Genomic DNA, 288,358 nt, shown 5'->3' with positions numbered 1-288,358 from the left:
ATAAATATATGAATGGGAAATATAAAGATCTTTCAAATGATCTTGTTACACTTAGGCCTGCAGTAATGACATGAGGACATCCTCTGCATCTAGAGAAACGATGGTTCAATTATCTTCACAGATGCAGATTCTATACTGCAAGAGCAGTGATATTATGTAACTCTCTGACACATGATATTGCAATGGTTGATTCACTAAAAAGGTTCAAGGAGTACCTGTAATTTCTTGAAAAATATAATATTACAACATATGAGCACTAGATTTTGTGATGGGACGTTGATCTAGAGAACTAGTCTGATTGCCATATGAGAAGTTGAGAAGTAATTTTTCCTCTAATATTGAGCAATTAGCATTTGCCTCATGAGGCTTTTGTCTTCCTTTTGTTCAACATGTTAGGTTATAGTTTAGTCTGAATGGTCTTGTATATTTCAAACTGTGAAACTATGAAAGTGAATGAACAAAAGAGAAATCTAAATCCAATCAATATTTGGTATGACCACCCTTCAAAACAGCATTGATTCTTCTTGGTACATTTGCTCACAATGAACTGGGCATAGAGATTGCTCCAAACGTCCTTGGAGTAGTAACAACAGATCTTCTGTGGATGTAGGCTTGCATAAATTTGAGATCAGGGTTTTACTTCCAAGACAACTTGTTAGACTTGGTGTAACCAAAACCTCCAAAAATTTGAGCCAGAGCATATGTTGGTATAAATGCAAAGCATAGGTGTGCATTCACACTGTGGCCATTTACAAAATGAGCAAATACAGTGTAGTGAGTAAATAGTACACGTAAATAACATAGGGTACTTAGCATTGTTTTGATAAAAAAATGTAAAAGCCATCCCACCACAACAAGGTGTGTCCCATTGGGACAGTACCTAACTCTTGTAGATCATTACACTATGTGTCAGCATAAAAATAGATAAGGACAGAGTAGGACCTGGGTCCCTACTATTTGGCCACCTGCCTGTGGAAAGCTATATAAATAAAATGAACAGCACAAAAAAAGGGGGAGCCACCCCCCAGTTTCTACAAAGTAAAAATAACTAATCCAAAAAAAATTTGAGTCAGAGCACTATAAGTGTAATACATAGGTGTGCATTCACACTATGGCCATTTAACAAACAGAACCTAAGATAAAAACACAATGAGCAACTACCCTGTAGTAAGTAAATAAATCGTAATAGTACATGTACAAACGTGGTCAAAATTGTTGGTACCCCTCGTTTAATGAAAAAAAAAAACACAATGGTCACAGAAATAACTTGACTCTGACAAAAGTAATAATAGATTAAAAATCTATGAAAATGAGCAAATGAAAGTCAGTCATTGCTTTTCAACCCTGCTTCCACAGAATTTTTAAAAAAATTACACTCATGAAATCGGCCTGGACAGAAATGATGGTACCCCTGAAAATAATGTGACAAAAGAGACATGTTAAATCAAGTTGTGTCCACTAATTAGCATCACAGGTGTCTACAATCTTGGAATCAGTCAGTGGGCCTGTATATAGGGCTACAGATACTCACTGTGCTGTTTGGTTACATGGTGTATACCACACTCAACATGGACCAGAGGAAGCAAAGGAAAGAGTTGCTGTACTCCCATGCTGTAATGTCTGTATACTCTTTTGCTTCCTCCCCTGCCCAGGAGATGTGGTATGATCAGACCATGTTCTTGCACGGTCAGACACAGCCATTACACAGTACACAGCAGGGGCACATTTATAAGATTACTCAGCACAGGAACATTTTTTTAAACACATCCAATTGTGAAAGTTATTATTATCCCAAGATCTATTGATTAAAATGAACTTTTGTTCGTGGGAAAACGCCGTTAAGAATGCTTTCAAATATAGACATGCTAATCGAATGAATGAAAGAACAAAATAGATATCAATATAAAATCAATATTTGGTGTGCAAACCCTTTGCCTTCAAACCACCATCAGTTCTTCTAGATACACTTGCACAGTTAGGGATTTTGTAGGACTGTAGTCAGGTTTATGAGCAACCAGTAATACCAAACAGGTGATAACGATCATCTTTTTTTCATATGTTCTGAAATACAGTCATTAAATGAAAAATAAACAGCTGTATAAGAAGCTTAAAATTGTGAAAGGAACAGCAAACTCTGCTAGAAAGATGAAGTTGTGGGAGACTGTTTCATGTTACAGTTCATACATTGTGGTAAGACACTGTGGTAAGACTAAGCACAGCAAATAGATACAAGGTAGTTATACTGCTTCAGCAAGGTTTTTCCAAGCAAAGATTTCAAAGCAGACTAGAGTTTCAAGATGTGGTGTTCAAGTTGTCTGGAAGAAACACAAAGAAATGGGCAACGTTTAGAACTGTAGATGCAGTGATCAGCCAAGGAAGTTTAGTACAGGAGATGAAAGATACATCATGCTTACATTCCTTCCAAATAAGAAGATATCCAGCAGTGCCATCAGCTCAGAACTGGCAGCAACCACTGGGAAACAGCTACACCCATCTATTGTTCAGAGAAATCTGGTCAACAATTGTCCAGAACTGCGGCCAAAAAGCCACAACTTTGACATGAAAACAAGGATGAGCCAAATATTTGGCTTTAACAAGAGGCAATTTTTTTTGCCAAAGGACTAGACAACTGTTTAATAATAAGTGTCTGTAGGCAACTGTGAAGCATGGTGGAGCTTCCTTCCAAGTTTAGAGCTGCATTTCAGCAAATGGAGTTGAGGATTTGGTCAAGATTAATGGTGTCCTCAATACTGAGAAATATAAGCAGATACTTATCCATCCTTCAGTATCATCAGGGAAGTGTCTGATTGGCTCCATATTTATTCAGCAGCAGGACAACAACCCCAAACATTCAGCCAATGTCAAGAATTAACTTCACTGTAAAGAAGAACAAGGAGTCCTAGAAGTGATGATATGGCCCTCACAGAGCCCTGATCTCAACAGCGTTGAGTCTGTAAGGGATTAAATGAATAGACAGAAAAATTTGTGCAAGCGACTTCCAGAAAAGATCTTTTAGTTCTCCAAGATGTTTTGAACAACCTCCCTGCCAAGTTCCTTCTAAAGCCATGTGCAAGTGTACCGAGAGGAATTGATGCTGTTATGAAAGCAAAGGCCAGTGACACAATTGATTGTTTTTATGCAAATTTCCCTCTTGTTCATTCACTTTACATTTTGCTAAAAATAAACCAACATTTGCAGCATTTTTTCCACGCCTGACTGTGATTTGTACACACTCATATATATATTCAGTAGTTTGTTTAACAAGCAGAAAATGAGCTTATTTAATTAGATTGTATTGTAATAAGTGCTAAGTAGAAGGAATCTGTGCTAATGGCACCTTCGGTAGAAATAGCTTCTGTAGAATGACATTCAGCTTGGTCAAAGATGCATTAAATGCTGAAACAGCAGTAATAGATGACAAGTGAACAGCTTTTAGCTGATAGCGATGTGAAGTCTATAGCCAGATTTACTCTCAAAGCTTTTAAAGAGCAATTTTAGTCAGACAATGATACATTAATGATTCTATAATCACTTGGACGTTAGAGCAAAAAAAGTTTTTCCAAGATACCTTTTAATATCTGAATATTACTCCCAGCATGCATTGGAGTGAAGCAGAGATTTTATATTCTTTTTGCTCTGGGAACTACTTCTTGTGCTCATTGTTGCCACCCTGCTGAGTAATTCTCTATGCAGGATCTGCTAAAAAAAGAGCCTGAATGTGACATCCATCTATTCAGATCTGCTCTGAGTAGATAGTTATTTTTGGGGCTTATTTAACTGCTGATTCGACAGGTAGAACAATTTTGTTGGATTGCTCTTATGCCTATCACATTATCACATTAGACAGTTAAAGGGAACTTGTCATGTAAAATAACACTATTAACCTACAGATATGAGGTTAATTTTGACACAGTGCTGCGCTCGCATTGAGAGCCTTTTTTCTCACTTGTCACCATTGTACAATCCGTTTTTTACTCAGCAGCTATTAATTTTTTGCAGAAACATTTACTGTCTCCAAAGATACAGAAGAATTGTAATGTATCCGTAAAAGATGGATGCCGTTCTGATGGCCTGTATGGCATGCAATTTTTTTCTTGCGCTGTATGGATTTTGGAGTGAAATTGCAGATTGCTACGATTTTTTTCTCATGCCGAATACAGCTGAGAAAAGATATGCAGATCTATATGGCCTCATTGAACAACATTGGTCCGAGTGCAATTCGATTTTTTTTAATGGATTGCACTCGTCTAATTTGTACGCTAATGTGAACAAGCCCTTACAGTCACAGAAGTGGAGCCGGCACGGTTTCAGTCAACGCTCTGTGTATAGAGAGTGGTGGATGTAACTGCACCCTGGCACTGACTGACAGCCGACCCTAATGCTGAGGGAGCTGTGAGTCAGTGTTGGAACTTAAGTGAAACCTCTCAACATCGGTGTATGCTCTTAAAACCACTCTCCACCCAAAAACCAAATTTACATTTTCCATATATAGTTACAATATCTTATCCCTCCATTCTGTAGACGTTCTCTTCTTCTTCAGAATGGCTGCCAGAGAGTCATGGGGAGCGTTGTGAAAAGTCTGAACCACGCCCTCCTGCCTTTTCTTTCCCATGGGAAGGACACAGTGTTTTTATCATAAGGGCTGGTCTATCTAACAGTAATGGAAAGGTAGGGACACTCGGGTCAGAAGAGCAGAATGGATAAAAGGAGGCTGTAGCTGCAGAAAGGATGGCATCTGGATATTATGACTATACATGGGGATTTTATAGTCACATTCAGATTTGGGGGTGGAAGGTTTCTTAGACCTTTTTACATCTCATTTGGCCCCATGTTTGGCATATGCATACGGACTATGTGCTGAATGTACTCATATAAGCCCCGATTGGCCATGCAAGAAGAGTAACAATCTTTAAACGGAAGCCAGTAACTCTTTAACCCCTTCACGCCGCGGCCCTTTTCCGTTTTTGCTCTTTTGTTTTTTGCTCCTCTTCTTCCCAAAGCCATAACTTTTTTTTATTTTTCAGTCAAAATGGCTGTGTAAGGGCTTTTTTTTGTGGGACGAGTTGTACTTTTGAACGACACCATTGGTTTTACCCAATAGTGCGGTGAAATTTCCAAAAAAGTGCAATTCAACAGTTGTTGTTTTTTTAATACCATGTTCACTAAATGCTAAAACTGACCTGCCATTATGATTGTCCAGGTCATTACAAGTATGTAGATATCAAACATGTATAGTTTTTTTTTTTATTTAAGTGGTGAAAAAAAAATCCAAAGTTTGTTAAAAAAAAAAATGTCGCCATTTTCCGAGGCCTGTAGTGTCTCAGCTTTTCGAGATCTGGGGCTGGGTGAGGGTTTATTTTTTGCATGCCTAGCTAATGTTTTTATTGATACCATTTTGGGGTAGATACAATGTTTTGATTGCCCGTTATTGCATTTAATTGAGATGTTGCGGCAACCAAAAAAACCTAATTCTGTTTTGATTTTTTTCTTGTTATGCCGTTTACTGATCGGATTAATTATTTTTATATATTGATATATCGGGCGATTCTGAACTCGGCAATACCAAATATGTGTATATTTGATTTTTTTATTGTTTTATTTTGAATGAGGCGAAAGGGGGGTGATTTGAACTTTTATATTTTTACATTTTTTTTAATGTCTTTAAAAACATTTTTTTTTACTTTTCATGGGAGACTAGAAGCTGCGATCATCCAATCGCCTGTGCGACACAGACAATTGGATGATCACCTGGGTAGCAAAAATGCTCACTTGCTATGAGCGCCAACGGCTGGGCGGCGCTCATAGCATCCAATAAATACCGCAGGGGTCTCCTGCAGACCCCAGGTTGTAATGCCAACCCATCAGCGACCCGTGGTCATGTGACACAGGTGACAATGGGCGGGATTAATGACGCGCTTTCGGTGCGGCCATGTTAAATGCTGCTGTCAGAGATTGACAGTGGCACTTAACATGTTACCAACCGCTGGAAGATCGTGATTCCATCCACTGCTGTTAGGGGCACATGACAGCTGATCAGATGCCAGGACCAGTTCGTTCGTTTTCTTTCTTTCGTTCGTTTTCTCTCTTTCTTTCTTTCTTTCTTTCTCTCTTTCTTTCTTTCTCTCTTTCTTTCTTTCTTTCGTTCGTTTTCTCTCTTTCTTTCTTTCTCTTTCTTTCTTTCGTTCGTTTTCTCTCTTTCTTTCTTTCTTTCGTTCGTTTTCTCTCTTTCTTTCTTTCGTTCGTTTTCTCTTTCTCTCTTTCTCTCTCTCTTTCTTTCTCTCTTTCTCTTTCTCTCTCTCTTTCTTTCTTTCTTTCTTTCTTTCTTTCTTTCTTTCTTTCTTTCTTTCTTTCCTTCCTTCCAACTATTATTTTACTGTGCAGGACAAGTCGTAATTTTAATGGTTTCAAAATTTACCACACCGCATACTGAAAAATAGGAAGAAAAATTGTCAGGTAGAATAGAAAAATAAACAGCAATCCCCTATTGTTTTGGGGTTTTGTTTTTTTATGATATTTACTATGCAGTAAAAATGACCTTGTGACTTTTTTTCTGATACTCAGCATGATTATAGAGATACAAAATTTAAATATTTGTGCTGTTTTAATACTTTTAAAAAATAAACTTTTAAAAAAGTGAAAATGTGATTTAACTTGACATTTTATGAGACCCATAACTATTCTATTTTTTTTATATGGAACTGTGTGAGGGCTTGTATTTTGTGGGGTGAGCTGTAGCTTTTAGCTTTACCATCTTGGGACACACATCTGTGACGACACAGAATTTAATCTTAATTATCCAGGCGTCTATTTTCAGTAGGTCAAGAGACTTTGTCATATTGTCTGAATGTTGACACTTGAGTTGATATTTACTGCAACTTATTGTCTGTTAATTTTGTAAAACAGAGACTCATGATCTTTGAACAATGGATGTTTGCTAATTTTGCTAAATATATTGAGTAACCATTGTGTGGGCCCTGTGGCTTTTTGACTCGCAAAACAGAGGACAAACTAAGCAAATTGATTAAATACTCAAACAATGAGACATAAGCCCCTGCCCCCCCCCCTCCCTGACCTGTTAATTATGACCTGAGTCACAGATGTAAATATAAAAAGGGATTTCTGTCATGCTGCAAGGAGAGGCAGAGTAACTCTTCAGAACAGTAGCTTGGTAGCATGGCTCCATCCAGCGGGACACAGATTTGAATTCTACAGAATGCCAGCCTAAGGGAACATGGCCCTGGCTGGAAGGATACAGATCTGCTCCATTGACTATCAAAGAACCCATGGATACATTTGGAGAATCCAAGTTGGGACAATGAGATTGCACTACACTTTATTGTTAAATAAAAATACTGTATACATATTTTTTGATTTATAGAATAACTATAGGAGAGGATTGCCTACTTGTTTTGTGTATATATACCATGGATGAATTTGATTATATTGATTATATGGGCTCAGTGCATTAAATATTGAATTTGATTTTTTGTATATGACAAATTATTAAGTGTATTTTCTTGGGACATACCCCTCCCACTCTTGCATCAATTTTTACAGTGTATATATGTATTTTAAAAGTCCTTGTGTTTGTGTATGTGCGTATTTTTAATTTTTTTTGTTTAATAAAGATTATATTTTGATATAAAAGCCTTGTTTGGATACTTTTTCTGTAGGTTTTCTGTTCTGTCTTCTGAGGTATTCTAGGGAATATGATTGTCTTTAAATATTGGTATTTCATTCTTTAATAGAATTTATCTGGGACAATGAGATCACCCGGAACCCATGGACATGTTTAGGTTAGCCAGATTGGGACCTACCGAATCCCATGGATACGCTCAGAGAAAGCCAGGTTGAGACCCACCGGTCACCTGGTTCCATGGAAGCCAAGGTGGGACTCTTGGGTCTCCTGGCTACGTACCTCAATGGACTGTCAGCTTCCTAAGATTTCAGCTATTTCTTCTCTGCTGGGACCCACCAAAAGCGGGGTGCCATTGGTTGTGGTAATTGGCCCTGGAGGCCTTGATGTCGCAGCTGCTCTAATCCCGGCAGACCAGCGGAAGGATGAGACTGTAATTTTGCACCATCTTGGGTAGTTGCTGGGACTGTTCTATATGTTATTGTCTGTTTAGTGGTTAAATAAAGTATTGCCACACTGTTTTACCCTCCCCCTGTGTTGTCTGAGTAGTATTATTGCCTATGGAAGACCCCGTGTCTTCACAACATCTTTTTGATTCCATTCTTTTTTAATATTTCTCGGAGGTAATATTACCAAATAATAGCAATTCTGATATTTTCTTAAATAGATTACTGTGCAGTATAAATAATCTATTTAAATATTTTGGAAATGTTAGGACAAGGCTCTACCAATTATGTACCTTTTTGCATTCAAAAAATGGAGAAAAGAAGTACAATTCAAAGTGTTAGGTTTTTTTTTTTAATATCTTTTAAAAGGTTTTATTTCTATTTTTTTTCAATGTTTTAACATCTGAGTTGCACTGTATTGTAATTTTTGTCATGTTTTATTAAGCCATGTGGCATGGCTTAATATAAGTACTAACATGGCAGACATGATCCTCTTCATTAGACCCATGACCAATGACTGCTATCACAATCTGTTATCACCCCACTATAATGGTAAGAAATGTTTCATCTTTACCATTTAAAACCTGTACAAGGATCTGGACTTACACAGGGGCCCCTGGGTTAAGACCACAGATTAAAATGGTAGCCAATGATACAGGCTAGTAGGTGTGGTCATTTAACTGGTTCAGATGCAGGAGGACAGTCAAGATTCAAAATCAGAAGTCAAAACAATGGTCAGGAAACATGCAGTGGTCAGACCACTGGTATACCAGCTAGCTAAGCAGGAGCTGAAAGCACAAAACCGAACCAGAGTAGATAAACCTTTAACTGGGATTCAGAGGTTCAGGAGTTTAAATAGAAGACATCTCCACCCAAGGCTCACAAACAGGAGCAATCTATACAACCAGGAATTTACCTCATAGCTCCCTGACTGATGACTGATCAGTCCCTAGAATTAAATAGGAATGTCACATCGCTGCGCCATGTCATCCGCAATAAAGGTGTGGCGCCGCCCAATGACCGCAGTGGAAACAGAGGTGATGGGTAATGGCCTGGATGTTACACTTAGGTACAGCAGTCATAATTGGCCGTGACATCTAAAGGATTAAAATGCTGGTATCTAGGCAAGCTGAAATAGTAATAGTTACAGGCAGATGTCAGCTGCATAATACAGCCAGAATTCACACCTACAGAACATGTTTTTCACTTGCTTTTGTGGGAATGTGTTCAAATGCATTGGTTCCTTTAAAAAGACCATTCTTTTTCTCAATCACTTCTGAAACCTAGGGTTTACTAAAGCTTCAAAATATTCTGGACTGAGCCATTGCCGCTGATCAGAGAAAGTAAAAGATTCCAATTTTCTGTGTTTTTTTCCACATCTAAAGCAATTATAGAAATCGCCTGGGAAAAAAATATGATATACTTTGTACTCATAATGACAGCTCGTTTTTGAGAGGATCATCTTTTTTTCAGAGTTTTAGATCATAATTCAGAATAATTTTCTCCCTGTTAAAGAAGAATAACTTGTGCTTAAGAGACAGATCCTATATCCATCATTATGACATTGCAAACTAGAGGCGATGTGGTGTAGGGGAGAACGCGAGCCCAGCATGTAAATACAACTATTATCTTGTGCTTTTAATGCTTTCAAAAGACAAATTGATCAAATACAAGGTATTCTTATGGCGATTCAGAATGTCTCCGTGTCCTATACTAACTGCCTAATTTGTAATGACCAAAGTCATAAATGATATGTATATGTCTTGTCCTGAATGATATTTGGTGCTTTTGTGTTTTCACATACAGTTGCAATAAATATGATTCAACCCTCCCATTGTAAATTAGGCTTATTAACAAAATTTACAAACTTTCTGCTTTTTTTCAATAATGCCCATGGGCGTGAGCAATGAATATTCATTTTCCTTAATAGCCGCTCTAGTGTCATTGTGCCCACTATTAAAGCTCATGAATATTCCCTACAACCCACTCCCATGGGTTGAAGTGAATATCCATGGTCTTTAATAGCGGGCACACAGGCCGCAGAGCGGCAGCAGGAGCCATGCTGCGGTACAGTGTGCCGGCTATTGAACAGACTGAATGGTCACTGCTCCCCACGCACAGAGTCCCAGCATGGGGAGCAGTGACTATTCCAGTACAGCGTCTCACACTGTGTGAGGGTGTGGCGCCCCTGAGGGTTTGACCGCCACAGGGATGCTGCACCTCTTCAATGGGGTGTGGTGTTCCTCCTTTGAGGTAAGAACGGTGCAATGGTCAGGACCCCACCTCCACATCCAACACCACACTTCTCCCACCAGAGGGGGCTAGTAGGCACTAGAGTGCTGCCCCTACGGGGAAAAAGGGAGACTGGGGAACCAAAAGATTGGGGGAATCATTTAGTGGGTGAGGGTGGAGGACTCACATCTAGTTTACACTTAATATTTCATCTATATATATAATTGTCTTATCCCGTCTGTCTGTCTGTCTGTCTGTCTTTCTGTCTGTCTGTCTGTCTGTCCAGGAAATCCCGAGTCGCTCATTGGTCTGGCCGCTGTCTGTCTAGGAAATCCCGCGTCGCTCATTGGTCCGTCCTCAGCCAATCAGCGAAGCGGGATTTCAGAAAAAAGATGGCGGCCGTTAGCGGCTCATCTGCCGCACGGAGGTCAGCTGGGAGATGAGCGGCGCTAGCAGCAGAACTACCCCGATCGGCACCGCTGGCCTCCATGCGGCTAACGTCAGGAAATCAGTGGCTGTGGCCGCTGATCTCCCGACGGCAAGTGTGAACGGAGGACCGGGGATGCTTCTGCTGCGAGCAGTCGCTCATCTCCCAGCTGCTCGCAGCGGAAGTAGCCGCACAAGCAGCGCCGCTCCCCGGTCCTCACTAATACGACGCTGATTGGTCGCGCCGCGACCAATCAGCGAGATTGGCGCCAAATTTAAACAACGCTCTGCTGATTGACCTCGGCCGCCGGCCAGCCGCAACCAATCAGCGAGATTGGCGCCAAATTTAAACACCACTCTGCTGATTGCCGACCGCGACCAATCAGCGATTTTGGCGCCAAATTTAAACACCGCTCTGCTGATTGTTCGTGACCACCGGCCGTGACCAATCAGCGATTTTGGCGCCAAATTTAAACCCCGCTCTGCATCACTCTGCCGATTGGTCGCGGTCGCCGACCGCGACCAATCAGCAGTATTGGCGCCAAATTTAAACACCGCTCTGCTGGTTGGTCGTGACCGCCGTCCGCGACCAATCAGCGATTTTGGCGCCAAATTTAAACACCCCTCTGCTGATTGGTCGCGTTTGCAGGCCGCGACCAATCAGCATTATTGGCGCCAAATTTAAACACGCTCTCCAGTCCTCACTAACACGGTTCGCTGATTGGTAGCGGCCGCCGCCCGCGACCAATCACCGATATTGCCGCCAAATTTAAACACCGCTTTGCTGATTGGTCGCGGTTGCCGGCTGCGACCAATCAGTGATTTTGGCGCAAAATTTAAACACCGCTCTGCTAATTGCGCCCGGTCGGCCGCATACATATTCTAGAATACCCGATGCGTTAGAATCGGGCCACCATCTAGTATTTAATAAACAGCCATCTTGGGCTCTTGGTTCTTTGATTGTGATCTCCATCCCTTGAACGTGGCTTCTGGGTGAACCTGCAGCGGATGGAGACACGGCCCTCGTACCCTGGCCTTGGGTCGAGGGGCAGGTTGGAGTTAACGTATGTCTCAACCCGGTCAAGGACCATAACCAAGAAGGCCTGGAGCTTAGGAGTGTAGCTTCACCGCAAAAGGATCCCAGGGGGATGCAGACGGAGCGGTATACGCCACCTGTCCTCGCTATTCTGGCCTAGTCAGAGGGATTCCGGCTGCAAGAGGGGTACCGGCCCCTGACACCTGACTTTGCTACTCTACGTCCTAGTCAGGGAAGCCCGGCAGGCCCAGAGGATTCCACCAGGTAACGGAAGGAGCGGAGTTGCCACCCGTACCCTTTTTCTGAACGTAGTCCAGAGGGAGACCTGGTCTATCTACACACACACAGATGGGAAAGGACTCGGTCCGAAGTCTAGGAATACTCTGGTGCGGGGTCCTGATTAAACACTTGAATTACTCAGAGGTTGTCGGACCCACGTCCCTGGTGACCGCAGAACTCCGTGAGGAGCAGGGAGAAGCCTTGCAGCTATACGCTCCACCGTGAGTAAAAACCCTGGAAGTCAACCCCTATGGCCTCCGGACTCTTTATTTCTGCACTGCACCGCACCACGCAGCACCAGACCTCCTACACTACGACTCCCTCCATCCTCGTCTCTGCCCTGAGGCCCTGCTCCGCCTGTGGGGAGTAGTATCAACGTCGGCTGCCACAACATCCCGCCTCAGAGGACTGCAGCAGCGCTTGTGGCCTTCACCAGGTACCACAGGTGGCGTAGTCGTTAACAACCACTCAACCCTGATAGCCCATTACATCCTTTTTAATGTGACGGCCCTGGGCACGGAACGTGTCCAGGCAACGACTGCTCACCCAACATCTGACCCGGCTCCGAGATCCCCATCTCCCAGGGAGGGCTGTGAGCGTCACAAGGGCACATGGCAGGGATGCCATGCGCGCCCTAACATGCGCGGCTTACACAGTGAGAGCATCAGCAGCAGAGCGGGACAGAGCTGGAAAAGAGAGGAGGTGAGTATGAGTGTTTTTTTTTTTTTTTTGTAGGCAGCATGATGGGGGCTCAGAGGGTGCCATGCATACCAGGATGGGGGCTCAGAGGGTGCCATGCATACCAGGATGGGGGCTCAGAGGGTGCCATGCATACCGGGATGGGGGATCAGAGGATGCCATGCATACCAGGATAGGGACTGAAGGGGTGCCATGCATACCAGGATGGGGGCTCAGAGGGTGCCATGCATACCAGGATGGGGGCTCAGAGGGTGCCATGCATACCGGGATGGGGGCTCAGAGGATGCCATGCATACCAGGATAGGGGCTGAAGGGGTGCCATGCATACCAGGATGGGGGCTCAGAGGGTGCCATGGATACCAGGATGGGGGCTCAGAGGGTGCCATAGATACCAGGATGGGGGCTGGCTGAAGGGGTGCCATGCATACCAGGATGGGGGCTCAGAGGGTGCCATGGATACCAGGATGGGGGCTCAGGGGGTGCCATGCATACCAGGATGGAGGCTCAAGGGGTGTCATGCATACCAGGATGGGGGCTCAGAGGGTGCCATGCATACCAGAATGGGGGCTCAGAGGGTGCCATGCATACCAGGGTGGGGGCTCAGAGGGTGCCATGCATACCAGGATAGGGGCTGAAGGGGTGCCATGCATACCAGGATGGGGGCTCAGAGGGTGCCATGGATACCAGGATGGGGGCTCAGAGGGTGCCATAGATACCAGGATGGGGGCTGGCTGAAGGGGTGCCATGCATACCAGGATGGGGGCTCAGAGGGTGCCATGGATACCAGGATGGGGGCTCAGGGGGTGCCATGCATACCAGGATGGAGGCTCAAGGGGTGTCATGCATACCAGGATGGGGGCTCAGAGGGTGCCATGCATACCAGAATGGGGGCTCAGAGGGTGCCATGCATACCAGGGTGGGGGCTCAGAGGGTGCCATGCATACCAGGATGGAGGCTCAAGGGGTGTCATGCAAACCAGGATGGGGGCTCAGAGGGTGCCATGCATACCAGGATGGGGGCTCAAGGGGTGTCATGCATACCAGGATGGGGGTTCAGAGAGTGCCATGTATACCAGGATGGGGGCTCAAGGGGTGCCATGCATACCAGGATTGGGTGCTCAGAGGGCACCATGCATACCAGGATGGGGGCTCAAGGGGTGCCATGCATACCAGGATGGGGGTTCAGAGGGTGCCATGCATACCAGGATGGGGGCTCAGAGGGTGCCATGCATACCAGGAAGGGGGCTCAGGGGGTGCCATGCATACCAGGATGGGGGCTCAAGGGGTGCCATGCATACCAGAATGGGGGATAAAGGGGTACCAGGGTGCCATGCATACCAGGATGGGGGATCAAGTGGTACCATGCATACCAGGATGGGATGGGGGCCACTTATACCAGGAAGGAAGGGCCATACATACCAGGATGGAGGATATTAACAGAATTGGGGGACATTACCCCAATACCAGTGTCAGCAGCTGACCCTCTCCCCCATAATAGGGCATCATGAGCACATTTTTTGCTTGCATTTTTTTCCCCTATTTTCCTCCTTTAAAACCTAGGTGCGTCTTGTGGTCCGGTGTGTCTTATAGTCCGAAAAATATGGTAAATATCTCAACATTGCTAATATTACAATAATTCTCCAATTTCATCACAAATTGAAATGAATCACTCATAAGAGCGCATATCTGTAAATTAGATTTTTCCTCAAACACACTTGATGCTACTAATCAAGAGACTTACTAATCATGAGAAACACATCAATTACCTGGACTGGCTACGAGTTTCTTGACTGTAACATTTTATCACAAATTAGAAATATGGCTAAATTAAGAGAGTGGTCCAAAAAGTTAAGAGATTGTCCAAAACTTAACAGTGAACGTAATACTCAATAGCTAACTTTAATTTTAAAACATAGCTAATTTTGTAATGTAAATTAATGAAAGATTCCAACTATATGGGGGTCACAGTTTGTGGTGTTTGTCATCAAGGGGCTAGCACTTCAGTTACTCCACATGGCTGCTGTCAATGCAAAATCTCTCTGACAGTGTACATTTAAAAGGGAAATAACACTGTGAATAGGGTGAACATATTAGCCCAGTTCCGGAAACTTACATCACTGATGACGGTCCATTTCAGGGAGGTGATAGCAGCTATGGGGAGCGCCAGCCCCCTGATGACATCCCGTTTCATGGAGAAAAAAGAAGCCCCTTGATGATGTTCTGTTTGAGAATACCCATTGAATGCTGGGAGACTCAAAACAGTGTCATCATAAATGGGGAAAAAAACAGACAAAGGAAGTTAAAGTACAGAGGGAATGTTCCAAATTATAGGAACTGTATGCACTACCTGAACATTGCAGAAAGAGGAAATCATAAACAGCTGTCACCAGATTCCTGAGGAGGCAAGTGGTCAACAATTGTGGAGTGACTGCTAAAGAACAGCAGCAGGATTTGGCATCAGCAGTAGTGTTGAGCCACCCCCGTAGTGTTCGAGTTCGGTTCGTCGAACACCCGTGTGTTCGCCGAACTGTTCGTCGAACTGTTCGTCGAACACCTTCGAACACCGTTAAAACCAATGGCAGGCAAACAAAAACACATAGAAACACATAGAAAACACCTTCAAAGGTGTCCAAAAGCTGACAAACTGCTCAGAAGACATAACTAACACATGGAAAAGTGACAAGTACATAAAGTCATGCGAAAATGAAAGAGGTGGAGGAGTAAAAGGAGGGGGAGACACAGATATAGGCATGTCATGCCCTTCTAAAATCCAAAAAGTGAGAAGCCGACACGGCCAGTCCGCTCCTGCCCGTGCCACCTCCGTGTCGCCGGGTTTGTGCCAGAGCCGCGGTGAACCCTGATGGCCAGCCCCCCTCTCCCAATACTGGTGCCTGTCCGCTGGTGGGTCGAGCAAGCCCCCCTGTGGTGGAGGCAGCTCTAAGCTTTTTAATTTAAATTGTCTCTCTAATTTGAATGAATACACTTTAAATCCATTTACAAGGATCTATTGGAGGGCAAGTCTCATGCCAGCAGCCGCGTAATTCCAGCTCCAGTAGCGTCCACTAAAGCTGCTGCAGTTAAAAAGCTTTTATAAGGATCGAGCTCGGCTGTCCACCGCAAGGCATCCTAGTGCCAGTCCCAGCCCCTATGCCTTGGGGTGCCTCCTGATGCTCTTCACTGAGTATCCCATGGTCCCGAAGCATTTCCTTTGAAAAAAATAAGTGTCTAAACTACAGGTGGTGTAGCTTGCTTAACAGCCGGGATAATCCGCTGACTAGCAGACACTGCTACTAGGCACAAAGTATTTCCTGGGCTAGATGCAGTTAAAAATTTGTAATTAGATACTCTCGTTGGATGCTGAGAAAGCATTCCATAGAGTCTCCTGGCACGCCATATATGATTCTCTTAAAAAGCTTGGGGTAGGGGTCTAGGGGACCCTTTTATAGCCAAAATCACGGCCCTGTATCGCAATACGTCACCTAGGCTGAAGATAAATGGAACTGTAGCACCCTGAGGGCTCGGTTGCTACAGACGTATTGCACCTCACCCAGAGGTGTGATATCTCACTCTCAGGTAAGGATGGAGTGTGGATCAGGACCCGACACCTGCATGCATTACACCACATTGCCGTGGGGCAGGGCGACCAATATGCCCCTGAGATGGGCACGACAGTCCCTGTCCCTGGCTGGAGTGGGGGGAGGGAACACTGAGGAAGGGGAACCCTGTAGTGCAGGAGCAGGGAGGAAGCAGTTCCTGGGTGCATTGAGAAGGGAGTATAAAAGGTGGGCACCATCTTAGTTCAGTGCAGAGAAGTCTGAGCAGAAGTGGCAGGGAGCAGGGGCTCTGCATGAGCTCTGCTCCGGAGGCGGGCCTAGTAACAGAGGCCCAGGCCTGGAAGAGGGAGAAGGAAGGAAGAGGAGCGGAGAAGGCTCCAGGAACGAGGAATGAAGGGATCCCAGGGGTGCGGACGGGCGAGTCGCCACCGCACGCCCGAATCCACCTGCGTGGAGGGGTCAGGCCAAAGGGGGAGACCGGTCCCCGAACTAGTGGAGGCAGGAAACGACCCTCAGCTAGAAACCGGAGGCTCTGACATTTTATGTGGCGCAGCCCCTCGCTACACCCGCTAGGAAGGCACCACATAGGGTCAGGGAAACTGGCGCCAAGTTTACCAAGAGGAGGCCCGAGGCAGCCGGACAGAAGTGTTGGTAAGAAAGGCCAGACAAAGGACACACAAAGGGGGTCCTGTGAAGTGCTCCAAAGTTATCTGGGAGTTGTCTGAGCCCCTCACCTGGTGAGCACAGTACGACGTGGGCAGCCGTTACCTGCAGACGTGGTCTGGATAATAAGAACTGTGAGTAAAGGCCCTGGACTGCATCACTGACTCCGTGTCGTTACTGCTGCTGCCCTGCACCATCACCCCCATCCTCCGCATACACTGCCCTGAGGCTATACTCCTCCCGTGGGGAGTTATGCTACGCTCTGCTGCACCCACAACACCAGCCTCAGCGGTCTGCCCTGTAGCGGCGGTTCACTCTGACCGCAATCCACGGGTGGCGTAGTCGGACATTTAAACATCAAAACCACATAAATAGTTCCGCCACTGGTTTGACCGCCCTGAGCCACGGAACCGGGTCGCCGCCACGAAGACTACAACCACCAGCATCCACCAAAAAGGGTCCGGCTCCGGGTGTCCCAAGGCCCAGGGGGTGCGTCAGAACATTTTCATCACCTTTCACAATCACCAATGGGACAAGGCAGGGATGTCCTCTATCCCCTCTCTTATACATCCTAGTGACGGAGCACCTGCTCTCATCAATTCGCCATAACCCCAATATTAGGTGGATTGAGGTGGGAGGCACCGAGTACAAGTGCTCTCTATTTGCTGATGATGTCCTAGTATATATCACTCAATCACATATATCCATCCATGCTGTTATGGCTGAAATAGATCACTTTGTTACATGGTAAAATTTTAAAATCAATGCAGCGAAGTCTGAAGCCCTCGATGTCTCTCTCCCCAAATCCATATAGGATTCCATCCAGTCCAACTTTCCCTTTGCCTGGCCCTCACAGGGTATCAAATACTTAGGAATTCCTATTCATAGAGACCTCTCCCATCTATGTTATCTTAATTTTGGGCCCTTTATTGAACAATTCCATACAGACCACGGTTGGCAAGTTAGAACTGTAAGATTCACTACGTGAACCGCTGGTGTTTTGTGGAAAAGCACATGTACACCGCGTTCCAAATTATTATGCAAAAAGTGTTTAGGAGTGATAAGGGAAGAATTTGTTTGTTTGTCAGTTAAACTCATTGATGGTGATGTGTGTCAGGGCTCTTTATATCACTGTAAGCAATTGCAGACACCTGTGCTAATTAGTTTGGCAGGTGTGTCCAATGAAAGGCAAGACTACTTAAGAAGGCTCTCTCACATTATTAAGCAGCCTACATTTTCTGCCAAAATGGGAAAGAAAAAGGATGTGTCGGCTGCTGAGAAGCAACAAATTGTGGAGTGTTTAGGTCAAGGCATGACTACAATCAACATTGTGCGATGATCAGGATGAAGTGTCTTGGCAATCAAGAAGTATGTAGCTGATTCACAGTACACACGTGTGCGTGCTGATAAGGGCAAATTGAGGACTCTTTCCTACAGGCAATTACGTCAGGTTGAAAGAGCAGCGGCAAAAAAGCCTTGTCATAGCAGCAGACAAGTTTTTGAAGCTGCTTGTGCCTCCAACGTCCCCCGAACAACAAGATGCAGGGTCCTTCAGAGGTTTGCAGCTGTGCATACGCCATCCTGTCGACCTCCTCTATCCACTTCACACAAGCAGAAACGGCTCCAGTGGGCCAAACATTACATGAAGACTGATTTCAAAACTGTTTTGTTCACGGATGAGTGCCGTGCAGCGCTCGATGGTCCAGATGGATGGAGTGGAGGATGGCTGGTTGATGGACACCCCACGCAAACACGGCTACAGCGCCAACAAGGAGGAGGTGGAGTAATGTTTTGGGCTGGAATCATGGGGAGAGAGATTGTCGGCCCCTTTAGGATCCCTGAAGGCGCTAAAGATGAACTCCATAATGTATGTGGATTTTCTCAAACAGCACTTCCTGCCATGGTTCAAGAAGAAGAACCGTGTATTTCACAGCAAGATCATTTTTCTGCATGATAATGCACCATCTCATGCTGCACATTAAACATCTGCATCTCTGGCTGATATGGGCATAAAAGGGGACAAACTTATGGTGTGACCCCCATGCTCCCCTGACCTCTACCCCATTCAGAACCTTTGGAGCATCATTAAAAGGAGTGTCTATGATGGCGGGAGGCAGTTCACATCTAAGCAACAGCTCTGGGAGGGTATTCTGTCCTCATGCAAAACAATTGAAGCAGAAACCATCCAAAACCTGACAAATTCAATGGACGAGAGAGTTCAGAAGCTCCTTTCGAACAAGGGGTCCTATGTGAAAATGTAACATCACCTAGAATAAAGTTTTGAGTTGAAAACTGTTTGATTTCAGTTTCTAACAACCTGCTAATGCTTATAATTTCAAAAATGACCATTTTTTTGGTCTTTATTAAAATGAAAAGGTTGATCGAAAAGTTTGGGGGATCTAAGAGTGTGGCAACCCAGTAGTCATGATTACTTCGAATTCTGACAATATGAGGGTCATGCTGCAGGTAGTGCAGCAAGAAGGCACTTATGTGTCTTGCGCATCTCGGAGCCCCAAAATTATTTTCCGGGCTAGATGCAGCTAAAAATTATTTTTAATTTTAAATCTGGTGGAGCTTATTATAGATGGCCTAATAGGATCAGTGCTGCACACTGCTACAAAGCCCAAATTATTTTCCAGTCAAGATACAGATAAACATGATTAGTAATTTGAAAGCTTAAAACGTTTGGTAGGGTGATTTTAACCAATCATCAAGCTTTTACTCTCCCCAGGATGACACAGGGGTAGAAAAGTCGTTTCGGATCCATGATTTGTTCATCTTTATGAACGTGAGTCTGTCTACATTATCAGTGGAGAGCCGCGTGCGCTTATCTGTCAGCACACCACCAGCAGCGCTGAACACACGTTCAGACAGAACGCTGGCTGCGGGGCATGACAAGATCTCCAAGGCGTAAGTGGCTAGCTCCGGCCATTTATCCAGATTGGAAGCCCAAAAAGAGCAAGGGTCCAGTGACACAGTCGTGGCTTCAATGTTTACTTGGAGATACTCCTGTACCATCGTCTCTAGGCGTTGACTATGTGTCAGACTTCTTGTCTCCTGTGGCCTTGCAAAGGATGGGCTAAAAAAGTGGTGAAATGATTCCGCAAAATTGATGTTACCAGCAGATACTGTGGTTCTGTTACGGTTTGAGTGCTGAACACTTGACGGTCCCACGGTTGGCAAGTTGGAACTGTGAGATTCACTACGTGCACCACTGGTATTTTGTGGAAAAGCACATGTAAGATTCTGCAACAGTCTCTGCTGATACTCCTGCATGCGTGCATCTCTTTCTATGGCAGGAATAATTTCTGCAAATTTACTTTTGTACCGGGGATCTAACAGTGTGGCAACCCAGTAGTCAGGATTATTTCTAATTCTCACAATTCAAGGGTCATGTTGCAGGTAGTGCAGCAAGAAGGCACTCATGTGTGTTGCGCATCCAGGAGCACCAAGTCCCTGTTGTGTTGGTGGCGAGGTAACAATCATGCTTCCTTCCTCTGTCCTCTCCCCCCAACCTCGCACAACAGAAATGTGATCAAGGTCTCCCTCATCTGATGAGTCTTCCATCAGTTCGTCCTCCACTTCTTCCTGGGCTCCTGCACCTTCCTCACTAGTTTGGCTGCTACCATGCGCCCTGGTAAAATCATCTCCCCCACCCTCACATGCCTGCCGCCCTGGTGCTGCCGACCGTCTGGACCTTGCAGATGTTAGCCCTTCCGCATACAACTCCTCCTCCTCTACTTCCTCCACCTCCTCTTGTGCCACCACCTGACTCCGAATTCTGTTTAACATGTGCTCCAGCATGTAAATCACCGGAATAGTCATGCTGATAATGGCATCGTCAGCACTAAACATCTTCGTCGCCATTTCAAAACTGTGCAGAAGGGTGCATAGGTCCCTGATCTGAGACCACTCCTCCAGCGTGATTTGCCCCACCTCTGAATCTCGTTGGCCCAGGCTATACGTCAGAACGTATTGCACCAGGGCTTGTCGGTGCTGCCACAGTCGCTGCAACATGTGCAGAGTTGAATTCCACCGGGTAGGCACATCGCATTTTAGCCGGTGAAGTGGCAGGCCCAACGACTTCTGTAGAGATGTAAGTCGCTGAGCTGCGGGATGCGAACGGCGGAAGTGAGCACACAGCGACCGTGCCCTCTGCAGAAGGCCATCTAGTCTGGGATAGTGGGCTAAAAATTGCTGGACAACCAGGTTCAACACGTGAGCCATACAAGGCACGTGTGTGACATTGCCCCGGCGAAGGGCCGCACCCAGGTTTGCAGCATTGTCGCACACGGCCTTCCCTGGTTTCAGGTCCAGTGGAGACAACCATTCATGAAATTGGTTCTCCAGAGCTGACCACAACTCCTCAGCTGTGTGACTCACATTTCCCAGACATTTCAATGTAAAAACCGCCTGATGACGTTGAGCCCTACTGCCAGCATAGTAAGGAGGTGTGCAGGATCCCTTCTGCGCAGTTAGAAAGCTTGTGGCATGACCAGACAGGCTTTGAGTGCAGGTGGAAGACCGAGAGGAGGTTGAGGAGGCAGAAGCAGTGGAGGAACTTTGACATAAAGAGGATTGACGCACAACTCGTGGGGACGGCAAGACTTGGACAACAGCCCCTTGTCCTGCTGTCACCATAGTTACCCAGTGCCCAGTCAGCGACATGTAACGCCCCTGTCCATGCCTACTCGTCCAAGTGTCTGTGGTGAAATGCACCCTGTCACACACAGAGTTTCTCAAAGAAGCGGTGATGTTGTGTGCGACATGCTGGTGGAGCGCAGGCACACCTTTCTTTGAGAAGTAGTGCCGACTGGGCATCTGGTACTGGGGCACTGCGACGGACATAAGGTCTCGAAAATCCTCTGTGTCCACCAGGCGGAAAGGCAGCATTTCTGTAGCCAAGAGCTTGCAGATGGTGAAATTCAACCTCTTAGCTTTCTCATGGCTAGGAGGAAATGGTCTTTTACTTGTCCACATCTGAGGGACCGAGGGCTGGCTATTGTGCTTAGACGGGGTTGATAAGGGTGTCCCCGGCAAACTGCCGGTCTGTGAGGAAGATGCAGGCGGACATGTTAGGTTGCCTTCATCCAAAGGTGGTGCTATCGATGTCGGACAGCGCTCAACACCAGCTGGTGTTACCACCTCCAAAGAAAATGATGACCTGCCAATCACGCTGGCTGTTGCGGCTAAAGAGGTGGCAGGTCTGCGCCCCAAAACAGGTGTGACTGCTGTCCCCCCAGTCACAGAGGATGAAGAGGCCGCGGATGCACAAGATATGGCAGACGGTGGTTGGCCCGGCCGGCTAGGCCGCATTGTAGCACACTGAGCTTCCCACTGCAACTTATGCTTCATGTCCATGTGCCGGTTCATGCATGAAGTACTCAAACTATGTATTTTTTGGCCTCTACTTAGCTTTTGCTGACAAATGTTACAGATAACACGAGTTGGGTCATCTTTATCGATCTGAAAAAATGCCCAGGCTATGCAAGGCTTAGCACCCATGCGACCTGAAGAGCCACCACGACTTGTGGTGAGAGGCAGAGTTGTGTTTGAGGATGCAGTTGTTGACGTGCTTCCAGTACTACGTCTCTGTCCAGGAAGGCGCAACCTGACCTCGTCGTCACTAGCATCTTCCTCCACCTCCTCTGCTGACCTCATCTCTTGGCTGACTGTGGGTTGACAGTAAGTGGGATCTCCGACCTCATCATCATCACCCTGTGCGTTATCACACCCGTCGTCCTCAGAGCCAACCTGTTCCTGCCCTGACAAAAAACTAAAGTTGTCGCTCCAATCAGGTATTTGAGTCTTATCATCGTCTTCCTCATTGTCTCCACCAACAGGAGTTACAGTTTGGGAATGAGGGTCTACATTATGGTCAGAACCTTCTGCGTCTGGTCCTGGATCCGACTCATAAAGATTCTGGGCATCAGTGCAGATCATTTCCTCGTCTGGATTCACAGAAGCGCTGCAGTCGACCTCTGATTCCCAGGCTATAGTATGAGTAAACAGCTCTGCAGACTCAACCATCTGTTCTACCTCATACTCAGACGGGCAGCTGGAGATTTGGGAGCTGTGAGGAAGCAAGTGCGATTTGGGTGACACCTTTGAGGACTGGAGTATTTGTGATGTTGAAGTTGATGTGGAGGAGAGCCCACTTAAAGGAGCACTTGATATCCGTTGAAGCACCTGCTGTTTTTGTGCCTCATCTGGAATTTGTAGCGATTGGCGTGGCCGTAAGAAAGGGATCTTATCACATTGTCCGCTAAAAGAAGTAGACATTTTAGTTTGGCTGGAAGATGGTCTTTCTTCTGCAGATGTTACTGTTGCTTTAACACCTACCCCACGGACACAACCTTTTTTCCCCTTCCCAACACGCCTATTCCCCTTTCCACCAGCAGCAGGCCTTTTTCCACTCATTTTGGTGGTTAACTAATTCACAACTCTGGAGTTGTTTGCACAAAAAAACAATGGATGGTAACCGAGCAGAGCTGAGTGGCCAAACTGTGGTATTAGGCCAAAACTATTGCCTGGGTTAGATGCAGAAAAAAAATATTTTGAATTTGCAACCTGATGGAGGTCAGTATAGATGGACTAATAGAGAAAGTCCGACACACTACTAGAAGGCCAAATATTTTTTCAGAGGTAGATGCAGAAAAAAATATATTCAGTTTGCAACCTGATGGAGGTCAGTATAGATGGACTAATAGAACAAGTCCCACACACTGCTAGAAGCCCAAATATTTTTTCAGAGGTACTGTAGATGCAGATAAAAATTAGTTTTAATTTGCAACCTGATGGAGGTCAGTATAGATGGACTAATAGAGAAAGTCCGACACACTACTAGAAGGCCAAATATTTTTTCAGAGGTAGATGCAGAAAAAAATATATTCAGTTTGCAACCTGATGGAGGTCAGTATAGATGGACTAATACAACAAGTCCCACACACAGCTAGAAGCCCAAATATTTTTTCAGAGGTACTGTAGATGCAGATAAAAATTAGTTTTAATTTGCAACCTGATGGAGGTCAGTATAGATGGACTAATAGAGAAAGTCCGACACACTACTAGAAGGCCAAATATTTTTTCAGAGCTAGATGCAGAAAAAAATTATATTCAGTTTGCAACCTGATGGAGGTCAGTATAGATGGATTAATAGAACAAGACCCACACACAGCTAGAAGCCCAATATTTTTTCAGAGGTAGATGCAGAAAAAAATATATTCAGTTTGCAACCTGATGGAGGTCAGTATAGATGGACTAATAGAACAAGTCCCACACACTGCTAGAAGCCCAAATATTTTTTCAGAGGTACTGTAGATGCAGATAAAAGTTAGTTTTAATTTGCAACCTGATGGAGGTCAGTATAGATGGACTAATAGAGAAAGTCCGACACACTACTAGAAGGCCAAATATTTTTTCAGAGCTAGATGCAGAAAAAAATTATATTCAGTTTGCAACCTGATGGAGGTCAGTATAGATGGACTAATAGAGAAAGTCCGACACACTACTAGAAGGCCAAATATTTTTTCAGAGGTAGATGCAGAAAAAAATATATTCAGTTTGCAACCTGATGGAGGTCAGTATAGATGGATTAATAGAACAAGACCCACACACAGCTAGAAGCCCAATATTTTTTCAGAGGTAGATGCAGAAAAAAATATATTCAGTTTGCAACCTGATGGAGGTCAGTATAGATGGACTAATAGAACAAGTCCCACACACTGCTAGAAGCCCAAATATTTTTTCAGAGGTACTGTAGATGCAGATAAAAATTAGTTTTAATTTGCAACCTGATGGAGGTCAGTATAGATGGACTAATAGAGAAAGTCCGACACACTACTAGAAGGCCAAATATTTTTTCAGAGGTAGATGCAGAAAAAAATATATTCAGTTTGCAACCTGATGGAGGTCAGTATAGATGGACTAATACAACAAGTCCCGCACACAGCTAGAAGCCCAAATATTTTTTCAGAGGTACTGTAGATGCAGATAAAAATTATTTTTAATTTGCAACCTGATGGAGGTCAGTATAGATGGACTAATAGAGAAAGTCCGACACACTACTAGAAGGCCAAATATTTTTTCAGAGGTAGATGCAGAAAAAAATATATTCAGTTTGCAACCTGATGGAGGTCAGTATAGATGGACTAATAGAACAAGTCCCACACACTGCTAGAAGCCCAAATATTTTTTCAGAGGTACTGTAGATGCAGATAAAAATTAGTTTTAATTTGCAACCTGATGGAGGTCAGTATAGATGGACTAATAGAGAAAGTCCGACACACTACTAGAAGGCCAAATATTTTTTCAGAGCTAGATGCAGAAAAAAATTATATTCAGTTTGCAACCTGATGGAGGTCAGTATAGATGGATTAATAGAACAAGACCCACACACAGCTAGAAGCCCAATATTTTTTCAGAGGTAGATGCAGAAAAAAATATATTCAGTTTGCAACCTGATGGAGGTCAGTATAGATGGACTAATAGAACAAGTCCCACACACTGCTAGAAGCCCAAATATTTTTTCAGAGGTACTGTAGATGCAGATAAAAGTTAGTTTTAATTTGCAACCTGATGGAGGTCAGTATAGATGGACTAATAGAGAAAGTCCGACACACTACTAGAAGGCCAAATATTTTTTCAGAGCTAGATGCAGAAAAAAATTATATTCAGTTTGCAACCTGATGGAGGTCAGTATAGATGGACTAATAGAGAAAGTCCGACACACTACTAGAAGGCCAAATATTTTTTCAGAGGTAGATGCAGAAAAAAATATATTCAGTTTGCAACCTGATGGAGGTCAGTATAGATGGATTAATAGAACAAGACCCACACACAGCTAGAAGCCCAATATTTTTTCAGAGGTAGATGCAGAAAAAAATATATTCAGTTTGCAACCTGATGGAGGTCAGTATAGATGGACTAATAGAACAAGTCCCACACACTGCTAGAAGCCCAAATATTTTTTCAGAGGTACTGTAGATGCAGATAAAAATTAGTTTTAATTTGCAACCTGATGGAGGTCAGTATAGATGGACTAATAGAATGATGCTATGCCCAAAAGATTTTACTTCACTAGGTGCAGTGAAAAAATTGGTATTCTATACACAGGTGGTATATCTTGCAACACAGATAGGCTACTCCACTGACTAACACACTCTGCAATAGGCCAAAAAGGATTAGCTTTGCTAGATTCAGCCAAATGCTGTGAAAAAAACTTGCACAGCACTGGCACAGACCTGCCTGGCAAAAACTGATAGGAACTCATGTAACCTAGTCCTGAAAAGGACTGCAATTACAATTAGTCTTTACTCCCACAACCGATCTATTTAAGAGCACAGACCTCCCTGATAAAAGTCGTAGGAAATGCTGTAACCTAGTCCTTAAAAGGACTGCAATCACAACTATTCCCTACTCCCAAGCTATCTGTATATTTGTGCGAAAATTGGCTTTAACAAGGTATAGCGCACACAGCAACAGCGGTGCCGTCTAACACGCAGCTGCAGCAGTGAGAAAATGGTGGCGACGGGGAAAATGGCTTGGTCTTATAGGGCAAGGACATGTGACATACACTGCCAATGACACATGCCCTTGCTTGTGTGAAAAAAAGCACTTCGCTCCGTGTGTGCGCTGCTGATAGGCTGACAGATTGCACCTCCCCACTGTAAATGCGGGAAAGAGAAAAAAAAATGGAGATCTTCATTGTTCCTGCAGAGATCCATCCCCTGCCCCTCCCCCCACCCCGCTGTACACTCAAACTGCGTATTAACATTAATTTTCATCATTACTGAGAAAAAATCCAGTTATGATTTTGGTGCACGAACAGTTATCGAACATAACCTCGAACAGCCGAATTTTTCTCAAATTGTTTGTGTTCGCCGAACGGCTCGAACACCGCCCAAAACAGCTCGAATTTGAGATTGGCGAACAGTTCGAGTAGAACAACGCTCATCTCTAATCAGCAGGCACTGAGGTTTCAGTTTGCACAGTAAGGAGCGTAGTTAACGCTGAAGGTCTCTATGCCTGGACTCCAAGACGTAACTTCTACTGACACTAAAGAAATGATGGCTCTACTTGTCTAAAAACCAGTTAATGAGCCACATAAGTTTTGGGCTTCTATTTTGTGGAACAATGAAGCAAAACTAGAGATTTTTTGAACCTATAGATCGAAAGTACTAAATGTGTAGAAGAGGAAGAATGAAATATACGCTGGGAAAAAAACACCCTGTCTTCAGTAGAGGATGACAATGGTTCGGTGATGCCCTCCTGCTCATATCTCCCTCTGGCACTGGAAACCTGGAGCATGTGTAAAGCAAGATGTGTCAAGTTTCAAGGTAGATGGCCTTCTAAGATGAAATTGAAACTTAGGCATCATTGGACTCAAAGTCTACCAAGGCTTTAGAAGAAGTACTCGAAGATTCTGGTATGGCTGTCACAGTCACCTGACTTGAACCTTCTTGAAAATCTTTAGTGGGACTTGAAGAAGGTGTTTGCAGCACACAAGTCTAAGATTATTAAAGAACTGAAGGCCATTGCCCATGTAGAATGATCTAAGTTTCCTCAGGAACACCGGTGTCTAGCTGTAGCATAGCATCAGGGCTGCCAGCAGGCAAAGCAATTATATTGTGTCGCCTTAACCCATGGACCATTAACAATGTCTGAGTCCTGTTCACCAGGTCAGTATTTAAACTCCTTATCCCCATGCATAATTATTGTATTTTAATAAAATATTGATCTAATTAAAGGAATGCTAAGTTCACATTTCCATACATTCTGCTTATCTGATCCATTTTGAAGAATTCATGTATAAAAGTATCTTTTTGCATCAGTACAGTATGTGGAAGCAGAGGGACCTGATTCCTGTGGGGTCATTTTCAGTTCAGTTTTGTGCCAGTTTTTAGAATATAATAAAAATTTCTGCATGCTAGACTAGATTGATATGCAGAACACAGCAATCATTGGCTGAACGACACATGTTTATTCAGTGTGTCCTAAGTTTATCCCCTGCTTGCGTACAGTTCCACTGCCTATAACATTGTGCCCCGAGGGTAGATTACCGATTGTTAATGGTTGCAAAATCATGCTGCCATCTAATAACAAGCAAGCAATATGCACTTCATTTATAATTATACAGTGGAAAGACGCTGCAATTTGAAGCCCCCCATCCACACTATCACATTCACTTACCCCCTTTTAGTAATAATCTCCTTTAGCATAAAAGTAACTAATTCCCTCCAATTATAATGATCACTTGTAGTATAATAATAAATAACCTGCCCCTTCGCGTTTTAATATATTCCCTTGCAGTAATTAACTGCTCTTTGCCCTTTATAATCGCACACATTACATAAAATTCCACAAACAGTGCACCCCTGTTTTGTATAAACATATACATTTCACTAAAATTAATCTTCATTCTCCCATCCCAAAATATCCAGAGCACTGCTGCGCTACTTTGCGCTACTTTGCCATCCACTTACTGGTACATCATATGTCGGGTCCTGTTCTTTGATGTTGGCTTAGTAGCTGAGCCCGCATCTCTGCCGTCAGATGATGGTTATGTTATTCAGCCATCATCTGCCTCTGAAATGTCCGTGCCTATTAACATGTTAAATGCCACTGCCATTGCGAGTGACAATGGCATTTTTATAGAGCGCGGCCTAGGGGGGTGCACTGTTCTAACCACCCATTGGTGCTGATGTGCTCCCATGACAGCCAGGGGGCTGCTAAAGACCCCCATTTTCGGCCAATACAAAATCTGAAAAAAATGCAATAACATGCAATCAAAACATCCTTAAGTTTCTTCAGTACATCAAAATGGTATCAAGAAAAACATCAACCCAAGGTGCAAAATGCAAGCATTTACACAACCCCATTAACCAAAAATGAAAAGTGTTACTAGTCTCGGAAAAGCAACAAAAGCAAAAAATTTTTTAACAGACTTACAAAAAATTTTAACCACTTAGTATCACCAATAATATTGCTAGTGATTTTTACTGTATAATGAATGCTGTAAAACAAAACCAAAAAACAATTGCAGAATTGTGCTTTTTTCACAACTTGGAATTTGTATCTGCTTTCCAGTACATCACATGATAAAATGAATGGTGTCATACAAAATTTAAACTTATCCTGCAAAAAACAACCAAAACAGCGGAAGTAATACGTAATGCTGAAAGAACACATGGTAAAAGTATACAATAACCTACAGTACAGACCAAAAGTTTGGACACACCTTCTCATTTAAAGATTTTTCTGTATTTTCATGACTTTGAAAATTGTACATTCACACTGAAGGCATCAAAACTATGAATTAACACATGTGGAATTATATAGTTAACAAAAAAGTGTGAAACAACTGAAAATATGTCTTATATTCTAGGTTCTTCAAAGTAGTCACCTTTTGCTTTGGTGACTGCTTTGCACACTCTTGGCACACGGTGGCTCAGTGGTTAGCACTGTTGCTCTGCAGCGCTGGGGTCCTGGGTTCAAATCTCATCAAGGACAACATCTGCAAGGAGATTGTATGTTCTCCCCGTGTTTGTGTGGGTTTCCTCCCACATTCCAAAGACATACTGTTAGGGAATCTAGATTGTGAGCCCCAATGGGGACAGTGATGATAATATCTGTAAAGCACTGTGAAATTAATGGTGCTACAGTTGTGTTCAAAAGTTTACATACCCCAGCAGAATTTTTCCTTTATTGGCTTGTTTCAGAAAATATGAATGATAACAAAAAAACTTTTTCTCCACTCATGGTTACTGGTTGGGTGAAGCCATTTATTGTCAAACTACTGTGTTTTCTCTTTTTAAATCTTAATGACAACAAAAAACATCTAAATGACCCTGATCAAAAGTTCACATACCCTGGTGATTTTGGCCTGATAACATGCACAGAATTTGACACAAATGGGTTTGAATGGCTGCTAAAGGTAACATCCTCACCTGTGACCTGTTTGCTTATAATCAGTGTGTGCATAAAAGCTGAGTGAGTTTCTGGGATCCAGACAGACTCTTGCATCTTTCATCCAGCCACTAACGTTTCTGGATTGTGAGTCATGGGGAAAGAAAAAGAATTGTCAACGGATCTACAGGAAAAGGTAGTTGAACTATATAACACAGGAAAGGGATACAAAAAAATATCCAAGAAATTGATAATGCCAGTCAGCAGCATTCAAACTGTGATTAACAAATGGAAAATCAGGGGCTCTGTAAAAACCAAACCATGGTCAGGTAGACCAACAAAAATTTTAGCCACAACTGCCAGGAAAATTGTTCGGGATGCAAAGAAAAACCCACAAATAACATCAGCTGAAATTCAGGACTCTCTGAAAACTAGCGGTGTGGCTGTTTCAAGATGCACAATAAGGAGGCACTTGAAGAAAAATTGGCTGCATGGTCGAGTTGCCAGAAGAAAGCTATTACTGTGCAAATGCCACAAAGTATCTCGCCTACAATACGCCAAACAGCACAGAGACAAGCCTCAAAACTTCTGGAACAAGGTAATTTGGAGTGATGAGACCAAAATTTAACTTTTTGGCCACAACCATAAACGTAACATTTGGAGAGAGGTCAATGACGCGCCCCCTGGGCCGCGCGTGTGTGGAGATACCCGGAACCGGACCCGTTGCGGATGCTGGGGGTTGTAGTCCTCGTGTGGCGGGGACCCGGTCCCGTGGCTCAGGGTGGTCAACCCAAGTGGCAGTCTATTTATAGGGTTTTGTGATATTAAATGTCCGACTACGCCACCCGTGGATTGCGGTCAGAGTGAACCGCCGCTGCAGGGCAGACCGCTGAGGCTGGTGTTGTAAGTGCAGCAGAGGATAGTATAACTCCCCACGGGAGGAGTATAGCCTCAGGGCAGCAAGGGTGGATGTTGGGGGTGATGGTGCGCGGGAGCAGCAGTAACGACACAGAGTCTCTGTAATGCAGTCCAGAGTATTTACTTACAGTTCTTTATCCACGTTACTACAGCTGGTCATAACATCCCTCGTCGCACTGTGTTCACCAGGTGAGGGGCTCGGCCTACTCCCAGATAACTTTGAAGCGTTTCACAGGACCCCCGTTACGTGTCCTTTCTCTGGCCTGTCATACCCCGCCACTGACCTCGCGTCTGTCCGGCTGCCTCGGGCCTTCTCTGGTAAACTTTGGCGCCAGTTTCCCTGACCCTATATGGTGCCTTCCTAGCGGGTGTAGCGAGGGGCTGCGCCACGTGAAATGTTACAGCCTCCGGTTTCAAGCTGAGGGTAGTTCCCCGCCTCCACTAGTTTCGGGGACCGGTCTCCCCCCTTTGGCCTGACCCTTCTACGCAGGTAGATTTGGGCGTGCGATGGCGACTCGCCGGTCCGCACCCTTGGGGTCCCTTCGTTCCTTGTTCCTGGAGCCTCCTCCGCTCCTCTTTCTTCTAGCTAAGACTTATCGTGTCCTGTGGGGCGCAGATCACAGGACACAATAAGTCTTAGCTATGGGTAAGTCCCACTCATAATTTGAGAGCCATAGGACTAGGTACTCTAAGCATACCAGATATTCCCTGTGTATGTACTGGCCCTATGGGATACTGGGTTACTGTGCAAACTAATACAATGTATTCCTTATACAAATTGACTTAATATTATATTGCTGAGTTATATCTGATCTATCTACTTCTACCAATGTGTTGGCATAGCTGATGTATTGTGATTCTGTGATTTTCACCGACTACTCACCTTATACCTGTTTACTATCATCACTGCTTTTATCATTTTTTGTAACTAAATAAAGTATAATTTTATCTCATTAATTACGACTGTTTTGGGGCTGACTATTTTTTCAATATAGGTTTATAATGATGTGTCATATAGTATACCCCTCTTTATCTTTTGCATTATGAATGGTATATATACCCAAAGCGTAGGTTCTATGTTTCCAGGAAGTATATATCACAACCAGGAAAGTGCGCCTCTGTCCTGGCGATTGTGGTCGCATTTCCCTCGCATTCATCTCTGCAGGTCTGGTATATATACCACATGACAACAGGTATAGGCAAGTCATTCGTTACACCCCCTTAACCTCCCACTTACCCAATGAAATAACCAGACTGCACACCAAAATTGGATTAAATTTGCCACAGCAGCCTTTTATTCAACAAACAATGAAAACCACAATTATTTGAACCTTATTGGAAAAATTTGAGGGGTGGTCCTTGAAGTCCATACAAAACCTGTATACCATGTCCACCTTGGGTCAGGTTGTAATTTGCCTCTGTTACGGATCCGGGTGGTGAAACCTCTGTGCTACAAGGAGGGACTAGAGGAGCGTAACTAAGTGCCTACCTGGACCGACCCTGGCCACACGGCGGCTTAGTCGACTCCGTGAACCAAGGAGGGACCGGGAAGGTGAAACAGGTGCCACTCTGGGACCTACCTTATGTGAGAGCAGGTGACCCCCATGGGACTGACAGCCGAAGTAGACAGGCACAACAGATGAGCACGGCTGGTAGACAGGCAGGTGATGCGGGCAGGCAAGCAGGCGGGCACAGCTGATAGACAGGCTGGCGGGCATGGCTGATAGACAAGCTGGCGGGTACTGGAACCTGAGGACTGAGGAGAGTGTTTAGCACACAAACAACAATATTGCACAGGCACCTCCATTTTGGAAGAGGTGCCGTATATGAGGGTAGTCCTCCGGCCATTGGCCGGGGACTTTTTAGGACGGCGCACGCGGTCCCTTTAAGAGGGAGGGAGTGCACACGCGCGCGCCCTAAGTACAATGTCCGGGGAACAGAGCGCGGTGCGCACACCCCGGGCAGGCGCAGGGGGGGAGCCGGAGGACGCCAGACCGGGACCATGGTGGTGAGGGGATCGGCGTCTCTGCCCGGCAGAGCTACAGCCTCTAACCACTAAGCATCAGTTCAGAGGCACCTATTAGTCAACCTGTCAAATTACATATTCCACCACTCAAGCCCTTTAATCCCTCAACCTGGGAATATTCTACTGCCCGTAACCACTTAATTAAGTCCACCGGCCAATCCACCATTAGCCACATCCACCAACTTCGAGGAACTCCCCTGCCCCTTCTGCTATGACATATATATAATAACAACTTTTTTTTTAAACTTTACTTAAGAACACTCAGTGGTAACGAACCTGTCCCAATGATGAAGGTAATAAAATTAAGGATGGGAGATTGGTTATTTCATGGCTGTCTAAAATGGCTGCCCTCTGGAGGGTCCTTACTTTATTAGGCTGCGTGCCCACTATGCGTTTTTCAAGCGTTTTTGCTGTGGAATTTCCACAGCGAAAACGCTTGAAAAGCGCTTGGTAATACGTGCCCCATGGTCCCCAATGATAATCCGCATGTGCTGTGTACATGCTGCGGAAATTTCCGCTGCGGATTTTCATTGCGGAAAAATATGCAGCATGTCCATTAATTTTGCGGACACGCAGCGTAATTGCCGCCATTGACTTGCATTGAATCGCTTAATATCCGCAGGACTACATGTGCACATGCGGATATTAAGTGATTCAATGTGTGGATGGTACCCGAGTCTGGAGAAGAGGAGACTCTCCTCCAGACCCAGGTACCATATCAAAAATAAACATTATACTTACCTTCTGATGGCCCCCGGTCTCCTGTACAATGCGACCGATGTAACAAGTAAAGTTAAATCAACCAGTATTTCAATAGGTAGGTAACTGTACCCAATAGGCAGCATAGGTCCCCAATAGGCAGGTAAATGTACCCAATAGGCAGCACAGGTCCCCAATAGGCAGGTAAATATCCCCAATAGGCAGGTAAATGTCCCCAATAGGCAGCAAAGGTCCCCAATAGGCAGCATAGGTCCCCAATAGGCAGCATAGGTCCCCAATGGGCAGGTAAATGTTCCCAATAGGCAGGCTGTTTCCCCCTTATAATGCCATATGCAGGCTGTTCCCCCCCTTATAATGCCCCATGCAGGCTGTTCCCCCCATATAATGCCCCATGCAGGATGTCCCTTTCTCACACCATATAATGCCCCATGCAAGATATCACTCCCCTGTCTTTATAATGCCCCATGCAGGATGTCCCCCCCCCATATAATGCCCCATGCAGGATGTCACCCCCCATATCATGCCCTATGCGGAATATCACCCCCCCATATAATGCCCCATGCAGGATGTCCCCCCCCATATAATGCCCCATGCAGGATGTCACCCCCCATATCATGCCCTATGCAGGATATCACCCCCCCATATAATGCCCCATGCAGGATGTCACCCCCCCATATAATGCCCCATGCAGGATATCACTCCCCTGTCTTTATAATGCCCCATGCAGCATGTCACCCCCCCATATAATGCAGCATGTCACCCCCCCATATAATGCAGCATGTCACCCCCCCATATAATGCCCCATGCAGCATGTCACCCCCCATATAATGCCACATGCAGGATGTCACCCCCCATATAATGCCACATGCAGGATGTCACCCCCCCATATTATGCCCCATGTAGCATGTCACCCCCCCATATTATGCCCCATGCAGCATGTCACCCCCCCCATATTATGCCCCATGCAGGATGTCCCTTTCCCCCCATATCATGCCCCATGCAGGATGTCACCCCCCCATATTATACCCCATGCAGGATGTCACCCCCCCCATATTATACCCCTTGCATGATGTCACCCTCTATATAATGACCTATGCCTCCATACATAAAAAAAAAAAAAAAATCCAATACTCACCTCACTTCTCACTTGCTGCCGCTGCTCTACTCTGGTCTGGACTCCAGCGTCGAGGCGGCGTTGTCCTGCTCTGCGCTGCCTGTGACAGCACTTGGGAGGGCGCGGAGTAAAGAAGTCACCGCGCTCTCTGACCTGAGACGTCACAGGAAGCGCAGAGCAGGGAAGACAGCTGATCTGCAGAGGCACGGAGAGAGGTAAGTATCCGCCTGCCGGGGCCCTGAGCAAGCGGGGGGCAGGGCGGGCAATGGCACCGCTCTCCTCTCCTCCGCCCATAGCCCAGCGGGCCGGATGAAAGTCCTCCGCGGGCCGCATGTGGCCCGCGGGCCGTAGTTTGAGGACCCCTGGTCTAAAAGGACTTGCGGTGACGTCATTTAGTCATGTGACCTGCCGCTGATGTCGGCGGTCGCGTGACCTGTCACATGACTAAATGACGTTAGACCATCGCGAGCTGTACTAGAGACCGGACGCATCGTACGTGAGACCGGGGGCCATCAGAAGGTAAGTATAATCTTTATTTTTTACCATTTTTATTCTTTTTTTTAACTATTAACTTGGTTACACTATATAAATCCATGCCGGTTGCATGGATTTCTATAGTGTGACCAAGTTGTCAAGCACTTTACCAAGTGACGGTAAAATCGTTTGGAAAAGTGCTTGATAACCTGCATGCAGAAATGCATGAAAAGACGCTTCACAAACGCTTCTTCCTGGTGGGAAAAACGCATGTAAGATCCGAATGCGTTTTTTCCTGCCAGGGAGATGCGGAAAAAATCTGCAGCATTTCTGCATCGTGGGCACTTAGCCTAAGCCTTCTCCCTCACTCAAATGGTCCTTTCCTTTAACATGACACTCCCCCTATTCCAACCCCTTTGCTGCTTTGATTCCCCTTACTCAGCTTCCTGCACTAACCCTGTCATGCGGTCTCCCTTTTAAGCCTGGGGGGCACAGTACGGCCTTTCTTGACAATCCACATCTGAAGAAGGTCCAATTGCAGTGCCAAAATGTTATGTTATTTTTGGACGGCCTATAATAAAACCATAATCTGCATATATTCTCTTCTGAGCGTAAAAGTACTTTAGAACTTTGTTGACGGAGTAGAACCCTACTTGAACCCTTCCTCCATAAAATTGCAGTATATCTATAACCTATGTACAGTATATGTAGCAGAGCTGACTGTGTGTACATAGCAGAGATTTGTCTGTGTATATACTGTATAGCAGTGCTGAGGATGTGTGTGTATATAGCAGAGATGAGTGTGTGTATATTAGAGATGTATCTGTATGTAGAAGATCTGTGTGTATATATTGCAAAGCTGAGAATGAATGTATAGTAGAACTGTGTGTCTGTAGCAGAACTGTGTGTGCATATACTGTATATACATATGAGTGTATGTTTTTTGATGTAGTAGAGCTGTGTCTGTACAGTATATAGCAGAACTGTGTCTGCATATAGCAGAACTAAATGTGCATGCATAGCAGCGCTGTGTTTGTATATAACAAAGCTGAGTGTGTGTATAGCACAGCTGTGCATCAGTATGGCAGTGCTGTGTGTATATATAGCAGCTGTGTGTGTTTATATAGTACAGATGAGTGGGTGTATAGCAGAGCTGTGTGTATGTAGCAGAGCTGCGTGTCTGGGTATATAGCAGAGCTTTTTGTGTGTACATATACAGTATAAGAATACCTATATAGAAATGTGCAAGGTTCAAAATTAATAAAAAATATATTCTTTATTGGATAACAAACTAATTAAAAGCATAAAAATAGACATACAAAAGTCAGAGACATAAAATACAAATGGTGTTTCAACCTTTGATAGGGAAAATGTACTCCGTGCCAATGTCTATTATTATCATTATGTGTATTTTATCTGATATCACTCTCTCCCTGTTTCCCTATATGTACCTTAAAGGGCTTTAGCTTATACAGCACTGGCTATTTTGGCTTGTACCTTTTGAGTATCCGTCCTCAATACTGTGATTGCACATAATATAACTCTATATTGATTTGTAGTATTCACAAAAGTGAGTTTTGTTATTATCACTTACCTAACTTTAGTATTTTATGCTTCTGACTTCTGCATGTCTATTTTTATGCTTTTCATTATTTTGTCATCCAACATAGAATATATGTATTTTTATTTATTTTGAGCCTTGCACATTTCTATGTACTGTAGGTATTCTTGAATTTATTGTTGCATTTTAGCCCCTTATATATTGCTCCTTATTCTCATGTAGGTGTTTTTGCGTATGTATATAGCAGAGTTGTCAGTGTATATATAGCAGAGCTGAGTGAGTGTGTATATATTTATAGATAAACAAAGATATATATATACAGTATTAGAGCTAAGAGTAAGTGTATAGTGGAGCTGTGTGTGTTTTGATGTAGCAGGACTGTGTGTGTATATAGCAGATGTAAGTGTGTGTGTTGATGTAGCAGAGCTGTGAGTATGTGTGTACATTGTGGGGTGCATCATACTGTGTGGTAGGGTTTGCAGGGGACATCATACTAGGCAATATCCGTGGCCTGTGGGGTGAAAGAGGTATAATACTGTGCGGGAATACTAATGGCTTCACTATGAGCAATACTCCTGTGTGGGTGCATATAAAGGACTGGTCAACGGTAAGGTACCGGAAAGCTGGGAGGAATTCTTTTGGCGTGATGTAACACACATCCTTTCTTTGTATATTTTGGGTGATTGGAGGGAGGTCACCTGTATAGTTAGGAAAACTGATGTCTATTTAGTGCTCAGCCAATTAGGAGTTAGTTTGTATTTTATGAATGGATGTAATCGCTTTACATTTTCTTGTACACCAATAGTAAATAATATGAATGTTGGACAAATTTCTTATGTGAATGCAGTGGTAATTTTTCACCCCTTCTAACTGTCAAAAGTGTTCATGGTCCCAATGCAACTCATCTTTTTCACCAGAAGCAGAGCGCCTTTCTAGAAGTTAAACTTTATAGCCTGTATATATATTTCTGTACAATTTTGAATGTTATATATTTTATATATCCTAGTTATGTTCTTTCCATATTTTCCTTGTTAAATTCTCTCAGTAATCTATTCTTCCCTTCTTTTTCCATGTTTTTCTTTCCTTTCCATATTTACCTTTGTTTTTCCCTTGTCCTTCCTTTTCCCTTTTCCCTTTATATTTTTTCCCCCTTCTCTTCCTTACCAATGTTTTCCTTTTCATTTCCCTTTTTTCCCCTTGATTTTCCTCTTCCTTCTGACTTTCCATTATATTTTTCCTATTCAGGTTAGTAGGGAAGACTTTGTATATTATTATATTGTTGTAATATTGTTGTTTTTACTCTTCCAATTGTATACAGTATTAATGTATATATTGAATCTTTTATATTTTTATTTCTCATTTCATATTGTCTTCCTCCTGTTATTTTCCCCAGTTTATGTAGAAATTCCCATTAATAAAAATAATTTAAACAAAAAAAAAAAAAGTTCATGGTCATTAGAAATCGCCTCTTACATGATCATAATACTCATGGATAATGCCGTATAACTGTTGTATAGCTATACCATACAGTGCTAAGTATAAGTGCCATACAGTATAGTGCCAAAATAATAGTGCCAAAAGTTGGCCAGATACCCTTTCCACGCAGTTGTCCAAATGTCATAAACTGATGTAATGAGCATATACTTAAAAAATTATGTATTTTACACTGTTTAACTAGCCATGCCACATAATACCAAAGCACCACCATACAGTCCTCAAATAATACCAATATGTCGACACCAACTAACAGCTTCACATAGTTGTCTTATATCAGTGATATTATACATGCATTTTATTTTTTTTTGCCCTTGCCCCACACCACAATTATGATGCTTTAGATTCAGTGACATTTTACGGTGGATTATGTTTTTTTTTCTATAATAGGATGACACTGATTCACTTTTAGAAATAAGAAGTATGGATCTGAATACTAAAAAATACTGAAACTGTAGTAATCAACCCAGAGATACAAGTCTTGCAGCTTGTCATGCCTTCTTTATTAGGGGAAACTAAACTAGTAATATATAGCCTGTCATTATAAATGACAGATCACATACATCAGAACTCACCCATGGGGGACGGATGTAAGTTGTGGCAGATTCTCATTGGCCAGGACATGGATTAGTGTTACAACTGTTAGCTCTATCAATCCTCCAGCCGATTCTGCATCACAGCTAATAGTAGTATCCAATCTGAACTTCTTTTAAGACTGATCCATATATGTGAATATAAATTAATTCCCCTGGGGTCTTACACAGCATTCTACTTGAATATTTAATGCAACAAAGCAGTGACCATGTTGAGCAGATCTATATGGATTTTCCATATTATTTGGAACATTTGAAGTTGTGTAGAATAAACTGTTGACTAATGTATTTATTATTATTGCTACTAGCACTAATTAATATTATTGTACAGTGATATATCTATGAATTATAAATAGGGATGGGCGGACCCGTGGATGTTCTGATCCGTCGGGTTCGGGCAAAATTTATAAAAAAGTTTGGTTTGGGTACCAGAACGGTACCTGAACTTCATCCAGAACCCACACCCCATTCAAATGAAAGGGGAGCCTGAACATCCGGCGGTTCCATGCTGTCCGTTGTGTGACAACTTGGGAAACACCGTCTCTGACCAGCGGTAAGCTTACTGAAGTCACCGCCGGTCACAGATGCTGAGTATCGCGGACCGCTGCGGGTTCCCACGCTGTCACACAGAGGACAGTGTATGAGCCAGCGGCTGTGACTGGCGGTGAAAAGGTTACCGCCGGTCAGGAATCGGCTCATGACTACTCCTGTCATAAGCATCGCCTGTTCTGGCTGATAGCAGTGAAAGCAGGCGACGCTTATGAGAGTATTCACCAGCTGGCACCTGTGCATAATATGTCAGTGCAGAAATATGTCAGTGAGATATATACAGTTGAAACCAGAAGTTTACATACACTATATAAAAAGACACACATGTATGTTTTTCTCAATATCTGACATGAAATCAGAATAAACCTTTCCCGTTTTAGGTCAATTTGGATTACCATAATTTTTAATATTTGCCAAATGCCAGAATAATGAGAGCGAGAGACTGTTTTAAGGCATTTTTATTACTTACTGCAAAGTCACAAATTTACATACACTAAGATTACTATGCCTTTAAACAATTCTGAACTGCCCATATGATGATGTCATGTGTTTGGAAGCTTCTGATTTTTTCTGTTTTTTTTGGGCAACATCTGAATTAATTACAAACACACCTGTGGAAGTATTTTAATGCACACCTGAAACACACTGCTTCTTTGTGTAGCATCATGAGAAAATCTAAAGAAATCAGCCAAGATATGAGGAAAAGAATGGTGGACTTGCACAAGTCTGGCTCATCCTTAGGTACAATTTCAAGATACCTGAAGATGCCTCGCTCATCTGTACAAACAATTCTGTGCAAGTGCAAACAAGATGAGTATGTCCAGCCATCATACCGCGCAGGAAGGAGAGGGGTTCTGTGTCTCAGAGATGAACATGCTTTGGTCCGACATGTGCATATCAACCCAAGGACAAAAGAAAAAGACCTTGTGAAGATGATGGCAGAAGCTGGTAAGATTGTGTCAATAACCACAGTGAAACGAGTACTGTATCAACATGGGCTGAAGAAGACATTACTCCAAAAGAAACATAAGCCAGATTAATGTTTGCAAATGCACACAGGAACAAAGACCTTCATTTTTGGAGACATGTCCTGTGGTCAGATGAAACTAAAATTTTACTTTTTGGGCATAATGATTATTGTTACATTTGGAGGAAAAAGGGAGAAGCTTGGAAGCCTAAGAAAACCATCTCAAAAAATAGAAATAAATGAGAAATCTTAGTGCATAAATTGGCCAATTGAGCTTTGACTAAGCTTTGGCTGAACACTCCGCCTCTATGCCACAGGTGGTTTTAATTGCAGTAGGATCTTACTTTCCCACACATAAGCAGACGGATGTCCCTTAGAGAGGTATTCATATTGGTAGGGTCCTGGTATTTTGAGAAAGGCCTTAACGTGGCTACCAGGTACACATGGACTAACCAATTTATGCGCTAAGATTTCTCATTTATTTCTATTTTCTAGAGCAGTAATGCTATTCAAATTTCATATATTTCATGTTCGCATACTTAGCGTTGCAGTGTCCAGCTTTGTTTGTTAGTACAACCCTGGATCAGTTACATCAGTTTTGTCAGGAGGAATGGGCCCAAAGTCCAACCAACTATTGTGAGAAGCTCATGGAAGAATATCCCAAATGTTTGACCCAAGTCATTCAGTTTAAGGGCAATGGCACCAAATACTAATGAAACTTCTCTCTCTCTCATTATTTTGGCATTTGGCAAATATTAAAAATTATTTTAATCCTAATTGACCTAAAACGGGAAAGATTTATTCTGATTTCAAGTCAGATATTGAGAAAAACATGCATATGTGTCTTTTTATATAGTGTATGTAAACTTCTGGTTTCAACTGTAATTAGTGCAGTGCGTGTGTAGCTTACTGTACATGTATTTAGCTAATAAATAAAAAAATAAAATAAAATAAATATTTTAACCCTTCATGACCTATGACGTATAGGTACTTCATAGGTCGTGTCCCTGCATTTCCCCATGTGTTTTTAGGCACATGACAGCTGATCTTATCAGCTGGCATGTGCTCCTAACAGCCGCAGGTGGAATCACTATCCACCTGTGGCTGTTAACATGTTAAATGCACCTGTCAATCTCTGCAAGCCGGATGCGCGTCACTAGCTCCTCCCCCATCTGCGCCCCTGTCACATTAACGCGGGACGCCGATGGGTTGGTATGACTGCAGGAGACTCCTGTGTTTGTCATTGCTAATCTGCTATGAGCTCCTCCCGGTGGGCTGAAGCCCTGCTATGTGTTGCACAAGCGATCAGATGATCACAGCTTCAAGTCTCCTAAGGAGACTATTGAAGCAAGTGAAAAGCAGAAAAACAGTTTTTAAAAACTTCATTATTTCCGTTTTTCTTTTTTAATAAATTTGCAAAAATTTCTACATTGCTGTTTTTTTCAGTCAAGATGGGGTGCAGAGTGTGCTTTAATGAGAAAAAAATGAACTTTTTAGAATTTACCAACTGGCTGCAATGAAACAAAGATTGAAAAAATTTAAAGGGGTCTGAATACTTTCCATACCCACTGTATCTCTTCGTTAACCCTTGGATCACCTGTATCTTGGATCACCTGTATCTCGGGTTGTGTTGTTATATTTAGTCTGAAATGGTATGCATCGATTTTGATTTTTGGACATGTGCTAATTATATGGTTAGTACCTAGTAGCACCAACTTTTTTAAGTATCACAGCTTGTAAACGCTTTTTGTTGCCAGCCGAGAGTATTTCAATTCTTGTTTGAGGGACTTTCATCCTTTCTTTCTTGGAAAATTCTTCCAGTTCTGTGAGATTCCTGGGTCGTTTTGCATGCACTGCTATTTTGAGTCCTAGCCACAGATTTTCAATGATGTTCAGATCAGGGAACTGTCAGAGTCATTGTAAAACCTTCAGCTTGCGCCTTTTGAGGAAGTCTGTTGTGGATTTTGACGTGTGTTTAGGAAGGAGACATATTGCATAATGAATAGCGTACTAGTGTACATATATCGATGTCCCTCACATCATACATGGCCACCATCTGCCGTAGTTACCTCAGTAGGAAGACAAAACCTGCATCAGCATGTGTTTAACCCATGGATTTTGACGTGTGTTTAGGATCATTATCCATTTGTAGAAGCCATCCTCTTTTCAACTTCAGCTTTTAACAGGTGGTTTTATGTTTGCATAAAGAATTTGTTGAAATTTGATTGAATCCATTCTTCCCTCTACCCATGAAATGTTCCCAGTGCCATTGGCTGCAACACTACCCCAACTTTTTGAGTTGACAGGCAAATGCGCTTATCAGTTATAATTCCACCGGCGGCACTAAAATCCCGCTCTGATAAAATGCAAGCAGCAGGGCAGGCTAGGACCTCCAAGGCGTAGAGAGCCAGTTCATTCCATGTGTCCTGCTTGTATACCCAATAATTATAAGGCACAGAGGAATCACGGAGGACGTTGGTACGGTTGTCAAGGTACTCCCTCAGCATCGTCCCAAACTTTGCACTCCTTGTGAGAGAACCCCGCGCCTCAGGGCCTGTGCAATGGGAGGGGCGGAGAAAACTCTCCCAGAACTTTGACAGTGTTCCCCTGCCTCTGCTGGATTGGAGTTGTGTCTCTCTCGCCTGTACTCCTTGGTTGTCCAACAAATTGTGACCTCTGCCGCCAGCGTTTTCAGATGGCAATTTTTTTAATAGTTCCGCAACAAGGGCCTTCTGGTACAGCCCCATTTTTGTAGACCTGTCCGCCTCAGGAATAAGAGATATAAAGTTCTCTCTGTAGCGTGGGTCTAGAAGAGTCACCAACCAGTAATGACTGTCATCCAAAATTTTGAGAACACGAGGGTCATGGGAAAGGCAGCATAACATAAACTCAGCCATGCGTGCCAGACTGTTAACAGGCAAGACTTCCGTGTGACGGATAAACCACAGTTTTAAATAGCTGGCCTGTAGGTAACTATTTTTAACAGCGACCTTGTGTCAATAAGTTCGCTGACACACTGAAACAAAATTTTAATGGAGGCCAGAAATGGCAGAATTTAGAGTGAACTTATATGTGATCCGTGTGACGGACAAACCACAGTTTTAAATAGCTAATGTAAGGCAGCGCTACTTATTATCCTAGGGGATACTCGCTTTGCTGCGTCAATCACTGCACACTAGCAACTACTTTGCCGTGTTTCACAATCCACAGTTTATTACACTTCATAAACCGTATTTCACATACATAATGTCCACGAGCCCAAGTGGCAGACCGGCCCACTTGGCTCTAATTACAGCCTCCCGCAAGGTAATAAAACAATGTCCATAAAAATGTCCATAACATAAAGAGTATTACCTTTATCAGCTTTCAGCTGCTTTTAGTCCGCCACCACTGTGACTCTAAGGCTTGACCACACGTGGTCTCCAGCCCTCCACCCCTTAAGGCTTACTGGCGTATTTCACATACCCAGGCTTCACCCTCCAGGACGCTTGTGTGGCACTCCGAGGCTTACTGGCATCCCACATACACACACAGGGATCCAGGCTTCACCTCCACCGAAGTCCACCAGGCCTCACACGAGCGGTGTTTCCCCACACACACACAGGGAACAGCCTCGTTCCAGCCGACACTCCCTTTAAGGCTTACTGGCATACTACCCATATCCAAGCTTCACCTTTCAGGACGCTTGTGTGGCACTCCGAGGCTTACTGGCATCCCACACACACACACAGGGATCCAGGCTTCACCTCCACCGGAGTCCACCAGGCCTCACCAGGCCTCACAGGAGCGGTGTTCCCCACACACACAGGGAACAGCCTCGTGCCTGACACACGGTGCCCACACAGGAGCTCCCAACACATAGGAACTCCTACACACCGGAACACACAGGGTTTTTATATCTTGCAGCACACATGCACACATCCACAGATAGGACCTTAACTGATGTCAGAGTCATGTGTCCACACCCTCTGTGTGCATAAGGACCTGTGTGATGTCACAGTCATGTGACCAGTCAATTAAAGGGGAAGGTACATGGTCATTCAAACACACTGAACCATTAAAGGGATGTCTGCTACATCACATATTCCCCCCCTCTGTTCAAACTTGTGGGGTTGAACACATAATATATAAAACAGTCTATATCCCACAGTTCACACTGAGACCATGCACTTGACCCTTGCATTGTCCAGCCCCTGGAACATTAAACATTGACATTAGCCCACTCCTTAGGGATCTACCATCTGTCAATGTCATCGACTCCGTCAAGTCACATTTCCGGGTCGTAAACTTGTCAGACTTCCGCCGCTCCCAGCGGCTCCCCCGCTCCCAGCGGTCAGTCGTAACCTTGTCAGGTCTCCCCCGCTCCCAGCGGTCAGTCGAAATCCTACCAGGTCTCCCCCGCTCCCAGCGGTCAATACAACAGTGTGACTCCACATGGTTCCGTCCTCTATTGGGTCGATTGTATGGGCCACTCAACCCTGAGTCACTGGAGGTCTCACTACCTCCAAACCCACTCCCAGGACAACTTGAAAGGTCCCTAACCTCAGCTGCTCTGATATTTAGGGAGCCCTTTCTCTGTCTGGTCTCACACTTTCCAGACGGCTGCCATCCTCTGCTGCTCAGATGATGCTGTCTATTCACTCGCAGTCTAGCGAGATTCAACTTTCCCACCTCTCGCAGGTAGGTCACTCGGTACTCCACCAGCATGCTCATATCTGCAAGACTTTCTTCCGTTCCTACAGCGTAGAACGACACCATGCCGTCTTCATCCGGCATCCAGTCCCGACGATCACGTGGACTGCTTACTTTTACCACACCAGACTTCTTCACCATCATCTGCATGGCTCGGCCATTTCTCCCAATGAGCTCTCTCACCAGAACATGAGGCACCCGGATGACCTCTTCTCGCAGATTGTGAGCCTTTCTCATCAGCTCCAGTTGTCTAGCGGCTTGCTCCGTCTTCAACCGGAGAAATCGCTTCGTGCGAACACATCGCCAATGTATGTCACTCAGGATCGCCACCCTCTTCACTGTGACTTCAGTCGTGGACAGGACCACCAGCTGTCTAGCCTCTGAGGTCAAGTACACCTTATAGGCTCCCACGGCCTTCTTAAACTCCTCATGCACGAACTCACGGGTGCATTCTTCCCTCAAGTCCTCGGGTACATCTACGAGGCACTTGTACCGAGACATTTCGGTCTCACCAGTGGTTTCCAGACGATCAACCAGCTCAGGTTTCAGGGACAACTGACTTCCAGGTTCTTCACCCTGGATGCGTCCCCTGAGCTGACTCACAGCTACAACTTCACAACTTTTCGTCTTGACCACCTCCACTTCACCTTTATCTTCCAACACCATACTCTTAGCTCTCCTCAGGTCCACCTTCTCATGGTCTAAGGGAGTAAGTGCAACTTGTTTGCCTTTTCCCTTCTCCAAGGAGACCTCGTTCACCACGTGACACTTTGCTAGGCGACCTCTGAGCTCTAAAACTTCTCCTTCTAGCTCAGTTACTCGCCTCTCAGCAGTCCATCTCTGAAGCTCTTCCTGCTTCAACTGCTCTTCCAGCAGCAGAGCTCTCTCAGACCTCTCTGTCTCCAATGCGCCCACTCGGCTCTCAATAGCCAGTCTCTCACGCTTCTCTTGCGTCCACTGGGCTTGTAGCAACTCCTTGAGCTGCTTGATCTCGGCTCCGACATCCACCGAATCCTCCGAGCCCACATCACTCGAGGAGGTATCTGCTTCATACCTCCCATCACCAGCGGTCAACTCCTGGCCCTGGTCTGTGGCTTTTCCAATGGACTCCTCCATCTTCTCTCGCTCAGCTTCCATCTTGCTGACTGTTTCCTTAAGGTACGTCTCCGCCTTCTGGAGAGTATCACAGGACATCTGTAGCTCCTTCACCTGAGCTTCCAGATCTAGGGTCTTTCCCCGGAGATCATCATTCTCCTCACGGATATCTTGCAGAGTGGTCTCAACCACTTGGCGCACTTGCTCTGCACCCGCCTCATCCTCCTCTAGTTTTTCCTTCACCTTGAGGAGAGCCTCATAATCTCTCTTACTCTTTTGCAGTTCCTCACTGAACTTTCCATACCTCTTTTCTGCCTCATGATCATGAGCAGACACTTCAACTTTTATTGCCTCTTTCAGGGTTATTTGGGTATTTTTCTTGTTCTTGGTTTCTCTCTGTTTAATGGCCTTGTGTGAACATACATTTACATTTTGCATGCACATCAACTTACGTTTCAGTTCAGACCTTCAGGTTTTTTCTTTGCAGTCAGTATGCTTTAGTGCATATAAAAGGGTGTGGCCGCCCTTTGTCTGGGCTGAGACGCTCATTTTGCCTCGGCTTTATGCTTACACTAGGGATCAGTCTCTCTGCCCTTGTCCATATGTATGTCACTTGACAAATGGTAAGGTTTTTAATATTAGAGTTAGGACTGTCCCATAAGAGTTGCCGTGAAGTGGCGGGATGGCTTTCACATTATTTTGATCAAAATTATGTTAACTAAATACCCTTTATTATTTATTATTTTTGCACTGTGCTATTTATACATCTACTTTCAGTTATTTGGGTATTTTTCTTGTTCTTGGTTTCTCTCTGTTTAATGGCCTTGTGTGAACATGCATTTACATTTTGCATGCACATCAACTTACGTTTCAGTTCAGACCTTCAGGTTTTTTCAAGTTTTAAATAGCTGGCCTGTTGGTAACTATTTTTAACAGCAAACTGGTGTCAATAACTTCACTGACACACTGAAACAAAATTTTAATGGAAGCCAGAAATGGCAGAATTTAGAGCGAACTTATATGTGATCCATGTGACGGACAAACCACAGTTTTAAATAGCTGGCCTGTAGGTAACTAATTTTAACAGCGACCTCGTGTCAATAAGTTTGCTGACACACTGAAACAAAATTTTAATGGAGGCCAGAAATGGCAGAATTTAGAGAGAACTTATATGTGATGCATGTGACGGACAAACCACAGTTTTAAATAGCTGGCCTGTAGGTAACTATTTTTAACAGTGACCTCGTGTCAATAAGTTCGCTGACATACTGAAACAAAATTTTAATGGAGGCCAGAAGTGGCAGAATATAGAGTGAACTTATATGTGATCCGTGTGACGGACAAACCACAGTTTTAAATAGCTGGCCTGTAGGTAACTATTTTTAACTGCCACCTCGTGTCAATAAGTTTGCTGACACGCTGTAACAAAATTTCAATGGAGGCCAGAAATGCAGAATTTTCTGCGCAATTATATGTGATCCATGTGACGGACAAACCACAGTTTTAAATAGCTGGATTTTTAGCGCTGTAATATGGAAAGGACCTGGCTGTATTCTGCAATGCCAACAAGCAAATGGCGCAGAAAAACGGTGTTCTCTTTATTGCTTTTAAGCAAATAATCAGGATTAAGATCCAAAAAAAAATTATTCCTGGCCCCTGATACCTGGCGCTATTTCTGCAAATATAATATATGTAAAAGCACCAGCAGACAGAACTGGAATGGACCCTCTTGCTATATGCACTGCAGTCTGCTATATACCCTGCCTTCCTGCCTAGCACTGATATCTCTGCAGCTGTCCTCAGAAGGACTGTTAGTTGAGATGGATATGTGTAGAGAATCTTGTGGAATACCTACACTAACTAATAAACAACCAAATCTCTCCCTAGCTCAGCAGCACCTCTCCATACACTGCCTGATTGCGGAGTAGACTGACGAGCACGGTGGCGCCAGGTCTGATATAGACCTGATGACGCTGTGCGGCCAGCCAATCACTGTAATGCCACAACCAAGATGGCTGCGGCATTACAGTGTGTGGCAGAAAATCCCTGCATGTTGATTGGTGCTCTAAAGAGGGGAGACAAGCATCCGCCTGAGCATCTCGGAAGTACTCGGCGAGCTCCGAGCATCTCGAGTACTGAGATGCTCGGGCGAGTACCGAATACTTGGAATACTTGCGAGTATGCTCGCTCATCACTATTCAGTAGCTAAACCAGTCACATAGAAGGGGACTGGCTTAACTAAAATGAGCAGTCAGCCTGTCCCCTTCTAGCACAGAACCGATGATGTGTTGACCTACCTAACGTTCTACTCTGTCAAACAAAGCCAAAAGTGGAGCTTCCAAGACCACACTGATATCTGAAAATGCGAAACCTTTGATATAAGTATATTAGAAAGTTCTGAATACTTTTTTTTATTGGAAACACCTCTACATTTCATTTTTTTTACTAGACAACCCCTTTAAGTCAAATTCTGTGCTTTCTTGGATAATGGCCAAATGGAGTCAGCACAGGGGTTCAATGTTTAGCACAATCCCCCTGCAATATTAAGGTTCGGAGTATGTATCCAACCAGACACAAACTCTTCATAGAGTTTCTATGTTCTCCTTGTGATTGAGTGGCTTTCCTCCCAGTCTCTCAAAAACATACTGATGGGTTAACTGGCTTCCTAAAAACTTGCCCCTAGTATATGTGAGTTTAAGAAGAATTAGATGGAGACCATTGGGCGTACAGACAGGTATGAGTGATGACAATCTCTGTATAACGCTAAGAAGCGTAATGGTGCCATATAAAAATCAATAAATAAGTCAACAATAAAGAACAATGGCAGCTGGCAATGAAAAGTTACTCTTAGGACTTTTTACATTTCGGTGGAAAGCACAACCTCATAAAATAGCTATAAATTAAAGCGAGAAATGTCTTAAATAATGTAAAATGAATGTAATGTTACAATAGTGCAAGTCTGTACAAGAACAAATGGTTAAAAGTCAGTGTAACTAGCAGAGGTACTGTTCCATGGGAATCATAATCTATTTTACTTGCTTCAGGCAGATTATAGATACACTAGATGGTGGCCCGATTCTAACGCATCGGGTATTCTAGAATATGTATGCGGCCGACCGGGCGCAATCAGCAGAACGTTGTTTAAATGTGGCGCCAAAATCGATGATTGGTCGCGGCCGGCAACCGCAACTAATCAGCAAAACGGTGTTTAAATTTGGCGGCAATATCGGTGATTGGTCACGGGTGGCGGCCGCGACCAATCAGCGAACTGTGTTAGTGAGGACCGGAGAGCTTGTTTAAATTTGGCGGCAATCTCGCTGATTGGTCTCGGCCGGCCGGCGGCCGGGACCAATGAGCAGAGCGGGGTTTAAATTTGGCGCCAAAATCGCTGATTGGTAGCGATCGCCGGCGGCCGCAACCAATCAGCAGAGCGTTGTTTAAGTTTGGCGCCAGTCTCGCTGATTGGTCGCGGCTGGCAGCCGTGACCAATCAACACAGCGGTGTTTACATTTGGCGCCAATCTCGCTGATTGGTCGCGGTCGGCCGGCGGCCACGAACAATCAGCAGAGTGGCGTTTAAATGTGCCGCCCATCTCGCTGATTGGTCGCGGCCGGCCACCGTGACCAATGAGCAGAGCGGCATTTAAATTTGCCGCCCATCTCGCTGATTGGTCGTCGTGGTCGGCCGCGACCAATCAGCAGAGCGGCGTTTAAATTTGCCGCCCATCTCGCTGATTGGTCGCGGTAGCCAGCCGCGACCAATCAGCAGAGCGGCCTTTAAATTTGCCGCCCATCTCGCTGATTGGTCGCGGCCGGCTACTGCGACCAATCAATCAGCAGAGCGGCATTTAAATTTGCCGCCCATCTCGCTGATTGGTTGCGGCCGGCCACCGTGACCAATCAGTACAGCGGCGTTTAAATTTGCCGCACATCTCGCTGATTGGTCGCGGTCGGCCAGCCACCGCGACCAATCAGCAGAGCGGCGTTTAAATTTGCCGCCCATCTCGCTGATTGGTCGCGGTGGCCGGCCGCTACCAATCAGCAGAGCGGCGTTTAAATTTGCCGCCCATCTCACTGATTGGTCGCGGCCGGCCACCGCGACCAATCAGCAGAGCGGCATTTAAATTTGCCGGCCATCTCGCTGATTGGTCGCGGTGGCCGGCCGCGACCAATCAGAAGAGCGGCGTTTAAATTTGCCGCCCATCTCGCTGATTGGTCGCGGTGGCCGGCCGCGATTAATCAGCAGAGCGTTGTTTAAATTTGCCGCCCATCTCGCTGATTGGTTGCAGTAGCCGGCCGCGACCAATCAGCAGAGCGGCGTTTAAATTTGCCGCCCATCTCGCTGATTGGTCGCGGTAGCCGGCCGCGACCAATCAGCAGAGCGGCGTTTAAATTTGCCGCCCATCTCGCTGATTGGTCGCGGTCGGCCACCGCGACCAATCAGCAGAGCGGCGTTTAAATTTGCCGCCCATCTCGCTGATTGGTCGTGGTCGGCCGGCCACCGCGACCAATCAGCAGAGCGGTGTTTAAATTTGCCGCCCATCTCGCTGATTGGTCGCGGCCGGCCACCGCGACCAATCAGCAGAGCGGCGTTTAAATTTGTCGGCCATCTCGCTGATTGGTCGCGGTGGCCGGCCGCGACCAATCAGAAGAGCGGCGTTTAAATTTGCCGCCCATCTCGCTGATTGGTCGCGGTGGCCGGCCGCTACCAATCAGCAGAGCGGCGTTTAAATTTGCCGCCCATCTCGCTGATTGGTCGCGGCCGGCCACCGCGACCAATCAGCACAGCGGCGTTTAAATTTGCAGCCCATCTCGCTGATTGGTCGCGGTGGCCGGCCGCGATTAATCAGCAGAGCGTTTTTTAAATTTGCCACCCATCTCGCTGATTGGTCGCGGTAGCCGGCCGCGACCAATCAGCAGAGCGGCGTTTAAATTTGCCGCCCATCTCACTGATTGGTTTGCGCTCGGCCACCGCGACCAATGAGCAGAGCGGCGTTTAAATTTGCCGCCGATATCGCTGATTGGTCGCGGTGGCCGGCCGCGACCAATCAGCAGAGCGGCGTTTAAATTTGCCGCCCATCTCGCTGATTGGTCGCGGTGGCCGGCCGCGACCAATCAGCAGAGCAGCGTTTAAATTTGCCACCCATCTCGCTGATTGGTCGCAGTAGCCGGCCGCGACCAATCAGCAGAGCGGCGTTTAAATTTGCCGCCCATCTCGCTGATTGGTCACGGCCGGCCACCGCGACCAATCAGTAGAGCGGCGTTTAAATTTGCCGCCGATATCGCTGATTGGTCGCGGTCGGCCACCGCGACCAATCAGCAGAGCGGCGTTTAAATTTGCCGCCCATCTCGCTGATTGGTCGTGGTCGGCTGGCCACCGCAACCAATCAGCAGAGCGGCGTTTAAATTTGCCGCCCATCTCGCTGATTGGTCGCGGTGGCCGGCCGCTACCAATCAGCAGAGCGGCGTTTAAATTTGCCGCCCATCTCGCTGAATGGTCGCGGCCGGCCACCGCGACCAATCAGCAGAGCGGCGTTTAAATTTGTCGGCCATCTCGCTGATTGGTCGCAGTGGCCGGCCACGACCAATCAGAAGAGCGGCGTTTAAATTTGCCGCCCATCTCGCTGACTGGTCGCGGCCGGCCACCGCGACCAATCAGCACAGCGGCGTTTAAATTTGCAGCCCATCTCGCTGATTGGTCGCGGTGGCCGGCCGCGATTAATCAGCAGAGCGTTGTTTAAATTTGCCGCCCATCTCGCTGATTGGTCGCGGTGGCCGGCTGCGACCAATCAGCAGAGCGGCGTTTAAATTTGCCGCCCATCTCGCTGATTGGTCGCGGTAGCCGGCCGCGACCAATCAGCACAGCAGTGTTTAAATTTTGCGCCAATCTCGCTGATTGGTCACGGTCGGCCACCGCGACCAATGAGCAGAGCGGCGTTTAAATTTGCCGCCGATATCGCTGATTGGTCGCGGTGGCCGGCCGCGACCAATCAGTAGAGCGGCGTTTAAATTTGCCGCCCATCTCGCTGATTGGTCGTGGTCGGCCGGCCACCGCGACCAATCAGCAGAGCGGCGTTTAAATTTGCCGCCCATCTCGCTGATTGGTCGCGGTGGCCGCTACCAATCAGCAGAGCGGCGTTTAAATTTGCCGCCCATCTCGCTGAATGGTCGCGGCTGGCCACCGCGACCAATCAGCAGAGCGGCGTTTAAATTTGCCGCCCATCTCGCTGAATGGTCGCGGCTGGCCACCGCGACCAATCAGAAGAGCGGCGTTTAAATTTGCCGCCCATCTCGCTGATTGGTCGCGGCCGGCCACCGCGACCAATCAGGACAGCGACGTTTAAATTTGCCGCCCATCTCGCTGATTGGTCGTGGCCGGCCACCGCGACCAATCAGCACAGCTGCGTTTAAATTTGCAGCCCATCTCGCTGATTGGTCGCGGTGGCCGGCCGCGATTATTCAGCAGAGCGTTGTTTAAATTTGCCGCCCATCTCGCTGATTGGTCGCGGTGGCCGGCTGCGACCAATCAGCAGAGCGGCGTTTAAATTTGCCGCCCATCTCGCTGATTGGTCGCGGTAGCCGGCCGCGACCAATCAGCAGAGCGGCGTTTAAATTTGCCGCCCATCTCGCTGATTGGTCGCGGCCGGCCACCGCGACCAATCAGGACAGCGACGTTTAAATTTGCCGCCCATCTCGCTGATTGGTCGCGGTGGCCGGCCACCGTGACCAATCAGCGTCGTATTAGTGTGGGCCCGGGAGCGGCGCTGCTTGTGCGGCTCCGTATTAGCGAGGACCGGGGAGCGGCGCTGCCTGTGCGGCTCCTTCTGCTGCGAGAAGCCGGGAGATGAGCGGCTGCTCGCAGCAGAAGCATCCCGACCGGCGGCGCCGCTCCCCGGTCCTCCATTCACACTTGCTGTTCGGGAGATCAGCGGGCCAAGCCGCTGATCTTCCGACGTTAGCCGCATGGAGGTCAGTGGCGCCGGTCGGGGTAGTTGTGCTGCTAGCGCCGCTCATCTCCCCGCTGCATCGCCGCTGACCTCCGTCCCGCAGATGAGCCGCTAACGGCCGCCATCTTTTTTCAGAAATCCCGCGGCGCTGATTGGCCGCTGCCGGACCAATGAGCGACGCGGGATTTCAAGGACAGACAGACAGACAGACAGACAGACAGACGGGATAAGACAATTATATAGTAGATTTCATGGGGAACCTTTCAGCATCTAAATGTGTAAGAAGATGGTTATCTTACAGAAATGTAATTTATTCTGACCCTTAAGTGGCAAGTGCTTTTACAGAATGAAGTATTAATTTGCACAGATAGTGTTCCCAGATAATATCTAACATCATACAAAAATGAAGTTGTAGGTTTTTTGAAAAACACAAATTCAGTAATATACATATACTTCACCGATGAATTCCAGTTCAACATCTGTTTGCCCCCTAATAGTCTCTATTAATGGGCTGTGATGTACATGGAAAACACAGCTGGAAAGGGAGCTAAGTGCACTTCACCTCTGGGAAGTTCAATGCATACTAATAAGGTGAACATGTGCAGGTTTGGGATATATTGTACAAGGTCGCATGCTATGATGGGTAAAATAGCTCAAGGCATCTTTGCAGGGTCAAGTTCTATAAGAGGAAGTCACTTGAAAGCTTGTTAGCTTGAAGTGCAATTTTATCTATAGATGAAGCAAAGGGTTTTGTGTTGGATGATGAATTGCTGTAGCTTTGAATTGCTGTATGTGATTCTGCTCCATACTAGGAATTCTGCACTGCTGCTCAAAGAATGAAATGAATAGCCGGAGAAGTAATGTTAGGAGGGAGGAAATCTAAAGCATTTGTCAAAAACAAGAACTATTTAGTTCTCTGTTCTGTCCTATATGTGAGTCCGATATAAACCTTTGGCTAAAGTGTAGGAGTGAAGGGTTGTCTTATCATCAGTTGCTTAACAAGAGTTCATTGGGTACCGATGCAAAATTTGGACAAAGATTAGAGGAAAGGAAAATAAGCAGCACATCTGTCCAACGATGAATAAAAATTATCTCATGCTTTATTGAATATTCATTAAAAACATGGAGTCCAAAGAGTATATAAAAAACTGACGCTTTTCCGGCGTCCAAGCGCCCTTAGTCATAGGATATAGTGAAGTATATCGAGTAAGCTATTTAAAGCAATTTTAACCAATCACAAAGAAGGTAAAACACCATTAAGAAAATGAAACACAGGTGTCAACCACAAGTCACATGGGTCCACTCTACAAATGAAAAACGTGCTATATGCAGCAATAGTACAGCCTATATGAATCTATCTGAAAGAATGTTTAGTTGTTTTTTACATATACGACTGTAGTAGTATCAAACTAACAATGCTATACTACATGGCACAAAAATGTCCTGTCATAAATAGACTAGAAAATTTCAATGTTAATACTAAATTCTATGCATATCATACATGTTGCACAAACTGACAGTAAGGCTATGTGCCTACGATGCAGAAAAGCTGCTGATTTTTTCCGCTTCTCCCTGGCAGGAAAAACGCATGCGGATTTTACATGAATTTTTCCCGCCAGGTAGAAGCGTTTGTCAAGTGTTTTTGCATGCATTTCCGCATGCGGGTTATCAAGCGCTTTTCCAAACGATTTTAGCTTCACTTGGAAAAGTGCTTGACAACTTGGTCACACTATATAAATCCATGCAACCGGCATATATAGTGTGACCAAGTAAATAGTTAAAAAAAAGAATAAGAATGGTAAAAAATAAAAAATAAAGATTATACTCACCTTCTGATGGCCCCCGGTCTTTTCTCCTCTGCGTCCGGTCTCTACATCCCGCGGTGGTGTGAAATGACCTTTCATGACGTCATTTAGTCATGTGACAGGTCACGCAACAGCCGACGTCAGTGGCAGGTCACATGACTAAATGACGTCATGGAAGGTCCTTTTAGACCATCTCGAGCCGCCCAACACACCGGACGCATCGCTATGGAGACCGGGGGCCAACAGAAGGTAAGTATAATTTTTATTTTTTTATTCTAAATTCTTTTTTTAACAGGTACCATGGTACCCGAGTCTGGAGGAGAGTCTCCTCTTCTCAAGGCCCGGGTACGATCCGCACATTGAATCGCTTAATATCCGCATGTGCACATGTAGTGATGCAGATATTAAGCGATTCAATGCAAAGCAATGGCGGCAATTACGCTGCGTTTTTTAAGCGTTTTCTCTGCGGAAATTCCGTGGCAAAAACGCTTGAAAAACGCATAGTGGGCACGCAGCCTAAAACAATTCACTTACAAAGAGTAATAATTGTTAACAAAAAAGTTTACATAGTTTAATTAAATAATTTGTTCACAAAAGGACCTTATATATTCACTACAAGCAGACACGATGTCAGAGGCGAACTTTTCAGAAGATAGCAAAGTGAAAAGTTCGCCTCTTATTTTCCTTTCCTCTAATTTTTGGCTGAACTTCACCAGCAGGACCGGCACCCGACAAGCAGTCTTCAACCTCAGTATTAGAAGGCATAGCGTGGTGAGCTCATAATTTCCCCTCTCTCTTATCAGTAAAATTTGGACCTTGGCCCCCACCTACATATTGGTCTGATGTATTAGCCCTTGAATCTTATAAAGACATATATGTTGCCCCCTCCCACATTGTAATTCTGTCCCACATCCTGTACTAATGTTACCCATCCTGGATCCCTTCTTGGTATAATGTCCTCCTTCCTGAGCCCCTTTTGGTAATAATGTTCTCTCTCTGTGTGTCACGAGTGTGCCAGAAGTGACAGACAGTCGCCCTGCAGTTTGTTGCAGGAGAGCTCTATGTTTGGCATTACAGACATCTTCTTAGAGGCTGTCTCTAGGACCCAGCGGCCCCCTTCCTCTGGCTAATTAACACGCTGCCTGGATGTATAAATATCTGCTGTGTTTCAGAGGGAGGTGCCAGCGATATTCATTACTTTTGGTGAAGGCTTTAGCAAGATCAGTACTTTATCCTCTATGGAGCTTGAGGACGTGTGCGCATTTGTCTGGAGTTTGTCTAAAGCTAAGCAATTTCCCCCTGTTTGTCCACCCCTGTTGTCTATAGTGTTTAGTGGAGATCGACTAGTGTTCATCTCCTTCCTTCCCTAGCCTTAGCCATACACCAGGGAAAGAGAGGGCGAAGCACACGTGCGGTGATTGGTGAAGAGCCAATACAGGGACGTTAGGGGAGACAGGGTGACGCTATATTAACCTAGGAGGTCTCCACTTCCCTCCTTTCCCTAGAGTCTGGGCTCCCTCTCCCTCTTCCCTTTGTGTTGCACTAAGTCTTTCCCATACCTTTGTGTGACACTGTGCTCCTTCCAGTAATAATATCTTCCATCCTAGGCCCTTGCAGTAAAAATGTCCAACATCCCGTGTCCCTTCCAGTAAGAATGTTCCCCATACTGAGCCCCTTCCAGTAATAATATCCAAAATCATGGTATAATTTCCTCCATCCTGGCCCCCTTCCTGCTATAATGCCCTTAAAAAAATGTCCTGAATTTCTTAAAAAAAATTCTCAAAAATATGATTCTTCTCACCTTTCCCTACTCCCACAACGCAATGCGTCCTCTTCAATAGCTCGCACAAACATGTTGGGGGGACTTGTGCTATGAGTACAGTTTGTCCTATTCTGCCGTTTTAATGAAGGCACCTGGGTGCCGCTAAGTGTGTGTAGAAATACAAATACCACTATAAAATACTAAAGGCAGATTAGGGACAAAGTTTTTTATATACCCCAAGGCGTTTTTAATCAAATATGAAATAAAAGCTAAGTTTTATTGCTTGTTAGAGAGGGGTCTCTTTTATGTATGTGATATGGTGTTCGATAGGAACTGTTAATGTGTGATTGGTAAGGACGGGGTGCAGAAGTGGAGTTTTTCCAAGTGTGGGCAGTGGGATTGTGGAAGGTTCGAGGGGTGGAGCCTGGGCAGAGTCTCAAGGGGCCTGAAAATTTTGCCAGTATGGGGCCCTGAAATTCCTGGTAGCAGCCTTGCAGCTAATACCAACATACAATGGCCAAATAAAATCTCCTTAAAATAATCGAATCACAATGTTGAACAATATGTACTGTAAATGGTGCTGCTATACAATTAATATCATGATTCTAGACCAGAGAAATCACAGTCAGGATACAGAATCATCAAACATGACTTGACACTATGTCAAAAGTGTCGAATTTTTTCTGATTTTTTTGCTGCTTCCAATAGGTGGCGCTATAGAGTTCAAGTCCTCTTTTTCTCTGAAGAGACAATTTGCATATCAATTTGTTCTGTTATTTTACACCCGTTGGTCCCTAGCATTCTGTTTTTTCTTTTTTTTTTTAATCTGCCATACATTTCCAAAAATAAGGGCTGTTTAAATGCTTACAGGATTCTCTTCAGTGTGTCTTTAGGCTTCTCTGCATTATTACCATTATTATTATTGCCCACTTGTAAAGACCATAAAATGGGCACTAAATAAAAAGGCCTAGCTCTCAGGAACAGTATGGCTGATTCTAAAAAAGACAAAAAAAAAGATTATTCAGGGAAGCACCATAAATATAATAACAGCAAAACTGGCAACTTTTGACTTGGCCCTCTTTAACTACTTCATAGATTCGTTTACCAACTTCTTTGAGAAGTTGGAGTTTCTCCGATTTTTTGGAGGGATTCCGTTATAATAAAGTTGGGCTTGTAGAGTTTTTATTTCCTTTTAGACAAGTATTTTGGTTTATATTTTAAAGGGGTTGTCCAGGATTGAGGCTCAAGTCTGCAGTCACTCTATGTGACTTCAGAGTTATGAATCCTCATAGCTCACAGTGTGCACGCTGTGAGGATTGGCCGGCGCTGGGAACAATTTGCATATGTAGTACAGTGCAATAAAGGAGGATTCTTGCAGGATGTGTCAGAGATGAGGAAAGGTTACCAACTGCTGGCCAGAAGAAATAAAGCGGAACCAAGTTATGCCAGAAGAGTTGGAGAGGGAAGAGATTCAGATGCTGCACCTGATCAGGTGACCTTCAGGAAGGATTTCCTGGATATAAAAGTTCAGCACGCCAAGACCCAGGGAGATTTGGTGCCAGGCTGCAGAGTGGAGCAGACGTGTTCCAGAGGGACTGCAGATATAAGCGCGGCAGGCCCCAGCCAGAGGCCTGCGCTGCATCAGAGTCAGACGCCACATGAGAAGTTCTGGACTCCTCACAGAAGCACCCTAAGCCCTGCACGTGTGGCCCAGAGTCAGGACCTGCGCCCCACACAGAGTAAGTTCCTGGGACCCGATGCCGCCTGTCAAGAACCGAGGTCTGGATCCCCACAACCCAAGCGTGAGAGACTACTGTCGACGGTCAAGCCGAAAAGAGCTGACAGAGGACTGTAACAGGAGAGACGTGCCAGCAGTAGCGAAGGAATCTCGCAAGTGAACAGGGCCGTCACTTCCAATTTCCACTCACGGTACCGGGGAGAGTTGGGATTAGGATTTCAGGTTGGGAGGGGCCATTTGATGCATGGGAGGCTAAACGGGAGCTGATAGACTTTTTTGGGAAAAGACTTGTGGCCTAGCGGGTATAACCGGTGACCCCCGCTAGGGCCACACAAAGAGAACTCCCATGGTGACTGGGTGCATCACATTTATGCAGAGAACTTTACCCTTATTTCTTATTGTTATTCCAAGTTGTTGGTTATTATCCCTGTTACTAATCCCCTTGCATAATAGTGGTTTTAGCAATCCCTGACGGTTCCCGCCTCTCTGGGCACCTGCATTACACAACCATGAGGTCACGTGCCGACTAAACATGCGTGGCCTTGCCGAATACAAGTTAATTGAGTGAGGCTGAACACGTCTAGCATGTGGCCGGAAGTATGTAAATTTCATACTTGTAGTCACATGACTGCCCGCACTCGGCGCCAGCACCAGAGAATCCTAACAGGATATACTGTGAGGATTCAGAAGTCTGCAGTCACATACACTGAGAATGACTGCAAACTGGAGCCCCAAGCCTGGACAAACATTTTTAGGTTTCATGGCTCAACTCCGGGGCTCGATCACAGCTGTGTGGTTGGTTTCTCTCTCAGTTGGACCACATTAAGTCATGTGGTAAGGCTATTGACTTATAGGGTATTTTCATTTAGTAAGTGAGATGACAGAGTCTGCCTTCTTCCTGGAACAGAGCTGATTTTCAAACCTCGTTCCTTAGGAACACTGCTTGCCCTCTAAGCCACCCTGTGCCACCGCTACGTGGGTCTCCAAGTTGCTCACAATGAAAACAATGAAGTTGCCACAATAATTCCTGTATGTACAGATTGGCTTAGTGGTTAACAGTTAATACTTTATAGTAATATAATGGCAGTGTATGGTTATTAATATATTGTTTGGAATGATGAATGGCTAATTCTGGTGATCTAGGACATACAAGCATATACCGTACTTTTCTGACTACATAACGCACTTCACCCCCCCCAATTTGGGAGAAAAATTGGGGTGCGTCTTATAGTCCAAATGTATCTTACCGGGGTGGTGGCAGTCGAGCGGGGTCACAGGAGGCTCAATGATGAGTCGAGATCTAAATCTGCACATGCGCTGCCTCCATCGGCCATTTTCCTGAAGGCCACAGCCAGGAAATCAATGTACAGAGCGGGGACTCCACTCCTACCTCAGTGCCGACATTTTCTTGAAGACCAGAGCCCACAGCCTCGCACGACCAGGATACCTCCTCTTCCCAGCTTGGGACCCGCAGAATCGCCCCACTCCTGCCGCCGCCGGCTTCCAGCGGCAGTGACACTGCCTCCTGTGACCCCGCTCTGCTGCTGCCACCCACCCTGGTAAGCCTGTGGTAAGCTAAATTCGTACTATAAGATGGGCCCCCATTTTTTTTCCTATTTTCCTCCGTCTTATAGTCCGAAAAATGCGGTTATTCTATTTTATTCTAAATATTTTTTACTAACAGTTGAAGCTTTGCATTTTTGGTTTGCTGCACTTTACCAGCCATACATTGCATAACACAATTACACAGCTCCTATTGAACTCAATAAATTTACATGCAGAGGCTGCAGAAAAAAAGTTGAAGAGAGTAAAAGTGGAGCTGCATTACTTGGGAACGGAAACTGCACAGTGTGTGGAGCTGTGCTGTCCTGGCTCCGTACATTGCTTACATCCTGCTGCCAATGGAGCTGATAGCAGCTGATCGTTGGGGGTGCCAAGTGTCTGATATGGTTGAACTATTCTAAGGATAGTTTTTTAATATGTCAGTCCTGGATAATACACTTTAAGGATGATTTTTTTTTATAAATCTTTTTAACTACCTGACACAGATTTTCCACAATTCTAATTTTCTAAGGACCCACACCCATCTGCTGGTAATCATTAGGGCAATGAAATGTGAAAAAAAATGACAAAAATTTAGTTACTGGAAAATGGAGCATGTTCTAACTGTTAACATGTTTTCAGCAGCATTAGAATAAAAGTTAAAAAAGTAACAAGTTTAGTAATGAGTTCATTACTATGCTGCTAATTTGCAAGCACAGGAAGAGCTTTGAGCTCATAGATGGTGATTGAATCGGAAGATGGTCTTTAACAGGGAAATTCTTATTAGTTTCTTTGCTGGTCTAACATTTGCCACCAGTGGAAAAGTTATGTAATGGCGTAAAAGTTTGGCATTAAACATGAGCAAATAGCTTTGCATAGTTTACATATCAGAAGCGTTAGAGTAAGGACATCTTTAATACATGAAGTCTTGAGCTAGAGGGCAAGCTTTAATAGTTGTCAAAGTCAATTGGAATTATTGACAAATTCTAAATATGATCCTTAAGGGAATTATCTAACTTTTACATTCTTTTTTAAAGTTACAAATGCTATAAAATGACAAAACTTCCACCAACAGGAAGGAAGCCAACAGGATGAAACCCCGAGTTGGTTGAAAGACTGCCATGATGTGTGCTTCTAATTATTTTGATGTGCTTTTTCATGCTTTTTGTCTGAATATAATTAAAACTAATTAAAGAGAACTTGTCAGTAAGATCAACCGTTCCAAACTGCATACATGGACATGCAGATCTTTGAAATAAATCAGCACTTTTATATCTTCTAGCTGTTGCTGCATACCCGAATAATTAGCATTTTCATTCATATGCAAATTAGGTGATACAGGGAACCTGTCACCAGATTTTTCCCATACATCTTACAGCCACCACCTTTCAACCCCATGAGACTATAAGCCACATGCGTCGGTGCTCTTTGGCCTTTCCCCAAGCATGCGCAGAACAGTTATTTGCTCTTCCCTCGGCATGGCAGAGAGAAGTGTGCCTATGCAGAAACGTGAAGGGAGACAGTATGTGGATGACGCAGGACACGTCATCAATGCGAAGCAAAGAAGGTGGACGGCATCGCAAGAGGAGAGAAGGCGCTGAAAGAAGACCAGTGATGCTTCGGACCAGACCACCCTGTTCCATAAGTGAGTATAATAGAAGGGCTTATTTTGCCTAGCAGGGCAAATTGTTGTCATATATACAGCATTTTAGAATGCTGACACATGGGGATGAAAGGTGGTGGCTGTAGGTTATATGGGAAAAACCTGGTGACAGGTTCCCTTTAAGTACTCTGGGTGTGACAGATCATTTAGGGACCCACTGCCTCCTTACATTGTTTCCCCACCCAGCATTATCCTCTTTAGCTTGATTGATAGCTCACTGTCTGATATCCTTGTTTGATGCCTGGCATCACACAGAGAGTGGACTGTTAATTAAGCTAAAGAAGCTGTTGCTGGGCAGGGAAACAACCTCAGGCGGAAGTGGCTCCTTAAGTTCTCCGACATACCCAGAACACTTAACTCCTCATTTACCCATGAATGAAAATTATAATTATTCAGGAATACAGCAACAGATAAATGATATAAAGGTGTCGGTGGATTTACTGTTATATACCTGTCCTGGGTCCGGGGTCTGCTACTTTAACCTCGGTGCGCTGCCCTCTGTTGTATTCCAAGTCAGACTTTGCAGGTTGCCCTGCGTGTGACATCATCTCCCTAGGCCTTTTAAGGCCCATTAGGACACACACCTGTGTCTTTAGATTGATATTCAAGACTTTAGCTTGTTTCACTCCTCCTGTGCACACTGTGTTACTGGCCTTTGTCCCTACTGCCCTGCTGACTTTGCTGCATCCATCTTTTTGTTCCCCAGATTTCTGAAGGTATCTCGTCCTCGCTTTCCACGTGTCATCCTGCCAGCTGCACTGATGCTTGGGGGCCGTGTACCCACCAGGACCTGATGCTTACTGGGTCCACTTCACCAGGTGTGCCGTAATATTTACACCTTAAAGCCCTGCATGTTCATGTATTTGGTTTGGGGAGTAGATTTTCTTACGGACAAATTCCTTTTAAAGCTATACTCTTTTTTTACTGTTACTTTATGACCTACAGTCTGTAAACTTGGTTCTGCTCAAACCTCAATGGCCACCACTGAATTGTCCACACTATTACCCACATCCAAGGGTATCATTTAGAGCAGAACTATCATTTGGAGTAGTTTTTTCTCCTGCACCAGTAAGGATGTGATCAGTGGTTAAAATGGTGTAAATCGGCACAGACCAAAGGTTAGTTAAGTATCCGTGATGTCAGACTCTTGAAATCAGATGAAAAGACATATAAATCTTATATTGTAGGGTATAGTGGGAGTTCAAGTCTCACAACGGCTTGCAAGATACAGGTTGAAGATCTTTGATCTAGATGGTGCAGATGACATGTTACTAAACACCTGAAATTGAGACATTTGATATCACATCATCATTCCTAAAATGGACGCTAACCACATCCATGGTGGTGCAGGAGAAAATTGGTCAATGCACCCCTTATATACAGAATATGGAAGAAATCAGGATCAATATTGAATAGTGTATGTAGTGCGAAATAAAGAAAGCTGTAATAAATAGCCATGCACCCATGGGAACACTTTAATACATTATAATTGGTCTTTCACAGTCTTCTTTGAGTAAAATAATGTTTTATAAAAGCAAATCCCTGCTGTGATTCCAGTCATTAAGCTGACTGTCCATTTGGAAGGAGGTCCTTGTGAGAATTCACCAAAGGGTAAGTGACAGATTCTAGTTTGGCGGTTGGCAACTGTTCACACAGCCGGAGCTCTAGGTTCTCTGCGCTCAAGTGACTGTGGGCACTCCGTCCATCCCTTCTATGGGGAAAAGTTGATGTTCCAACTTTGGGCTTTTCAAGTTGACTGTCCCTCTTTTCAATTGGTTCTTGCGCTCGGAAGTGGCAGAATAGTACAGCCACTAAGCTCTTCTTGAAGTTTTCATTCATGAAAGTATAAACTACAGGATTATTAAAAGAGTTAAAAAATCCAACGGCTTGAACGATGGCCACTATCATTTTCACTGTGACGTCGTCATACTCCTCCTCCAGGTCATCTGTTGAAGGAGAAAAAATAGTTTAGCACTAATTTCTACTGAGAATTTGCTTTTACAGCATCACTTACCGCTGTGTTCTGTGTTACCTATGGGACCTGACAGCACACAGAGAAGATTAATGTGGAGAAAACTTTCACTATGTAAGATTTATATAGATTAATAAAGCAAACTAAATTGGACAGATAGTATTCATCTGATCTCATATTCCCAAGTATTCTTTATATTTATTATGGGACAATTTGTAATTCTTATAGTACATTACCCTGGAAATTACTTAAAAAAATATGGAATTTTGAATAAAAAACCTTAAAGGAAATGTATCACCTACACTTATATTTACTAATTAAAAATCTTTCTTCCTAAATGTGTCTTTAGATTTTTGTATTCTGATTGTATTTTTTTTAGTACATGAATATGGGGAAGATATTATCTTGGATCTGCTGTTTTTAGTTACTTCTTTTGATGAACTATCTAGGCGGGAACTGTGCACTGGTCACTGTGCAGAGACATGGAGAAGGTGAGCTGTGCCAATCACCAATTTTAAATAGCTAGATCCTGTTTTATCCATATATAGGTGGTATTTTTCATTATGATCCTGCCAATAATGATAATGAGATGACTGCTAGTAGTATCAGCCTATAGAGGGCTCAGTGGTCAGGGTTAAAAGTTTCCAGGTGTCAGGATTTTTGTTTAACATAACAATTACAAAATGTTTTACATTGCAAAGTATTGTACAAAAGTTTTAGACAGATGTGGAAAACAAGAGAAATCTAATACAAATAAATATTTGATGTGACCATGACCACCCTTTCCCTTCAAAACAACGTTCAGCATCAATTCTTCTCTGTACACTTGCAAGGTCAGGGATTTTGTAGGACTATAGTCAGGTGTATAAATAGGCAATCATACCCAACAGATGGTAATATTCATAATTCTCATATATACAGGGTGGGCCATTTATATGGATACACCTAAATTAAATGGGAATGGTTGGTGATATCAACTTCCTGTTTGTGGCACATTAGTGTATGGGAGGGGGAAAACTTTTCCAGATGGGTGGTGACCATGGCGGCCATTTTGAAGTCGGTCATTTTGGGTCCAACTTTATTTTTTTTCAATGGGAAGAGGGTCGTGTGACACATCAAACTCATTGAGAATTTCACAAGAAAAACAATGGAGTGCTTGGTTTTAACGTAACTTTATTCTTTCATGAGTTTTTTACAAGTTTATGACCACTTATAAAATGTGTTCAAAGTGCTGCCCATTGTGTTGGATTGTAAATGTAACCCTCTTCTCCCACTCTTGACACACTGATAGCAACACCGCAGAAGAAATGCTAGCACAGGCTTCCAGTATCCGTTGTTTCAGATGCTGCACATCTCGTATCTTCACAGCATAGACAATTGCCTTCAGATGACCCCAAAGATAAAAGTCTAAGGGGGTCAGATCGGGAGACCTTGGTGGCCATTCAACTGGCCCACGACGACCAATCCACTTTCCAGGAAACTGTTCATGTAGGAATGCTCGGACCTGACACCCATAATGTGGTGGTGCACCATCTTGCTGGAAAAACTCAGGGAACGTGTCATCTTCAGTGCATAAAGAGGACCAACACATCATCATGTAGCAATTTCAGATATCCAGTGGCATTGAGGTTTCCATTGATGAAGAATGGCCCCAATATCTTTGTACCCCATATACCACACTATACCATAAAGATACGAGATGTGCAGCATCTGAAACAACGGATACTGGAAACCTGTGCTAGCATTTCTTCTGCGGTGTTGCTATCAGTGTGTCAAGAGTGGGAGAAGAGGGTTGCATTGACAATCCAACACAATGGTCAGCACTTTGAACACATTTTATAAGTGGTCATAAACTTGATAAAAACTCATGAAAGAATAAAGTTACGTTAAAACCAAGCACACCAATCTTTTTCTTATGAAATTCTCAATAAGTTTGATGTGTCACATGACCCTCTTCCCATTGAAAAAATAAAGTTGGATCCAAAATGGCCAACTTCAAAATGGCCGCCATGGTCACTACCCATCTGGAAAAGTTTTCCCCCTCCCATATACTAATGTGCCACAAATAGGAAGTTGATATCACCAACCATTCCCATTTAATTAAGGTGTATCCATATAAATGGCCCACCCTGTAGATTGAAACACAGCCATTAACTGGAAAAGGAACTGCTGTGTAACTGGGTGAGGAACAGCCAAAATCTACTATGACAGCTTCATGTCACCATGGCAAGACTGAGCACAGCAACAAGACACAAGGTAGTTATATTGCATCAGCAAGGTCTCTCCCAGGTAAAGATTTCAAAGCAGGCAGGTTTATTTTGAGGAAATAACAAGAAATGGCAATGTTGAGGACTTTTGAGGCAGTGATCGGCCAAAGAGATAGTGCAGAAGATAAAAGACTCATGATGCTCACGACCCTTCAAAATCGGAAGCTGTCCAGCAGTGTCATCACCTCAGAACTGGCAGCACCCAGTGGTACCCAGCTTCACCCATCTATTGTTCGAAGAAGTGTGGTCAGAAGTGGCCTTCATGGAAGAATTGTGGCCAAAATGCCATATCTTCAACATGGAAACAAGTATGCAAACATAGGAACTGGAGCGCAGAAAAATGCCAGCAAGTGCTCTGAACTGATGGGTCAAAATGTGAAATATTTGGCTGTATGAAAAGAAGTTGGTTTGCTGAAGGGCTGGAGAACAGTAAAATAAGTGTTTGAAAGCAGCAGTGAAGCATGGTGGATGTTCTTTGCAAGTTTGGGGCTACATTTCAGCAAATGGAGCTAAGTATTTGCTCAGGATAGATGCTGTCACCTAATGCTTAGCAAAAACAGCTCACAGAAAAGGACATGAATTCAAAAAACATCACAGGAAAGAAACAGGCCTTACCAACACCAGGTCAGAATACCAATGCATTAGCAGGATGCAGCAGACCCCCATGATAAAGGCAGGGGGAAAGCACTGGTGCAAAATACTGATGCGACAGCCACCCCCTCCATGAACTGGCAGATATGTGAGTGGCTGTGTAGTATTATAAATGCACACAGATGAGGCTTGCATAGGACGCCAGTCACACAGATATGTGTGATGCACAGTGTCTGGCTTACAGCCTATTAATGACGCCCATAATTTTAAATCGAGTGGGCTGCCTGGCACTATATACGTGCACCACACAGGACAGACGCCCCAATTCACCCAACCAGCACTAAAGGGCCCCGCTGCATCCTGCAAAAAATGAAAAATGTGCAATAAAAATATGAAGAATAATGTATACGATAAATACATTACATGAAATATTGGTCGATATTTTGGCCAAAATACGCAAGCTCGCAACCCGCGTCAAGGGTCCTCATACTTGCGAGTCCCTACTCTAAAATTAAAAACAGCTCACAGAAAAGGACAAAAATTCAAAAAACATCACAATAGAAACAGGCCTTATCAACACCAGGTCAAATTACCAAAGCACACGCAAGATGCAGCAGACCCCTATGATAAAGGCGGGGGCAAGCACAGGTGTAAAATACTGATGCGACAGCCACCCCCTCCATGACTTGGCAGATATGTGAGTGACTGTGTAGTATTACAAATGCACACAGCCACTCACATATCTGCCAAGTCATGGAGGGGGCGGCTGTCGCATCAGTATTTTGCACCTGTGCTTGCCCCGTCTTTATCATCGGGGTCTGCTGCATCCTGTTTATGCTTTGGTATTCTGACCTGGTGTTGGTAAAGTCTGTTTCTTTTCTGTGATGTTTTCCTAAAGCTTAGCAATAGATCTTATCCATTTTATAATTTCATCACTGAAGTGTCTGGCTCCAAATTTATTCTGTAGCAGGAAAACAACCCTAAGCGTATAACAACGTCATTAAGAACTATCTTCACCATATAGAAGAACAAGGAGTCCTTGAAGTGATGATATTGTCACCACGGAGCCCTGATCTGTACATCATCAAGTCTGTGTTGGATTACATGAAGAGACAGAAGGATTTGCACAGCTTACATTTATAAAAGCTCTGTGTCTAGTTCTACAAGATGTCTGGAACAACCTCCCTGCCGGGTTCCTTCAAAAATTGTGTGCAAGTGATAAGTACAAGTGTACATAGAAGAACTGATCCTGTTTTGAAAATAAACTATAGCACGTATACTTTTTAAAACATTTTTACTTTGCAGCATTTTTCCACACCTTCTTAAAACTTTTGCACAGTACTGTATTTTTAACAAAAAAGTTTATTTAAACATATGTTGCTGTTGTTCAGTCTGTAAACATCCTATACATAGCTGACTGTCCTGCTAATTTTGTTGTAGCATAAAGTAGTGATAGACACAATGATTTCAGCAGTCTGTTACATGCATATGTACTGTAAATACACTTCTTATTGTTTTCATAGCTATAAAGAAGTCTACTTTGAGGAGAGGAATCTGATGCGTTAATACAATTGGCAGATGGGAGGTAGCGGGAACCCACATATTATAAACCCATCAGACTCCTGTATTCAAAGCAGACTCCCGCTATGACATGTCAACAGTTATATAAAAATAGGTACAGCATCTAAGCTTTATCTAGGTCTTTGTTTAAGCCATGTAATAAAGGTACTTACTGTACTCAAAAAGGATGTGGACCACATGGAATGGTGCCCAGCAGGCAGTGAAGAAAAGGACCACGATGACCATCATCATCACAGCTCGTTTCTTTTTTCTTGGAGACAACCAGAAAAATATTTCAGGAGAATGAACCCTCTTTGGAATAAAACTCAGATCAGAGAAATAGCTCACAGTAGATTATTGTAAAAATAAAGACATGAATGACGACTTGTATACTGTTGTGCAAATATAAAATAATTTGTATCTTCTTGCTTCCATCAGTAGAGATGTGACGTGTTACAGAAGTTGTCTTGGGAGAAAGCCCCTTAGCTGAAAGTTAAATTTAGCGGCCAAAATGACCTTTGTAGTTGCACAAAAATTTTGGCATTTTATGCCAGTCTTGGCAAGCTGTGCTAGTATGAAAAATAGAGAGGAAACAGACAAGTGCGGCCAACAAATTCATTATCATTTAAAAGTGACATAAATTACGATAGAAATATTCTACGTTCCCTGGACTGGATTTTTTTAGTAGTGTAGCATGGCAGCTTAAAGATGCCCCAAATTCATTAAGAGGTACACGCTATTCCACTCCAGCAAACCCTTCTCCAACAATGCCAGACAAAATGCGATTCATGATACAAGGGGACCCTAATTTTTTTTCTAGTTTTTTCATAGTTTTTGGATCCATTGTTGCAAACTTACAGGTCCCAGCATGTTCCTAGGCTGTACACGAGATGATGGCAATTCCTCTTTGAATAACATGGATTTTTCTCAATAAATAATATTAAAAAGACAAGTAAACAAAGTCTTATACTGATGCACATAGCAGCTGCATTGCCAGTACGGGGCCGCTGGAACATGTTTTGCTTGCAATGCTTTTAGGGAATAATACTTCTATATGCTCTATATGTAAAGCATGGATGGAGAATGCCACAATTATTTTTTTGCTGATTCCATGAAAAAGCCTAAATAGCAAACAAATGTATTCATCCGTTTGGATATAAAACTTCAACAATTTATCAGTACAGCTTAAAAGGTTCGAGCTACATTAAAGATACCTTATCAAGGTAAAAAGCGAAGCATTTCTGATATAGATCTGTCATTAGCCATGGACAATTCTATGTCCAAAATGAGTTTTTCCCTGAATGCAGTATTTTTCATGTACCTGGAACATATTAAGCTGTATTAATACATTGGTGAAGTTTTACATCCAAATGGCTGGCTTCCTTGATTTGCTTTGTCTGCATCTCAAGTCAAGCAGGGGTTTTTACCTTCTGTGCCAATGATCTTCACTGCCAATCTATTGGAGCTGGAGAAACTTGTACTTAAAGCCGCAATACCCTTCTGCATATAATCAGAAGCATACAGAGGTGCAGCGTATGGTAGCACTATTATAGCTGCATGAAAAACCGATCATAATACTTTTGTGTGAATGAGGTCTAAAATCAAAGATAATTAAGGAGAACCTTTACTCGAACTCTACAGCCTCATATGCAAATTGCCTCTTCAGAGAGGAAGAGAACTAGAACTCTAGTGCCACCTATTGGAAGCAGCCATCCTAAAAGTCAATATTGAGCCATGCAATATATGCTAGAATAAAATCCAAACCAGAATCTCAATTTGCAGACACATGTTCAACGGTGTTGCCCCTCATTAGTACAAAGTATGAGATCTGATTTGGCTGTAGGAGAGGCTTAAGACTGGGATCTAAGGGGTAACATTTCTCCTTGTGTAGAGTGACATGCCTGGCATGGCAGTGTAAGGAGGCTTATAGGCCATGCAATGCTCTTCAGGGAAATTAAATATGTAAATATGTAAATTGCCTTTTCAGAGAGGAAGAAGACTTAAACTCTAGTGCCACCTATTGGAAGTAGCAAACCTAAAAGCCAATATTGACCCTTTAACAAGCCTTGGCACATGCCTTAGTATAAAAGCCAAAGCAGAATCTCAATTTGCAGACACTGTGTTTGGGGGTATTGCCCCCCCTTCAGTACAAAGCATGAGATCTGATTTGGCTGTATGAGAGGCCTCATCGGCATATATGAAACTGCCAAGCTTGAGAACTGAGACCCCACACAGTGAAACATTGATGTGAAAAACTGTCCTAAACCACAATTTTCTGATGTTCTAAAATAAAGGGAATTAAACTACTTCATCTCACCCTTTTTATACTGTTCCAACCAGGTAAAATAGCTGGAGTGTATGGAGTGATAAAATGCATATAGCTTAAATGCCTAATGTACTAGTCCATGAACTTTTCTGATCATGATTATTGAATGATTATCTAATATCACTTTGCCTTGAAATATTTCTACATCATTTATTCACATTTCAAAGTTCAAAATTAGGTTCTAATTACAGTTTTCATTTCCAGTCTATTTCTTCCAGGACATCAGCTATAAATAACATGATATTCATTGTTTTGTATTACAGGAAATTATTTTATTAAATTACATTCTTCCAAGATATTCATAAAATGTCTCCATGTTACATGTAGAGTCTTCATATCCTGACACCAGGCTTACATGACAGAATTATTAAGCCAGGCATGAAGATATCACTTTTAATTAGATCTGTAAACATCTTGATGCCATTGCCAAACATGTTTCCTGTTCCTTCTGTACATATGTAGAGCAGACCACAAAACAGTCAGATGTATAGCACTAGATACAGATAATTATATCTGACTTGTAATTATTAAAGGGTTATCTTATGAAGACAACCCCTGTCCATGTGCCATAGGAGCATGTGAACGGGGCCGACGTCAGCACCCGGGCAAGTGCCGGGGACCTGAGCAGGTGGGGGGCCCCCTTCTGTCCCGCTGGCTCAGTGCCCCGGCAGCCGGATACTTACCTCTCCCCGTGCCTCCGCAGATCCGCTGTCTTCCTACAATGCGCTCCCTGTGACATCACAGGTCAGAGGACGCGATGACGTCTTTCCACCGCGCCCTCCCCTGAGCTGTCACAGGCAGTGCAGAGCGGGAAGACGCCGGCGACACTGGAGTCTGGACCTGAGCAGCAGCAGCAGGTGAGGAGGAGTGAGGTGAGTATTTGATTTTTTTTTTAATGTATGGAGGCATGGGGCATTATATGGGGGGGGTGATATCCTGCATGGGGTATTTATATGGGGAGGGAGGTGACATCCTGCATGGGGCATTATATGGAGGGGAAAGGGACATCCTGCATGGGGCATTATTTGGGGGGGTGACATCCTGCATGGGGCATTATATGAGGGGGTGACATCATGCATGGGGCATTATATGGGGGGGGCATCCTGCATGGGGCATTATATGGGAGGGTGACAGCCTGCATGGGGCATTATAAAGAGGGGGGTGACATCCTGCATGAGGCATTTTAAAGAGAGAGGGGTGATATTCTGCATGGGGCATTATATGGTGAGGGAAAGGGACATCCTGCATGGGGCATTATATGGGGGAGGAGTGACATCTTGCATGGGGCATTATATGGGGGGTGACATCCTGCATGGGGTATTATAAGGGGGGGGAACAGCCTGCATGGGGCATTATAAGGGGGGAACAGCCTGCATAGGGCATTATGCGGGGGAACAGCCTGGATGGAGCATTACATGGGGGCCAGTATACTGTATGGAGCGTTATAAGGGGACCAGTATCCTGTACGGAGCATTTTATGGGGGCCAGTATCCTGTACGGAGCGTTTTATGCCAGCCAGTATTCCGTATGGAGCATTTTATGGGGGCCAGTATTCTGTATGGAGCATTTTATGGGGGCCAGTATTCTGTATGGAGCATTTTATGGGGGCCAGTATACTGTGTGGAGCGATTCGCCGGTTTCTGAGCTATTGTGGAATTTACAATAGATATCACTCATGTAATGTAAGAAGTGAAATCTTTGCATTGTACTATACCTATATTTCTCTGTAGTATCTGTGCATCATGAATTGTGGTACGTGTTAAAGGGGCCCACTGAGACTCTTTCGCCCAGGACCCAGAAAAACCTGGAGCCGGCCCTGCATGTGAATATCATATGAGGGAGAACAAATCCCAATACGGTTTGCCGATGGTGTTGGGAGCCAGACTCGTATCTTCCAATTGAAAAGTGTTGTCTTTGCTGAAACAACCTAGATAAAGTGGTGGGAAAAAGTGTTTGCCCCACTCCTGATTTCTTATTCTTTTGCATGTTTGTCACACTTAAATATTTAAGATCACAAAACAAATTTAAATATAGGTAACACAAATAAACACAAAATACCGTTTTTAAATGAAGGCCTTTATTATTAAGGGAAAAAGAAATTCAAACCTACAGGGCCCTGTATCAAAAATGATTGTCCCTTTAAGCTAATAACTGGTTGGGCCAGTCTTAGCAGCAATCAAGCGTTTGCTCTAACTGGCAATGAGTTTTACAACGCACTGGGGGAATTTTGGCTCACTTATTTTTGCAAAATTGTTGTAATTCTGCCACACTGGAGGGTTTCTGAGCATGAACCACCTTTTTAAGGTCATGCCACAGCATCTCAATCAGATTAAGGTCAGGACTTTGACTAGGTCACTCCAAAGTCTTAATTTTGTTTTTATTAAGTCATTCAGAGGTGGACTTGCTGGTGTGTTTTGGATCATTGTCCTGCTGCATAACCCAAGTGCGCTTCAGCATGAGGTCATGAACAGATGGCCAGACATTCTCCTTCAGGATTTTTGGGTAGACAGCAAAATTCATGGTTCCATTTACCACAGCAATTGTTCCAAGTCCTGAAGCAGCAAAACAACCCCACACCATCACACTACCACCACCATATTTTACTGTTGATATGATGTTCCTTTTCTGAAATGCTGTATTACGTCTACGTCAGATATAATGGGACATACACTTCTTTGGATCGCAGCATGATGTCTAGCTTTTGAGGATCTTTTGGTCTACTTCACTTTGTCAGGCAGGTCCTATTTAAGTGATTTCTTAATTGAGAACAGGCACGGCAGTAATCAGGCCTGTGTGTGGCTAGGGAAAGTGAACTCAGCTTCCCAAAGATGTAATAAACTACAGTTAATTTATGTTTTAAGGATGGGGGGGGCAATCACTTTTTCACCCATGGCCCTGTAGGTTTGGATTTCTTTTTTCCTTAATAATAAAGACCTTAATTTAAAAACTGTATTTTACATTTACTTGTGTTATCTTTGTCTTATATTTACATTTGTTTTGTGATCTGAAACATTTAAATGTGACAAATAAGCAAAAGAAGAAGAAATCAGGAAGGGGGCAAACACTTTTTCACACCACTGTATTAAATTGCTCTAGGTACGTAACACTATTTGCATCAAAATGTATTAACTAATGTCTATGTGGACAAGGCAAAATCTGGCGATTTTTTTTCTAGAGGAGAAATATTTTGTCTGTGTTTAAACTCCTTTGCAAATTCTTTTGTATTCTCCATGATTGCTCAGGAGGCTTCAAATTAAGATCTTACATGGAACGGGGTCTGTTTTATGAGAAGTCCAGATCTAAACTTCATACATTTCCTGATATTATGCTGGAGATATCTGCAACTGTTGACTCTGGGATTGTGAAGACAGAAGCTTGAGTACAGTATTCAGAAGGTCCAAGTTCCATATGGACTACAAAAACCGCCTTGAAATAGAATCACAAGTAAAGGCTATAGGAGCGGATTTTCTTTTCTTATATGCCTCAAAGATGTGAGGAGTGGACGTCATGAACTGTGCTAGGCCTCATCCAGACATTCTATTTTTTGTGCAGGAAAAAAACAGGAACATTTTTTACCAGTTTTTTGGATTTGATTCTATCCATTTGTGTCCCTTTTTGGTCCGTGTGACCATTTTTTAACATCAGTGTGGCCCTCATTTTTCTCTTATGAAAAAGAATATGTTCAAGCTTCTTATACCCATTAAAGCAACCATGTCAAATAGAAAATGGCATCTGATTTGCCGTCATTAAGGTATAGATCAGGAGAAGCGGAGCAGATTAGTATATAATTTTGTGGGGGAAAAATTGCCAAATTTTTAATTACATTCAATAAAATTCCTCGTCATTCTGGCCTTAGAAGCCCAGCAGGTGGTCCTACTTAGTGATTCACAGCCCTCCTTGTGTAAGTGTACAACCAGAATAAGCAGACATTTGAAGAAATAAATGAAAAGTTACACTGAATCTTTTCCCACTAAATTATATATCAATCTGATCAGCTCCCCCTGCTCTGTCACATGCTGCCTGCAAATCAGATACCACGTTCCATGTGACAAGTTCCCTTTAAACCATAAAAACCGTCCAGCACTAGGATGACACATGGATGTCATTCGAGTGTTATCTATTTTTTCATGGACTTATTCTCTTTAATGGGCAAGTTTTATCATATCCAAAACAGACATCTCCCTAAATTTTTCTTTACCAACTGATTCTAAAGGAAAAAAACAGATATGTGAGCACCACATAGACTACAATGGGTATGTATTCTATATGTGAAAAATGTGGACATTACATATATTTGAAAAACAGATGTCTGATTGCAGCCTTAGGACTGAAGACGATTGACAACTCTGACATGCCCATGAGTAATCATCACTCTCATTAAGAATTGATCGCCCAGAATGAAAGGACAAATAGATGCCATATTACCATGTCACTATTAATTGCTGTCAGTACAGCTTCAATTTCACTAAAATATCCACCAGACTTATCATTACTACCCGGTAAGGTTCATGTCATCTGAAATTCATTTTCCCATGTCTCTTTCCTGTCTCGTTCTTGACATTGTTTGACATTCATTTGTAAGAATCTTTCATTCCAGAAGTAATTGTGAATATAATTTTTATCTTCTTTGCTGGAAATATACCATCATGTTACATCCTCTTATTCCCATTGAGTTCACAAATGCTCATACTTGAGTTTCTTAATACAATAAAATAGCTTGGAGAGAAACATTAGCCGTTCATATATTACATAGTCATTCTCATGTCTAGTCATGTTTTCAGGAGATTAGGTGAGAACCTAGAATCTCCATCCAGGGTCAAGTTCCATTACGTTACCCAGTAGTAATATCACCGTATACTACCTATATACAGACAAAGATGGAAACGCTGTCCCCCGGGAGGTAAGAAGCACCAAATAGCAGGTAATATATCTATATGCTAATCAGCTATTTACTGTGGGATTTGTGATTTCAGATCTAGAGAAAATAGATATGGAATCACAAATCCCCGCTAGTCTGTCATGTTTTATATTTTACCGATAAGTTAAAAATATTGATTAAAACTATTACATATACTGCAAGAAAAAAAATCATTTTTAAAATTAATCTCCGCCTTTTAAAACAGAATCATTTTTATAATGTATCTGTTTAAATATGTTTTTCAACAGGTCTACATTTCTTGCATAGGCATAAATTATGCCTATGCAAGAATGGAGCATTTTTAATCAGTGTGCTGGATCAGCTTTTCATTGATTTTTCATCCATGAGTCTTTTTTTAGCATCAGTGTTTAGCAACCGTTTTACTTATATGCAAAAAAAGTAAAAATTCCAAGCTTCTCCCAACCATTACACATTAAAAAAAAATAGACAACAATTGGATGACACATGGATGGTATTCATGTTCTGTCAATTTTTCTTTTACAGAAACATTGATTTGATTTAATCCATGTTCTCATATCAAGAATGGACATTTCTGCTAAAAATCTTTTTATTGCATTGATTGATTGTCTTCTAGTAATCGCTTATTGCAGTTATTGTTGGAGTGGTGGAATGGTAAAGACCAGTAAGTGATTTGAGATCATAGTTTGTAGCCTCATATGATGATACCAGGTGAGTCAAGTTCTCTTCTAATTTTTCCTTCAAGGTCAGAATAGACCTGTACAATATATAGCCTATGGCCCATCTATATAACACCAGCCATTACATAAGACCATGTGTGCCCTGTCTTTACACCGGATGTTATACAGATAGAGTGTGCAAGAATTATAGAATCTAAAAGTCACCATTAGGCATCAATTATTTTTTAGATAAAAAAAATTACTTTTTAATTTTGAAGGCTTTCTTAATCTGATAAGAACTGAAAGAGTTTACAGACATTTGTAAGACTACTTTTTACTAACAATCAAGAATCCATTATATTAGGACTGAAGCACACGATGCAATTATACCTTGTGATTTTTGCCATCTCATTACGGCTTAAAGTATTCAGCACAGAACAATCTCCAATGCGCTTTTTAATCCATAGCTCGTACCCGATACGGGTATACAAAAGAAGCATGGCAGCAAGGGGCACTAAGAACAGGGCCACCAGGATAAATATGGCATAAGCTCTGCGCAGGGCAGCATCACTCCATGACTCAAGGCAACACACATGGTACAAGTTGTAGAGTAAGTCATATTTCACCTGCAAGACAAAATCATAAAGAAGAAATTTTATGTAAAGCATAATGATAGCAGAATATATAAAGTTACAGACTTGTCAACCCTTATCATTTGGCAAAGTTTGTTAACAGGTTTCTCTAATCTTCTGTCTTTAGAAGCTCACCACTCCTTTGTCTACTGGCTTCCTGTCTGTCGGAGGTGGTGTGCTCTTGAAGAGTGACATGATCATGCCGCTGGTCTGATCCGTGCATTCCCCTATGCTACCAGCAGACGGATCTAGCAATCCTGCCACCTCCAGACTGCATACAGTGTGCAAACGTGCGCTTCTTGTCTAGGAAACTAGGCACTCCATAGAAGTGGTCAGCAATGATTGGTAAACTATAGAAATAAAAATCCCTCCATTCTTGACAGTAGAGAGGATTTGTAATCACAGTATCACAGTTAAATTGCAATATCTCACAATACAAGTTCAATAAATTATTAAGACATGATAGCAAAACCCTGATGGTGGTGACAGGAGCCATCACAATCACTAGGTGACCACATGTAGACATATAAACTGTAGTATGAACATCTCATGTCAGAGTATTATGAAATCAGAATTTTTTTCCAATGCTTATCATTTTGTGCAACATATCTTGCAATTTGTCAAACCAAGAAGACAATATGTCAAATCAAGGACACATCTGTATATCTATTAGTGATGAGTGAATTGGCCAACATTTGAATTTGTAATCACGGTCAGTGAAAGGCTGGCAGATTTTATAAGGACTTCAAGAGACAGTCTTTGTGCTAGATACTGTGTCTAAAAGGTCTCAAGTGAACCCTGACTTTCACACTTTAACCCTTGAACAGGGACCTGGACTTACACAGGGGCTTCTGTGTAAAGTCCACAAAGTGACTGATGGTCAGTCAGGTAGGGTGTAGTCCCGGCGTCCCTGCCCTCTGCTAGGCAGGGACGCTGTTCCCCTCACCGCTCTGCTCCGTGCCCGGCGTCCCTCTCCCGTTCTGCTGGCAGCGCGCGCTCCTTCCCGGCCACTGTGCTTAGGGCGCGCGCCCTCCCTCCCTCTTAAAGGGGCCGCGCGCGCCGTCCTAAGGAGTCCCCGGCCAATGGCCGGAGGACTTTACCATATATAAGGCACCTCCTCCAAAATGGAGGTGCCCGAGCAATGTTGTTGCACCGTTCTACTCTGCTTCAGCCCTCAGGTCCCGTTGCCAGTTACCTGCCAGTTACCTGCCAGATTCCTGCCAGCTTGCTGTCCTAATCCTGCCTGATTTCCTGTTACCTGCCTGCCTGCCTGAGGTCCGACGGTCTGCCTTACAACTCCGGTCAGTCTGTCTAAGGACCAACTTGCCCGCTCACCTGGGAGCGCACATCAGCTACCTGCCTGCTTGCCTGAGGTCCGACGGTCTGCCTTACAACTCCGGTCAGTCTGTCTATGGACCAGCTTGCCCGCTCACCTGGGAGCGCTTCTCCGCTACCTGCCTGCTTGCCTGCCCGGAGGCTCCGCTGTCACGTGCTGTGACCACCAGCTATTCCAGACTCTTGCCCGCTCACCTGGGAGCGCTTCTCCGCTACCTGCCTGCTTGCCTACCTGGAGGCTCCGCCGTCACGTGCTGTGACCACCTGCTATTCCAGAGACTCTCGCTTGCTCACCTGGGAGCACACATCCTCCATCTGCCTTGCTAGCCTACCTGGAGGTTCAGCCATCACAGGTCGTACCTACCCCTTACCTAGAGACTGCCCCGGTCACTTGTCGTGACCTCCAGCCCGTTCTTCCAGAGACTGCCCCGGTCACTTGCCGTGACCTCCAGCCCGTTCTTCCAGAGACTGCCCTGATCACTTGCCGTGACCTCCTGCCCGTACACCCAGAGACTGTCCCGGTCACCTGCTGTGACTGCCTGCCTGGTCGCCACCCGCTACCTTACAAGGACCGCTCCCTTGTATAGTAGCCCAGAGGTTCCGCCTCCCAGACCCGTTACATAGGGTGGCAGAGGATGGTTAGAAAGCCAACTCAGTAACAAGAGATAAGGATTAGGAGCAAAGAGAATCAGGGTACGTAGAACTTATAACTGGGACTCTAAGGCTATGTGCCCATGATGCAGAAATGCTCAGGATTTTTTCCTGAGCGTTTCTGCATCTCCCTGGCAGAAAAAAACGCATGCGGATTGTACATGCGTTTTCCTGCCAGGGACATGTGGAAATGAAGCGTTATTCACTGGCATTTCCGCATGCGGGTTGACAAGCGCTTTCCAAGTGATTAGCATCACTTGGAAAGTGCTTGTGACAACTAGGTCACACTATATAAATCCATGCAAACCGCATGGATTTATATAGTGTGACCCGAGAGAATGGTTAAAAATAAAAAAATAAACCTAATACTTACCTTCCGATGGCCCCTGAGATTTGCTGCGCTCCTGTGCTGGCTGCCGGCAGATCGCAGTACTCTGTACTGAAAAGACCTGCCGTCACATGACTGTGACGTCACCGCAGGTCCTTCAGTCCTGCGCGGTAGCCGGCAGCCAGCACAGGGAAGGAGTCCGGGGGCCGTCGGAAGGTGAATATTATCATTATTTTTTATTTTATTCTTTTTTTTATGGTACCTGGGTGTGGAGGAGAGTCTCCTCTCCTCTACACCCGGGTACCATCCGCACATTAGAACGCGCCAATTACGCAAGTACAGATGCAGTCTTGCGGAATTGGCGCATTCTAATGCAAGTCAATGGCGGTGAAAATGCAGCGCTTCCGCAAAATTAATGGACATGCTGCGGATTTTTGAGCGCAGCATAAACGCTGCGGAAAAATCCGCAGCATGGGCATTGAAAGTGCGGAATTGCATTGGAGACCATGGGGGAAGGTTTACCAAGCGTTTCCCAAGCGTTTACGCTGCGGAAATTGCGCAGCGTAAACGCTTGTAAAACGCATCGTGGGCACACAGCCTAAGTAAGGAGTTAGGAGTTTAAATAGTGCAAGGTTTTTCCCAAGCGTCAGATCTGTGAGTTAATGAGACAACAATGTGAGGAAATATCCACCAAGCTCCCTGCCTGGACGATACCTAGAATGCTAAACAGAACTGCTGCATTGTTAGTCTACATTGTCCAGAATGAAAGTACGGCGGCGTCCAGTAGCAGAAGGAGTGACTACAAGCATAGGTGTTACAGAATTTGATAGTTCTCTCAAATTTGGCCAGGAAATTTGATTTGGATCAAAGTATTCAACAGACCCCATGTTATGCACACGCCCGGGCTGACTGGCATGTGCGTGATTTAGTGATTCCACTGTGCCATGAACCGGAGAGTGCCTGGAGGGGCGTAACTAAGTATCAACCCGATCCGACCAAGGTCGCACGACGGCTGACGACGCCGTGCACCATGGAGGAACCGAGCAGAGGGACCAGGTGCTACTCCAGGCCAGACCCCGGACACGGCTGTTGACCCACACCGGGGAATACAGGAACAGGCAGGTTAGGCTGGCACACAGACAGGTGGGTATTGGCAGGCACGGCTGGCATGCAGACAGGTGGGCACTGGCAGGCACGGCTGGAGTGCAGACAGGAGGATACTGACAGGCACGGCTGGTATGCAGACAGGAGGGTACTGACAAGTACGGCTGGCGTGCAGACGGGGAGGTACTAGCAGGTTGGAGCACAGGCTGGATAGGGTCCAGTACAGACTGGGATTCAGGAACAGAACCGCAGATGCGGTAGACAAGCAGAGCAGAGAGGAACCGCCGGAGCGGTGGGCAAGGCAGAGCAGAGAGGTATAGCCGGAGCGGTGAGCAAGCAGAACAGGGAGAAACCGCCGGAGCGGTGAGCAAGGCAGAGCAGGCAGGAACCACCGAAGCGGTGAGCAAGGCAGAGCAGGCAGTAACCGCCGGAGCGGTGAGCAAGGCAGAGCAGGCAGTAACCGCCGGAGCGGTGAGCAAGGCAGAGCAGGCAGGAACCGCCGGAGTGGTGAGCAAGGCAGAGCAGGCAGGAACCGCTGGAGCGGTGAGCAAGGCAGAGCAGGCAGGAACCGCCGGAGCGGTGAGCAAGGCAGAGCAGGCAGAAACCGCCGGAGGGGTGAGCAAGGCAGAGCAGGCAGGAACCGCCGGAGCGGTGAGCAAGGCAGAGCAGGCAGGAACCGCCGGAGTGGTGAGCAAGGCAGAGCAGAGGGGACAGGGCTCTGTTCACATGGAACAGACTGGAAGGGAAAGGAAGAACCAGATACACACAAGATACTTGCAATGAAGTAGCGAGTGGACTCTAAACTCACAAACAGAAGTACGCGACAAAGAGTAGGAGTTAGGTGCAGGTTCAGACTCTGCAGAAAAAGGGAAGGTACGGACATAGAAAAAAACAGGTAACAGGCTAGGAGGGTGTTCAGACAGGAACTGAGTGTTCAGACAGGAACTGACACTGCAGCAAGATACAGGAGCGGGTCTGGGTATGCGGCCCCCAGAAGGCGAGACAAACAGGCTAGAAGCGTGTTCAGACTGGCCTGGAAATACAGCCTCCAGGAAGGCGGACAGACAACAGGCTAGGAGATAGTTCAGACAGGCCTGGGAATACAGCCCCCAGGTTGGCGGACAGGCAAGAACAGAACAGGACCTGGCACATTCAGAGTCAAGGAGCACACTGAATGTTAGAGTTGCTCAGGCACCAGCTTCCAGGTGGAGCTGGTTTAAATATCCAGTGACAGATAGCAATAGGCTGAGGACGCATTAGGGGTGTGCCCACAGCAGCTACAAGAAACAGGAAGTAACAGGCCGCCACCCTAAGCAGTCAGAACAGAGACGAACAGACAGCATGAATAGAAGCCAGGCTAGCAGACTGGACTGAAGATCAAGTTTGCGATCTTGCATAGTGAGAGATGGTGCACCATGCAAGCCCGCCACCAGGTATGTTACACCCCAGAGCATTTTAAGCAAAGAGTAGGGAAAAAAAACCTTCACCTTGTTTCACACCAGCCCCCCTGCCTCAGTCTCCCATCCAGTACTCTGCCATGCTCCAATTCAGCCTTCTCTTTCCTTTGGCATGAGATGTCCACTTCCGGCATCTTAACTCTGTGATGGGACTTCCACTGCTGAGTAGGCCTCTGATATCATGATGCACATCATGACGTTATGACATACATCACGATGTCAGAGCCCAAGCACTGAGTGAAGATGATAGAAGAGGACATTGTGAGCCAAGAAGAGGCTAGACACAGCTTTTTGGATGACTTGATGGGGGCTGTCATGGTGGGACAGGTGAGCAGCAAGGTATTATTTTTCTTTAACCCCTGTCCTATCTTTTTACAAATCAGCAGAACGATGGCCAGTCGCCCCCGCCATTTTGTTGAAATTGCACAAAACAAATCAATAAAATTTGGACTAAGGAAAATCTGCATTTTTTTTTTAAATTCGAGGTAAATTCAATGTGACTCAAATTGATATATCCAGCAACTTGTTTGATTATTGATCATATTCACACTTATAAATAGGCTTGTCAGCAGTGGTATGTCGGGTTTATATCGCCCGCTCCTTCATGTTATTACTAATGTATTGCACACTATTCTATTATTGAGGTCGTTATCATCTACACACGGGCCAGATATTTTTATGCCCTTTTTGGAGATACATATATCCGGCATGTTGTTACAGTTGTCTGGCAGATCTTTTAATCTCAGCTTTTTGTGCACTCATATAAAACAATTTATTATTATAACATTATAATTTTTAACACATTTTTGTTCTCTTAATTACCCTTATATATTTTACATCATAATTGCTGAGCATCTTCTGTGCTCTAGACTCCTGGTTATTCCAGTCCTGTATGGAGTTAGCTGTCGTTAGTTATTTATGCTGACTTATGTCAGCCCAATTTGTTGTTTGTAAGTGCGGTGATGGACATTATATAATATTTTTATAATATGTTTCATTCCACCTCTTTATTGAATCATATCATATGTCCGTATGCACTACCAATACGTTGCTTTAACATAGTTTAGTGTTGTGGTGTATGACCTATTTTAGATTTAGCTTCTATTTTTTTACACATTTTCTGACAGGTGTGTACAGTCCACCTGCTGCTTTTTCTTCTGCTTGTATGGATTTACGTTTTACATTATTCATTATGGGTAGTGTTAGAGCGCGGGTGTTTATCATTATTATATCTCAGATTTACTAAACCTGTCTAACAAATAGACAGTGTAAACTTCAATTTTGACTACACAATCTGGATTATATATATGTACAGTTGAATCCAGAAGTTTACATACACTATATAAAAAGACACATATGCATGTTTTTCTCAATATCTGACATGAAATCAGAATAAATCTTTCCCGTTTTAGGTCAATTAGGATTACCATAATTTTTAATATTTGCCAAATGCCAGAATAATGAGAGAGAGAATATTTTAAGGCATTTTTATTATTTACTGCAAAGACAAAAGTTTACATACATTTCATTAGTATTTGGTACCATTGCCCTTAAACTGAATGACTTGGGTCAAACGTTTGGGATATTCTTCCAAAAACAGCTCAATAGTTGGTCGGAATTTGGTCCCATTCCTCCTGACAAAACTGGTGTAACTGATCCAGGTTTGTAGGTCGCGTTGCTCCCACCTGCCTTTTCAGCTTTGCCCATAAATTTTCAATAGGATTGAGATCAGGGTTTTGTGATGGCCACTCCAAAACATTGACTTTGTTATCCTTAAGCCACTTTGTTACCATTTTGGCAGTATGCTTTGGGTCATTGTCCATTTGGAAAACCCATTTTTGTCCAAGTTTTAACTTTCTGGCTGATGTCTTGAGATGTTGCTTCACTATTGCCACATAATCTTTTTTTCTCATGATACCATCTATTTTGTGAAGTGCACCAGTCTCTCCTGCAGCAAAACAACCCCACAAAATGATGCTGCCACCCCCGTGTTTCACAGTTGGGATTGTGTTTTTAGGCTTCTAAGCTTCTCCCTTTTCCTCCAAACATAACGATGGTCATTATCCCCAAAAAGTTCAATTTTAGTTTCATCAAACCACCGGACATGTCTCCAAAAGTTAAGGTCTTTGTTCCTGTGTGCATTTTCAGACATTAATCTGGCTCTTTTATGTTTCTTTTGGAGTAATGGCTTCTTCCTGGCAGAGTGGCCTTTCAGCCCATGTTGATACAGTACTCGTTTCACTGTGGTTATTGACACAATCTTATCTGCTTAAGCCATCATCTTCATAAGGTCCTTTGCTTTTGTCCTTGGGTTGATATGCACATGTCGGACCAAAGCAGGTTCATCTCTGGGACACAGAACCCCTCTCCTTCCTGAGCGGTATGATGGCTGGACGTTCCCATCTTGTTTGTACTTGCATATAATTGTTTGTACAGATGAACAAGGCACCTTCAGGTATCTTGAAATTGTACCCAAGGATGAGTCAGACTTGTGCAAGTCCACAATTCTCTTCCTGATATCTTGGCTGATTTCTTTAGACTTTCCCATGATGCTACACAAAGAAGCAGTGTGTTTCAGGTGTGCTTTAAAATATATCTACAGGTGTGTCTCTAATTAACTCAGAAGCTTCCAAACACATGACATCATCATATGGACAGTCCAGAATTGTTTAAAGGCATAGTAATCTTAGTGTATGTAAACTTTTTACTTTGCAGTAAGCAATAAAAATACCTTAAAACATTTTAGCTCTCTCATTATTCTGGCATTTGGCAAATATTAAAAATTATGGTAATCGAAATTGACCTAAAACGGGAAAAGTTTATTCTGATTTCATGTCAGATATTGAAAAAAACAAGCATATGTGTCTTTTTGTATAGTGTATGTAAACTTCTGGTTTCAACTGTATATATACATACACACCTCTCTTTTTTTCTGTCTCTCTTTCTATATATTTATATATTTTTTTGCTTTACTAAGTTTACAACACTTCCCAGTTGGTATATTTTATGCCATTTTTATGCATAAATTTAATACACTTTTGGCATATATTGCAGCATTTAAGCCACATTCTGTTAAGCCATGCTTTTACCAACCAGTGGCATAACTGTAAGCTGATGGCTCCAAAGAAGAATCTTCAACAGGACCCCATCTATCCAAGGTATTTAATAGTAATCTCATATGGGCCAAAGGAACCTTCGGGTTATCTCTTGGCTTCAGGGCCTGGTGCATCAGCAACCAATGCACCCACTATAGGTACGTCCTTGGTGACAACCCCTTGCTGAATGAGCTGCAAAAAGTGTCTGAAATACTAACATAGATCTAATACTAGATGCCACATTATGTGCCAAAATGTATCAATATAGCCTATTTTTTTGTGAATGTCTATGTGCGCACATATTAGTAAATCAGCCCTGTCATATCAAAAGAAAAGTATTTATATGAATAAGTCAGTTGCTTACCTCCAATGTCTGCACATGTAACATTGGAGAACCTACAACAATAGCGATAGTCCAAACAAACCCTAAAAGACAAAAGAAAATGGTCTACAGAAAAAGAAGATGAAGAAGCTAGACATTCAGAGAGAAGAATTGCTCTTTGTAAGTAAAATTGTGTGACCCTTTCACAAACCAATTCTTGATATTTTCATTTATGGAAAACTGAAATAATGAAAATGTGTGAAGTGATGGGGAATATGCTGCTGACCATCATCTACCATTCACTGTTTTCATGTAATTTGCAGCTGCTGTTCTATTTTATTAATAATGTACATGGACATTGAGAATATTGTTGCCTGCAGTACTAATCACCGGCCACAGGAGGCCACTGTTTCCCCAGTAACTGCTCGATGACTGGCTTAAACTGGTTTGTGCAGGATTTTTATTCAGAGACAGTTACCTAGTTCTGCGAGGAGACAGAAATAGCTATTCTGTTGGCAGAAACTTGTGTTTTGTTAAATGGACTCACTTCTGCTGGTTTTAACTGCATTTTGGACAGAACTAGATGGAGCCCCAGGCTGGGTGTGAGTGGGGGTAGTGCAAGCAATTTGGAGGAAGTGCCTGACAGGAAGGGGTTGGTTTGGTGGCCATATTGGAAGAGTGAGGTGAGAGCTGAAAGGAGGAGGACATGTGACATCTCCATCCGGCGCCATCCGTGGAGCCGTGTGTTCCAGGGGGACAAAGACCGCTCCAGGTAGCAGAGGATATCGTCCTGTTCCAGTTTCACCGGCAGGGCAGATGTTTGGAGTGACGATTTTCACAGGAAGTAGCGGAGCCGAAATCCCCCGGGATCCGACATCCATGATGCACTCCAGCAAGTCATCTGTGGTACCACGCACAGGTTAGAGACTCGGCATCACTTGGTCAAACAGCTGTCATCCTGGCAAGCCCCTTTCGGCAACAACACAGCGACCAGACACAATTCGGTAAGTCTTGAGCTCAGGCCCACCGCAAGGATTATGGTGGGAGCATGCACTCGCACACAGTTTGGCGCCAAACTCAGATAGGCAGATACAGGCACTTGAAGGCATCAGTGCCCATCATTGCACTCACATGGTCCTTGAAGTGAACACGACGATGTATAATTCAAGAACTGGGTTCTATCTAGAGTGTTTAGAGTTGTTTTGTTAAGTTTGTGAGCTGCTGTGCTGCATCACCAATAGGCCAACCCTGGCATTCATTTGATTGTTCCAGTTTTCCAGGTAAATGCTCGGTAGCCGCACTAGGCAGGTGCACAACTAGGTAAATTCTAGTAATGTAGTCAATATTTCCATGCCTACCGAGTCCCGCAGCACAGTGGTCCCGGTTAGTTCTGACCGGGTTTGTGTGAATTAACCTGTTGCATTTTGTTGGTTGCTGGGAGCGCACTCAGTCTGAGTTTAACAGTAAAATTTCATATTAGCAAGTTTAGTGTTTAGTTACTGCTTTCCTTGTCCACGGCTTTGCTGTATCCTGGGCAGTCCACCCCGGTCCACTGCTTACAAATGGACCAAATATCATTCAGTGAGCTCAGTTAATAGATTCAATTGTTGGGATGTGTACCTAGATCACAATAGATTCATAAATAAGGGAAGACTGCATGGCATCCCACTGACCCTGACCATCCCACTGATCCTATAGGTTCCCACTATGACCACAGCTGATTGCCACAAGCCTTAGCAGTCTAACCGGGCCATGGTGATTTTGTCCAGATGACTGGCTATCCTGTGTTATTTCACTGTCTGAACTGACTAGAAGTACACTAGAGAAGAGGCCACGTTGTACATATACCAAATTAACTGGTTAAATATTTCATTAGTCACAATGACAAAGGGGAAATTCTTACCAAGCATCTTGTAGGCCCTCTTGTTGGTGTACTGCCTCTTCATTTTCAGTGGGTGGACAATCCCTTGGTACCTTTCCACCGCGATACACGTCATGGTTAATGTACTGGCCACCACTGCCGTGGTTTGAATAAATGGAACCATCTTACAGACAAATGGTCCTGTGGATGAAAATGTTATGTATATGGTTAAGCGGCTTATGAAAACCGTGAAGTGGTTTAAAGAAGTAACGTGTTATTTTTTTGGGCGGCTTTGTTTGCATCCCGCCCACTCTATGTAAAGAAGATATTGGAAAAAAGATGCTGGCAGCAGAGCCACTTCAGGAAAAAAAGCCGCCGGCTTTTTCCTGAAGATGCTTTATGAAAGAAAGCTCCACAATGGGCATAAAGTGCACATACCGAAACTCCGAATTCCACTAATACGGGGTTTAAATATGAGTTTTCAAAACCTGACCCCCTTTTGGTGTTCTATAAAAATTAGGGTGTCAATTATTAGTACATTATGGAAAAGAATACGACTTAATTCTACAGAGTTATATAGGTATTACCACAATGGTATTACGGCACTATGCGACAGAACTCATGATATTTTTTAATTTTTGCCATAAAATGCGGTTGTAGTCAGTTGCAATATGATAATACAAGTACCATTGAAAAAAAATAAAATAAAAATGAGTTGTACAAATGACCCTTTTGATACGACCCAACAAAAAATCTATATAATATTATCAATGGAGAAAGATTCATTTATCAGTTTTTCCATCTTACACAAGTACCAATAAACAAGAATGTAATAGTGAGATTTTTGTAATTTTCTGTCATTATTCTACAGCATTTTTTTTATTGTGCAACACAAATGATTTCCCCATAAGTGTCCACTGCAAACAGATTTATGGCTAATGCTGAGAAATTATTACACACATATCAATTGGTCATGTCCAATTTTGGACTGCCGATCGCTCTGTTCTCCTGGAGGTAAGCCGTCACAAGACTTGTCTGGTGATGACTTTCTCTAAGAGAACACAGAAGCGCTCGGCCAAATGAGCGCTCCTGTGTATCACAAAGCCGGCTGAGATGGCTGACCACTGAGCGATCGACTAAAGCTTTGTTTGGCCGACTTCCATCTAGTGTGTATGGCCCACTTTATATATACAATCAAAAAATGTAATGACTGTTCACCTGTCTTCATATACACAAATCTCAGCTCTTTTTATCAGATGCTATTTTGTAAAATGTGAACTTAAAGGGAATCTGTCAGCAGGTTCTTGCTACCTCATCTGAGAGCTGAATAATGTAGAGACAGAGAAGCTGAATCCAATGATGTATCACTTAGTTTACTAGGCGCAGTGGCTCTGACACAATCAGAGCTGGTCGATTTAGAATAAAGCAGAGCTGAGAAAGCTAACCCCGCCCACACCACGCTCTTTATGTGCAAAGTCCATAGACAGTGAGGGGGCGGAGTCGGACTAGTCCAGCAATGTTAATCTCTTAGTGATAAATCATTCACAGTTAGTAAACAACAGCAGCACACACTGACAAGAGACACATCCCTGACTTCTCCGTTTCAGTCTCTATCTCCTGTTGTCTTCAGATTACATAGCAAAAACCTGCTGACAGATTCCCTTTAAGTGTCAGACCTGTTAACAAAATGCTGTTGAAAAATGATAGTTAATTTAACAATGAATTGTCACATTGGCCACTGTTAACATTCACTTTCTCATTGGCCAAGAGTGTATGTAATTTTAATAAATCGAGAGATAAGAGAAAAACAAAAACTTCTGGTGCTGTTTCCCAAGGGAATAAAGCTTTGAATAATAATAATGATTTAGCAGCCCTTTACAAGTTACATCAGTATATCACTTTTTTTCACATAAAATACATCTTCTATTTTATCGCCACCTGATAGGATAATGTGTTTGGCTGATGTTTACTTGTAGTATTGAATTATTCTGCCTTCCTTCCAGTAGGTTTATGTTGGTGCCTTTAGGCTTTTTTCTTCTGCAAACCTATCTCTACAAGAGATAAAGCTATAATAAAGTGGGCTGGACAGCTTTGGAAGATGAGATAAACCTATATGACACATTTCTGGAAGCTCTGATATGGCAGGTTTCCGCTATCAATCCAAAGATATACATCTAACAATGCTTGGAAATGTATTTTTCATTTTCATCTATATATTAGAGGACTGAAATAAAACAGAAGTCTGAAGACCCCATTTATTCCAATTCGGATTTGCTAGATGGAAAGGTTAATTATTTTTTTGAACAATATGTATACAAATATTCATTTGCTTAAAATGTTTTTCTGTTCCTTTTTAGGAAAATAAAAATGGAGCCCCTGCAAAAACTCCACATTCATCCTATGATGACTTTAATTGGCGCCAGATGGAATTTGTTCCCTATAATGGAGGCCATTTGGTTTCTATTGAGGAAATCATCACTCAACTTAAGACCCAATGTAGCAAACTGCACTTTCTCTTTCAGCAAAAATGAGCGAACCTAATAAAGGGTCCAATACAAGTGTGAACCGAGCCTTATTGGACCAATGGCATTGGAAGACTATGACCATTTAATCATGTCGATAGACTTGGTCAACTGTAACAATCAGAAGATCAACATGCCATGCTCTGATTCTTGCTGCCTGTGAATTGGGGAGCATGAATTGAGTGATAATTTCGCTTTACGAGAGGCGATTAGTTAAATTCGCAATCAAATAAAATGTTCATGTTCTCACGCAGGAAATTAATAACATGAAAACTTATACCACAATCTACATTCCTCCACCTTTCAATAATGAAATATGGCACAAATTATACAAATTATACACTTCGTTATTAGATAGAAAAATTGACTGTAGTTAGGAATTTTAATAATTTATTAAGCCCGAGAATAAAACTGAACTAGACCATATCTGGCACGAGGATGATCACGACTTTGAAATGAATGTCACAAGATGGAATCGTGGTAATAAGAACATCTAGGCATACTAAAATATTCTTGTTATTTTAAACCTTAAACAAGTATTTACAGCTAGATTTAGCTATAGGGAATCTGAATTGTTTTTATTGTCTTCACAAAACGGAGTTCTTCCATGGGAAATAATTTTCCCATACTGGTAAGTTAAGCATCAATAAGAGAGAAAAGGCGATACATCAGGAATAATATGATCTTATATACTGTTTAGTTGAAATATTTTAAAATAAAAACAAAACAAGTTTTTTTTTAAATTGGATCTATATGTTATAGACAAATGCTAGGACACCAACATCAACAATAGAAAGGGATATTTAGATTATAGTATGCCAAATAATTGGGAAGAAATGGTAAAAGCTCGAAGAATTGTATAAAAATGTAATAACGCCAGAAGCTCATACATCAATACAAATATTGTAATATTTATTTTTCTGAGGGCAATATTCCCAGACGTGTGTTAGCATATTTAAAAAAAAAATCATACAGCATCATCTAACGTTTTTATGATAAAAAATTCAATATAGGCAAATTAATATTTGATAATGTACAAATATTGAATATTTTTTCATCTTTTATTCTGAATTGAAAAATTCAAAATATTCATATTCCTTGAAGAAAATTCTAAAATATTTTGGCAATGTGAGTCTCCCCAAATTGTCTATTAACTCCTTAATGACCTGAAATGTACAATTTTATCGCAAGTTGTGTGTGATGTGAATAGAGCAGACTCAGGAGCTGAACACTGGCCCCCGATGACCCCCCACAACATAACCCCAGGAAACCAATGGGTTATCATAGCATCCTGGGGCCTGTTGAAGGCCTCCATAGATGCCATTTTAGTTCTCATGTGAAGCCCAGCCTAGAGCTGAGCTTCATAGGAGAACATTATTTAAACTATATACTGAGATACTGCATATGAGCGATTATAGGCTTCATTTCCCTTCATTTGGAGACCAAAATATAAAGTAAAAAAAATAATAATATAAAAAATATTAAAATAAATAAGAGTTTAAATCACCTCCCTTTTCCGCTCAAAAATAATAATAAAAAATAATAAAAATTAACACATTTGGTATCATCCTGTCTGTAAAAGTCCAATCTATTAAAATATAAAATTCTTTAAAGGGAATCTGTCTGTAGGCTGAAGCCACCTAAGCCAACTAAGCCGTCTATCTATGCAGGACACAGAAAGTTGATTAAAATGCTACAATAGTACCTTGATATCTGCGATTCGATATCTTATTAATTGCACACACCCTGGGTCGCACACTGCAAAATGCTGCTGGCAGAAAGTCACAGCAGCATTTAACAGGTTAACAGCAATGCATGGAGTTCAGCTCCACTTGCTTCTGTTACAGGCAGATGATGGCTGAATAACACAGCCATCATCTGCCAATTTCTGACCCCGCATCACAGACAGGGACCGGACATTGAATGTACTAGTCTGTCCGATGTCAGTAAGGGGATAATTCAACATAATACAGACCTCATTAGTTTAAAGCATACAATTTTAGAACAGGTCCCAGATTCTCAGTCTAATAGGAATTGTAGACTGGCCGATAGAGAATCGTATTGAATATTTTTATTATGTGCAATTTACTTAAACACCAGAGGGTATGAATGAAATGATAAAAAATTCAGAATAGTCTTTTCTTTTTATTGTATTATAATTGTAAAATGACATCATCCTTTATTTGAGCATGATTGTTATTATATAATGAGCCTGTTATCTGGATATGTGTGTATATTTCTAATTATGCATTGTACATACTTTTATTGATTGTAATCAGTGTATTATTCCCAGAATATTATTTCCCAGTGGAGCAATACATGGCCTATAAGTCTTCTTAGACTGGTATGTCACTCTCCACAAAGAGAGCCATTACCCCTTAGAACCCTGACAGAGGTCTCTCATACAGCCAAATCAAATCTTATGCTGTGTTGTGCTGTGGAGGGGAAGCAGCCCAAAACAAGTATCTGCAAATTGAGATTTTGGTTTGGCTTTTATCCTAAGTCATATGGCAAGGCTCGTTAAAGGGTCGATATTTACTTTAGGGCCACCTATTGGAAATAGCAAATCTTCAGGTCCTCTTCCTCTTTGAAGAAACTATTTGCATATATAATTTCTGAGAGGCGCCTTGCATGGTCTATAAGTCTCCTTGCACTGGCATGTCAGACATGTCACTCTCCACAGGGAGAGCTGTTACCCTTTAGACCCCAGTCAGAGGCATCTTATGCAGCCAAATCAGATCTTATGCTTTGTACTGATGAGGAGCAACACCCCAAAACATATGTCTACAAACTGAGATTTTGGTTTGACAAGGCTTGATTAAGGCTTGATATTTACTTTTAGGATTACTACTTCCAATAGGTGGCACTAGAGTTAAAGTTCTCCTCCTCTCTGAAAAGGCAATTTGCATATTTAATCAGTGTATTAATCATAGAATCATAGAATGGTAGAGTTGGAAGGGACCTCCTGGGTCATCTGGTCCAACCCCCTGCTCAAAGCAGGATTCACTAGATCATCTCAGACAGATGTCTGTCCAGCCTCTGTTTGAAGACGTCCATTGAAGGGGAACTCACCACCTCTCGTGGCAGCCTGTTCCACTCATTAATCACCCTAACTGTCAAAAAGTTTTTTCTAATATCTAATCTGTGTCTCCTCCCATTTAGTTTCATCCCATTGCTTCTAGTCTTTCCTTGTGCAAATGAGAATAAAGATGATCCTTCTACAATGTGACAGCCCTTGACATATTTGTAGACAGCTATTAAGTCTCCTCTCAGTCTTCTTTTTTGCAAGCTAAACATTCCCAAATCCTGCAACCGTTCCTCATAGGACATGGTTTGCAGACCAGTCACCATTCTGGTCGCTCTTCTCTGAACTTGCTCCAGTTTGTCTATGTCTTTTTTAAAATGTGGTGCCCAAAACTGTACACAGTATTCCAGATGAGGTCTGACCAAAGAGGAGTAAAGACCGATAATGACTTCACGTGATCTAGACTGTATGCTTCTGTTAATACATCCCAGAATTGTATTTGCCTTTTTTGCTGCTGCATCACACTGTTGACTCATGTTCAGTCTATGATCTATTAGTATACCTAAGTCTTTTTCACATGTACTGTTGCTTAGCTCTATTCCTCCCATTCTGTATATGCTTTTTTCATTTTTATTGCCCAGATGTAGTACTTTGCATTTTTCCCTGTTAAAAACCATTCTGTTGGTTGCTGCCCACTGCTCCAGTTTATTTAGGTCTTTTTGAATCCTCTCTCTCTCTTCTCTAGTATTAGCTATCCCTCCTAGCTTTGTGTCATCAGCAAATTTAATCAGTTTACCCTCAATTCCTTCATCTAAATCATTGATAAAGATGTTGAACAATACAGGTCCCAGGACGGAGCCCTGTGGTACCCCACTTGAGACATTCATCCAGCTGGATGTGAAGCCATTTACAACCACCCTTTGAGTCCGATCACTAAGCCAGTTATGAATCCACCTAACAGTTGCCTGGTCCATTGCATACTTGGTCATTTTTTCAATAAGGATGGTGTGAGATACTTTGTCAAATGCTTTGCTGAAGTCAAGATATACTATATCTACAGCATTTCCCTGATCCACCCAGTCAGTGATTCTGTCATAGAAGGAAATTAAGTTAGTCTGACATGACTTGTTAGTTACAAACCCATGCTGACTCTGGTTAATCACTTCATTCTTATCCATGTACTTACATACATGTTGTTTAATAATTTGTTCAAAGATCTTTCCTGGTATAGAAGTCAGACTCACCGGCCTATAGTTCCCTGGGTCCACCTTCTTCCCCTTTTTGAAGATAGGAACAACATTTGCTCTTCTCCAGTTTTCTGGGACTTATTTGTTTTATATGTGTTTTTATATGTGTTTTAAAGGGTTTTCTTCCCTAATCACAATGTGGTCTTATAATAATGTACACATAATTGCCAACATATCCGATTTTATTTTTAAATCTGTCACATTTCACACATATTAACCCCCTAAGTAAGGCTCCCCAGGCTTTATTTGTCTTCCAGGTGCCATTGGAACCCTCTTGCACTAGTTCCAGCTCATGGTTGATCATGCGCAGTGCAATCTTTCTGAGCTGTCATCCTGCCACCATACAACTGCTCTGGGATGAAAGTTCTACTATGAGGGAGGATCTTACAAAAAGTGACATAGCCTCATTCATTACAGTGCTGGTAACTAAGAGAAGCTATAATGGAGGATGGGACTGTATATATGTATGTATGAGAGAATATACTGCAGTATGGAAATCTGTTTACAGGGGCAGAGATTAGTTGAGCTGGGTTTGTTACTCACCACTGAGAGACCGGTGATGTGAAACTGAAAATGCCACTCTGTTAATGCATATGACAAAGGATTATCTTCTGCCATGTGTATCAATAGAGCAGTATTTGCAGTTTCTGCAAACTGATGTCAGCAGCAGGCATTGTGAAGAAGTGCAGTACAGCTGAGCTGTGCTAGAACCAATTCCAGCTAACAATGATGTAAAACTACACAGTAGCTTTCTGATGTAAATGGCAGAAGATAAAATCAAAAAGCAGAGAAAACTGTGATTTTATCAAAACTGCAACAAGCAGCCCAGTAAGTAACACATCCCTGGAATCAAGATCTCTGCCACTATATCATGTTGCTCTCAGATGGGCCAGCAAAACCTGCTGACAGATTCCTTTTAACAGTCATTTGTTAATAAGTATATTATTGAAGAAGAAACCAAATCAATGCTAAAACGCGTTGCACAACAACAATAAAAGCCATCATCTACCTTTAATTACAATGGCTATTTGACACATTGGCAGCGCTCATGTTGATTCCTGCATTTTTTTCTGCTGACTCCTAAGCCCTCATTTGCCATAGACTCTCACTTGGTTTGTCCTGGACCACAAGTGGACCAGCAGCCAGTGTGATTCCCAGAAACATTTTTCTACTTTCATCAGTGATGTGCTTGTAGTTTGCACAACCTGATGTGTTGAGCGTATTTCTGATCATTTTTCCAGTAGAGATCATTTTTAAAGGTGCTTTATTTATGGAGTACTTTTCTTTTTTTAAAAAAATTTTGACTGTGGGAAAAATAAAAAAGTTATGGCTCTTGATATAACAGGAGGGAAAAAAAATCCGAAAGCACAAAAACTAAAAGGGTATTGAAAGGGTTAAGGAGAGAGCCAGTGAAAGTCCTCAATTACTACTGAAGGACTTTGTGGTGCTTTGTCTGCCTCAGCCTATAATAAATCTCCTAGATTGAATGGACATCCAATTAAATTTTATTTGCATCCCTAAAATATTGTTAAAAGAATTACAGAATGTTTTACAGTACTATAAATTGAGGTTAATGTTACCAGACTAAAGGAGAAAAGCTGAATTAGTAATGATATTAAAACCAGGGTAGGATGCAACCAATGTGAACATACAAACCAATGTCAATGACAAATATAGACATAAATATGTTGTCTAAATGATCAAGAATAAGACTTTTGAAAGTCATTCCTATTTTTATACAAGTGTGATCAAACTGGTTTTATAGCCACTAAATCAATCAATCAATATTGAACTTGAAGCTGTACCAAGACAATTCTTGAAAATGAGTTGTGGTAACTTCAGGTTCAGTCAAGCCAAATTGATATTGTAAAGTGTGAATTTTTAATGTTGTCTATTAAAAATAGAATAGCTTGATAATTACCATAGTTTGCAAGTATGGTGAAACTGTTAAAGGAAGACACAATAGCAAAAATATACAGCCATGGCTGAAAGTGTTGGCACCCTTGAAATTGTTCCAGAAAATGAAGTATTTCTCCCAGAAAATGATTGCAATTACACATGTTTTGTTATACACAGGTTTATTTCCCTTGTGTGTATTGGAATAAAGCAAAAAAAAAAAAGAGAAAAAAAAGGGAAATTGGACATAATTTTACACAAAACCCCCAAAATGGAACAGACAAAATTATTGACACCTTTCCAAAACTGCGGGTAAACAATTTTGTTTCAAGCAAGTGATGCTCGTTCAAATTCACCTGTGGCAAGTAACAGGTGTGGGCAATATGAAAACCACAGCTGAAACCAGATAAAAAGGGGGGAAGTTGACTTTGCATTGACTAATACATTTCCAATTAAAAGGAGGACTTGAGAGGGGCATCTGTATAGTAATCTATACGGTTAGCATCAGCATATCTTCTTTTTACATGGGGAGATGTTCTGCCATCAACAATGATTTAGTGGCTAGTATAAACGATTCAATCAACTTGCAAACTAGAGTTTGTCATGTTTACATTGGCCACTAATTGGACAAGACCATTCTCATGGATTATAAGCTTGTGAGCAGTGCCTCACTGTACGAATTATTAAATAATGTATTGCTATGTAACGCATTATATAGTTTGTATAGGTGTTTCGTGATTTGAGAAGTGCTGCAGAAAGTGTTGGCGCTAATTTGGAATTAATTTTCAGTATATTGAATGCAAAATAAATGATGTCATTCAAAACTACATCTTGTCCCGCAAAATACAAGACTTCATACGTCTATGTCGATAGAAAATGAAAAATCTTATGGCTCTTTGAAGAAGGTGAGGAAAAAAGAGTAAGTGCTGTCAGTAGTAGGTTGGGTTGCTTTCAAAAAAATGTATTACCATTCTTACAAATTTCTGCAAACAGTCCAATCTGAACCAATATAAAGAGCCCGAATAAGTGGTCAGAATGTAGATAATAAATAAAATACCTTTATTGTCATTACAGGTGGGTACGTGGTGGCAAATAAAAGAGAGTGCACACACTGAGTTTAAAATTGAATAACATAGTACTCAACAAGGGGTTCAAACAGAGTAAAAATCATTGCAGGACAGACACCAGGGCGAAGTGAACCTAGAACATGGTTGAAGTTGTATGTTTGGTAGGTGGAATATAAAGTGCAAGGAGTGCCTAAGATGATTGTAATACAGGAAGCACCTCAGTATAACCGTAAATCAATATATGTATAAGTTGGATAAGAGAAAAAAGAGGTAGAAAGTGCCTATATTATAACCATATGGAGAATGTAAGACATAATGGAAATAGCCAGCAATGCATGGAACTATAGTATGCTGAAAAACATGCAAAGACGGTGTTATGACCTGTGTACCTTCGTACGTAATGAAGGCATGCACTGAAACGCGTGTCGGGGTGAGCGCCACACTCCTCACAGAACCCCACCTGGACCCATGTATGATTATATCAACTTCCTAGACCATGCTACAATTACACACTGATATATAAATTACATAGAGCTTCCGGGCACCAAGTGCCACATGTGCAGGTTAAAGAAACGACACCACAGAACCCCCAAGGAAATATTGCTAATAATGAAAGGTCCAATATAGGACCACCAGGGCCACATATGAAAATACATATATATCAAAGGGAACAATTCCCGAATGCCAAATCACATTACAAAAAAGATGAAACATAAATAATAAGTTACATCTAGGGAACCCCTATGCCACTAATAGAATTATACACAGCCTGCAAAAAAGAGGAAGGGAATCAATAGGCAGCAAAGCAGGAGTAGTCGGCAAACAGAGTTAAGGTTAGCTCCTTTACGGCCCTGCTGTATCGTGAGAAATTCCCACGGTACAGCAGTGCCGTAAAGGAGGTCTCCGGAGCTGCGCTGCCTGAATGCACTCCGGTGACCTCAGTCAGTGGCTCCCGCTGCCGGGAGCGGACGTGTTCCCGGCAGCGTGAGCTTACAGCAGCCATGCACAGCTGTCACCATCTCCAGATGTGACAGCTGTGCATGGGAGATCAGCGCAGGAACGTGGACAGGTAACTATTATTTTTAGTAAACTAAGAATTAAATAAAATTGTGTGTTTTATTTCAAATAAATTATTTTTTTCTGGGTGTAGTGTGTTTTTTCTTTTTAACACTTTGTAGGTTAGTAATGGGGGTGTCTTATAGACGCCCATCATTACTAACCTGGGCTTCATGGCAGCTGGCGCTGACATGAACCCCACCACTATTACCCCCTGCCACCGCACCAGGGCAGCGTGGAAGAGCGAGGCTAAGTGCCAGAGTTGGCGCATCCTATGGATGTGCCATTTCTGGGGCGGCTGACGACTGGTGTTTCTAGCCTGGGAGGGGGCCAATATTCATGGCACCCTTCCTGGGCTATTAATATCAGCCCCCAGCTGTCTGCCTAGCCTTTGCTAGCTATTAAAATAGGGGGGACCCCACGTCATTTTTTTGGGGGGGGTCCCCCATTTTAATAGCTAGTAAAGGCTAGGTATTCAGCTGGGGGCTGATATTAGTAGCCTGGGAAGCTCCGTGGGTTTTACCCCCTTCCCAGGCTTCAAACATCTGCCCCAGCCGTCTGCTTAACCTCCGCTAGAGACTAAAATTATGGGGGATCCCACGCTATTTTTTTTTAAAATAAATCCATTATTTTAACACTAAATGACATTTGAGGAGTTAATAAAGATGCAGTCCCTAAATTATTATTTATTTTTTAATTAATTTTTCCCAAAACTTTTGACGTGGGCTTCGCCATATTTTTGTATGCCAGCCAGGTACAGCATCCAGCTTCTATGAACGCGCCATTTTCCGGGGCGGCTGCGGACTGCAATTTTCAGCGGGGGGCAGAAAGCTTGGGCCTCCCTGCGCTGCAGATTCCATCCCCCAGCTGCCTAGTTGTACCTAGCTGGACACAAAAATAGGGAGAAGCTTCACGTTTTTTTTTTTTAATTATTTCATGAAATTCATGGAATAATTAAGAAAAAAAGGGCTTCCCTATATTGTTGTGTCCGGCCAGGTACAAATAGGCAGCTGGTGGTTGGGGGCAGCCCGTTCCTGCCTGCTGTACCTGACTGGACACAAATATAGGGCGAAGCCCCACATCAATTTTTTTTAATTATTTCATGAATTTCCTGAAATGATTTAAAAAAAATTGACGTGGGGCTTCACACTATATTTGTGTCCAGCCAGGTACAGCAGGCAGGAACGGGCTGCCCCCAACCACCAGCTGCCTATTTGTACCTGGTTGGACACAACAATATAGGGAAGCCCTTTTTTTCTTAATTATTTCATGAATTTCATGAAATAATTAAAAAAAAAAAATACGTGAAGCTTCTCCCTATTTTTGTGTTCAGCCAGGTACAACTAGGCAGCTGGGGGATGGAATCTGCAGCGCAGGGAGGCCCAAGCTTTCTGCCCCCCCCCCCCCCCCCCGCTGAAAATTGCAGTCCGCAGCCACCCCGGAAAATGGCGCGTTCATAGAAGCTGGATGCTGTACCTGGCTGGCATACAAAAATATGGCGAAGCCCACGTCAAAAGTTTTGGGAAAAATTAATTAAAAAATAAATAATAATTTAGGGACTGCATCTTTATTAACTCCTCAAATGTCATTTAGTGTTAAAATAAAGGATTTATTTTAAAAAAAATTGACGTGGGGCTTCGCCCTATATTTGTGTCCAGCCAGGTACAGCAGGCAGGAACAGGCTGCCCCCAACCACCAGCTGCCTATTTGTACCTGGCCGGACACAACAATATAGGGAAGCCCTTTTTTTCTTAATTATTCCATGAATTTCATGAAATAATTTAAAAAAAAAATGCGTGGGGCTTCGCCCTATTTTTGTGCCCAGCCAGATACAACTAGGCAACTGGGGGCTGGAATCCGCAGCGCAGGGAGACCCAAGCTTTCTGGGCCACCCCCGCTGCAAATTGCAGTCCGCAGCCGCCCCAGAAAATGGCGCGTTCATAGAAGCGCCATCTTCTGGCGCTGTACCCAACTCATCCAGGGCCCTGGTGCGGTGGCTCACTGGGTAATAAAGGGGTTAAGGCCAGCTTGGCATTATCAGCTGGCCCTAAGCCCGAAATTCATGGGGTCACGCCAATATTAGACATGACCACCATGAATTTCTAGTAAAGTATTTAAAAAAACACAACACCCAGAAAAAAGTCCTTTAATTGAAATAAACACACAATTCTTTATTGTTCTAAATTAAACCATACTTACCATCACGCCCATTCCAGCTGAAGCCAACGGTCTCCTGCAATAAAAGAAAAATAATAAAGCAACATCATCCTTACCTTTCCATGGCTCCCACGACAGCTTCAGCTCTGCTACATCGAGATGACAGGCTGGACTGCAGCAGAACGCTGCTATCCATCCTGTCATCCCGCAGACACTGAGAAGCGCAGGCATACTTCCACTCCTCAGTGTCTGGCTGTGACGGCATCCAGATGAGCCGAGGTCATGTCCAATGAACTCAGCTCACCTCATGTACGTCACTGACAGCGTGGGAAAATTCTCCTGCACTCAGCACTTCAGCGTGAGAATTTTCCCACGCTGTCAGTGACGTGCATGAGGTGAGCTGAGTTCATTGGACATGACCTCACCTCATGTATGTCACTGACAGCGTGGGAGAATTCTCACGCTGAAGCGCTGAGTGCAGGAGAATTTTCCCACGCTGTCAGTGACGTGCATGAGGTGCGCCGAGTTCATTGGACATGACCTCGGCTCATCTTTATGCCGTCACAGCCAGACACTGCAGAGCGCAAGCATGCCTGCGCTTCTCAGTGTCTGCGGGATGACAGGCTGGATGGCAGCGTTCTGCTGCGGTCCAGCCTGTCATCTCGATGTAGCAGAGCTGAAGCTGTCGTGGGAACCATGGAAAGGTAAGGATGAGGTTGCTTTATTATTTTTCTTTTATTGCAGGAGATCGTTGGCTTCAGCTGGAATGGGCGTGATGGTAAGTATGGTTTAATTTAGAACAATAAAGAATTGTGTCTTTATTTCAATTAAAGGACTTTATTCTGGGTGTTTGTGTTTTCTTTTAACTTTGACTATGGGGTTAGTAATGGGGGTGTCTTATAGACGCCTCTCCATTACTAACCTGGGCTTGATGTCAGCTGGCATTATAAGCTGACATCAACCCCAACCCTATTACCCCCTGCCACCGCACCAGGGCAGCGTGGAAGAGCGAGGCTAAGTGCCAGAATTGGCGCATCCTATGGATGCGCCATTTCTGGGGCGGCTGACGGCTGGTGTTTCTAGCCTGGGAGGGGGCCAATATTCATGGCTCCCTTCCTGGGCTATTAATATCAGCCCCCAGCTGTCTGCCTAGCCTTTGCTAGCTATTAAATTAGGGGGGACTCCACGTCATTTTTTGGGGGGGGTTCCCCCATTTTAATAGCTAGTAAAGGCTAGGTATTCAGCTGGGGGCTGATATTAGTAGCCTGGGAAGCTCCGTGGGTATTACCCCCTTCCCAGGCTTCAAACATTTGCCCCAGCTGTCTGCTTAACCTCCGCTAGAGCCTAAAATTAAGGGGAACCCCACGCCAATTTTTTTTTAAATAAATCCTTTATTTTAACACTAAATGACAAGTACAGTAACCAACACTGTCACTGTACTTCATATATATGTGACTGACATGTTTCTATCTATCTAATCTATGTGTGATTCTCTATTCTTTCTATTCTAAATTGTCGGGTACAGATGCTGAATTGCTGGCCGGCTTTCTTAAAGAGACGGTGCATGAAAACACTATTATTTTTTTAAATAAATCCTTTACACTAAATGACAAGTACAGTAAGCAACACTGTCACTGTACTTCATATATATGTGACTGACATGTTTCTATCTATCTAATCTATGTGTGAAGCTCTATTCTGTCTGTTATAAATTGTCGGGTACCGCTGCTGAATTGCCGGCCGGCTTTCTTAAAGAGACGGTGCACGAAAACACTAATATTTTTTTTAATAAATCCTTTACACTAAATGACAAGTACAGTAAGCAACACTGTCACTGTACTTCATATATATGTGACTGACATGTTTCTATCTATCTAATCTATGTGTGAAGCTCTATTCTTTCTGTTGTAAATTGTCGGGTACCGGTGTATGCCGCTGATGAATTGCCGGCTTTTCATGTCATTCTACATTATTCTTAGTTGTTTTACTTCATGTAGAATTAACCTACAAGGAAAGAAAGGGTTTATTTTCATTCCGATATTTGTGTCCCATTGACTTGCATTGGTTTCCGGTATCGGAATCGGCGATATCTGATACTTTTTGGGTATCGGCCCGATCCAATCCGATACGATATTTCCTGATATCGGAAGGTATCGCTCAACACTACTGATGAGTCAAACTTTATGATTTTTGGGTAAAAACTGCTATGTCTTTGTTTGACACAGAAAAAGTGAGTAAATGATTTCTACCATGCATCATCGAGGGGAAGGTGTGATGGCGTGGGGCTGCTCTGCTGGTGACACTGTTAGTGATTTAATCCATATTCAAGGCACACTTACACAGCATGGCTACCAAGGCATTTTGCAACAAAATGCAATCTATTTGGCGTTGCAACAGACAATAGCCCAAAGCACACCCTGAAGATGTGTAAGAGTTATGTGATCAAAAAGAAGAGGGATGGAGTGCTGTACCAGATGACATGGCCTCCACAATCACCTGACCTCAAACCAACTGAGACGGTTTGGGATGAGTTGGACTGCAGAGTGAACGCAAAGCACAAAGCAACCAACAAGTGCTCAGCACCTCTGGGAATGCCTTCAAGACTGCTGGAAAGTCATTCCTGGTGATAACATGATGAAGCTGCTTGAGAGAATGCAAAGCTGTCATCAAAGTAAGGCCTCACTCACACGAGTGTATAACATGGCCGAGTGCTATCTGATGTTTTATCGGATAGCACTCGGCCCAATATTATACTATGGTCAGTGCAGATCAGTGATTATTTTCTCATGCCGGTTCGGCATGAGAAAACAATCGCAGCATGCTGCGATTGGGTGAGAGACTCTTCTCACACGCACCCATACAAGCCTATGGGTGCGTGTGAAACATCAGACTGCACTTGGATGTTGTCCCAGTGCCGTCCGGTATACGCTGAGACAGGCAATGGAGGAGATGGAGAGATTACTTTCTCCGTCTCCTCCCCACGTGCGCTGCGATTCTCTCATGCATGAGAATCAGAGCACACTGCACTGACACTTGGCTCACACTCACAGCAGAGCTGGAGCCGAGTGTCATTAGCATATTGCATCTGATGCTTTTGCATTGGATGCTATGCGCGAGTGGAATTCCAGCCTAAAAGGGAGGTAGTTTGAGGTATTTAAGGTTTAACATACATTTTGATTTGTTTCAAGTTTCTTTATTCTTTATTTCCATATTTGTTCCTTCATAATTTAGCTGCCTTCAGTTTGAATCTACAATGTGGACATTCCACTAGGAACAAGGAAAAACATGAACAAGTGTGTCGAAACTTTTGATCAGTATGATACATAGATAGAAGTACCACATATATGAAATTATAAACTAAGGCCAATCTTGAACATAATATATCAATGTAAGTGGCCAATTAATGGTAGCCATTATACAAAAAGTCCAGAACATGACCGCTGAGGCCAATGATTGTCTGCAGCAATTATGTACTGGCTACTGGTAAACAAGGACTTGAAAACTGCTGGAGCTTCTGCGTTTGATTGCCTGGGAATAGAAGAGATAAGTATAGTTTATTTTGTTATCCTACCACATCTGCTATGGTTTTCATTTTTTCTTCAAAGGTTGGAGATCCCCTTCAGGAACCAACTTCCATCTGTTTACCCTACTGCTTATGGTGAGTTTTATATTTTTCCATATCATGCTTGTTTTAGAAAAGTTTTTTTGTTATTTCTGCTCATTTTGTCTTTCCATGTATAACTTATCTTGAGCACATAGATAAACTTTAGCTGTTGATAAATGTATTAGTAATTTTTTTATTTTTATGTTTTCATTTACATTCCTATCGATTGCTATGAGGTTTAGATTTTTTGAAATGTAGCCAAATTATGTATTTCATATATTTATTTCTCAGTATGACTCTCATAATGACAGGTGCTCGGCTCTGCCCTACGGGATCATCATTGTTAAAAGCAGTGAGTAAATTATTTTGAGCTGCAGCCACTGAAACATGTAAAACAGAGCATGCCATAACACATACATTTATACACATAGAAATAAATATTTGATATGTTTTGGATAATGTACCACTCCCCAGCTGAATTATTTTCTGCTTCAATGCAGAAGGGGAGAAGATATATGTATTTTTAAACAGATTTGTGACCTAGCGATGATGACCTTTTCACTGTTTGATGTACGTCTACAATTCTGTATCATGAAACATAGACAAAATTACTTTCACTGACCCTCAGGCTCAACAATATAAATTGCCATCCTCATATTTCTTTACCTGTACAAAGAGCACAGAAAATGGATTACCGCAAAAAAAAAGAGAACATTTGATTACCATCCGCATGAGTTAGTTCACTACTTTACCTACAATTATATGAGATGCTAAATCTAAAAATGCATAGAATTTATTTGTATGAGTCAAAGTGGAATCACTGCAATAAATTGTTATTAGTGAGATAAGTAACTGTTAAAAAAGGGTATTCTTTGCAGACTAGTACTGGCCCACCAGGGAGCTGGTGAATTCTCCGATGGGCCCCAAATAAGCCTTTTCTTTTATTAAAAAGCTACAATCACAGGTTCTAGAAAATCTTTGCAATCCCTGCCCCTAGAACTGCGCGTGCTGAATACAGGATGTGCCAAACTCTGTCCCGCAGGGTGGTTTTATTTGGCCCTCGACACCAGAACTGCCACCCCTATGTGGGACCATTATTTTGTATGGAAGACTATGTAGGACCCATTATTCTGTATTGACGACTATGCGGGCCCATTATTCTGTACGGAGGACTATGTGGGGCCCATTATTCTGTACAGAGGACTATGTGGGGCCCATTATTCTGTATGGAGGACTATGTGGGGCCCATTATTCTGTACAGAGGACTATGTGGGGCCCATTATTCGTATGGAGTACTGTGTGGGGCCCATTATTCTGTATACTGGTTGGCCCGCAACTTTGTCCAAGTCTTTCATTTTGGCCCCCTGTGTGTTTGAGTTTGACATCCCAGGTCTAAGGCAACAATAATCTAGTTCTAGAGTGGGTGGTCCAGGTACAGAGGTTATGAATGAATCCCTAAGGTTGGCTTTGATTAAGAACCAGCAATAACTTTGAAACGTGTAGGCTATGAGTTTCCTTTTTAACAGTGATGTTTTGATTCACCTATGTGATTTTAATTGAAGATGGAATAAACTTTATTTTTTACCAATTTTTCTATTATCGTTTTGGAGCTGGATCTACTACTATTTTTCTGTATCCGTTAGGTTGTGCTGGTCTTACAGAGCCCTTTTATCCCTCAGGAAATAATGTAGCTCCACAACTTCTCCCTTTAGCTATATTATTTCCTCCATACTGCTCTTTCCCCCACCTCATAGGGTAAATGGTTAGTCCACAGCCTAACTGCTACTTCTAAGGCTTGAAATTTTGGAGATCAGAATATTAAGATTTGTAGGATTATTTTTAATGATAAGTCTGGAAATATATTCTGTATATTAATATACAGTCAAATTAAGAATGTGTCACTTGGTGTGATGCTAGTACAGAACTCCCCACTCTGATCTACGTTGGGTCTTCACCACATCTCACAGCATGCCATCTCACTGACACATAAAAAACGAATCTGCAGCTGCATCTCCCTCCTCCCTGTTTACTACTTACTATATTACTCTACAATATAAACTCATTAGTATCCTTATATATATCACATCACATAACTCCAAAATATAATCTACAACAAAACCGGGGTCTAAAAAGAACCCAAAAGACTAGAGTTTTTTGGAAAATTCATATAATCTTTATTGGAAAAAAGTTAAAAAAGATTACAGCAACATGGTGCTACAAAACGAGAACACAGTCCTCCACCACTATATCATGAGCAAGGTAATAATTAATTTTATACAACAATGCAACATGAGCTTGTCAACCCTAAATAAAGTGCCTAGTGCATTTGGCAATATATAATATTCCTTGTGGAACTTCTTACAGCCATAGAGCCTAATACATGGGCTTTGTATAATTAAGATAGAGAATATTGTACTTACTCCAGCCCTGTGTACTTACTATATTACTCTAGTAGTTTTTTCTTTTTTTTTTGGTGGACAGAGGAGGTTTCTGTGTAGAACTACAGGCTGCTGGTAGGTGTAGAAGATACCGCTTTACCCTAATAATTATTACAAAATTTAATGTATTTACATGTACTGCTGAGTTATGAAGATAAGTAGATAAAGAGATAAATACATAGATAAATTCACTTTAGGGGGTTGAATTGGCAAGTCATGAGCAGATCAGGAGTTACAACAGTTTTAAAAGTTCTCTAAAAGGTCTGAAGATGACCTTTGAAGGATTTCTGGAGGAATCGTGATTACTCTACAATGAATACAATTCTACATTTTGGCAGTATTGCTATGTAGAGCTTAAAAATATATATGTGATTCATTATTTGTTTCTTATTTCATGGAGCCTCTTCCTAAATTTTCCTGATGTGTCTTTAACAGTAAAAAGCTTCATGAAATATACTTTAATTTGCTTCTGTACGCAAGTGCAAACCACTCAGCTCTGTATTCCATGGAATCAGGTGGTATATTTAAATATACAAGTTTTTACTAAAATAAATCATTGGATGACCGACATAAATACACAATATAAAGACATGAAGATCGATCAAACATTAATAGGTCTGGAAACTTGGCGATAAAACTTGTTTAAAGGAGTGAAAATGTTTAGAATTCTAGGACTTATTTTCTCAAGATATATTTCTTATGACATATTTACAGCCACATAAAACGTCTCTGTTTAGACTTCAAGTTCCTCACCAAGTTTAGAAGATGAAGTTTTAAAGATGCACAGCTTTGATATAATTATTCTTAGCTTGTCTAAGTGATAAATTATACTTGGGCACTGACAAAACTTTCCTGAGTCTATGCAAGTGCAAATAAATGCTCTCGTATTCTAGTTCCAAGTACATGTACTTTATTTCTTCTACTTACTCTGTTTTACGGTAATGGCAGGGGCTTAACGATCGCGGTTGCAGAGGGTGTAACTGCAACCTGCCAGTGCCCATTTCAGCTGGATGCGCATCCGAGGATGCACATTCAGCTGAAGTGTATTGCGGTGCAGAAACTCGCCGGTTCCATGCACTGCGATACACAGCGCCGGCCAATCAGAGATCGGAAGATTATGTCAGCCGGCCCATCAAAAGCGGCACATAGCAGTGATGCTTGGCATGTTAAAGTCAGCTGCTGGCTACAGAAGAGGACACCACACATTGTGGGAACGGAGGAAGGTAAGAAGAATCTTTTTTTTAATGTGTTGGAAAAGAGCAGTAGAACAAACATTACACCAGGAAGGGACCTGCAAATTGAGGGACATTTTACAGGAAAGGGGCCCAGGATGGGGGGCATTATAGCAGGATAGGTGCATTAAACGAGGAATGGTCTCAGAATGGAGAACATTACACCAGGAAGGGGCCCAGGATGGGGGGCATTATAGCAGGATAGGTGCATTAAACGACGAATGGTCTCAGAATGGAGAACATTACACCAGGAAGGGGCCCAGGATGGGGGTCATTATACCAGGATGGGGGGCGTTATACCAGGAAGGGGCCCATGATGGGGGACATTATAGCAGAATGGTGAACATTGTTACAGGAAGGGGGACATTATTACAGTAAGGGGCCAGAGACAGGGGACATTATAACAGGAAAGGGCCCAGGATGGGTAGCATTATATCAGGAAGGGGGACAGTATACCAGGAAGGGACCCAGAACGGGGCCCAGAACTTTAATGTATGGTTGAGCCCAACAGTAAGTGTTAAACTCCCTATTTTACTATACCCACAAAGGGCAAATGAAGCATTACACAGTTCTCACTCATTTGTCAGGTCTTCCACTCTCAGTAACTGCTCTTAGAAATTGCTAATAGATGAAGATCATGAATGGAGGACCACCCTAATAGCACATGTGACTAAGCAGAGTCTCTACAATCAGGGCCACCAGCCCTTAGCCTGAGTCAATAGCTATAATACAGAGCATCTCTTACTCTTGTTCACCTATTCAGTTAACTAGGCACCATGCAATACTTCATATGCCCTGCAATAACCTTGATTAGCCAGTGTCCACTTTCCTAGGTAATGATAGATGATTGCCAAGTCATGTGTTGCATCCATAATTACAGTAACTTTTGGTTTATTAAACCATTAATTATAAATGGGTAGTCCAAAGTAGACAACCCATTGAGACCACATCTAGATCTCACAGTTTGTAATAATCCATCAGGAAAAGTGTTCATCTATAAGGCCGCTCAATGGATGCAAAAGTATAAAGACATAGACATAGCCACAACCTATTATCCGTGTAAAGAAATGAATGCAACAACCGCAGCCAATAGTGGAATTGACTGATATGCATGTATTACCTCTTTCATACACATTACACATCTCTCAATTTCACAATGCTTGCATAATTGCATTTAATTAAAAAAATATGGACCCATTGGGATCACTTCAACATCAAAAATATATAAAATTGACTTTGGTATTTTCTGGTATTCATCATCATTATAGATTTTTGTACTTTTTAAATTCATTTTGAGTATGTAAATAGCCTGTTTACCAGTCTCTCCTTATTTGACCTTGTCCGTATATCATTGCTCCTGAAATCCTAGAACTATCAGCCGACCTGGAATTTCCATCATGTGCAAAATTTTAGATCTGTATTAATATGGCAGTTAAGCTTCAAGATTGCCTCAAACAGTGCCATTGTATGGTACTGCAGGTCCCTGCTTCCTGTGGCCCCTGGGAAATTCATGCTGTCACACAGAATGCTTTCTGGCTCCAAAATCCTTGAACGGATCAGTAATCCTAATAGAGTTTTATTTGAAGCCTATCTAGTAAGAATACCCATGGGAGACATGAAACAGGTTTTCAATGTAAGTCGCTGTTAATAGATTGATATTGAAGGTCTAAAATGGGAAAATGCAAAAATATTACATACACTTGGTTCGGGCTATATAAAAATGGCTGTGGTTGTTTTACTGCTATGATATACTGATACCTTTAATAACCAGGTTCCCTGATCAATGGAAGCTAGTCAACAGTTTTTCAGAAAAAAAGGCGCAGGAAGAACTGTATCACATTTACAGCAGGGTTGGCAAACTACTTCCAACTCGTAAACGCTTGCAAAGAGGTAAGTAATGCATTCAACCATTTTCCAAATTTTTGGGATAGCAATAGAAGTAGGAGTTTCCCAAGAGAGGAACTTTCAGATGTTCTTCCATGGTTAAAAAGATGGGAATCACTGTCCCATCTCTTACTATGTCCAACTCCAATGAACCTTTCATGAAACACAACCAATGTAGATCTATCAACACTTATCACATGCCCATTGCAAACATTATATGTGCCTTGGATTTCCATCAGTCTATCTTTCTTGAGACAGCAGCCTGTCCTGACACATGACTAGGTCAGGCTGCAATTTGAATTACGTGATGGAGCCATTTTATTACATTTTTGGAGAACCCCATCTTTAGACGTTGTGACATGACAAAAAAATAGATAAGCAGGCAATGCATCCCATATTGTCAAGGAACCCATTAACTCTGCATTGAAAAAACTCTGGTTGGAATTATATTATTGAATCTATGAGTGTATAAAAAAAACTCTATTTTTTCAATGTCATTCTTCTGGTATTCATCCGGGCTGCATAATCAAGGTACCTGTGGCGAGCCCACGACATTCATTTCTTTACACAAAGCTTTCTCTTCTGTCTTTTGTTTCGCTCCTGGTATAACATTCCATCTTTTGTTTAAACTTACTAATTATGAATATTCAATAGTTTCCATTCAGTTACTTCAGTTTTTCTTCTTTGCTATGTTACATTACTTACAAGAATGTTAAATACCATCACCTTTTCATGTGAGTTCTATAGATAAAGCCAAACTCGCATTCCCTGAAAATATTTCTTCCGGATGCCTGCTGAATTATAACTCCATTGTAAACAAATTGTTCCCAAACACAGGAGTCATATCACATCATAGGCACGCAGTTTGCCTTTGAGCACAGAAAGATAAAAAAAAAAAAAGGAAAGAAAAATGAATGGAAAAGCCTCAGCCTCTGCTTTACAATCCATTTATCTCCTGGGCACAGAATTGTGAATTCCTTTAACAAAAATGGTGCTTTTTGTATAAGGAGTCAAAGATCCTAAGGAAAGAAAAAAGGATAAAACAACCTCTAAGGTATTTGTAGGCACCGGTCATATATCTTTCATATTCAGGCTCATCATTTTATTGTTGAAAAAGAAATCACTTCTTTTACTTATAAGCAATTTCTCGTAACAGGTTCATGAAATACCCGGATGTTTCAAGGGCTTAGTGTGAAACTCTGATATTACATGGAGCTTGATGAGCACCAACATGGATGAATAATGTATCAGGCAAGAATCACTTTTAGATAAAGTGCTACATAATCCTTTCAAAGGAAGATATCATTGGGATTAGATTGGGTCTAAATGAGATGGAGACCCAGGTGCAGTGAGAAGATAGCCACAAAGTAATATTTACTGATAGGATATGGTGTAATAATGGGCGGTACAGAGGTAGCAGTCATGCTGGGGCCCTGGAGCCTGAGGACCCTCAGCAACATAAGAGGATGACAGTACTATATATTGCTTAGACTGACTGAGTACCAATGGTATATCTTTTTATCTTTTACTTTATGGTCCAGGAAGTTCAAGTTATACCTATGTATCCAGCTCATAAAAAAACAAAGAAAAAAAAACCCTGAGCTTACCACAATACCACAAGGAATGTCCATAGATTCTGTGATTTATCGATCCATGGATCTTCGCGACCGGAATCCACGAGTAGACAAAGAGAAAAATGGAGGGTTGCAATCCGATTGAAAAATTCTAACTTTTATTGAGGCTTCATTAAAAAAATACATCAAAAATTTGTTATACTCATGTGTAATCAATCGCCAATAAGAAAACGATTAAAACAAACGTGATCTTTGCATTTTCTGTAAAAATAAGAGATTTCTAAACACTGGGGTATAGGAAACCCCACATCACCAGTTGCGTGACAAAAACCCCACCTCACCAGTTGAGGGTTAAATCAGATCTGTCACCAGATTTCACAATGCGAACTACATAGATTATTAAATATTAAATATCTATATTAAACCTGACATGGCCAGTGAAGTTACTTTGAATATTCATCTAAATATGTATTTTTAACAATTTATGTCTCGCTGCCTAATATTAATACGAGTCCAAACGTAGTTTGATCCATAAAATGTGCATGTTATTTTTAGGATTATAAAGCCATTCTAACATAGATTTTAAAAGTGAAGTCACCAGATTCATCAGGTCTAAAGTCTTTTTACTAATGATTACAGTTTGTACAGCGAAATCTGTTGACACAACTGTTTTTACTAAGTATAGAATTCTAATATTGATCTGTTTTGCTTAGCCATAATAACAGTGAAATATTGGGATAATTCTGCCCCTGTGTACTAATAGGACAGTGATGCTGTTAGGAACATGGGAAAACAGATTCTCGTTGGAAATCTATCCTTCCTTAACATCCTACATGCAGCACAATAATGGGCATTTAGCAAGAAGGATCCCCATCGGGAAGGCCCTTGTCAGACGGAACTCAATGTTGACCTCATGAAAGCCATCTTCTCCAAGAACTAAAAATTCAGCATGTTCTGGTTGATTAATACATAGTACTAGCTCAAAGCTGTACAGCAATCTGACCCAGTGGGATCATACTTAAAGGGGTTGTTCGGTCAAACTGATAAGTCTGAGGTCTTTCTGTGTGACTGCAGACTTATGAATCCCGCCAGTGCAGGCACGGCGCGCTGTGGGGATTCGTCGGTATGAGACCCAGTAACAGAGGGTATGTATGTGTTATACATACCCCGGCCAGTGTGCACGGCCTCGCTCTCCATGCACTTGTAGTGAGCGAGGCCACGCCTTCTAGTTAGACGCGCGCACTGGCGTATGGAGCGAGGCGGCGCTGGATGGCTGGGGGTATGTATAACGTATACATAGCCTCCGGTCCCGGCTCTCATACCGGCGAATCCCCGCAGCGCACCATGCCTGGGCTGGGGCGATTCATATGTCTGCAGTTATACAAAGTGACTGCAGACTTATCACTTTTGACCGGACAACCCCTTTAATTCAACCAAAAAAGAGGGCACTGCTCAAGGGTGGGCTCTAGAAAAATGAGTTGGATGAGAGATCTGACAGAGATAGATTAACAGCAAGGTTATGAGGACAGCAATCTTGGCACCTAGAATCTCATATCAGGCAGAGGAATGCCGCACTGGAAACCGGCTGCACAAAATGAAGCAAAACAAAACTCATCCCAGTCTAATTAGTGTGGAGGCGAAGCTTCACCTACAGCACACATTTAAAGGAACCATGTTCCTAGAAAGAAAGCCGCTTTAAGAATAAGACATAAAGATAAAACAGAAGATGATTATTTCTCTTATACCAATATAGACTTTCCCCAAAAATGCAAATATTTGAGAAAAATATCGAAAAATAAGGGCGCTTGTGCCCCAATGCATGGAACGTCCAGATGGATGGTAGAAGTGGGGAAGAGTGAAAGGGTTTGTCCAGGATTATTTTTATTTTATTATAATAGTGTGGCATACATAGAAAGTACCAAACACACCAATACTCCCCCTAGCCAAGTCAAGTGCTCCTGGTCTTTGTTGGCAGGTCTGCAGCCATGATGTCATAATCACAGGGCACGTGACTGCTGCAGCCCATCCCTGGACACCACCATAATGCCAATGTAGATGGCACAAGTCTATGAGCCCAGTAAATGGCTGGATTAAGGTGAATTTGTTACCGCAACAGGCTAAAAGTAACACTGGCAAACACAATTCTCGTTTAGGTCTCACACTTGTTTTTGACTCATTTTTGGCTTCTGAATCCAAAAGTGACTCCAGTTTTTCTTTATCACAACTTTTTACGCTACAGGATACCCTCCCTTTGTCTCCAAAATAATACAAAATGTACAGTACAGACCAAAAGTTTGGATACACCTTCTCATTTAAAGATTTTTCTGTATTTTCATGACTATGAAAATTGTACATTCACACTGAAGGCATCAAAACTATGAATTAACACATGTGGAATTATATACTTAACAAAAAAGTGTGAAACAACTGAAAATATGTCTTATATTCTAGGTTCTTCAAAGTAGCCACCTTTTGCTTTGATGACTGCTTTGCACACTCTTGGCATTCTCTTGATGAGCTTCAAGAGGTAGTCACCGGAAATGGTTTTCACTTCACAGGTGTGCCCTGTCAGGTTTAGTAAGTGGGATTTCTTGCCTTATAAATGGGGTTGGGACCATCAGTTGTGTTGCGCAGAAGTCTGGTGGATACAAAGCTGATAGTCCTACTGAATAGACTGTTAGAATTTGTATTATGGCAAGAAAAAAGCAGCTAAGTAAAGAAAAAGGAGTGGCCATCATTACTTTAAGAAATGAAGGTCAGTCAGTCCGAAAAATTGGGAAAACTTTGAAAGTGTCCCCAAGTGCAGTTGCAAAAACCATCAAGCGCTACAAAGAAACTGGCTCACATGAGGACTGCCCCAGGAAAGGAAGACCAAGAGTCACCTCTGCTTCTGAGGATAAGTTTATCAAAGTCACCAGCCTCAGAAATCGCAGGTTAACCGCAGCTCAGATTAGAGACCAGGTCAATGCCACACAGAGTTCTAGTAGCAGACACATCTCTTCAACAACTGTTAAGAGGAGACTTTGTGCAGCAGGCCTTTATGGTAAAATAGCTGCTAGGAAACCACTGCTAAGGACAGGCAACAAGCAGAACAGACTTGTTTGGGCTAAAGAACACAAGGAATGGACATTAGACCAGTGGAAATCTGTGCTTTGGTCTGATGAGTCCAAATTTGAGATCTTTGGTTCCAACCACCGTGCGACGCAGAAAAGGTGAACGGATGGACTCTACATGCCTGGTTCTCACCGTGAAGCATGGAGGAGGAGGTATGATGGTGTGGGGGTGCTTTCCTGGTGACACTTTTTTGGATTTATTCAAAATTGAAGGCATACTGAACCAGCATGTCTACCGCAGCATCTTGCAGCGGCATGCTATTCCATCCGGTTTGCGTTTAGTTGGACCATCATTTATTTTTCAACAGGACAATGACCTCAAACACACCTCCAGGCTGTGCAAGGGCTATTTGACCAAGAAGGAGAGTGATGGGGTGCTACGCCAGATGACCTGGCCTCCACAGTCACCAGACCTGAACCCATTCGAGATGGTTTGGGGTGAGCTGGACTGCAGAGTGAAGGCAAAAGGGCCAACAAGTGCTAAGCATCTCTGGGAACTCCTTCAAGATTGTTGGAAGACCATTTCCGGTGACTACCTCTTGAAGCTCATCAAGATAATGCCAAGAGTGTGCAAAGCAGTCATCAAATTAAAAGGTGGCTACTTTGAAGAACCTAGAATATAAGACATATTTTCAGTTGTTTCACACTTTTTTGTTAACTACAGTTAGGTCCATATATATTTGGACAGAGATAACATTTTTCTAATTTTGGTTCTAGACATTACCACAATGAATTTCAGCTTTCATTTGAGGGTATCCACATTAAAATTGGATGAAGGGTTTGGGAGTTTCAGCACCTTAACATGTGCCACCCTGTTTTTAAAGGGACCAAAAGTAATTGGACAATTGACTCCAAGGCTATTTCATGGACACGTGTGGGCAATCCCTTCATTATGTCATTCTCAATTAAGCAGATAAAAGGCCTGGAGTTGATTTGAGGTGTGGTGCTTGCATTTAGAAGGTTTTGCTGTGAAGTAAACATGCGGTCAAAGGAGCTCTCCATGCAGGTGAAGCAATCCATGCTTAAGCTGCAAAAACAGAAAAAACCCATGCGAGAAATTTCTACAATATTAGGAGTGGCAAAATCTACAGTTTAGTACATCCTGCGAAAGAAAGAAAGCACTGGTGAACTCATCAATGCAAAGAGACCTGGGCACCCACGGAAGACATCAGTGGTGGATGATCGCAGAATAATCTCCATGGTGAAGAGAAACCCCTTCACAACAGCCAACCAAGTGAACAACACTCTCCGGGAGGTAGGCGTATCAATATCCAAATCTACCATAAAGAGAAGACTGCATGAAATACAGAGGGTTCACTGCATGGTGCAAGCCACTCATAAGCATCAAGAATAAAAAGGCTAGACTGGAATTTGCTAAAAAACATCTAAAAAAGCCAGCACAGTTCTGGAAGAACATTCTTTGGACAGATGAAACCAAGATCAACCTCTACCAGAAAGATGGAAAGAGAAAAGTATGGCGAAGGCGTGGTACAGCTCATGATCCAAAGCATACCACATCATCTGTAAAACACGGTGGAGGCAGTATGATGGCTTGGGCATGCATGGCTGCCAGTGGCACTGGGTCACTAGCGTTTATTGATGATGTGACACAGGACAGAAGCAGCCGAATGAATTCTGATGTATTCAAAGCCATACTGTGTGCTCAGATCCAGCCAAATGCAGCCAAACTGATTGGTCGTCGTTTCATACTACAGATGGACAATGACCCAAAACATAAAGCCAAAGCAACCCAGGAGTTTATTAAATCAAAGAAGTGGAATATTCTTGAATTGTCAAGTCAGTCACCTGATCTCAACCCAATTGAGCATGCATTTCACTTGTTAAAGACTAAACTTCAGACAGAAAGGCCCACAAACAAACAGCAACTGAAAACCACCACAGTGAAGGCCTGGCAGAGCATCAAAAAGGAGGAAACACAGCGTCTGGTGATGTCCATGAGTTCAAGACTTCAGGCAGTCATTGCCAACAAAGGGTTTTCAACCAAGTACTAGAAATGAACATTTTATTTACAATTATTTAATCTGTCCAATTACTTTTGGTCCCTTTAAAAACAGGGTTGCACATGTTAAGGAGCAGAAACTCCTAAACCCTTCATCCAATTTTAATGTGGATATCCTCAAATGAAAGCTGAAAGTCTGAACTTCAACTGCATCTGAATTGTTTTGTTTAAAATTCATTGTGGTAATGTCTAGAACCAAAATGAGAAAAATGTTGTCTCTGTCCAAATATATATAGACCTAACTGTATATAATTCCACATGTGTTAAATCATAGTTTTGATGCCTTCAGTGTGAATGCACAATTTTCATAGTCATGAAAATACAGAAAAATCTTTAAATGAGAAGGTGTGTCCAAACTTTTCGCCTGTACTGTACATACAATGAAAAATAGTGCAAAAATAACCTGAATGTAATGTTTATTTAAAGCTATTTTGTTCAGACAAAAATATATTGTTGCTGTAAGGCCACGGCCTCACTATCAGTATTTGGTGAGTATTTTTACTCAGGAGTGGGAGACAAAACCAGGAGTGGGTGATAAATGCAGAAATGGTGACTTGTTCCTATTATATATTTTCTCTGATTGTTCCTCACCTGGTTTTGGCTCCCACTCCGGAGAAAAAATACTGACTGAATACTGACCAAATGCCATGGCCTAAGTCAAATTGTGGGCAAAGGTATAAATACTTTTTGTCCCAAAATGACAAAAAGTATTTTAGGAGTGATACTTTTATTGGCTAATAAGAAAAATGATGTTTGCAAGCTTCCAGAGCACAGAGGTTCCTTCTTCATGCAGGTCTATAAGGTTTTTCTGGCTAACACTGTACCACAATATAATTTTTTATTGTACATCATACAAAAGATATTAAATCTATTAAAATTGATTGAACATAAAGGAAACCTGTCCTTGCTGCCCATATCAACCAATCAAAGCTCAGGTTTAATTTTTTCAACTACTCTGGTAAAATAAAGTTGCAATGTGATTGTTACTACTTTCATATCTGAGTTATGTGTTATTCTGGAATGTTTTTATTGTCTGTACAAGTCCCCTCTAAAATGTAAAGTACTACGGATTATACAAAAATAAAAATGATTATTATTATTATACGTGTACAGAAATAAGTTTTCTAAATTGGCCAACTCTTTTGTTTTTAGTCTACATTTATAATGAGAACATTAGACCACTGAGGAACTTCATAACTAGTGATGTAAAGTTATCAACTGTAAAGTTCGGGGTTCGTACTGAACACTTAGTGTCCAGTGCTGAACTCCGAATATGGACTTCTCCCAGAAGACCGTTTTAGTGTTTGGATGCGGAGAGAGAGTCTTTTGCAACCCCCTAGCCCTTACTACGACCATTTTACAGCCATTTTACAGCACCAAAGTTTGGGTCTCTATTGACTTCTATGGGGTTTGGGCTCAAGTTCGGGTACAGTTCTGGTACCCAGACCAAACTTTGGAATAATATTCGCTAAAACCCAATAAACCCAAACATCTATTAGTCTGCTCATCCCTATTGATAACCCAAAGCACTATTTTAATGTCAAACAGCGGTCATTTTTATGATATATGGGGTCCTAGAACTATTAGTACTTTCACATCACTGTGTCATAGAAACGCCTTTCCTGGAGGAGCTAATTTGGGGTGAGATACAAGGAATCTCTAGATCCTCCAGTCTTAGTCATATTAGGAGCGATGTATTGGAGACAAGAACATACACAGACCTGTCTTCTAGAGTACAAGGCCTGTCTAGTCTCAGATACCAAGAGAGAGGTTTTTATTGTAGCCACAGAAAAGAGGACGTTATGGTACATTACCACAAAAGGATATGCAAGTTACAAAAAAAGAAAAAAGCTAACTGACTTCTGAAGAATGGCTAAAACCAGGTTCCACTGGTCTTCAACAGCGCTTCAGTAAACCAATCTCCGGTTTTGTTGCTTTTGCAAACAAAACTTAGACTGAGCATACAAAACACAAAGTTATTAAAGCTAGATATATAGATATAAATTGTTTAAATGATAATCAAATCAAGCTATAAAATATTAACCGTAACACCTGCTACTCAGCTGTGTTCTTCTCCTTTTCTCTCTGACATGGGAGCTATAAATGAGCAGCCACCAGAAGCAGACTAGAATATGCATCCAGGTGGTTCACACAGAATGGCATGGTGGGCCACAGGTTGCATATCCTGCTCTGGAGGAAGGCATACAAAACCCTCCAGAGTTTCTTACAGTCAACTATGCTTCATGAAAGAATTATTTGTTCTGACCCTGCAACCACAGTGGGATAATTTCACTGATAATAACTCTCTCTATGCTGTCAGCTCAAAAAAATGGCTGCCAAGGCTAATGTATTGTATGTTGAAAATGAAATACTGACCCAGAAAATCTGTTCTGAATAAGTATATGAAGCATTTAAAAAGGTGTTTTTAGAGGGGGGAACACTACATATACAGTATATACAGTGGGGGAAATAAGTATTTGATCCTTTGCTGTTTTTGTAAGTTTGCCCACTGACAAAGACATGAACAGTCTATAATTTTAAGGGTAAGGTAATTTTAACATTGAGAGATAGAATATCCCCCAAAAATCAAGAAAATCACATATTATAAATTGGATACATTTTTTTCCATTTTGCAGTGAGAAATAAGTAATGATCCCTCTGGCAAACAACACTTAATACTTGGTGGCAAAACCCTTGTTGGCAAGCGCAGCAGTCAGACATTTTTTGTAGTTGATGATGAGGGTTGCGCACATGTCAGGAGGAATTTTGGTCCACTTCTCTTTGCAGATCATCTCTAAATCATTAAGATTTTGAGGCTGTCGCTTGGCAACTCGGAGCTTCAACTCCCTCCATAAGTTTTTTATGGGATTAAGGTCTGGAGACTGGCTAGGCCACTCCATGACCTTAATGTGCTTCTTTTTGAGCCACTCCTTTGTTGCCTTGGCTGTATGTCTTGGGTCATTGTCTTGCTGGAAGACCCAGCCACGACTCATCTTCAATGGGAAGGAGGTTGCTGGCCAAAATCTCGCTATACATGATCTCATCCATCTTTCTCTCAGTACGGTGCAGTCATCATGTCTCCTTTGCAGAAAAGCACCCCCAAAGTATGTTTCCCCCACCATGCTTCACTGTTGGGATGATGTTCTAAGGGTTGTATTCATCCTTCTTCTTCCTCCAAACACGGCGAGTTCAGTTAATGCCAAAGAGCTCAATTTTTGTCTAATTTGACCACAGCACCTTCTCCCAATAACTCACACAATCACCCTGGTGTTCATTGGCAAACTTCAGATGGGAATGCACACGTGCCTTCTTGAGCAGGGGGACTATGCAGGCACTGCAGGATTTTAAACCTTTAACGCGTAATGTGTTACCAATGGTTTTCTTGGTAACTGTGGAGATCATTAAAAAGTTCCCCCCGTGTAGTTTCAGGCTGATCTCTCACCTTCCTTATGATCAAGAATACCCCACGAGGTGAGATTTTGCATGGTGCCTCAGATTAATGTCGATTGACAACCATTTTGTATTTCTTACATTTTCTTACTATTGCACCAACAGTTGTCCCCTTCTCACCCAGCGTCTTACTTATGGTTTTGCAGCCCATTCCAGCTTTGTGCAGGTCTATGATCTTGTCCCTGATATCCTTAGAAAGCTCTTTGGCCTTGCCCACGTTGTAGAGGTTAGAGTCTGACTGATTGAGTCTGTAGACAGGAGTCTTTTATACAGGTGACTATGTAAGACAGCTGTCTTTAATGCAGGTAACAAGTTGATTAGGAGCGTCTAACTGGTCTGTAGAAGCCAGAGCTCATAATGATTTGTAGGGGATCAAATACTTATTTCTCACTGCAAAATGCAAAGAAATGTATCTAATTTATAGAATGTGATTTTCTTGATTTTTTTTTTTGATATTCTATCTTTCAATGTTAAAATTAACTTACTCTTAAAATTATAGACTGTTCATGTCTTTGTCAGTGGACAAACTTACAAAAACAGCAAGGGATCAAATACTTATTTCCCCCACTGTCTGTCGGTCTATCTATCTATATATATACATATGCACACACACATATATATATGTATATATATGTGCTTTTGAAATATGACATGACCTGTTGCACAGTCAATCAACAGGGACTGTCATAGCCTGTATAAAAGCCAAAGCAAGGAATATAGCAGCCATTTTAGGGTGATGTAGGATACTAATAGGATGTCAGAGTTCACAGTTCCACAATAAATATAGGAAGAGAAAAGTCCTAAAACATTGGACAAATACTCCAGACAGGGATATGTTGAATAACTGTAGCAATGAAGAAGATGATAGTAGCAGTCTGCAGATAATACAGAAAGTCAACTGATAGGGGAAGAGAGAGATAGGAGGGGTGCTAGCAGCTGTGCCAGACTCAGTGTGATTGATAAGTGATATGGTGTAGCTGGCATCTGTCCTACTGTATTTGAATTACAAATAAACATTTTTTTCTTTATTCTTAATGCAATGGGAAGCAGAAGCAAGCCAGCAGAGATGCCTCACTGATGATATGGAATGATGGTTAAGTATCTGCCTCTATTTCTCAGTATTGAGGAAACCATTACTCTTGACCAAATCCCCTGCTCCATTTGCCGAAATACCGCCCCAAAGTTGCAAAGAACATCCACCTTGCTTTACTGTTGCCTGCAAACACTCATTATTGTTCCATTCTCCAGCCTTTCGGTGAACAAACAGCCTTCAGTTACAGCCAAATATTTCACATTTTTACTCATCAGTACAGAGCACTTTCTTACATTGTTCTGCACTCCAGTCACTATGTTTTGGTGCATAGTTGATTTGTTTGGCCTTGTATCCATGTCAAAAGTATATTTTTTGACTAATATTCTTCTATGAAGATCATTTCTGGCCAGAATTCTCCAAACAATAGATTGGGTGTAACTGGGTCCCACTGGTTGTTTCCACCTCTGAGCTATTGTCCCTGCTGGACATCTTTCGATTTTGAAAGGAAGTAAGCATTATGTGTCTTTTATCTGCTTCACTAAGATCCATTGGCCAACCACAGCATCTCTAGGGGTTTCAACGTTGCCCATTTCTTGGTGTCCTCAATGATGAAAAATACAGGCAGATACTTATCCATCACATATTAACATCATAGAGGCATCCAATTATTTTGAAAATTATTCTGCAGCAGGACAAGGGTGAATATTATAGGTTACATGTACAACCACAAATTTTATAGTTTTATAGATTACATACAGGAAATTTATTACATTTGATGGTTATATTTAGAACTAGTGAATATGTTGTAGGTTTAAGTACATCACACATTGCCGTACTTACCCACAGGTAAAATAACTATTCATTATTTGATTACTGTGAATACTAATATACCTTTTAGATATACTTACAGCTATCTTTCTGCAAAATAGAAATCATTCTCTATTCTTGGCAGCAATTCCTGGGTCGATTTACATTATTCTAAATAAGAAAATGTAAAAATCAATTATATCTATTTTATAGGATTACAAAGGAAGAATATTTTTCAATTACATCTTAGACAAATTAAAGGTGAGACATTTATATAACTGCCTCTCCAGCATGCCTGAGAGCCCGCAATGATCCACTAAATGCAATTGCTATTAATATACATCTCAGCATTTCCTGTGACAATCATATTGGGCAAATGAATGTGTAATGTGAAGATAACATCTTTTGTAGCGAGGAATAATGATAATTTAGAAGCTACATTTATTTCAGAGAGTCACAGTTAAAGATGAAGTTCCCTCAGGGGAAAATCATCTAGTTGTAATAGAAGAATTCACCAATACATCATATTTTAGGATGTATCAGTCCTCAATCCTTATACAAAGAATATACGACAATCTTACAGAACTTACAGAAACGTACACATATAAGGGTGACATTGAAGCTGGCTGTAGAATTATATTTTTAAAGACTAATTCCACCAATTTAGTCATGATCTAATAACAGTTTGGTACCTATGGGGCATGGTAGCCCATTTTTGGAAATTTGCCATAGAGAATAACAATAAACCAATATTCCGAATAAAAATATGAAAGGATATATAACCTATAGAGCCCTAAGAAGGCATATATGACCCATTAGCAGTCCTAGCAAATGCTAAAACAGTCAGCCATCCAAATATGGTAAGTGCCATGAAGAGTCCCGAATCAACTGAATAGACAAACAAAGTCACATATGAAAACCTAAAGTCTGTCCATTTTACTAGCCCAACAGATAATCATCATGCCATGGATACACGTTAACAGATAGCAGTTACTCCACTTGAGGCCATGATGGCAACGTGTAGCAGTCAGCGGCCGAGTCCTGCAGCACCCTGACGCGTTTCACCGCGATCTGCGGCTTCTTCAGGAGGTAAGTATCGTTTAGTTAGCGCCGTTTAAATATATCCCACGTATCTATCACACATGTGAAAATGATTATGCCCGCCTAGCACAGGTGCCGCATCAGCCCCCGAAATGTGGCGCACGCTCGCCATGTTGCCACGTCACAGTGGGGCCGGCACTCAATGTCCGCGTCATCGGGTCACGTGTGCATGTCAGCTGACACGTGCCGTAACCTCAGCGACGCCGGCAACAATGGTGCACCGTCCCGCGGCAATAGAGGCAGCGCATGCGTGGTGAGCGCCAGCAGGTACGCAGAGCAGCAACCCTGTGTCCACACAGCATTTCCCTCAGATATAGCCACAGCCATTCAAACAAGCCTCATACATAGACAGATAGTATAAGGTGTACAGAGGAGGCTAGCCTTTGGTGACACGGTTTTGAGGGAAAAGATCCATTCACATTCCCTTTTTAGCAGTTCTTTCTTATAGTCTCCCCCTCTCACTCCAAGATGTACCATATCGATTCCTCTCACTTTCAAGGACTTTGGATACATGAAAGGATCTTGCATCCTCTGATCACTCTGCTCAATTAAAATTGTGTTTGTCAACTTAACAGGTCATGATACCAGGATCTCCCAACTTCAACTATTAGGAGTTCTAGACGACTGAAGAGTGCACAGACCAATCGTTATCATGGTCAAACCAAGCCAACACAGAAAAACCATACTTTTTTTCCAGGTAAAGAGGGAGTATATTTTTTTCCTGTAAAGAATCATGGCTTATGTACACTACAGATCTCTGTGGGCAGCTTCTTTATGTGGCACATGAAGTACTGATGGCTCTGTATCGAGCTACAGGAACTTTCATACACCATCATACAATGGCACTATACGGAGTGGTAACTTAAAAGGGTTGTCCTGTTAAAACAAGTGATCATATGTCTTTAGGATAAGTGATATCTTACTAATCAGTGGGTTCCCTCTAATGAGAACCACACCAGTAAGTAAATTAGGGAATTTTTATCCTCGATAGGGAACTTTTATCTTCATTACAATTTAGAGTGGCAGGTCGGATTCCTGCCAGCACTCCATTCATTCTCTTTAGAGTTCTAGAAAATGTAGAGCGCAACTGTGAAGACTTCACAGTAGCATAATGCTACTCAGACAACACAGGGTGAGGGTATTTCTCTTGGATTAACAAATCTAAACATCTGGCTAATTAAGATTTCATACTGTATCGTCACATTGCTCACCCAATCTTAATTAGCCAGATATGACAGGATACCAATCATCCTTCTCCACTTATTGGATACAGTTCATCAGCATGTATTTAAGCACGGACATGAATGTAAGAGGTCTCACCTTCATAAGAATAAAACTTTGCATCATCCAGTTTCCTCAGAGCATATTCCATTTCTTCCTTGCAAATAAACTCCACACGTAATTGAAGAAAACAGACTGGTATCCATTGTGTCCACACATGCCGTCCTCTGCATCCTGTGGTTTCTGAATTAAATCCGATGAGTGTCGGTGGCCTAGTATTCAATCTGTTGAAGCTGGCACAGCTCCTGTAGTTGCCGTATCTTGTTGCTGCTGTATTTCCTCTCCGGTCTTCCTCCCAAGGCTGGGCTGGTGGGGTTGGACATGGTAGCATTCGAAACCCCCTGTGTATACATCACCTATGGGTCTGTCTACATGCCTGCTGGGTCTGTCTACATGCCTCTGTGGTTGTGGAGCCCCTGGACGGTGTGTGCAAACACCAGTCCCCTGTAGCTCCCCCAGATCTGCTGGACTGAGTAGTATCCCACCGCTGCCACCAATATGTGAAGATCCGTGGTCTTCCGTGGGCGTAACGCTACTCAGACAACACAGGGTGAGGGTATTTCTCTTGGATTAACAAAACTAAATGTCTGGCCTATTAAGATTTTACTCTGTATCGTCACAGCAACTCTCTGCAGCCACATTGAGAATGCATGTAGCAGCGGTCAAGCATGCGCAATATCAATTCTGCCAATTGGTGCAGGCCCAGTGGTCATACATCCACCGATCAATAAGTTATCACCAATCCTGTAGACAAGTGATAACTTGTTTTTCCCCACACAGACCATTTAAAGTTCCAGATCCTCAATATAAAACCTGTAATACGGCTCACTACCTACCTTCTTTCTACCTACACTACCTAATGTTGTGTGCTTAATTATAAGTACCAAATGTCCAACTTTGGGTCTGTATGTAGGGGAGACGGGGCAAAAGCTTAGAACAAAGATGAATTCTCATCGCCACACATTAAAAGAAAAAAAGAATAGAGGCCTGAGGCTAAACATTTTTATAGCTCCATTATTTACTGCCTCAACTGTTTCTCCCCTTCCCACATAGATAATTTTGCTTCACGTCACTTGTCTTATTTACGTTTCAGATTTTGTGTTATACCGAGCCTGATGAAGAGACCTGAGTAATCTCGAAAGCTGCTTTTTGTTACTATCTTTTCAGTTAGCCATTAAAAGGTATCAACCATTGAGGACTCTCAAATTTTAAGATTTTTCCATCTACTAGCTAACACGGTATAAAGATATAATTTTAGTGTACCTACCTTCCAACTTTTATATTACTGGTGTCATAGGATCTAGCAGATCTCTGGGTCCTCGTGTGACTGCTACTTCAGCATCCTTTATACCATGACACAAATCCATTCTTTCCTGGACGCAATGCTACTCGGAGGATGTAGCTGTAATGCAGTTGTGAGTATGAGACCTTAGTATAATATGTTAAGGAGTGTGCAAGCTGTAGATTGGGAATTAATACAAGAGCCCAAAACACTATAGAGTACCAACCAGTATCAACATGGGTCTATTCCACTGGCAGATAAGTAGACATGTTCCAATGTAAAACAGCAAACGCCCAACAAATAACTTTACATAACATAGGAACATATTTTAATACTTTATGGTATTTTGTGCTAATGGGATCAATAAAGACCTTTTATGAGATTACATTCTAATCTGAAACACCCAGTGGAAACTAAATCAACAGGATTTACTGCACTTCAAAGCAAAATATGCTTTGAAGTCATATTCCAACTGTTTCTGAGAGCAATGATGCAATATGTTTTTCTTCCTCCATTTTCATCCTTTAGTAAAAGACAATTATACAGTAGGTGGCTATCTGTATCCATATATAAATAGCCCTGCAGTGATTTTACGGACCAGTAATTTGGAACCATGAGGCTTTGTGGAAAGCACCTTCTCAGAATTCAGACTAGGATTCATTTAGAAGAGTTTTCCAGGCTAAAAAACCTTTATTTAGTTAGAAATTCACATATCTAGTTGAGGATAGGAGCGTTCATCGTCTGGTAAACATTACATGCCAGGTCCTGGCAGCTTAGCTTTCAGTTGTGTGTTGGCACGGGATCGGAGTAGTGATTGAAAGGGACAGCTGGCTGCTCATTTCACTAGTTTTGCTAGCCCCTTCCTCTGCTACAGCTGATGTATAGACTGAGAAGGGGGCTAGCTTGGCTATTGAAATGTTCAGCCCAACCAGTCCTTTCCACAAACTGTTGCAATCATATGCTGACACAGCACTGGAAGCTATGTTGTGACGTGTGATGGATTGTCTACCAGGGAATCAGCCTATTTTTTCTTCGGATAACCCTTTTAAAGTGATCCACCAAAAGGGTAGGGTCAGAGTATGTAGTATTATTTAAGTTTATAGGATTGGAACTTTAAAGGTAATATTGTGGTGTTACAACCCAAATAGCTACTGGATAGTGGATTTGTCAGAATAGGAAGACTCCCTGCAAAGGAGTAACTCACCGGGAAAGTATATAGTCAATCTTCCTTAGGCTATGTGCCCACGATGCAGAAATGCTCTGGATTTTTCCTGAGCGTTTCTGCATCTTCCTGGCAGAAAAAACGCATGCGTTTTTCCTGCCAGGGTCAAGTGGAAGTGAAGCGTTTTTTCATGCATTTCCGCATGCGGGTTGTCAAGCGCTTTCCAATCGATTTTAGCATCACTTGGAAAGTGCTTGACAACTTGGTCACACTATATAAATCCATGCAACCGGCATGGATTTATATAATGTGACCGTAAAAGAATGGTACCCAGGTTTGGAGAAGAAGAGACTCTCCTCCAGACCCGGGTACCATAGTACCATAGTACCTGTAAAAAAATAATAAAATATACATTATACTTACCATCTGATGGCCCCCGGTGTCCTTCCGGAGGAGAGTCTCCTCTTCTCCAAACCCGGGTACCATCCGCACATTGAAACGCATGGAATGCGCATCTACATATACAGTGATGCCGATGTCATGCGGTCCAATGCAAATCAATGGCAGTGAAAACGCCGCGATTCCGCAAAATAATTGGTAGTGCTGCGGATTTTTCCGCCATGATAATCTGCAGGGCAAATTTCCGCAGCATGTGCACAGCACATGCAGATTATCATTGGGGAACATGGCAGACCTTCTACCAAGCGTTTTTTAAGCATTTCTGCAGCGGAGTTGCTTAAAAAACGCACAGTGGGCACACAGCCTTAGGCTGCGTGACCACGAAGCATTTTCCAAGTGTTTATGCTGTGGAATTTACGCAGCGTAAACGCTTGGGAAACGCTTGGTAATCCGGCCCCTATGGTCCCCAATGACAAGCCGCACTGTCAATGCCCATGCTGCGGATTTTTCCGCAGCATTTATGCTGCGCTCAAAAATCCGCAGCATGTCCATTCATTTTGCGGACACGCAGCGTACTCGCCGCCATTGACTTGCATTGGACCGCGTGACATCCGCATCACTGCATCTGCACAAGCGGATATCACACAGTTCAATGTGCGGATGGTACCCAGGTCTGGAGGAGAGGAGACTCTCATCCAGACCTGGGTACCATAGAAACTGTAAAAAAAATTATTTAAAATAAAAAATAAAGATTATACTCACCTTCTGATGTCCTCCCGGTGTTTACTTCCCTTCGTCTGGTCTGCTGTATGGGTCGCGGTGTTGTGAAGGACCTGCCATGATGTCATTGAGTCATGTGACCTGTTACATGACTCAATGACGTCACCGCAGGTCCTTCACACCACCGCGAGCAGTGCAAGAGACCGGACGCGGCGGAGAAAACACCGGGAGGACATCGGAAGGTAAGTATAATCTTTTTTTAAATTTTTTTACCATCCTTATTCTTTTTTTTTAACTAACTTGGTCACACTACTATAAATCCATGCCGGTTGCATGGATTTATATAGTGTTAACAAGTTGTCAAGCACTTTTGCAAGTGATGCTAAAATCGTTTGGAAAAGCGCTTGATAACCCGCATGCAGAAATGCATGCAAAGACGCTTCACAAACGCTTCTACCAGGAAAAACGCATGTAAAAACCGCATGCGTTTTTCCTGCCAGGGAGAAGTGGAAAAAATATGCAGCATTTCTGCATCGTGGGCACATAGCCTTAGGCTAGACAATTTTCCGATGTTGCTTAATAGTCTTTTTACACAGGCTGATTCTGCATCAGATGCACAGCGAACGATCAGTAATAGATTGTTCTATGCACATAAACTGCTATGATGATACCTGGACCCGTAGAAGCGTTGCTGTAACGCAAAACGGCCGTCATCCTCCACGCTTCCTACTTCCCCCCAGCTTTCCACTTTTTGTCCCGTTATATGGAATAAAAGACTATTTTATGGAATGATGAGAGAAGCTTTTTCCTTGCTGTTTCTGGCACCATAATCTGCCATTGTTCTCAGCAGCGTGAGTCCTGTTTACACAGGACGATGTGCTGCTGAGAACGATAATCTTTTATGCAGACAAAAAGATAATTTCACTGGACGAACAAGCGATTTGCTCATTCATAGGGTGATTTACAGCCTGTTTACTATGTAAGATTATTGTGAACAAGTGTTCCTCATACACCTTTATACAGTAAGGCTGTGTACTTACAATTGCTCGTTTTGCCTTTATACCTAGTTAATTCTTCTGTTTTCTCTGCTCTATGTAGAAACAGGAAGTCTCTTGTCCCTGGATTTATCATTCCCCTCTTCAATTCCTGACCCAACTGCATCCTCCTATCCCCTGCCAGGGAGTTTTGCTGTGACTCATAAGTCATGCAGGGAAAATTGACCTCCTGTTTCTACATAGAGCTTAGAAGGATTCCGCTAATCCGTTTTTAATCAGATGATGTCATAGACTTAATGGAAAAGAGAAGAATTAGTTGGGTAGAAAGGCAAAATTAGCATTTATTAGTACACAGTGCCATATAATATTGATGCCCGCAAGATAGTAAGAGGATAAAAACTTTGATAGGAGTAGTTCTTTAACATGTCATAGTTGTTCAGAGTTGAGACCCTCATTGATCATCACTAAAACAAAAGTGCAAAAACACTTAAACTAAGGTTTGTGTCCCTTTGGCTTTGATCAGACTGATTCTCTTGGAGTGCATGGACATATAGAAAGTACAGCGTATGAGTCTGTGGACCCTGGAGGAGAGCAGATCAACATTAATATTAACATTATTTCAGAATGTCTTACTTCTACTTTAAGTCTTCAGACTTCTTTATGGCAAATCCATGATTTTTGTAATTTATTTTTCTATTGTTAAAGTGAATCTGTTTGAAGGATCAATCCTTGTAAACTATCTATACATGCATATCAGCAATTCAATATCTTATTCCAGAGAAAGCCATGCTTTTCTTAATATGTAAATGAGCTGTAAAGATCTATGGGCCGGACATAGATCTCCCTGAGAATCTGCCTCCAGAGCTTATAGTATGAGATAATTAATGTCTCACACTCATAATGCCCCCTTTGATTTAAAATAAGCTTCTTTATGTCTGACCCATAGATCTTAACCGCTAATTTACATATTAAGAAAAATGTAGCTTTCTCTGGAATAAGACATCTGATCGCAGATACCAAGGCATAATTTTATTCAACTTTCTATGACCTACATGCCCATATAGACGGCTTAGGAGGTTTGATTCTACTGACAGATTCCCTTTAAGTCTTCTTCTTTATTTTGTATCAGGTCGGTCTTGCCATACTATATCATTGTGGACAATTGTGCTTTGTAATAGCATGATTCTATCTTGGTTTTGGTCAATTGATTTTTGCAATTTTTTCAAGTCTTCCATGCTATCTCATTTTAGTATTTTTTTTTGCTTCAATTGGAAGAGCATACTTGATTTATTCAAGGATTTTCTTATTTTTCTTGACATCCACTCAATTCCTGAAAAGTCTTTGACAACACTTAACTTCAAAGGCATATTTTTCCTGTCTCACTTCTTTATTGTTCAATTTGAACATACAGAAAAATCTACAGAAAATAATATAGCTTGAATAATTTTGATTTTAAGCAACCCGTTGTAATATTTGAGGATCATTTTTAGGTCTTTGATCCTTGCCCTACCATGTATGAATCAGCTATGTGTTTCCTGACTGTTTTATTCTTTGTTTTTAATTATCAAACTTTATAGGCAAAGCTATTTCTTTAATTATTTCTTTGTTTTAACCATAAGCTATAATGAAAGTAGTGATTCTACCAACAATTAATTTCAATTTCTTCAAAACTCGCCTTTCATTCATAATATGGGCTGCACATAAAAATGAATCACTATTAGTGTTGAGCGAGCACTAAAATGTTCGGATGCTCGAAGCTCGGGCCGAGCTCGCCGTGATACTCGGGTGCTCAACCCGAGCAACGAGCCCAATGTTAGTCTATGGGAGACCCCAGCATTTTTGCGGCGACACCCCCGGCAGTCTGTAGAAAGCCTAAAAAGTGCCCAAAACGATGGTGACAGTGCTCAAATGACATGAGGACAGCATGGGGATCGCCCCAGGAAGCATTCCTGACCCCCAGGTCACTGCTGTCAACAACGTGGTCAGAGGTATTAAGCCACTTTTACGGGCTCACAATAAAACGTTCAAAAACGAAACTGAAACTGCTTTCCTGTGAAATATGTTAAGGAATTTCCTTTCCATGGTAAAGACTTCTGTATAAGGTAAAATAAATAACCAAAAACAAAAATACTCCTCCACACCTTGGGCTATGTTCACAAGTAGCATTTTTTATGCGTATTTGCACTTTTGTATTGCTTTCAACCGTGACAAATGCATTCACCGGGAAATGTCATTTTAACATTTTACAACCTTATCTGGCCATGTGCTGTGTGACACATGCATACAGTGCTGAAAAGACATGGGAACAGCATGGGGGGACCCCTGGAAGCATCTCTGACACCCAGGTCACTGCCTAAAAGTGTGCCCATCAGAAGTGATCCTTGCAGCATCAGAAGATGCAGACTTGAAACTATCCCCGTGCAAGTCCTTGTCCCAGGGCAGCGTTCAATTGTACCTCCCCCATTCCTTGCAATGCAAGCGCAAGTATGCAGCCTGCCACCCACCCACCCCCAGGCTGCAATACCATACTGCTTGCTTGCTTGCACTTGAAATTGGGCCTTTTAGGCATGTGGAGGCGGAATCTGGCCACCACGTCATGGCTGCATCGGCGGCCTGGTATCCATACTCAGTCCCCAGCCGCCCGGCGGCCGGGTGTCCACGCTTGGTCCCCAGCCGCCAGGGGGCGGCCGGGTGTCCATGCTCAGTTCCCAGCCGCCCCGCGGCCGGGTGCCCACACACGGTCCCCAGCCGCCTGGGGGCAGCCGGGTGTCCATAAACGGTCCCCAGCCACCCCTATTTGAAGGACAGCCTAACCACAAACACGTGGACAAGTGAATGTGGCCAGGGTTAATATTGTGGAAGCCGGGACTCAGTTGGACACTGGGATGCAACACGTCCTCCAGACATAGAGGATATATCCTCGTCAAAGCCCCTGGTGAAACGCGCCTTGGATTTGGTCACCTGGGTCAGTACAAGCCTTATTATTACTATATTCTCTGTTGTTATATGCCATACTTATTAACTTATGATGCAGCACCTTATATCCATATTTATGGAGTCTATAATTAGCACTATGCACTTTATTGCAGACTTTATATAAATACATGCAGCATATTTATGTCCTGCTTGGTGTATAATGAATTGATTATTTATATGTAAATTATACTATAATTACTGTCTAACCCGGTGACCTTTCTGTTGTGTTACCTTTCCCCATTTTATCTCTTTATGTATGTTTTATAATTTCTATTGATTCAATAGATGTTATATTTTACAAACAATTTAGTTTATGTGTCACATATGTAGTTTTTTTCAGATATAGACACATTGACGTCTAAGTGTATTTGTGTACAGTCTTTATATATTTACAAAGTTCAGAAGGTAGACAGCAGCAGTGGTCGGCCTCCTACACAACAAGTAAATTATTCATGATCATGAGGCCATCCATCTCCTTAGCTTTCTGTTCCTTGGAATGCAAGCGCATGTATGTAGTAGCGGCTAGGCCTGAGGTGGTCAGCGTTTTGGCGCATATCCTACCTCCTCCGAGGATTGCTGGATGTTTTCCTGCTACTATCCCAGTTCTATGACTACCGTTAACACAAAGCTTCAGGTGATGAATGATGGATGAGGTGGTGGCAAAGGAGAAAGAGCAGGAGGAACAGGTACCATTCACATCAATATCAGGCCAGTCAACCACACATGTCTTGTAGGATATGTTTCTGTACCAAAAGGAGCTGTTCGGCTACACAGTTATAGGGCATACAGTGAGTGCAATGCCTACCAAAAATTTTGAGGCACTCCAATGCCCCTTGGAAGTGACATGGAGGTCAGAGGGCCTTAACTAAACCATTTTTTCCATTTATAGCAACTGGGTCTCCAGTACACTGTTTGCCTAAGCAATGAATGGAATGCTTTCCAAAAATTATGAGGAACTGCAATGCCCCTTGAAACAGACGTGGATTACAGCGCACTAAAAACCTTCTACCCATTATTGGGGAGTGGGTCTCCCTTAGTGTTCGCCTATGCATTGAAAAGCAAAATCTCACTAAAATTAGGAGGAAATGCAATGCCCCTTGGAAGAGACGTGGAGGTCAGAGTGGTTTAACAAGACGGTTTTAATGCCCCTTGGAAGAGACATGGAGGTCACAGTAGCTTAACAAGACGGTTTTAATGCCCCTTGGAAGAGTGGTGGAGGTCGCAGTGGAATAAAAAGACAATATCAATGCCCCTTGGAAGAGTGGTGGAGGTCACAGTAGCTTAACTAGATGGTTTTAATGCCCTTTGGAAGAGTGGTGGAGGTCACAGTAGCTTAACAAGACAGTTTTAATGCCCCTTGGAAGAGTGGTGGAGGTCGCAGTGGAATAAAAAGACAATATCAATCTCCCTTGGAAGAGTGGTGGAGGTCACAGTAGCTTAACAAGACAGTTTTAATGCCCCTTTGAAGAGTGGTAGAGGTAGCAGTGGAATAAAAAGACAATATCAATGTCCCTTGAAAGAGTGGTGGAGGTCACAGTAGCTAAACAAGACGGTTTTAATGCCCCTTGGAAGAGCGGTGGAGGTCACAGCAGCTTAACAAGACGGTTTTAATGCCCCTTGGAAGAGCTATGGAGTTCAGAGTGGTTTAACAAGACGGTTTTAATGCCCCTTAGAAGAGTGATGGAGGTCACAGTAGCTTAACAAGACAGTTTTAATGCCCCTTGGAAGAGACGTGGAGGTCACAGTAGCTTAACAAAAGGGTAGGGTCAGAGTATGTAGTATTATTTAAGTTTATAGGATTGGAACTTTAAAGGTAATATTGTAGTGTTACAACCCAAATAGCTACTGGATAGTGGATTTGTCAGAATAGGAAGACTCCCTGCAAAGGAGTAACTCACCGGGAAAGTATATAGTCAATCTTCCTTAGGCTATGTGCCCACAATGCAGAAATGCTCCGCATTTTTCCTGAGCGTTTCTGCATCTCCCTGGCAGAAAAAACGCATGCGTTTTTCCTGCCAGGGACAAGCAGAAGTGAAGCGTTTTTGCATGCATTTCCGCATGCGGGTTGTCTGTAGAAAGCCTAAAAAGTGGCCAAAACGATAGTGACAGTGCTGAAATGACATGGGGACAGCATGGGGATCGCCCCAGGAAGCATTTCTGACCCCCAGGTCACTGCTGTCAACAACGTGGTCAGAGGTATTTAGCCACTTTTACGGGCTCACAATAAAACGTTCTAAAACAAAACTGAAACTGCTTTCCTGTGAAATATGTTAAGGAATTTCCTTTCCATGGTAAAGACTTCTGTATAAGGTAAAATAAATAACCAAAAACAAAAATACTCCTCCACACCTTGGGCTATATTCACAAGTAGCATTTTTTATGCGTTTTTGCACTTTAGTATTGCTTTCAACCGTGACAAATGCATTCACCGGGAAATGTCATTTTAACATTTTACAACCTTATCTGGCCATGTGCTGTGTCACATATGCATACAGTGCTGAAAAGACATGGGAACAGCATGGGAAGACCCCTGGAAGCATCTCTGACACCCAGGTCACTGCCTAAAAGTGTGCCCATCAGAAGTGATCCTTGCCGCATCAGAAGATGCAGACTTGCAACTATCCCCGTGCAAGTCCTTGTCCCAGGGCAGAGTTCAAGTGTACCTCCCCCATTTCTTGCAATGCAAGTGCAAGTATTCAGCCTGCCACCCACCCACCCCAGGCTGCAATACCATACTGCTTGCTTGCTTGCACTTGAAATTGGGCCTTTTAGGCATGTGGAGGCGGAATCTGGCCACCACGTCATGGCTGCGTCGGCGGCCTGGTATCCATACTCAGTCCCCAGCCGCCCGGCGGCCAGGTGCCCACGCACGGTCCCCAGCCGCCAGGAGGCGGCCGGGTGTCCATAAACGGTCCCCAGCCGCCCCGCGGTCGGGTGCCCACGCACGGTCCCCAGCCGCCTGGGGGCAGCCGGGTGTCCATAAACGGTCCGCAGCCGCCCCTATTTGAAGGACAGCCTAACCACAAACACGTGGACAAGTGAATGTGGCCAAGGTTAATATTGTGAAAGCCGGGACTCAGTTGGACACTGGGATGCAACACGTCCTCCAGACATAGAGGATATATCCTCGTCAAAGCCCCTGGCGAAACGCGCGTTGGATTTGGTCACCTGGGTCAGTACAAGCCTTATTATTACTATATTCTCTGTTGTTATATGCCATACTTATTAACTTATGATGCAGCACCTCATATCCATATTTATGGAGTCTATAATTAGCACTATGCAGTTTATTGCAGACTTTATATAAATACATGCAGCATATTTATGTCCTGCTTGGTGTATAATGAATTGATTATTTATATGTAAATTATACTATAATTACTGTCTAACCCGGTGACCTTTCTGTTGTGTTACCTTTCCCCATTTTATCTCTTTATGTATGTTTTATAATTTCTATTGATTCAATAAATGTTACATTTTACAAATAATTTAGTTTATGTGTCATATATGTAGGTTTTTGCAGATATAGACACATTGACGTCTAAGTGTATTTGTGTACAATCTTTATATATTTACAAAGTTCAGAAGGTAGACAGCAGCAGTGGTCGGCCTCCTACACAACGAGTAAATTATTCATGATCATGAGGCCATCCATCTCCTTAGCTTTCTGTTCCTTGGAATGCAAGCGCATGTATGTAGTAGCGGCTAGGCCTGAGGTGATCAGCGTTTTGGCGCATATCCTACCTCCTCCGAGGATTGCTGGATGTTTTCCTGCTACTATCCCAGTTCTATGACTCCCGTTAAAACAAAGCTTCAGGTGATGAATGATGGATGAGGTGCTGGCAAAGGAGAAAGAGCAGGAGGAACAGGTACCATTCACATCAAAATCAGGCCAGTCAACCACACATGTCTTGTAGGATATGTTTCTGTACCAAAAGGAGTGGTTCGGCTACACAGTTATAGGGCATACAGTGAGTGCAATGTCTACCAAAAATTTCGAGGCTCTCCAATGCCCCTCGGAAGTGACATGGAGGTCAGAGGGCCTTAACTAAACCGTTTTTTCCATTTATAGCAACTGGGTCTCCTGTACACTGTTGGCCTAAGCAATGAATGGAAGGCTTTCCAAACATTATGAGGAACTGCAATGCCCCTTGAAACAGACGTGGATTACAGCGTACTAAAAACCTTCTACCCATTATTGGGGAGTGGGTCTCCCTTAGTGTTCGCCTATGCATTGAAAAGCAAAAGCTCACTAAAATTAGGAGGAAATGCAATGCCCCTTGGAAGAGACGTGGAGGTCAGAGTGGTTTAACAAGACAGTTTTAATGCCCCTTGGAAGAGACGTGGAGGTCACAGTAGCTTAACAAGACGGTTTTAATGCCCCTCGGAAGAGTGGTGGAGGTCGCAGTGGAATAAAAAACAATATCAATACCCCTTGGTAGAGTGGTGGAGGTCACAGTAGCTTAACTAGACGGTTTTAATGCCCTTTGGAAGAGTGGTGGAGGTCACAGTAGCTTAACAAGACAGTTTTAATGCCCCTTGGAAGAGTGGTGGAGGTCACAGTAGCTTATAAAGACAGTTTTAATGCCCCTTGGAAGAGTGGTGGAGGTCGCAGAGGAATAAAAAGACAATATCAATATCCCTTGAAAGAGTGGTGGAGGCCACAGCAGCTTAACAAGACGGTTTTAATGTCCCTTGGAAGAGTGGTGGAGGTCACAGTAGCTTAACAAGACAGTTTTAATGCCCCTTGGAAGAGTGGTGGAGGTCGCAGTGGAATAAAAAGACAATATCAATATCCCTTGAAAGAGTGGTGGAGACCACAGTAGCTTAACAAGACGGTTTTAATGCCCCTTGGAAGAGTGGTGGAGGTCACAGTAGCTTAACAAGACGGTTTTAATGCCCCTTGGAAGAGACGTGGAGGTCACAGTACCTTTCCAAGAAGGTTTTAATGCCCCTTGGAAGAGACATGGAGGTCACAGTAGCTTAACAAGACGGTTTTAATGCCCGTTGAAAGAGCTATGGAGTTCAGAGTGGTTTAACAAGACGGTTTTAATGCCCCTTGGAAGAGTGGTGGAGGTCACAGTAGCTTAACAAGACAGTTTTAATGCCCCTTGGAAGAGTGGTGGATGTCGCAGTGGAATAAAAAAACAATATCAATGTCCCTTGGAAGAGTGGTAGAGGTCACAGTAGCTTAACAAGACGGTTTTAATGCCCCTTGGAAGAGACGTGGAGGTCACAGAAGCTTAAAAAGACGGTTTTAATGCCACTTGGAAAAGACGTCGATGTCACAGTAGCTTAACAAGACGGTTTTAATGCCTCTTGGAAGAGACGTGGAGGTCACAGTAGCTTAAGAAGACGGTTTTAATGCCCCTTGGAAGAGTGGTGGAGGTCACAGTAGCTTAAAAAGACAGTTTTAATGCCACTTGGAAGTGTGGTGGAGGTCGCAGTGGAATAAAAAGACAATATCAATGTCCCTTGGAAGAGATGTGGAGGTCACAGTAGCTTAACAAGACGGTTTTAATGCCCCTTGGAAGAGTGGTGGAGGTCACAGAAGCTTAACAAGATAGTTTTAATGCCCCTTGGAAGAGTGGTGGAGGTCACAGTAGCTTAACAAGACGGTTTTAATGCCCCTTGCAAGAGCTGTGAAGTTCAGAGTCGTTTAACAAGACGCTTTTAATGCCCCTTGGAAGAGTGGTGAAGGTCACAGTAGCTTAACAAGACAGTTTTAATGCCCCTTGGAAGAGCGGTGGAGGTCGCAATGAAATAAAAAGACAATAGCAATGTTCCTTGGAAGAGTGGTGGAGGTCACAGTAGCTTAACAAGACGGTTTTAATGCCCCTTGGAAGAGACGTGGAGGTCACAGTAGCTTAACAAGATGGATTTAATGGCCCTTGGAAGAGTGGTGGAGGTCGCAGTGGAATAAAAAGACAATATCAATGTCCCTGGGAAGAGACGTGGAGGTCACAGTAGCTTAACAAGACGATTTTAATGCCCCTTGGAAGAGAGGTGGAGGTCACAGTAGCTTAACAAGACGGTTTTAATGCCCCTTGGAAGAGACGTTGAGGTCACAGTAGCTTAACAAGACGGTTTTAATGCCTCTTGTAAGAAACGTGGAGGTCACAGTAGCTTAACAAGATGGTTTTAATGCCCCTTGGAAGAGTGGTGGAGGTCACAGTAGCTTAACAAGATGGTTTTAATGACCCTTGGAAGAGTGGTGGAGATCACAGTAGCTTAACAAGACGGTTTTAATGCCCCTTGGAAGAGCTGTGGAGTTCAGAGTGGTTTAACAAGACGGTTTTAATGGCCCTTACAAGAGCCATGCAGTACAGCATATTAAAAACATTATTCCCATTATTGGGGAGTGGGTCTCCCATAGTCTTTGCCTATGCCTTCCAAGCAAAAGCTGCCAAAAATTAGGACGGAGGAACTTGCAATGCTGGCAAACAAGAGCCATGCAATACAGCATATTAAAAACATTATTCCCATTATTGGGGAGTGGGTCTCCCATAGTCTTTGGCTATGCCTTCCAAGCAAAAGCTGCCAAAAATTAGTATGAAGGAACTTGCAATGCTGGCAACACGGACGACCGTCACCCTGGTGGTATAGTGGTAGTGGAGGCTGACGATAAGGAGAAGAGCAAAATACAGCCGGAATGAGGAAGCGTATACCCATGTGTGGGTGTGAAGTGGTGCATGGGAATACACCTCCCGAAATAACACAGTGGATTTGACTTTATGTTACTCTGCTGTCATTTGGTGGTGATGAGAAGTCTGGCCCAATCCAGCCCTTCTTCATTTTGATAAGGGTCAGCTTATCATCATTGTCAGTTGACAGGCGAGTGCGCTTATCAGTTATAATTCCCCCAGCGGCACTAAAAACACGCTCCGATAACACGCTAGCGGCAGGGCAGGCCAGGACCTCCAAGGCGTACAGAGCGAGTTCATTCCAAGAGTCCAGCTTGGGTACCCAATAATTAAAAGACACAGAGGAATCACGGAGGACGCTGGTACGGTCGGCAAGGTACTCCCTCACCATCTTTTGAAACTTTCCACTCCTTGTGAGAGTACCCCACGCCTCAGAGCCTGTAAGCTGGGTGGGTCTCAGAAAACTGTCCCAGAATGTTGACAGTGTTCCCCTGCCTCTGCTGGATTGGAGTTGCGTCTCTCTCGCCTGTACGTCTTGGTTGGGCAATGAACTGTGACCTCTGCCGCTAGCGTGTTCAGATGGGAATTTTTTTAACAGTTCTGCAGCAAGGGCCTTCTGGTACTGGCCCATTTTTGTAGACCTCTCCACCTCAGGAATAAGAGAGTGAACGTTCTCCTTGTAGAGGGGGTCTAAAAGTGTCACCAACCAGTAATGACTGTCACCCAACATTTTGACAACGCGAGGGTCACGGTTAAGGCAGCGTAACATAAAGTCAGCCATGCATGCCAGACTGGTAACGGGCAAGACTTCCGTGTCCTCACCAAGATGACGACTGACCATGCTCTCCTCCTCCTCCCTTTCCTCCCCCCTGTCCTCAGGCCACCCACGCTGAAATGACGGTATGACAGTTATACAGGTACTACCGTCTACAGCGCATGATACCAGCTCCTGTTCTTCCTCCTCCTCCTCCTCTCCCTCATTGTCCCCCAATGCACGTTGGGATGAGATGAGGCTGGGCTGTGTGTAATAGCTTCTTGATCCATCTCATCATACTCTGGCTGCAATGCCTCCTCTTTAATTCTCTGCAGAGAGCGTTGCAAAAGAGAGACAAGTGGGATGCTGACGCTAATGATGGCGTCATCGCCACTCACCATCTTGGTGGACTCCTCAAAGTTTGTCAAGATGGTACATATGTCAGACATCCAGGTCCACTCCTGAGGTCTTATGTGTGGAGTCTGACCTGAATATCGACGGCCTTGTTGCAGCTGGTACTCCACAACTGCTCTCTTCTGCTCACAAATCCTTTGCAACATGTGGAGGGTAGCGTTCCAACGTGTGGGGACATCACACACCAGTCGGTGTGCCGGAAGCTGCAAACGCTGCTGCAACACAGCAAGGGCGGCGGAAGCTGTAGCCGACTTCCGAAAATGAGCTGACAGGCGGCGTACTTTGACGAGCAGATCTGGCAACTCGGGGTACGATTTAAGAAACCGCTGAACCACGAGGTTAAGCACATGAGCCAGGCATGGTACGTGTGTGATCTCGCCTCGCCTCAGAGCCGCCACCAGGTTACGGCCATTGTCACACACGACCATGCCTGGATGTAGGTTCAGCGGTCTCAGCCACAGATCTGCCTGCTCTTTCACAGCTGTCCACAACTCACAAGCAGTGTGAGGTTTATCACCTAAGCTTATGAGTTTCAGCACAGCCTGTTGCCGCTTGGCTGAGGCAGTACTGCAGTGCTTCCAGCTTGTAACTGATGTGGTGATATCTGAGATGGAGGCTGAACATGAGGAGGAGGAGGAGGATGATGCGCAGGAGCTGTACACTGTCGGGGCAACTCTGGCTGACATAGGGCCCGCAATCCTCGGTGTGGGGAAGATGTGTTCCGTCCAAAGGTCCGACTGGGTCCCGGCTTCCACTATGTTTACCCAGTGTGCCGTCAGGGAGATGTACCGCCCCTGGCCACAAGCACTTGTCCACGTGTCCGTTGTCAGGTGGACTCTTCCAGTAACTGCGTTGTTGAGGGCACGGCAGATGTTTTGGGACACGTGCTTGTGTATTGCGGGGATGGCACACGTGGCAAAATAGTGTCCGCTGGGGACCGAGTACTGAGGGACGGCAACCGCCATAAGGTTGCGGAAGGATTCCGTCTCCACCAGCCTAAAAGGCAGCATTTCCAATGCAAACAGTCGTGAAATGTGTGAATTTAGGACTGTGGCCTGTGGGACGTTGGCTGCGAATTTGCGCTTTCATTCAAAGCTCTGGGATATGAACAATTGAACACTGCGGTGGGACGTGGACGTTGATGCTGTTTCTTGAGAAACTGCCATAACAAGTGAAGACTGAGAGGAGGGGGCATCTTTGCATGCAGTATGGACAGGGGATTGCCTTGCACGCACAACAGGGGGTTCTCTTACACGCACAACAGCGGAAGAAGCAGTGGTGACAACCGCTGACACTGGTCGTGGACCCTGGGGTTCGCCCCACAAAGTCGGGTGCTTTGCTGACATGTGCCTGATCATGCTGGTGGTGGTCAGGCTGGTAGTTTTTTCACCCCTGCTGATGCTGGCATGGCAGGTGGTACAATGGCCTTTTTGGGGTTATCAGCAGAGTCTTTAAAAAAATTCCAGACTCTGGAAGATCTACCGGTTGTACTGGCAACGTCCCTCGTGTTTGTGTTACGGGGAACTGTTGACCGCCCTCTGTGAGCGGCCACCACACTGCTTCTTCCTGCCTGTTGGGGTACTCTGCCTCCCTCCCCCTGTGTGCTGCTGGCCTCGCTCTGCATGTCCTCCTGCCACGTTGGGTCAGTTACTAGATCATCCACCACCTCCTCCTCTTCCACTTGCGCACCACGATCCTCCTCCTCACTTCGTGGCAATTGTGTCTCGTCATCGTCCATCTCTTGTGACAAATTGCCAGCGTCGACTTCCTGTGGCCGTGGCTGTTCAAATATTTGGGCATCGCTACATGGGATCTCCTCTTCCACCACTTCAAGCGGAGCAGGCGAGGGGCACAAATATGGAAATGGACCAGTAAACAGCTCTTCAGAGTGTCCAAGTGTGGGATCAGTTGCTGTCTGACAACACTCGGCATGATGGGAGGAAGGAACATCAGGGTGAGCAGTAGTATGCAGTCGAGACTCACGGCTACTAAAACTTGACCATGTGGAAGACAGACCGGAGGTGGTGGTGCCCAGGTAACTGGAAGTATTATCTGCTATACAATTAATAACCTGTTCACACTGATCAGTTCGCAATACTGGTGTTGTAGTGTGCTTCCCTAGTAATTCGGTCAAGAAGTGGGAGCGAGAAGATGTGGCTATTGGTTGTGGCACATTTTCACCTTGGCCACGGCCCCGTCCTCTACACGCACCATTACCAGAACGTCCAGTTCCACGTCCCTTGCCACGCACCTTGCCCATTGTAAATGAAGTAAAATAGCTTACACTCGCACTATCAATGGAAAAAGGGTAATAAAAAGGAGACCAGAACCATGGAAGAGGAAAACCACAGTTCTATATCTCTGGCCTACACTAGAATCTTTTAAACAGATATATTTGTGTCTAAACACTGAGCCAGACACTCAATTTTTTAATTTTTTTATGTTAAAAAGGCAAAAAGGTGGATAATACAGAGATTTGAACAGTGGAACTGCAAAACCACAGTTATAGTTATGTGGCCTACACCAGAATCTTTTAAACAGATATATTTGTGTCTGAACAGTTAGGGAGACACTATTACAGTTTTTTTTTTATGGAAAAAATGCCAAAAGCAGGATAATACAGAGATTTGAACCTTGGAACTGCAAAACCAAAGTTCTAGTTATGTGGCCTACACCAGACTCTTTTAAACAGATATATTGGTATCTGAACAGTCAGGGAGACACTATTACTGTTTTTTTTTATGGAAAAAATGCCAAAAGTAGGATAATACGGAGATTTGAACTGTGGAACTGCAAAAACAAAGTTCTAGTTATCTGGCCTACACTAGACTCTTTTAAATAGATATATTGGTGTCTGAACAGTCAGGGAGACACTATTACTGTTTTTTTTTATGGGAAAAAATGCCAAGAGCAGGATAATACAGAGATTTGAACCGTGGAACTGCAAAACCAAACTTCTAGTTATCTGGCCTACACCAGACTCTTTTAAACAGATATATTGGCGTCTGAACAGTCAGGGAGACACTATTACTGTTTTTTTTTACGGACAAAATGCCAAAAGCAGGATAATACAGAGAATTGAACCGTGGAACTTCAAAACCAAAGTTCTAGTTATCTGGCCTACACCAAACTCTTTTAAACAGATATATTGGCGTCTGAACAGTCAGGGAGATATTATTACTGGTTTTTTTTACGGAAAAAAATGCCAAAAGCAGGATAATACAGAGATTTGAACCGTGGAACTGCAAAACCAAAGTTCAAGTTATCTGGCCTACACCAGACTCTTTTAAACAGATATATTGGTGTCTGAACAGTCAGGGAGACACTATTACTGTTTTTTTACGGAAAAAATGCCAAAAACAGGATAATACAGAGATTTGAACTGTGGAACTTCAAAACCAAAGTTCTAGTTATCTGGCCTACACCAGACTCTTTTAAACAGATATATTGGTGTCTGAACAGTCAGCGAGACACTATTACTGTTTTTTTTTACGGAAAAAATGCCAAAAGCAGGATAATACAGAGATTTGAACCGTGGAACTGCAAAACCAAAGTTCTAGTTATCTGGCCTACACCAGACTCTTTTAAACAGATATATTGGTGTCTGAACAGTCAGGGAGACACTATTACTGTTTTTTTACGGAAAAAAATGCCAAAAGCAGGATAATACAGAGATTTGAACCGTGGAACTGCAAAACCAAAGTTCAAGTTATCTGGCCTACACCAGACTCTTTTAAACAGATATATTGGTGTCTGAACAGTCAGGGAGACACCATTACTGTTTTTTTTACGGAAAAAATGCCAAAAGCAGGATAATACAGAGATTTGAACTGTGGAACTGCAAAACCAAAGTTCTAGTTATCTGGCCTACACCAGACTCTTTTAAACAGATATATTGGTGTCTGAACAGTCAGGGAGACAATATTACTGTTTTTTTTTACGGAAAAAATGCCAAAAGCAGGATAATACAGAGATTTGAACTGTGGAACTGCAAAACCAAAGTTCTAGTTATCTGGCCTACACCAGACTCTTTTAAACAGATATATTGGTGTCTGAACAGTCAGGGAGACACTGTTACTGCTTTTTTTTACGGAAAAAAATGCCAAAAGCAGGATAATACAGAGATTTGAACCGTGGAACTGCAAAACCAAAGTTCAAGTTATCTGGCCTACACCAGACTCTTTTAAACAGATATATTGGTGTCTGAACAGTCAGGGAGACACTATTACTGTTTTTTTTACGGAAAAAATGCCAAAAGCAGTATAATACAGAGATTTGAACCGTGGAACTGCAAAACCAAAGTTCTAGTTATCTGGCCTACACCAGACTCTTTTAAACTCATATATTGGTGTCTGAACAGTCACAGACACACTCAATTTTTATTTTGGGGGGGGGGAATACCAAAAGGTTAATAAGACGGGTATTTGTACAGTCTGACTGAGGAAAAAAAAAATACAGGATTTAGATGAAAAAAAAAGGATTTTTCCTGGCCCCCTGAGACTAGGGGATAAGTCTAGCAATTTGACCAGCAGGAGCACACAGGACTGTAATGCAGTGTTTGTTGGTATAACCACTGCGTCTCCTATACGGCCTACCTGCTTGACTGATATCTGGGATGGATATTAGTCCTGAGATGGACTGTTTGTTTGATTTGGAAGGCTTTAGAGACCCTACTCTACCTATTTCGCACTATATATTTCTCCCTAACTCAGCATCACTGACCCTACACTGTCTGATCCGGAGCGACTGTGTCCAAGATGGCGGCGCCCGGTTTTAAATACTTGAGGTGACGCTGTGTGGCCAGCCAATCACTGTAATGCCCACAAACAACATGGCTGCGGCATTACAGTGACTGGCTGGCAATTCCTGCATGTTCATTGGCTCTGTAAAGAGCGCCAAACGTGCAGGGCGGAGACCCGAGCTCCCGCCCGAGTAACCCGGAAATGCTCGGTGCTCGCCGAACATCCCGAGTAGTGAGATGCTCGGGCGAGTACCGAGCAGTGTCGAGCATGCTCGCTCAACACTAATCACTATGTCTAATGTTTCTACATTATTTACATTTTCAAATGGATTGAGTCAACCCAGTCCATGTGGCTGAGTTGATGTCATAAAGGGGTTTCGAATGCAGAAGAATCCCACTCATGCCATACACATTAGACATCGAAGTAAAAGTGGAAACTCGGTCTAACCTTACATTTAAAGCATAAAGTATCACACTGAAACTTTTTTTTATTTAACCTGTTATATGAAGCACAGACAGACACTAACAGTGAACAGCCCCTGTGCAGAACATGTGTTCCACCAGTTTATAGAAAAATATGCATATGACAATACCTTACATATGCATTTATACATTACACATGCATATAAACTATATACACATGCACACAAGCCAATTTAAAATATGCACACACACATTACACACGCATATGTAGTACACACATGCATACAAGCAAATATAAAATACACACATACAAATGCATACACACATTACAAATGCATACACACTTAGGCCTCATTCAGACATTTGTTTTTCACATATGTGTTCTATCAGTGGTTTTCACGGATAGAATGTACACCCATTATAGTCTATGGGCTGACACATGTACATGTTTGCAAAGTGCAAAAAAAGTCACTGAGACATGTCCATTGTGGATTGAATCAAAATTACCCATACAGGTCTATGGGACTATGAAACTCACAAACAGTACACAGATGAGATCAAAGTACGCTCTGTGTGCTGTCCGTGATTAACATTGTAATGTACAGTGGGGAAAATAAGCATTTGATACACTGCCGATTTTGCAAGTTTTCCCACCTACAAAGAATGGAGAGGTCTGTAATTTTTAGCGTAGGTACACTTCAACTGTGAGACATAATCTAAAAAGAAATCCAGAAAATCACATTTTATGATTTTTACATAAATAAATTGCATTTTATTGTATGAAATAAGTATTTGATCACCTACCAACCAGCAAGAATTCTGGCTCTCACAGACCTGTTAGCTTTTTTTAAGAAGCCCTCCTAATCTGCACTCATTACCTGTATTAATTGCACCTGTTTGAATTAATTACCTGTATAAAAGACATCTATCTACACCCTAAATCAATCACACTACAACCTCTCCACCATGGCCAAGACCAAAGAGCTATCCAAGGACACCAGGGACAAAATTGTAGACGTGCATAAGGCTGGGATGGGCTACAGCTTGGTGAGAAGGCAACAACTGTTGTAACAATTATTAAAAAATTGAAGAAACACAAGATGACTGTCAGTATTTCTCAGTCTTGGGCTCCATGCAAGATCTCACCTCGTGGGGTAAGGATGATTCTGAGAAAGGTCAGGAATCAGTCCAAGACCTGGTGAATGACCTGAAGAGAGCTGGGACCATAGTCTCAAACATTACCGTGATACACTACGCCGTCATGGATTAAAATCCTGCAGGGCACGCAAGGTCCCCCTGCTCACGCCAGCACATGTCCTGGCCCGTTTGAAGTTCGCCAATGACTATCTGGATTATCCAGAGGAGGCATGGGAGAAGGTCATGTGATCAGATGAGATCAAAATAGAACTTTTTGGTATCAACTTCACTCGCCGTCTTTGGAGGAAGAAGAAGGATGAGTACAACCCCAAGAACACCGTCCCAACCGTGAAGCATGTTGGGGGAAACATCATACTTTGGAGGTGCTTTTCTGCAAAGGGGACAGGATAACTGCACCGTATTGAAGGGAGGATGGATAGGGTCATGTATCGTGATATTTTGGCCAACACCCTCCTTCCTTCAGTAAGATCATTGAAGATAGGTTGTGCCTGGGTCTTCCAGCATGAAATTGACCCGAAACACACATCCAGGGCAACTAAGGAGTGGCTCCATAAGAAGCATTTCAAGGTCCTGAAGTGGCCAAGCCATTCTCCAGACCTGAACCCAATAGAAAATCTTTGGAGGGAACTGAAACTCAATGTTGCCCAACGACAGCCCCAAAACCTGAAAGGACAAAATCCCTGCTGCAGTGTGTGCAAACTTGGTCCATAAGTACAGGAAGCGTCTGACCTCTGTAATTGCAAACAAAGGTTTCTGTAGTAAATATTATGTTTTTCTATTGTACCAAATACTTATTTCCTGCAATAAAATGCAAATTAATTATGTAAGAATTATACAATGTGATTTTCTAGTTTTTATTTTTAGATTCTAAAAATGACAGACCTCTCCATTCTTTCTAGTTGGGAAAGCTTGCAAAAACAGCAGTGTACCAAATATTTTTTCCCCCACTGTATAGGAGAAGCTAAGTAATTTATTTATTTTTCCATACGTGAAAATCACTGATTAAACACTGATGGTAAAAACTGCCAAAGAACAAACAATGTTTAAAATTCGGACAAAAAACACTGATGAATTTTTTGAATTCGGAAATGAGGTTGTAGTGATGCAATTGTTCAGATGGCTAGAAGAAATTTATGTTCTCACCTTCCCAAATTCATAGCTATAACAGCCATAACTATTTTTATTACTATATGAGGTCTTGTCTTTTGCATAGGGTATTTTTTAGCCATCATTTTACCATAAACATATATAACCTTTATTTATAGTAATTTTTATTACGGTAAATCTGCCCCTGATGTGAAGACCAAGCTCATTACTAATATTTATTTTTTGGGAATGTTGATTAGAAAATAAATAGGTGATAATCTACCACCTGATATGCTGCATGTACAGATGGATGTAATCACCAAATTCATTTTTATTAAAATTTCTGTTCCCCGCTCTCCTTTTTCATCCTTATATTCCTATGGAATATTAACATAATGTGGTCTCACTTTGTAATTGGTGAGTATCTGACCTCTGGGATCCCCCTGCTGATCTTAGGAACTAAAATAGTGTTGAGCGAACATGCTCGACACCGCTCGGTACTCGCCCGAGCATCACGCTACTCGGGATGTTCGGCGAGCACCGAGCATTTCCGGGTTACTCGGGCGGGAGCTCGGGTCTCCGCCCTGCATGTTTGGCACTCTTTACAGAGCCAATGAACATGCAGGGATTGCCAGCCAGTCACTGTAATGCCGCAGCCATGTTGTTTGTGGGCATTACAGTGATTGGCTGGCCGCACAGCGTCACCTCGAGTATTTAAAACCGGGCGCCGCCATCTTGAACACAGTCGCTCCGGATCAGACAGTGTAGGGACAGCGCTGCTGATTTAGGGAGAGATATATCCTGCAAAATAGTTAGTGTAGGGTCTGTAAAGGCTGCCAGATCAAACAAACAGTCCTTCTCAGGACTAATATCCATCCCAGGTATATCAGGCAGGCAGGCTGTATAGGAGACGCAGTGGTTATACCAGCAAACGCTGCATTACAGTCCTGTGTGCTGCTCCTGTTGCTGAAATTGCTGGACTTAGCTCCAGGTCCCGGGGGCCAGGAAAAATCCTTTTTTTTTATCTAAATCCTCTTTTTTTTTTCCTCCTTCACAATGTACAAATACCCATCTTATTAACCTTTTGGTGCCCCCCCCCCAAAAAAAAAAAGTGTGCCTCTGATTTTTCAGACACAAATATATCTGTTGAAAATAGTCTGGTGTAGGCCAGAGAAATAGAAGTGTGGTTTTGCAGTTCTATGGGCCATTTGTATCTAAAAAAAACAGTTTGAGTGTGTCGCTCACTGTTCAGCCGCAAATATATATATATTTTAAAAAGCCTGGTATACACCAGTAAATTATTACTGTGGTTTTGATGTTCCACGGTAAAACATCTCTATTATCCTGTTTTTGGCATTTTTTGCTGTATAAAAATAATAAGTGTCTCCCTGATTTTTCAGACACAAATATATCTGTTGAAAATAGTCTGGTGTAGGCCAGAGAGACAGAAGTGTGCTTTTGCTGTTCCACGGTAAAAAATCGCTATTATCCTGCTTTTTGCATTTTTTGCTGTAAAAAAAAAAAATAGTGTCTCCCTGATTATTCAGACACAAATATATCTGTTGAAAATAGTCTGGTGTAGGCCCGAGAAATACAAGTGTGGTTTTGCAGTTCCACGGTACAAACCTCTGTATTATCCACTTTTGGGCCATTTGTATCTAAAAAAAAAAAAGTTTGAGTGTGTCGCTCACTGTTCAGCCGCAAATATATATATATTTTAAAAAGCCTGGTAAACACCAGTAAATTATTACTGTGGTTTTGATGTTCCACGGTAAAACATCTCTATTATCCTGTTTTTGGCATTTTTTGCTGTATAAAAATAATAAGTGTCTCCCTGATTTTTCAGACACAAATATATCTGTTGAAAATAGTCTGGTGTAGGCCAGAGAGACAGAAGTGTGCTTTTGCTGTTCCACGGTAAAAAATCTCTATTATCCTGCTTTTTGCATTTTTTGCTGTAAAAAAAAAATATATAGTGTCTCCCTGATTTTTCAGACACAAATATATCTGTTGAAAATAGTCTGGTGTAGGCCCGAGAAATACAAGTGTGGTTTTGCAGTTCCACGGTACAAACCTCTGTATTATCCACTTTTGGGCCATTTGTATCTAAAAAAAACAGTTTGAGTGTGTCGCTCACTGTTCAGCCGCAAATATATATATATTTTAAAAAGCCTGGTATACACCAGTAAATTATTACTGTGGTTTTGATGTTCCACGGTAAAACATCTCTATTATCCTGTTTTTGGCATTTTTTGCTGTATAAAAATAATAATAGTGTCTCCCTGATTTTTCAGACACAAATATATCTGTTGAAAATAGTCTGGTGTAGGCCTGAGAGACAGAAGTGTGCTTTTGCTGTTCCACGGTAAAAAATCTCTATTATCCTGCTTTTTGCATTTTTTGCTGTAAAAAAAAAAAAAAAATAGTGTCTCACTGATTTTTCAGACACAAATATATCTGTTGAAAATAGTCTGGTGTAGGCCCGAGAAATACAAGTGTGGTTTTGCAGTTCCACGGTACAAACCTCTGTATTATCCACTTTTGGGCCATTTGTATCTAAAAAAAATAGTTTGAGTGTGTCGCTCACTGTTCAGCCGCAAATATATATATATTTTAAAAAGCCTGGTATACACCAGTAAATTATTACTGTGGTTTTGATGTTCCACGGTAAAACATCTCTATTATCCTGTTTTTTGGCATTTTTTGTTGTATAAAAATAATAATAGTGTCTCCCTGATTTTTCAGACACAAATATATCTGTTGAAAATAGTCTGGTGTAGGCCTGAGAGACAGAAGTGTGCTTTTGCTGTTCCACGATAAAAAATCTCTATTATCCTGCTTTTTGCATTTTTTGCTGTAAAAAAAAAAAAAATAGTGTCTCCCTGATTTTTCAGACACAAATATATCTGTTGAAAATAGTCTGGTGTAGGCCCGAGAAATACAAGTGTGGTTTTGCAGTTCCACGGTACAAACCTCTGTATTATCCACTTTTGGGCCATTTGTATCTAAAAAAACCAGTTTGAGTGTGTCGCTCACTGTTCAGTCCCAAATATATATATATTTTAAAAAGCCTGGTATACACCAGTAAATTATAACTGTGGTTTTGCTGTTCCACGGTAAAAAATCTCTATTATTCAGGTTTTGATAGTTTTTTCCGTAAAGAAAAACAGTAGTGTCTCCTGACTGTTGTGACACAAAAATATATCTGTTGAAAATAGTCTTGTGTAGACCCGACATCCCAGTGTGGTTTCGCAGTTCCACGGGTCAAATCGCTGTACTATCCAGTTTTGGGCCTTTGGTATCTAAAAAAAAAGCAATTTGAGTGTGTCGCTCACTGTTCAGCCGCAAATATCTCTATTTAAAAAAGTGTGGTATACCCCAGTAAACAATAACTGTGGTTTTCCTCTTCCATGGTTCTAATCTACTCTTTATTACCGTTTTTCCATTGATAGTGCAAGTGTAAGCTATTTTACTTCATTTACAATGGGCAAGGCGCGTGGCAAGGGACGTGGAAGTGGACGTTCTGGTGATGGTTTGTGCAGAGGACGGGGCCGTGGCCAAGGTGAAAATGTGCCACAACCAACAGCCACATCTTCTCGCTCCCACTTCTTGACCGAATTACTAGGGAAGCACAGAACAACACCAGTATTGAGAACTGATCAGTGTGAACAGGTTATTAATTGGATAGCAGACAATACTTCCAGTTACCTGGGCACCACCACCTCCAGTCTGTCTTCCACACGGTCAACTCTTAGTAGCCGTGAGTCTCGACCGCATACTCCTCCTCACCCTGATGCTCCTTCCTCCCACCATGCCGAGTGTCGTCAGACAGCAAGTGATCCCACACTTGGACACTCTGAAGAGCTGTTCACTGGTCCATTTCCATATTTGGGCCCCTCGCCTGATACGCTTGAAGTGGTGGAAGAGGAGATCCCATGTTGCGATGCCCAAATATTTGAACAGCCACGGCCACAGGAAGTCGACGTTGGCAATCTGTCACAAGAGGTGGACGATGACGAGACACAATTGCCAGGAAGTGAGGAGGAGGATCGTGGTGCGCAAGTGGAAGAGGAGGAGGTGGTGGATGATCTAGTAACTGACCCAACGTGGAAGTGAGGCCAGCAGCACACAGGGGGAGGGAGGCAGAGTACCCCAACAGGCAGGAAGAAGCAGTGTGGTGGCCGCAGACAGAAGGCAGGCAACCGTTCCCCGTAACACCAACACGAGGGACGTTGCCAGTACAAGCGGTAGGTCTTCCAGAGTCTGGAATTTTTTTAAAGACTCTGCTGATAACCCCAAAAAGGCCATATGTTCCACCTGCCATGCCAGCATCAGCAGGGGTGACAAAACTACCAGCCTGACCACCACCAGCATGATCAGGCACATGGCAGCAAAGCACCCGACTTTGTGGGGCGAAACCCAGGGTCCACGACCAGTGTCAGCGGGTGTCACCACTGCTTCTTCCACTGTTGTGCGTGCAATAGAACCCCCTGTTGTGTGTGCAAGGCAATCCCCTGTCCATACTGCATGTAAAGATGCCCCCTCCTCTCAGTCTTCACTTGTTATGGCAGTTTCTCAAGAAACAGCATCAACGTCCACGTCCACGTCCCACCGCAGCGTTCAATTGTCCATATCCCAGACCTTTGAACGAAAGCGGAAATTCGCAGCTAACGCCCCACAGGCCACAGTCCTAAATTCGCACATTTCACGACTGCTTGCATTGGAAATGCTGCCTTTTAGGCTGGTGGAGACGGAATCCTTCCGCAATCTTATGGCAGTGGCTGTCCCTCGGTACTCGGTCCCCAGCCGACACTATTTTGCCCGGTGTGCCATTCCCGCACTACACAAGCACGTGTCCCAAAGCATCTGCCGTGCCCTCAACAACGCAGTTACTGGGAGAGTCCACCTGACAACGGACACGTGGACAAGTGCTTGTGGCCAGGGATGGTACATCTCTCTGACGGCACACTGGGTAAACATAGTGGAAGCCGGGACCCAGTCGGACCTTGGGACGGAACACATCCTCCCCACACCGAGGATTGCGGGCCCTATGTCAGTCAGAGTTGCCCCCACAGTGTACAGCTCCTGCGCATCCTCCTCCTCCTCCTCATGTTCAGCCTCCATCTCAGATATCACCACATCAGTTACAAGCTGGAAGCTTTGCGGTACTGCCTCCGCCAAGCGGCAACAGGCTGTGCTGAAACTCATAAGCTTAGGTGATAAACTTCACACTGCTTGTGAGTTGTGGACAGCTGTGAAAGAGCAGGCAGATCTGTGGCTGAGACCGCTGAACCTACATCCCGGCATGGTCGTGTGTGACAATGGCCGTAACCTGGTGGCGGCTCTGAGGCGAGGTGAGATCACACACGTACCATGCCGGGCTCATGTGCTTAACCTCGTGGTTCAGCGGTTTCTTAAATCGTACCCCGAGTTGCCAGATCTGCTCGTGAAAGTACGCCGCCTGTCAGCTCATTTTCGCAAGTCGGCTACAGCTTCCGCCGCCCTTGCTGTGTTGCAGCAGCGTTTGCAGCTTCCGGCACACCGACTGGTGTGTGATGTCCCCACACGTTGGAACTCTACCCTCCACATGTTGAAAAGGATTTGTGAGCAGAAGAGAGCAGTTGTGGAGTACCAGCTGCAACAAGGCCGTCGATATTCAGGTCAGACTCCACACATAAGACCTCAGGAGTGGACCTGGATGTCTGACATATGTACCATCCTGACAAACTTTGAGGAGGCCACCAAGATGGTGAGTGGCGATGACGCCATCATTAGTGTCAGCATCCCACCTGTCTGTCTTTTGCAACGCTCTCTGCAGAGAATTAAAGAGGAGGCATTGCAGCCAGAGTATGATGAGATGGATCAAGAAGCCGTAGCGGGCGATTATACACAGCCCAGCCTCATCTCATCCCAATGTGCATTGGGGGACAATGAGGGAGAGGAGGAGGAGGAAGAACAGGAGCTGCTATCATGCGTTGTAGACGGTAGTACCTGTAAAAGTGTCATACCGTCGGTTCAGCGTGGGTGGCCTGAGGACAGGGGGGAGGAGGAAGAGGAGGAGGAGGAGGAGAGCATGGTCAGTCGTCATCTTGGTGAGGACACGGAAATCTTGCCCGTTACCAGTCTGGCACGCATGGCTGACTTTATGTTACGCTGCCTTAACCGTGACCCTCGCGTTGTCAAAATGTTGGGTGACAGTCATTACTGGTTGGTGACACTTGTAGACCCCCTCTACAAGGAGAACTTTCACTCTCTTATTCCTGAGGTGAAGAGGTCTACAAAAATGGGGCAATACCAGAAGGCCCTTGCTGCAGAACTCTTAAAAAAATTCCCACCTGAACACGCTAGCGGCAGAGGTCACAGTTCGTTGCCCAACCAAGGCGTACAGGCGAGAGAGATGCAACTCCAATCCAGCAGAGGCAGGGGAACACTGTCAATATTCTGGGAAAGTTTTCTGACACCCACCCAGCTTACAGGCCCTGAGGCGCGGGGTACTCTCACAAGGAGTGGAAAGTTTCAAAAGATGGTGAGGGAGTACCTTGCCGATCGTACCAGCGTCCTCCGTGATTCCTCTGTGCCTTTTAATTATTGGGTATCCAAGCTGGACACTTGGAATGAACTCGCTCTGTACGCCTTGGAGGTCCTGGCCTGCCCTGCCGCTAGCGTGTTATCGGAGCGTGTTTTTAGTGCCGCTGGCGGAATTATAACTGATAAGCGCACTCGCCTGTCAACTGACAATGCTGACAAGCTGACCCTTATCAAAATGAACAAGGGCTGGATTGGGCCAGACTTCTCATCACCACCAAATGACAGCAGAGTAACATAAAGTCAAATCCACTGTGTTATTTCGGGAGGTGTATTCACATGCACCGCTTCACACCCACACATGGGTATATGCTTCCTCGTTTCGGCTGTTTAATCTTCTTCTCCTTATCCTCAGCCTCCACCACCACTATACCACCAGGGTGCCAGCATTGCAAGTTCCTCCGTCCTAATTTTTGGCAGCTTTTGCTGGGAAAGCATAAGCAAATACCATGGGACACCCACTCCCCAATAATGGGACTTATGTTTGTAAAATGCTGTACTGCATGGCTCTTGTAAGGGGCATTGCAAGTTGCTCAGTCCTAATTTTTGGCAGCTTTTGCTTGCAAGGCATAAGCAAATACTATGGGACACCCACTCCCCAATAATGGAACTTATGTTTGTAATATGCTGTACTGCATGGTGTAGTGCCGGCGTCCCTGCCCTCTGCTAGGCAGGGACGCTGTTCCCCTCACCGCTCTGCTCCGTGCCCGGCGTCCCTCTCCCGCTCTGTTGGCAGCGCGCGCTCCTTCCCGGCCACTGTGCTTAGGGCGCGCGCGCGCGCCCTCCCTCTTAAAGGGGCCGCGCGCGCCGTCCTAAGGAGTCCCCGGCCAATGGCCGGAGGACTTTACCATATATAAGGCACCTCCTCCAAAATGGAGGTGCCCGAGCAATGTTGTTGCACCGTTCTACTCTGCTTCAGCCCTCAGGTCCCGTTGCCAGTTACCTGCCAGTTACCTGCCAGATTCCTGCCAGCTTGCTGTCCTAATCCTGCCTGATTTCCTGTTACCTGCCTGCCTGCCTGAGGTCCAACGGTCTGCCTTACAACTCCGGTCAGTCTGTCTAAGGACCAACTTGCCCGCTCACCTGGGAGCGCACATCAGCTACCTGCCTGCTTGCCTGAGGTCCGACGGTCTGCCTTACAACTCCGGTCAGTCTGTCTATGGACCAGCTTGCCCGCTCACCTGGGAGCGCTTCTCCGCTACCTGCCTGCTTGCCTGCCCGGAGGCTCCGCTGTCACGTGCTGTGACCACCAGCTATTCCAGACTCTTGCCCACTCACCTGGGAGCGCTTCTCCGCTACCTGCCTGCTTGCCTGCCCGGGGGTTCCGCTGTCACGTGCTGGGACCACCAGCTATTCCAGAGACTCTTGCCCGCTCACCTGGGAGCGCTTCTCCGCTACCTGACTGCTTGCCTACCTGGAGGCTCCGCCGTCACGTGCTGTGACCACCTGCTATTCCAGAGACTCTCGCTTGCTCACCTGGGAGCACACATCCTCCATCTGCCTTGCTAGCCTACCTGGAGGTTCAGCCATCACAGGTCGTACCTACCCTTTACCTAGAGACTGCCCAGGTCACTTGCCGTGACCTTCAGCCCGTTCTTCCAGAGACTGCCCCGGTCACTTGCCGTGACCTCCAGCCCGTTCTTCCAGAAACTGCCCTGATCACTTGCCGTGACCTCCTGCCCGTACACCCAGAGACTGTCCCGGTCACCTGCTGTGACTGCCTGCCTGGTCGCCACCCGCTCCCTTACAAGGACCGCTCCCTTGTATAGTAGCCCAGAGCTTCCGCCTCCCAGACCCGTTACAGTTTGCTTGGGCCATGGAACCCGGTGGCACCCAAGCTCCCTCGCTCTCGGACCTGTGTCATGAACTGTCCCGTCAAAGGTCCCAACAGGAGTCCATCCTGGGTCACCTGCGGAATGTCAATACTCGCCTGGACACTCTGACTGTTCCACCAACAACCTCCGCCAGTGCCATGTCTCGCAATCCGGCAGCTCCGCTGTCCACTAACACCATGATATCCTACCCCGGACCTCGGCTTTCTGCACCTCCTCGCTTCGGAGGCGACTCAGCCCAGGCTCGGGGCTTCATAAATCAGTGCACCCTGCACTTTGAACTATTGTCCCACCAGTTTAACTCCGACCGAGCCAAAATTGCATTCATCATGTCCCATCTCACCGGGGAGGCCCTGGCCTGGCTAAATCCTCTATGGGAGAGAGGAGACCCCCTGGTGTCCAACTTGCCTGCTTTTCTCACGGCTTTCCGGAAAGTCTTCGACGAACCCGGACGGAAGACCTCATCCGCATCATCGTTGCTACGCCTCCGTCAGGAAAGTCTCACCGTGGGCCAATATGCCATACGGTTCCGTACCCTTGCCTCGGAGCTGGCCTGGGATAACGACGCTCTGGTTTCCGTCTTCTGGGAGGGTCTGTCCGGCCGTATTAAAGATGAACTTGCCGGTCGGGACATTCCTACCACTCTCGATGACTTAATAACTCTTGCCACCCGGATTGACCTACGGTTCCAGGAGCGTGCCAGAGAGGTCACCCGTGAGAGGAGGTTACCACGTCTAGCTCCTACTTTTCAGAAACCCGTCACTCCTTCTGTCTCTAACCAGGTACACCCTCCTGAGCCTATGCAGGTCGACCAGACCAAGATGGTCAAGACCCGTCAGGACTTACGCCGTGCCGAGGGGACCTGCTTCTACTGTGGCAGTAAGGAGCACCGGATCCGTGCCTGCCCGGAGAGGTCGGGAAACGCCTGTGTCTAGGTTCGCTCAGAGAGGTCCACCTAGACAAGAATAAATCCTCTCCATCCCTGCTGTTGTCAGTTTCAATCGTCTACGGGGAGAACCGTTATTTCGAACTAGCCCAACTGGACTCTGGAGCAGCCGGGAATCTTATTTCACAGTCCCTGGTAGAGAAATACCGCATCCCCACCAAACCTCTGGCTGTACCCTTGTCTGTTGCTGCCGTGGATGGGGGGCTCTTACCACGCCCCATCCAACTCATCACCGAATCCATTACTCTGCAGGTGGGAATGCTGCATTCTGAAAGTATCTCCTTCCATGTTCTGCCTGGACTCTCTCACGCCCTCTTGCTAGGCCTACCTTGGCTCCAGAAACATGCACCCATTCTTGACTGGCAGACCGGAGAAGTCCTTCGCTGGGGACAGGGCTGCCATAAGACCTGTCTGGTTCCCGTTCATCCCGTCCGTCCTTCTCCTACCCCAGCTAATCTACCTGGACTTCCGATTCCTTATTGGTCTTATGCTGATGTCTTTAATAAAAAGGAGGCAGAGACACTACCCCCTCATAGACCATACGACTGCCCTATCGACCTGTTACCTGGTACTTCTCCTCCCCGTGGGCGTATTTATCCATTATCCGCTGCTGAGACCCGGTCGATGTCCGAATATATTGAGGAGAATCTGGCCAGTGGATTCATCCGGAAATCTACCTCCCCGGCGGGAGCAGGCTTCTTTTTCGTCAAAAAGAAGGACGGCTCTCTCCGTCCCTGTATAGACTATAGAGGCCTTAACCAGATCACGGTGAAGAATAAGTACCCCCTTCCGCTCATTCCGGAGTTATTTGATCGTCTGAGGGGGGCTAGAATCTTCACCAAACTGGACCTCCGTGGGGCGTACAACCTGGTTCGTATCCGTCAGGGGGATGAATGGAAGACGGCATTCAACACCCGGGACGGCCACTATGAGTATCTGGTAATGCCCTTTGGCCTCTGTAACGCTCCTGCCGTCTTTCAAGAGTTGGTCAATGACATCTTCCGGGACCTTCTCTACTCCTGCGTAGTGGTGTACCTGGACGACATCTTGGTCTTCTCTCCGGATCTCCAGACTCACCGGAGGGATGTTCGTCAGGTCCTGCTCAGGCTCAGGTAGAACCATCTCTACGCTAAATATGAGAAGTGCCTCTTTGAGCAGACCTCGCTTCCGTTTCTGGGCTACATTATCTCTCAGACCGGCCTACAAATGGATCCTGAGAAACTGTCTGCCATCGAGAAATGGCCCCGACCAGAGGGGTTGAAGGCTATTCAACGGTTCCTGGGCTTCGCCAACTATTACCGCCTCTTCATCCCGCACTTCTCTTCCCGGACTGCCCCAATTTCCGCGCTCACCCGTAAGGGTACTAATCCCAAAGAGTGGCCGCCCGAAGCAGAGGAGGCCTTTCTTTCCTTAAAACAGGCCTTCTCTTCCGCCCCGGTGCTGCATCGCCCGGACGGCAACAAGCAGTTCTTCCTGGAAGTTGACGCCTCCTCCTCTGGAGCCGGAGCGGTACTTACTCAAAAATCATCTTCCGGGAGAATGGTAACTTGTGGCTTCTTCTCCAAACTCTTCTCCTCTTCTGAGCGCAACTATTCCATAGGTGAACGAGAGTTATTGGCCATCAAGCTGGCGTTGGAGGAGTGGCGTTACCTACTCGAGGGGGCTCTTCATCCGGTAATAATTTACACTGACCACAAGAACTTGGCTTACCTCCAGCATGCCCAGAGACTTAACCCGCGCCAAGCCCGGTGGTCCTTGTTTTTTGCTCGCTTTGATTTTGTTTTTCATTTTCGCCCGGCTGACAAAAACGTCAAAGCAGACGCCTTGTCCCGATCCTTTCTGGTGTCCGATCTCGAGGAAGAACCTAAACATATCATCGATCCCGCCAGAGTAATGCAGGTGGCTCCCGTGAGTCTAAATCGTCTCCCTCTCGGTAAGACGTTTGTTTCAGTACCTGATCGGGAGAAGATCCTACACTGGGGCCATTCGTCTAAACTAGCTGGCCACGCCGGTCAGAAAAAGACCCTCCAGCTTATTGCCCGGCACTATTGGTGGCCTACCCTGCACAAGGACATAATAGACTTTGTTTCTGCCTGTGTGTCCTGCGCCCGCAACAAAGTCCCGAGACATCTGCCAGCCGGACGCCTCCTTCCGCTTCCTGTACCTGCTGCCCCCTGGCAGCATATAGCAATGGACTTTATAACTGATCTCCCCGTCTCTGCCGGTTGTACGGTCATTTGGGTGGTTGCTGACCGCTTTTCCAAGATGGCTCACTTTATTCCCCTGCCAGGCCTTCCGTCTGCACCCGAGCTGGCTAAAGACTTTATCCGCCACATCTTCCGTCTTCATGGCCTGCCCCTCCACATCGTGTCGGATCGTGGGGTACAGTTCACCTCACGTTTCTGGAGAGCCACTTGTAAACTACTAGACGTCACCCTGGACTTCTCTTCCGCTTACCACCCACAGTCCAATGGTCAAGTGGAACGGATCAATCAGAACCTGACCAGTTACCTCCGGCACTTCGTTAATGCCCACCATTCTGACTGGGTGGATCTCCTACCATGGGCCGAGTTCTCTTATAATAATCACGAGAGCGAATCCTCCTCCAAATCCCCGTTTTTTGTAGTCTTTGGTCAGCATCCTCGGATTCCTTTTCCTGTCTCCACCTCTGTGGACAACCAGGCTGCGGAATCTCTCGTTAGCAAATTTTCCTCCATATGGGAGAGTACCCGGTCCGCACTCCTTCTGTCATCCGAGCGTATGAAAAGACACGCTGACAAAAAACGCCTGGATCCTCCACAATTTCGTTCAGGAGATAAAGTCTGGCTCTCATCTAAATATGTTCGACTCAAGATACCTTCTTACAAGTTAGGGCCTCGGTTCATCGGTCCTCTGGAGGTCATCAGTCAGATCAACCCGGTGGCCTATAAATTGAAACTCCCGGCCAACTTACGGATCCCTAACTCCTTCCATGTATCTCTCCTCAAACCCGTGGTGCTTAACTCTTTTTCCAAGTCTACAGGTACGCCTCCTGCTCCGGTTTCTGCTGAGGACGAGTTTGAGGTAGAGAACATTCTTGCCACCAAAAGGGTAAGAGGAAAGACCTTTTTTCTGGTAGATTGGAAGGGGTTTGGTCCTGAGGAGAGAACGTGGGAGCCCCGGGAGAACATCCATGCCCCTCTCATCCTAGCTAAATTTCTATCTGGCCTAAAAAAGGGGGGGCCTAAAGGGGGGGGTACTGTAGACGCTGTTCCCCTCACCGCTCTGCTCCGTGCCCGGCGTCCCTCTCCCGCTCTGCTGGCAGCGCGCGCTCCTTCCCGGCCACTGTGCTTAGGGCGCGCGCGCGCGCCCTCCCTCCCTCTTAAAGGGGCCGCGCGCGCCGTCCTAAGTAGTCCCCGGCCAATGGCCAGAGGACTTTACCATATATAAGGCACCTCCTCCAAAATGGAGGTGCCCGAGCAATGTTGTTGCACCGTTCTACTCTGCTTCAGCCCTCAGGTCCCGTTGCCAGTTACCTGCCAGTTACCTGCCAGATTCCTGCCAGCTTGCTGTCCTAATCCTGCCTGATTTCCTGTTACCTGCCTGCCTGCCTGAGGTCTGACGGTCTGCCTTACAACTCCGGTCAGTCTGTCTAAGGACCAACTTGCCCGCTCACCTGGGAGCGCACATCAGCTACCTGCCTGCTTGCCTGAGGTCCGACGGTCTGCCTTACAACTCCGGTCAGTCTGTCTATGGACCAGCTTGCCCGCTCACCTGGGAGCGCTTCTCCGCTACCTGCCTGCTTGCCTGCCCGGAGGCTCCGCTGTCACGTGCTGTGACCACCAGCTATTCCAGACTCTTGCCCGCTCACCTGGGAGCGCTTCTCCGCTACCTGCCTGCTTGCCTGCCCGGGGGTTCCGCTGTCACGTGCTGGGACCACCAGCTATTCCAGAGACTCTTGCCCGCTCACCTGGGAGCGCTTCTCCGCTACCTGCCTGCTTGCCTACCTGGAGGCTCCGCCGTCACGTGCTGTGACCACCTGCTATTCCAGAGACTCTCGCTTGCTCACCTGGGAGCACACATCCTCCATCTGCCTTGCTAGCCTACCTGGAGGTTCAGCCATCACAGGTCGTACCTACCCTTTACCTAGAGACTGCCCCGGTCACTTGCCGTGACCTCCAGCCCGTTCTTCCAGAGACTGCCCCGGTCACTTGCCGTGACCTCCAGCCCGTTCTTCCAGAGACTGCCCTGATCACTTGCCGTGACCTCCTGCCCGTACACCCAGAGACTGTCCCGGTCACCTGCTGTGACTGCCTGCCTTGTCGCCACCCGCTCCCTTACAAGGACCGCTCCCTTGTATAGTAGCCCAGAGGTCCCGCCTCCCAGACCCGTTACACATGGCTCTTGTAAGGGGCATTGCAAATTGCTCCGTCCTAATTTTTGGCAGCTTTTGCTGGGAAAGCATAAGCAAATACCATGGGACACCCACTCCCCAATAATGGGACTTATGTTTGTAATATGCTGTACTGCATGGCTCTTGTAAGGGGCATTGCAAGTTGCTCCGTCCTAATTTTTGGCAGCTTTTGCTGGGAAAGCATAAGCAAATACTATGGGAGACCCACTCCTCAATAATGGGACTTATGTTTGTAATATGCTGTACTGCATGTGACGCGCCCCCTGGGCCGTGTGTACACGTGTGTGGGATACCCGGTGTCGGGTCTCTGGGGTCTGTAGTCTCCGTGGCGGTGACCCGGTCCCGTGGCTCAGGCTGGTCAAACCAGTGGCAGTCTTTCTTAGGTTTTGAGGTTAATTGTCCGACTGCGCCACCCGTGGATTGCGGTTAGGGAGTACCACCGCTGCGAGGCAGACCGCTGAGGCTGGTGTTGTGTGCGCAGCATAGAATGGGATAACTCCCCTCGGGAGGAGTATAGCCTCAGGGCAGTGAGTGTGGATGATGGGGGTGATGGTGCACGAGCGTAGCAGGAACGATTCAGAGTCTTTGCAGTACAGTTCAGGGTCTTTACTGATGATTATAAGGTAGACTCTCCCGGGAGTACTGGCTAGCATAAGAGGCCTGGTCAGTCTGTGAGCAAGCAGGAGTTCCCCTGGCCAGGTGGAGTTGTAGGCCTCCCCATCTGTCTGCACTCTTCCTGGCTACCTTGCTGTAAGCGGGTAGAAGTAGCCCACGTCCCTGAGTGTACCGTGTAGTGCTCACCCGTATGGCTGGTGACTTGGGGCCTTCTGTTAGCCTCCGCTCCACGACGGCGGTGCTGGTCCCTTGCTTGTGACTGAGCCTCCGGGCTTCTATGGCCAGAGGACCTGAAATCCCCTGCCGGCTGGTTTCTGCTGCTGGATATATAAGTCCTCACAGCTTCGGACTCCTGTGTCCGGTTCCTATTGTCTTCTGCCAGGGCGAGCTCTGCTCAGCTTCCAGCCCCTGGTCTTTAGCTCCTAGCTCCTACAGAGCTCCTTGCTGTTACTTTCCCTTGCTCTCACTCTGACTCAGACTGTTCTCTGACTCACTCAACCCCACCCCAGATCCAGTTTATAAGGGCAGAATTCTCCCCTCCCAGGACTGGGGCAGGAGGATGTTGCATGTTTAAGGGATCCTGACCAGGAAACCTCCCACTTGCTCTCCGACGTAATATCTCTATTACTGTGGTGACCAGACCCCTGGGGTGCCACACATGGCTCTTGTAAGGGGCATTGCAGTTCCTCATAATTTTTGGAAAGCCTTCCATTCACTGCTTAGGCCAACAGTGCACGGGAGACCCAGTTGCTATAAATCGAAAAAAAGGTTTAGTTAACGCCCTCTGACCTCCATGTCATTTCTAAGGGGCATTGGAGTGGCTCGAAATTTTTGGTAGGCATTGCACTCACTGTATGCCCTATAACTGTGTAGCCGAACCGCTCCTTTTGTTACAGAAACATATCCTACAAGACATATCTGGTTGACTGGCCTGATATTGATGTGAATGGTCCCTGTTCCTCCTGCTCTTTCTCCTTTGCCACCACCTCATCCATCATTTATCACCTGAAGCTTTGTTTTAACAGGAGTCATAGAACTGGGATAGTAGCAGGAAAACATCCAGCAATCCTCGGAGGAGGTAGGATATGCGCCAAAACGCGGACCACCTCAGGCCTAGCCGCTACTACATACATGCGCTTGCATTCCAAGAAAACAAAGCAGATGCTAACTTCTATCATCATCATCATGCTCCTCACCTAGGCACTCTCAACTCCCCTGATGGAGAAGCCAGGGCCCACCGGAGGAGTCTGGTTCTCTGGTAGGCTCGTCCAATGCTGCCCTAAAGCAGGCCAGGCTAAGAAAAGTGTGGGGGAAGGTGACAGGAGAAATCAGGGCGGCTGGGGACCGAGTATGGACACCTGGCCGCCACCTGGCGGCTGGGGACCGAGCGTGGACACCCGGCCGCCGGGCGGCTGGGGACAGAGTATGGATACCTCGCTGCCGAAGAGGCCATGAGGTAGTGGCCAGCTTCGGCCTCCTCTAAAAGGCCCCATTTCAAGTGAAAGCTAGCAGTATGGTATTGCAGCCTGCGGGTGGGTGGGTGGTTGGCTGCATATTTTCGCTTGCAATGCAAGGAATGGGGGAGGTACAATTGAACACTGCCCTGGGACAAGGACTTGCACGGGGATAGTTGCAAGTCTGCATCTTCTGATGCGGCAAGGATCACTTCTGATGGGCACACTTTTAGACAGTGACCTGGGGGTCAGAGATGCTTCCAGGGGTCTTCCCCATGCTGATCCCTTGCCTTTTCAGCAATGTATGCATGTGTCACACAGCACATGGTCAGATAAGGTTGTAAAATGTTAAAATGACATTTCCCGGTGAACACATTTGTCACGGTGAAAGCAATACAAAAGTGCAAAAACGCATGAAAAATGCTACTTGTGATCATAGTCCAAGGTGTGGAGGAGTATTTTTGTTTTTGGTTATTTATTTTACCTTATACACAAGTTTTTACCCTGGAAAGGAAATTCCTTAACATATTTCACAGGAAAACCGTTTCAGTTTCGTTTTTGAACGTTTTATTGTGAGCCCGCAAAAGTGGCTTAATACCTCTGACCACGTTGTTGACAACAGTGACCTGTGGGTCAGAAATGCTTCCAGGGGCGATCCCCATGCTGCCCCCATGTATTTTGAGCACTGTCACTATCGTTTTGGGCACTTTTTAGGCTTTCTACAGACTGCCGGGGGTGCTGCCGCAAAAATGCTCGGGTCTCTCATAGACTAACATTGGGCTTGTTGCTCGGGTCGAGCACCCGAGTATCACGGTAAGCTCGGCCCGAGCTTCGAGCACCCGAGCATTTTAGTGATCGCTCAACACTATCAGTCGTCATCTTGGTGAGGACACGGAAGTCTTGCCCGTTACCAGTCTGGCACCCATGGCTGACTTTATGTTACGCTGCCTTAACCGTGACCCTCGCATTGTCAAAATGTTGGGTGACAGTCATTACTGGTTGATGACACTTTTAGACCCCCTCTACAAGGAGAACTTTCACTCTCTTATTCCTGAGTTGGAGAGGTCTACAAAAATGGGGCAGTACCAGAAGGCCCTTGCTGCAGAACTATTAAAAAAATTCCCATCTGAACACGGTAGCGGCAGAGGTCACAGTTCGCTGCCCAACTAAGACATACAGGCGAGAGAGACGCAACTCCAATCCAGCAGAGGCAGGGGAACACTGTCAATGTTCTAGGACAGTTTTCTGAGACCTGCCCAGCTTACAGGCCCTGAGGCGCAGGGTACTCTCACAAGGAGTGGAAAGTTTCAAAAGATGATGAGGGAGTACCAGCGTCCTCCGTGATACCTCTGTGCCTTTTAATTATTGGGTATCCAAGCTGGACACTTGGAATGAACTCACTCTGTATGCCTTGGAGGTCCTGGCCTGCCCTGCCGCTAGCGTGTTATCGGAGCGTGTTTTTAGTGCCGCTGGGGGAATTATAACTGATAAGCGCACTCGCCTGTCAACTGACAATGCTGACAAGCTGACCCTTATCAAAATGAACAAGGGCTGGATTGGGCCAAACTTCTCATCACCACCAAATGACAGCAGAGTAACATAAAGTCAAATCCACTGTGTTATTTCGGGAGGTGTATTCCCATGCATTGCTTCACACCCACACATGGGTATACGCTTCCTCTTTTCGGCTGTTTTTTGCTCTTCTCCTTATCCTCAGCCTCCACGACCACTATACCACCAGGGTGACCATGGTCCATGTTGCCAGCATTGCAAGTTCCTCTGTCCTAATTTTTGGCAGCTTTTGCTTGGAAGGCATAGGCAAAGACTATGGGAGACCTACTCCCCAATAATGGGAATAATGTTTTTAATATGCTGTACTGCATGGCTCTTGTAAGGGACATTGCAAGTTCCCCCTTCCTAATTTTTGGCAGCTTTTGCTTGGAAGGCATAGGCAAAGACAATGGGAGACCCACTCCCCAATAATGGGAATAATGTTTTTAATATGCTGTACTGCATGGCTCTTGTAAGGGGCATTAAAATCGTCTTGTTAAGCTACTGTGACCTCCACGTCTCTAACAAGGGTCGTTAATATTGTCTTTTTATTCCACTGCGACCTCCACCACTCTTCCAAGGGGCATTAAAAGCGTCTTGTTAAGCTACTGTGACCTCCACGTCTCTTCCACAGGGCGTTGATATTGTCTTTTTATTCCACTGTAACCTCCACCACTCTTCCAAGGGGCATTGATATTGTCTTTTTATTCCACTGCGACCTCCACCACTCTTCCAAGGGGCATTAAAACCATCTTGTTAAGCTACTGTGACCTCCACGTCTCTTCCACGGGGCATTGATATTGTCTTTTTATTCCACTGTAACCTCCACCACTCTTCCAAGGGGCATTAAAACTGTCTTGTTAAACCACTCTGAACTCCACCACTCTTCCAAGGGGCATTAAAACTGTCTTGTTAAACCACTCTGAACTCCACAGCTCTTCCAAGGGGCATTGACATGTTGTTTTTAATTACCTCTAACCTCCACGACTCTTGCAACGGGCATTGCATTTCCTCCTAATTTTTGTCAGCTTTTGCTTTTCAATGCATAGGCGAACACTAAGGGAGACCCACTCCCCAATAATGGGTAGAAGGTTTTTAATACGCTGTAATCCACGTCTGTTTCAAGGGGCATTGCAGTGCCTAATAATTTTTGGAAAGCCTTCCATTCCCTGCTTAGGCCAACAGTGTACAGGAGACCAAGTTGCTATAAATGGAAAAAACGGTTTAGTTAAGGCCCTCTGACCTCCATGTCTCTTCCAAGGGGCATTGGAGTGCCTCGAAATTTTTGGTAGGCATTGCATTCACTGTATGCCTTATAACTGTGTAGCTGAACCGCTCCTTTTGGTACAGAAACATATCCTACAAGACATGTGTGGTTGGCTGGCCTGATATCGATGTGAATGGTCCCTGTTCCTCCTGCTCTTTCTCCTTTGCCACCACCTCATTCATCATTCATCACCTGAAGCTTTGTTTTAACGGGAGTCATAGAACTGGGATAGTAGCAGGAAAACATCCAGCAATCCTCGAAGGAGGTAGAATATGCGCCAAAATGCTGACCACCTCAGGCCTAGCTGCTACTACATACATGCGCTTGCATTCCAAGGAACAGAAAGCTAAGGAGGTGGATGGCCTCATGATCATGAATAATTTACTCGTTGTGTAGGAGGCCGACCACTGCTGCTGTCTACCTTCTGAACTTTGTGTTGAAGCCTGATTGACCCAGGACCCGCAATCCTCTATGTCTGGAGGACGTGTTGCATCCCAGTGTCCAACTGTGTCCCGGCTTCCACAATATTAACCCAGTGTGAAGGCGTCAGTGAGATGGACCATTCCTGGCCACATTCACTTGTCCACGTGTTTGTGGTTAGGCTGTCCTTCCCACTAAATGCACTGGGGAGGGCACAGGTAATGTTTTGGTATGCGCGCTTGTGTATAAGGCGCACCGGGACAAATAGGGGCGGCTGGGGACCGTTTATGGACACCAGGCCACCCCCACGCGGCTGGGGACTGTGTGTGGGCACCCGGCCGCGGGGCGGCTGGGGACTGAGTATGGACACCCGGCCGCCGGGCGGCTGGGGACTGAGTATGAATACCAGGCTACCGACGCAGCCATGACGTGGTGGCCAGATTCCACCTCCACATGCCTAAAAGGCCCAATTTCAAGTGCAAGCAAGCTAGCAGTATGGTATTGCAGCCTGCGGGTGGGTGGGTGGCAGGCTGCATACTTGCGCTTGTATTGCAAGTTATGGGGGAGGTACAATTGAACACTGCCCTGGGACAAGGACTTGCACGGGGATAGTTGCAAGTCTGCATCTTCTGATGCGGCAAGGATCACGTCTGATGGGCACACTTTTAGGCAGTGACCTGGGTGTCAGGGATGCTTCCAGGGGTCTTCCCCATGCTGTTCCCATGTCTTTTTAGCACTGTATGCATGTGTCACACAGCACATGGCCAGATAAGGTTGTAAAATGTTAAAATTACATTTCCCGGTGAATGCATTTGTCACGGTTGAAAGCAATACAAACTTGCAAAAACGCATAAAAAATGCTACTTGTGAACATAGCCCAAGGTGTGGAGGAGTATTTTTGTTTTTGGTTATTTATTTTACCTTATACACAAGTCTTTACCCTGGAAAGGATGTTCCTTAACCCCTTTCCGACCTGGTCAGTAATAGTACGCACCAGGTCGGGAAGGCCGGTTCAGCGGGGGCTCCGGCGGTGAGCCCGCACTGAAGCGAGCACATGTCAGCTGATTATTGGAATCGCAATCCACCCGCGTCTGTTAACATGTTAAATCTCTGACAGTGGCATTTAACTCGCGCTTCTGGGAGTCCTAAGCCCCACCCATCAGTGACCCCGTCACGTGATCGCGGGTCACCAATGGGTGGGCATGACAACTCAGGGTCTGCAGCAGACGCCTGTGGTTGTCATGTCTCAATTGCTATGAGCGCCACCTAGTGGTCAGCGCTCATAGCAAGTGAGCATTTCTCCTGCATACAAGCGATCTGCTCATCGCTTGTATGCAGTAGAATCAATCAGACAACTGCTGCTTCTAGTCTCCTCTGGAGACTATAGAAGCAAGCAGAAAGTGTAAAAAAAAAGTTTTTAAAAAAATAAAAAAAATAAAAAATATATAAAAGTTTAAGTCACCACCCTTTCGCCCCATTCAAAATAAAATATATATATATAAAAAAAAAAACACATACACATATTTGGTATCGCCGCGTTCAGAATCGCCCGATCTATCAATATAAAAGAAGAATTAATACAATCAGTAAACGGCGTAACGAGAAAAAATTTTTAAACGCCAGAATTAAGTTTTTTTGGTCGCTACAACTTTGCAATAAAATGCAATAACGGGCGATCAAAACATTGGATCTACCCCAAAATGGTATCAATAAAAACGTCAGCCCGGCACGCAAAAAATAAACACTCACCTGGCCCCAGATCCCGAAAAATGGAGAAGCTAAGGGTCTCGGAACATGGCGCCATTTTTTTTGTTTTTTTTAGCAAGCTTTGGATTTTTTTTTCACCACTTAAATAAAAAAGAACCTATACATGTTTGGTGTCTATGAACTCGTAACAACCTGGAAAATAATGATGGCAGGTCAGTTTTAGCAATCTGTGAACGTGGTAAAAAAAGGACCCAAAAAACAACTGTGGAATTGCATTTTTTTTTGCAGTTTCACTGCACTTGGAATTTTTTTCCCATTTTCCAGCACATGATATGGTAAAACCAGTGATGGTGTTTAAAAGTACAACTCGTCCCGCAAAAAATAAGCCCTCACATGGCCATATTGAACGAAAATTAAAAAAGTTCTGGCTCTGGGAAGAAGGGGAGCAAAAAAGGAAAACACAAAAACAGAAAGACCCATGGTCGTTAAGGGGTTAACATATTTCACAGGAAAGCACTTTCGTTTTCGTTTTTGAACGTTTTATTGTGAGCCTGTAAAAGTGGCTTAATACCTCTGACCACGTTGTTGACAGCAGTGACCTGGGAGTCAGAAATGCTTCCAGGGGCGATCCACATGCTGTCCCCATGTCATTTGAGCACTGTCACTATCGTTTTGGGCACTTTTTAGGCTTTCTACAGACTGCCGGGGGAGCCGCCGCAAAAATGTTCGGGTCTCCCATAGACTAACATTGGGCTCGTTGCTCGGGTCGAGCACCCGAGTATCACAGTGAGCTCGGCCCGAGCTTCGAGCTACCGAGCATTTTAGTGCTCGCTCAACACTAAACTAAAAGGCAAAAGCCCCAGCGGAAGTTTCTTAAAACTTGGATACCATCCAACCACTGTGTCAGCTCTGCTGTAGTGTCAGGCAGCAGCTGGTCAGGAGTGTCGCTGTGCAGGGAAAAGCTGTGAAAAAGCAGCAGAGCTTCATTAGCGCGTGGCTCTGGAAGGATCTACATGTTGTTAGGACTGTTCAGTGCTTTGTGATGTGTTTGATCTGCAGTTTAATGCCACATTCACACAATCTGTATTTGGTCAGTTTTTTTACCTCAGTATTTGTAAGTCAAAACCAGGAGTGGGTGATGAATCCAGAAGTGATGATGTGTTTCTATTATACTTTTCCACTGATTGTTACACTCCTGGTTTTGGCTTACAAATACTGATGTAAAATACTGACCGAATACTGAACATGTGCACGTGGCCTAATTTGCGTTATTTTGTGTGTGTTAGGCCATGTTCCAACATTCAGTATTTGGAGAGTTTTTACATCAATATTTGTAAGACAAAAGTATCATAGAAACACATGCACCACTTCAGCATTTTTTTACTACTCTGAGGTAAAATACTGACCAAATACTGAACATGTGCATGTGGCCTAATTGTCATGTTATTCTATCAATGGTGGAATAATTACTGCAGTCTCCTGATAAGTAGCATGGCATCTGGTAAAATTGGCTCTGACGTCATGCTACTGGAGAATTCAGTCACAGACCGTTTTTTGGATAGGAGCCTGATGGGAAATGATATAAGGAGGGTGGGGCATAGATAGGTCTGTATATATGATAAGTATGTATATACAGTACTGACCAAAATTTGGACACACCTTCTCATTTAAATTTTTTGCTGTATTTTCATCACTATGAAAATTATACATTCACACTGAAGGCATCAAAACTATGAATTAACACATGTGGAATTATATACTTAACAAAAAAGTGTGAAACAACTGAAAATATGTCTTATATTCTAGGTTCTTCAAAGTAGCCACCTTTTGCTTTGATGACGGCTTTGCACACTCTTGGCATTCTCTTGATGAGCTTCAAGAGGTAGTCACCGGAAATGGTCTTCCAACAATCTTGAAGGAGTTCCCAGAGATGCTTAGCACTTGTTGGCCCTTTTTCCTTCACTCTGCGGTCCAGCTCACCCCAAACCATCTCTATTGGGTTAAGGTCTGGTGACTGTGGAGGCAAGGTCATCTGGCGTAGCACCCCATCACTTTCCTTCTGGGTCAAATAGCCCTTACACAGCCTGGAGGTGTGTTTGGGGTCATTGTCCTGTTGAAAAATAAATGATGGTCCGACTAAACCGGATGGAATAGCATGCCACTGCAAGATGCTGTGGTAGCCCCAACAGTGTCAGCAGCAAAGCTCCCCCACACCATCACACCTCCTCCTCCATGCTTCACGGTGGAAACCAGGCATGTAGAGTCCATCCGTTCACCTTTTCTGCGTCGCACAAAGACAAGGTGGTTGGAACCAAAGATCTCAAATTTGGACTCATCAGACCAAAGCACAGATTTCCACTGGTCTAATGTCCTTGTGTTCTTTAGCCTAAACAAGTGTCTTCTGCTTGTTGCCTGTCCTTAGCAGTGGTTTCCTAGAAGCTAAGGCCATGAAGGCCTGCTGCACAAAGTCTCCTCTTAACAGTTGTTGTAGAGATGTGTCGTCTGCTGCTAGAACTCTGTGTGGCATTGACCTGGTCTCTAATCTGAGCTGCTGTTAACCTGCGATTTCTGAGGCTGGTGACTCGGATAAACTTATCCTCAGAAGCAGAGGTGACTCTTGGTCTTCCTTTCCTGGGGCCGTCCTCATGTGAGCCAGTTTCAGTGTAGCGCTTAATGGTTTTTGCAACTGCACTTGGGGACACTTTCAAAGTTTTCCCAATTTTTCGGACTGACTGACCTTCATTTCTTAAAGTAATGATGGCCACTCGTTTTTCTTTACTTAGCTGCTTTTTTCTTGCCATAATACAAATTCTAACAGTCTATTCAGTAGGACTATCAGCTGTGTATCCACCAGACTTCTGCACAACACAACTGATGGTCCCAACCCCATTTATAAGGGAAGAAATCCCACTTATTAAACCTGACAGGGCACACCTGTGAAGTGAAAACCATTTCCGGTGACTACCTCTTGAAGTTCATCAAGAGAATGCCAAGAGTGTGCAAAGCAGTCATCAAAGCAAAAGGTGGCTACTTTGAAGAACCTAGAATATAAGACATATTTTCAATTGTTTCACAATTTTTTTTAAGTATATAATTCCACGTGTTAATTCATAGTTTTGATGCCTTCAGTGTGAATGTACAATTTTCATAGGCATGAAAATACAGAAAAATCTTTAAATGAGAAGGTGTGTCCAAACTTTTGGCCTGCACTGTACGAGGAGTAGTACTTGGGACAATTAGTAATTGTTCATCTGCCTCTTGACCCCCTTGCTGGTTTTATCATCCCTCAGGGAACTGGAGACGACACATGAGACTTCAGTCAATTACCTAGAGCCCTACTATAGTGTCAACCACATCCGGTTCCTGACCAGTTACGCTATCAACAGGGCCGGTTTTAGACAAAGTGGGGCCCTAGGCAAAAGTTTAAAGTGGGGCCCCCAATGCTCACATATTGCAGCATCACACAGAAACATTTTGGTTATATTTACATGCTCTGAGTTCACGTCGTTAAACGAGCGTTAATCGACAATATTGAAGTCGTTCGGTGCTTGTTTCCCGGCCTCTTTACACCGGCTGAGGAAGAATGATGGGGACAGAGTGATCACTAATAGATCATTCTGTCCTCATACAGTATCATGTTATCAGCAGCAGATCTGCAGTCTAGACCGGGCGATGTGCTGCTGAGAATAATGATTTGTGTTCGGGTATAAACAAGCCAATCACTCGATGAATAGGCAGCATTGTGCTCGTTTAGTATAATGCACCCCATAGTCCTCCATATAATATAATGTACCCCATAGTCCTCCATAAAATATAATGCGCCCTATAGTCCTCCATACATTATAATACACTACTCTATACAGTATAATGCACCCCCCATAGTCCTCCATATGGTATAATGCATTACCCACAGTCCTCCATACAGTATAATGCAGCCCCCATATAGAGCATATGTAGCGCCCCGAGGGTTCGGCCGCTACAGGGGTATTGCACCTCTGCCAGAGGTGTGATATTCCACTCCCAGGTAAGGATGGAGTATGGACCAGGGCTCAGTTAGCTGCATACAGCACACACACCCCATTTCCGAGGGACAGCTCAACGGTGCTCCCACTAGACAGAAGTGCAGGCACGACCGACTATGTCCCTGCCTGGAGTGGGGAGGGGGGTGGAACACCCAGTGCTGTAGGGGCAGATAGGGGTTGGTTCCTGAGCGTAGATGGGAGCTCATTGGTTGCTGGTCACCTGGGCTCATGGTCAGAGGGAGGTATTAAAGGTGGGCAACATCTTAGAACAGTGTTCAGTCTGTGAGGAAAGGAGAGCTGACAGGGAGCAGCAGCTCAGGCTGAGTGCTGCTCCAGAGGCAGGCCTAGAGAAGAGGCCGGAGCCTGAGAGGAGAAGGAGAAGTGGGCCTGGAGAAGAGGCCAAGGGAAGGAGGAGAAGACAGAACAGGAAAGAAGGAGAAGAGAGAGAGAAACAGAAGGGCTCAGGAACAAGAAGGTGGAAGGGACGCTAAGAACCCACGAGAATCCAGGGTGAAGGGTCAGGCAGATTAAGGGTACCGGATCCCAAGTTGGTGGAGGAGAAACTACCCTCAGACAAAGACTGGTCGTCGTTATCATTTATTGGTGCGACACCTCATCAAACCTGCTAGGAAGGCACCATATAGGACAGTGGAGGACGGGGCCCACGTTTACCCGCACAAGTCCGTGGCAGCTGGACAAAAGTGGGTCACTGGTGAGGCAGGCCAGAGAAAGGATTAAAGGGGGTCCTGTGCCATGCTCCTGAACTGCCTGGGAGTTGACCGAGCCCCTCACCTGGTGGACGCAGCACGGCTCGGGCAGTCATTCCCTGCAGAAGTGACTTGGATATTAACCGTGAGTAAAGACCCTGGACTGCAGTACGTTGTCTGTGTGCTTTTTCGCTCCTCCGGCACTACCGGTACTGGGACTCTCACCACCATCACTCCCACCATCCACTACACTGCCCTGGGGCCGCACTCTTCCCGTGGGGAGTCACATCATCCCAGCTGCATACATCATCAGCCCCAGGGGTCTGCCTTCAGCGGCGGTTCCTAACAACCGCAATCCACGGGTGGCGTAGTCGGACATAATAGCACATAACGGACTACCACTGGCCTGACCACCCTGAGCCACGGAACCGGGTTGCCACTACTACTCCCATCGTTCCCTATTGCCCGGATCTGAGTGCCCCACGGCCCAGGGGGCGAGTCAGCCTTGGCGTAGTCGGCAGGATCGTTACCCACCCGCCACAAGCGGGTATTGCGTGCCTGAAAAAAGACTGTTTTATTGTACGAAAGATGGCGCCCGCCCCAGAAGAACGAGTGCCATAATGTGCACGTCAAAAGACAACAGGAAGCCACCTCTCATCGTGGGCCAGGTCCCAGAATGGCGCCAAAGAAAGAGCCCGCCCCCAACAGCCCTGAGCACGGCTGTGGAGATGTCCATCAAGGTGGGGGCACTGCCCCTGAAAGTGATTGTCACCAAGTTGCCCCGGGACCACCCCCAATGGGGGTGGGAAGAGAAGAAAACTGTGGGGCAGGGTGCGGTCTGGATCAGTCTGGCCAGGCCACAACCAAAGATAGAGACAGGAACCAGCTCCAGCGCCCTGGCGCGTGGCCTGCTGCAGGCCGAATCCCCATGCAGCTTCACGGAGCTGCTAGCACACCTCCCCAAGGAAGACCCCGAGTATGTGCGGGCTGCGCTGGAGGAGCTGGACCAGAGGATGGTCCAGGCACAGCGGGACGTGATTGCCGGGTGGAAAGAAGAAATGGCCCGGCGGGCCGTGATCCTGCAGCAGGAGGCGCCGTCGACATCCAGCGGCACACCAGCCACCGAGGGCAGTGAAAGCAGAGCGGAGGCCGAGGACGACGCCGCGGAGGAGGCCGCGACAGCAGAGGCAGGTAACGGAGACGCCCCTACCCCAAACCCTGGGGCCACCGACCTGCCCCTGCACCCTGTTGCGGAGCCCAACGTACCTGAACCCGCCATCGACACCGTGCCTCCACCGCTACCAACCGGTTCCCAGGCCATCGACGCCACCAGCGAGCCCCGCCCCACGCCGTGCCCTCTGACCCCGGGCGTGATCAGCAGACCACAATCGCAGGCCCTGTCGCAAGGCCTAGCGCCCCCGTACGCCGCCCGTCGACGGGAGTACTGCCGCCAACAGCTGGAGGTGTTCGAGAGGGAGCAGCGGGAGCGGCGCATGAAACAGGAGAAGCTGCAGGCCCAAAGTGCGGAGCAGAAGATGAAGGCCCGACGAGATCCCCGAGCTGCCCGCGGTCCCCGAGTCACCGGGACTGTCGTGAAATTTCACATGGAACATGGCTGCGGTTTCATCCGAGACCCTGAGACCATCAGCGATGTGTTCGTGACGAGGAGAGATGTGGAGAGCCACCTGCCGGAGGGTCATCGAGGGCGAGATCTGTTTCCAGGGGATGTGGTGTCTTACACCCGACACCAAGGCATGAAGGGATGGTACGCCCTCCACGTCCACAGAGTAGTAGAGGAGGAGGAGCAGCACTACTCGGACTCTGAGTACCAGGAGGGCCCGGACGGGCCTGAAGATCATGAGGAAGAAGGAGCATCAGGAGGACACCGTTACCAGTGATCGGTAAAGTGGAATTGTACATAGTTACCCGTCAGGGTACAGAGAACTGTGTGGGACTGTTTCAAATTGAGTGTGGTCCCCGTTGGGACTGATATAGGACTGTGTGAAAGTTATCCCCTACATCCCCTACCAGGCTGAGGACTGTGAGCAGCCATTTCCCTTCCCAAAACTGGCCGAGGACTGAGAGCGGCCACCCCTTTGTATATAGTTGCGCTTCTTAAAGCGCCCCCTACTGGTTTTATAAAAAAGACTGCAACGTCTACCTCAAGGCAAATTTGCTGGACTGTTGCACTTAGAAGAAGAAAGAACACCTGGTCGCAAGTTGCACCGCGGCCATTATCCAAGGATACAAGAATGTGTCTTATTTAAAAACTGTTTTATATGAAGAGTTTAATATGCTGCTAGAAAATGTTTTACATAATTTTGAGACCGTTTTATATGATAAGTGACAAAAGAGTTCCAGAAGTATTAGTATGTGTTTTATAATAGTGTGACAAGAAAAGAAAAGTGTGTCCCATAAAGGGAGTTGAACAATGTCGTCCGTTTCTAAATGTAAAAAGTTTTAAAAAGTTTTGCATGTCCTGTAATCGACTGTTTTTGCTCTTTTCCAGCCCGAGGACGTGCTGTGGTTTACCAGGGAGGAATGTAGCGCCCCAAGGGTTCGGCCGCTACAGGGGTATTGCACCTCTGCCAGAGGTGTGATATTCCACTCCCAGGTAAGGATGGAGTATGGACCAGGGCTCAGTTAGCTGCATACAGCACACACACCCCATTTCCGAGGGACAGCTCAACGGTGCTCCCACTAGACAGAAGTGCAGGCACGACCGACTATGTCCCTGCCTGGAGTGGGGAGGGGGGTGGAACACCCAGTGCTGTAGGGGCAGATAGGGGTTGGTTCCTGAGCGTAGATAGGAGCTCATTGGTTGCTGGTCACCTGGGCTCATGGTCAGAGGGAGGTATAAAAGGTGGGCACCATCTTAGAACAGCGTTCAGTCTGTGAGGAGAGGAGAGCTGACAGGGAGCAGCAGCTCAGGCTGAGTGCTGCTCCAGAGGCAGGCCTAGAGAAGAGGCCGGAGCCTGAGAGGAGAAGGAGAAGTGGGCCTGGAGAAGAGGCCAAGGGAAGGAGGAGAAGACAGAACAGGAAAGAAGGAGAAGAGGGAGAGAAACAGAAGGGCTCAGGAACAAGAAGGTGGAAGGGACGCTAAGAACCCACGAGAATCCAGGGTGAAGGGTCAGGCAGATTAAGGGTACCGGATCCCAAGTTGGTGGAGGAGAAACTACCCTCAGCCAAAGACCGGTCGTCGTGATCATTTATTGGTGCGACACCTCATCAAACCTGCTAGGAAGGCACCATATAGGACAGCGGAGGACGGGGCCCACGTTTACCCGCACAAGTCCGCGGCAGCTGGACAAAAGTGGGTCACTGGTGAGGCAGGCCAGAGAAAGGATTAAAGGGGGTCCTGTGCCATGCTCCTGAACTGCCTGGGAGTTGACCGAGCCCCTCACCTGGTGGACGCAGCACGGCTCGGGCAGTCATTCCCTGCAGAAGTGACTTGGATATTAACCGTGAGTAAAGACCCTGGACTGCAGTACGTTGTCTGTGTGCTTTTTCGCTCCTCCGGCACTACCGGTACTGGGACTCTCACCACCATCACTCCCACCATCCACTACACTGCCCTGGGGCCGCACTCTTTCCGTGGGGAGTCACATCATCCCAGCTGCATACATCATCAGCCCCAGCGGTCTGCCTTCAGCGGCGGTTCCTAACAACCGCAATCCACGGGTGGCGTAGTCGGACATAATAGCACATAACGGACTACCACTGGCCTGACCACCCTGAGCCACGGAACCGGGTTGCCACTACTACTCCCATCGTTCCCTATTGCCCGGATCCGAGTGCCCCACGGCCCAGGGGGCGAGTCACATACAGTATAATACACAGCTGTGGTAATAAAATAAAGAGGATCCGGCAACAGACATCCAAATCAAAATCTTTGATATGCATTAAAACTTCATGTTTATTTAAATTCCTTTAAAATCATGCTGTTAAAATTGTAAATTCAGAGGATTATGCGTTTCGAACAAAAATGTTCTTTAAGATTTACAATGATGGTCCAGCCATCTTGAGGGGATGAAGGATAGATAAAGGCTGCATGAGCTCGTCACCAGCCAGTATCTGTAGTGCTTTTGGGTTTGGTGGAGACTTACAGTATGTTTTTATAGAAATAAGGGATGGGCTATAAGAATATAAAAGGACTTTGATTAGGGAACGTGATAGGCCACCTTAAACAGGAGTGTTTTTAGGGAGCGCCTAAAACTGTGAAAGTTGTGGTTCGTCCTAATTTCTTGGGGTAGAGCATTCCAAAGAATAGGTGCAGCTCGGGAGAAGTCTTGAAGCTGGGAGTGGGAGGTACGGATTAGTGGGGATGTTAGTCGAAAGTCGCTTGCGGAGAAGAGATGTAGGGGGGTGCCGCACTGTGGAGAGCTTTGTGGGTGAGAACAAACAATTTAAATTGGATCCTATAATTCATGGGCAGCCAGTGCAATGATTGGTACAGAGCGGAGGAGTCTGAGTAACGATTAGCCAAATAGATGACTCTGGCTGCAGCATTAAGGGTGGACTGGAGAGGGGAAAGTCGAGTGAGGGGGAGGCCAATTAATAGAGAGTTACAGTAGTCAAGGCGGGAGTGGATCAGGGCAACAGTGAGGGGTTTTGTTGTTTCCAAGGTGAGAAAGGTGCGGATTCTAGAGATGTTCTTCAGGTGCAAGTGACAAGAGCGGACGAGAGATTGTATATGGAAGGTGAAGGAAAGATTGATGTCAAACACAAAGCCCAGACAATGCGCCTGCTGGCTCAGCATTATTGTTGTGCCACAGATGAAGAGAGAGATGTCAGATTTAGAGATGTGAGTAGACAGCGGGAGCAGAAGAAGTACAGTTTTGGAAGGGTTGAGTTTCGGATAGAGAGCGGTGTAAGGCAGTGCTAGTCATCATGCTGGGGGACACTCGCTTCACCAGGTCAATTAAAGCACACCAGCCACGTTTTCCAGTATTTCACAATTCAGCAGTTTATTACACTTCATAACTGCTTATAACAGAGTCCATCTCAGTGGCTCGCCGACATATTATACATATAATGTCCAAGAGCCTTTCCAGTGACAGATATGTCCACTTGGCTCCAGATACAGCCTTCAGCAAGGTAACAATGTAAATGTCCACATCAAGCAGTGTTTTACCTTTGCCGGGTCGTAGCTGCTTCAGTCATGTTTGTTCTGTCACCGCTGTGGCTTTAAGGCTTCCCAGATGGGGGTCTCCAGCCCTCATACCTTCAAAGGCTACTGGTATGTTTTCACACATAACATCCAGCCTCTGCCTTCCAGGACTCTTGTCTTCCAAGCTTCTTGCCCTCCAAGGCTACTGGCATCGCTTGCACATAAGGATCCAGCCTCTGCCTTTCAGGCTTCACCAGGCTTCACTAGGCCTCACTAGGCCTCACACTCTAACGGTGTCCCACACAGGGAACAGGCCTCACGCCTTTCACACCCTGTCTCAAAACTACCAGGGTTTATGTAGCACCCCGAGGACTCGGCTGCTACAGGGGTATTGCACCTCAGACCAGAGGTGTGGTATTCCACTCCCGGGTAAGGATGGAGTGTGGAACTTGGCTCAGATAGCTGCATGCACCACACTCACCCCATTTCCGGGGGACAGATCAACGGTACTCCCACCAGATAGATGTGCAGGTACGACAGCTTCTGTCCCTGGCTGGAGTGGGGAGGGGGGAGGAACATCCTAGTGGTGTAGGAGCAGATAGGGGAGGGACTCTGGGCATAGGTAGGAGCCCATTGGTTGCTTGTCACCTGGGCTAGGGTGTCAGAGGGAGTATATAAGGTGGGCACCATCTTAGGACAGGGTCTTTTTGGTCTGCTCTGTGCAGAGAGGAGCTCAGCCAGAGAGGGCTGACAGGGAGCTGTGGCTCCGTCTGGGCCCAGCTCCAGAGCCAGGCCTGAAGCAGAGAGAGAGAGAGAAGGAAAAAGGAGGAAGAAGAGAGACGCAAGGAAAGGCCCAGAGACGAAAGCATAGAGGGAACCCTGAGATCCCACGAGAGAACGGAAACGGGTGAAGGGTTGGCAGAGCAGGGTACCGGATCCCAAACTGGTGGAGGCCAATTATCCTTAGCCAGGAACCGGAGGTCGTGGACAAGTTTTGGCGCGACCCCTCGCCATATCCACCAGGAAGGCATACCACGTATAGGGTCAGGGAAGCCGGGAAAGGTTTCACCACCAGAAGGCCCGAGGGAGCTGGACAAAGGTGGATCCCTGGTGGGGACGGCCAGTAGGAAGGAAGAGAGGGGAGCTCAGGACCACGCTCTGGAACTGCCTGGGAGTTGGCCGAGTCCCGCACCTGGTGGACGCAGCACGGCTCGGGTGGTCACTCTTGGCCGAAGTGATCTGAACACCAACTGTGAGTAAAGCTGTGAAAACTGCAATGCACGTCTCTGAGCTTCCTTGTCACACCACTACCACTATCATCATTCCCTGCTTCATCAGCTGCCCTGAGGCTATACCCCTCCCGTTGGGGGTTATACCATCCACGCTGCACATCCGTACCACCGGCCTCAGCGGACTGCCCTGCAGCGGCGGCTTCATAGCCGCATTCAACGGGTGGCGTAGTCGGACACTAATACCATCATATCAATAACGCCACTTAGTTTGACACCCTGGGCACGGACCGGGTCACCGCCATAAGGACTACTACCCCTATCGGATCCGGCTCCGGGTATTCCCCGCGTGCGCAACGCTACTCGGCACAGGTTCAGGGGGCGCGTCAACTTTGGCGTAGTCGGCAGGATACCGTGCCCGCAACCACCGGGTACTGCATGCCTGAACAAAAGTACACATTTACCGCAAAAAAGGAGTCTCCCGCCAATTCCAGAGGGTTCCCGCCATCAGACGCCATCCGGAATCGTTTCCCGCCGTTTGCCCGCCATCTGCAGCCTTTGCCCGCCATCAGCGAAGTTTCCCGCCATCAGGAGACGATTCCCGCCATCTTGGACAGTTTCCCGCCCTGGCAGAGCGGACGCCATTGTGGGCGTGCCGGAGAGTGGCAAGAGACCACCTCCCATCGTGGGCGCGGTCCCAGAAGGGTGCCAAAAGCGGAGACCGCCCCCACCAGCCGAGACTACCACCATGGAAATGTCCATCAAAGTGGGGGGTCTGCCCCTGAAACTGACTGTCACCAAGTTGCCCCGGGACCACTCCCAAGGGGGGCGGATAGAGAACAAAACGGAGAAGATGGGTGCAGCCTGGAGAAGTCTGGACAGATCGCACCCGGGGATGGAGGAAGAGACAAGCGGTACCGACCCCGTGGTCCGGGGCCTGCTGCAGGCCGCCACCCCAGAAGGCCTGGTGGAGATCCTGGCACAGCTCCCCAGAGATCGGGAGCGTGCACAGACCGCGCTGGAGGCCTTGGCCCGGAAGATGGCCCGAGTACAGCAGGAAGCACTGGCCGAATGGGGAAGGGAGATGGCCCAGCAGGCTGGAACCCGCCAGCAGAGGACGCCACCCGCAACGTGGAGCATGTCTGCCCCTGAGGATGGTGCAGGAGGGACGAAGGCCGGAGACGACGCCGCGGAGGGAGCCGCAGGGATGGAAGCAGGTAATGGGGACGTCACCACCCCGAGCCCAGTAGCCGAAAGCCTGCCCCAGCTCCCCGTCGCAGAGCCCGAAGTCCCACTCACCACGCCCGTTGCCGCACCGCCACTGCTCCCAACTAGGCCTCAAGCGGCCGGAGCCGCGGTCACGCCCCCTTCCGCGCCACGCCCCTTGACCCTGAGCGCGGCAAAAGAGGAAGTGCCCCTGGCCTGGTCGCAAGGCCGAGCACTCCCGGGCGCCGCTGCCCCTACAGCGCCCTCTACCTCCACCGTGCCACCCCTGGGTGAAGATCTGTTTGCACAGCATACTAGCCCGGACGGGCTGCCCTTCGTTTGGCCACCGGAGTACATCAATCCCCGACTCCGGAGGGAACGGCCCCTGTGTGAGCCTCTAATCCCGGCTCCGGCGCCCGCCAAAATTGTCCCGCTCCCGTTGGAGGAAGCCCAGTTTGCATGGGACCCCACCGGTGAGAACCTAATGGGGTTTACCCAGGAGACCCGGGCGGACGCAGCCCGGCGTGAGGAGTGCTGCCGTCAGCAGCTAGAGGTCTTCGGGAGAGAACGACGAGAGAGGGGGATCCGCGAAGAACAGCTGCAGGTCCGGAGCGCGGAGCAGAAACGCCGAGCCCGACGAAACCCCCGTGCGGCCCACGGTCCCCGCGCCACCGGGACCGTAATAAAGTTCCAGCTGGAGTATGGCTGGGGCTTTATCCGGGATCACCGAACCCCCGGCGACGTCTTTGTCACCCGCAGGGATGTCGAGAGCCACCTGCCGGAGGGACATCGCGGACGTGACCTCTACCCGGGTGATGAGGTCACCTTCACCCGGCATCAGTGTGCTAAAGGACCGTACGCCCTTCACGTACACCGGCTGACTGAGGAGGAGATACAATATGAGGAAAGCCAAGAGGACCCGGACGGGTCTGAAGACTACCCTCAGGAGGAGGCAAGGAGAGGATACCGCTACTGAAGGAAGTAGCATAAACAAAGTACTGTATATAGTTACCCGTCAGGGAATGAGAACTGTTGCTGAAGTTGTTGCTGAGTGAAGTGTGGTCCCCGTTGGGACTAGTGTGGGACTGTTAAAGAACTGTTTCCTGTGTGCCCCTATCCATTACCAGGCTGAGGACTGTGAGCAGCCATTCCCCTATTCCCACTGGCCGAGGACTGAGAGCGGCCATACCCTGTAAATAGTTGCGCTTCCTAAGGCGCCCCCTATTGGTTTTATAGAAGAACTGTTTTCCTACTACAGAATTAGTGACTGTTGCACTTTACCTGGTCACAAGTTGCACGGTGACCAGAGATCAAGAACGTGTTGATCAAGAATGTTTTAAATGAAAAAGTTAAATATGCTGCTAAAATAATAATGCCAAAAGTTTTAAATGGTGTTTTTCAAAAAAAAAAAGTTCCGGTGGCATTAGGAAAATGTTTTATACCTGTAACGTTTAAAAAGAGTAGAGTACCTCCCATAAAGGGACGAGTTGTAGTTAATGTCTTATATGTGAGCGCACTTTCAAATTTTTGTATGTTTAATTGTTTTGCTCTGTTTCAGCCCGAGGACGTGCTGTGGTTTACCAGGGGGGAATGTAGCACCCCGAGGACTCGGCTGCTACAGGGGTATTGCACCTCAGACCAGAGGTGTGGTATTCCACTCCCGGGTAAGGATGGAGTGTGGAACTGGGCTCAGATAGCTGCATGCACCACACTCACCCCATTTCCGGGGGACAGATCAACGGTACTCCCACCAGATAGATGTGCAGGTACGACAGCTTCTGTCCCTGGCTGGAGTGGAGAGGGGGGAGGAACATCCTAGTGGTGTAGGAGCAGATAGGGGAGGGACTCTGGGCATAGGTAGGAGCCCATTGGTTGCTTGTCACCTGGGCTCGGGTGTCAGAGGGAGTATATAAGGTGGGCACCATCTTAGGACAGGGTCTTTTTGGTCTGCTCTGTGCAGAGAGGAGCTCAGCCAGAGAGGGCTGACAGGGAGCTGTGGCTCCGTCTGGGCCCAGCTCCAGAGCCAGGCCTGAAGCAGAGAGAGAGAGAAGGAAAAAGGAGGAAGAAGAGAGACGCAAGGAAAGGCCCAGAGACGAAAGCATAGAGGGAACCCTGAGATCCCACGAGAGAACGGAAACGGGTGAAGGGTTGGCAGAGCAGGGTACCGGATCCCAAACTGGTGGAGGCCAATTATCCTTAGCCAGGAACCGGAGGTCGTGGACAAGTTTTGGCGCGACCCCTCGCCATATCCACCAGGAAGGCATACCACGTATAGGGTCAGGGAAGCCGGGAAAGGTTTCACCACCAGAAGGCCCGAGGGAGCTGGACAAAGGTGGATCCCTGGTGGGGACGGCCAGTAGGAAGGAAGAGAGGGGAGCTCAGGACCACGCTCTGGAACTGCCTGGGAGTTGGCCGAGTCCCGCACCTGGTGGACGCAGCACGGCTCGGGTGGTCACTCTTGGCCGAAGTGATCTGAACACCAACTGTGAGTAAAGCTGTGAAAACTGCAATGCACGTCTCTGAGCTTCCTTGTCACACCACTACCACTATCATCATTCCCTGCTTCATCAGCTGCCCTGAGGCTATATCCCTCCCGTTGGGGGTTATACCATCCACGCTGCACATCCGTACCACCGGCCTCAGCGGACTGCCCTGCAGCGGCGGCTTCATAGCCGCATTCAACGGGTGGCGTAGTCGGACACTAATACCATCATATCAATAACGCCACTTAGTTTGACACCCTGGGCACGGACCGGGTCACCGCCACAAGGACTACTACCCCTATCGGATCCGGCTCCGGGTATTCCCCGCGTGCGCAACGCTACTCGGCACAGGTTCAGGGGGCGCGTCATTTATATATCCTCCAATGCACACACAGGACCTGTGCTGATGTCACAGTCATGTGATCAGACCTTCTGTGTGCACAGGACCTGTGCTGATGTCACAGTCATGTGACCAGTCACCTGAGGGGGAGGTACATGGTCAGCCAAAACACCCTTGGACCATTACAGTAATGCCGCAAGCCGCTGCATTACAGCGGACATGATGTATAATGCAGCCCCATATGCCCCCAAATAGTATAATGCAGCCCCAAATGCCCCCATATAGTATAATGCACTCCCCATAGTCCTGCAGTATTATGGTCACCATTTACTCACTGATATAAAAAATAAATAAATACATATTCTAAGGCTGTGTGCCCACGATGCGTTTTTTAAGCGTTTAAGCAGCGGCAAAAATGCTGCAGAAACGCTTAGAAAATGCATGGTAGAAGGCCTGCCATGTTCCCCAATGATAATCCGTATGTGCTGTGTACATGCTGTAGAAATTTCTGCTGTGGGTTATCATTGCAGAAAAAAACGCAGCACTACCAATTATTTTGCGGAAGTGCTGCGTTTTCGCCGCCATTGACTTGCATTGAAACGCATGGATTACACATCACTGTATATGTAGATGCGCATTCCATGCGTTTCAATGTGCGGACGGTACCCGGGTCTGGAGGAGAGGAGACTCTCCTCCGGACCCGGGTACCATAGACCTGTGAAAAAAAGAATAAAATTAAAAAACATATTATATTTACCTTCTGACGGCCCCCGCTGCGCTTGTGCTCCCTTGCCGGCAGCTCACGATGGACTAAAGGACCTGCGCTGACGTCATAGTCATGTGACGGCAGGTCCTTCAGTGTAGTGCACCGAAAGCTGCCGGCAAGGGAGGACGGAGCGAAGCAAGACTCCGGGGGCCATCGGAAGGTAAGTATAGATTTTTTATTTTTTACCATTCTTTTACGGTCACACTATATAAATCCATGCTGGTTGCATGGATTTATATAGTGTAACCAAGTTGTCAAGCACTTTCCAAGTGATGCTAAAATCGCTTGGAAAGCGCTTGTCAACCCGCATGCGGAAATGCAAGTGAAGAACGCTTCACATCCGCATGTCCCTGGCAGGAAAACGCATGTACAATCCGCATGCACAATCTGCATGTAAAATCCGCATGTACAATCCGCATGTAAAATCCGCATGCGTTTTTTCTGCCAGGGAGATGCAGAAACGCTCAAAAAAAATCCGGAGCATTTCTGCATCGTGGGCACATAGCCTTACCTCTCCTCGTTCCTCCGGTCTCTGTAGAGCATCTCTGCAGAGCGTCTCAGCAGCTCCACTGCCCGGCGTGCGATGAGATGATGTCATCGGGCTGCTGCGACAGAGGCAGAGAGGGAATGAGGGGAGGGAGTGCCACATGATGCTCTCTCTTCCATGAATGCTTTCAACTGTACCGGCATCTATGATGCCGATACAGTTGTATATGGGATGTAGGGGAGGGGGGCGGCGCTGGCATTGGCCCCCGCTGACTCATGGGCGCTGTAGCTGCAGTGGCTGGGGGCCCCTGGGAGAGTGGGGGCCCTAGGCAGATGCCTAGTCTGCCTGCCTCTAACGCCGGCCCTGGCTACCAATGACCGCCACTATTATACATCATTACAAAATACAGACGGGCCACAGACTATAATGGTGCCAACAAAGTGAATGTACGCTCAGACGTGCATCATTTTTGGGTGTATACTGGAGGCGGACACTCAGATGTAGTAGACTGCATCTGAGTGTCTGCCTGCAGTAGACCTATAAGCCCGAAAATGATGCACGTCAGAGCGCACATTCACTCTGTCGGCACCGTTGTAGTCTATGGCCCCGTCAGTGCATACATCCGAATCCCATTTTGCGGGCTGGTGGGGATCGAACGGGACCAACAAATTGGTAGCAAAACGCAATATGAAAGCACCCTTAAAGGGAGTCTGTCAGCAGGTTTTTGCTATGTAATCTGAGGACAGCATGAGGCAGGGGCTGAGATACAGATTTCAGAGATATGTCACTTAATTAGGCTGTGTGCTGTTGTGTCCATACAATTAATGTTTTATCACCAGGAGATTATCACTGCCTGGACTGGGGCCCGGGTGAGCAGTTGTCTGTCTATTGACAGTGAGATGCTTATCAGAGGAGGGGCAGTAGTCAATGTACAAAGAAAAGTGTGGTGTGGGTGGGGTTAGCTGTGGTGTGGGTGGAGTTAGCTGTGGTGTGGGTGGGGTTAGCTGTGGTGTGGGTGGAGTTGGCTGTGGTATGGGCAGGGTTACCTATGGTATGGCCGGGGTTAGCTTTCTGAGCTCTGCTACATCTAAAAACTCTGATTGTGTCACTACTGCTGCATCCAGTAAGCTACTGTAAGTATCACATCGTTAGAATCAGGGTCTCTTTTCCTACATTATGTTGCTCTCAGATGAAGTAGCAAATACCTGGTGACAGATTCCCTTTAAATATTAATTAAACCATTAGTAAGTTTTCCTATATAGTAATGTCCTTTTAACTGCAAGCAGAATAGTAGGGGTGCGAGTCATAAGTCCCCCATTGATGGCTCAAAAAACTCCTGAGAAGTGTTTCATGCTCAGAAGACCAGAGCCCATATCTCCAGCCTGATCCCCCCACAGAGTGGAGCATGGATGTGACGCGCCCCTGGGCCTGTGTCGCGCTGCGGTGCGCACGCGGGAGCTTACCCGGAGCCGGATCCGTGGAGGGTTGTAGTCTCGTGGCGGTGACCCGGTCCGTGCCCAGGGAGTCAAACTGGACGGCAGTCTACTAGTAGTAAATAGTTGATGACTACGCCACCCGTTGAGTGCAGCCAGGGAGCTGCTGCTGCGGGGCAGACCGCTGAGGCCGATGGTAGGATTATGCAGCGTGATAGTATAACCCCCAACGGGAGGGGTATGGTCTCAGGGCAGCCGACGTGGACGATGGGGGTAGCAGGAACCACTCAGAGACGGTACGGTGTAGTTCAGGGTCTTTACTGGTGACAATGATAGACCCTCCCGGAGTACTTGCTAGCGAACGGGGCCTGGTCAGTCCTTGAGCAGATGGGATCTCCCCTGGCCAGGCGTAGTTGTAGGCCTCCCAAACTGACTGTACTCTTCTGGCTACCTTGCTAGAAGCTGATGTAAGTAGCCCACGTCCCTGAGTGTACCGTGTGGTGCTCACCCGTATGGCCGGTGACTAGGGGCCTTCTAATGGCTTCCGCTCCACGATGGCGGTGCTGGTCCCACGCGTGTGACCGTGCCTTCGGGCTTCTGGGCCAGAGGACCTGAAATCCCCTGCCTGACGGATTCTGCTGCTGGGTAGGAGTTAGTCCCCACAGCCTCGGACTCCGGGTCCGGAAAGAAGTCTTCTTAGTCAGGGCGAGCTCTGCGGCTGCCAGCCCCTGACTCCTTGTAACTCTGCTGTTTCCTATGCTGCTTCTTGTCTCTACTCCACTTGTCTGACTCACCCTGCCTCAGCCCCGGGTTTATACAGGGGAAGTTCTTCCCCTCCCAAGACTGGGCAGGAGGTGTGGCATGCACAGGATCCCTGACCAAAGGACCTCCCACCTGCTCTCAGACATAACATTACATTACTGTGGAAAACCAGACCCCTGGGGTGCCACAGATGCATTAGGAAGCATACACTGCTCTGTGTGGGGTCTCAGGCAGGAGATGTGGACCTCTGCCTCATTAGTGTTCTGCATTTTTCAGGGCCTTTTTGAGAAATCAATGACCCTCACCCAATCTTCTTGTAGTTAAAAGGTCTTAAAAATAAAAAATCTAAAACTTACCAAAGGTTTAGTTATTCTCTAATAAATGAAAATGGGGTTCCGCAGCAGCTGTGAATGTGTCATGTCAGACATAATTGTTACTAGAGATCATATATTATAAATTACGGCACAGTGTAGCAGCAGTATTTTTCCCTAAATCTGCCCATCTTTCCTCATATACATAGTGACTGCTCACTTATCTGCATTATTACCGCAATACATTTCCAATCATTTCTCTGCATTGTATTACATGCAGTTCATTTTTTACTGTTGAATGAACCCGCTGCAGAGCTCATTAGCTGCTTTGACATGATCCCTTTGAGTATTTGTTCAGCAGATTGTCAGCTATCCAAGATTTTAGCATGAGAAGTAAGATCAGTAAGTGCCGCTAACATCACGCTGAGCCGGAGCCGGGCAACGTATCTATCACACAGAATGTGTAATGCAGACTGAGAATTTACAGTGGGGGGTCAGCTGTTTATGAGGGTCAGCTGTATAGAGTTTTTCTCACTATTAAAAGCTATAGATGCTAGAATTGAGACTTAAAAGGTTTTGCACCCAGAAGCTGAGACAGCAGTAAACATGATAGGGTAATGTTTATTGATTAATAAGTGCTGACATTTTCCCAACCAAACATTCTAATAATAAAACTTACAACACATATAGTGTGCTCACATCTAATATGTATTTTTACTCAGGAGCGGACACAGGAGAGGGCCCCTGTGCATGGACAGTATATGGGCCCTGTTGCAGTCCAATATCTCATCATAATGCACAATTCCACCTGCTTTGGAGGTGGAAATGGGGCCCTTTTACCTCCTGGGCCCCTGTGTGGATGCACAGGTTGCAGAAATGATATGTCCGCCCTGGCAATTCTTTTTGTATACACAATAATAGCGAGATTGACAGCTGCAGGGGAAAGATGCAACACATGTACAAACCGGTCCCAATATATTACCACAAAACCAAACTAGAAGCCAGCACATTGGTTCATATTAGTTTCTGTAGGTAATTGTTAAAGGGGCTGTCCGGCCGTAGGCTACAAGTCTGCAGTTACTCAATGTGACTGCAGACTTGTGACTCCTCATATAGTGCACACTGCAGGCTGTGAGGATTCTCCTGTGCGGGAGTGGCCGGGCATGTGACCGCAAGTATGTGATTTGCATAAGTGTTTATAAAGGCATGTCTGTAAACACAGGAATAATGTGGTGGTGGCAGTAGAGTAGCTACCAGGGGGGCAGAGTGGGCCATGGCCCTGGGCCCGTCACATGAGGGGGCCCACCTGGGGCTAGGACCACTTCTGGGAAAAGGCAGCGCAGGGCACTCTGAGCTATCATGAAGATGGCTGCAAAATGCCTGCTCCCCTGTCTGCTGGAGACTGCACACTGGCTAGCACAGTGGCCAGTAAGCAGAGTGCTAGTCCTTGCAGTGCACTGTGCTGTCTCTGACCTGAGGAGCTTGGCTGGCTGCGGCAGCGCTACATTTCATCTTCTGCACGGTTCAGATTGGTTTAGGCACGCTGGGTCCTAGTGCCCACTGTGGATTTCTCTCAGACGCTTCCTGGTCCTGCTTCTCAGCCTGCAAACTTCATAGGTAAGTGGGGATTTATTAGAATTTATTAGATTCATTATATTTATGTGACGCGCCCCTGGGCCTGTCTCGCGCTGCGTTGCGCATGCGGGAGCCTACCCGGAGCCGGATCAGTGGAGGGTTGTAGTCTCGTGGCGGTGACCCGGTCCGTGCCCAGGGAGTCAAACTAGACGGCAGTCTATTAGTAGTAAATAGTTGATGACTACGCCACCCGTTGAGTGCAGCCAGGGAGCTGCTGCTGCAGGGCAGACCGCTGAGGCCGGTGGTAGGATTGTGCAGCGTGATAGTATAACCCCCAACGGGAGGGGTATGGCCTCAGGGCAGCCGACGTGGATGATGGGGGTAGCAGGAACCACTCAGAGACGGTACGGTGTAGTTCAGGGTCTTTACTGGTAACAACGATAGACCCTCCCGGAGTACTTGCTAGCAAACGGGGCCTGGTCAGTCTTTGAGCAGATGGGATCTCCCCTGGCCAGGCGTAGTTGTAGGCCTCACAAACTGACTGTACTCTTCTGGCTACCTTGCTAGAAGCTGATGTAAGTAGCCCACGTCCCTGAGTGTACCGTGTGGTGCTCACCCGTATGGCCGGTGACTCGGGGCCTTCTAATGGCTTCCGCTCCACGATGGCGGTGCTGGTCCCACGCGTGTGACCGTGCCTTCGGGCTTCTGGGCCAGAGGACCTGAAATCCCCTGCCTGATGGATTCTGCTGCTGGGTAGAAGTTAGTCCCCACAGCCTCGGACTCCGGGTCCGGTAAAGAATCTTCTTAGTCAGGGCGAGCGCTGCAGCTGCCAGCCCCTGACTCCTTGGAACTCTCCTGTTTCCTATGCTGCTTCTTGTCTCCACTCTCCTTGTCTGACTCACCCTGCCTCAGCCCCGGGTTTATACAGGGGAAGTTCTTCCCCTCCCAAGACTGGGCAGGAGGTGTGGCATGCACAGGATCCCTGACCAAAGGACCTCCCACCTGCTCTCAGACATAACATTACATTACTGTGGAAAACCAGACCCCTGGGGTGCCACATTCCCCCCTAGTGAAATTTAGTACTCCGGGACTAAACACATTTAGAAAAACATAACAAGGCAAAAACATTAATAATACAATAAGAAAACATATAAAGATGGTTACGGCGTGTCCGCAACCGGGTGCAGTCTCTGAAGAGAGCAAGGTGTCCATTTCACCAACACAGGGAGACGTAACCAGGTAGGGGTCTGTCCTACCCCGAGTCCTTAACAGTCTCTAGTCCATCCTGGGTTACGCTCCAACTATATACAAGGATTCCCGGTAAATCCACCAAGGTTTCCTAAAAACAACTGGAAACACAAAATTATACACAAGCAACAATACACAGATAAACATAAATAAAACTATTTTTACACTTCAAATTCTCCAGCGTGCGGGTAACTGGCCTCTAGTGGCCCTAGTGGACCTACGGAGCTGACTGTCTGGCCCTGAACTACAGGGTGTAGGAGCTGTCAAGGGTAAACTGGGCAGCTGTCTACCGGCTCTTTGTCTCACTAGGGGTACGGCAGGCTCACTATAAGCAGAGGGTTGATTCTCCTGTTCTACTCGTGTGGAGTCTTCTGCCTCCTGGACCGGCTGTTCTTCCAGCTCTACCCGTTGCTCCGTAGGTTCTTGGAATGATGGTTGGAGGAAGGTGAGTACGGGTACCACAACTGCACCATTGACTTGAGTCCAAGACCGAGGGAAGTCCCCGAGCACGGTACTAACCATATCTTCCCTTTCTCCCACGGGTCGATGGTCTTCTTGTTCCTCTTCAGGGTTCCTCAGTTGTTCGGGACACTTCTTCAGGTGGTCCCGGGATACAATGGCTGTGGTTTCCCCTCCGTCTTTACTGATGGTACAGACCTTCGGGTTCTCGTGGCTTGAGGGCAGTACGGTGTACGGGTCCTCCTCCCACTGGTCATCCAACTTGTGGAGCCGTCTTTTCCTCTTCAAGACCTGCTCTCCGGGTACCAGGGGAACAGCGGGAGCATACTGGTTGTAAGTCTTCTCTTGTCTTTCCCTAGCCTGACAGAGACTTCGCTCCACGCTCTCTTGTACTCTCCGGTACTGCTGCTGCCTCTCTGTGTCCCAGTCTGTTTCTGGTGAAGTGTCCTCGGGGGTCAGGACTCCCATTTCCAGGTCAACAGGTAACTTACCAGGTCTTGCCCTCATTAGGTAAGCCGGGGTACAGTTGGTGGAACCTACCGGGATGTGGTTGTATAGGTCCACCAGATCGGGCAACTTTTCAGGCCACAGACTGCGTTCTTCCAGGGGCAACGTTTTTAGAAGATCCATTACCACCTGGTTCATTTTTTCACAAAGTCCATTAGTCTGCGGATGGTAGGGTGTCGTCCTTATCTTCCGGCAGCCATACAGATTGCAGAATTCCTGAAAGACCTCCGCTTCAAAGGCAGGTCCCTGGTCCGTCAGCACTTGGTCCGGGTACCCGTGTGGACGGCAGAAGTGCTGCTGGAAGGCTCTAGCTGCTGTTTGAGCCGTTAAGTCCTTGACGGGGACGACAACCAAGAACCGGGAGTAATGATCCACGATGGTTAACGCGTAGACGTAGCCACTTCTGCTTGGGGTCAGTTTTACATGATCCAAGGCTACCAGTTCCAACGGTTGCCGGGTGACGATGGACTGCAGGGGAGTCTTCTGGCTGGCCCGGTCCTTCCTTCTCAGATTGCACGGGCCACAGTCTCTGCACCACTTCTCGATGGTTCCCCTCATGCCTACCCAGTGGAACCGCTCGCGCAGCAGGAACTCCAGCTTTTTCCACCCGAAGTGTCCAGCTCCGTCGTGGTATGCCTCCATCACCATGGCTGCGTCTCTTCGTGGCACCACTACTTGCCAGAGTAGTTCATGCGTCCGGGAGTTGACCATTCTGCGGCACAACTTCCCCTTGTAAAGGAATAGTCGACTCTTCTCCGCCCATAGTTGTTTGGCTTCCTCCGGAGCGTCTGGTTCAAGGCGAGCCTCCGGCCGAGTCAGCATCTCCTTCACCAGTCGGACGGCAGGGTCGCTGTCTTGCGTTTCCGCCCAGTTGTAGTGGGGTAAGGGGTTCAACGTAGCAGCCTGCTTACCCCTTACCCGGTGGGAATACTGGATAGTCCCATGACGGTGGAACGCAGGGAGTTCAACTTCTTCCAGTCCCTCCGGATCTTCTCCTTCGTCCGGCAGGTTGGGCATCCTGGACAGGGCATCCGCGTTAGTATTGGAGCGTCCTGCCCGGTATTTGATTGTGAACTCGTAGTTGGACAGACGGGCCATCCACCTCTGCTCCAGGGCACCGAGTCTTGCCGTGTCCAGGTGTGTCAGCGGGTTGTTATCCGTGTACACGGTGAACCGGGAAGAAGCGAGGTAATGCTTAAAGCGCTCAGTGATTGCCCATACTACGGCCAGGAACTCTAACTTAAATGAGCTGTAATTCTCGGGGTTCCTTTCGGTGGGTCGCAGTTTTCGGCTGGCGTAGGCGATTACTCGTTCCTTCCCCTGCTGGATCTGGGACAGTACGGCTCCTAGCCCGATGTTACTGGCGTCGGTGTAGAGGATAAAGGGCTGGCTATAATCCGGGTACGCCAGGATTTCGTCCCCCGTGAGGGCCATCTTCAGCTGGCGGAAGGACTCTTCTTCCAGCTCTTCCCATTTGAAGGGCGGCTTCTGGTTCTTGGCCTTCCGGGACTGGCCTATCAGGAGGTCCTGCATAGGTGCTGCCTTTTTGGTGAAACCGGGAATAAACCTTCGGTAGTAGCCTACCAACCCGAGGAACTGCCGCACTTCTTTTACGCTGGAGGGGCTTGGCCATTCCTTAATTGCGGTGATTTTATCAGGGTCGGGAGCCACTCCGTCAGCGCTCACTACGTGTCCCAGGTACTGCACCTTTGGTTTCAGGAGGTGACACTTGGAGGGTTTCACCTTTAGGCCGTAACTCGCCAGAGCCTCGAACACTTCCGCCAGGTGTTTCAGGTGGTCCTCATACGTCTTGGAATATACGATGACATCGTCCAGGTACAACAGGACCGTCTCGAAGTTTCTGTGGCCCAGACAACACTCCATTAGGCGTTGGAAGGTTCCTGGTGCGTTGCAGAGTCCGAACGGCATGCAGGTGAACTCGCTAAGTCCCATCGGGGTGGTGAATGCGGTCTTCTCCCGGTCTGCCTCTGCTACAGGAACCTGCCAGTACCCGCTAGTGAGATCCAAGGTAGAGAAGAAGTTAGCAGATCTTAAAGCAGCCAATGACTCCTCTATCCTTGGTAAGGGGTACGCATCCTTGTGTGTGATACGGTTGATTTTCCGGTAATCTACACACATCCTCATGGTGTTGTCTTTCTTTTTGACTAAAACTAATGGGGCTGCCCAGGGGCTACAACTATCCCGGATTACCCCAGCCTCCTTCATGTCTCTAAGCATCCCCTTGGCGTGTTGGTAATGTGCAGGGGGTACGGGTCGATACCTCTCTTTTATGGGAGGATGATCTCCCGTGGGGATGCGATGTTCTACCCCCTTGACTCGCCCGAAGTCTAACGGGTGTTTACTAAACACTCTCTCATACTCTTGAACCACCCGATAGACTCCTTGTTTCTGATGTGAGGGAGTGGAATCAGTACCCAAATGTAGTTGCTGACACCAGTCCTCCATGTCTTTCTTAGAGCCGTTACCTTCCTCCGGGTGAGATGGAGGCAAGGGTTCCACAGATTGTATAGAATTTTGATTAGTGGTATATAATTTGGCTAGCGTGGCATACCGGGGCAGGTACACTTCCCTCTCCCCGATATTTATTATGCGAATGGGCACCCTCCCATGGCGTACATTGACCACCCCCCGTGCTGTCAAAATGGTGGGCCTACTGTCTGAGTAAACTGGTTCTACCATTGCCTGGTAATCTCTTCCTCTCAGACCAATAGCTGCCCGGCACCAAATCATCATTTCACTTTTTGGGGGCATGGCAATAGGAAAAGGGTCACACATTCTTACGCTACCAATCTCACCGCCGGAGAGTTCCACTTGTTGCCGTTGCATCAGTGCCCAGATCTCTTTCTGGAGCACCCGCTGCTCGCCGGAGCTGGCGTTCTTGGCAACCTGCTGTAAAAGGAAAATCACCTCTGCAAGACAATTTTCAATTACGTTAGTTCCTAGAGTTATTTTTGGGTGACTCTCATGTTTATCAATATCTAAAATGATCAGTCCCTGTGCGGCCAGTTCGACTCTACCGATTTTGAGGGCCACCTCCTTAAATCCGATCTGTGGCACGGGCTGGCCATTGCTGGCGATGATACTCAAGTCGTCGTCAGGGTAGTGGGTAATATCCGAGTCATTCCAGTACTGCTTGAAGAGCACGTACGGGATGGTGGTGACCTGTGACCCGGTATCCAGTAGGGCACTCATGGGAATGCCATCCAGTACCACAGGCAAGACTGGACGTCCTCCCACATATCTGTCGCGCCAGTTCGATGGGCCTGGTGATCTTTTTCCTGGGGGTTGGCCCTCTACCCCAGGTTGTGCCCGTTTAAAGAACAGTACCTTTCCATATGTCCGGGTTGATTGCAGCGGCGGCAGATGGGTCGTCCGTCCTCGCTGTATCGGTCACTGGGTCTTCCTCTGGCCGGTGGGGTCCTCCTTGGTCGACGCCACGGGATGTCCTCCGGTCCGGATGCCAGCTGGATCTTCCCTGGGGTGGAAACCTGTAAAGACTGCACAGTTCGGGTTAGCGCAGCAACGCTCTTAGCTAGCTCTTGGACCTGATGGTGTAGGTCTGGAGCCGGGTCATTGTCCAAAGCCTGCGCATCAGCTCCCACAGGCCCTGCTGACAAGGGCGCCGCCTCCTGGTAGTAAGTGGTAGTGGGGCGTCTGTGGGTCACAACGCCACCTGGTGCCGGTTCTCGGAGCACCCGGATGGCTCTGTCCTTGAACTGTGCAAAGTCCAGATGGGGATCCTGTAAGGCCATTGCCCGCAACTGGGTTCGGTGGGCATTGCAATATAAACCCTCTATAAATTGTTCAGTCAACAGCCTGTCCTCGTTTCCCACCCCATCAGGGTCGGTCTGCTTTATGGCCCTCAGGGCCTCTTGTAGGTTTAGTGCATAGTCCCTTATACTCTCATGCGCTCGCTGCTTGCACCCGTAGAATCTAAGCTTAATCTCGGCTGAGGTGCGGGTATCAAAGGTGTCCTTCAGCCGGGTTAGTATCCCTGCGACAGTCTTCCTCCCAGGTGGCCAGGATTTTACTTCCCTTTTGGCTGCCCCGGTTAGTTGGGCCACCAGGATGCTCACTTTTTGCTCTTCTGTGAGGGGGTACACCTGGAAGAGGCTATCCAGCTTTTCTCTAAAGTCATGCAGGGTATGTGACTCCCCTGAGTACTGGGGTAGCCAAGCTGCTCCCGGGATATAGGGCATGGTGAAGGGCATAACTGCAGCAGCGGTAGCGCTGGCGGGGGTTGGGGCAGTGAAGCTCTCCTCCGTATCCGACATCTTCCTCCCCCCTAGTGGACCGTGGCCTACCTTGCGATGATCCTCTTCCGTAGGCCGCGGCTCCGCAGTGGATCGTCAGGGTTGAGGACCTTCCGTCGCGCTCCTGTGACGTCGGCGTCTGCTGGGCTCCTTCCAGGACCTTACGCAACGTCCGGACGTGAGGCGGGGCTTCAGTTCTCGCGCGCTTTTGGAGTCCACGCCCCTCTTCTTCCCGCGCGGCGTCCCCAAGATGGCGTCCAACGGCGGGAAAACTCCACGGATGGCGGGAAGAAGGCCGAAGATGGCGCCGGATGGCGGGAAACTTCACCGATGGCGGGAAGAAGGTAGAAGATGGCGCCGGATGGCGGGAAACCTCCACGGATAGCGGGAATCTTCACCACTGGTAAGTTTGAACAGTCTTTGCTTTTCAGGCACGCAGTACCCGGTGGTTGCGGGCACGAAATCCTGCCGACTACGCCAAAGTTGACGCGCCCCTGGGCCTGTCTCGCGCTGCGTTGCGCATGCGGGAGCCTACCCGGAGCCGGATCAGTGGAGGGTTGTAGTCTCGTGGCGGTGACCCGGTCCGTGCCCAGGGAGTCAAACTAGACGGCAGTCTATTAGTAGTAAATAGTTGATGACTACGCCACCCGTTGAGTGCAGCCAGGGAGCTGCTGCTGCAGGGCAGACCGCTGAGGCCGGTGGTAGGATTGTGCAGCGTGATAGTATAACCCCCAACGGGAGGGGTATGGCCTCAGGGCAACCGACGTGGATGATGGGGGTAGCAGGAACCACTCAGAGACGGTACGGTGTAGTTCAGGGTCTTTACTGGTAACAACGATAGACCCTCCCGGAGTACTTGCTAGCAAACGGGGCCTGGTCAGTCTTTGAGCAGATGGGATCTCCCCTGGCCAGGCGTAGTTGTAGGCCTCACAAACTGACTGTACTCTTCTGGCTACCTTGCTAGAAGCTGATGTAAGTAGCCCACGTCCCTGAGTGTACCGTGTGGTGCTCACCCGTATGGCCGGTGACTCGGGGCCTTCTAATGGCTTCCGCTCCACGATGGCGGTGCTGGTCCCACGCGTGTGACCGTGCCTTCAGGCTTCTGGGCCAGAGGACCTGAAATCCCCTGCCTGATGGATTCTGCTGCTGGGTAGAAGTTAGTCCCCACAGCCTCGGACTCCGGGTCCGGTAAAGAATCTTCTTAGTCAGGGCGAGCGCTGCAGCTGCCAGCCCCTGACTCCTTGGAACTCTCCTGTTTCCTATGCTGCTTCTTGTCTCCACTCTCCTTGTCTGACTCACCCTGCCTCAGCCCCGGGTTTATACAGGGGAAGTTCTTCCCCTCCCAAGACTGGGCAGGAGGTGTGGCATGCACAGGATCCCTGACCAAAGGACCTCCCACCTGCTCTCAGACATAACATTACATTACTGTGGAAAACCAGACCCCTGGGGTGCCACATATGCATGTCATGGTAACTGTGGGGTGAATGTGAGAGGATGGGGGTATTTTGGGAGCTGAAGTGGGGGTGGGTGGACAGGGCCCTGGGGGGGCTGATTATTATACTGTTTTGTTATGAGATAATATGCACTCCATCACATATAATAGTTACTTTCTGCAGAGCCTGGAGATGAGGGGGTAGGGGTCTTTTTATACTTGCAATCTGGGTCATTTATAAGTATTAGTATGACAAGCCCCCATACAGTAACCATGAGCTGCATCGTATTTAATTTTTTTTTTATTATTTCACCTCTTGAGTGGTGCTTAAAATCCAAGTTCCCTACCCCCTGTCTGATACTCGCCTTCTGGCGTTTTCCTCCGTTTTTGCCGCCGCTCCGGTCCGTCTCCCACAGTTTGTGACCTGCCTGCTGCTCCAGTGTTTCATGGAGCGCTCCAGAGGTCACTAATCAGTGTCAGTCTATGAGAGCCGCGTACTGGCCTCGTTCCGGCTCTCAGAGACTTACATTGCGCTCTTGTGATGTTGCTTCTGACTTCCGGACACTCACAGTGAGTGTGAGTATAAGACAAGGGGCAGGGGGCTTACATTTAAAGCACCACATCAGCACTGAAAAAAAACAAAATGCTGGAGTGGTGCTTTAATAATTTCATAATAATCAATTTATTATAAAGTTATTAAAGGCTTGGGATAAATGACCGCAGTCTCTCTATGTGACTGCAGACTGCCAAGTCATGACAGCCTGCTGTCATGAATAGAGATGAGCGTTGTTAGACTCGAACTGTTCGCCAATCTCAAATTCGAGCTGTTTTGGGCGGTGTTCGAGCCGTTCGGCGAACACGAACGATTTGAGAAAAATTCGGCTGTTCGAGGTTATGTTCGATAACTGTTCGTGCACCAAAATCATAACTGGATTTTTTCTCAGTAATGATGAAAATTAATGTTAATACGCAGTTTGAGTGTACAGCGGGGTGGGGGGAGGGGCAGGGGATGGATCTCTGCAGGAATAATGAAGATCTCCATTTTTTTTTCTCTTTCCCGCATTTACAGCAGCGCACACACGGAGCGAAGTGCTTTTTTTCACACAAGCAAGGGCATGTGTCATTGGCAGTGTATGTCACATGTCCTTGCCCTATAAGACCAAGCCATTTTCCCCGTCGCCACCATTTTCTCACTGCTGCAGCTGCATGTTAGACGGCACCGCTGTTGCTGTGTGCGCTATACCTTGTTAATTTCAAGCCAATTTTCGCACAAATCTACAGATAGCTTTGGAGTAGGGAATAGTTGTGATTGCAGTCCTTTTAAGGACTAGGTTACAGCATTTCCTACGACTTTTATCAGGCAGGTCTGTGCTCTTAAATAGATAGATTGTGGGAGTAAAGACTAATTGTAATTGGAGTCCTTTTCAGGACTAGGTTACATCAGTTCCTATCAGTTTTTGCCAGGCAGGTCTGTGCCAGTGCTGTGCAAGTTTTTTTCACAACATTTGGCTGAATCTAGCAAAGCTAATCCTTTTTGGCCTATTGCAGAGTGTGTTAGTCAGTGGAGTAGCCTATCTGTGTTGCAAGATATACCACCTGTGTATAGAATACCAATTTTTTTACTGCACCTAGTGAAGTAAAATCTTTTGGGCATAGCATCATTCTATTAGTCCATCTATACTGACCTCCATCAGGTTGCAAACTGAATATAATTTTTTTCTGCATCTAGCTCTGAAAAAATATTTGGCCTTCTAGCAGTGTGTGGGACTTTCTCTATTAGTCCATCTATACTGACCTCCATCAGGTTGCAAATTAAAAATAATTTATATCTGCATCTAGCTCTGAAAAAATATTTGGCCTTCTAGCAGTGTGTGGGACTTTCTCTATTAGTCCATCTATACTGACCTCCATCAGGTTGCAAATTAAAAATAATTTTTCGTCTGCATCTAGCTCTGAAAAAATATTTGGCCTTCTAGCAGTGTGTGGGACTTTCTCTATTAGTCCATCTATACTGACCTCCATCAGGTTGCAAACTGAATATATTTTTTTTCTGCATCTACCTCTGAAAAAATATTGGGCTTCTAGCTGTGTGTGGGACTTGTTCTATTAATCCATCTATACAGACCTCCATCAGGTTGCAAACTGAATATAATTTTTTTCTGCATCTACCTCTGAAAAAATATTTGGGCTTCTAGCTGTGTGTGGGACTTGTTCTATTAATCCATCTATACAGACCTCCATCAGGTTGCAAACTGAATATAATTTTTTTCTGCATCTACCTCTGAAAAAATATTTGGGCTTCTAGCTGTGTGTGGGACTTGTTCTATTAGTCCATCTATACTGACCTCCATCAGGTTGCAAACTGAATATAATTTTTTTCTGCATCTAGCTCTGAAAAAATATTTGGCCTTCTAGCAGTGTGTGGGACTTTCTCTATTAGTCCATCTATACTGACCTCCATCAGGTTGCAAATTAAAAATAGTTTTTATCTGCATCTAGCTCTGAAAAAATATTTGGCCTTCTAGCAGTGTGTGGGACTTTCTCTATTAGTCCATCTATACTGACCTCCATCAGGTTGCAAACTGAATATATTTTTTTTCTGCATCTACCTCTGAAAAAATATTGGGCTTCTAGCAGTGTGTGGGACTTTCTCTATTAGTCCATCTATACTGACCTCCATCACGCTGCAAATTCAAAATAATTTTTTGTCTGCATCTAGCTCTGAAAAAATATTTGGCCTTCTAGCAGTGTGTGGGACTTTCTCTATTAGTCCATCTATACTGACCTCCATCAGGTTGCAAATTAAAAATAATTTTTATCTGCATCTACCTCTGAAAAAATATTTTGGCTTCTAGCTGTGTGTGGGACTTGTTCTATTAGTCCATCTATACTGACCTCCATCAGGTTGCAAACTGAATATAATTTTTTTCTGCATCTAGCTCTGAAAAAATATTTGGCCTTCTAGCAGTGTGTGGGACTTTCTCTATTAGTCCATCTATACTGACCTCCATCAGGTTGCAAATTAAAAATAATTTTTATCTGCATCTAGCTCTGAAAAAATATTTGGCCTTCTAGCAGTGTGTGGGACTTTCTCTATTAGTCCATCTATACTGACCTCCATCAGGTTGCAAATTAAAAATAATTTTTTGTCTGCATCTAGCTCTGAAAAAATATTTGGCCTTCTAGCAGTGTGTGGGACTTTCTCTATTAGTCCATCTATACTGACCTCCATCAGGTTGCAAATTAAAAATAATGTTTTGTCTGCATCTAGCTCTGAAAAAATATTTGGCCTTCTAGCAGTGTGTGGGACTTTCTCTATTAGTCCATCTATACTGACCTCCATCAGGTTGCAAACTGAATATATTTTTTTTCTGCATCTACCTCTGAAAAAATATTTGGGCTTCTAGCTGTGTGTAGGACTTGTTCTATTAGTCCATCTATACTGACCTCCATCAGGTTGCAAACTGAATACAATTTTTTTCTGCATCTACCTCTGAAAAAATATTTGGGCTTCTAGCTGTGTGTGGGACTTGTTCTATTAGTCCATCTATACTGACCTCCATCAGGTTGCAAATTGAATATAATTTTTTTCTGCATCTAACCCAGCCAATAGTTTTGGCCTAATACCACAGTTTGGCCACTCAGCTCTGCTCGGTTCCCATCCATTGTTTTTTTGTGCAAACAACTCCAGAGTTGTGAATTAGTTAACCACCAAAATGAGTGGAAAAAGGCCTGCTGCTGGTGGAAAGGGGAATAGGCGTGTTGGGAAGGGGAAAAAAGGTTGTGTCCGTGGGGTAGGTGTTAAAGCAACAGTAACATCTGCAGAAGAAAGACCATCTTCCAGCCAAACTAAAATGTCTACTTCTTTTAGCGGACAATGTGATAAGATCCCTTTCTTACGGCCACGCCAATCGCTACAAATTCCAGATGAGGCACAAAAACAGCAGGTGCTTCAACGGATATCAAGTGCTCCTTTAAGTGGGCTCTCCACCACATCAACTTCAACATCACAAATACTCCAGTCCTCAAAGGTGTCACCCCAATCGCACTTGCTTCCTCACAGCTCCCAAATCTCCAGCTGCCCGTCTGAGTATGAGGTCGAACAGATGGTTGAGTCTGCAGAGCTGTTTACTCATACTATAGCCTGGGAATCAGAGGTCGACTCCAGCGCTTCTGTGAATCCAGACGAGGAAATGATCTGCACTGATGCCCAGAATCTTTATGAGTCGGATCCAGGACCAGACGCAGAAGGTTCTGACCATAATGTAGACCCTCATTCCCAAACTGTAACTCCTGTTGGTGGAGACAATGAGGAAGACGATGATGAGACTCAAATACCTGATTGGAGCGACAACTTTAGTTTTTTGTCAGGGCAGGAACAGGTTGGCTCTGAGGACGACGGGTGTGATAACGCACAGGGTGATGATGATGAGGTTGGAGATCCCACTTACTGTCAACCCACAGTCAGCCAAGAGATGAGGTCAGCAGAGGAGGTGGAGGAAGATGCTAGTGACGACGAGGTCAGGTTGCGCCTTCCTGGACAGAGACGTAGTACTGGAAGCACGTCAACAACTGCATCCTCAAACACAACTCTGCCTCTCACCACAAGTCGTGGTGGCTCTTCAGGTCGCATGGGTGCTAAGCCTTGCATAGCCTGGGCATTTTTTCAGGTCGATAAAGATGACCCAACTTGTGTTATCTGTAACATTTGTCAGCAAAAGCTAAGTAGAGGCCAAAAAATACATAGTTTGAGTACTTCATGCATGAACCGGCACATGGACATGAAGCATAAGTTGCAGTGGGAAGCTCAGTGTGCTACAATGCGGCCTAGCCGGCCAGGCCAACCACCGTCTGCCATATCTTGTGCATCCGCGGCCTCTTCATCCTCTGTGACTGGGGGGACAGCAGTCACACCTGTTTTGGGGCGCAGACCTGCCACCTCTTTACCCGCAACAGCCAGCGTGATTGGCAGGTCATCATTTTCTTTGGAGGTGGTAACACCAGCTGGTGTTGAGCCCTGTCCGACATCGATAGCACCACCTTTGGATCAAGGCAACCTAACATGTCCGCCTGCATCTTCCTCACAGACCGGCAGTTTGCCGGGGACACCCTTATCAACCCCGTCTAAGCACAATAGCCAGCCCTCGGTCCCTCAGATGTGGACAAGTAAAAGACCATTTCCTCCTAGCCATGAGAAAGCTAAGAGGTTGAATTTCACCATCTGCAAGCTCTTGGCTACAGAAATGCTGCCTTTCCGCCTGGTGGACACAGAGGATTTTCGAGACCTTATGTCCGTCGCAGTGCCCCAGTACCAGATGCCCAGTCGGCACTACTTCTCAAAGAAAGGTGTGCCTGCGCTCCACCAGCATGTCGCACACAACATCACCGCTTCTTTGAGAAACTATGTGTGTGACAGGGTGCATTTCACCACAGACACTTGGACGAATAGGCATGGACAGGGGCGTTACATGTCGCTGACTGGGCACTGGGTAACTATGGTGACAGCAGGACAAGGGGCTGCTGTCCAAGTCTTGCCGTCCCCACGAGTTGTGCGTCAATCCTCTTTATGTCAAAGTTCCTCCACTGCTTCTGCCTCCTCAACCTCCTCTCGGTCTTCCACCTGCACCCAAAGCCTGTCTGGTCATGCCACAAGCTTTCTAACTGCGCAGAAGGGATCCTGCACACCTCCTTACTATGCTGGCAGTAGGGTTCAACGTCATCAGGCGGTTTTTACTTTGAAATGTCTGGGAAATGTGAGTCACACAGCTGAGGAGTTGTGGTCAGCTCTGGAGAACCAATTTCATGAATGGTTGTCTCCACTGGACCTGAAACTAGGGAAGGCCGTGTGCGACAATGCTGCAAACCTGGGTGCGGCCCTTCGCCGGGGCAATGTCACACACGTGCCTTGTATGGCTCACGTGTTGAACCTGGTTGTCCAGCAATTTTTAGCCCACTATCCCAGACTAGATGGCCTTCTGCAGAGGGCACGGTCGCTGTGTGCTCACTTCCACCGTTCGCATCCCGCAGCTCAGCGACTTACATCTCTACAGAAGTCATTGGGCCTGCCACTTCACCGGCTAAAATGCGATGTGCCTACCCGGTGGAATTCAACTCTGCACATGTTGCAGCGACTGTGGCAGCACCGACAAGCCCTGGTGCAATACGTTCTGACGTATAGCCTGGGCCAACGAGATCCAGAGGTGGGGCAAATCACGCTGGAGGAGTGGTCTCAGATCAGGGACCTATGCACCCTTCTGCACAGTTTTGAAATGGCAACGAAGATGTTTAGTGCTGACGATGCCATTATCAGCATGACTATTCCGGTGATTTACATGCTGGAGCACATGTTAAACAGAATTCGGAGTCAGGTGGTGGCACAAGAGGAGGTGGAGGAAGTAGAGGAGGAGGAGTTGTATGCGGAAGGGCTAACATCTGCAAGGTCCAGACGGTCGGCAGCACCAAGGCGGCAGGCATGTGAGGGTGGGGGAGATGGTTTTACCAGGGCGCATGGTAGCAGCCAAACTAGTGAGGAAGGTGCAGGTGCCCAGGAAGAAGTGGAGGACGAACTGATGGAAGACTCATCAGATGAGGGAGACCTTGATCACATTTCTGTTGTGCGAGGTTGGGGGGAGAGGACAGAGGAAGGAAGCATGATTGTTACCTCGCCACCAACACAACAGGGACTTGGTGCTCCTGGATGCGCAACACACATGAGTGCCTTCTTGCTGCACTACCTGCAACATGACCCTCAAATTGTGAGAATTAGAAATAATCCTGACTACTGGGTTGCCACACTGTTAGATCCCCGGTACAAAAGTAAATTTGCAGAAATTATTCCTGCCATAGAAAGGGATGCATGCATGCAGGAGTATCAGCAGAGACTGTTGCAGAATCTTACATGTGCTTTTCCACAAAACACCAGTGGTGCACGTAGTGAATCTCACAGTTCCAACTTGCCAACCGTGGGACCGTCAAGTGTTCAGCACTCAAACCGTAACAGAACCACAGTATCTGCTGGTAACATCAATTTTGCGGAATCATTTCACCACTTTTTTAGCCCATCCTTTGCAAGGCCACAGGAGACAAGAAGTCTGACACATAGTCAACGCCTAGAGACGATGGTACAGGAGTATCTCCAAGTAAACATTGAAGCCATGACTGTGTCACTGGACCCTTGCTCTTTTTGGGTTTCCAATCTGGATATATGGCCGGAGCTAGCCACTTACGCCTTGGAGATCTTGTCATGCCCCGCAGCCAGCGTTCTGTCTGAACATGTGTTCAGCGCTGCTGGTGGTGTGCTGACAGATAAGCGCACGCGGCTCTCCACTGATAATGTAGACAGACTCACGTTCATAAAGATGAACAAATCATGGATCCGAAACGACTTTTCTACCCCTGTGTCATCCTGGGGAGAGTAAAAGCTTGATGATTGGTTAAAATCACCCTACCAACCGTTTTAAGCTTTCAAATTACTAATCATGTTTATCTGTGTCTGGGCTGGAAAATAATTTGGGCTTTGTAGCAGTGTGCAGCACTGATTCTATTAGGCCATCTATAATAAGCTCCACCAGATTTAAAATTACTAATCATGTTTATCTGTATCTTGACTGGAAAATAATTTGGGCTTTGTAGCAGTGTGCAGCACTGATCCTATTAGGCCATCTATACTAAGCTCCACCAGATTTAAAATTAATAATAATTTTTAGCTGCATCTAGCCCGGAAAATAATTTTGGGGCTCCGAGATGCGCAAGACACATAAGTGCCTTCTTGCTGCACTACCTGCAACATGACCCTCATATTGTCAGAATTCTAAGTAATTATGACTACTGGGTTGCCACACTCTTAGATCCCCCAAACTTTTCGATCAACCTTTTCATTTTAATAAAGACCAAAAAAATGGTCATTTTTGAAATTATAAGCATTAGCAGGTTATTAGAAACTGAAATCAAACAGTTTTCAACTCAAAACTTTATTCTAGGTGATGTTACATTTTCACATAGGACCCCTTGTTCGAAAGGAGCTTCTGAACTCTCTCGTCCATTGAATTTGTCAGGTTTTGGATGGTTTCTGCTTCAATTGTTTTGCATGAGGACAGAATACCCTCCCAGAGCTGTTGCTTAGATGTGAACTGCCTCCCGCCATCATAGACACTCCTTTTGATGATGCTCCAGAGGTTCTGAATGGGGTAGAGGTCAGGGGAGCATGGGGGTCACACCATAAGTTTGTCCCCTTTTATGCCCATATCAGCCAGAGATGCAAATGTTTTATGTGCAGCATGAGATGGTGCATTATCATGCAAAAAAATGATCTTGCTGTGAAATACACGGTTCTTCTTCTTGAACCATGGCAGGAAGTGCTGTTTGAGAAAATCCACATACATTATGGAGTTCATCTTTAGCGCCTTCAGGGATCCTAAAGGGGCCGACAATCTCTCTCCCCATGATTCCAGCCCAAAACATTACTCCACCTCCTCCTTGTTGGCGCTGTAGCCGTGTTTGCGTGGGGTGTCCATCAACCAGCCATCCTCCACTCCATCCATCTGGACCATCGAGCGCTGCACGGCACTCATCCGTGAACAAAACAGTTTTGAAATCAGTCTTCATGTAATGTTTGGCCCACTGGAGCCGTTTCTGCTTGTGTGAAGTGGATAGAGGAGGTCGACAGGATGGCGTATGCACAGCTGCAAACCTCTGAAGGACCCTGCATCTTGTTGTTCGGGGGACGTTGGAGGCACCAGCAGCTTCAAAAACTTGTCTGCTGCTACGACAAGGCTTTTTTGCCGCTGCTCTTTTAACCTGACGTAATTGCCTGTAGGAAAGAGTCCTCAATTTGCCCTTATCAGCACGCACACGTGTGTACTGTGAATCAGCTACATACTTCTTGATTGCCAAGACACTTCATCCTGATCATCGCACAATGTTGATTGTAGTCATGCCTTGACCTAAACACTCCACAATTTGTTGCTTCTCAGCAGCCGACACATCCTTTTTCTTTCCCATTTTGGCAGAAAATGTAGGCTGCTTAATAATGTGAGACAGCCTTCTTAAGTAGTCTTGCCTTTCATTGGACACACCTGCCAAACTAATTAGCACAGGTGTCTGCAATTGCTTACAGTGATATAAAGAGCCCTGACACACATCACCATCAATGAGTTTAACTGACAAACAAACAAATTCTTCCCTTATCACTCCTAAACACTTTTTGCATAATAATTTGGAACACAGTGTACATGTGCTTTTCCACAAAACACCAGTGGTTCACGTAGTGAATCTTACAGTTCTAACTTGCCAACCGTGGTCTGTATGGAGTTGTTCAATAAAGGGCCCAAAATTAAGATAACATAGATGGGAGAGGTCTCTATGAATAGGAATTCCTAAGTATTTGATACCCTGTGAGGGCCAGGCAAAGGGAAAGTTGGACTGGATGGAATCCTATATGGATTTGGGGAGGGAGACATCGAGGGCCTCAGACTTCGCTGCATTGATTTTAAAATTTGACCATGTAACAAAGTGATCTATTTCAGCCATAACAGCATGGATGGATATATGTGATTGAGTGATATATACTAGGACATCATCAGCAAATAGAGAGCACTTGTACTCGGTGCCTCCCACCTCAATCCACCTAATATTGGGGTTATGGCGAATTGATGAGAGCAGGTGCTCCGTCACTAGGATGTATAAGAGAGGGGACAGAGGACATCCCTGCCTTGTCCCATTGGTGATTGTGAAAGGTGATGAAAATGTTCTGATGCACCCCCTGGGCCTTGGGACACCCGGAGCCGGACCCTTTTTGGTGGATGCTGGTGGTTGTAGTCTTCGTGGCGGCAACCCGGTTCCGTGGCTCAGGGTGGTCAAACCAGTGGCGGAACTATTTATGTGGTTTTGATGTTTAAATGTCCGACTACGCCACCCGTGGATTGCCGTCAGAGTGAACCGCCGCTGCAGGGCAGACCGCTGAGGCTGGTGTTGTGGGTGCAGCAGAGCGTAGCATAACTCCCCACGGGAGGAGTATAGCCTCAGGGCAGTGTATGCGGAGGATGGGGGTGATGGTGCAGGGCAGCAGCAGTAACGACACGGAGTCAGTGATGCAGTCCAGGGCCTTTACTCACAGTTCTTATTATCCAGACCACGTCTGCAGGTAACGGCTGCCCACGTCATACTGTGCTCACCAGGTGAGGGGCTCAGACAACTCCCAGATAACTTTGGAGCGCTTAACAGGACCCCCTTTGTGTGTCCTTTGTCTGGCCTTTCTTACTAACCCTTCTGTCCGGCTGCCTCGGGCCTCCTCTTGGTAAACTTGGCGCCAGTTTCCCTGACCCTATGTGGTGCCTTCCTAGCGGGTGTAGCGAGGGGCTGCGCCACATAAAATGTCACAGCCTCCGGTTTCTAGCTGAGGGTCGTTTCCTGCCTCCACTAGTTTCGGGGACCGGTCTCCCCCTTTGGCCTGACCCCTCCACGCAGGTGGATACGGGCGTGCGGTGGCGACTCGCCCGTCCGCACCCCTGGGATCCCTTCATTCCTCGTTCCTGGAGCCTTCTCCGCTCCTCTTCCTTCCTTCTCCCTCTTCCAGGCCTGGGCCTCTTTTACTAGGCCCGCCTCCGGAGCAGAGCTCATGCAGAGCCCCTGCTCCCTGCCACTTCTGCTCAGACTTCTCTGCACTGAACTAAGATGGTGCCCACCTTTTATACTCCCTTCTCAATGCACCCAGGAACTGCTTCCTCCCTGCTCCTGCACTACAGGGTTCCCCTTCCTCAGTGTTCCCTCCCCCCACTCCAGCCAGGGACAGGGACTGTCGTGCCCATCTCAGAGGCATATTGGTTGCCCTGCCCCACGGCAATGTGGTGTAATGCATGCAGGTGTCGGGTCCTGATCCACACTCCATCCTTACCTGAGAGTGAGATATCACACCTCTGGGTGAGGTGCAATACCTCTGTAGCAACCGAGCCCTCAGGGTGCTACACTTCCATTTATCTTCAGCCTAGGTGACGTATTGTGATACAGGGCCGTGATTTTGGCTATAAAAGGGTCCCCTAGACCCCTACCCCAAGCTTTTTAAGAGAATCATATATGGCGTGCCAGGAGACTCTATGGAATGCTTTCTCAGCATCCAACGAGAGTATCTAATTACAAATTTTTAACTGCATCTAGCCCAGGAAATACTTTGTGCCTAGTAGCAGTGTCTGCTAGTCAGCGGATTATCCCGGCTGTTAAGCAAGCTACACCACCTGTAGTTTGGACACTTAATTTTTTCAAAGTAAATGCTTCGGGACCACGGGATACTCAATGAAGAGCATCAGGAGGCACCCCAAGGCATAGGGGCTGGGACTGGCAGTAGGATGCCTTGCGGTGGACAGCCGAGCTCGATCCTTATAAAAGCTTTTTAACTGCAGCAGCTTTAGTGGACGCTACTGGAGCTGGAATTACGCGGCTGCTGGCATGATACTTGCCCTCCAATAGATCCTTGTAAATGGATTTAAACTGTATTCATTCAAATTAGAGAGACAATTTAAATTAAAAAGCTTAGAGCTGCCTCCACCACAGGGGGGCTCGCTCGACCCACCAGCGGACAGGCACCAGTATTGGGAGAGGGGGGCTGGCCGTCAGGGTTCACCGCGGCTCTGGCACAAACCCGGCGACACGGAGGTGGCACGGGCAGGAGCGGACTGAACGTGTCGGCTTCTCACTTTTTGGATTTTAGAAGGGCATGACATGCCTATATCTGTGTCTCCCCCTCCTTTTACTCCTCCACCTCTTTTCTTTTCGCATGACTATATGTACTTGTCACTTTTCCATGTGTTAGTTGTGTCTTCTGAGCAGTTTGTCAGCTTTTGGACACCTTTGAAGGTGTTTTTTATGTGTTTCTATGTGTTTTTGTTTGCCTGCCATTGGTTTTAACGGTGTTCGAAGGTGTTCGACGAACAGTTCGACGAACAGTTCGACGAACAGTTCGGCGAACACACGGGTGTTCGACGAACCGAACCGAACTCGAACACTACGGGGGTGGCTCAACACTAGTCATGAACCCCCAATATCGCCAACGTCATCAGGCCGTCATGCGATCACGTGTTTGCTATTTGCATTTGTCAACCAGATAAGAGAATTGAGAGAAGCCGAAAGAGTCTAGTGGTCACATCACCGCCTGCTCACATCAGCGATGCTGGGGCCATTATTACTGTACATGGGGGGGACTTGGGAGACATTATTAAATATTAAGTGGCCACTTAAGAAGCATATTGTTTATAGGGACACTAGTAGCATAGCTACCGGGTTGTAGAGGCTGTTGAGCTGGCTGTCAGTCAGTGCCTGGGCGCTGTTACAGCCACCGCTCTCTATACACTGAGCGGTGACTGAAACCCCTATGACTGGAAGAGCATATGGGGTATTATAACTTTCTAGGGACAAAATGTGGAGGGCACATGCACATGGCATTCATATTTTCTAGGGGGCAATTTTACCATCTAGAGAGCACAACGGAGGCATTATTACTATGTAAGGATCTCAGTGGTGGCATTATTATGTGGGGCAGGAAGAGGAGGGCTGTTTTTGTGCCACACAGTAGGTGCAGTAATAGGGACGCATACAGCAGAAGCGGCTCAGCATTGGGGTATCAGTAGGATCATGATGTTGGGCCAGGTTGGAAATGTGAGAACTCAAATGTGTCTTTATTGTAATCTTTGTAGACGAGTCCTGGCTGGAGAAGTTGTCGTGTCGGTCTGGGCCAGATGGAAAAGACGGGAAAAGTGAACAACTCCATCAGAAAGAACATCGGCAGTAAGTCATTATCAGTAACTGTACTGTACTGTAATTTCTTATATGTTCTGCAGCACTGGTATCTACTACTATATGGTCACCATATGGCAGTAATATCAGTGCTGGTCTTTGTATAGAGATTTATATTCATCTGCTGAGGTTTCCTAATTCCCACAGTTAGGGTGCATCACCGTAGTTGTAATCATGGATACCTGGTTAGGGGCCCACCCAGATGTTTTGCTCCCCCTGAGCTGAACCCCTAGCTTCGCCTCTGGGTGGGGGCAGTTCAGTGCGGCCAGTTCATGTGATGCGTTTTCTTTAAAACAATTATAATATAGAGATGGCCATCGAAAGTGTTGATAATTTGACCTTCTGACATTTGGTAAAAACCAGAGTTCTCCGCTGCTGATAATTAATTTTGTAATGCATAAAGGAGCGATCTGCTTTAGGCCAATCCCTTATTGCTCGAAGGGTTGTCAAAAAATTGGCTGTCCACAGGACGTCCGGCTACAATCAACTGTGATTTTCAGAAATCCCAACAGCAACCACAGGTTAAAATAAAGTGTCACCACAGGGTAAATGAAGCCTTTCAGACTGTCTTTCAAGTTTCATCTGCTGTCTATGTATTGCAAAAACCTTTGTAAGCTCGCTTTACTCAGGCTAAAAGATAAGGGTCCTAAATAGGGATTCCCTATTTATTAAGGTCTCATTCACATTTGAGTGCTGTCCATTCACATCATTAATTGCATGAATTGGACAAAACTCAGACCAGTCCATGTTTGTTTTTTTTGCTGATCATCGGTGTAGAAGGAGATAAATGAAAGCAATTCATGTCAGGACTCAGGAGCTAAGAACGATAGCAACACTGAAGGAACACAGACTGAGGTGCAAATTCCAAAGCACAGGGGCTCAAAAGTGGCTATACGTTTCTCATATATAGCCACCTTACCTTGTGCCTTACATTTGCCTTCTGTTGCCTCCTCAACTCATATCAGTGCTCATTTCCTCCTAATTTCAAGATGGCCATCATAGTTGTGGTGGGAGTGCAGTGATAAGTCTGAATCATGCCTCTCATGCCTTATATTGCCAGAGCACAGAAAAGGCAGAATAGGCATGGTTTACATTTAACACTTCCTAGAGTGGCATCTAAAAGTTTGGGTACCCCTGGTCAAAATGACTGTTATTGTGAACAGTTAAGCAAATTGAAGATGAAATGATCTCTAAAAGGGCTAAAGTTAAAGATGACACATATATTTTGTGTTTTAGCCCCAAAAAATATATATTGCCATATTTTACATTTTAAAAATTACAAAAAGGAAAAGTTTTGGCTCCCTGCATGGTTAGTACCTAGTATCAGCCCATTTTTCAAGTATCACAACTTGTAAACACTTTTTGTAGCCAGCTAAGAGTCTTTCAGTTCTTGTTTGAGTGATTTTCATCCATTCTTCCTTTGAAATTTCTTCCAGTTCTGCGAGATTCCTGGGTCGTCTTACATACACTGCTATTTAGAGGTCTAGCCACAGATTTTCAATGATGTTCACACCAGGGGACTGTGAGGGCCATTGTAAAAGCTTCAGCTTGCGCTTTTTGACGTAGTTTATTGTGGATTTTGACTTGTTTACAATCATTAACCATTTGTAGAAGCCATCCTCTTTTCAACTTCAGCTTTTTACAGATGGTGTTATGTTTGCATTAAGAAATTGTTGAAATTTCATTTAATCCATTCTTCTCTCTACCCGTGAAATGTTCCCAGTGCCATTGGCTGCAACACAACCCCAAAGCGTGATTGATCCACCCCCATGCTTAATGGTTAGCGAGATGTTCTTTCTAAAATTCTGTGCCCTTTTTTCTCCACACATACCTTTGATCATTGTGGCCAAAGAGTTCTATTTTTGCCTCATTGATCCACAGAACTTGTTTTTAAAAAGCATCAGGCTTGTTTAGATTTTCTTTTGCATACTTTGCATCAACCCCCTCAAGGGGCAACCAATCATCTTAGGTGTTGATTCCCTTTGTCAGAATTCAAGTATCTATATGGACAGATTGTTGAGATCCTTTGTGACGGCCCTTCCTTCATATTTAAGGGATACGACAGATCTCTTGAATAAACTGGAGGGAATATCTATTGATTCGGGTACCATCTTGGCCTTCATTAACCTTGAGGCACTTTACAGTAGCATTCGGCACACTAAGGGCCTTGCAGCTGAGAAGTACTTTTTGAACAGCAGGGGTATTCCCCTGGGGCCTCACACTACGTTTCTTCTTGAGCTGCTTGAATTTGTCTTGCAGCGCTATTGTTTCCTCTTCAATGGCAAGTATTACCACCAGCTCAGGGGCACAGCGATGGGGAGCCCCTGTGCTCCCACCTATGCCAATTTGCTCCTGAGCTGGTGGGAAGACACTATGGTCTTCAGGGACTAGGATGTCGTCTGGTGCCCCAAGATTAGTTTTTGCTATATTTTTGACATCCTCATCCTATGGGAGTGTGATCGGGTGTTGTTTGAATCTTTTATGGAACATCTGAACATCATTGCCTTAGGCCTGACATTTAAATAAGAAGTTGGGGCGATAAAATTGCCTTCTTGGATGTATCTTTATCTAGGGGCGTGGATGGCTATCTCAAGACTTCAATATTTTGGAAACCCACAGTAATCAACAGCTTGTTCAAATGGTAGAATCACCACTCTACTCCATTAAAGACAGGAATTCCAAAGGGGCAATTCCTCAGACTAAGAAGGAATTGTTTCTCTTTGGCTCATTTCAGAACTCAGTCGAGGGATCTTAAAAGAAGATTCCTGGACAAGGGGTATCCTGAAGGGATTGTGGACTCAGTATATAAATATGCTTTAGGTGCCAATAGACCGTCCCTCCTGGTCCTTAAGCCAAAAAATGAATCTGACTCGATCACACGACTAATAGGGACCTATAATGACCAATCCAATAGAGTCTTGGACATTCTTAAAAGGTATTGGAAAATTTTGAGAGCGTATCCTGATATCTGCTCTCATTTCTTCTAAACCATCTGTTACCTTTAGAAAGGGAAAATCAATAAAGGATCGTATTGTACACAGTCAATTTGTCCCACCAAAAAGGGAATGGTCCTGGTTTGACAATAGATCGACGGGCACCTTTAGGTGTGGCCATTGCACTTTTTATCGATTTATATTCCCCTCAAACTCATTCAGAAGTGCTGTAACTAACAAGATCTATAGTATGAAGGGCTTTGCCAACTGTAAGACGCGAATTACACGTATGTATCAGTGAACATCTAGGGGACATTAGGCACGGCAGAGACAACCCGTTGGCACGTCATGTCAATTCTGAACATGGAGGTGATGCAGAATTCATATCGTTTTGCGTAATTGAAGTAGTTCCACCATCTATTAGACAAGGGGATTGGGACAAAAAAAATGATCCGGTGCGAAACGAGATGGATTTACTGTTTGGAGTCCATGAGCCCGAGAGGATTCAATGAACAGATTATCTTTGCAGGTCTCATCTAAACTTGTATTGATATTTCAGATAATAAGGAACCATTGCCTTTTACAATTGCCCAAGTGGCTAATATATATATATATATATTTGTCATCCATTTGTTGACTTTCTTGTTTTACTTATACTCTTTTGTTTTTTTGTTTAAGGGGTTTGTTGTGTTCTTTATTTTTCATTCCCCTTGGGGAAAAACTTAAGACTATCATATTTAGCCACCTAGCACATGAGTGTTTTGTATTTTTCTTAATATTTACGGTTGTCTGTCTCCTCAAGAAATTTTTGAGGAAATTAAATATAATAGGGGGATATACTGTATATGGCTTCAAAAATTGCTCTATTTATTAGAGTATTATACATCCCCTACGCAGTGGAACGGTTTTGTGCTTCATTCCCTGCCTGTTTTGTGACTGTTATTTTCCGTGCACACATGCAGATTAATGATTAGGAATAGGACATCCCTCGTATGCTGTAACGCATTTGCACTTAATTTCCTGCTCGGGTGTCATAATTTCCAGCGCACACATGAGGAATAATGATTCCTAATGTGATGCCACGCTTTTAGACCGGAAGTGATATTGGACACCAGTTTAAATCACTGGCGCCTATGACCGGATACATTATGATTTTTGGCCACAGGACAATTCTGCATTGACAGTACGCCTTCTAATCCCCTGATGAACATCAGTGTCCCTGGGGGGAAACAAAACGGGATATGAGATTTACTATGGGATTGGTTTTCCATTTAAGATAAGTATGTTTAATGCTTATCCTCCCTGGTATTTTTCATTACGAAGTCATGATTAATTATTTGGAAGTATTTACGTCCTCTGGTTTTTGAGATGTGGGCTGAAAATTGTTATATTCAGGATCAAATATCCTACACTACCTGTTCTGTGCTTTAAATATGGTTTCCCTATGAGGATGGCCATTTATTTAGGATAATATGTCTGTTTATCACGGCCGGTCTTGGTGATTTTTTTTGCTCTACTTTATCCCATTGGCTACCTTGAATTATCTATACATGAGTCAGGGATATAAGAATAATTAATTATTTGCGCATATTTGGATTCACATACAAAATTGATTATTGTACTGTATATATTTTTACTCTTTCAATAGATTTTTTTTTTCCAAAAAAAAGAAAAAGAAAAAACAAAAACAATTTTTTTTAACAACAATAACAAACTGTGCATGTGACTTATCACTTCTATGTTTTAAGTATATCTTCTCTTAATATTTTACTATACTTAAGACATATTATTTATTGTAATGGGAAAGATAGGCAGGGGAAGGGAAAGAAGGACAAAAGCAAATTTTATTAAGGAGGGGGGATTAGAAGGGTAAATGGGTATATCCAAATCTAGAATTGTATATATTTTTACACACATTCAGGATTTTACATTTATCACTACCTGTGCTGCACTTTATATTAGGGGTGTACTAGGGTCCTAAAGGATAGCTGCCGAGGAGAGAGGGAGCCATATCACAGAACTTAGGGTGCCAACCTCCGCTGGCAGGCAGGGATTTTTATAGAGAATTTTATGGTAATATAGTCCCTATATATCATACCCTGCTAATATATATTTTTTTGGAGGACCCTTTTGTATCTTGGCTGTTATATGCGTATTTGGGTATACATTTTCAAATATGTTTGAGAGTTTTTTGATTTTTTAACTTAATTATTAAAGGTTATATTTTAGGGGTCAATTTGTTTGTGGTTTCTAAAATGATTGGGGACCCACTCTTGCTTTTTCTTTTTTGGTCTTTTTCTGCAACACAACCCCAAAGCATGATTGATCCACCCCCATTCTTAATGGTTGGCGAGATGTTTTTTTCCTAAAATTCTGTGCCCTTCTTTCTCCAAATTGTCCCTTCAGAGCGGAAGAGGATGAGAACTCTAGTGCGACCTACAGGAAGTAGCACTCCTAAAAGTCAATAATGACCCTTTAACGAGCCTTATCACATGACTTAGGATATAAGCCAGAAACTCAATTTTTTCCATATACCTTTGATCATTGTGGCCAAAGACTTCTATTTTAGCCTCATCGGTCCACAGGATTTGTTTTCATAATGCATCAGGCTTGTTTAGATGTTCTTTTACATACTTCTGACACTGAATTTTAAGGTGAGGACTCAGAAGAGGTTTCCTTCTAATGACTCTTCCACGAAGGCCATATTTGTGCAGGTGTCTCTGAACAATAGAAAAATGTACCACAACTGCAGAATTTTCTAAATCTTTCTAAGGCTGTGTGCCCACGTAGCATTTTTCAAGCGTATATGCTGCGGAATTTCCGCAGCATAAACGCTCCAAAAACGCTTGGTAATCCGCCCCCCATGGTCCTCAATGAGAAGCCGCACTGTCAATGCCCACGCTGCGGTTTTTTCCGCTGCGTTTATGCTCCGCGGAAAAATCCGCAGCATGTCATTTAATTTTGCGGAAGCGCGGCGTAATTGCCGCCATTGACTTGCATTGGGCCGCTTCAAATCCGCAAATATGTAAAAATAATTGCGGAAGTGAAGCGCATTTGCTGCGGTCTTGTACCTCAAAACCGCAGCAAATAGGAAGTGACGTCACAATTGGGCGTTCCATCCATCCATCCCATGAGCATCCCATAATCCAGGAAGACGAGAATCCCATAATATTCCCGTCTCTCAGGATCATGGCTGCTAACGTGGGATGGTACAAGCGGATGAATGTCAACGTGGGATTCATGATTAGTGTGGTAAGTGTCTGTATGTGTCTGTGTGGTGTGTATGTGGTCTGTATGTGTCTGTGTGGGGTCCGTGTGGAGTCTGTGTGGGGTCTGTGTGGGGTCTGTGTGCGCGGGTGTCAGCAGGCAGACATAGGCCGATGTGACACTACTACTCCCATCGGCCTATGTCTGTCCCCCGTCCACTCCTGCCAGCAGGATCAGCTCGATGGGAGCAGTAGTTCCCATCAGACTGATCCTGCTGTAAAATGTGCCCCAAAATTAAATTTAATAGCCCCCATATGTGCCTCCATATATTATTGACCCTGTCCCCCCCCCCCTATTTTTTTTTTTGGGGGGGGGGGGGTGCTATCATTATTAAAGTTTTTTTTTTATTGGCCCCAATAATATGTAATCTACTGCCCCCTTTTTTTTCATTGGTGGCCAGTGGTTACCTAAAATAAATTAGTTCATACATTACCTGTCCCCGCCGATCGCCACCTAAAATAAAGTAAAAAATAAAAAACTACACCTATACTCACCTAGACACCTAATTCCCCGAAGCCATCGATCTCCTGTAATAAAATATAAAATAATAAACCACAACCTTATCCTTACCCCTCCGTAGCAGTCCACGAGTGTCCCACGAAGATCTCCAGTTCAGAGCAGCCACATAGAATGTGACCGCTCTGAACCGCTGCCGCCGCTAGAATGAACGGGTTCGCCGGAGTTCAGGCAGCGCTGCTCCGGTGATCTGCTTTACGGCCCCGCTGTATCGTGAGAAATTCCCACGGTACAACAGGGCTGTAAAGGAGGTCACCGGAGCAGCGCTGACTGAATGCACTCCGGTGACCTCAGTCAGGGGCTCATGCTGCTGGGAGCGGACGTGTTCCCGGCAGTGTGAGCTTACAGCAGCCATGACAGCTGTCACATCTCCAGATGTGACAGCTGTGCATGGGAGATCAGCGCAGGAACGTGGACAGGTAACTATTTTTTTTTTTTTTAGTAAAATTAGAATTAAATAAAATTGTGTTTTATTTCAAATAAATTATTTTTTTCTGGGTGTTTGTCTTTTTTCTTTTTAACACTTTGTAGGTTAGTAATGGGGGTGTCTTATTGACGCCCATCATTACTAACCTGGGCTTCATGTCAGCTGGCGCTGACATGAACCCCACCACTATTACCCCCTGCCACCGCACCAGGGCAGCGTGGAAGAGCGAGGCTAAGTGCCAGATTTGGCGCACAAATATGATGCGCCAAATCTGGGGCAGCTGAGGGCTGATATTATAGCCTGGGAGGGGGCCTATAACCATGGCCCCTTTCTAGGCTATTAATATCAGGTCACAGCTGTCCGCCTAGCCTTTGCTAGCTACAATTTATAGGGGGACCCCATGTCATTTTTTTTGGGGGGGTCTTCATAAATAGTAGCCAGAAAAGGCAAAGTGGCTAGCCTTTGCTGGCTACAATTTATAGGGGGACCCAATGTCACTTTTTTTTGGGGGGGGTCTTCATAAATAGTAGCCAGAAAAGGCAAAGTGGCTAGCCTTTGCTGGCTACAATTTATAGGGGGACCCCATGTCATTTTTTTGGGGGGGGTCTTCTTATATAGTGGCCAGAAAAGGCAAAGCGGCTAGCCTTTGCTGGCTACAATTTATAGGGGGACCCCATGTCACTTTTTTTTGGGGGGGGTCTTCATAAATAGTAGCCAGAAAAGGCAAAGTGGCTAGCCTTTGCTGGCTACAATTTATAGGGGGACCCCATGTCATTTTTTTGGGGGGGTCTTCTTATATAGTGGCCAGAAAAGGCAAAGCGGCTAGCCTTTGCTGGCTACAATTTATAGGGGGACCCCATGTCACTTTTTTTTGGGGGGGGTCTTCATAAATAGTAGCCAGAAAAGGCAAAGTGGCTAGCCTTTGCTGGCTACAATTTATAGGGGGACCCCATGTCATTTTTTTTGGGGGGGTCTTCATAAATAGTAGCCAGAAAAGGCAAAGTGGCTAGCCTTTGCTGGCTACAATTTATAGGGGGACCCCATGTCATTTTTTTTGGGGGGGTCTTCATAAATAGTAGCCAGAAAAGGCAAAGTGGCTAGCCTTTGCTGGCTACAATTTATAGGGGGACCCCATGTCATTTTTTTTGGGGGGGTCTTCATAAATAGTAGCCAGAAAAGGCAAAGTGGCTAGCCTTTGCTGGCTACAATTTATAGGGGGACCCCATGTCATTTTTTTGGGGGGGGGTCTTCTTATATAGTGGCCAGAAAAGGCAAAGCGGCTAGCCTTTGCTGGCTACAATTTATAGGGGGACCCCATGTCACTTTTTTTTGGGGGGGGTCTTCATAAATAGTAGCCAGAAAAGGCAAAGTGGCTAGCCTTTGCTGGCTACAATTTATAGGGGGACCCCATGTCATTTTTTTTGGGGGGGTCTTCATAAATAGTAGCCAGAAAAGGCAAAGTGGCTAGCCTTTGCTGGCTACAATTTATAGGGGGACCCCATGTCATTTTTTTGGGGGGGGGTCTTCTTATATAGTGGCCAGAAAAGGCAAAGCGGCTAGCCTTTGCTGGCTACAATTTATAGGGGGACCCCATGTCACTTTTTTTTGGGGGGGGTCTTCATAAATAGTAGCCAGAAAAGGCAAAGTGGCTAGCCTTTGCTGGCTACAATTTATAGGGGGACCCCATGTCATTTTTTTGGGGGGGGTCTTCTTATATAGTGGCCAGAAAAGGCAAAGCGGCTAGCCTTTGCTGGCTACAATTTATAGGGGGACCCCATGTCACTTTTTTTTGGGGGGGGTCTTCATAAATAGTAGCCAGAAAAGGCAAAGTGGCTAGCCTTTGCTGGCTACAATTTATAGGGGGACCCCATGTCATTTTTTGGGGGGGGGTCTTCTTATATAGTGGCCAGAAAAGGCAAAGCGGCTAGCCTTTGCTGGCTACAATTTATAGGGGGACCCCATGTCACTTTTTTTTGGGGGGGGGCTTCCTATATAGTAGCCAGTAAAGGCTAAGCTAACTGCTGCGGCCTGGTATTAATAGCAAAGGAAGGGTCCATGGTTATTGGCTACTTCACAGACTATAACATCAGCCAACAACCGTCTGCTTTCCCTTTGCTATTTATTAAAGCTATGCGTGAGCCCACTTATTTTTTTTGGTTAAAAGATTTTATTAAAGTGAAAGATTATTGTACAGTGTATGTAGGTTCATTCACTGAAAGCTCCTGCATACGCTGTAAGGTTGATTTCTCACGTCCACATATCCACGTTAGTACAGATAAGTGTGACCGAGCATGCTTTGCAATGGGTCTGTGTGTGGGTCTCCGCTGTGTGTGGAAAATGGCATCAACACTCGTCCCGGAGATTGACGTGTGAAAGAACCGTACAATATAGGTGAGGGGTTAGTGTTGGTGTGTGTGCGTACATATCTCCATATGTTTATTTAATTTTTTTTTTGTGGTTAATCTTTTATTCCTCCATTTTGTTTTTAAAATAATATTCACACACGTTATTATTCACTGTAGATTGAAAAATATCCCGAAATATGGGACCGAGCTAGTCCTGACTACAAAGACAAGCAGAAGAAAAAAGACGCCTGGGCCTCTGTGTTGAGCCAAATGTATCCCCAGTGGGTGAATGCTGAACGTGATGCCCAAGAGGAAATTAGTAAGTTTTGATTTTTACACTTATTTTTATATCTATTTATAATTGCACTTTTTGGTGTGAAAGCAGTTCATAAATTGTTTTGGTTGTGTCATTGCAGTGTATGATATTAAAAATCGTTGGAGATCGGTCACCGACCGGCTGGTGAAGTATCACCAGTCGGTGCAAAGTGGCTCATCACCCAAAAAAAGAAAATTTCCTTTTGCGGACGAGCTGGCCTTCATACTAACCAGTAGGAGTTTGCGGAGGTAAATTCCCAAAACATATTAATTGAAATGTTTCCAAAAATGTTGTATTTACATTGGGATTTACCTTTTATTATATACAGAACTGAAGGAAACATCATGGCCCCAACAGCAGAAGAGGACACAAACACAGAGCAAGCAGAGGAGGAATCCGAGGACTTTTTCCAGCTTTCCTCACCGGATCCATCTGCTTCGGCATCTTCAGCATCTGGTTGTCCCTCACATTCTTTGTCCAATCCAGCGGACATCGGGACGGGTTTGGTGACTGATTCTCCTGCTCCTGCTCCAAGTGACGCTGGAAGCTCTGCTGGTGATGTGTTGAGGCCCACTGGGAGGGGGTCTGGTTCTGCTCATCTCGTGGCATCGAGAAGGGCGGGCAAAAAAAAGGCCAAAAGCCACGGGGGTGGGACTATTGTGCTTGAAGCACTCACAAATCGAACCCTCAGCCTTGTGGAAAGGGCATCCCAGGAAGATGCCATCGATAAATTTTGCTCAGCCCAAGCTGCCCGCATCAGATCTCTGCCACGAGATAGGCAGAACATGTACATGACTGCAGCAGGCGCTATGGTCATGGCAATTGAAGAGGCAGCAGTTATGCCCTCGCCCCCAGCCGTAGTATGCGGAATATTTAATTGTTTCAAACCCAGTGTGCCTCCACCACGACCAGCAGCTGCAACCCAGCGTTTTGGGCAGGTTGCTGCAGCATACCGTCCAGAAGATATGCAACCAAGTTATGGTCGGCAAATGGCTCATGGTGCATCATCATTTATCAGAGGACCATCCCCCAACTCTACTTTTTCTCAAGAAATGTTTCCTGGGTACAGCTTTGAAGAAGACCTTCAAAACTTGTAGTTAAAAAATTTTACCCCTCCCTGTCAGCATTTTTGGACCCTAGCAAATACAGACAGCACCTGTAGGTCGATAGATACACAATGTTTTAGAGAATCAGACAATTAACAAAGACCTTTTCTTATGGTCACCTATACCAGGCATCAGGCGTAGGGGACTGTAAGAAAAGGTCTTTCTTTTTATATAATTAAACAACCTACAGGTGCTGCCCGTATTTTAGGGCCCAAAACTGATTACAGGACAGGTGTGCTGTACACAGTGTGTAATTTTTTCCCAAGTTATGGGCAATGTTTGTCCGATTAAATTTTCTAGAAGTTTGTTGTTTTGTGTTTTTAAAAAGTTTTTTACAGTTATTCTATATTACGTATTAAAAAAATTATTTAAACTATCTGTTAATTTTTCTTTTCAAGTGTATATGTGGTTGGATTGGGTTGTAATGAAAAAGTGTTCCCCTGATCTGCGCTCACCATAGCGCAGGTCAGAGGAACTCTACATTTTTGAAATTTGTTCAAACTAATCTACGTATGTGGTCGGCTGTATACAGTGGTTTTTAAATTAGAAATATACTTTGATATTTTGGACCACAACTATTTTTTGGATGAATACTACTCTCAACACTGTTATTTGCTAGTTCTGTTCTTAGCGCAAGCAAATAACAATGGTGAGGGTTGACTTTAGCAGACAGTACTTGGGAATAGCGCTCTAGGTAGTAATGCCAATTTACAGGCTCTGGTCTTTGTGGGTTGTTCACTTTTGCGTTGACGTATTGTCGAAAAACAAAATGTAGAAGGTTGCAATTCAAGAAATATTTTAGACAAATTTAAGTTTAAACAAAATTTATTTTTTTTAAAAACATTTTTTTTTACATTTTTATTTAAAAAAAAAGGAGGAAGTTCTTCTTTTATTGTTCATCAGATCTTCTCTGCTGGTCAGGCTGCTCAACACCAGCACAGGAGTATTGCCAGTGCACGGCACCTTCAGGACTCATGAAGTAGTCAGCGAAGGTTTCTCGCACCCTGGCACCAGAGTTGGATGGCCTTCCCTGACCGGAGTTGACAACTGGAATTAATTCAGATAGCTGTGACTCCTCATCTTGCTCGGTGCTGTACTCACGAGCATAGTTGTGGAGTACACAGCATGCCTTAATTACAGTGTCAACGGTCTCCGTATCCAACTGGATGGCAGTGTGAAAGATCCTCCACTGACTACACATGATTCCGAAGGTGCATTCCACATATCTGCGTGCACGACTCAGCCGATAATTGAAAATCCTCCGCCGGGCATTCAGTGCCCTTCGTGGGTATGGGCGCAGCAGGTTGGTCTGTAAGGGAAATGCCTCATCCGATACCATCACAAAAGGAACTGGATGTGTGGAACCCGGCAAAGGTCTTGGGGCTGGGAGCGTTACGCCATCTTGAAGAATTTGCAGCCCAATCTGTGATGATCTAAACACCCGAGAGTCCCCAGTACTGCCATAAGCACCAACGTCAATGGCAACAAATTTGAAATGTGCATCAGCAACCGCCATCAGGACCACAGAAAAAAATTTCTTATAATTAAAGAAGCGTGATCCTGATCGTGGTGGCTGCTGAACTCTCACATGTTTGCCATCGACAGCACCAATGCAGTTTGGGAAATTGGCCACAGTTTGAAAGCCTGCTGCGACCTGCAGCCAAGTCTCCTCGGTTGGAGAAGGCATCACGATGGGCTGCAACTTCTGCCAGATGACGGTACATGTGCACCTCACAATTCTGGAAATGGTGGATTTACCAACCCTAAATTGGAGGTGCAGTGATGTATAGCTCTCTCCTGTGGCCAAAAATCTGAAAAGGAAAAATAGATAATTAGAAAAGCCATAAAAAGAAATACAAGCCAACAGTAATTATCCATTATTAATTCATCTTTTAAAAAATTAAGGTCTTTATTACAAAAAACTATTCCAACAATGGGCTCGTTTTTTTTTTTGGGGGGGGGGGGGGGGCTCCACATTTTCAATCTTTTTTGGTCATCTTTTGTTTTCTCTTGAGTTCACACATATCAATTTATAATGTGTTTTGACTTTGTGTCTGTGTTTGCCTACGATGTTTGCTCTAGAGTTTACACATCAGTGACCTTTTCAATCTGATCTCTGTGCATGGTGATCTCATGGTCAAGCCAAAAATATGTACACAAAGACAGACACAGTGGAGCCATCACCACAGGGTAACAAAACCAGGTACACCAGCCATCACCGCAGGGTGGCGAACAAAACCAGGTACATATAAATCAACATTCAACTTACCGCAAGGTGATGAGCAGCCTTTCCTCAGCAGAGATGGCCCTTCGCATTACAGTGTCTTGGAAGTCCAGGTCAGGAGACATAAGGCTTAGCAGCCGATCAAATGCAATAATGTTCAGACGGCAGAACTGTTTAAATTTTTCAGGAAAACTATAGTAAACAAAGAAAAAAAAAATATTAAAAGATAATTTTGTAACATAGTATACAAACAAAACCTTAAAAAAACAGCATAGACGGATGACATTATACTTTCTTCACATATATCTTACCTCCTTAAATCCTGGTAGAGAACATTAAAGTGGCCCTTGTCCGTCCGCTCCTGCAAGATAGGGTGCACCCAAATTTTTTTTGGTCGTCTTCTCCTCCTTAAACGCTCCTATAGAACAATAATAGGTTAGTACACACACTACATAAAAATAATGTACCCCAAAAAAACTTAGTTTATATTACCTGCTCAACGTTGTAGTGCAGGAGATTTAAGCAAGTCATTAGCAGAAGGTTTAGGCATGGTCTGCTGACCCGCAGGGGCTGCAATTCCTGTGGCATACTGTCTTTTGCAAAAAACAAAATGGTGAAGAGGGGTTGAACTAGGAAATGACATCAGGATTTCCATCTTTTTTTTTTTTTTTTTCAATAACTTTATTTGTGCTCAAAAACGCATGAAATAAGCTTACAAAAACGCATGTAAAATCCGCATACAAAAACGCGTCAAAAACGCGTCAAAAACGCGACCAAAAAACGCACGCGATTTTCTGGCAAGGGACATGCAGAAATGTTGCAGAAATTTTCTGCTTCATAAATGCAACGTGGGCACATAGCCTAAAGGTCTTTTGCAGTCAAGCAGTGGTACTGATTTGCCTCTGTAGCAATCCTACCAGCAGCTCTTACTGAAATGTTGTTTGGTATTCCAGACCTTATCTTAACCTCCACTATTTCTGTTAACTGCCATTTTTTAATTACATTTTGAACTAAGGAAAGGGCAACTTGAAAACGCTTTTCTATCTTCTTATAGCCTTCTCCTACTTTGTGGGCCTCCACCATTTTCATTTTCAGGGTGCTAGGCAGCTGCTTAGAAGAACCCATGGCTGCTGTTTTTTGGCAGAAGGTTAGAGGAGGCTGGTTTTTTATAAAGCTGGGAAATTTGCATCACCTGGCCTTTCCTAACGATGATAGTGAACAAGCCATAACCCTAACAGGCTAATTAAGGTTTCAAACCTTAGTCAAAGTTACCTGAGCATATAAATCTCCAAGGGTGCCCAAACTTTTGCATCGGCCCATTTTCCTTTTTGCAATTTTTAAAATGTAGAACTGACAATTTTGGCTAAAATACAAAGGAGATGTGTCATCTTTAATTTTAGCCGTTTTAGAGATCATTTCATCTTCAACTTGCTGAACTGTTCACGATAATAGAAATTTTGACTGGGGGTGCCCAAACTTTTACATGCCACTGTATACCACATGGAAGTAAGTGGAATGGTAAACTGATATGAGCAGAGGAGACAAACGTAGGGCACCAGTTAGGGTGACTGGACATAAGAGAGATACAGTCACCTTTCTATTCCGAGATAGAGATTTGCTTTTAGTTGAACTCATACCATATTCCTTGATTACATGCAGATGAACATATGCTACTGTATGTACAAATATACAGCATAAGGGCACATTTTGGGCATTTGTTTGACCAATAAAGTCTATGGGTACTTTGGCCAAGTGCATAGCCTTAAGTGGTGCTGAGGTAGCAGCCATACCTGAACCTTGGTATCTAAAGTCAGAAGACAACAGTATTATAAATTGCACATCGTAGATGCTTGTGTTGTGTATTTTGCGTTGGCTCCAAAAAGCAAATTGCTGACATTTGCGAGATTTTACAAGTATACATGATGTGATTTGAAAAACCCCCAAAATTTGAGCCAGAGCACATTTTGGTTTAAGTGCAATGCCTAGGTGTGCATTCACAGTTTGACCATTTAACAAGCAGAGCCTAAGGCTGTGTGCCCACGTAGCGTTTTTCAAGCATTTATGCTGCGGAATTTCCGCAGCGGAAACGCTTGTGAAACGCTAGGTAATCTGCAACCTATGGTCCCCAAGGGGATTCCGCATGTTCTATGCACATGCTGCGGATTTTTCCGCAGCGTTTATGCTGCGTACAAAAATCCGCAGCATGTCATTTAATTTTGCGGAAGTGCAGCGGAACTCCCGCCATTGACTTGCATTGAGACGCACAGAAACCGCGACTGTACATTTTTACAAGCGGCTTCTATGTGTCTCTATGTGCGGATGGTACCCAGTTCTGGAGGAGAGGAGACTCTCATCCAGACCTGGGTACCATTGTACCTGTAAAAAAAGAATAAAATAACAAATAAAGTTATATTCACCTGTCCGGCGTCTTCTCTCTGAATGCCAGCAGTGCTGAAGGACCTTCGGTGACGTCACAGTCATGTGACCGCAGGCCCTTCACCGCTCTGTCTCGCGATATGCCGGCAGCCGGGAACCAGCCAGGAAGCAGCGCTGCAGCCACGCCGGGGCCTCGGGGGTGAGTATAGCTTTATTTTTACAGTTCACACTGTATAAATCCATGCTGTTTGCATGGATTTATACAGTGTGACCTAGTTGTCAAGCACTTTCCAAGTGATGCTATCGCCTGGAAAGCGCTTGTCAATCTGCATGCGGAAACGCATGTGAACCCGCATGTGGATCCGCATGTATTCTGCAGGAAAAACGCATACACAATCTGCATGCGTTTTTTTCTGCCAGGGAGGTGCAGAAATGCTGCACAAATTTTCTGCTTCATTTCTGCATCGTGGGCACATAGCCTAAGATAAAAATAAAATGAACAAATGCCCTGTAGTAAGTAAATAAATAGGAATAGTATTTGTAAATAACATTGGGTACTTAGTTAACATTGTTTTGATTAAAAAAAAAACCTAAAGGCCATCCCACCATGGCATGCTGTACTCGGGATGGTACCTAACTCTTGTAGTTCACCTCCCTATGTGTAGGCAACAGTCTGGACCCAGGTCCTGCTCTGCCCTTATCTATTTTTACATTTGCTGACACATAGTGAGGTGAACTACAAGAGTTAGGTACCATCACGATTGGGTTCCTGTAGTCATGGAGGGATGGCCTTTACATTTTTTTTTATTTAAACAATGTTAACTAAGTACCCTATGTTATTTACATGTACTATTGCTACTTATTTACTTACTGCAGGGTATTTGCTCATTTTTTTTATGTGATTTTAGCCTAACAATCACCGGCATCATGCCTTTTTTGGGCCGAATATCATTGTGAAGGAGGATACATCTGTTTAGAGATATTTAAACAACACATAGATAATTGGTACAGCTGGCACACTCACACCTCCCGTAATAACACTCTTTGTTGCTAGGTACATTGATACAGAGTCTGAGAATGCCAAGGAATGGAGAAGAATCTCACCGAGATTCAACTCTTCCTAATTACTTTTGTAATTAGCAAAAATATAAAATCTCTAGCAACAGATGAATGTGCCTAAAAGACCAAAATACCAGCAAAGTCACCTAGAGGATTAAAAGAAGGATCTGGGATGTGGTTCTCAGAGCAATGCTCATTAACAACCAGCATTATCCAACAAACCTGGACATTTCTGGACTTATTGACATATTTCTGGTTGTCTTGGTTTTTCTCTTCTATTTATTCATTATTATTTATTTTACTTGTTTATATAGCGGCATTCATTTCCACAGTACTTTATAGCCATCATCATCACTATCGCCACAGGGGCTCAGAATCTAGATTCCCTATCATTATGTCTTTGGAGTGTGGGAGGAAACCAGAGAACCCGGAGGAAACCCACACAAACACGGGGAGAACATACAAACTCCATGCAGATATCCTTGGTGGGATTTAAACCCAGGACCCCAGCGCTGCAAGGCCACCATGCTGCCCCGGACTCATGAAAGCTATATATAAATTTATATATATTGAAAAACTTACTGCAACCTTTTTTTAATCTATACCATGTGGATCCCTTAAGCAGCAGGAAATTTCCAATTAAAGGTTGTGTGCAATTTGTAGTTCGGGTGTTTATGGGCTTCTCATAAAATCTAGTATAAAAAATGGTCACTAAAGATGGGAGCTGGGTTTGATTGCAGTTCATTGGGCTCTAATTTTTTTCTTCCTTCTAAAAGAAAAGCTGTTCACAAGTCCATAATCTGAAGCTCAAGAGCGATTGGTGCAAGCAAAAAAATAACAATCCGAGAGTCTTTCCACTTCTGACTGACTCGAAAGAAATAAAACGAAGGTTCCCGAGAGGCAGGTTGCTGAGATGAGGAAAAATAACGCAGCATTCATACGTCCGTGATTCATGGACTCACCATGGGTCTCCCAACCTGAACTCAATAGCCTCATAGACATATGAGGCTGTCAAGTTTGGGGCAGGAGAACAGGGCCAGATTGTGCATCGCAGTCTGTATTCGGAGCGGAAGAGACATGGATTTGTGAATCTGGCCTTAAAGGGAATATGCCAGTAGGATCAACCCTCATAAGTTGTCTATATGGGCATGGAGGTCATAGGCAGCTAAATAACATGACACCTTGATACCTCTGATCCGATGTCTTATTCAAGCGAAATCCACGTTTTCATTTATGTAAATGAGCTGTTAAGATCTACGGGCTGGACATAGATCTTCCTAAGAATCTGCCTCCAGGGATTACCTTAAATAGACTGTTTAGCAGGGTTGAGTTTACTGACAGATTCCCTTTAAAGCCACTTTCTCAAGAAATGATGGGAAGATTTAAATGGAGTTGTAGCAGATAAAGATGTTACAATCAAATATTACATATTGGTGGCAATTCAATTTCTCTTCTTTTTTTTTTTTTTTAACACAGAGCAAGTCATTGGAAAACTTTTCCATTAAAGGGAACCCGACAGGAGATTCATGCTGCACAAACAGCTGGCAGCATTGATCAGACACTGGCTGCATTATTCCAGACGTGTATGTATTACTCTGAAATACTACGCCATTTCAGAGAAAATTTTAGGCTGGTAAGGTAAGGGGAGAAGGGGGAGACCAAAGTTAAAGGGAATCTGTCACCAGTCTTTTGCTGCCTAATCTGAGAGCAGCATAATGAAGAGACAGAGATCTTGATTCCAGTAATGTGTTACTTACTGGGCTGCTTGCTGTAGTTTTGATGAAATCATTGATTTATCAGGAGGAGATTATCACTAGAGGACTAGTAAACCTGCCGCCATGTAGTCATGAGCTCGGTATAACCTTGCCCCCACCACTGATTTCTGCTCAATGCCAAGTGCACAATGTACAAAGCTGTCAATCAGTGGTGTGGTCAGGATTATACAGAGCTCAGCATTGAGAGAAAGAGAGAAATGCAACAGATAAAACAGAAATTTTGCCCAATCTGCAGTAAGTAGCCCAGTAAGTCACTGGAATCAGTCTCTCCACCCCTACATTATGCTGCTCTCAGATGGGGTAGCAAAAACCTGGTGACAAATTTCCTTTAATAAAGAAAGTGAATAATCAGAACTAAATAGTCCAAAAAATGATATCCATAATTGCAGCCTGGAGAGAGAAAAGAAGAGACACAATATTAAGAAAAATAAAGAAGTGTCAGAAGTCCCCCTTATTCTTGACATGGATTAGTGCCTGGACCTAGTACAGTTATATGAAAAAGTTTGGGCACCCCTATTAATCTTAAGCTTAATGTTTTATAAAAATTGGTGTTTTTGCAACAGCTATTTCAGTTTGATATATGTAATAACTATTGGACACAGTAATGTTTCTGCCTTGAAATGAGGTTTATTGTACTAACAGAAAATGTGCAATCTGCATTCAAACAAAATTTGACAGGTGCATAAGTATGGGCACCCTTATCATTTTCTTGTTTTAAATACTCCTACCTACTTTTTACTGACTTACTAAAGCACTTTTTTTGGTTTTGTAACCTCATTGAGCTTTGAACTTCATAGCCAGATGTATGCAATAATGAGAAAAGCTACTTAAAGTGGCCACTTGCAAGCTGTTCTCCTGTTTGAATCTCCTCTGAAGAGTGGCATCATGGGCTCCTCAAAACAACTGTCAAATGATCTGAAAACAAAGATTATTCAACATAGTTGTTCAGGGGAAGGATACAAAAAGCCGTCTCAGAGATTTAACCTGTCAGTTTCCACTGTGAGGAACATAGTAAGAAAATGGAAGAACACAGGGACAGTTCTTGTTAAGGCCAGAAGTGGCAGGCCAAGAAAAACATCAGAAAGGCAGAGAAGAAGAATGGTGAGATCAGTCAAGGACAATCCTCAGACCACCTCCAGAGAGCTGCAGCATCAACTTGCTGCAGATGGTGTCACTGTGCATCGGTCAACTATACAACGCACTTTGCACAAGGAGAAGCTGTATGGGAGAGTGAGGCGAAAGAAGCCGTTTCTGCAAGCACGCCACAGACAGAGTCGGCTGAGGTATGCAAAAGCACATTTGGAGAAGCCAATTTCTTTTTGGAAGAAGGTCCTGTGGACTGATGAAACCAAGATTGAGTTGTTTGGTCATACAAAAAGGCGTTATGCATGGCGGCAAAAAAACACAGCATTCCAAGAAAAACACTTGCTACCCACAGTAAAATTTGGTGGAGGTTCCATCATGCTTTGGGGCTGTGTGGCCAATGCTGGCACCGGGAATCTTGTTAAAGTTGAGGGACGCATGGATTCCACTCAGTATCAGCAGATTCTTGACAATAATGTTCAAGAATCAGTGATAAAGTTGAAGTTACGCAGGGGATGGATCTTTCAGCAAGACAATGATCCAAAACACCGCTCCAAATCTACTCAGGCATTCATGCAGAGGAACAATTACAATGTTCTGGAATGGCCATCCCAGTCCCCAGACCTGAATATCATTGAACATCTGTGGGATCATTTGAAGAGGGCTGTCCATGCTCGGCGACCATCAAACTTTACTGAACTGGAATTGTTTTGTAAAGAGGAATGGTCAAAAATACCTTCATCCAGGATCCAGGAACTCATTAAAAGCTACAGGAAGCGACTAGAGGCTGTTATTTTTGGAAAAGGAGGATCTACTAAATATTAATGTCACTTTTCTGGTGAGGTGCCCATACTTATGCACCTGTCAAATTTTGTTTGAATGCAGATTGCACATTTTCTGTTAGTACAATAAACCTCATTTCAAGGCAGAAACATTACTGTGTCCAACAGTTATTACATATATCAAACTGAAATAGCTGTTGCAAAAACACCAATTTTTATGAAACATTAAGCTTAAGATTAATAGGGGTGCCCAAACTTTTTCATATAACTGTATATATCATTTTTGGGACATATTTTTCTGGTGTCCTGTAAACACAAAGTTATGACTCTTGGAATGCAGATACCCAAAAATGGTCCCTTTTTCCATAAAACATGTTCTGAGTGCTCAAAAGAACAAAAAAGATAAAACTATACATTTTGGTACTGTCATATTTCTATTGAACTGTAGAAAGACAGATTAACAATACAATAGTGGAATAGCTGTGGTTTTTTTTTTACTTCTACCCTAGAAAGAGTTAATATGCTACATGTACCCCAAAATGATAACGTTGAAAAATACAAAAACATGTCTAAAAAATAGTAAAAAAAAACAAGCCTCATTACCATATATTAATGGAAAAATAAAAAATAAAAAAGTTATGGCTCATAAAATGAAACAATAAAAAAAAGATTGGTCCTCATGGCTTATGGTTCAAAACAATTGGGGTATTAAAAGGTTAAAACGAATCGCAAATTTAACACCCTTACTGCTAAACAGAAGATTGTTCTTCTACAGAGCGGTATTAGTGTCATGATGTACAGATATAATTTCACAAGAGATCTTCTGTGCAGCATATTATAAATGTGGTTAATGGTCCCAGTGTCTCCAGGCTATTGACTGAATGTCCTATAATTGTGCGCGTATTGACCGTGCTTCTGGCAGTTTTCATTATCACAGCTAACTTTTGTACTGTAAACTCCAACATGAGTCATACTGAGCGTGCTATAACCTGGGAAGCCCCAATGCAGAAGTGAGCACGTTCACACTATCAGTATTTGGTCAGTAATTTACATCAGTATTTGTAAGCCAAAACCAGGAGTGGAACAATCAGAGGAAAAGTATAATAGAAACACGTCACCACTTCTGTATTTATCACCCACTCCTGGTTTTGGCTTACAAATACTGGAGGTAAAATACTGACCGAATACTGAATGTGTGAACGTGGACTTAATCTATGCACCTTATTCCTCAAAATGTTTCAGCTAATATCTTAGTACATGAGCCCAAATGCCTGAAGCAGGAAGGTGATCTATTACTCACCTCTTCTGCATCCAGTGCAGGGCAATGTGCTCTCCTCCTTGCCCTGAAAGGCCAAGTTCACACGTTGAGTATTTATGCTCAGTATTTTACATCAGTATTTGTAAGCCAAAAAATGCAGAAATGGTGCCCGTATTTCTATTATACTTTTCCTCTGATTGTTCCTCTCCTGGTTTTGACTTAGAAATACTGATGTAAAATACTGACCAAATAATGAAAATGTGAACGCAGTCAAAGCCTACACTCACATGACCGTATTTTCAGCTTCAGTGCTGTTTGTGAAAAATACTGAACCAAGGGCCAATGTTATTGGATAGGGTTGTTCAGACGTCCCTCCCCCAAAACAAAACAAAAAAACACAATATACCCTCGTCTTCATCATAAGAGCCTCATCTATTCAAGTCTATAAGTGCACAACAAATAATTGGATTTCATCTGGATTAACGATATATCATCCGATTTTTACTTATACATTGCAATTTTTTAACATAGTAAATGGTATTTGGATTTGTACATTTTAATAATGGCTAATGTGTAAAAAAAGATGCCATGTGGATTTGCATACGGAAAGCGATAAAGATGAAAACATTTTCTTTTTTTATGGATAAAACTGGATGATTTTTTATACAGTCATGTGAACTTATCATAAAAGAGTTAATTATGATGTTGATGTCCATACTGCTAATTCCTTGTCTTTGAATCCTTAGCATTACTAGACCAACCCAGCTAGGCTATATTGTTGGGTAAACCTACTATACCGCTGATCAGTTTTGCTTCTGACTCTGTCACAAACTCAGCTCTGCTGTATCGCTAAGTCAACTCTGATATATTACTGTGCCAAACTCAGCTCTGCTACATGATTGGGCAGCTCTGCTACACCATTGTCCAGCTCTGTCTTGGACTATATGACAAACTCAGCTCTGCAAATTGCTGAGTCAACGCTGCCATACTGCTGTACTAGCTCTGCATTGGACATCGTGACAAACGCAGATGTGTTACTTCTGATACTTTGCTGGCTAAATCTTTATTGTTGTGCAACTCAACTCTGCTTCACTGCTTCTTCAGTACAGAGTAAATCTTATCATGTCTGCAGACTAGCTCTGCCTTTTAACTTCCTTTGCAACTCAACATTGCTTCACCGATTTCTCACGGTCAAGTCTCCTTTGCTCCTTTGTGCATTACAACTCCGTTAACCAGTGGCTGTAATCTCAGCTCTGCTTCATTGAATTCCTTGGTTTCCATTTTCCTGTTGTCGTGCTGCCACTACAGCTTACAATTTCCATATGGATCTCCCTGCTGCACCAGCATCATCTATCCGTACAGCATAACAACTACTCATCCGGACCAAAGGCTTCGAGGAGCCGTCTAACCCGTTGAGATAGAATATGATCACTGCTATCTACATTCTAAAAAAAAATTGTCCCAAATGATTTACTTTTATGACCAATCACTGGAATCAGAAAGGTCATAAAAGTTGGGTGCAAATCAATGCACTCATCCTCCTTACAACCAAAAACAGGGATTTTAGGACCATAGTTCCCACCAGAGGTTGGGCTAATTTACTTTTATGATCTAACTGATAGATGAAAAATAAAGAGTTGTGACATAGACTTACTGACTAATAGCGCTCCAAAGATCCATAAAGCTGAAACTATATTTTTAATATAGCGTTTTTCTAGAAACAGCGGAAAGAGGGCAAGCATTGCAGTTGATATAGTATTATAACTGGACCGAAAAGTTACAGGAGAACTTCCAAAAATGGAATATATGGCAGCTTCCCAATTACCAAATTAATGCCAATGATTTGGTGCAGTGTTCCCAGCAGTCAGCAATCAGACATTATTAATGCCTGTATGCAGATCATGGCTGGATACCATAGTCCATGGAAAGTCCCATCCCATACATACAAAGTATGTGAACGTTTTGACTCTCTAATTCCGAAAAGGATAAGAAATTAATAGGACAAGAAAAGGCAGCAAGGAAAGTTTTCCATTCAGTATGGCAGAATACACCAAGCAATAACATTTTATTTAAATAGAAATACATTGACCACCATCTCGGAGATTGAATTGAACCGTGTTTATGACCATTGGGACTAACTATTATCTTTCAGATTGGGTCACAGCATCAAAGAATGGTTTCCTCACTGAGGTGACGGAGGCTAATGGAGAAAAAGATTTCACAAATCCGTGTGACTGACACACAACAGCATGTCATTTCAAAGGAAACAAGAAATAAAAGAAATAGTATAGAAAAAGAAACCTTCTGTACCAAGTCGTTTTCGATTAAATGAACATTTTAAATATATGCTGCTGTGCACTATATTGTTCATGGAAGATGCTTCAGTCATAAAGAGACTAAAAACAGAGGCGCTGTCTATTGACTATGAAAATATTCCCCAATAATTTTCCATCAAGAGCTTTCAGCTATCCCATGAGGAGTCTTAGTATAGCTATGACTGTACCATATGCCGTCTGCATGAAATGCGTCAGCTGGATTACTCACACAGGCTCTTTTTGTGGATTGTCTTCAATAAAGTTGAACATTTTCTTGAGAACTTCCTGGTTGCTGGATTTTCTGTTCCTACATGGTATTGTTGTCTATCAGGGCCTCCTTGCTAAGGAGGGGCTCTGACAAAAGGAGCAAGCTGACAATCCACGAGTTGTATGGTTGGTAGGTCCAACCAAGAATCAGCAGGTTCAGCTGGCTTTAATCCAAAGCGAATGGTGTTCACACCGATCTCGAGAAAAGGGGTCACGTGCCCTCATATATGACTCTATGTAACCATGGCTCCACGAGCTGTGGTCATATAGGAGTACTACTACCCCAAAATAATAAAAATAAGCAAATCTTTTGAAATTCAATTCATAGTTAATCGATTTGCTGCAACTCTCAAATACGGTAAAGCCTCCAATTGCCCTGAAAAGATGTGTGTAACACTTTTCAAGCTCTTTAATGCAAACACAGCCTTAGTAATATCCAAGTGACCTCAACATATCTGGCTGTGGGTAAACAGACGGTCGCTGATTATCACTGCTGCACTGTCACATGGTTTATTTTCAAAAAATCATTCAATTCACAAGGTCCACACAGTATTAATTGGGTGACTAACCCCTTCTAATTAACGTCACAACAGTCTATGATAAATAAGTTAAGGGAACAGAGGCATAGCTAGGGGTTTGGGTCAGGGGGAGCGAAACTTCTGAGTGGGCCCCTAACCAGGTACTCCTAATTACAGCTATGGCGCACTCTAAGGTCACGGCCCCACTATCAGCATTTGGTCAATATTTTTTCTCAGGAGTGGGAGCCAAAACCAGGAGTGGGTGTTAAATGCAGAATTGGTGACTTGTTTCTATTTTACCTTTTCTCAGATTGTTCCTCACCTGGTTTTGGCTCCCACTCCTGAGAAAACCTCCTGACCGAATACTGACCAAATACTGATAGTGTGGCCATGGCCTTATAGTGGTTGTAGAAGAACCTCAGCAGATGACAGCGCTGTTACTAAAATAAATGTCTATACAAAGACCAACACTGATATTACCACCATATAATGACATATAGTGGTAGATACCAGTCCTGTAGAAAATGTAAGAGGTGACAGTACAGTTATTGATGGTGACTTACAGATGACGATCTTTCTGGTGGAGTTATTCACTTTTCCCATCTTTTCCATCTGGCCCAGACTGACATGGCAACTTCTTCCAGCCAGGACTTGGCTGCAAAGATTACAACAAAGACACATATCACTTCTCAGATTTTAGGCACCATTATCCCCAACCTGCACAAACGCTTTCTCCTGCTGATACCCCAATACTGATCCGCTGCTGCCACATGTGTCCCTATTACTGCATGTACTGTGCGCCCTCTAATTTACCTCCTGCTGGAGCCTTAGATTCCCCTTTCATTGCATTCGTAAAGTATATGGCCCTACTGTATCCCACCCCTCAACTGCTCTGGAAAAGTATAGTGACCCCAACTCAGTATGATCCCATAACTGTGACCCCCAACACACAGCCCTCTATGCAGTATAATGGGCCTGCATACAATATACTGACCCACCACCTCTCCACACAGCAGGATGGACCCCACACAAACCTTCATACTGTACAATTGCTTGCATATACAGTGGGGAAAAAAGTATTTAGTGAGACACCAATTGTGCAAGTTCTCCCACTTAAAAAGATGAGAGAGGCCTGTAATTGACATCAGAGGTAGACCTCAACTATGGGAGACAAAATGAGAAAGCAAATCCTGAAAATCACATTGTCTGATTTGGAAAGAATTTTTTTTCAAATTTTGGTGGAAAATAGATATTTGGTCAATTACAAAAGTTCATCTCAATACTTTGTTATATATCCTTTGTTAGCAATGACAGAGGTCAAATGTTTTCTGTAAGTCTTCACAAGGTTGGCACACACTGTTGTTGGTATGTTGGCCCATTCCTCCATGCAGATCTCCTCCAGAGCAGTGATGTTTTGGGGCTGTTGCTGGGCAACACGGACTTTCAACTCCCTCCAGAGGTTTTCTATAGGGTTTAGATCTGGAGACTGGCTAGACCACTCCAGGACTTTGAAATGCTTCTTACGAAGCCACTCCTTCGTTGCCCTGGCGGTGTGGTTGGGATCATTGTCATGCTGAAAGACCCAGCCACGTTTCATCTTCAATGCCCTTGCTGATGGAAGGAGGTTTGCGCTCAAAATCTCACGATACATGGCCCCATTCATTCTTTCATGTACACGGATCAGTCGTCCTGGTCCCTTGGCAGAGAAACATCCCCAAAGCATGATGTTGCCACCCCCATGCTTCACAGTAGGTATGGTGTTCTTTGGATGCAACTCAGCATTCTTTCTCCTCCAAGCAAGATTAGTTGTGTTACTACCAAACAGTTCTACTTTGGTTTCACCTGACCATTTGACATTCTCACAATACTCTTCTGGATCATCCAAATGCTCTCTAGCAAACTTCAGATGGACCCGGACATGTAATGGCTTAAACAGGGGGACACGTCTGGCACTGCAGGATCTGAGTCCCTGGCGGCGTAGTGTGTTACTGATGGTAGCCTGTGTAACGTTGGTCCCAGTTCTCTGCAGGTCATTCACTAGGTCCCCCCGTGTGGTTCTGGGATTTTTGCTCACCGTTCTTGAGATCATTTTGACCCCACGGGGTGAGATCTTTTGTGGAGCCCCATATCGAGGGAGATTATCAGTGGTCTTGTATGTCTTCCATTTTTTAACTATTGCTCCCACAGTTGATTTCTTCACACCAAGCTGCTTGCCTATTGTAGATTCAGTCTTCCCAGCCTGGCTCAGGGCTACAATTTTGTTTCTGGTGTCCTTCGACAGCTGTTTGGTCTTCACCATAGTAGAGTTTGGAGTGTGACTGTTTGAGGTTGTGGACAGGTGTCTTTTATACTGATAACAAGTTCAAACAGGTGCCAGTACTACAGGTAATGAGTGGAGGACAGAGTAGCCTCTTAAAGAAGAAGTTACAGGTCTGTGAGAGCCTGAAATCTTGCTTGTTTATAATTGACCAAATACTTATTTTCCACCAAAATTTGAAAAAATATTCTTTCCAAATCAGACAATGTGATTTTCAGGATTTGTTTTTCTCATTTTGTCTCTCATAGTTGAGGTGTACCTATTATGTCAATTACAGGCCTCTCTCATCTTTTTAAGTGGGAGAACTTGCACAATTGGTGGCTGACTAAATACGTTTTTCCCCACTGTAGTTTAAAGACCCCCGCATAGTCCTCCATAAAGCATAGTGCACCCTATAGCCCATACAGCATAATGCATCCCATAGCCCATACAGCATAATGCACCCCATAGCCCGTTCAGTACAATGCTTCCCCATTCAGTACAATGCACCCCATATAGTATAATGCACTCCATATAGTATAATGCACCCCCATTCAGTATAATGCACCCCCATTCAGTATAATGCACCACTTATAATATTATGCACCCCTATTCAGTACAATGCACCCCCGTTTAGTTCAATGCACCCCCGTTCAGTACAGTGCACCCTGTTCAGTACAATGCACGACCTATAGTATTATGCACTCCATATAGTACTGTATAATGCACCCCCATTGAGTATAATGTACCCACCTATAGTATTATGCACCCCCATAGTCCTCAATGCAGTTTAATGGCCACCACAATTGTTCTGAAAAAAATAAAATACAATACTCACCTCTCCTCCTCGTTCCCTGATCCAGTCGCCACAGCTTGTGATCTGAGTGTTGCACATCTCAGCGTAGAGGACGCCACTTAGTGACGTCATCGCGCTGAGACGTCAGGCGCCAAGGAAAACTGATGGGGAAGGAAGCGGAAGCAGATGGCGATACAGTTGAACTTGCTGGGGGAAGGCCCAGCTCACGGGCCACATATCGGCAGTGCAGGGAGAGTTTAACTGTATCGGCGCAGGTACCATTACAGAAAATAGGGAAAGAAGACACATATGCACCATATATGAGGGGCTTACTATATTATACCCCTAACTTTCTGAAATAATTATTCAGAGTTTCATGGCTTTCTCTTTCCATGTCTTTTGTTGAGCTGTGAACTGTGAAGTCTTCTCATGGTCACTATAAAATATCTTCTGCATTCCCTGCTTAGGCTTTTATACAGGCTATGATAGGCCTTCTTGATTGGCTGCTCTATACCATGTGATGTTATAGCAGCAAGGCATTATGGGCTGTAACGCAGTGGTGTTCACACAGTGTGGTAAAGAGGCAGTGACCCAGGTTAGTCCAACTTAAAGGTCTTTATTTTGGCAACTCACAGCAAAAAGGCAAACGTTATCCTCCAGATCGCAGCCGGATGGTCCAAACAGTCCTTAAAACGCTGTTGCCGTGGGCGACGACACCACCGTATCTGTCGAGGATGCGTCAGTGGCTTTGTTTTCCGTGGTTCTGGCCTGTGTTCAGTCTCACACAGACCTGTGCTACAGAGAGCTCCTGCTCTCAAACTTGCAAACCAAAAACTTACACACCCAAACCTTTACTGCAGGTTTAAATGAAAACTGTGGCCATGGGCCACTTGTAAGGCCTGGACTGGAGGGAGAGCCATCCCACTACTGATCCTATAGAGCTCTCCAAAAATAAATGCCCATATCAGGTTTCCTAAATCTGACTTGGTCGAATATTTTGACCAAGTCCACACTTACTTTTATTTTGCATTGCAACCATAGCTGTACCCTTTTGAAGTTCGACAATGGCCATCTGAATGATCCAGAGGAGGCATGTTAGAAAGTCATGTGGTCAGATGAGACCAAAATATAACTTTTTTGTATAGACTCCACTCGCCGTGTTTGGAGGAAGAAGACAGATGAGTACAACCCCAAAATCACCGATCCAACCGTGAAGCATGGTGGGGGAAAGATCATACTTTGTGGGTGCTTTTCTGCAAAGGGGACAGGACAACTGCACCTTATTGAAGGGAGGATAGATGGGGACAAGTATCGCAAGATTTTGGCCAACAACCTCCTTCCCTCAATTAGAGCATTGAAGATAGGTCATGGCTGGGTCTTCCAGCATAACAATGACCCAAAACACACAGCCAGGGCAACTAAGGAGTGGCAAGGAGTGGCTCCGTAAGAAGCATTTCAAGGTCCTGGAGTGGCCTAGCCAGTCTTCAGACTTGATCCCAACAGAAAATCTTTGGAGGGAGCTGAAATTCAATGTTGCCCAACAACAGCTCAAAGCCTGAGAGATTTGGAGAAGATATGCATGGAGATGTGGGCCAAAATCTCTGCTGCAGTGTGTGCAAATGTGTTCAAGAGCTACAGGAAACGTCTGATCTCTGTAATTGCAAACAAAGGTTTCTGTACCAAATATTAAGTTCAGTTTCTCTATCGTATGAAATACTTATTTCATGCAATAAAATTCAAATTAATTATGTAAAAATTATACAATGTGATTTTCTGTTTTTTATTTTTAGATTCTGTCTTTCACAGTGTACCTACTAGTGATGAGCGAATTCGCTCGCCACTACTCGGTACTCGCCCGAGCATCATGGTGCTCAACAAGCTCGGCGAGTATTTCCGGGTTGCTCTGGCGGGAACTCGGGTCCCCTCCCTGCATGTTTGGTGCTCTTTAGAGAGCCAATGAACATGCAGGGATTGCCTGCCATGCACTGTAATGCCATAGCCATGTTAGTTGTGGGCATTACATTGATTGGCTGGCCGCACAGCGTCATCAGGTCTATATAAGACCTGGCGCCGCCATGCTCGTCACAGTCACTCCGGATCAGACAGTGTAGGGAGAGCTGCTGCTGTGTCGGGGAGAGATTTAATCGTGTATTAGGTAGTGTAGGGAGAAAAACCGTACATTACACATATCCATCTTAACAAACAGTCCTTTTGAGGACTAACTAATCCATCTGCAGAGATATCAGGCAGGCAGTGTATATAGGCAGGCAGGCAGGGTATATAACAGACTGAAGTGCACATAGGACAAGAGGCTCCATTCCAGTTCTGCCTTCTGCTACCGTTACATTTCTAGAAATAGGCCCAGGTCTCAGGGGCCAGGAATCATTTTTTTTGCATCTTAATCCTCATAATTTGCTTAAAAAGTGTCGCTCCCCCAGGGCAGTGGGGTGCTCGGAGTCCGGGCCGATAGATGCTGGGGGAAAGGGATATGTCACAGTGGCTGGCCCGGTCCGTGGCCCAGGGCGGTCAACTAAAAGGGGGGAAAGTTTATATGGAGTTTATAGTTCGATCGTGACGCCACCTGTGGTTTCTGGTAATTTGTACCAGCGCTGCTGCAGACCTCTGAGGCAGTTCATAAGGCAGCTGGGGTGGAACGGCTCCCCACAGGTGGAGAGGGCCTCAGGGCAGGGTAGAGTTTGATGGTGGGTGGTGATGCTGGGACCTGTAGTGCAGGCGGAATGGCGCAGCAGGAGTAACTGACAGAGACAGGGGACTCGCTTCAATACCATTACTGGTGCGGATGTCAGGTACGGTCCAGGGTACTCAGTAGGATGGGTGCACTTCAGGACTTCTCCCCAGTGAGCGGGTATAAGGCCTCCTTGTCCGTGTCTGCCTCTCTGTATGCTCCTGGCCAGCCTGCAACTGGGCCTAGCTTATGTGTCGTGCTGTTCCTTCACCTGTCGCTTGGTAGTGGGACCTTCTGCTGGCAACCACTATCCCTGGTCGCCGGGGCCTTCGTGGTTCCTGGTCTTGTAATGTGTCTAGCTTCAGGTCTGCCAGGGACTTGTAGTCCTCCTGGTATGCCGGTGATCCCTACTGTGTATAAAGGACCCTGTAGGCGCGGACCCGGTGTCCGGTTTGTATATTCGGGGTGAGCCTATGATGCTCCTCTGCCCCCTCAGCTCCTCTCTCCTCTCCTCCTTGCCTTCGGCCTCACTCGGGGCCCTTAGAACACAGCAGCAGACGTGCTGCGTCTTCGCTGCTCTCAGCGTCAGCACGCTCTCAGACTCTCTGACTCTGTCTGACTGACTTTAAACTGAACTGCCTAGCTCCACCCTCCATATATATATCCCTAACGGGCTCCCTCTGGTTGTATGAGGTGGAAGGGTGGAGGTGTTTGTATGAAATGAGGGCCTCTTGTGGAGAAGTCCGTCCATGCACCCTGGGTCCTGTGGTACCTGTGAACAGCAGGGTGCCACAAAAGCAATCCAGAGAACACTGTTTTTCTGCGCCATTTGCTTGTTGGCACTGCAGCATACAGCCAGGTCCTTTCCATATTACAGCGCTAAAGATCCAGCTATTTAAAACTGTGTTTTCTCTGTCACAGGGATCACATATATGCTTTCAGAAAATACTCTCTTTTCTGGCCTGCATTAAAAAAAATTTTCAGTGTGTCAGCAAAGTTTTTGACACTGGTTTGCTGTTTAAACAGTTACCTACAGGCCAGGTATTTAAAACTGTGTTTTCTTCGTCACACGGCTCACGTATACGTTTTCATAAAATACTGCCATTTCTGGCCTCCATTAGAAAATGTTTCAGTGTGTCAGTGAAGCAATTGACACCAGATTGCTGTTCAAAATAGTTACCTACAGGACAGGTATTTAAAACCGTGTTTGCTCCGTCACACGGATCACATATACATTGTCAGAAAATACTGCCATTTCTGGCCTCCATTAAAAATTTCTTTCAGTGTGTCAGCAAAGTTTTTGACACTGGTTTGCTGTTCAAAACAGTTCCCTACAGGCCGGGTATTTAAAACCGTGTTTTCTCCTTCACACGTATTACATATACGTTTTCACAAAATACTGCCATTTCTGGCCTCCATTAAAAAAAAATTTCAACACCAGATTGCTGTTCAAAATAGTTACCTACAGGCAAGGTATTCAAAACTGTGTTTTCTCCGTCACATGGATTACATATACGTTTTCACAAAATACTGCCATTTCTGGCCTCCATTAAAAACATTTTTCAGTGTGTCAGTGAAGCAATTGACACCAGATTGCTGATCAAAATAGTTAGCTACAGGCCAGGTATTTAAAACTGTGTTTTCTGCGTCACACGGATCACATATACTTTTTCAGAAAATACTGCCATTTCTGGCCTCCATTAAAAAAAACATTTCAGTGTGCCAGTGAAGCAATTCACAGCAGTTTGCTGTTCAAACTACTTACCTACAGGCCAGGTATTTAAAACTGTGTTTTCTCCGTCACACGGATCACATATACGTTTTCAGAAAATACTGCCATTTCTGGCCTACATTAAAAAATGTTTTCAGTGTGTCAGTGAAGCAATTCACACCAGTTTGCTGTTCAAACTACTTACCTACAGGCCAGGTATTTAAAACTGTGGTTTCTCCGTTACACGGATCACATATACATTGTCAGAAAATACTGCCATTTCTGGCCTCCATTAAAAATTTCTTTCAGTGTGTCAGCAAAGTTTTTGACACTGGTTTGCTGTTCAAAACAGTTATCTACAGGTCAGGTATTTAAAACTGTTTTTTGCGTCACACGGATCACATATACGTTTTCAGAAAATACTGCCATTTCTGGCCTCCATTAAAAAAAAATTTCAGTGTGTCAGTGAAGCAATTCACAGCAGTTTGCTGGTCAAACTACTTACCTACAGGCCAGGTATTTAAACTGTGTTTTCTCCGTCACATGGATCACATATACATTTTCAGAAAATATTGCCATTTCTGGCCTTCATTAAAAAAAAATTTCAGTGTGTCAGTGAAGCAATTCACAGCAGTTTGCTGGTCAAACTACTTACCTACAGGCCAGGTATTTAAAACTGTGTTTTCTCCGTCACCCGGATCACATATAAATTTTCAGAAAATACTGCCATTTCTGGCCTACATTAAAAAATATTTTCAGTGTGTCAGTGAAGCAATTCACACCCGTTTGCTGTTCAAACTACTTACCTACAGGCCAGGTATTTAAAACTGTGTTTTCTCTGTCACACGGCTCACATATACATTGTCAGAAAATACTGCCATTTCTGGCCTCCATTAAAAATTTCTTTCAGTGTGTCAGCAAAGTTTTTGACACTAGTTTGCTGTTCAAAACAGTTACCTACAGGCCAGGTATTTAAAACTGTGTTTTTTCCATCACACGGATTACATATACATTTTCACAAAATACTGCCATTTCTGGCCTCCATTAAAAAAATTTTTCAGTGTGTCAGTGAAGCAATTGACACCAGATTCCTGTTCAAAATAGGTACCTACAGGCCAGGTATTTAAAACTGTGTTTTCTCCGTCACACGGATCACATATACGTTGTTAGAAAATACTGCCATTTCTGGCCTCCATTAAAAATTTCTTTCAGCGTGTCAGCTAAGTTTTTGACACTAGTTTGCTGTTCAAAACAGTTACCTACAGGCCAGGTATTTAAAACTGTGTTTTCTCCGTCACACGGATTACATATACATTTTCACAAAATACTGCCATTTCTGGCCTCCATTAAAAAAAATTTTCAGTGTGTCAGTGAAGCAATTGACACCAGATTCCTGTTCAAAATAGGTACCTACAGGCCAGGTATTTAAAACTGTGTTTTCTCCGTCACACGGATCACATATACATTTTCAGAAAATACTGCAATTTCTGGCCTACATTAAAAAATGTTTTCAGTGTGTCAGTGAAGCAATTCACACCAGCTTGCTGTTCAAGCTACTTACCTACAGGCCAGGTATTTAAAACTGTGTTTTCTCTGTTACACGGCTCACATATACGTTGTTAGAAAATATTGCCATTTCTGGCACCCATTAAAAATTTCTTTCAGCGTGTCAGCTAAGTTTTTGACACTGGTTTGCTGTTCAAAACAGTTACCTACAGGCCAGGTATTTAAAACTGTGTTTTCTCCGTCACATGGATTACATATACGTTTTCACAAAATACTGCCATTTCTGGCCTCCATTAATAATTTTTTCAGTGTGTCAGTGAAGCAATTCACAGCAGTTTGCTGTTCAAACTACTTCCCTACAGGCCAGGTATTTAAAACTGTGTTTTCTCCATCAAACAGCTCACAAATAAGTTCTCTCCAAACTCAGTCATTTCTAGTGAGCGTGGAAGATACTGTCCTCCATTTAAAATGGGCAAGGCACGTGGCAAGGGATGGGGAACTGGACGTGATGGTAATGGTGCATGCAGAGGCCGAGGACAAGGCCATGGGCAAGCCGAAATTGTGCCACAACAAACACCCACATCTTCTCGCCTGACCTTCCTATCCCAATTTCTAGGGGACCGCAGCACACCACTATTGAACCCAGAGCAGTGTCAAAAGGTCGTTGGTTGGATAGCAGATAATGCTTCCAGTCACTTAGCCACCACCACCACCACCCTGTCTTCCACACGGTCAAGTCTCAGTAGCCGTGAGTCTGGACCGCATATTCCTCACCCTGATCCTCCTACCTCCCACCATGCCGAGTACCCAGAGACAACTGATCTCACACTTGGACACTCTGAAGAGCTGTTCACTTTTCCATTTATAGATTCGGGCCTCTCGCCCGGTCCACTTGAAGCGGGGTAAGAGGAGATCGCGTGTAGCGATGCCCAAATATTTGAGCAGCCACGGTCACACGAAGGCGACGGTGGGAAAGTGTCACAAGAGGTGGACGATGATGAGACACAATTGCCAGAAAGTCAGGAGGAGGACCAGGGTGCGGAAGTGGAAGACGAGGTGGTGGATGATATAGTAACTGACCCATCCTGGCAGGAGGACATGCAGAGCGAAGACAGCAGCACACAGGGGGAGGGAGGCAGAGCACCCCAAAAGGCAGGAAGAAGCAGTGTGGTGGCCGCAGAAAGAAGGCAGGCAACCGTTCCCCGTAACACCAACCCGAAGGAAGTTGCCAGTACAACTGCTAGGTCTTCCCGAGTCTGGTTGTTTTTTGAAGACTCTGCCGATAACCCCAAAAAGAACTTTTGCACCACCTGCCAGGCCATCATCAGCAGGGGTGGCAAAACGACCAGCCTGACCACCACCAGCATGATCAGGCATATGGCAGCAAAGCACCCGACTTTGTGGGCCGAACCCCAGGGTCCAGGAACAGTGTCTGCGGGTGGTACCATTGCTTCTTCCGCTGTTGTGGATGTAAGCCAATCCCCTGTCCATGGTGCATGCGAAGATGCCTCCTGCCCTGCACCTGTCGTTGCACACTCTCAAGTAGCAGCATCAGGAAGCATGTCCTTGTCCCAGCGCAGCGTTCAGTTGTCCATACCCCAGTCCTTGGAATGCAAGTGCAAATATGCAGCCAACTCCCCACAGGCCACACTACTTAATTCTCACATTTCACGACTGCTTGCGCTCGAAATGTTTCCTTTTAGGCTCGTGGAGACGGAAGCATTCCACAACCTGATGGCGGCGGCCATCCCTCGATACTCGGTCCCCAGCCGCCACTATTTCTCCCGGTGTGCCTTCCCCACATTACACAAGCACGTGTCCCAAAACATTAGCCATGCTCTCAACAACGCAGTTACCGGTAAAGTCCACCTAACCACGGACACGTGGACAAGTGCTTGTGGGCAAGGACGGTACATCTCGCTGACGGCACACTGGGTTAACATAGTGGAAGCCGGGACCCAATCGGACCTTGGGATGGAACACGTCCTCCCGACTCAACGATTGCGGGCCCTAGGTCAATCAGGGCTGCCCCCACGGTCTACAGCTCCTGCACCTCATCCTCCTCAGCCTCCTCCTCATCTTCAGCCTCCATCTCCGAAATGACCACATCAGTCACAAGCTGGAAGCACTGCCTCGGCCAAGCGGCAACAGGCTGTGCTGAAGCTAATATGCTTAGGTGAAAAACCGCACAATGCTGAAGAGTTGTGGACAGCTCTGAAAGAGCAGGCAGATCTGTGGCTCACACCGCTGAACCTACAGCCAGGCATGGTCGTGTGTGACAATGGCCGGAACCTGGTGGCGGCTCTGACGCGAGGCGAGCTCACACAAGTACCATGCCTGGCCCATGTGCTTAACCTCGTGGTTCAGTGGTTTCTCAAATCCTACCCGGAGCTGCCGGATCTGATTGTTAAAGTATGCCGCCTCTGTGCCCATTTTAGAAAGTCAGCTACAGCTTCCACCGCCCTTGCAGTGTTTCAGCAGCGTTTGTAACTTCCGGCTCACAGACTAGTGTGTGATGTCCCCACGTGTTGGAACTCTACACTGCAGATGTTGGGAAGGATTTGTGAGCAGAAGAGGGCAGTTGTTGAGTACCAGCATCAACAAGGCCGTCGGTATTCAGTTCAGACTCCACACATATGACCTCAGGAGTGGACATGGATGTCAGACATATGTACCATCCTCCAAAACTGAGGACTCCACCAAGATGGTGAGCGGCGATGACGCCATAATTAGCGTCACCATCCCGCTTCTCTGTCTTCTGAAACGCTCTCTGCTCACAATCAAAGAGGATGCATTGCAGGCGGAGCATGATGAGATGGAGCAAAGAACAATACAGGGTGATTACACTCAGCCAGGCCTCATCTCATCCCAATGTGGATTGGGTGACAATGAGGAGGAGGAGGAAGGACAGGAGCTAGTTTCATGCACTATAGACGGTACTACCTGCACAGCTCTCATACCGTCTGTTCAGCGTGGATGGCCAGAGGACAGAGAGGAGGAGGAGAGCATGGTCAGTCATCCTCTTGGTGAGGACACGGAAGTCTTGCCTGTTAGTAGTCTGGCACGCATGGCTGAGTTTAAGTTACGCTGCCTTTCCCATGACCCTCGCGTTCTCAAAATTTTGGGTGACAGCCATTACTGGTTGGTGACACTTCTAGACCCACGCTACTAGGAGAACTTTATATCTCTTATTCCTGAGGCGGACAGGTCTACAAAAATGGGGCTGTACCAGAAGGTCCTTGTTGCGGAACTATTAAACAAATTCCCATCTGAAAACGCTGGCGGCAGAGGGCACACTTCGTTGGACAAACAAGGAGTACAGACGAGAGAGACATAACTTCAATCCAGCAGAGGCGGGGGAACACTGTCAAAGTTCTGGGAGAGTTTTCTCAGACCCTCCCATTGGACAGGCGCGGGGTACTCTCACAAGGAGTGCAAAGTTTGGGAAGATGCTGAGGGAATACCTTGCCGACCGTACCAACGTCCTCCGTGATTCCGCTGTGCCTTATAATTATTGGGTATCCAAGCTGGATACGTGGAATGAACAGGCTCTCTATGCCTTGGAGGTCCTGGCCTGCCCTGCCGCCAGCGTTTTATCAGAGCGGGTTTTTAGTGCCGCTGGTGGAATTATAACTGATAAGTGCATCCGCCTGTCAACTGAAAATGCTGACAGGCTGACTCTTATAAAAATGAACAAGGTCTGGATTGGGCCAGACTTCTCAACACCACCGAATGATAGCAGCGTAACATAAACTCCAATCCAGTGTCTTTTCTTGAGAGGTGTATTCCCATGCACCTTTTCACACCCACACATGGGTATACGCGTCTTGATTTTGGCTGTTTGCTCTTGTCCTCCTCCTTCTCCCCATCCTCAACCACCATATCACCAGGGTGACCGTGGTCCGTGATGCAACACCCACCTAATTTTTTTAAAGGGTGTTTAATATGATGCCCGTAAAAAAAATGTTTGATACAGTATGTTCATGTATACTCCCCAGGGGTAAATGTTTGTCAGCCCATACACGTAGTGCATGGGCATTACAAGTATAGGAGGCCCGCTCCTTTCTAATGGGAATTTTTTTTTATAAGGCCCGCCTCCACGTCTCTTCCAAGGGGCATTGAAGTGCCTCCAAATTTTTGGCAGCCCTTGCATTCACTGCATAGGCCAACACTATGGGAGACTCTCTCCTTTCTAATGGGAATTTGTCGTTACTGTGGCCCTGTCTATGTGTCTTTAAATTCTTAGTGGGGTTTTTCCTAAAATTAGTCAGCCGTTGGACTCACTGCATACCCTATAACTGTATAGCAGACCCTCTCCTTTCTAATGGGAACATGTCATACCTTGTTACTGTGGCCCTGCTCCGTGTGTCTTTAAATTCTTAGTGGGGTTTTTCCTAAAATTAGTCAGCCGTTGGACTCACTGCATACCCTATAACTGTATAGGAGACCCTCTCCTTTGTAATGGGAACATGTCGTACCTTGTTACTGTGGCCCTGCTCCGTGTGTCTTTAAATTCTTAGTAGGGTTTTTCCTAAAATTAGTCAGCCGTTGGATTCACTGCATACCCTATAACTGTATAGCAGACCCTCTCCTTTCTAATGGGAACATGTCATACCTTGTTACTGTGGCCCTGCTCCGTGTGTCTTTAAATTCTTAGTGGGGTTTTTCCTAAAATTAGTCAGCCGTTGGACTCACTGCATACCCTATAACTGTATAGGAGACCCTCTCCTTTCTAATGGGAACATGTCGTACCTTATTACTGTGGCCCTGCTGCATGTGTCTTTAAATTCTTAGTGGGGTTTTTCCTAAAATTATTCAGCCGTTGGACTCACTGCATACCCTATAACTGTATAGCAAACCCTCTCCTTTCTAATGGGAACATGTCGTACCTTGTTACTGTGGCCCTGCTCCGTGTGTCTTTAAATTCTTAGTGGGGTTTTTCCCAAATTTTGCCAGCCCTTGCAGTGACAGCATGGGCATTACCACTATAGGAGACCCGCTCCTTTATAATGGGAACATTTTTTTTACTGAGACCCTCCTCTATGTCTCTTCAAAGGGGTATTGGGTTGTGTCCAAATTTTTGGCAGCCCTTGCAGTCACTGGATACGCAATAACAGTATAGGAGACCCACTTGTTAATAATGGGAACAACAAAGCATAGCCGGCTGATGGCTCTCTAACAATAGTTAGGGCCGACTGCTGGCCTTTTAAGAACAGTAAGGGCCGTCTAATGTCCCTATAAAAATAGGCTTTATGACTTTCAGAGTCCCTCCATCATAAATAAAACAGGAAGTGCCTGATGATGTGTCATACACCACATTGCCAGCTAAGGTTGTAAAATGTTAAAATGACATTTCCCGGTGAATGCATTTGTCTTAAAAAAAAAAACAAAAACAATAGGATCTTTATTTAGTATTAAAAACAGCGTCACCAATTTAACAACAATGTAATCACATTGTTCAGCTCATGCACCTCCTCCTCCATCTCCTCAATGACCACATCAGTCACAAGCTGACAGCACTGCTGCACTGCCTTGGCAAACTGACCAGTGCTGCAGAGTTGTTAAAAGCTGTAACACAGCAGCTTGATCTGTGGCTCTCACCGCTGAACATACAGCCAGGCATGGTCGTGTGTGACAATGGGCGGAACCTAGTGACGGAGAAATGACAGCCGGGGTAGATACGCTTTCCCTCTATGCCAGTCCTTTCACCGAGCTAAAGAATATGGCTGTGGTGAAATACAACTCCCACTGAGAAGCTGTTTCAGATTGAAAAACATTGTGCCCACCAGAGGATTTGATTCTGAGGGCTAATCTTTCTCCCCCGCTCAAGAGCCCAATAGCAGCTGCAAAGTTAGCGCTATCATGAACTCTCCTGAGGTAGAAGCCAAGGCACACCAAAGGATTCTCTGGTGGGACCGTCCAACCCTGCCGAGAAGCAGTCCTGGCTAAGAAAAGTGTGTGGAAAGGTTCCCGGACACTCTATGGCTGTTTTTTTAATAAGGTGGAAATCCACGCAAACACAGGGAGAACATGCAAAGTCCTTGCAAATGTTGTCCTTGCTGGGATTTGAACCCAGGATCCCAGCGCTGCAAGTCTCCAGTGCTAACCACTGATCCAATGTGCTGCTGTTCACCCTCTAATATGTAACAGGCTGGAGAAACTTGCACCTGCTGCCACTCTATCTTCAGCTCCTTTGTGAGAAAATGTATTTGGGCAGCCACTCAGTCTACCAAATAAAATTCCTGAGAAGGAAATTGGAGATGGCTTTGCTACTGGTACTGGGGGCAGTGCTAATACCATGGCGTCGTACCATAGTTTGCTGGAAATATTCCAGGCTGGTAGGAGGCAAGCAAATTCCCACAGAAAAGTACCAGCAGTAATGTTCAGGGACCCGCACTTGTAGACGACGGAAACAACACCGGGAGAAATAGTGACGGCTGGGGACCGAGTATGGACACGAGGTATGAGGCATGTGGTTGTGAAAAGCTTCCGCCTCCACAAGCCTAAAAGGCCACAATTCAAGTGCATGCAGCATTACAGGACTTCCTGTGAGAAATGACATGCAGGCTAGATATGGTTTCCCTCTATGCCAGTCCTTTCACCGAGCTAAATACAACTGTCAGCAAAAAAAGTTGTGGACTGGCTCTGTACTGTCCCTGGCCACATTCACCTGTCCACGTGTTTGTGGTTAGGCGGTCCTTCCCAGTAAGTGCACTGGGGAGGGCACGGGTAATGTTGTGGGACCCGTGCTTGTGGAAGGTGGAGGCGATACCGGGAAATATACTGGCGGCTGGGGACCGAGTATGGACACCGGGCCGCCGCCGGCATGAGGTTGTGAAAAGCTTCCGCCTCCACAAGCTTAATAGTCCACATTTCAAGTGCAAGCAGCTGTCAAAAATTTGGCAGTATAGTATTGTTGCCTGTGGGTGAGTGGGTGGCTGCCTGCATGCTTGCGCTTGCATTCCAAGGAATGGGGTAGGGACAACTGAACGCTGCAGTGGGACAAGGACGTGGACAGTGATTGTTGCAAGTCTGCAACGACAGGTGCATGGTGGGAGGCATCTTCGCATGCGCCAAGGATCACTTATGATGGGCACACATTTAGGCAGTGACCTGGGAGTCAGAGATGCTTCCAGAGGTCTTCCCCATTATGTTCCCATGTCTTTTCAGTACTGTATGCATGTGTCTGATGATGTGTCACACACCACATGGCAAGATAAGGTTGTAAAATGTTAAAATTACATTTCCTGGTGAATGCATTTGTCTTGGTTGAAAGCAATGCAAGAGTGCATCTCATCAAAAACGCAACGTGTGAACATAGCCCAAGGTGTGGAGGAGTTTTTTTGGTTTTGGTTATTTATTTTGCCTTCTATACAAGTCATTACCCTGGAAAGGATGTTCCTTAACATATTTCCCAGGAAAATCCATTTTGGTTTCGTTTTTGTATGTTTTATTGTGAGTCCGTAAAAGTGACGTAATACTCTGACAACGTTGTTAACAGCAGTGACCTGGGAGTCAGAAATGCTTCCAGGGGTTTTCCCCATGCTGTTCCCATGTCATTTGAGCACTGTTCCCATCGATTTGGGCAATTTTTAGGCCCTCTGCAGACCGCCAGGGGGAGCCGCGTGAAAAATGCTCGAGTTTCCCATAGACTTACATTGGGCTCGTTGCTCGGGTCGAGCACCCGAGTATTCCAATTTGCTCGACCCGAGCAACGAGTACCCGAGCATTTTAGTGCTCGCTCATCACTAGTACTTACGATAAAAATTACAGACTTCTCCACTCTTTGTAGGTGGGAAAATGTGCAAAATTGGCAGTGTAGCGAATACTTATTTTCCCCACTGTAGATAGATAGATGGATAAATATGAGAGAGATAGAATTATGTTATAATGAGTTGAAATTTTTGCTAAACGTCGAAGTTTCCTGTGACATTATGTAAGACAGATGGCTGCAGTCCAAGAGACCAATTTCCTCCCCTTAGCCACCTGTTACTCACCATTAGCCTCCACAGTTGCCAAGTAATTCCAGCAGTATACAATGGCATGATAGAGTATCACCCGTCTACCGCTGATAGGCACTTTGACGTAATGATGAACATTTCTTGAATGTAATTAAATTAGATGATTTATCAGTTTAAAATACCAAATGTATGAGTCTTAGCGGGGATTATCTGCCATAAATTTTCATAAGGAAATGTAGTGTGAAAGTTTAATTAGTGTTGGTTCAGAATCAAATACAATTGTCTAGAAGATCTGTTACAATCAGGACTGTAAATTACAGCGAAGATCTATTGGCAGCAAGAAAATGTGTAAGAATTTTATAGAAGATAATCTGAAGTTGGCATACACACACATGGTTACAATGATCATCCTATTATGTGTACAGAATATATACTGAAGCCACTGTGATATAATACCTAGAGGACGGCGACATTTGGGGACTTCTCATTTATGCAGATATTAGTGAATGGACATGATAAATAATGACTTGGATAGATGATGTTTTATTACTTATTTTCCTGGATATTCTATTTATACTATATTTATATTATTATAAAGTCCATTGGATCATCAGCGACCATTTAACAACTAGGTTACAAGTCAACTACAAGACTACTGGACTTTAAAGTGAATCTGTCACCAGTTTTTTTTCTACCTCATGTATAGAGCAGCATAATGTAGGAAAATTAATCCTGATTCCAGCGATGTATCACTTAGTTTACTGGGTGCAGCAGTTGTGACACAATCAGAGTTTTTAGATATAACATGTAGCAGAGCTCAGAAAGATAACTCTGCCCCCACTACAGCTTTCTGTGTACATTGTATATTGACAGTGAGCTGCTTATCAGAAGAGGAAGTTAGGTAGGCCACTTGGCACGAGGCTGCTTGTCCGGGCAGTGATGATTTCCTGGTGATAAAAACATTCATTGTACTGAAACAACAGCACACAGCCTACTAGGTGACACATCCCAGAAATCAGTGGCTCAGCCTCTACCTCATCCTGTCCTCAGATTACATAGCAAAAAACTGCTGACAGATTCCCTTTAAGGAAATACACATAAAAACACACAAAAGTGATACCTGCGAGTGTTGTGCAGAGACACTGCAGTGCAGAGATACTCTGTTACAACATACAAGTCTGTTTGATGTACCTGCACTGCCCAGCTAAGGGGAAACATTGCTCAGGAGACACCAGAAAAAGAAGATCCTGCAGCTCAGGAAGAGAACAGAAGTAGAGAGGTGCCTGGTTGACACACACATTAGTGCTGTGCAGAGATGCTATAACAGAGTACCTGTACTGCCCACACCTCGCAGAGACATTGCTGTCCATGGAGGGCTGAGATACCCTGTAATAACATGCAAATCTGATGTACCTGAATTCCCTGGCAGAGGTGGCGGCATATCTGTTCAGGAGAAACCCAGGGAAGAAGAGCTTGTTATGATACGACAGAAAGAGATGTAATAAATAGGAGCCTAGGGGGCACAAATTAGTTATGTGCACAGATGCTGTAATAGAGGAGTCAGGGAAGTTGGTGCTCATGGGCTTAATTAACTGCTGGGATGGCTTGCAAGGGCATTATTAAAATTATTGTAAAAGTAGTACTTTGGGGCATTAATTATTAAGGTGGCACTCAGGAGCGTTATGGTTTGTGAAAAGGGGTACTCAAGGGCATTATCAGGGTCAGACTGACCCACTGTAGGACCGGAGGATGCTCCGGTGGGCCCAGCCACTGACATTTGCTGGCCCAGTGAACATACGTCACATGTGCCAGCGACCGCTATCCCATGTTGTCTAACTGGAAGGAGCGGTGACATAAGAAGCTATCAGGACGCAACAGCGCTCTGTTACTTACAACTAGTCTGCAGCAGGGGCGCATGTCTTCAGTGTTCAGTGATGCGCGCGCTGTGCTCTCCTGTTACTCTGGGAGGAGCTGCGAGCAGGACATCACTACTCCTCGCAGCTCTTTCCAGAGTTTCACAACCCGGGCAGGATAGCAGAGCACAGCGCACGCATCACTGACCACTGAAGGCACGCTCGCCTGCTGCAGACTGCGGCTCACTAGTGGTAAGTAACAGAGCGCTGTTGCACTCTGACAGCTTTTTATGTCACTGCTCTTCTCTGCGTTGAACAAGCATGGAGAGCGGTTCAGCTCTTGATAAGGCTGACACTGATTGGCCACAGCACAGCCAATCAGTGTTAGCTTTGTTTGTGTCCTCCCCGGCTGGACACAGCTCAGTTCTGTTCTGTGATTCAGAAAGTGCCCGCTCCCCTCCCCCACAGTATCAGCAGCACAGGGAGATAGACGACTCCCTGATACAGCTGCAATGATTGAAGGAGGCCCCCCTGCCAGCCTAACAGTAAGTGCAAAGGGGGGGGGGCTTTAGTCAGGGATGATAGTGGGGGAGGGGGCTAAGTTACGTAGGGATGAATAATTCTCTTTGTTACGTAAACTCATGATAAATTATTTTCTAACTTATTCTGATCAGAATGTTAACTAAGAACTTTGTGTTCAGGCTTGTAAATTTTTGCTTAGCAGCAATAGATCATTATGTGAGTTTTGGATGTGGGTGCGACCCATGTCTCTTTCTACAGTTATGCTTTATCACAATAAAGTATAGTACATGAGTGATGGTAAATGCAGCTGACGCGCCCCCTGGGACTGTGCTGTGCAGGGGGGATACCCGGAGCCGGATTGCTGGGGGTTGTAGTCCTCCGTGGCGGTGACCCGGTCCGTGCCCAGGGCGGTCAAACCAGTGGCAGTCTATTGGTGTTATAATAAGTGTCCGACTACGCCACCCGTGGATTGCGGTCAGTGGGGACCGCCGCTGCGCTGCAGACCGCTGAGGCTGATGTAGTTTGCGCAGCCGAGTATGGGATAACTCCCCACGGGAGAAGTATTGCCTCAGGGCAGCTAGTGTGGATGATGGGAGTGATGGGCCTTTCTCTGTGTTCCTGTTCCTTGCTTCCTTTCTTACTGTCCTTTCTGTTCCTTCTCCTTTCTCTCTCTCTCAGGCTCCGGCCTCCTGACAAGGCCAGCCTGCGGAGCAGAGCTCCACAGAGGCCCTGCTCTGTCACTTCCTCTCTCAGACTGAACACTGTTCTAAGATGGTGCCCACCTTATATACCTCCCTCTATGTGTGAGCCCAGGTGACTAGCAACCAATGGGCTCCTACCTATGCCCAGAGATCCACCCCTATCTGCTCCTACACCACTGGGTTTTCCTCCCCCTCCCCACTCCAGCCAGGGACAGATGCTGTCGTGCCTGCACTTCTGTCTAGTGGGAGTACCGTTGAGCTGTCCCTCGGAAATGGGGTGTGTGTGGTGCATGCAGCTTACTGAGCCCTGGTCCACACTCCATCCTTACCCGGGAGTGGAATATCACACCTCTGGTTTGAGGTGCAATACCCCTGTAGCAGCCGAGCCCTCGGGGTGCTACACAGCTCTTCACAGATATCATAATCACTGCAGAGTCAGACTCCTTACTGCTTTGGAAATGCATTGTTATCTGCACATAATCAATAGTTTCTCTATTGTATCATCGCATTCATTGTTGGATATAAAATTGTTCTTGACATGGTTCAGGCACAGGAGTTTGATATGTTGATCAATCATTCACTCTGAATTGATAGGCAGCTGCTACATAAGAGTCACAGCTTTGTCTGGTTATTTTTATTGTGGCTAGCACTGCTTGAAAATCTACATCTAAGTCTTTGGCATTTAATTTAATTTCCTGCCAATTACAGTATATTTTTCTCCGCAGAGCTGTGCTTCTGCTGTCAACGACTGTTGTGTTTTAGAACTGAGTTACCCACTTATTAAATTACAATTTATTATACTGTAAATGAAGGAGTCTCTCCAGTAAAATCTATTTAACCGGAAATTATATTTTTGTACTTATCGTAAAATCACTGCTCTCACACTGATGCACCCTGAGCCTGCAGGACAGCTTGTATTTCTTTGGAACTTGATTGGGGCTGCTTATCCATCATCCGGACTATCCTGCGTTGCAACCTTTCATAAATTTTTCTCTGCCGTCCACGTCCAGGGAGATTGGCTACAATGGCATGGGTTGTAAACTTCTTGATTATGTTGTGCACCGTGGTAAAAGGAACATCAAGATTTCTGGAGATGGCCTTGCAACCTTGAGATTGTTTATATTTTTCAACAATTTTGAATCTCAAGTCCTCAGACAGTTCTCTTCTCCTCTTTCCGTTCTCCATGCTTAGTGTGGCACACTCAGACACACAATGCAAAGATTGAGTCAACGTCTCACCTTTTTATCTGGTTTCAGGTGTGATTTTCATATTTCCCACATCTGTTACTTGCCACAGCATCACATATGGGCACAGGAGAATTCTCTCACACTCACCGCAAGCGCAGGAGAATTTTCCCACGCTGTCAGTGACGTGCATGAGGTGAGCTGAGTTCATTGGACATGAACTTGGCTCATCTGGATGCCGTCACAGCCAGACACTGAGGAGCGCAAGCATGCCTGCGCTTCTCAGTGTCTGCGGCATGGCAAGCTGGATGGCAGCTTTCGGCTGCGATCCAGCCTGTCATCTGAATGTAGCAGAGCTGAAGCTGTCCTGGGAACCATGGAAAGGTATGGATGAGGTTGGTTTATTTTATTTTTATTGCAGGAGATCGTTGGCTTTAGCTGGAATGGGCGTGGTGGTAAGTATGGTTTAATTTAGAACATTAAAGAATTGTGTGTTTATTTCAATTAAAGGACTTTATTCTGGGTGTTTGTGTTTTTTTTAACTTTGACTATGGGGATAGTAATGGGGGTGTCTTATAAACGCCTCTCCATTACTAACCTGGGCTTGATGTCAGCTGGCATTATAAGCTGACATCAACCCCAACCCTATTACCCCACTGCCACCACTTCAGGGCAGTGGGAAGAGCGAGGCTAAGTGCCAGAATTGGCGCATCCTATGGATGCGCCATTTCTGGTGCGGCTGATGGCTGGTGTTTCTAGCCCGGGAGGGGGCCAATATTCATGGCACCCTTCCTGGGCTATTAATATCAGCCCCCAGCTGTCTGCCTAGCCTTTGCTAGCTATTAAAATAGGGGGGACCCCACATCATTTTTTTTGGGTCCCCCATTTTAATAGCTAGTAAAGGCTAGGTATTCAGTTGGGGGCTGATATTAGTAGCCTGGGAAGCTCCGTAGGTATTACCCCCTTCCCAGGCTTCAAACATCTGCCCCAGCCGTTTGCTTAACCTCCGCTAAAGATTAAAATTACGGGGAACCCCACGCCAATTTTTTTTTAAATAAATCCTTTATTTTAACATTAAATAACAAGTACAGTAACCAACACTGTCACTGTACTTATTATATATGTGACTGACATGTTTCTATCTTTCTAATCTATGTGTGATGCTCTATTCTTTCTGTTCTAAATTGGCGGGTACCGGTGTATGCCGCTGATGAATTGCCGGCCGGCTTTTTTAAAGAGACAGGTGCATGAAAACACTATTATTTTTTTTAATAAATCCTTTATTTTAACACTAAATAACAAGTACAGTAACCAACACTGTCACTGTACTTAGAAACATGTCAGTCACATATATAATATCTATCTAATCTATGTGTGATGCTCTATTCTTTCTGTTCTAAATTGTCGGGTACCGGTGTATGCCGCTGCTGAATTGCCGGCTTTTCATGTTTGACTGTGAGCACTGTTCCCATCGATTTGGGCAATCACTATAATGCCACAACCACCATGGCTGTGACATTACAGTGAGTGGCAGACAATCCCTGCATGATTGGTGCTCTAAATAGCACCAAACATGCAGGACGGGGACCCGAGCTCCCGCCCGAGCATCTCGAAAGTACTCGGCGAGCTCCGAGCATCTCGAGTACTGAGATGCTCGGGCGAGTACCGTGCAGTGGCGAGCATGCTCGCTCATCACTAGTAATCACCCTCTTAAAGCAGATCTATCAGTAGCTCTCACAATACTGCTTCATAAATTATTAAATGGATGTCTTAGACCTGATGTGACTGGTGTACTTACTTTCAAAATCCATGTCAGAATGGATGCATAATCCACATATTAAAATAAACATTTTATGCCTCCAGTGAGTGAATGAGTAAGGGTCCGTGCCCACGATGCGTTTTTCAAGCGTTTATGCTGCGGTTGGTAATCCATCCCCCATGGTCCCCAATGGAATTCCTCACTTTCAATGTCCATGCTGCAGATTTTTCTGCATCGTTTTTGATGCGCTCAAAAATCTGCAGCATGTCCATTATTTGTGCGTTTACACATGCGGAATTGCCATCTACAATGCATTAGAAAACGCATGGCAATTCCGCATGTGCAAAACGCGCGAAAAACGCTTGTCATATTCCGCACGTGTTTTTCCGGGCAAGGAGATGCAGAAATGAAGCTGAAATTTTCTGCTTCATTTCTGCATTGTGGGCACATAGCCTAAGAGCGTATTGAATCTTTGCTAACCCAGCCTAACTGACAGCTGCAGGTTGTACTGATTACTGTGAGATCTCAGCAGCAGGGAAGAGAGACACTGAGGCGCTGTCAATCAGTCTAAGTGGGTGAGCTTAACTGTTAAAAGTTTGTTGCCTGCAGTTGCCACATAGGGATATTAATTGCAAATACATTTATAGTGCACCTGAAATCACAGCTGATAAAAGTATAAATGCAGCAAGCGCCCTCTAGTGGAGACTACTTACAGCCTTTAATGCAGACTTGCCTGCTTTGACAGAAGTTTAGATGACAAGTTGGGAAAGTAAGTAAATATGGTTTAATGACCCTTTAATAGCGAAAATTTTGACTGCAAGGTTATCTTTAATAACAGAATTGCATGCATTGTCAAGTCTGATTATCTGGAGTGTCACATAGCGATGAGTATTTGTAGGTCTCATAATAATTTACATGATCTGAGTGATCTACATACATCTCTGAGGCTTTTGATGCAGCCAAATATGAAGATGGAGCTCTGCTGCTCGGCCGTGAAGTATAACTCCACTAACATAACTATGTGCACATTGTAAAAGACATTTGCAGAATTTATATTTACTTCTCATTTTGCAAACCAATAAATATATTTGGCAGACACTACTGCTTAATTTTGCTTAGCGTCCACTTGAAACTACATACACTGTATACTTATGTGCTGAAGTCCTCATCCTGAAATGAGTATCCTTGTGTCGTTCCCCTTAAAAGGAATATGTGATCAGGATTTTTGCTACCTAATCTGAGAGCAGCATAATGTAGGGGCAGAAACCCTGATTCCAGCGATGTGTCACTTACTGGGCTGCTTGCTGTATTTTTTTCACTGTTGTATCAGCAGAAGGTTATCACTAGAGGACTATTTGGCCTGCTGTCAGGTAGTCCAACTACGACCCAATCAGTGCTTGGCAGCTCTCTGTATATGTGGCGCCCTGCTGCGCATTGGTGCCACAGATCTTAGAGGGGTGCATGGACGGATTCCTCCACAAGAGGCCCTCACAGCATACACACACCTCCACCTTCCACCTCAGACCACCAGAGGGAGCCTGGATAGGGATATAAATAGGGAAGGTGGAGCTAGGCAGTTGAGTCTGGTCTGAAGTCTGTAAGGAGACCAGTTACAGTCAATCTGGAATTTACAGTCAGTCTGTAAGCAGTCTAGAGAACAGTTTCCTCAGGGGACAGAGGTAGTTCCAGTCCCTCTAGAGAGAGTTCAGACTCATAAAGCTCAGACTAGTGAGCCAACGGCGTGCCGACGCCATAAGAGCGGTGAAGAGTAGCGAGGCCTACTTCCAGTGTGAAGTCTAGTGAAGGCCCAGAGCGGCCGAAGGCAAGTGGAGTAAGCAGCTACATAGGGGACAGAGGAGCTTAACCAGCTCACCCCACAACCATTCACCGGACACCGGGTCCGCGTCTGCAGGGATCTCTAGGACCAGCAGAAACAACCGGAACCCCTGGCGAACTACATGTCCCAGGAACACCAGAAGCTGACCGTTATCCCAGGGTCAGGAATCACAGAGACCCAAGAGACCAGGGAGTGTGATCTCCAACGGAAGGCCCTACCACCAGGTCAGCAGGTGCAAGACAGAGACCAAGTTAGGCCTAGCTTCAAGCAGGTCATAAACTTATCAGGAAAAGGCAAGAAACAGGAGGCCCCACACCCGCTCACTGGAGAGAGTCCTGAAATGCACCCTTCACCCTACGGTGCCCTGTATCGTGCCTGAAACACCACCAGTAAAGGTACTGAAGTGAACTGTTGTGAGTGTGGGGAGCCGCACCAACTTAGCTGCCTGACCACCCGCCTCAGAGGACTGTAGCAGCGCTGGTGATCCTCACCAGACACCACGGGTGGCGTCACGAACTTTCCGTATCCCATACACCTTTCCCCTATTATTTCTTGCTTTTAAGAGTGACCCCAGGGTACGGCCTCGGGAGCCGGCCACCGCGGCATCCCCCCAAAAACAAACAGCAAGGCTCGGGCGCCGAGTCGTCCCCATCCCCTGGGCGCGTCATATACACTGTGCATAAACAGAAAGTTGCCAATCAGAGGTGTAGGTGGGGCTACACAGAGCTCACCATTTAGAGAATTGCTAGATCAGAAGCAGATAAAACAGTTTTTAATCAAAACTACATCAACCAATAAAGTGACGCATCGCTGGAATCAGGGTCTCTGCCTCTATATCATGCTGCTCTCAGATGGGTTAGCAAAATTTTCTCTTTAAAAAAAAAAAAGATAATTGAAGACCATCTTTACATTTTCTCTTCTTCACAAACATTGGCAAATATTGCTTTGTGGTGAAATAATTTTAAGAGATACAACACAATTGATGGTTACAATACATAAATAAGGCCAAAATCTTAGCGTTTTTAATACACAAGGGATGGAACTGTTGATTGAAGAAACACTCCTCCTCCCATCAAAGATATTATCCTCTTAATATATTGCAGTCATTATATTATATAGCACTGTGTACTTACAATTGCTCATTTTGCCTTTCTATTGAGTTAATTCTTCTCTTTTCCATTAGGTCTATGACATCACGTGATTATAAACTGACTAGCTGAATCCTTCTAAGCGCTAGGTAGAAACAGGAAGAGGTCATTTATATTTAAGAAAAACGTGGCTTTCTCTGGAATAAGACATCAGATCGCAGATATCAAGGTGTCATTTTATTCAGCTTCCTATGACCTTCATGCCCTTATAGACTACTTAGGAGGGCTGATCATACTGACAGATTCCCTTTAACTATCTAACAGGTCAACTGCAGTTCCAATAAGCATGATCAGCACTGTGCTCTCTATTGGTGTCAATCCGCTCCCTTTTATCTTCCGACTAACAGCAGCGCATCATCATCACTTCAACATATGGCTCTTCCTGGGTCTATGTTGTTGTTTCCCCCTCGCTGCAAATGATAGCCAAGAAGACAGCCGTTCCCACAGCCAGTTACTGCAATGCTACCAGGCATCACCACCAGTGATTGCAACCAGATATCTGGTTTCGTCAGCAAAAAGATAGATAGATAGATAGATAGATAGATAGATAGATAGATAGATAGATAGATAGATAGATAGATAGATACATATATGGATAGATAGATAGTTATATGGATAGATAGAGAGATAGATACAATTGTTGGTTCCATATCTGGAACTTTCACTATTTTTTGCTGGAACTAGTGATAATCCAATTAATTACACATACAGATAGACAGACAGCTAAATCAATAAAAGAAAAAAAACACAGTATGAAATCCTAAAGGAATGGGTGCAAGCCTCATGTTTGTGGGTCTGTGAATCTCACTTGTATAAATATCCAATATAAAGGAAGCCTGCACTCTAATCATTACTTTATTGGGAATGAAGTTCACAGTTGTGTGCGTCTGACAATTTGCAGTATTGCCTTTTTTGATAGAAAGAGAGAAAGAGACACAGATAGATAGATAGATAGATAGATAGATAGATAGATAGATCGATAGATAGATAGATCGATAGATAGATAGATAGTGTGGTGTGAAAAAGTGCTCGCCTCATTCCTAATTTCTTATTCTTTTGTTACACTTAAATGTCACAAATTAAAATTTAAATATTAGACAAAGATAACACAAGTAAACACAAAATGCAGTTTTTAAATGAAGGTCTTTATTAAGGGCAAAAGAAATCCCCCTGAAAACATAAATTAACTATGGTTTATCACATCTTTGGGAAGCTGAGTTCAATTTCCCTAGCTACACACAGGCCTGATTACTGCCACACCTGTTCTCAATCAAGAAATCACTGAAATAGGACCTGCCTAACAAAGTGAAGTAGACCAAAAGATCCTCAAAAGCTAGACATCATGCTGCGACCCAAAGAAATTCAGGAACAAATGAGAAACAAAGTAATTGAGATCTATCAGTCTGGAAAAGGTTGTAAAGCCATTTCTAAAGGTTTGGGACTCCAGCGAACCACAGTGAGAGCCATTATTCTCAAATGGTGAAAACATGGAACATCGTGATCCTTCCCAGGAGTGGCCAGCCGACCAAAAATACCCCAAGAGCACAGCGATGACTCATCCAATATGTCACAAAAGACCCCACAACAACATCCAAACAACTGCAAGCCTCACTTGCCTCAGTTAAGGTCATTGTTCATGACCGCACCACAAGAAAGAGACTGGGCAAGAATGGCATGCATGGCAGAGTTCCAAGACGAAAAACCACTTCTGAGCAAAAAGAACCTAAAGTCTTGTCTCAATTTTGCCAGAAAACATCTTGATGATCACCATGGCTATTGGGAGAATTCTCTGTACTGACAAGACAAAAGTTGAACTGTTTGGACGGTGTATGTTACTTTAAATCTGGCGTAGAAGTAGCACAGCATTTCAGAAAAGGAACATCATACCAACAGTCAAATATGGTGGTGGTAGTGTAATGGTTTGGGGCTGTTTTGCTGCCTCAGGGCCTGCAAGACTTGCTGTGGTAAATGGAACAATGAATTCTGCTGTCTACCAAAAAATCCTGAAGGAGGATGTTCGGCCATCTGTTCGTGACCTCAAGCTGAAGCGCACTTGGGTTATGCAGCAGGTGTCACGGCTGTGTCAGGTTTCACAGACAGTTATACGGGGTCCGGCTGTAGAAGGTCGCTGCCTTTGACCTTGCACACATCTTCCTGATCTTTTCATGATCCATCGCTCTCTAGGACCCAGCAGTGATCCTCACCTTGCTTGGGGATCATACCCAGGTAGGTGCAGAACCTATATATGTTTCATAGGGGAGTCAGGGTTTGTAGTTTGAGCTGTTTAGGGGTCTCCACTCCCCCTTTCCCCACTTGTAGGGCTCCCTTCCCTTTTCCTGTCTTTATATGCAGGGTTCTACCCATACCCAGCATGACAGCAGGACAATGATCAAAAACACACCAGCAAGACCGCCTCTGGATGACTTAAGAAAAACAAAATTAAGACTTTGGAGTGGCCTAGTCAAAGTCCTGACATTAATCCGACTGAGATGCTGTGGCATGTCCTTAAAGAGTCGGTTCATGCTCGGAAACCCTCTAAGTTGGCTGAATTACAACAATTTTGCAAAGATGAGTGGGCCAAAATTCCTCGAGAGCGTTGTAAAAGACTCATTGCCGGTTATCGCAAACGCTTGATTGCAGATGTTGCTGCTAAGGGTGGCCCAATCAGTTATTAGGTTTAGGGGGCAATCACTTTTTCACACAGGGTCCTGTAGGTTTGGATTTCTTTTTCCCTTAATAATAAAGACCTTCATTTAAAAACTGAATTTTGTGATTACTTCTGTTATCTTTGACTAATATTTAATTTTTTGTGATCTAAAACATTTAAGTGTGACAAACATGCAAAAGAATAAGACATCAGGATGGGCACAAACACTTTTTCACACCACTGTAGATAGATAGAAGATGTAGTTTGTTAGAATGAATTAATAACCCCAAACATCTTCTCTATGACCTTCAAGTGTCTGCATCTACAGGTTTATATCTTGTAAATCTTCCTGAAAAATACCTGAACTTTGTGTACAACTAAAATGAATAATGTAAGAGGTCAAGTTGCAAATGAGATCTTCAAGCCCTGAAGCACTTGAATGCTCTTTGATGGTCTCATTCAGTCTAAGTAAATGGACATTTTCTGATGAATCTCCAGCTACTGTTTTATGCAGCGGGTTCCTGGACTTCGGATGGGATAGAATGATGCCAAATAGAGAAAAGTACAATAAGATAGAAAAAGGGGTGTAACTAGAGAAAGTGGGGAGCTGTTCTCTGCTATTGGCTCAAACATTTAGATACAGACCTTAGGTAGAAAACAGGATCTTTACCCTAAGGGAAGGCAAGACTACTGAACGGACAACACCTGAACCCCAACTAATACCGTAGTCCTGATAAACACATAGCAACTAAATAATTATAATAATGATTGTGACACGTAATAATATGATTAATAACAACTGCATTACAGCTGGCACTTGTTCGATCAATTCTTAAATGAAAATCTTAAAGGGAATCTGTCAGCAGGATCTCACCCCAAACTATATATATGCGCAGGTAGCTGTTTCAAAGACAAGTCCATACCCTTATACTGTATGACCAGTCTACTCCTGAATTACTAAGAAATCAGCTTTTGAATTGATATGCAAATGAGGCTGAAGAGTGAAGACCTATTTGTAGATCTGAAGCCTCTGTCACTCCAGCTCTATTCCCTGCCTAGCGCCACCTCCTCCTGCTTGACTGATGGCTCCTTTGCCTGAATTCACACAACTGGGAAGAGAGCTGGAGTGACAGAAGCTTTAGGTATTGCTGGACTTGTCTTTGAAAGAGCTCTGAGCATATAGTTTTGGGTGATGAAATCCTGGTGACAGATTACATTCAAAGAAAATTACTCGTACTGTATATATCTTTAACTGCAATATAAAACTACTGTACATACATTTCTAGTATGAAACTATTGACACACATAGTACTCTTTAGGAGCTTTATGCACAAGGTAGAAGATTTTTCCTGGCTGCTGACAAACAAAATAATGACTCTCATTTATCCCAAATTTTGCTGCTGTGAGCAAAATTCACTCTCTTCTATGCCTTTTGAACTCCAAATATTAAAGTATGTCTTGAGATCTCGGGAAATCAATACAGCACAGCCTTGTATGGTTTACTAAGTAGGATTTCTGCTTTATTAATGTACATGCATGCACTTACAGCGGTTGTCTAACAATGTACACTTTAATCAATAGATCTTGGAATAAAAATAAGTTTCACAATTGGATGTGTTAAAAAAATGTTCCTGTGCTGAGATAATCTTATAAATGTGCCTCTGGGGGATGTGGCCTGCAAGACAAGGTGGCAGCAGCTTAACTGCATAGCTCCAGCCAGCCAGGATTAAAACCGGCACAAAACAGCACACAGCATCGTCCTACAGCCTATTACCTAACACCCGGTGGCGGCAGAACACCCAGGGCCCATGATGACCAGGGGAAGGTCCCAAAAAAGAGGATCCCCGGCGAGATTGGAGGCTTTCTTCCAGAGGGGACAAACAACAAGAACAGTGAGTAAGATGGCACCTGCTTCCCATGCAACTTCTTCACACTCCTCCAGAAGCTCAAGGGGAGGGGAAGCAGAGAATGTGAAACACAGCAGCAGGGATAATGAGCCCACAGCACCAATGACAAGGGCAGATATGCAAGAATTTCTGGCTGCAATTCGCTCCTCCATGAGGGAGGATATGCAGGCAATGTTGCAGAAGATGAAAGGAGAGATTACTTCCATTGGGGATCGCACTTCACACATTGAAAACAAGATGGAAGAATATGCCAGAACGATCAATGCCTTGGTAGATGAAAATGAGGCACTCAGGGAAGAGATGTCTCGGATCACTGATAAAGTTTATGACTTAGAAGATAGATCCAGACGTAACAATGTGAGGCTGAGGGGAATCCCTGAAGAAGTGCCAGATAAGGATCTCTCTGAGTTCATGCGACGCTTGAAAAATTGGATTTTTGCATGCAGCTCATAACAATTTCTTCCTTTATGTGTAATTATGAGTATACAATTTCTCTCGTTGAATGTGAAAGGGTTAAATTCACCGGCCAAACGCTCTATGTTGTGGAGGGAGGTGCGGAAATCGAAGGCAGACATTGTGTGTCTGCAAGAGACGCATTTATTGGCAGCTGATAATCATAGATTGCATCAGGCACAATTCCCCAATATATTCTTTACAAATGCCCAGACTAAGACAGCAGGAATCTGTATTATGATAAAAAATTCGGTGGCCTTCCAGAACATTCAGATGTGTACAGACCCCATGGGTAGATACTTGATGTTGGTGTGTACATTGAATGGGACCCCTCATATGATTTCAGCACTATACGCCCCAAATTCTGCCCAGCTCCCATTTGTGCGAAAAGTTCTCTCTACCATTTCAACACTTAAACAAGGGGAGGTTATTGTATGCGTGGATTTTAACATGCCAATGGATGGTACTTTAGACTGCTCATCTAGATCGGGTCGCCCTCGGAGAGAATTGGGCAAGTTGGTCCATGAATTTGGTCTGCACGATTTTTGGAGATACTCTCATGCCAGTGAAAGGGACTATACTTTTCATTCTCTCCGACATGGGTCATATAGTAGGATTGACTTATTCCTAGTAGACAATAGAGCTCTCAATAGATGTATATCTGCGGAAGTTGGAACGATTACGTGGTCTGACCACGCACCGATCTACCTAAGTGTACATCTTGCGCACCAATTCAACCCAACACCACACTGGCGACTAAACACCTCTCTATTATTGAATGACTCTATAATGACAAAAGCAACAGCAGAATTGACATCTTATTTTGAATTAAACGACAATGGCGCAGTTTCCGACGAGATCTTATGGACAGCGCACAAAGCGGTGATACGGGGAGTCTTCTTACAACAAGTGTCACAATTAAAAAGAAAGAGCGAGCAACATAGGACTGACCTCCTGACTGAGTCGAAAAAGCTAGAAATATTAAATGAAACCTCCCCCTCCCCGGCTACCACTGAGGCCATATATCAGCTCAGATTTAAACTGCGCTCTGATCTGCTGGCAGTATATGAATATAACCTCCGCAAGTTCCAACTTAGTCACTATGCCATGGGAGATAGGCCGGGAGCCGTTTTGGCCAGGCAGGTCAAGAAAAGGGCGACTAAATCCAGAATAGATCATCTACGGGACTCGAAAGGGTTGATAGCCAGAAGTCCAAAGGACATAGCTGCAATCATTGGTGCATACTATAAATCTTTATCTAACTTAAAAGATGATGTTGATACCCCACAGCCACAACAGTCAGATATTGATCAATATTTGAGTGATTTGAAGCTCCCGAAGGTTTCCCGGGAACAGTTACAATTATTGAATGCCCCCTTCACAGAAGTAGAACTGAAAGATGTTATTGATTCATCTAAATGTCATAAGACCCCTGGCCCAGACGGCATAGCTAACTAGTACTATCGTGGTTTCCAAAAAATTCTTACCCCATATCTTATCAGGTTATACAATACCTGGAGAGACTCGGGAAAGGTAGCAGTACCTAATTTGGAGGCTACGATCGTCACATTGCCTAAGCCTGGAAAGACCCCTGATTCTCCAGGTAATTTTAGACCAATAACACTTTTGAATAGTGATGTAAAGATCTTTACCAAGCTCTTGGCTGTTAGACTAAATTGTGTCGTTCCTTCCCTGATATCCTCGGATCAAGTTGGTTTTGTAGCTGGTAGGGAAGCTAAAGATGGTACGAGGAGGATGTTGGATCTGATTAAAGAGGCAGAGTTGAGTGGCCTCCCCAGTGCACTCCTGTCGCTAGATGCTGAGATAGCGTTTGATAGGGTGCACTGGGGATACCTTAAAAGTGTGTTGCTTAAATTTGGACTAAAAGGACCTATTCTGTCTGCGATTAACGCATTGTACTCCACTCCTTTCGCTAAGGTTTTGACGTCTGGTTTACTCTCTGAATCCTTCCCCATAACAAACGGGACACGGCAGGGCTGCCCCTTATCTCCAGTCATATTTGCTTTATGTATGGAGCCCTTGGCTGAAAACATTAGAAATAACTCAGAGATTTCGGGCATCTCGGTGGGGGGGGTCCTCCCACAAAATCGTTCTATATGCAGACGATGTGGTTATCCCGTGCACTGATCTGGACATGTCCTCTGCCATTATGTCCGATCTCAAAACATTTACAAACATCTCGTGTTATAAACTGAATGCAGCTAAGACGGTTGTCCTGCCAATTCTTGTTCCGTTGTCACTTAGGCAAAGACTGGAAGGGGCATACCCTTTTCAGTGGGCGCAGGAAGGAATGACGCATTTGGGTATCACCTTAACCCTTTCAAAACAATTTATGGAAGTACATTTTACTAGACTGATAAATACGGTGCGGGAGGAGCTGGCGGTATTACAAAACGTTGTTACATCGTGGATAGCCAGGATAAATATTTTTAAAATGAAGGTCCTTCCAAAAATGTTATACTATTTTAGGTGTATCCCAATTAAAATCCCTTCTAAAATCATAAATACCCTTCAAAGACTGGCTAATAATTACGTTTGGGACAATAGGAGAACGAGGGTGTCTAGTAGACTTCTGTATTATTCATATGACTTGGGAGGATGGGCATGCCCAATCTCATAGCCTACTATAGAGCGGCGGTCTTGACGGGAATCAGGGACTGGTGGAACATGGACAGCAGCCACAAATGGTTGCAAATAGAGTCCTTACTTGCCCGAAACCATTCTACCAGATTGATATTGGAGACAGAAGTAGTTAAGTGAAGCACTATGGTCGCCGAGTTACCAACATCGGAGGCTACTATGCATTGTTGGAGGAATTTTGCTGTTACTCCCCAGGACTGAGATCTCTTTACGAGCTCTAGAATATCATATTCCATATATTAACCTTCAACGTTGGGTGACAGCTGGAGTTCAATCGCTAGCAGACCTGTTGGAGGACAATGTAATAATTTCTTTTGATAAGCTAGTTATGAGATTCTCGGACCTACGGCCCTTGTTTTACCAGTATTTGCAAATAAGGCATTTACTCCGTTCTACGCAGACATCCCCCTTTTTTATTCTACCTAAGGATAAAAGAGCTATGGGTTACTTTCTCCACTCTAAGACCGGCTCTAAGGGGGTTTCTATACTTTATAGGGCTCTAAACGACCCAGATCTGGACGATAAATTGACGTATATGACTCGTTGGGAACGGGATCTTAGAATTTCGACGGACCCTCAGGACTGGCGGGATGGTTTGGATGAGGTCCAGCGAGTTTCGTCGTGTTTAAACCACCTAGAGCAGCTTAAAAAGACGCACATGAGATGGTACTACTACTGGGCACAGATGGTACACTTCGGGTCTGAATCATCATCTTTATGTTGGAGAGGATGCAATGGGGAAGGCTCGTTGGGCCACATGTGGTGGTTTTGTCCAAAACTTCAATCACTATGGGGGGCATTTGATAGTTTGATATGGGATGTACTGGGGACTCACCTAGAGATAACACCTAGTATGGGAATACTTCATATAGGATTAATGGATGTCCCCTGGAAAATTAGAGGAATTTTGGCACATATTCTGATCGCAGTTAGATCAGCTATCGCGGCTAAATGGAAAGGAGTGGGCATCCCTACGGTGGGGGAGATAGTGACCAGACTGACCAACACTGTTCAACCTAAAGACAGCGTAGGGGTAATAACTTTATCAACATTTTGCCTAGTTGGCAACTAGAACCCCAACCTAAAGCCCTTAAAACTTAACTTTTATTAAAGTATATAACTCTCCTAAGGATAGTGAGTATTAAAATAATTGTATAAGTACAGGCAGCAGAGTAGGGTCGGATATTATAATCTGCAATTTTGCTTTTCCACTATGTGGTTATCCGGCCAATTCTCATTATCATGTATTTGTGGCCGCGGACCACCTATCGCATGTTAACGCTGCCTATACCTTATCATAAAATCCAAAGTTAAAGCCTCCCCGACATGTTTCGCCTAACTGGCGTCATCAGGGGACAGAGGCTTAATGGCACCCAAAAACGCCACACAGAGGCTTTTATCAACTCTGTTGTAGCTTCATATCCAATAAGAGTCCTTCTAACCAATTTCCAATAGGAAATGTAGGGGTAAGTCACTCCCGCTACCTATCAGTCACGTTAGCTTATTCTGATAACACCTTTCCTTTTTCCAACTGGAGATAGCAACTGTCATTCATATATAATTCATTTTTATTGGTAGAAATTTCAGGAGGTGTGTCGGCGTGCTTAAGGATTACATCCACACCTCTTTCAATATACCTATCAGAATAGCTCACCTTGAGTCCTATCAGCGGATGGAAAACAATAGAGTTTTGTTACTGCGCATGCGTGCCAGAAAAAGGAACCAATCCGGTTACGAGATCAGAATAGCGTTTCCGCCTCTGCACGTTGTTAACCAAACAGAAGCTTATACGTCAGTACTCTTGTACCGCCAATCAGAATATGACACGTATGCCAGGTCCTGTACTAGCACTAGAGATGTCTATCTGCGCATGTCTCATGAGTTCGTTTCTATCTGCTCCGATTCATTGCGTATGTCATTATTGCGCATGCGGGTGGACTTAGAAAAAGAAAAGGAAAGTACTCAGCCTATCATGATTTAAATATAATTGTCTATCACAAAAATAGTTGGAGCTAAGGTTCTAAAATGTAACCCTATTGCTGATTACTAGCGAAGGTACTCATATTGTAATTTACCACAAAATTAGTTTAGACATATTCTTTATTAATGCATATAGCCAATTACCAGAAAGAGAAGGGTGCATAAAAACTAACTATCCTTTTAACCAAGAAGGACTCTTATTGGATATGAAGCTACAACAGAGTTGATAAAAGCCTCTGTGTGGCGTTTTTGGGTGCCATTAAGCCTCTGTCCCCTGATGACGCCAGTTAGGCGAAACATGTCGGGGAGGCTTTAATTTTGGATTTTATGATAAGGTATAGGCAGCGTTAACATGCGATAGGTGGTCCGCGGGCACAAATATATGATAATGAGAATTGGTCAGATAACCACATAGTGGAAAAGCAAAATTGCAGATTATAATATCCGACCCTACTCTGCTGCCTGTACTTATACAATTATTTTAATACTCACTATCCTTAGGAGAGTTATATACTTTAATAAAAGTTAAGTTTTAAGGGCTTTAGGTTGGGGTTCTAGTTGCCAACTAGGCAAAGTGACCAGACTGAACACGAACTGTCAATATGAAAGGGCTCTGGCACACATACTCAAGGCAAAAAAGAAAACTGATAAAATATGGGAACCTTGGTTAAACAGCCCATTGTCTATACATGGGGAACGTTGAGGAAGCGGGATATTTTGTGTGCCGTTCTGAGTTTGGGTGACACGCGGGACGATTCTGGGCCCCTCTCCCTACCTTGCACCTCCGATCTTGCAATAGTGTAAATATGAGCCATGCGACATTCACAGCACTTATGGATATAAATTATTTCTCACAACCATCTAATATATGGGGAAATTAATGTAATTAATCCATTCTTTTTTCTTTTGTTTTCTTTTATGTTTATGTATTTTCCTTTTATTTTTATACTGTTCATTTTGTACATTTTGTAAGCCCAGAGGTTGGGGCACAGTTTTGGGCATCTGTTGGCCCTATAGATTGTATGTTCTGATTTTTGTGCAAAATTCAATAAACACACTGTTTAATAAAAAAAAAAAATGTGTCCCTGCTGTGTACTGTGTAATGCCTGTGTCTGACCGTACAGGGACATGGTCTGATCATACCACATCTCCTGGGCAGGGGGGAAGCAAAAGAGAGAATACAGACAGGACAGCATGGGGTCACAGCTGCTACTTTCTGGGAGGTAAAACATTGCCCTTGCTGTTTAAAACCTTGTTTTACCTCACAGAAAGAATCAGCTGTGATCCCCTGCTATCCTGTCAGTATGCTCCCCCCCCCCCCACTTGGGCAAATCTACTACCAAATGTATCTTGTAAACTTTGCTTCACTTGTCTTCTCCAATTCTAAGTGTTACAAATACTGTACTGTTAAAAGTGTTGGAGAAGATGATGATGTAAAAATATAATAGTATTAGATGCATTGAAGCAAAACAAAAAGTAATACTAACAGATTCTAAGAATTCATCAGGGCACCTCTATAACAAGTTCCCAACTGCAGTTCAATAGATCGCATACATCCATCAAATGTGAACAAAAATGTTGTGAATAGGAATAAATTACTATTTGTGCAAATGGAACGATTTGGATACTAGAAAAACGAAATACTTCAAAACTAAGAGTCAGTCCATTGATACATAAATTAGCATTGTCTCTAATATGTACCAACCGAGTGCCGACATGGCTGGAACGGCGCCAGCACGGGAGGCGAGTATAGGTATTTTTATTTTAACAGGGGCAAACATTCACATTGAGAAGGGGTTATCCTAGCAGTGGACAACCTCTTTAATATGTAAGAAAGAAAAATAGTCAGCTCACCCTATGTGTCAGATGACTCTAACAGAAAACACTATATAACATTGACCTGTGAGCACTTACTAATAGCAATGATTAAAGACCGGAGGGTGTGAAATGCATCTGCCTAGTCTCCCCCTTTACTTGGAGGCTGTGATTCATATGCTCTATGTTATCTTTTTAATCTATTTTTTTCAATAAACCTTGTTATTTTATGGACTTCCGAAGCTGGATCCTTCCTGATTGATAACCTTTTTAATACACTCACCTACCCCTGCTTTCCCCGATATCTAGCGCCGTTCTGCTCCTCTTCTCAGTGACATCACCGCTCTGCAGACTCTCCAGGTAACGCTGCGCTCTTCGTGACCCGGAAGTGACTTTTCCAATTTAAGTCTATGGAGCGGAGAACGAGGCTATATAAGCTTACACTGTAAAAGAGCCTTCCGATCACACATAGCGCATAGATTGAGCCGGCTAGTCTCAGTTGTGGTGACATCACTCAGAGGCAAAGCAGAATGTCACTGGATAACGGGGAGAGTGGTGGTAGGTGAACATAGTATGACACTCACTCTACTTTACATGCATAAACACACATTTAATCAAAAAAATATATACATGAGAGTGGATCTTTAAAATCACTAGTCCATTAAATAAATCATATTCCTTGAAAGGTAAACATGACTCCCATTTGGCGTGCTATGGAATAGGATGATGTGTGGGTGTCCCGACCAGAGGCGCACTCTCAGCAGACTGCTGATAACATTCAAAATTCCCTCCCTAGTACCGTGTCATGTAACATCACAACGGAAAATGACACAGACCAAAAAAGATCTATTTCCTTTGTTGTGAAATGTGAACATTGCCTTTAAACATCCAAAATAAGAAGAGAACAGATACATTGAGATAGCTCAATATATGACATATCTGTGCCAGTGCTGTCTGTACTGTACAAAGATCCCACAGGAAAATTTCAGAAAAAAAAACAAAAACCAGCCACTAAGGATCAGAATCCACATCAAGCCGATATGTCCATAACTGACACTTTATGAGAAGAGTGTCTCTGGAGTAATGAAACCAGGCTGGAGGGGAAAGTAGGTTAGAGAACTGGAGAAAGTTCTTTAGCAACAGAATACTTTACTCCTGTATCAGCAAATGACAGCTCAAAGGCATGCACTATAGCAAAGGCTGTTACCAGGAAAAGGTACAGACTATGGTGTCAGATTATCCAAAAATGTATTACTGAGTTCTATTATTGACTTAAAAGGGATTTTCCATTTTCAGTAAACTACTGTCCCAGTTCAGTGTATAGAAACAAACTGTGCTTTACTCACTCTCAATGGGTCCAGCTCTAAGTCTCTGCTGCTGTCCCAATCGCTGTTATATATTTTCAGTGCTGACATCGTGTGAACAGCGCTGCAGCCAATCACTGAGCTCATATCATCTAAATTAGCATAGCCGCTGAGCTCAGACTGGCTGCAGCGTCAGCAGTGCAGACAACAAGAGACTAAGGCAGTAGCAGAGACATAACGCTGGCCCCAGGTAGGGTAAGTGGGGACAATAGTTTAATGAAAAACAGAAAACCGCTATAAACTATAGCTGGCAAGACTGAGCCATGAGCATAATTGTGTATGGCGGCCAATGTTTCTGTACCCGAGGTATTGGCACCCTGTGCTTTCTGTTGGTGCCAATGTAAGGTACAGTATAATGGAGATATTTTCCCTAGGCAATGATTTTTGACTCAGAATGATAAAACACTTCAGCCTTCAGACCAAGGGTAAATTTAGCTTCTGAACTTAGAGCATGTGGCTAAGTAACGGGTGGCGGGGTCTGTTCAATGTAAGCAGCTCCATGGACTGGTGAATTCAGCACTGGGGACTGGATCCTCATCTGCCTGAAGACCCAAAGAAATAGAAGGAATTTACTTCAAAACTCAGTTTATCTGGTCTTAAGGGGTAAAAATCAACAGCGTAAAGTAGTAATTAAAATACTAGCAGTATATAATTGGTTAATTGGTGCTGGTAATCCATTGGTTGACATCTCGCATTGGACTAAAAGTGCCACCATCTACTGTACATTGCACAATGTGAGTGTAAGGTTGGGATCCAGCTTTTTTTTTTAAATGTTTACAAGCATCCAGCTTGTGACTGCTGCAGCCAATCAATGGTTCTAGCAATCACATGGGCTGTCACTGCCTTCGCAGATCAGCGCAGAATCATGATAAAGGCGCTTAACCACTGAGGACACTGATTGGCTGCAGCGCTCATGTGTCAGCTGTTTGTAAACAAAGACTAGGACAGGACAATCCGAGGTGGAGGAAAAAAAGATGTATATAGCTTTTTTTCATTTGGTTGTTTTTTTTTTTGTTATATTTGCAGTTAATTAAAAAAATACTAAACCTGGATAAACCCTTTAACTTGATGAGACGTTTCTCAGGAACATATGACAGACAAACTGATCCAACCAAAAAGAAGATGTGCGTCCATTCCGATAAATGACAAAACTGCAGCCAGACATTTCTTATCAGCGCAGATCTTAAATATCATAGAATAATTTCTCATTTCTATGTACATGGACGTCTATGTATCAGAACGAATTATCCTATGACCGCCATTTCGAGTACATTCTTGCTTTCATTTTTTTCTTTTTTTTTTTTTGTTAAAGGAAAATCCAAAGATGCCTATAGCATAGCTCAATGGGCAGAGATAAGTGTGCAGATGAAAAGGATCAATGGATGGCGGATAAGTTCAAACCAGGTTGTGAAAGGGTTAATGAATATCAAGTAGAAAAAAAGCAAGGGAGTGATGTGGAGGAAGAGAGCCAGATTGTCATTGTGTTTGCTGTGCATCAGCTGTTGGGTGACATGAGAGCGGATAGAGATTCATATACTGGGATCTTGGCAGGATAAAATTTGGCCGCGTAATTACATCTGCAAGATCCCTTGGATTATTTAAAAAATGAAAGACAAGAAGAAGACAGAAGAAAGGTTACACCATACACAGACGGCTGTCACACAGCAGACATGTCTTATGTGTGACTGACATGAGACACAAGACAACGTACAGGATATTATCACATCTTATCAGCCGAAACACCCCAAACTGAAGCCAAGAGATTCTGGAGATACATCAACCACATGGCCACCAGGAGTGATGGCACTGACCACAGATAATATCATCCCCTCTGTGTATAGATCCTACAGTGGTCGCAGGATGCAAGGGAGGTAGATAAAGGGGGACCACATCCCCTCACTCACACACATGAAGCAGAGCTGAGCTTACTCTCATTACTGATAAAAGTCAGACACATTGTATCAACATACGTGTAGTCAAAGTACCTATAAAGAGATAATAGATAGATATGTGATAGATAAATACAGTAGATAGATATGGGATAGATAGATAGATAGATAGATATGTGATAGATAAATACAGTAGATAGATATGGGATAGATAGATAGATAGATAGATATGGGATAGATAGCTAGATATGGGATAGATAGATAGATAGATAGATAGATAGATAGATAGATAGATAGATATGGGATAGATAGATAGATACAGTATGTGATAGATAGATAGATAGCATATGTATGTACTAATAAATAATATATATTCATACTTACCATACTTATACTCATATTTACCTATACATCTATCAATCTTCTTATGGCCAACTGTCTAATTAGTATTATTTATTAAATGTTCTGATTTTTTCATATGCCCACAATCAACCATCTATCTATTTCTAAGTCTATCTATATCTTTCTATCTACAGTATCTATTCATCTATCCATTTTTTCTAAGTCTATCTATCTATCTATCTATCTATCTATCTATCCATATCTATTATCCATTCATCCATCCATCCATTTACTTCTGCATAACGCAATAAAAGTTTAGCCTCCTGAACTACTCTTAGGTAATGAACTGCAGTAAAACAACTATTCCACCATGTGAGTCTTCTGCTTCTTTTCCTGGAACATTTGATTCACCATAATCCCAATGTACCAAACTGGTAGTGTCCTACGAAAGCTGACACACATGGATCCTCTAGACATATTGTAGTCTACAGCCTCAGGTTGGGGGGTGTTGATAACTTGCACAGTCTGTTGCTTATAAACAAGTGCAGTATTTGTGTTTTCATAAAGAGGTTCTGCAGCAGCTTCTGTCTCTGCATAACATTTTCCCCAGGACATACACAAGATTATTGCACCAGACATGCATTTCTGGAGTTCATCCTCATGATCCTATTTTTCTTAGTGTTTAGATTGGACATACACTTTGATGTATAGCTGCTATAGGCAGACATCACCATTTCTAGTGGATATTTAGTGGCAATCGGTGCTCATGTAGATGCAAGAACTGAACTATAATGACTGCTGTTTTCTGTTTAATAAATTATAGAGTAATCAACCTGCACAATAAGAGATAACACGATGAGGACCCATTGTGTGCTGAGTCCAGCAGAGCTATACATTGTGTCTGTGACTATACAGGGATGAGGAGGAATGAAGTGTATGGAAAATGCTGTTACAGCTATATTCTGCACTAACAGAATGTGCAACCTTCCTTATCAGCCAGGGACACATTTCAATAAGGTGACTGACACAACATCTTACCTCCCAGCCATTCAGATGAGATGTTCTGCAGCAGAGTGAAAGGGATGCAAAAAAAAGTTACCAATAAGTCACTGCAAGCCAGGGAACAGATGAAGATGTTAGTAGCAGTCCTCATTGCCTTCTTCCTGATGATAATATACACCACAAGACTGTTGCCAAACAGTGCCAGGACAAAGATGATAATGTACAATATCAGAAACACCACCTTGGCATTGAGGGGCAACTCTGGGATGTAAACTAAGGGTTTAAGACCATAAGCTGCAATGAACTGCAGCCTGCTCATGTTGTGTTCCTTCAACAACTGATTGAAGGCTTCTGGAGTAATATTGAGTCTTCTGTCCATGGTGCTGAAGTTTCCTGACTGAACAATGAGAAGAGCCCCCCTGCTCCACAAAGCAGCCCCCTCACATGGTGGTTCCTGAGCTCATGTGACCAATGCTCCAAAACTTTCAATGGCATAGTAACACTGTATCTCCAGCTATCAATTTGCTGTCAGTACTCCAAAGTGGTCTGCGAAGAAGACACTTTATGAACCTCTTCCATTGGTCAGGTGTAGATCACACTTTTCCATAGTGATAGATTGCATCTCTTCTCTTTCTACAGGTCAGTCTTGCCTATGAGTCTACTCCTTCTCTTCTTCAGGAGTGAGAATTTGTGGTTGCCCACTCCTTTCTGCTTGTGCCTTGCACTGATGCCTGCTCTGATGTTGCTTGCACTCCTTGTTGTCATCCGGAGGACTGTCTGCTTGCTGCACTGCTACTTACAGCACAAGACACAATAGGGATCTCATTGCTGGCAGAGTAATTGCAAGTCAGTGATGAGAATCCTTGCTTTTCACTCCTTGAGCAAACATTGCTCCAGTGCATGTGTGACCGAAGAAGCTGGAGACAGCTTAGCATGAAAGTGGAATATGACAGATGAAAGAGAAGTGAAATGTGCTTGGACTTCATATGTTATGGCATGAACGACAAATAATCCCTGGATACTTGTCCAATTTCCCCAGAAACAGCCGGATACATCACTGGCTTTGATGAGAATAAAAGTTTAACCCTTCTGCAGTTACTGAGAAGTAGGATAAGTGGAAGATTAGCATAAGCAAAGTGTGCAGCAATACATATTCATATTTATGGCAGTGAAAAACTTTAAAGGGAACCTGATAAAATCCCCCATTACCCCCAAATCACCAGAATTCATATATTCCTGTATAAATTCCCATCCTAAGAAGCCCTTTATCCTGTTTGACACATTAACAGCTCGTTAGAAAAAGTATTTCTAAAGTCTGTTTATCATATGCAAATTAACTTTTTCAGTAGACAATGGGGCGTTGTTTCCCCAGACTAGTCGCCCAACTCCGCATGTTATCACGCCCCTGCAGATGTAAAATCATGATTTGCAAGATCCGGTGTCATTGTCAGCTCTCTGCAAAACATATGCATATGTGTGACTTTCTTTCATGCACATCATTGCATCATTGCATTGTACCACATCTTCAAAGGCGTACTATGCATGACCGGAAGCAAAGAATAATAATCTTTATTTTTATATAGCGCTAACATATTCCACAATGCTTTACATACATTATCATCATTGTCGCTATTGGGGCTCACAATCTAGATTCCCTATCAGTATGTCTTTGGAATGTGGGAGAAAACCGGAGAACCCGGAGAAAACCCACACAAACACAGGGAGAACATACAAACTCTTTGCAGATGTTGTCCTTGGTGGGATTTGAACCCAGGACCCCAGCGCTGCAAGGCTACACTGCTAACCACTGAGCCACCGTGCTGCCCAAGAAGCCTACTGTCAACTGAGGAGCCAAAGATCAAGCTTCTTCTTTGCTTCTGGACATGTGCGGTGCGCCTCTGAAGCCGGAAGCGTACATGCGCGAAAGCTGCGCTCATGCGTGAGTTTTGCAGAGAGCTGACAATGACGCCAGATCTTGCAAATCATATTGTCATGCCCACAGGAGTGTAATAATATGATGAGTGAGGCGATTAGTCTGGGGAAACAACGACCCATTGACTAGTCAAAAGGTTAATTTGTATCTTAAAAACAAACTTTAGAAATACTTTGTTAATGTGTTAAACAGTATAAAAAGCTTATTAAACAGGGAGTTTATAAAGGTATATACGAATGTTTGGGATTTGGGGTGAATGGGGGTCCTGTCAGATTCCCTTTAACATCAAAGTCCATGCATGATATAGTTACAGCTCCAAATCCCAATACTATCCATAGAAATAAATAGCCTGCAGCAGAAACAAAGGGATGAGGTTAGGGGTTATCGCACTGTTCTTGAGTTCAATCTATATAAAGTATTCACTAAGCACCTATGTCCTCCCGCCCTAGTGAGTTTTGAAGGCAGCCTGACATTTATCACATAACTCTGTGGATATTATGGGTTTTTAAAACTCAACAGAAAAAAAACATGACAAAATATATTAGAAAATTAGAGTGATCATAGTTAGCCGTAAAAATGACAGAATGTTGAAGGTGACACAAAACTTTAATGACATTTTAATCACAAAGCGGGGATCCAGTGCGTAAGACAGCAACTTTTAGTATAAGAGGATCCTATTCTTCATTTTCACGCTCCTTTTTTATATATTGAAATAATACAAGAGTCTTAAGGAATAGCACACCAGAGGTTTTTAAAGCACCACTCCAGCATTTTTTTCAATTGCAGCGCCAGAGCGGTACTACTAATGTAAGTTCACTGCTTCTAGTCTCATACTTACCAGCCACCGTTTTCATCTATTATCAGTGCCGCTCTGGTCATCTCCAGTAGTTTGTGACCTGTCAGATCACTCCAGTGTTTGCTGGGCGAGCCGGAAGTCACAATGGTGAGCGGACTGCAAACTATGTCCTACGAGGAACAGTTAAAGAATCTGGGAATGTTTAGTTTGCAAAAAAAAAAGGGTAAGAGGAAACATAATAGCTGTCTACAAATATCTGAAGGGATGTCATAGTGTAGAGGGATCATCCTTATTCTCATTTGCACATGGAAACACAAGAAACAATGGGATGAAACTGAAAGGGAGAAGATACAGATTAGATATTAGAAAAAACTTTTTGACAGTGAGGGTGATCAATGAGTGGAACAGGCTGCCACGAGAGGTGGTGAGTTCACCTTCAATGGACGTCTTCAAACAGAGACTGGACAGACATCTGTCTGAGATGATTTAGTGAATCCTGCATTGAGCAGGGGGTTGGACACGATGACCCTGGAGGTCCCTTCTAGCTCTGCCTTTCTATGATTCTATGAACTCAATGTAAGTTTATGAGAATTAGAACGAGGCCAGAACAAGGCTCTTGTGGCGCCCCTGAGGGTTCGACCGCCACAGGGATGCTGCACTTCTCTAATGGAGTGTAGTGTTCCTCCTCTGAGGTAAGAACAGTGTGATAGTCGTGACCCAACCTTTGCATCCAACACCACACTTCTCCACCAGAGGGAGCTAATATGCACTAGGTGCTGCTCCCCTGGTTACAGGGAGACTGGGGAACCAAGAGTTAGGGGAACCAGTTAGTGGGTGAGGGTGCAGGACTTACAAGTTAGTTACACTTTAAATTTCATATTTAATAAAAAGCCATCTTTGGTCTTGGTCTTTTGCTGGTCCTTGATAGTCAAGGTCCTTTCGGCTGTTCTCTGTGCTGTCATATACTGTGTGAAAATGTGACCTCCCTCCCAGAGCGCAGATCCTGTGTGGGCCTGCAACGGCAAGGGACACAGCCCTCGTACCTTAACCTTGGGACGAGGGGTAGGTTGCAGACCAGGAATGTCTCAACCCGGCCAATGACCAGGACCAAGAAGGCCCGGAGCTCAAGAGTGTGGCTCCATAGCAAATGGATCCCAGGCAGGATGCAGACGGAGCGGTGTACGCCACCTGTCCTCACCGTGCTGATATATTCAGAGGGAGTCCGGCTGCAAGAGGGGTACCGGCCCCCGACATCCGACCTTGCTACTCCATATCCTGGTCGGGAAAGCCCGGTAGGCCCAGAGGATCCCACCGGGTACCGGACGGAGCGGAGCTGCCACCCGTGCCCTAGTTCTGAGAGGAGTTCAGAGGGAGTCCCGGCCTATTTGCACACACACGGACAGGAAAGGATTCGGTCTGTAGTTCAGGAACACTCTGGTGTAGGGTCCCGACTGAATGCTGGACTTACTCGGAGGTTGTTGGACCCCCGTCCCTGGTGACCGCAGAACTCCGCGGGGAGCAGGGAGTCGCCTTCCTTCTGCCATCTCTACAGTGAGTAAAGCCTTGGAAGTTCACCCCTATGGCCTCCGGACTGTTTATTCTGCGCCCGTCATCCTCTACTACTACCCAATCCATCCTGTCCCTCTGCCCTGAGGCCTTGCTCCGCCTGTGGGGAGTAGTAATAACTTTGGCCGCCATAACACCAAGCCTCAGTGGACTTCAGCGGCGCTGGTGGCCCTTCACCAGGCACCACAGGTGGCGTAGTCGTAAATCAGCCACTCAACCCGGATAAGCCCACACCATCCTTTTTAATGTGACGGCCCTGAGCACGGATCAGGTCCGGGCCACGGCTGCACCCCATCTCTCCATCACAGGACCCGACTCCGAGTCCCCCATCACCCAGGGTAAACTAAAGGGCTTTTTCGAGCATGAATCGTCACAACCCTCATAGACGTACACTGAGAGCTTGTTACTGTTACCTCTGACTTCCAGGCAGTCAGGAACTGCAGTCACAAAATGGCACCACAGGACCGGAGCGGCGCCGGGAAGAGCTGAAGATAGCTAGGGTCAGGATCCTTATGGTAGTGGCATCACGTCAGCATTGAAATAAAAAAACAAAGCATTGGAGTGGTGCGTTAAAGGGTTTATCCAGGAATAGAAAATCATGACAAAAGTTTTCAAAAAGTATCACTGCATCTGTCCTTATGCTGCTAATGGTATTGGAGCTTATCCCCATTAACATTAATGATACTGAGCTACAATGCCAGACACAATCTGGGGGCAGGTGTGGTGCTGTTTTTAGAAGAAAGCAGCCATGTTTTCCTAATCCTGTAAACCCCCTTTAACTCCCAGTATAACTTCTGAATAAACCTGTATGCTCAGTCACTACGCAGCTGAGAATGAGAAATTCCTCCCTCTTCATGAGAGTTTATCATGAGAAATCTTTAACCACATATTATGCTGGGGAAAAAAAATAATTTTAAGGAACAGTGATGAATTAAAGGGCAGAATAAGATCATGAAAACTTGTCTGCTTTTTCTAGGAACAGCTCCACACCAGTCCATAGGTTGTGCCTGGTATTACAGCTCAGCTCTATTGAAGTGAATGAGGTTAAGCTACAGGTCCTCACTCTACATGTGAGCGGCTGTAGTGCAGCTTTTGCAGGAATGCAGTCATGTTTTTCAATATTGAACAGCTTTCTTAAAGGATTTATCCAGGACTTTTTTTTTCTTACTAAAGACCTAAAAACTAACACAGATAGGTAGTTGCTAACTACCTGCCTGTCCTACCCAGCACCAGTACAGAGCGGCACAGAGCAGTCATTGACTGGCAATTCAGCTGCTCCATGTCATCAGAGCAGCTTTTCTTCTTCCGTGTTGCTCTGTTGACGGGTGTGACTGCCGACGTCATGCTGATTAACTAGTGGCTCTCTGCTGTAAGGAAGCAGGGAGCCGGCTGTCAATTAGCATGACGTCGGCAGTCACACACCATCATAAGAGCAGAGCCGAAGAAAAGCCGCTGCTCTTTTAATGTGACGTCAGCGGAACCTGCTGAATCTCCCCATGAGCGGTCTGTGACCGGTATGTGCAAGCAGAAATCGGTGCCGGGAACAACAGTCAGATAGGTAGGAACTACCTGCTTGTTAGTTAGGCCCGTATTTTCCATGCCTTGTAATAATTTCAAGTGATGTCAGTAGACAAAATTAAATGGTTATTCTCATCATCTATCTTCAAAAGCGCACCCCTCCGTTGTCACCAGGATTTCTGCTACTCAGGGTTGGTGTGTTTCCAATGATTGACTGTTTGGACTAGCATCATGGCTGTGCCACTGGCCCGAACTGTGCACTCTCCCATGCTTCAAGCAGAGACTTTGCATCTGAAGCACCCAATGAGCGTAGGGGAACTGAGAGTTTCACTAGATCCAGCCACCTTCTGAACAGTGCTTACAAGCTCTGTAACAAAGAGATTGCAAGCACTGTCCACCTCGCCTAGGAGACCATCCACCTTTGATAGATATGCAGCAGTGGTCTGTAACCTAAGCAACTAGCAGTACGCTATAGAATTGAAAATCCCTCAGTTTTTGAGAACAAGAGGTAAATTGCGAATTTGCTCGGTTTTACAAGGACTTAAAAAATGTTATAAATTTAAGAAGTTAAGACAACCTCTTTAAGGAGTTTGTTAGGTACATGTTAATCCTTTATAAATATGACGTCATGATAGTCAAACCCATTTGTAAATCCCAACAAGTTCTCCAGTAGCACAAGTCACTTTCTTTGTCTTGAACTCCACTACATACACAACAATAAACCTAGAAAGGCAAGATAAAAAATGCAGTCATTAGGCAATCCGTCTCCAAGCATCCCCAGCAGGACAGGTAAACCGCAATTTCTATGAGGAGCGCAATTACAGAGACAGAAAATATTATAGCATAATAGCATACAATCTGAACAAGAGCAATAATAACCCTCATTAGATGAGATAACCCTTGAAGGCCTTAACTGGATACATACAGCGCTGTCATCAATATGCTGACTCAGATAGGACACAGAAATGTCATACATCGTGAGGATGGGATCTGACCTTCATGGAGACCTTCATTGTGAGAAGTCTACAATCTGTAGAAATAGCATCCTTTTCAGAAGAAGATTACAATACCTCTTTATTAAAGGCTGGAATTATTTTTATTTAGTTCACACATAATAATACATAACACGAATGCTGTGATAATAGATTAATTCAGGAGGCTCCAAAGATTGAAATTAAAAATAGATTTCAATGAGAAATAATGACTGCTTCGTCTCCTTATTAAAGAAAGTATTGAAAATCTGTTTCATTTCTTTTCCCAGAATTCTTTATCAGACTTTCTAATAATTTGCTTTTCGAGCAGTGACTATTGCAGTTTCTTATTACATAAGTACGAATGTGAATGTCAATTCTATATCAAATCGAGGAGATCCTTTTTATTTATTTATCATGCTTACTTATATAGCGCCATCGTATTTCACAGCACAGAGATTATTCACACAGTCTCCACTAGGGATTATAATCTAAATTCTCTAAATTCCCTATCAGTATGTCTTTGGAGTGTTGGTGAAAACTGGAGAATCATAGAAAGGAAGAGTTGGAAGGGACCTCCAGGGTCATCGTGTCCAACTCCCTGCTCAATGCAGGAGTCACTAAACCATCTCAGACAGATGTCTGTCCAGCCTCTGTTTGAAGACTTCCATTGAAGGAGAACTCACCACCTCTCGTGGCCGCCTGTTCCACTCATTGATCACTCTCACTGTTAAAAAGTTTTTTGTAATATCTAATCTGTATCTTCTCACTTTCAGTTTTATTCCATTGCTTTTCGTGTTTTCATGTGCAAACGAGAATAAGGATGATCCCTCTACAGTGTAACAGCTCTTCAGATACTGGTAGACAAACAGCTATTAAGTCTCCTCTTAGTCTACTTTTTAGCAAGCTAAACATTCCCAGAACCCATAAGAAACCCACGCAAATACGGGGAGAACATACAAACTCCTTGCAGATGCTGTCCAGTGCTAATCATCGAGTTATCATGCTGCTTGAACCATTTTCAGACTCATCATGACCTACTCCTTAAAGGGGTTGTCTGGTCTTAAGTTACAAGTCTGCAGTCACTCTATGTGACTGTAGACTTGTGAAACCTCACATTGTACGCATTGCGCGTTGTGAGGGTTCCCCAATGCCAGTGCCAGTCATGTGACTATAAGTATGCAATATGCATACCTGCGGCCACATTCCGACTAGACTGTTTCCTGCCTTGTTCAATACACTTGCAACTAGTCAAAATTTGTTGTAAGTGTGCATATTGCATGCTTGAAGTCACATGACCACCCGGCGCTGGCACTGGAGAATCCTAACTGCTCGCAGTGTGTGCTATGTGAGGATTCACTAGTCTGCTGTCATGTAGAGTGACTGCAGACTTGTAACTTAAGACCGGACAACTCCTTTAATATATAGACTATGGCCCAATTATGCTCCCCACTGTTCTTGAATCTTGAATAGGGCACATACAGTACAGACCAAAAGTTTGGACACACCTTCTCATTTAAAGATTTCTCTGTATTTTCATGACTATGAAAATTGTACATTCATACTGAAGGCATCAAAACTATGAATTAACACATGTGGAATTATATACTTAACAAAAAAGTGTGAAACAACTGAAAATATGTCTTATTCTAGGTTCTTCAAAGTAGCCACCTTTTGCTTTGATGACTGCTTTGCACACTCTTGGCATTCTCTTGATGAGCTTCAAGAGGTAGTCACCGGAAATGGTCTTCCAACAGTCTTGAAGGAGTTCCCAGAGATGCTTAGCATTTGTTGGCCCTTTTGCCTTCACTCTGCGGTCCAGCTCACCCCAAACCATCTCGATTGGGTTCAGGTCTGGTGACTGTGGAGGCCAGGTCATCTGGCGTAGCACCCCATCACTCTCCTTCTTGGTCAAATAGCCCTTACACAGCCTGGAGGTGTGTTTGCGGTCATTGTCCTGTTGAATAATAAATGATAGTCCAACTAAACGCAAACCGGATGGAATAGCAGGCCGCTGCAAGATGCTGTGGTAGCCATGCTGGTTCAGTATGCCTTCAATTTTGAATAAATCCCCAACAGTGTCACCAGCAAAGCACCCCCACACCATCACACCTCCTCCTCCATGCTTCACGGTGGGAACCAGGCATGTAGAGTTCATTCGTTCACCTTTTCTGCGTCGCACAAAGACACGGTGGTTGGAACAAAAGATCTCAAATTTGGACTCATCAGACCAAAGCACAGATTTCCACTGGTCTAATGTCCATTCCTTGTGTTCTTTAGCCCAAACAAGTCTCTTCTGCTTGTTGCCTGTCCTTAGCAGTGGTTTCCTAGCAGCTATTTTACCATGAAGGCCTGCTACACAAAGTCTCCTCTTAACAGTTGTTGAAGAGATGTGACTGTTGCTAGAACTCTGTGTGGCATTGATCTGGTCTCTAATCTGAGCTGCTGTTAACCTGCGATTTCTGAGGCTGGTGACTCGGATAAACTTATCCTCAGAAGCAGAGGTGACTCTTGGTCTTCCTTTCCTGGGCCGGTCCTCATGTGAGCCAGTTTCTTTGTAGCGCTTGATGGTTTTTGCAACTGCACTTGGGGACACTTTCAAAGTTTTCCCAATTTTTCGGACTGACTGACCTTAATTTTTTAAAGTAATGATGGCCACTTGTTTTTCTTTACTTAGCTGTTTTTTTCTTGCCATAATACAAATTCTAACAGTCTATTCAGTAGGACTATCAGCTGTGTATCCACCAGACTTCTGCACAACACAACTGATGGTCCCAACCCCATTTATAAGGCAAGAAATCCCACTTATTAAACCTGACAGGGCTCACCTGTGAAGTGAAAACCATTTCCGGTGACTACCTCTTGAAGCTCATTAAGAGAATGCCAAGAGTGTGCAAAGCAGTCATCAAAGCAAAATGTGGCTACTTTGAAGAACCTAGACAATAAGACATATTTTCAGTTGTTTCACACTTTTTTGTTAAGTATATAATTCCACATGTGTTAACTCATAGTTTTGATGCCTTCAGTGTGAATGTACAATTTTCATAGGCAGGAAAATACAGAAAAATTATTAAATGAGAAGGTGTGTCCAAACTTTTGGTCTGTACTGTATACTTTGTCGAAAGACATGGGTAGTTATGGCTTCCTGCATAACACAAAACTTGAGTTATTAGACCCCAATACCTAAGACTTCACTAGGTGGCCAGAACTTTACCAACACTCTAAACACCAGTACCCTGAGCAAAAACCTCAGACAGTGGCCTCAGTCATTTATGCTTGGCAGTGACTCCTCTGACAAGGTCAGGTCAAGTCTGCAATATGGACAGTCATATGTAACACCCATACAGGTGAATTTCCCACTTTCCTTTGAGTCCTGGAAGACTTCCCTTTTTCTGAGAGTGTCCAGGACATGACAGGAGAGAAGGCAGCACAATAAGTCTGTGGAAACCTGCATGAAAACCCCTAGTTTGGCTGTTATGGCATCCATTACTCATAGTAAACACGGAAATAAATACTCTTCTAAGAGTGGAACATGTAGGCTTCTATAAGTAAATTATTTTTACTTCAGGGTTAAACACTCTTTAGTAAGAATTAGTGTTGAGCGAACATGCTCGACACTGCTCGGTACTCACCCGAGCATCACGCTACTCGGGATGTTCGGCGAGCACCGAGCATTTCCGGGTTACTTGGGCGAGAGCTCGGGTCTCCGCCCTGCATGTTTGGCGCTCTTTACAGAGCCAATGAACATGCAGGGATTGCCAGCCAGTCACTGTAATGCCGCAGCCATGTTGGTTATGGCCATTACATTGATTGGCTGGCCGCACAGCGTCACCTCGAGTATTTAAAACCGGGCGCCGCCATCTGGGACACAGATGGCTGTGATCAGACAGTGTAGGGACAGCGCTGCTTATTTAGGGAGAGATATATACTGCGAAATAGTTAGTGTAGGGTCTGTAAAGGCTGCCAGATCAAATAAACAGTCCTTCTCAGGACTAATATCCATCTCAGATATCAGACAGGCAGGCTGTATAGGAGACGCAGTGGGTATACCAGCAAACGCTGCATTACAGTCCTGTGTGCTCCTGTTGCTGAAATTGCTGGACTTAGCTCCAGGTCTCGTGGGCCAGGAAAAATCCTTTTTTTGTCATCTAAATCCTCTTTTTTTTTTTTTCCTCCTTCACATTATACAAATACCCATCTTATTAACCTTTTGGTGTCCCGCCCCCCCCAAAAAAAAAAAAAAAGTGTGACTGTGACAGTTCAGACACAAATATATATTTTTAAAAGAGTCTGGTGTAGGCCCGAGAAATAGAAGTGTGGTTTTGCAGTTCCACGGTTCAAACCTCTGTATTATCCACTTTTGGGCCATTTTTACCTAAAAAAAGAACAGTTTGAGTGTGTCGCTCACTGTTCAGCCGCAAATATATCTATTTAAAAAAGTCTGGTATACACCAGTAAATTATAACTGTGGTTTTGCCGTTCCACAGTAAAAACTCTCTATAATCCTGCTTTTGCCATTTTTTGCCGTAAAAAAAACTGTAATAGTGTCTCCCTGATTGTTCAGACACAAATATATTTGTTGAAAATAGTCTGGTGTAGGCCAAAGAAATAGAAGTGTGGTTTTGCAGTTCCACGGTTCAAACCTCTGTATTATCCACTTTTGGGCTATTTTTACCTAAAAAAAAACTGTTTGAGTGTGTCGCTCACTGTTCAGCCGCAAATATATCTATTTAAAAAAGTCTAGTATACACCAGTAAATTATAACTGTGGTTTTGCTGTACCACGGTAAAAAAACTCTATTATCCAGCTTTTGGTATTTTTTCCGTAAAGAAAAACAGTAATAGTGTTTCCTGATTGTTCAGACACCAATATATCTGATTAAAAGAGTCTGGTATACACCAGTAAATTATAACTGATGTTTTGCCGTTCCACGGTAAAAAATCTCTATAATCCTGCTTTTGGCATTTTTTGCCGTAAAAAAAATACTGTAATAGTGTCTCCCTGATTGTTCAGACACAAATATATTTGTTGAAAATAGTCTGGTGTAGGCCAGAGAAATAGAAGTGTGGTTTTGCAGTTCCACGGTTCAAACCTCTGTATTATCCACTTTTGGGCCATTTTTACCTAAAAACACAGTTTGAGTGTGTCTCTCACTGTTCAGCCGCAAATATATTTATTTAAAAAAGTCTGGTATACACCAGTAAATTATAACTCTGGTTTTGCCATTCCGCAGTAAAAAATCTCTATTATCCTGCTTTTGGTATTTTTTCCGTAAAGAAAAACAGTAATAGTGTTTCCTGATTGTTCAGACACCAATATATCTGTTTAAAAGAGTCTGGTATACACCATTAAATTATAACTGTGTTTTTGCAGTTCCACGGTGAAAAATCTCTGTTATCCTGCTTTTGGCATTATTTGCCTTAAAGAAAAACAGTAATAGTGTCTCCTGATTGTTCAGACACAAATATATCTGTTGAAAATAGTCTGGTGTAGGCCCGAGAAATAGAACTGTGGTTTTGCAGTTCCACGGGTCAAATCTCAGTATTATCCTGCTTTTGGCATTTTTTGCCATAAAGAAAAACAGTAATAGTGTCTCCTGATTGTTCAGACACAAATATATCTGTTTAAAAGAGTCTGGCATACACCAGTAAATTATAACTGTGGTTTTGCCGTCCCACGGTAAAAAATCTCTATTATCCAGCTTTTGGTATTTTTTCCATAAAGAAAAGCAGTAATAGTGCCTCCTGATTGTTCAGACACCATTGATAGTGCGAGTGTAAGCTATTTTAATTCCTTTACAATGGGCAAGGCGCGTGGCAAGGGATGTGGAACTGGACGTTCTGGTGATGGTGCGTGCAGAGGACGGGGGCGTGGCCAAGGTGAAAATGTGCCACTACCAACAGCCACATCTTCTCGCTCCCACTTCTTGTCCGAATTACTAGGGAAGCACAGAACAACACCAGTATTGCGAACTAATCAGTATGAACATGTTATTAATTGGATAGCAGATAATACTTCCAGTTACCTGGGCACCACCACCTCCGGTCTGTCTTCCACACGGTCAAATCTTAGTAGCCATGAGTCTCGACCGCATACTCCTCCTCACCCTGATGCTCCTTCCTCCCACCATGCTGAGTGTCGTCAGACAGCAACTGATCCCACACTTGGACACTCTGAAGAGCTGTTCACTGGTCCATTTTCAGATTTGCGCCCCTCGCCTGCTCCGCTTGAAGTGGTGGAAGAGGAGATCCCATGTAGCGATGCCCAAATATTTGAACAGCCACGGCCACAGGAAGTCGATGCTGGCAATTTGTCACAAGAGGTGGACGATGACGTGACACAATTGCCAGGAAGTGAGGAGGAGGATCGTGGTGCCAGTACAACCTGTAGGTCTTCCAGAGTCTGGAATTTTTTTAAAGACTCTGGTGACAACCCCAAAAAGGCCATTTGTACCACCTGCCATGCCAGCATCAGCAGGGGTGACAAAACTACCAGCCTGACCACCACCAGCATGATCAGGCACATGTCAGCAAAGCACCCGACTTTGTGGGGCGAACCCCAGTGTCAGCGGGTGTCACCACTGCTTCTTCCGCTGTTGTGCATGTAAGAGAACCCCCTGATGTGCGTGAAGGCAATCCCCTGTTCATACTACATGCAACGATGCCCCCTCCTCTCAGTCTTCACTTGCTATGGCAGTTTCTCAAGAAACAGCATCAACGTCCACGTCCCACCGCAGCGTTCAATTGTCCATATCCCAGACCTTTGAACGAAAGCGGAAATTCGCAGCCAACGCCCCACAGGCCACAGTCCTAAATTCGCACATTTCACGACTGCTTGCGTTGGAAATGCTGCCTTTTAGGCTGGTGGAGACAGAATCCGCAACCTTTTGGCAGTGGCCATCCCTCGGTACTCGGTCCCCAGCCGACACTATTTTGCCCGGTGTGCCATCCCCGCACTACACAAGCACGTGTCCCAAAACGTCTGCCGTGCCCTCAACAACGCAGTTACTGGGAGAGTCCACCTGACAACGGACACGTGGACAAGTGCTTGTGGCCAGGGACGGTACATCTCCCTGACGGCACAGTGGGTAAACATAGTGGAAGCCGGGACTCAGTCGGACCTTGGGACGGAACACATCCTCCCCACACCGAGAATTGCGGACCCTATGTCAGTCAGAGTTGCCCCCACAGTGTACAGCTCCTGCGCATCATACTCCTCCTCCTCCTCATG

At 44.7% G+C, this 288,358-nt stretch overlaps 1 protein-coding gene across 2 annotated transcripts; it reads right to left on the bottom strand.

Annotated features, from left to right (window-relative positions):
- Positions 1 to 61,861: 61,861 nt before the first annotated feature.
- LOC141166682 (pyroglutamylated RF-amide peptide receptor-like) lies at positions 61,862 to 275,411 on the bottom strand. Of its 2 annotated transcripts, XM_073653599.1 has the most exons (6): positions 274,381 to 275,411; positions 86,635 to 86,793; positions 84,774 to 84,835; positions 76,198 to 76,433; positions 68,099 to 68,196; positions 61,862 to 63,481 (listed from the first exon to the last, which is right to left on the bottom strand). In XM_073653599.1, exons 1-6 carry the CDS (start codon positions 274,721 to 274,723, stop codon positions 63,096 to 63,098), a joined length of 1,284 nt encoding a protein of 427 aa, XP_073509700.1. In that variant the 5' UTR covers positions 274,724 to 275,411; the 3' UTR covers positions 61,862 to 63,095. The 2 variants fall into 2 exon arrangements, with proteins under 2 accessions (XP_073509700.1, XP_073509699.1); XM_073653598.1 differs by lacking the exons at positions 61,862 to 63,481; positions 68,099 to 68,196; positions 76,198 to 76,433; positions 84,774 to 84,835; positions 86,635 to 86,793 and adding exons at positions 219,475 to 220,478; positions 220,937 to 221,083; positions 221,203 to 221,309; positions 221,384 to 221,484 and having other exon boundaries at positions 274,381 to 275,353.
- Between the last annotated feature and the right edge of the window lie 12,947 nt (positions 275,412 to 288,358).

Source organism: Phyllobates terribilis, unplaced genomic scaffold (genome assembly GCF_046119375.1).
Source record: "Phyllobates terribilis strain yellow unplaced genomic scaffold, ASM4611937v1 Scaffold_11__3_contigs__length_659146591, whole genome shotgun sequence".
NCBI lineage: Eukaryota > Metazoa > Chordata > Amphibia > Anura > Dendrobatidae > Phyllobates > Phyllobates terribilis.
The sequence above is the reverse complement of the archived record's forward strand: the minus strand, read 5'-3'. Positions and strand labels throughout refer to the sequence as shown.

Bases quoted from the DNA above. Each gene is read 5' to 3' on its own strand.
- LOC141166682 (XM_073653598.1), bottom strand. From the start codon at position 274,723: ATGGACAGAAGACTCAATATTACTCCAGAAGCCTTCAATCAGTTGTTG. The intron at 221,310-221,383 runs GTAATATAAACT...ATTGTTCTATAG, and splicing joins TGCACTACAACGTTGAGCAG to GAGCGTTTAAGGAGGAGAAG. The intron at 221,084-221,202 runs GTAAGATATATG...TGTTTACTATAG, and splicing joins CTCTACCAGGATTTAAGGAG to TTTTCCTGAAAAATTTAAAC.